The sequence below is a fragment of the Podarcis raffonei genome, chromosome 10, assembly GCF_027172205.1.
Source record: "Podarcis raffonei isolate rPodRaf1 chromosome 10, rPodRaf1.pri, whole genome shotgun sequence".
Lineage (NCBI taxonomy): Eukaryota > Metazoa > Chordata > Lepidosauria > Squamata > Lacertidae > Podarcis > Podarcis raffonei.
This window is the reverse complement of record NC_070611.1, coordinates 65,198,881-65,433,058: the sequence shown is the minus strand read 5'-3', so window position 1 is coordinate 65,433,058 and position 234,178 is coordinate 65,198,881. Positions and strand designations below refer to the sequence as shown.

Genomic DNA, 234,178 nt, shown 5'->3' with positions numbered 1-234,178 from the left:
GGGGTGATCTACGCATTTTGAAAAATCATGTGGCACAGCTCTTTAGGGACTGTACCACCTCAAAAAATAGACAGTGGGTGGGAACTCTGGAGTGGAGAGGGATCCCCTGCACTTAATAGTATAAGCAGATGACTCACAAGAGATCTATGTACCTGCACTTTGAAAAAAGTTAAAAATAGCCAGTGGAGGGGGGCAATTGTTGAATGGGATTGGTGGTGGTGCGCTGGGGTTGGGGGCGAGATTAACCCTTCCTGCCGCATCATTTCCCTCATTCTCCTGATCATTTCCCCCCAGCCTAAGGGTGCAATCCTGTCTTCATGTTCCACTAACGGAGAGGCTATAGGTATCGGTGGAAGTCCTGACATGTTGGTGGAACTTGATGCACACCTTTAAACCTCGCCTCTAAGTACAGTTCTTAATCTACATACATCAGAAACTAGCCTTCTCTCTCTATTGGGCAAAAGTAGCAGCAGGATCCATCAAGACAGCGCTTCTCAAACTTTCAAAAAGATTTATTGGTAAGAAATTAATAATAATAATAATAATAATAATAATAATAATAATAATAATACAGTGGTACCTTTGGTTACTGACAATTCAAGTTACAGACGCTTCAGGTTACAGACTCTGTTAACCCAGAAATAGTATCTCGGGTTAAGAACTTTGCTTCAGGATGAGAACAGAAATCGTGCTCCGGCAGCATGGTGGCAGCAGGAGGCCCCATTAGCTAAAGGGGTGCTTCAGGTTAAGAACAGTTTCAGGTTAAGAACGGACCTCCGGAACGAATTAAGTACTTAACCTGAGGTACCACTGTATATTTTTTAAAATTATTTATACCCTGCCCATATGGCTGGGTTTCCCCAGCCACTCTGGGCAGCTTCCAACAAAATATTAAAACACAATAATCTATTAAACATTAAAAGCTTCCCTAAACATTGGAAAAGGAAAATAAAACAACTCCGAGCAGTGCTTCATTTACAACATAGAACACAGCTACTTTATGATATGACCATGGGACACCCAGAAAGAATAAAACAATGCAGCTACATAAGAACACAAACCATTCCCAAAACATATTATTGATTGTCCTTGAATCTTCCCGCCAAACTTGCCATCCTTTGCTGCCCCACCCTTTGAGAAATGCTACATTAAGAGGTCAGTTTTCACTAGTCTCTGATTTATGAGAATTTATAGGAGCCAAGTGAAGCTTCGTCCTTTGTTTTGCCTCCGTTAAAGAAAGAAGAGCACCGTTATGCCAAGTGGAATAATTGAGCATCAGCCCTGCTCAGATGCCAAGCAGTGGCTGTTAGAATTCCTGCTCCGTGATTGCAGTCATGGGATTGTTGTCTATCACATGACGGTGTATGTTTTGACTCCACAGAGTGGGAAGTGACGGAGATAGGATGCTTGTGTTACTGTGTTCCGTGAAGTGGGACTATTGTCCTTTTTCTATTTGCTGTCTGATGCTAGAGAGAGGGAGCCATGTTGCAGTGCTCCGTGTGTGTTTATATGTAAATAAAGTAGATTAGCTGAGGTCTGTTACACAAACAGCACAGACTCTGCGGATCCTTAAGTGTGCCAGAGTCTGTTGGCATCGGTCACTGTGATGTTCGGGCTGAAGAAAGCTTTTGAAGCTCCCGAACGATCGACCAGGAGGGAGAGAACATGCCAGTCGGGCATGTGTCTCTGCCAGGGTCCTATTCGAGTGTAGGCTGAGCTTCTGACAGTGGCATCACTGAAACTTGCCAGGGGCGGCTGTGCCTCCCGCCAGACACAGGTAATTAGCCGGGGAAAATGATGACCAGCACCCAGCATATATTTATCTTAAGTATAGCAGCTAACCCAGTGACCTAGAAAACCCAGGTTATAAGCAATGAATGACTGTCAGTGTGGACGGGGCCAAGGCAAGGGACTGACATGGGAGAAGTGAGTCTGCAACAAAAAACTGCTGTGTGTGTTCTTTCCATTTTCACTTTTCCCTCTCAGCAAACACCCAGTGTTATTTGACCACTGAGTACGCCCAGTCTGTACTGGGCTATTATGGGGGGTGTCCGCTCCCTTATACTTCCCTACCCAGAAATATTTTGTTCTTCTGCAGATCTTGGGGCTGGAGTCTCCAGGAAGGACCAGGGCAGACCTCAGTCTGAAACCCTGTCCCGCTACTGCTGGTTGCTGTAGACAATACAGTGGTACCTCGGGTTAAGTACTTAATTCGTTCTGGAGGTCTGCTCTTAATCTGAAACTATTCTTAACCTGAGGTACCACTTTAGCTAATAGGGCCTCCTGCTGCCGCCGTGCCACCGCCGTGTGATTTCTGTTCTCATCCTGAAGCAAAGTTCTTAACCTGAGGTACTACAGTGGTACCTCGGGTTACATACGCTTCAGGTTACAGACTCCGCTAACCCAGAAATAGTACCTTGGGCCTCATTCTTAACCCGAGGTACCACTGTATTTCTTGGTTAGCGGAGTCTGTAACCTGAAACATCTGTAACCTGAGGTACCACTGTACTGACCTAGATAGACCAACAGTCTTCCAGACCCTCCAAGTGCCCCTATTTTCCAGGGACAGTCTCGGATTTACAGAAGTTTCTGACATGACTGTCCTGCTTTTCCTTAGGATGTTCCTATTTTCATCCGAGAAATGTTGGAGGGTATGGTGTTATCCGACCTCCCGAGCCATCTGAAGGCAGCCTGTATAATAATAATAATAATAATAATAATAATAATAATAATAATAATAATTTTTATTTATATCCCGCCCTCCGCACCCGAAGCCAGGCTCAGGGCGGCTAACAACAATAAAATAGTACAACATTCTAAAATCATTTCACTATAAAATTAATTCGAATCAAATTGATGGCAACCATTGGGCTAGAGTTTTGTGAAGATTGCCAAAGGAGGGAGTCAGGCTGTGCCCTGGCCAAAGGCCTGGTGGAACATCTCTGTCTTGCAGGCCCTGTGGAAAGATGTCAAGTCCCGCAGGACCCTAGTCTCTTGTGACAGAGCGTTCCACCAGATTGGAGCCACAGCCGAAAAAGCCCTGGCTCTAGTTGAGGCCAGGGAAGTTTTTAAATGTTTAATGCTTTATTAGATTTTTATATATGTTGGAAGCCATCCAGAGTCAGATGGGCAGGGAATAATAATAATAATAGAATAAAGGTAAAGGTAAACCATTAGGTGCAGTTGCGGACGACTCTGGAGTTGCAGCGCTCATCTCACTTTATTGGCCGAGGGAGCCGGCGTACTAAGCCAGCATGACTAAGCCACTTCTGGCGAACCAGAGCAGCGCATGGAAATGCCGTTTACCTTCCCGCCGGAGTGGTACCTAGTTATCTACTTGCACTTTGACATGCTTTCGAACTGCTAGGTTGGCAGGAGCAGGGACCGAGCAATGGGAGCTCACCCCATCACGGGGATTCGAACTGCTGACCTTCTGATCGGCAAGTCCTAGGCTCTGTGGTTTAACCCACAGCGCCACCTGCGTCCCAATAATAGAATAAAGGTAAAGGGACCCTTGACCATTAGGTCCAGTCGTGACCGACTCTGGGGTTGCGGCACTCATCTTGCTTTAAGTAATAGAATAGGACGTCCCGATTTTCATCAGAGAAATGTTTCCTACATTCCTATATCTGCTAATCAGAGAGTAGGAATGTGTATCCAAACACGTTTGGATACTGGAATCTCACAGCCAATGCATTTCCAAGAGATGACTGTCTTGCCTCTGCTAGAGTGTCACCTTTAGTTTGGCTCCAGGTGTGTAGCAAGCGGAGCCTTATCTTGCTCCTGCAACTATGGGAAAGAGGCAAAAGGCCAAAGTCGTCATCATGTGGAATCCTGTGCCTTCCTCCCTCATCTTTTCTTCCAATGAGGTGGGGATTCTGTAAAGCATTCTGTAAAGGCCTGAGCGTCTTTCAACCGCTTATTAAGACCAGGCTTATGTGAGTTCTGCTTTGCCCTAAATAACATTGACATTTTCTGATTATGCAGCTTTCTCTAGATACAGCTTTCAGTATAAGGCAGGTTACTATGTTCCTAGGTTCCCAATTCCTATTTTATATCCTAAACCGAGGAGTATTCATATTTAGGATTTTGTTGTGTTTACTGAGACATTTTATTTACGTGCGTACAAATATTGATCAGACACCGTCTTTAACTGTCTGTGCACATACCCATGTTTGGGGGGTGGTAATAGGAAGGAAGGAAGGAAGGAAGGAAGGAAAGAGAGAGAGAGAGAGAGAGAGAGAGAGAGAGAGAGAAAGAAAGAAAGAAAGAAAGAAAGAGGGATAAGGTGAGGGAAAATTTCAGAATACAAAGCAAAACAAAACTGTATGTAACTTGTAGTCTACAGGAGTAGTTCTGTTTGTCTGTTGCAGTAAAAACCGGGATCTTAAAGATGAGGATTTTTCATCAATATTCACAGGGTAAGAACAGCTGCAGATCAAAGGAAATCTTGCCAGTCCAAAGTTTCAACATTTAAGTGTGCGAAATCACAGAGTGAGTGTTTCCTCGATTCGTTTTTATATCCTAGGAACCCTCAGGTTCCCAAATCTCAAGCAAAGCCCTGGGTGTAGGGGATATTTTTGGGGGCAGAGGGGCCACATTACCCTTGTGGAAAGCTGTCAGGGGCCGCATTCCAAAAGTGGCCAGGGCCAGTTCAGTTGCATACCCTTAACAGACACACACAATCGTGCATACAATCTCTCACGCACCCACAGACTGTATGCTAGTAGTATGGTGTAATATTGGGCTGAGCCCAGGAGATGCTGGTAGGCTGGTCCAAATAGCCTGCGGGCTGCTGGTTCCCTGCCCTGGTTTATAACTTCAAAGCTTGCTCAAGATCCGGCACGAGTTCAGGAGGCATGGATACAACATGAGCTAAAGCTCCAAAATGCCCTGTTATGTGTTTATATTTGCCATTGAACTCGGTTGGGAAAGTTGCAGAGTTAAGTGCTCAGTATGAGAAATTTTCCCTCTGACTGTAATGACCAACTTAAGAGGAGTTTTTTGGATTTGATATCCCGCTTTATCACTACCTGAAGGAGTCTCAAAGCGGCTAACATTCTCCTTTCCCTTCCTCCCCCACAACAGACACTCTGTGAGGTGAGTGAGGCTGAGAGACTTCAGAGAAGTGTGACTAGCCCAAGGTCACCCAGCAGCTGCATGTGGAGGAGTGGGGAATCGAACCCAGTTCACCAGATTACAAGTGTACCGCTCTTAACCATTACACCACACTGGCTCACGTGTGAGGATGCCAGGATCAGACCGGGAATCCCTAAAGAAAATCCCTAAAGAAAAGGCTATCTGAAAGTATAAAGACTGAAGTAATCTACATTAGACACAACAACTTAGAGTAAAAAAAATTTGAGGTCTTAGAACAAAGGAAGGAAGTCAATATGTACATATGTATGTAATTACTAGATTAGAATGAAGATATGGTTTTTATTTGTAGATGTGTGGGGTTTTTTGTTTCTTTTCTTTTGTTTGTATAGTTTTATTTTGGATTCAATGTTTGTAATTTTTGTTGTAATTTTGCATTGAAAATAAAAAAATATATAAAAAATAAAAGAAAAAAATAAAAGGCTTTCTGCTCTTCCCAATTCAGGACTACCCTACAGAGGTAATTTACTATGGGGGGAAAAGACAAAATCAAAACAGTCGCCCCGATTCTCCTGGCTTCTTTGATGTCAGGGAGTTTTTGACATTGTGCCGTGGCATGCTGGTTTGCTAGCCATCCATGGAAAAAGAAGACTTGCGTGCGCACCAACCTTCACAATAGTTCCACTGAGCATTTGTGACATATGGACAAATCGCCATTGCAAGGCCTGCCACCCTGTGAACACTCCCTGATGAATTGAGCTTTGGGAAGTTACAAGCATCTCGTTGCCAAAGAAGAGCATGGAGGACGTTACTGGTAATCTGGAAAATAGTAGAATCAAGGGAATTCAAGTGTGCTCTTTCCTGCATTTGCAGGGGTTGGACTAGATGGCCACAGGGATCCTTCCAATGCTACAAGTCTGTTATTCACCTCCTAACAAGAGTGCTCCTTTCCAGTGTGCCAGCTGCGCCTTCTTCCAGGACACAACAGGCCAGACCTTTTGCCACACTGGCAAAAAGGGGCTGGTGGAAGTTGTAGTTCAAAACATCTGTAAAGCACCTGGGAAAAAGGCTGCGATAAAAGGCTGTAAGGGGCTGTAGCTGTCCAGTTTACTCCCTGCACCCTTTCCTAACTTTTCCACTTTATTTTTCCTGTTGACACTTAACATCCCACGCTTCAACCTTTGTTTGGGAATTGTAGCTCTGCGAGGGGTCTCCTAACAACACTTGGCACACTTAAACTACATTTCCCAGGATTCTTTGCCGGTTCAAAGTGGTATAAGAGTGCTTTAAATGTTTGGTGTGAATGCGATTTTAGGCTGGTTTTTTCCTCTCTCCTTTTCTGGAGGAGAAAGAGGCCCACATTTCCCCCCATTTTTAAAGTTTTCCAGGTTGGTTGGTTGGTTATTTAATTTCTGTACCGCTTAATATATTAACAATATCTGTAAGCAGCGTATAAAAAACCCGAAAGCAACGGCAGTTTAAACAAAACATTACAAAAACACACCATTACATATAAAAATGTTGCATTAATACAAAGTTACAGGTATATATATATATATATATATATATATATATATATACACACACACACCGTATTTTCCGCTCTATAAGACGCACTAGATCACAAGACGCACCTAGTTTTTGAAGGAGGAAAACAAGAAAAAAAAATTCCGAATCTCAGAAGCCAGAACAACAAGAGGGATCGCTATGCAGTGAAAGCAGCAATCCCTCTTGCTGTTCTGGCTTCTGGGATAGCTGCGCAGCCTGCATTCGCTCCATAAGACGCACACACATTTCCCCTTTTTAGAAGGGAAAAAGTGAGTCTTATAGAGCAAAAAATATGGTGTGTGTGTGTGTGTGTGTGTGTATATATATATATATATATATATATATATATATATATATATATATCAGTTCGTTTTCCTCCTGAAACATCCTTTCTCTCAGCTTCCAAGTTTTCACCTAGGGTCCCCAAACCCTCTCAGCTCACCCACAGAAGTCTCACAATGTGAAGAACTCCTGGAAATGGAAGACATCACACTAGTCTCTCATTCTAGACTTTATTTTTTTATGGGCAGGGCCCAAGGTATACGGCAAGCTTCCTCAAATTCGGCCCTCCAGATGTTTTGAGACTACAATTCCCATCATCCCTGACCACTGGTCCTGCTATCTAGGGATCATGGGAGTTGTAGGCCAAAAACATCTGGAGGGCTGAGTTTGAGGAAGCCTGGTATATGGTACTTCCTCGGGCTGCTCACAGCTGCTACCCATTCAGCTGCCCTTTTCTCACCCAGTTCTAGGTACAGCAGGTTTACGGAGTTTCCCAGGGGGTTAGGATGGGAAAAGTCCCCCCCACAGCTGTTTCTGCAACCTCTCCTCCTCCAACCATGTAAATACCTCCCTCTTGATTCTCAGTGACCCCATTTTGGCTGCAACCCTGCCAGCACTCGCAGTCTGCGTTTGCTATTAGAAGGAATTACGCATTTAAATTAAACGCTGCTCCACAGAGCAGCATCAAAAAGACAGGTCCCTGCCCCGAGGCACTTGCAATCCCGCCATCCCAAGAGGGAGGGCAGAGGGATGGAGGAAATTGAAGGGAGGGAGAGAACGCACATTGTGTTCAGTACATAGAATTGTAGAGGTGGAAGGGGGACCCCAAGGACCATCTAGACTAACCCGCTGCAATGCAGGAATCACTGCTAATATTTGCAACTTATTTATTAAATTCATTAGCCATTTTGGGTTCAGGTGGGTGATCTATATACAATAAAAACGGTGATTCATCTTTAATTTACAAACGTCATTTCGTTGTGCTTTTTACATTTTGCAAGTTGCTCTGGGAATGACATTGAAGAGCCGGGATTGCGGGTGTAACTCTGAAAATTATGGGAGAATTCTCAAGAAATCACCACTGGCTAAATTCCATCTCCTCCCCACACAAACCCCAATTGCTGAAACAGGAGAAGAACAAAAACAGATCTTGAGAGGCACAATTGCTAGATTGCAATGCTGGAAATCCCTCTCTCTCTACCCTTCAGGCAATCTTACGCATCCCTACTTTGAAGTAAACCATACCCAAAGGGGTTTACCTCCAAGTCATTTTGATTAGAGCAAGGGGTTGCCGTTCCAATCGGGACTCTCCACCCCAAACCCATTTGCTGCTTCAAAAAAGAAAATAAAGAGAGCATTAGGATGCACCATTTGTTACGAACACCAAGACAAATCAGGAAGGCTTGGCAGGTAAAGCCCTGGGATTTGATGCAATTTTCCAAGGCATGCCAAGTGACTTGCTGCAGGCAGCCAGCTAGCTAAATAGGTAGGCTGCACTTACGAAACACCTTTGCAACCCATTACAGCCTAATACACAAACACACACACAACACAGCTGACTGCACCGCATACATAGGTACACACAGATAAAGATTTTGTAACACGCCCTTCTTCCTCCTCACCAGCCAATAACAGAGTAGGTGCCTGTTATTTTGGAACCTGCCTTGGGCAGAGAAGTTGAATTGTATGTACGTCCTGGAAGCAGCAAAAGCATCGAGGGTTGGAGACAGAGAGAGGGGTAAGAGGGTTGTGTTTGTGTGTGTATGGGGAGGGGGGGACCGTGTACAAAGGGGGGAGGATATTTGGGGGGAGTGGACGGGGTCCCCATCTGTATAATTATCCTGCCCCCCCATGTTTTCTGAAAGGCCTGAATGCTACATTAATGATTACTGGCTGTTAAAACCAAGGGGTGGTGGTAGTTATTCCAGAAGTATTAATTCAGAGTATTTCTTTTAAGAAGTGGCATTATGCTTCATCATTTATGTAACGCATAAAACACTGACGTTGTAATTCATTCGTCTATCTGTAAATCCAGTTCCGGATCGCCTTATTGGTTTTATGGTATATATTCTGTTTGATCAGCATCCCTTTAGTTCATCGGATTTTGTAGGATAATTATCGGAGTTCTGTGCAGCGATCCGAAATGCTTTACAGGGTGATGTAAATGGATCTCGCATACGATCAGTTTCAATTCTGCATGGCTGTCACATTTCTCGGCAAAAGGGAAGAGGGCAAAACCACACACGCACCATCCTTACCTCGTGTGACTTGTTCCTGGTACGTTTTCGCGTCATTTATAGTTTCCACAGCATTTAAAGGTAACTGTTTGTTATTTACATCATCTTGACAGATCGCCACTTTATTCACCAACACGGCACTCCCATAGACAAACGTACTTGACGGTCTTTTTTAAAATCCCAATAACCTGCTTCCCGGGTGATTTTGAGTGCCTTCAGGCCGTCGTTCATCCGCTGTGATTTATTTTGCCATCGTCTTTTATTAATAATGACAGGACGGGATTCTTTTCATTTTGATAACCCACCGCTAAAAAAAACAAAACAAAAACCCCACAACCACCACCTGCCCAGTTCAAAGCAGCTGCATTTTTATTTTTATTTTTTTAAAAACGCATTTTAGAAGTGCCAACTCGACCGTCTGTGCGTGTTTACTTGGAAGCAAGCCACCCCCTCCGCCCCGCCCCGGCGCTCAGCGGGTACTGGGAGGGCAACGCGGAACCTGCTGCAGCATGCCTATCAATTACTGTAAAAAAATAAAAATAATTAATATATATATATATATCAATCCCTCCTTGCTGCAAGCCCGGTTTGCAACGCACGCTTACTCGGATGTAAAACCCCCGTGCGTGCAATGGAGGCTTGCTTTGCTCTCAAGGAAGCGTGCAAACGGTTGGCAGAGCTCCGCCGTTTTATATAACCGGGTCTGGTGCATCTACACGGCGCGCGGCTGCTGCAGCTGCGCGAGGGAGAAGCGAATCTTGCAGCAAGAATCCCGGGCTGCGGCTCCTCTCCAGCCCCGCCCACTCCTCCTCGCCCCGCCCACCCCTGCTCTGCCTGCTCAGGCCGCCGAATCGAGCTGCCGAGGGTATCGATGGCTCCCTCTCTCACACATTCTCTCTTTTAAAGCGCACCCCTCCATCCTCTTCTCGGCGCTCGGCAGCGCCAGCCCCGGCTCCGGCCATTTCGCGCAGCGGCGGAGGCGCCTCCGGAGAGACCCGGGAGGAGGAGGAAGAGGAGGTAGGTGCTCCCCAAGGGGCTGGGTGGGGGTGCCTTCTCCAGAGGAAGCCCCGGGACCTATTTGCACCCCGCGGGAAAGTGACCCGGGGTTCAGGGGCGCCTTCCACTTCTCCCCCCCCCAGCCGCCTCTGCCCCGGGACTTAGTGGCAGCCGTGCCTTGAGAAGCCTCGCCTTTCCCTGCCCCGGGACCTAGTGGCATCCTGGGATGAGCCCCTGCCCCAGGTCTACTGGCACTGATTCCGGGGTTTAGCCGCCTCCCGCCCAGCTGGCTCTGCCCCGGGACTTAGTGGGAGCCCCTGCCTGCCCCGGGACTTAGTGGGAGCCCCTGCCCGCCCCTGCCCCGGGACTTAGTGGGCAGCCCCTGCCCGCCCTTGCCCCGGGACTTAGTGGGAGCCCCTGCCTGCCCCGGGACTTAGTGGGCAGCCCCTGCCTGCCCCGGGACTTAGTGGGAGCCCCTGCCTGCCCCGGGACTTAGTGGGAGCCCCTGCCTGCCCCGGGACTTAGTGGGCAGCCCCTGCCCGCCCCGGGACTTAGTGGGAGCCCCTGCCTGCCCCGGGACTTAGTGGGAGCCCCTGCCTGCCCCGGGACTTAGTGGGCAGCCCCTGCCCGCGACTTAGTGGGGAGCCTCTGCCCGCCCCTGCCCCGGGACTTAGTGGGAGCCCCTGCCTGCCCCGGGACTTAGTGGGCAGCCCCTGCCTGCCCCGGGACTTAGTGGGCAGCCCCTGCCCGCGACTTAGTGGGCAGCCCCTGCCCGCCCCTGCCCCGGGACTTAGTGGGAGCCCCTGCCTGCCCCGGGACTTAGTAGGAGCCCCTGCCTGCCCCGGGACTTAGTGGGCAGCCCCTGCCCGCCCCGGGACTTAGTGGGAGCCCCTGCCTGCCCCGGGACTTAGTGGGAGCCCCTGCCTGCCCCGGGACTTAGTGGGCAGCCCCTGCCCGCGACTTAGTGGGGAGCCTCTGCCCGCCCCTGCCCCGGGACTTAGTGGGAGCCCCTGCCTGCCCCGGGACTTAGTGGGCAGCCCCTGCCTGCCCCGGGACTTAGTGGGCAGCCCCTGCCCGCGACTTAGTGGGCAGCCCCTGCCCGCCCCTGCCCCGGGACTTAGTGGGAGCCCCTGCCTGCCCCGGGACTTAGTGGGCAGCCCCTGCCCGCCCTTGCCCCGGGACTTAGTGGGCAGCCCCTGCCCGCGACTTAGTGGGGAGCCTCTGCCCGGGGACTTAGTGGAAGCCCTCCCCCTTCGGCCGCCTCTGCCCCGGGACTTAGTGGGCAGCCGCGCCTTCAAAAGCTTCGCCTTTCCCTGCCCCGGGACCTAGTGGCATCCCGGGATGCGCCCCTGCCCCCGGTCTACTGGCACTGATTCGGGGGTTTAGCCGCCTCCCGCCCAGCTGGCTCTGCCCCGGGACCTAGTGGTATGAAGAAGCCCCCCACCCCCATTCGCCTCTGTCCCAGGACTTAGTAGCCGCCGCTTGAGAAGCAGCCGCGCCCTCTCCCGGCGTCGGGACTTGGTGGGCTCCCCGTGCGAAGAAGCCCCCAAGCCAGCCGCTTCTGCCCCCGGACCTAGTGGCATGCTGCTACTGCCGCCCGCGCCCTTTCACTTGGGTCTTTCCCCTCCCTGCTCTGCTTGTCCTTCATTGCGGGGCTTCTCCCCCCACCCCCTTCCGTCTTCGAAGGAAATAAACGCGGGGGGGGGGAGAAAATGAATGAAAATGGAGGGGGGACACACACGCGCGCGCGCGATGGTGACTCTTCCTTGTTTCAAAATGGAAAAAATGGAAACATTCAAAAAGTTAGACATCTTTTCCTTCTCTCCTCCTTCCTCCTCCCCCTCTCCACTGCAAAGTCTTTCCTGGTGGTTCAACTTTCCTGAGAGTCATTCCGGCTCCCATATAGGGCGGCGGGGATACTTTTTGAGTGTGTTTTTGGTGGGGTGTCTGCCTTCCTTCCCCGCCACCCCTTGAAGGACCTTCCTGCCCCTTCCATCCTGGATGCGCCCCACTTCCTCCTCATCCCTCCCGGACATTGTTCCTCTCCTGCCCTCTCCTGCGTGGGGTCCCCCTTCCTGGAAAATCTTCCTTCCATTTCCCCCCTTGGGGGGCAGTATTTTGCAAATATTCCTTTTGTGCTTCTGCCTGCTCTAATCTGTCAGAACCTTCATGCTTGCTATGTACATCCGATGAGATTTTATGTAGTCTCTTAGGTCCATCGGGAAAGGAGAGAGACCCTCCTGATACCCCAGGGATAGGGGGTCTTTTTGATCTTAAGGCATGAGACTCTTAATCTCAGAGCCAGGGGTTCGAGTGGCTGCGGAACCCAGCCAGATGAGCGGGGTATAAATAATAAAGTTGTTGTTGTTGATGAGCGGGGTATAAATAATAAAGTTGTTGTTGATGAGCGGGATATAAATAATAAAGTTGTTGTTGATGAGCGGGATATAAATAATAAAGTTGTTGTTGATGAGTGGGGTATAAATAATAAAGTTGTTGTTGTTGTTCTTGTTGTTACTATTATTTGAGCCTCAGGTTAGGCAAAAGGTTCCTGCATTGCAGGAGGCTGGACCGGATGATCCCCGGGGGTCCTTTCCAACTGTATAATTCCATTGTGGGTGGAGTAACAGACAAAAAGTGGGTGGGGCCAGAGGCAAAAGGGGGCGGGGCTGCCTTATACTCCACAAGCCCATTTGGCTGAGTGTCCTCTGCACTGACTGGCAGCTGTTCCCCAGCGCATCAGGCAGGGGTCTCTATTAGCCCCTACCTGGCGATGCCTGGGATTGAGCCTGATATCTTGTACCTGCAAAACCACTGAGAGATGAATATGAACAAATACTGGGGATGAGGAGTTTAAACTTTAAACCAAACGGAATTTTGTTTTCTATATAGTGGTACCTTGGTTCTCAAACGCCTTGGTATTCAGACAACTTGGAACCCAAACACTGCAAACCCGGAAGTAGTGTTCCAGTTTGCGAACTTTTTCTGTGTTACGCGTCCGTCTTGAGTGTTATGGTTCCGATTTGAGTGTTACGCTGAGGTCTGTCTGTTTTTGCTCTTTATTTTGCGTTTTTGCAGCTCTTTTTCGTTTTGTTTTGCTGACTGTGTGGAACCCAGTTCAACTACTGATTGATTGTGTGACTGCAGCACATTGTTTATTACTTCCATTTTATGGATCAGTGGTCTCGTTAGATAGTAAAATTCATGTTACGTTGTTGTTTTAGGGGTTGTTTTTAAAAGTCTGGAACAGATTAATCCATTTTGCATTACTTTCTATGGGAAAGCGCACCTTGGTTTTGGAACGCTTTGGTTTTGGAACGGACTTCCGGAACAGTTTAAGTTTGAGAACCAAGGTACCACTGTATTGGGCAAATCTAGATGCCAAGCAGTACTGAAGACCTTGTGGATGTGCCATTTCCCTGTTCTTGTGGCGAGTGGCCTGCCTGCCGCTTGCTGTAACCAGAGGATTCAGGGTGGTAAAGGTTTTTGCGGAGTCCCTGTGGTTCAAATTGGAGAGGTCCTGAGTGCTGGATATGCAGAAATGGCCATATTGCCAGTGGGGGAATTCCTGAGTGGTTAAAGCTTCCCACCACCCTGTCCATAGATGGCTTCTGTAATGTTTATTAACATTCTGTAACTATTATTTCCTATTTCTTAAATGTGGCAAGCTTGGCTAGGATAAAGTATAATCCGGCAAAGGCTTTGTTTGTTCTTTCTGCAAGCAGCTCAGCCTGGTGAAAAATGTCTGCGTAGCTCTAAAGCTCACCTGCAGTATTTTTAAAAGTCACGCAAGAAAAGACACCGTGTCATTGCATAGATATCGTGTGAACCGGGTTTGGATGTGTTTGTTGTGGCAGCTCCAGTTCTTGCACCTTCCAAAGGCTGCTGGATGTAGTTGTGGAACCTTTGAGAATTGTAGAGTTGGAAGGGACCCTGATGGTCATCTATCCCAACCCCTTGCAGTGCAGGAACCTCAGCCAACGCATTCTAGAGTTGCAGGGATGGAGGGAACCTATGACCCTCTTAGACGCCCGTTGGACTCTAGCTCCCATCATCCCTGGTGACCAAGATGAACTTTAGCCAAGTGGAGAGTGTTGTATTAAGCTACCTTTCTTCTATTGTTCCAGGCACCATAAAGGTGTTTTTCAGCACTACTAACATTTTCTACCAATTCTTACGGTGTCTTCTTGAGGTTTTGGACCACAACTCCCATCAGCCCCAGCTGCCATGCCCAATAGTCAACCGTAATCACACATGTTGAAATGTTTTGGGATGTGGATTTTTATATGGATGCAGATGAAAGTGCAATGGTCACGAAGAGATCAGTCATGATGGGCAACTTCCCCTGAAAAATGCTTTGCCCGCTAGCATCTATCTTCTCTTTCTTTGTACAGGGTGTATTGGGGCCATGTTGTCCATGCCCAGAGCTCAAGCTGAGGCTCAGCAGGTCTGCTTAGTGCACAGGTGAGCTGGCTGCACACCTTGCAACATGCGCCAGAATTCTCTGCAACTTGCAGAGGTTCCATCAAGAGTTTTATCTGGCAGGCAAGTCCAAAGCAGAAACGGTTTCTTGAAGGCTGAAAAACTGAAAAGCACTTGGCTGGTATCTTCAAGTTTGGAAGTGAGAAACATCGACTCTAATCCCAGTTTATCCCGTATTGGCTTTGGGGAACCGGCAGCCGCAATGTGTTTCCGCCTAACCTACGTCACGTAATCTGTTATGAATTTATTAAAAGCTCTGCTGAGTAAGTTTTATCAGTTTGATGAAGAAAGAAAATAGGATGTTTTTCTCTGTTAGATTAGCATCTGAACCAAGTAATATGGAACTTGTGACTTTCATTTAATTTCAGCAGGCGCTGCATCATAATAATGATGTGTTTCTCAAGTTCAAAGTACAAGAAAAGTCCCTCTTTGGTATATATTGGCTCATAAATTACCAAACTAGATAAAAACGGACTTTAATAGGAGAGAACATGACAGCCAACAGCAGCCGTACAATAATATTGTTTGAAGTCGTAAATTTAAAAATAGGTTTTGCTGGCGCCATCAGAGTAAATGCATTTTTTTTATAGATAAGACATTCGACATTCAAGTGTTGATGATAAAAAAAAAGTCAAGTAACTTGATAGCAGTTGTGTGTGTGTGTGTGTGTGTGTCGGTGATACTTTTTGAAAATTGTGTTTTAATTGTGGTGGTCTGATTTACTATGAATTGCTGTGGAATCTTTTCGAGTGTAAAGTGATATACAGCATTATTTTGTTGTTGTTTAGTCGTTTAGTCGTGTCTGACTCTTCGTGACCCCATGGACCAGAGCACGCCAGGCACTCCTGTCTTCCACTGCCTCCCGCAGTTTGGGCAAACTCATGCTGGGAGCTTCAAGAACACTGTCCAACCATCTCGTCCTCTGTCGTTCCCTTCTCCTTGTGCCCTCCATCTTTCCCAACATCAGGGTCTTTTCCAGGGAGTCTTGTCTTCTCATGAGGTGGCCAAAGTATTGGAGTCTCAGCTTCAGGATCTGTCCTTCCAGTGAGCACTCAGGGCTGATTTCCTTCAGAATGGAGAGGTTTGATCTTCTTGCAGTCCGTGAGACTCTCAAGAGTCTCCTCTAGCACCATAATTCAAAAGCATCAATTCTTCAGCGATCAGCCTTCTTTATGGTCCAGCTCTCACTTCCATACATCACTACTGGGAAAACCATAGTTTTAACTATACGGACCTTTGTTGGCAAGGTGATGTTTCTGCTTTTTAAGATGCTGTCTAGGTCTAGGGACGCGGGTGGCGCTGTGGGTAAAACCTCAGTGCCTAGGACTTGCTGATCGCAAGGTCGGCGGTTCGAATCCCCACGGCAGGGTGAGCTCCCGTCGTTCGGTCCCAGCTCCTGCCCACCTAGCAGTTCGAAAGCACCCCTAAGTGCAAGTAGATAAATAGGTACCGCTTTATAGCGGGAAGGTAAACGGCATTTCCGTGTGCGGCGTTGGTGCTGGCTCGCCAGATGCCGCTGGCCACGTGACCCGGAAGTGTCTCCGGCCTCTTGAGCGAGATGAGCGCGCAACCCTAGAGTCGGACACGACTGGCCCGTACAGGCAGGGGTACCTTTACCTTTTACTAGGTTTGTCATTGCTTTTCTCCCAAGAAGCAGGCGTCTTTTAATTTCGTGACTGCTGTCACCATCTGCAGTGATCATGGAGCCCAAGAAAGTAAAATCTTTCACTGCCTCCATTCTTCCCCTTCTATTTGCCAGGAGGTGATGGGCCCAGTAGCCATGATTTTTGCTTTTTTGATGTTGAGCTTCAAACCATATTTTGCGCTCCTATTTCACCCTCATTAAAAGGTTCTTTAATTCCTCCTCACAGCATTATTAGGTATGTAAATAGCTCTAAAGTGATTCCTGAACCTGATTCAGTGAGTACACTGGCCTTGGAATCAGGAAACCATGGTTCAGATCCGTCTTACTCACACAGGCCATGGTGGAGCTGCCTTTAGTTAATTTCTGTCACTTTTGAGGTATGTTGCCAGGGGCTGTGCTTCTGGCCAATGCTCTCAATACGGCAAGCAAGCCCACAACTTATGAACATTTAACTTGTGTGCATTCAGCTTTACGCGCATAGCAATTTTTTTTTTTTTAAAAAATGGGTATTGGAAAACTGGGCAGGGATCCAGGAAAATTGACTTTGGCAACCCCACCTGCCATTGAACCCAATGTGTTTTGATAATAAGCGATTTTGGCTTAAGGTTTGATTCCTGGAACACAGCCCCTGCGTGAGCTGCAGGCTTACTGTACAATAAATGCCTCTGCTTCTGGCGCCTGATGACACAGAATAATAGAATTGTAGAGTTGGAAGGGACTCCAAGGGTCATCTAGTTCAACCCCCTGCAATGCAGGAATCTCAACAAAAGCATCCCTGACAGATGGCCGTCCAACTTCAGCTTAAAAACCTCCAAGGAAGGAGAGACCACCACTTTCTGAGGGAGTCCGTTCCACTGTCAAACAGCTCTTACTGTCAGAAAGTTCTTCCTGATGTTTACTAGGAATCTCCTTTCTTGTAACTTTAAGCCAAGCATAGGCAAACTCGGCCCTCCAGATGTTTTGGGACTACAACTCCCATGATCCCTATCTAACAGGACCAGTGGTCAGGGATGATGGGGGTTGTAGTCCCAAAACATCTGGAGGGCCGAGTTTGCCTATGCCTGCTTTAACCCATTCCAAAATAAAATAAATGTCAATGGGATTTGGGGTTGGGGAGAGAGAAGGTTGCTCACTGTCCCCCTCCCTTAAATCTTCTGATTCAGAAAGTCCTTGACTTTATCTCCTGAGGAGGGGGAATCTGACGCCAGGGTACATTCATGGCAGCCGCTTGGTACCTCCCCCCCCAAAAGGGATGCGAGAGCTCATAATCACGTAATATTTGAATGTGCCGATTTGTATATACAGGTTTGGATTTAGGCATCATTTAAATGCCATGCAAAACATCTTGCCATAGTGTGGAAGGCTGTGTCTGCTGTCTAGATGTCCACAGTTGCTGGGCAGTGCCCCATTTCTCACTCCTCCAAGCAGTGCGTACCTTCAGATAAGAGGACTGTCCTCTGTAAAGGAGGACACATGGCTGCCCTTACTTCACTGCAGTCTCCCACAGTAATGACTTTCCTATTATTATTATTATTATTATTATTATTATTATTATTATTATTTATTTAGTTAGTTGCTGTATCTTGCCCAGGGCAACTAAAAGCGACTTACAACCAAACAGCCAAACAGATTTGTCATGATGTGAAGTGATTTGACTGATGACATGAATACCAACAGGATTGGGGGTGGGGGAGAGAGAAGGTTGCTGCTCTCTCCTTCCCTTGGCAATTGTTGGCTCAGTAATTTTTGGACACTAAATGTATTCATGGAATTATAAAGGTAAAGGGACCCCTGACAGTTCAGTAATGAACGACTCTGGGGTTGCGGTGCTCATCTCGCTTTACAGGCCGAGGGAGCCGGCATTTGTCCACTCCGCAGACAGTTTTTCCGGGTCATGTGGACAGCATGACTAAGCCGCTTCTGGCGCAACGTAACACTGACACCAGAGCAGCGCATGGAAACGCCGTTTACCTTCCCGCTGGAGCGGTACCTATTTTGGTGTGCTTTTGAACTGCTAGGTTGGCAGGAGCAGGGACCGAGCAATGGGAGCTCACCCCGTCTTGGGGATTCGAACTGCCATCTTTCCAATCGGCAAGCCCAGGAGGCTCATTGGTTTAGACCACAGTGTCTCCTGCGTCCCTTATGGAATTTTAGGGATGGTGATTTAACTTCTCCTGAACAGGTCTGGAAAAATACTTGAAGGTGGTCAGTTATATACTTGGAATCTTAAAGTAATTTTTCCTTGTGCACTGAACTTGAATTCCTGCTAGCCATTCTTTTTGGATGTGTTTGAAGCACAACTCTCGCATTGTCTGATCTGCTGTGGCATTGTTGCCCCAACATGCTCATTGGCGTAGTGAGATGACCAAAACTTGAGTATTTGTGTCACTTGCCTGTTGCCTTTGGAGGTCATCTGAATGAATGGCGGCAATTTGGCCAAAGCTATACAGTGCCACCTGCCAGTTACTTTGATCTCCCACTACTGAGACGGTTGAATTTTCAGTTGTACATGCCATTTTCATTGAGATCGAGTGTGGCAGGATGGCAAACACTCTTTTGAACGCTGCTGGTCATACAGTGGTACCTTGGGCTATGTACTTAATTCGTTCCGGAGGTCCATTCTTAACCTGAAACTGTTCTTAACCTGAAGCACCACTTTAGCTAATGGGGCCTCCCACTACTGCCGCGCCGCCAGAGCACAATTTCTGTTCTCATCCTGAAGCAAAGTTCTTAACCCAAGGTACTATTTCTGGGTTAGAGGAGTCTGTAACCTGAAGCGTATGTAACCTGAGGTACCACTGTATGTACAGAATGTGCCATGTATGTGCATGCTCTGAATATTTGAATTTTGCATTGTGAATCTCATGCTTTACTGGCTGAGCTAAATGAATGATAGTCGAGTTTAGTGAGCCCTTTGGTCTGGAATTCTGTTCCGTATTTATTTACTCTACGTGAGACATAGCTTAGCTGTTTATAGTAAAAAGAACAGCAAAGAGCCTCGTGGCTCCCTGAAGACTAACAAATATGGGACAGCTGCATATTCCTGCATTGCCGAAGGGTTGGACTAGAGGATCCTCAGGGTCCCTTCAAACTCTTATCATTCTATGATTCTATTAAATGCGACCCAATCTTTCTTGGATTGCGGGAGGAGCAGGTTGTCCCATGTGTCGCAGACCACCAGTCGCCTTCTGCTGAGCCATGTCTGCGGTGTGGCAGGACTGAGGGAGCGGCAGAGTCAGGCCTTTGCAGCTGCATTGGTGTGAGTGCCAGACACGTTTTCATGGTGTGCTGGCGCAACCCGGACCTTGCTGCCGCTTCGACCCTTCTGGCAGGTGAAGGAGGCCATTGCTGTGGCTTCACCCCACTAGGTGAACCACTCTTGCGTTCAGATACATGAGACTGGGAGCAGGATGGTGTGTATGAGGGTATCGGAAATACTTGAAATGCAAAAAGTCCAGTCAGAGACCAGCTTAGCTGTACAATACGGCTGGACGATATGTTGATAAATCGTCCAAAACTGGTTTCAAGTCCATATTGTAATATCAGTTTCATAATTTTTGACCTGGCAATATATCGTGAATCATGGTGTGTGTGTTTGTGTGCTTTGCAAAAATCACGATGCAGGGAAAACCGTGAAGCTGGCCAATGCCTTATTTCAGACTTGGTGATATATCAGTATATCACAATGTTTAGCTGGTGATATATTGTGATGTTGAAAACCAGATATTGCCCATCCCTACTGTACAACCCTAAAAGCAAAATAATTGCAATGGCCGATTAAACAAGGTGACGAAAGAAACATCCCAGCATTGGTGGTGTAAGGAGTGCAATCAAAAATCCACAATCTCGATTCAAGACCCAGCTGACATAATTCATAACTGCCTGATGAATTGCAGTTCAGCCCCCTGGTGTTTCCTTTTGAAGTTACTTTGTTCTAGGGTGGTTAAATGCAAGGTTGGTTGGAGAGTGTCCTAGTGTACCGAGATGCCCTCCTGGTTTCTGGAATATTGCCATTTCCAACGTTGGATTTGGAAAACGAAGCCATGCAAAGCTTTGCTTATTTGACGGCAGTGTCCATTTCTTGTGGTTTCTGTGTCTTTGGAACTGCGAATAAAGGCAACGAGAAGAGTTACCTGTAGCCAAAGGGCCTCTGGTGTTCCATTGAATAAAACTGATATTTCTGCTTCATCTTCAACAGGCCTACAGAAGATGACGGAATACAAGCTGGTCGTTGTTGGAGCTGGTGGCGTGGGCAAGAGTGCGCTGACGATACAGCTGATTCAGAACCATTTCGTAGATGAATACGACCCTACAATAGAGGTAAATGATTTCCTAATAAGTGAATAAGAGATCGCAAGGCAATGCAGAAATCTTGTTTTCTTCTTTTCCATCTTGGCTGGGCTCTCCTAGGATTCATTTAGCTCTTATTCATGTTCATAATGATAACAGAGATAAAGGATTAACCTTTTTTTTTAACCTTTAATCGTCTATTAATTCTTCACGACTCTCTGTCAAAGATGGATTGTCGATGTTCCTCTAGGCATGGAGCTGTGCTGTGTTCATGCTATTCACAGACTTGGGCCCATTCATTTCAATGACTCTGCTCTTGGTATAACTTAGTTCCCTAACCACCCATGGACTGTGGGAGTCATCTGGCAAAAGCCACTGGAGGAGGTGGATTTTCTCACTGGCTGACTTGCAGGGGACAAAAATGGTTTAACCCAGCAGCCTTCTTCCTTGAGTTGTGGAATTTCCCAAAACAGCTTCCGTGAGCAATGGGAGTGCTCCCAGCAAATATAGGGTGGAAGATTAAGAGACGGGTCCCCAAATGCATGTTAAAAGCGTGTTCCTGGATCTGGAATGCATGCCTGATGTAGAGCACTGGTCTTCAGCAGGTGGGTGGGGACCCAGTACTGGGGCATGTGGGGTCTAAGGTAAAGGTAAAGGGATTCCTGACCATTAGGTCCAGTCGTGGCCGACTCTGGGGTTGCGGCGCTCATCTCACTTTATTGGCCGAGGAAGCCGGCGTACAGCTTCCTGCATGACTAAGCCACTTCTGGTGAACCAGAGCAGCGCACGGAAACGCTGTTTACCTTTCTGCAAGAGCTGTACCTATTTATCTACTCACACTTTGACGTGCTTTCGAACTGCTAGGTGGGCAGGAGATGTGGGGTTCTAGTGTGGTGCAATGGGTCAGCGCGTCTGGTTGTTAACCAGAAGGTTGGCGGTTTGAGCCCAACCCCCAGAGACGGCTGTGTGCAGGATTCCTGCACTGAGAGGGGCTGGACCAGATTTCATTTGGGGTCCCTTCCAACTCTATAATTCTATGAGTATTGCTTGTTGGTTGGTTTGTAAGTTGCGTTGGGCTGCCCCGGGCGACATAAAACGACTGACAAATTTAATAAACAAATAACATACTGTATATACTCGAGTATAAGCCGATGTTTTCAGTACATTTTTTATGCTGAAAAAAGCCCCCCTCGGCTTATACTCAAGTGAGGCAGCGGGATGAGCGGCCCAGAAGGAGCCCTTTCTTGTCGCTGGTCCTGCTGCTGGCTGCCTCTCGCAAGGGCAGGCACAGGAGCTGCGGTTGGGAGAGTCACTGCGCTGTTCCTCTCCCAACTGCGGCTCCTATGCCTGCTCCTTCCTCCGCCGCTGCCGCCACCACCTGGTTTGTGGTGTGGTGAACCGACTTATACTTGAGTCAATAACTTTTCCCAGTTTTTTGTGCTAAAATTAGGTGCCTCAGCTTATATTCGGGTCGGCTTATACTTGAGTATATACGGTAATTAAAATGGCCGGGCCTGTGGTGGGTTGCAACAGCAGCACTACCACCATAGGCAAATATAGTTAAAAAACATTAAGAAAGGCATCTCCAAATGCAGGATTGAGTTAGAGGTGGGTCCCAGGTTTGAAACGGTTGAAGACTATGGATTTAGAAGATATAGCACGATTGTGGCTAGGTGCTGCCATGCCATGAAATGTGGCCTGTTTACGTATTTGCTACACCAGGGGAACACCCGGCCACTGATCCGTGTCGCAGATTTGCGACTGCTAATTGATATGCATAGATGCCCTTCGGCAAAGTAAGAGGGTGGTTGGCTGGGGTCTCGCACCCTGCTTGTGACCTTGGAAGCTCCTGGCTGGCCAAGATCGATGACAGCTTGCTGGACTAGGTAGACCTTAGTTCTGACCCAGCAAGGGGTGATCTTGACCTCCAATTCTTAAGGCCCCATTAACAGGGTTGAAAATGTGTTATCAACACCTGCTGAAACCCCAGAAAAAGGGGCGCATGTGGGAATCGGCAGGAATCCCGTAAGTCAGGGGATGGGGCGTTGGGCAAGGGACATTCTCATCGCCACCCGGAGATGCGTAGAACTGAAACTGGGACCTCCTTCTGCATGCAAAGCAGATGTTCTGCTGTTGCATCTCTGGCCTTGCCCAAAGTTTTCTTAATGCAGGGCTGCCATACGTCTGGGTTTCCCCCGATGCATCTGGGCATCGGGCTGCAAAATGGCGTCCGGGCGTCGTTGTTTTTCCCCCTGAATTGGCAAAAGGTCTGGGGAAACCCAAACATACGGCAAGTAGGGTGATTTTTAAAAAAATATAAATGCTTTAAAAATTCCCCCAAAGCCTAAACACTTAAATTAAACAATCCACAACCTAGTTAATGGGAGTTGCTAGCAATGTCAGTAGTTCAATCTTTGAGCAGGGAATGGAGGCATCTTGCCTCTATTGCACAGGAGTATTAAGGCACCGTAGGGCGAGAACCTCATATAATCAGAGAATTGTAGAGTTGGAAAGGACCCCAGGGGCCAATGCTAACAATGCCCTGTCATTTTGCCTCTTGCAGCCACGCTGCTGGCAGAGTTGTTCGCCTTTGTTTAATTCACATCCAGCCTCCTTTCAGAATAAGATTATTTCCAAGGCATCCTACAACGCAGGCAATAAAAACAAATTCAAAAGACTTGGCATGAAAGAATTTCAAAACAGAGCAGCTGGCAGAGAGGCAAATAAGACTTAATTGTTTCTTTAAAAAAAGTCTGGCAGAACAAAAAAAATCAGTTTTAATAGCATGTCTGAAGACAACATGAGAGGTATCTTTTGAATTGTGAAAATACATTGTCAGGCGATTATGTATTTTAACGTGTTATTAACTGAAAGAACAGGCATTGTCTGCGCTTTTAAATTAGCAGAGGGCAGACGGTGGAAGAATAAGTGAATATGGCAAGAACCTTCAAGTAAAGATGTAAAAGAGGTGATCCTTGGTTATGAGCGCTGGGGTTTTGCAAGGTCATCTGTCGTTATCTGTGAAGTGCTGCTGCTTTCTGGTCCTCCTGTAGCCTTCAAACTGTCCAGGGAAGTCAGATAGGTTTTCAGGTTCCAAAGTCCTTCCAGACCTTTTGGGCTACAACTCCCATCAGCTCCTGCCAGCACTGCCCAAAAGATATGCAGGGCACCCATCTGGGAAAGGCTATGGCATTGTAATGTGGTAACCAAGGGATCGAGCGATGAACCAGGAAGTCCCGAGTTCAAGTCCTGCTGCTGATCCAAACTTGCTTGACAGCCCTTTCCAGGACAGCCTCTTCTAGGCTTGTCCTAGAAACGCAGGAGGATGAAATGGTAAAAATAACTAGTAGAAATAATGGTAGTTGGTCTGCTTGTTGTGGACCACTTTGAAACGAGTGCTTGCAGAGCTGGCAGATGAGCTGAAGAGCTTAGCTTCTTGGCAGGTGAAGACTGAGCAGGCAAGCCATTTTGCTCCTTGTATAGAAATCCAACACTGCTTTATAAGCAGCCATCTAGATAGAAAATGCAGATAATAATAATAATAATAATAATAATAATAATAATAATAATTTATTATTTATACCCCGCCCATCTGGCTGGGTTTCCCCAGCCACTCTGAGCAGCTTCCAACAAAGTATTAAAATACAGTAGTCTGTTAAACATTAAAAGCTTCCCTAAACAGGGCTGCCTTCAGATGTCGTCTAAAAGTCTGATAGTAGTTTTTCTCTTTGACATCTGGTGGGAGGGCGTTCCACAGGGCGGGTGCCACTACCGAGAAGGCCCTCTGCCTGGTTCCCTGTAACTTGGCTTCTTGCAGCGAGGGAACCACCAGGAGGCCCTCGGCTCTAGACCTCAGTGTCCGGGCAGAACGATGGAGGTGGAGACGCTCCTTCAGGTATACTGGACCTGTGTTGCTAGGCCAGGCGAGCCGCCTGCTATCCCACAGTAGCCAAATGGACGAACGCAGAAAGTTGCCTTATACCGATTCAGACCATTGGGCTACCTAGCCCAGTAATATCATAATAATAATTTTATTATTTGTACCCCGTTCATCTGACTGGGTTGCCCCAGCCACTCTGGGCGGCTTCCAACAAATATAAAAGCATAATAAAACATCAAACATTAGAGAGTTCCCTATACAGGGCTGCCTACAGATGTCTCCTACAAGTCATGTTTGTCTGTTGGACATCTGATGGAAGAGCGTTCGTTCCACAGGGAGGGTGCCACTACTGAGAAGGCCCTCTGCCCGGTTCCCTGTAGCTTCACAACTTGCTGTGAGGGAACCTCCAGAAGGCCCGCAGAGCTGGACCTCAGTGTCTGGGCTGAACAGCAGGGGTGGAGAGGCTCCTTCAGGTCATTTAGGGCTTTAAAGGTCAGCACCAATGCTATGATTTCTTTAAGCCATGTCCGCTACTTGCCTTCACAGTGTAGCCCCCACTGAGGCCCAGCAGGGCACTGATCCTGTATTACAAGGCCTCCTAATCAAATGCAAGCAAGTTTGCGTCGAGATAAACGAAGGACAAAGATGGGAACAAACGCGATCGGATAACTGGAGGTTTTTATCACCTTCCAAGCAGCCTTGAGCTGGAAGATTTCACACAATGGGCTCTTGATAGTTGAATGAGTCAATGACTTTTAAGCCATCCTCCTACCTCATTCGTCTTTGTCCCTTCAAGAGTTGCTTAGGGGAGGGCTGGTCTGCGTTCCTTCAGCAAAGTAAGCGGATTAAGGACCTGAGGTTTGAATTCAGATTGACACCCGACTTTCTCACAAAGGCGATGATGCCAATTTTCTTCCCGCTTCCTACATTATAATCGCACCTGAGAAGCTCAAGGTGACTTGTGTGGAACTGGTCCCATTTCATCCCCATAACAACCATGCGAGGCAGACTCTTTCTGGCCCCCGAGTCACCCACTTAACCCTGGGCCCCGTCTAACGCTTTGTTCCATTCCCTCTTGATGATCAGTTCCTGAGTGATCCTATATGCATGCTTAAATAGATAACCACAAGCGGTTAAAGAAACATATCCCTGGAATGGCGTTTCCTCTTCCGGAAGGGGCATCTAGAGGAAAAATTAAAGGAGTTACAAGTCAGTCTGAGGCCCAATACAGTGGTACCTCGGGTTACATACGCTTCAGGTTACAGACTCCCCTAACCCAGAAATAGTACCTCGGGTTAAGAACTTTGCTTCAGGATGAGAACAGAAATCATGCTCCGGCGGCATGGCAGCAGCAGGAGGCCCCATTAGCTAAAGTGGTGCTTCGGGTTAAGAACAGTTTCAGGTTAAGAACGGACCTCCGGAACGAATTAAGTACTTAACCCGAGGTACCACTGTAACAGGATTATTACTGGTGATACACTGTTAGGGATAATGAGTCAGAGAGTTGCTTTCATACAGAAGATTGGGTTCAAGCCCCACGTGGGGGAAAAGATTCGCGCATTGCAGAGGGTTGGACTAGATGATATAATAATAATAATAATAATAATAATAATAATAATAATAATAGTAATAAATTTATTATTTATACCCCGCCCATCTGGCTGGGTCTCCCCAGCCACCCTGGGCGGCTTCCAATAAAGTATTAAAATATTTTGACCCTAGGGATCCCTTCCAACTATATGACAAAAGCCTCCTGACCTGCGTAAGATGTTCTGCCGTGATTTTTCGCATGCAATCAACTCCCTTTTGGTGTAGATTCATAACAGGGTGAGAGAGGATAGAAGAAAAGCGAATGCCGAATTCTTTCTTCAGTGAGCTGACGGGCGTAAAAAAAGAAAGAAAAAAAGTGAAAGCTCTTGGAGACGGACGTCTCTTTATGTACCGTATTTTTCGCTCTACAGGACGCACTTTTCCCCCTCCAAAAATTAAGGGGAAATGTGTGTGCGTCCTATGGAGTGAATGCAGGCTCCTTGGCATCAGCGATAGCAACGCGAAGCCTCTGAAGCGCAGAGGGAGCGCTCCCTCCATGCTCCGGAGGCTTCGCGTTGCTTTCGCTGAAGCCTGGAGAGCATGAGGGGTCGGTGCGCACCACCCCTCTCGCTCTCCAGGCTTCAGGGATAGCCACCTGAAGCCTTCGGAGCGCAGCGCGAGTTCCCGCTGCGCTCCGCAGGCTTCGGGTTCCTTTTGCTGAAGCTGGGAGAGCAAGACTCTCCTGGCTTCAGCAGAGAGGGAGAGCTGCACAGCACCCCATCAGCCAAGCTGGAGGAGAAATGGAAGGGGCTCCATTTCTCCTGTCGCTTTGCTGAAGGGGCGCTGAGCAGAGAGGGGGAGCATTTCCCCCCCTTTTTCTCCCCCTCTAAAACAAGGTGCGTCCTATGGTCCGGTGCGTCCTATAGAGCGAAAAATACGGTACCACTGACCCTTTCACATAAGATGTGAGTGTGGCATGGGCCTAGTAATTTTTAAAAATACATATATTTATAACGACAGCTATACAGAAACAATAGCAGCAAGCAACAAAACCGGCAGGACGTGAAATCTGCATCCTAGCAGGACAGCTGAAATGAAAACCAGCAGCCCAAGTTCACAGAGTGCCCTCTGCTGGTCAAATGGCTCTCTTGCTTGACCCAAAGAGAAGCCCGCGGTTTTTCTCAAGCCTCTGGATGTGACTCACCCCCTTGGCTGGTGAACCCAACAGAAGTTTTTTCTTGGTTATCTGCAGGTTCCGCCTTTCTTATTAAACAGACCAACCCCAACGAGGGCACAGAGTAGTAGGAATTTATCCTATGCAAGTATCGAGGAACTGAGCGATAACAGCTCACGCAAGAGTGTGACCGAAAGTGCTGTGTGGGGGTGCAGAGTGCCACTTCCTTTGTTTGTGTGACCTCTGTGTGTGTGTTGCCTCTCCAGCCCCAGCTTCTGGGAGCCTCCCCAGTGATGCTGATGCTGGGCCTGGCGTCTCACCTGGGTGACCTGTGGGAGGTGTTGGGTTTCCCACCATTCTGGCTGGAACTGAGGTGGACTTGCGGGGCTAAAGGAAGCGAAGGGGTGGGGGAGACGTTGGGAAGGGCTGAGTTGTACCCATTTATCTTTGCGCTTTTTTGGGACTTGCATTACTTTTTAAAATAAATCAAACACTGCCTTGAGACGTAAAAACCACCTTTTATATACAGTGGTACCTCTGGTTGCGAACGGGATCCATTCCGGAGGCCCGTTCACAACATGAAAAGAGTGGTGCGTCTGTGCATGCGCGGGTTGTGATTTGCCGCTTCTGCACATGCGTGTGACATCATTTTGCGCTTCTGCGCATGCGCGAGCGGCAAAACCCAGAAGTAACCCTTTCCGGTACTGCGGGACGTAACCTGAAAGAACGTAACATGAAGCGGACATAACATGAGGTATGACTGTATATATAGTTTTTATTAAATTTTCTGTTTTACAATTTAAAATACTGTATTTTTCGCTCTATAGGATGCACCAGATGATAAGACGCACCTAGTTTGGGGGGAAGGAAACAAGAGGGGAAAAATTCTGAATCCCAGAAGCCAGAACAGCAAGAGGGATCTGGCTTCTGGGATAGCCTCTTGCTGTTCTGGCTTCTGGGACAGCCGCTGAAGCCTCTCCCGGGCAGCGGGATGAAGGCTCCCCCTGCCCAGAAGAGGCTGCGCGCAGGTAAGCTGCCCTCTGTCCCTTCCCCCCACTTCCTGCAAGAGCCGCGTGAAGCCTCCGTAGGGCAGTGGGGAGCCTTCGTCCCGCTGCCCTACGGAGGCTTCTCGGGGGCTATCCAAAAGCCAGAATAGCTTGAGGGAGCGCTGCGCAGCCTTCATCCCGCTGCCCTCCGGAGGCTTCACAGGCTCAGTGGCAGCCCCTGAACTGTGCAACTCCCTCCCTAAAAAGATGCATCTAGGGTGGCTCAGTTGGTTAGAGCATGGTGCTGAGAACGCCAAGGTTGCAGGTTCAATCCCCATATGGGACAGCTGCGTAGTCCTTCATTGCAGGGGGTTGGACTAGATGCCCCTCATGGTCTCAGCTCCGTGATTCTATGATTTTCGCTGTATGGCATTTGCCATATGCTGGAAAAATGTACCTCTTTACCATGGTGCTCCACAGCAAAGTATTTTGTTTCGTAGGGCCCGCCTCTGGCTGACTGGCTTTACCTGTTTTTATCGTTGCAACCGTTCTGTCGGTGTTGTTTGCACGTTGTTTCTTGTATTGTGCAATCGGCCCTGGGACCTTTATGGTAAGAAATCTCATAAGTAAGGCCTTCGGTTTTCCTGGATGCAGAGAGGTGTATGTAGAAATCCGCAAGGTTGTAGTGCGTGCTAGTCCTGCTCTGACCCGCTGATGTCAATGGGCGCTACTTATTCAGGGCCATTAATTTCAGTGGGTCTACTCTGAGTACTGAGCACAGTGCCATTCCGCCTGGGGCTGATAGGAGTCGTAATCTAAATTACCTGGAAGGCAACATATTGCCATGCTATGGTTATCTCCCGCTTGGACTACTGCAATGCGCTCTATGTGGGGATACCTTTGAAGGTGACTTGGAAACTAATCCAGAATGTGGCAGCTAGATTGGTGACTGGGAGCAGTCACCAGGACCATATAATACCCATCCGAAAGGATCTAGATTGGCTCCAAGTACAATTCAAAGTGTTGGTGCTGACTTTTAAAGCCCTAAAGGGAAGCTTTTAATGTTTAATAGACTATTGTATTTTAATATTTTGTTGGAAGCCGCCCAGAGTGGCTGGGGAAGCCCAGCCAGATGGGCGGGGTATAAATAATAAATCATTATAAATTAGTATTATACCTGGAGGAGAGTCTCCACGCCCCCCCCCCATCGTTCAGCCTGGACACTGAGGTCCAGTTCCAAGGGACCTCTGGTGGTCCTCTCTCTGCGATAAGTGAAGCTATGGGGAACCAGGCAGAGGGACTTTTCGGTGGTGGCACCCACCCTGTGGAATGCCCTACTGTCAGATGTCGAAAACTAACTATACAGTCATACCTCGGGTTACGGACACTTCAGGTTGCATTTTTCAGGTTACGGATGCGCTGAAACCCAGAAGGACCGGAACAGGTTACTTTCGGGTTTCGGTGGTCGCGCATGCGCAGAAGTGCTAAATCGCGCTTTGCACATGCACAGAAGTGTTGAATCGCAACCCGTGTGTGCGCAGACGCAGCGCTGCGGGTTGCGAACGTGCCTCCCGCACGGATTGCGTTCGCAACCCAGGCGTCCACTGTACAACGTTTGGAAGACACCTGAAGGCAGCCCAAATTTTTAATGTATGGTGTTTTGTTATGTTTTTGTATATGCTGGAATCCGCCCAGAGTGGTTGGGGCAACCTAGTCAGATGGGTGGGTACAAATAATAAGATGATATTATTATCATATTGAGGAAGGGTGAATTGGGCAAATTCAAGAAGAGCAGGGATCGGCCATGTTGGTCCATCCAACTCAGTGCTGGCAGTGGCCTTCCTGGATTTTGGGCAAGGAGCCTCTCCCAGCCCTAGCTGGAAATTCCGGAATGAACATGGGACCTTCTGCATGCAAAGCAGAATGGCCTGCCCTGAGCTCTGCTGCTTCTGTCTGTGGCTGCTTACCATGGAACATCCATGCTGAGAGGCCTGTGAATACTGGATAACCGGCATTGTTGTCATTTCCTGCTTGTACCCTGAGGCAACCAGCTCCACCTGGTACGCAGGCTGAGACCCTCCCTGTCCGCAGTCTGCCTCGCCAGTGTGGTGCATGCTCTAGTTATCTCCCGCTTGGACTACTGCAATGCGCTCTATGTGGGGCTACCTTTGAAGGTGACCAGGAAACTACAACTAATCCAGAATGCAGCAGCTAGACTGGTGACTGGGAATGGCCACCGAGACCACATAACACCGGTCCAGAAAGACCTACCCTGGCTCCCAGTACGTTTCCGGGCGCAATTCAAAGTGTTGGTGCTGACCTTTAAAGCCCTAAACGGCCTCGGTCCTGTATACCTGAAGGAGCGTCTCCACCCCCATCGTTCTGCCCGGACACTGAGATCCAGCGCCGAGGGCCTTCTGGAGGTTGCCTCATTGCGAGAAGTGAGGTTACAGGGAACCAGATAGAGGGCCTTCTCGGTAGTGGCGCCCACCCTGTGGAACACCCTCCCTTCAGATGTGAAGGAAATAAGCAGCTATCTTCTCTTTAAAAGACATCTGAAGGCAGCCCTGTTTAGGGAGGTTTTTAATATTTAATGCTGCATTGTTTTTAACACTCGATTGGGAGCTGCCCAGGGTGGCTGGGGAAACTTAGCCAGATGGGCGGGGTATAAATAATAAATTCTTATTCTTATTTTATTTAATTGTACCTGCCTTTCAGCTGCTGGAAACAGAATGCTAAAACTAGATGGGTCTTTGGTCTGATCCAGCCATGCTTTTTCTTGGTGCTTATGCTCCTTCAGCTCAGAACGAGGCCTGCTGTGTGTTTTTATTTCCCTGAGACGCGCTCCCAGGAGCTCTCACCCCGGCACTGATACCCTTTCTCCGCTCCTTCTGCCTGCAGTGGAAACGCTCTGAAAAAAAACGAGACTGGTCATGTCATACCCGTGAAATGCACAAGGAATTCTTGTAGGTGTGCCATGGGTGAAAGGACTCTGAGATCTTGGCATCTGCCGCTCTGATCCGTTTTGCTCCGTAACTTTTATATAATTGCCCCTCTGTTCTGGTTATGTAATCAAGATTGCATTCAGCACGGAGCAAGCAAGATAAAATAAAAATAAAATCTGCTTCTCACCCAAGCTCTTGTTGCAACCGTGGGAAGAGAGGTGGCTGGAATGTCAGGACGCTACTTCGTCCAAATACATTTTTTTCTGGAAAATTAAAGCGTGTGGAGGAAGGTTGTGTGCCCTGCTGATGGGGTCAGCGCTGCTGCAGTCCTGCCCAAGAGGGACAAGGACTTTTGTGTGCATGTCTATTATTATTTTTTAAAGATACAGATTCGCAAAAGAAATAACACGGCATAGCTGAGAGTGAGTTTGCTGGCTGGTCGACTGCAAAAGTATGAGGAGAGGTTAGATAAGGTGCAGGCAAATGCAGAACGGAATGGTGGGAAACGTAATCTGGAATATCTAAAAGTAGCAAGGGGTTAAAGGTAAAGGGACCCCTGACCGTTAGGTCCAGTCGTGACCGACTCTGGGATTGCGGTGCTCATCTCGCTTTATTGGCCGAGGGAGCTGGTGTACAGCTTCCGGGTCATGTGGCCAGCATGACTAAGCCGCTTCTAGCGAACCAGAGCAGCACACGGAAACGCCGTTTACCTTCCCGCCACAGTGGTACCTATTTATCTTCTTGCACTTTGACGTGCTTTCGAACTGCTAGGTTGGCAGGAGCAGGGACCGAGCAACGGGAGTTCACCCCGTTGCGGGGATTCGAACCGCCAACCTTCTGATTGGCAAGTCCTAGGCTCTGTGGTTTAACCCACAGCGCCACCTGCGTCCCTAGCAAGGGGTTAGGGTCTCTTAAAATACGGATCTGTAACTGAGGCCAAATTAGCTATTTGTGCAGCACTGATTCCTCCTGCCCCAATTGCGAGAAAAGCATTGGTCTGGTTTGCACACCCCAGTAAACCAAACCATAGTTCACCAGGACTTGCAGGCTCCTGGAGGAGAATTAGCTGTTGTTTTGCTTCTCTTATTTCTCTCCCACGCTGCCCTTGGCATGTGGTCCGAACTTGGACTTCAGCTGTCTCCTCACCAGCCACGAGCTGTGCCCACGTTTGCACAGCATGCTAAACCTTGGCTTATCTCCGCAAACTGTGGCAGTCGAAAAGTCTTCGGAGGAGGAAGCAGCTTGTGAGATCCTCTTGAGAAGCGACACGTGTTTGCATGATCCTGTTAAGCCCAAGGATCAGGTCCCTCGAGGCTCCGGAGCTGAATGCGGGACTCATCCTTCCCATAGCCCCATCTCACACTAGTCCTCTTTCATGCCCTTCTTTAATAATAAATAATAATAATAAACTTTTATTTATACCCCACCCTTCCCGGTTCAGGGCGGCTAACAACAAATTTAAAACAATTGATGCAACAAAAAAAAACCAGCATAAAATACAACATAAAATGTGAATAACAATAAATTCGGAATTAAAAAATTAAAAAAATGCCTTTGCCTAGCTGGAATCTGCCCTTGAATTCCGACTGCAGCTTTTTCTTGCCTGGACCAAACGCAGAGAGGGGTGTGTATAAGTGCAGAATGGTTTGCATAAGTGCAAGATGGTTTGAGCATAATGACACCGATCTTGGACCGACTGCACTGGCTGCCAATTAGTTTCTGGGTCCAATTCAAAGTTCTGGTTTTGGCCCATAAAGCCTTAAATGGCCCTCAAGTCCAATACCTCCAGGACTGCCTTTCCCCATACAAACCTACCTGGACCTGAGATCAACCTCTGAGGGCCTTTTTTGTGTGCCTCCTCCATGTGAGGTCCAGAGGTTGGCAGCATGAGAACAGGCCTTTTCTTTGGTGGCTCCCCGTTTGTGGAATGCTCTCCCCAGGGAGACTCACCTGGCACATTCACTATATGTCTTTTAGGTGGCAGGCAAACACTTTCCTCTTCAACCAGGCCTTAGGTTGATTGACATCCATTGCCCTTTTTAATGTGTTGTGGGAGACCTGTGAGTATAGGGTGGTATTCAAATGGTTTTGTTTTTGTTCTTATTTTTATAACACATTTTGTTGTTTTTGTATTGCAATTCTATGCTGTGAGCTGCCCTGAGATCTACGAAGGAAGGGCGGTATACATAAAAATATAAGTGTCTGTAGAAGCCAGCCTCCTGTACAAAGCTAAAACTCAAGTTTATTGCTCTACTCACAATTTAATTTATAATTTTCAGGTTTATACATTTCAATTATTTTGCAGCCATTTTAACATTTCAGAACTTGACTTCCTTCCCCTTCTTTCTGTGGTTCCCTAAATTTATTGCTCCACTTGCTTTTGTCTGTGCCTCGCCTTCCTCCATTACTGTGTGACTCCTGAAGGTCGCTCAGAAGGGAATATAGGCTGTAAAAGGTTTCCCATCCCTGCGTTTAGCCACATTTTGGCTTATGGTGATGTGCAAACCAGGCCAATGTGCAGTGGGACAAGGCAGGGAGAAACCTTGTAGGCTCATCCTATCACCTGATTCCAGCTGCAGTACCACCCCCAACCACACTAAGCGCCGCTCGTTTCCTGGTTGCGCCATTCTGCTTGCCCTCCAGGCACGATGTCTCGGGTGCGAATAATGCTTCCAGCTCTGTGGTATTGGTGCCGCCTAAGTTAGGTGTACATGAATAATCAAAAAGCGTTTTCTGCCTCCCCTCTTTTCTTCCCGCCTCTCTCAGGATTCGTACAGGAAGCAAGTAGTCATAGATGGCGAGACCTGCCTCTTGGACATTCTAGACACAGCCGGCCAAGAGGAGTACAGTGCGATGAGGGACCAGTACATGAGGACGGGCGAAGGCTTTTTATGCGTATTTGCTATAAATAACACAAAATCTTTCGAAGATATTCATCATTATAGGTAAGCTTCGCTCGGGTTGCGGTTCCCAGCATCCCATTGTTGGGCTGCTTGCAAGGTCACCTAACTCAGGTTACCCTAGACCAGGGGTCAGCAAACTTTTTCAGCAGGGGGCCGGTCCACTGTCCCTCAGACCTTGTGGGGTGGGGCGGACTGTATTTTGGAAAAAAAATAATGAACGAATTCCTATGCCCCACAAATAACCCAGAGATGCATTTTAAATAAAAGCACACATTCTACTCATGTAAAAACACCAAGCAGGCCCCACAAATAACCCAGAGGTACATTTTAAATAAAAGGGCACATTCTACTCATGTAATCCTGGTTTAGGTCAAATCTGCTTTTAGGGCTTCAGCGGTTGAATTGTGCCCAGAAGCAAAATGGAAGCAAAATTCCAGCAAGCATTTTAAGTTATTTTCCCTTTCATTTCATGGTTGAGCTGGTTTTTATCTCTGTCGCATCTTCCCCCTGCCTTATTGTGCACTGCTTAGAGCTGCGGTGTTAAGCCCTCAATACGTTGCTGCAATAAATGAATGTATAAGACGCTCACAACACGAGTGTTTTCGTTGCTCCTTGCCAGGGGTCAGCAAACTTTTTCAGCAGGGGGCCGTTCAACTGTCCCTCAGACCTTGTGGGGGGCCGGACTATATTTTGAAAAAATAAATAAATGAATTCCTTTGCCCCACAAATAACCCAGAGATGCATTTTAAATAAAAGGACACATTCTACTCATGTAAAAACACGCTGATTCCCGCACCGTCCGCGGGCCGGATTGAGAAGGCGATTGGACTGGATCTGGCCCTCTGTGCCTTAGTTTGCCTATCCATGCCCTAGATCTGAATGCAGGACTCTCCTGGGTTTTGGGGATCCGCACATCCTCTGCTCACGTCGCAGAAGGTATCACCCTGAGCAGGTAGGGCAGATTATCTTGCTTCGGGCTGCAGGTGAGAGAAATGCCCCCCCCTTAAAACAAACAAACAAACTGAAACCTGCCTGCAAGTAAAATCTAGAGTGCTGGACCAGGAGCCTGGGAGACCTGGGTTCAAATCCTCCCTCAGCCTTGAAGCTGCCTCTCAGCCTAGCCTACCTCACAGGGTTGTAGCGAGTATAAAATGGAGAGCTTGTGATGGACGGGGCAAGCATGTCCACCACCTTGAGCATCTTGGGAGAAAATAATAATAATAATTAATAATTTTTTATTTATATCCCGCCCTCCCCAGCCGAAGCCGGGCTCAGGGCGGCTAACAACAATAAAATAATACAACATTCTAAAATCATTTCATTATAAAATTAATTCAAATCAAATTGATGGCTAGAGTTTTGTGAGGATTACCGAAGGAGGGGGTCAGACTGTGCCCTGGCCAAAGGCCTGGTGGAACAGCTCTGTCTTGCAGGCCCTGTGGAAAGATGTCAAGTCCCGCAGGGCCCTAGTCTCTTGTGACAGAGCATTCCACCAGATCAGGGCCAGTACTGAAAAGGCCCTGGCCCTAGCTGAGACCAATCTAATCTCCTTGTGACCTGGGAACTCCAAGATGTTGGAGGTGGCGGATATAAATGAAATAAACAAACGTGGATTTGACATCTGTTCCGATTTAAAATATGTAGAAGTGGTGCTCGTTCTGTTTGTTTTACGCTCCAGAGTCCCTCAACTTCCCAAGCCTTTCTTGCGCATTACGCAGAGTGAGGTTAGCATGTGGGAGCATGACACCATCTACCTGAAATGTTCCAGTGCAGAATCTCTGCAGGGTCTCCAACTTAAGGATCTCCCTGCAAGTAGTAAGCAAGCGCACCAGCGACGGAGTGATGCATACTGGTGCAATAGCTTCGTGCATGTAGGAAAACCCCAGAGAGCCTCTGCCAGTCAGTGCAAACAGTATTGAGTTGGATGGACCCAGAGGTCTGGCTCCGTGTAAGGAAGTGTGTGTGTGTGTTTCTTTTGATTTTTTTTCTTCCTTGTTCTGCATAATATGTACATTGGCTCTAAGCAAATGCTCTCTGGTCTTCCCCCCCTTCAGCTGCCTTAAATGCATGCTAATTAGGAGGGTGTTGACTAGAAATGGGACTCTGTTGCGATTTGCGTCAAACGAAAGCCCATAAAGACTTGCCATGTGATTGCAGCAAACGCCCTCTTTAAAACTGCTCAGTTTGAAAGCAGCCTTTTTTTGAGTTATTTTTAATCCTGGCTCCAGAACCCACTGATTTCAGGATCTGTGTGGCGCTGTGAAAAGCCACACGGAGCGATCGTGAGAAGGCAGCTGTAGTTGTGTAACTCGCCCCCTCCCCCAAGTCGCCATCCAGGTGCTCATTTCTCCCCTGGGTCAGTCGTAGTCTCTCGGCGGAGTCCGCGCCAGAGGGTCGCCGTGAGAACGAAACGGGGAGGGGGAGAGCCATGCGCGCTTGCCTTGGACGCTTTGCAAGAAGGGCGGCCTGTAAACGTGACGATAGATGAATAAATACATTGTCAACAACCGCCTAGAGATTTTATTACGATCAAGCGTTGTGAAATGAAAGTTTGGGCCACAAGTCCACATGCGTCGGGCTTGTGACGCGGCTTCCCCACAGGAACAAGGGATAGCCTTTCCCAATTTGTGTGCTTTGCTCTCTACACACGTTGTAAGACTGGCATTGCTCCCTGAAAGCAGCTTTGAATTGCACAGTGCGCAAACCGTGCTCTCTGCCACTGAGGCGCATTGCACCACTGCATGCCTTCTCTACTTGCTTCCTGAGCCCTTAACATCTTAGGCCCTTTTAAAATGTGGGGTTTGTGTGTGTGTGGAGTGTGTTTATTGGGTGGTGGTTGTTGTTATTTTGATTATGTACGTTGTGGTTTTATATTTTTATTTTATTCTGTGAACAGCCCTGAGATGTCCAGTATAGTTGGTACAGAAATTCAATAAATTTGCCTCTCAACCACCTCCAGTCCAGTTACCATCTTGAACTTCTACACACAACTCTGAACAGAGCTTGTGTCTGCCTCAATCAGTCTACCTAGTCCCTTTCTTTTCGCCTTCACTGTATGATTGTTGAAACACCTGAAACTTCTAAACACATCGTAAATAATAGGCTCTAAGGCAGTGGTTCTCTACCTGTGGGTCCCCAGATGTTGGACTACAACTCCCATCATCCCTGAGCTCTGGCCTTGCTAGCTAGGGGTGATGGGAGTTGTAGTTCAACAACATCTGGGGACCCACAAGTTGAAAATGGCTGCTCTAAGGACACTTAAAGACTTTTATCTTTATTTGAAGTATAGAAATTCAATAAATAAATAATAATTACACTAAATGACTCTTGGGGTCCCTTCCAACTCTATGATACAGTGGTACCCCGCTAGACGAATGCCCCGTTAAATGAAAAACGCGCAAGACGAAAGGGCTTTCCGACATTTTTTCTGCTTCGCAAGACGTTTTTTTCTATGGGGCTTACTCGCAAAATGAATTTTTTTCCGTGGTCTCCCTTTTTTTTGCCTTTTCTGAAAGGCGCTAAGCTCCTTATCTCTAAATTGCCGCTTATCTGCTAATCCGCTAAGCGCTAAAAGCCGCTAAGCCGCTTATCAGCTGTTTTACCGCTTATCAGCTGAACGGCTGATAGCGGAGCTCCGCAAGACGAAAATCCCTGCAAGACGAAGGCTCCCGCAGAACGGATTATTTTTGTCTTGCGGGGCACCACTGTACTACAATCTCTGCTCGATCACCAAGTTCTGTTGGGCGAATGCTGTTTACTGCCCCCTGTGTAAATAAGGCTGCTTGGTAGCTGTGAGAAATATAGTGTTTAGTGTGGACAGTCCAGCAACGTGGAACGTCCTACCAATTGAAACCTACCAAGCATCCTTCTATATTTTTTGGTATCTTTTGAAGCCTTTCTTCAGGCGACGGGCCTTTGCACTTGGATGAATGTTGTGACTGGGCAGTTACTTACGGCATTTTCAGCACTTACCGTATTTTTTGCTCTATAAGACTCGCTTTTTCCCTCCTCAAAAGTAAGGGGAAATGTATGTGCGTCTTATGGAGCAAATTCAGGCTGCGCAGCTATCCCAGAAGCCAGAACATCAAGAGGGATCGCTGTGCAGCAATCCCTCTTGTTGTTCTGGCTTCTGAGATTCAAAATATTTTTTTTTTCTTGTTTTCCTCTTCCAAAAACTAGGTGCATCTTATGGTCTGGTGCGTCTTATAGAGCGAAAAATACGGTATATATTTTCTCGTGTAAACTTGACATTTTATATTTGCTGTATGTAACCCTTTGTGGATGATTTTGTATGTGAGTTAGCAGTGTAAAAATAAAATAAAATAAATCAGTGAGCCCTGGAGATGGGCTGAATGCAGATGAAAACCTTGGTAGTAAATAAAACAGATGGATTTAAACAACTTGCTTCTTTTTCTTTTTAAAATCTCTCCCTTCGAAGAAGTAACCGTGGCAACTCCACAAATATTACTTTGCTCTAAAGTGATCTCTCACTCTTCTCTTATTCCCACACCCCGCTCCTTCACAGGGAACAAATAAAAAGAGTGAAAGATTCTGAAGATGTCCCCATGGTGCTAGTAGGAAACAAATGTGACTTGCCTTCGAGAACCGTAGACACAAAACAAGCTCAGGACTTAGCTAGAAGTTACGGAATTCCTTTCATCGAAACCTCTGCGAAAACGAGACAGGTAATATTGTGTGTGTGTGTGTGTGTGTTGTCTTGTGTGTAAGAACAATCGTCCCCGGTTGAGAACAGAGTTTTCTGTTCAAATAAAGAGTAGGATTCCTAGTAACTGCGAGTCCATGTTCCTGGGAGATCCTGCATCTCTCTCTCAATATGGTCTCCCCCCAAGATAGCTGAGATTCAAGAAAGCAGGCAGAGTCACTTTCCATTTTATTTGACTCTTGAGAGCCAGTTTGTATATCTGAGGTCCCACCTGCAGCCTAAGCTTAAAGCAGTATCGCACCGCTTTAGCCGGTCATGGATTCCCCCAGAGAATGCTGGGAAACTGTAGTTTTTTTCTGGTGCAAGGAACTGTAGCTCTGTCAGGTATAAACTACAGTTCCCAAGAGTCTCTGGGGGAATCCATGATTGGCTAAAGTGGTGTGCTGCTGCTTTAAAATTAAAACTTCAAAATCTCTGTGCATGTTCTATGTGGCTTCCACTTTTTAAAAAAAATAAAGAAAAAACCACGCTGGAGGTTACACGGGATGGTAGTGGTGAACTTTCCACAAATTCCTTATGGGAAATAGACATGATGATGCCTCTGCGTCTGGATTTTACCACCTCAGACTCACATCCCCTGAATCCTGAGGCCAAGAACAGAATCCAGGGCAAGAATCCATATACAAGCATGCAGTTTAACTTCTCCAAGCATATATCTTTCTTTTATTGCGCTAAATAAGTCCCAGAGCAGCACTTGCCTGGTAGCCTTGTCTTCAAATTCGGAAAGGCATTGGGTTCAGAGGTCTGACTCTGCAACCCTTGCGATCCCTTTAAGATGCTGAAATAATTTGTCTGGCGTGAATTCGTAAGAACATCTGGTGCATTCTAAGTGGCAGGATGTTGCAGCTGAAGCCTTGTCTGAGTTATTTTTAGTCGTTTTCATAACGGCAAGAGTTATCTGAACGTTTCTCTCCAGCTGCGCAGACCGTGGATTGTCGGGGGACAGTAAGTGCCCCGATTAACAGTTTCCCTGAACACGCATATGAACATGCTGAGTAATACTGGAATTGCAAACTGCCTGTGTGGGATCTCTTAATGTTTATAAGCTATCGAAGGTAAAAATTGAAATAAGGACTAGAGAATAGTAGCAAACGCTGCTTTGCGTCCATTTTTAAATGGTTTTCACATCCTCTCAACTCAGTAATTGCCTGGCCTTAATGCAGAAATCCCTTTCCCCCTGTATTCCTTTTCACCGAAAATAAATGTTCAGAAATCCGCTGTAGGGTTGGAATGTGTCCAAGGCTGTGTGTACACACTGCGCAAAATTCATCCCGCAAGTACAGAACTGGAAGCGCGAGAACAGGCGGCATCTAATCCTCATGGGGTTTTTTTTGTAAACGGCTCGAGAAGGAAACCCACGGGCGGTGTTTTTACTGAACGGAACAGGGGCTTCTATGATTCACGCAGCTGCATGCTCGTGATCCAGAGAAGAACCTGGCTGGATTTCTTCACATAGCAAGTCCCTCCTTCCCTCGGCATCCCCTTGGTTCCAGCTTGGAATCCCAGGAACAGCATGCAGTGTGTCACTTGAGATGCTGCTGCTTGCTAGAGGAAAACACCTGTAAAAAGCAGGGGAGGGAGGAGAGAAGGACAGCAGTATATTCTCTGACTTCTGCCAGAGTTTCCAACGTGTGCAGACAATTCTCCTGCCTCCCAAGTGTTTTCCTTCTTCCTTTAGTGGGGAAAGATGAAGGATGTTGCCGTGGATGGTTGAGGGCATCTTCCCTTTGCCCCGGAGCCCCACTTGTGCAGGAGAACGCATGAGGCTCCAGCTGAGGAAGCCCCTTCTTTACTTCTTGCCTTCTCCTCTTAGCATCAAATAATTGCAGAATCAGAAGAGACCCAAAGGGACATCTTTGGGTTGCCTTCTTTCCCCTGGGCTTTGGTAAATAAAACTCATACTTGAGTACACTTTGAAAGCAAATTATAGTGCTACGGATGTGCACATGACTGCCTGCAGAAAAACGAGAGCACAAGTCACTGCCTCAAGGAGCTTACAATCTAAAATTTGACCTGTGCGCTTCCTTCCTTTGCGCGCATAGCTTTTGAGTCCTGTTTGCAGTGCAGAATACAGCCCTGGATATATTTTGTATGGCTATGGTTACCTAGCCTGTGTGCATTATCTGTTTTTTTTTTTTGTTTTCTAATCGTTGCGAAGTTGCTGGGCTTAAATCTCTGCTTGCTTTTTTTAAAAAAAATAATTGTTGATTTTGCTCTGCGTTACAATACACTTGCTTTGCTCTTCTAAGAACCTCTGCTCAATGATTCATTTCCTTCAGGCCTTTTTGAAGAGCTGCATCAATGTATTATACCCCAAATCATAGTTGGTTGACCCGGTTTTAAATAGGTGAAGTTGCTTTTGCTGTTTGGGACTAAACATATTTACCTGGCATCCTTGGACACCTGCCATGGCCCTGATGGGCACTCGCCAACACTGAAGCCTGCCTTGTGCCCACCTCCTCCTTCTGTGGTTGGCAGGGGGCAACTACGAGCCGCCGCTTAAAATTTTCTGCAGTGCTCCTAAGATCACATCCCCACCGTCCATTTCAAGCACACTGTGTTCCACAAAGAATCCTGGGAACTGTGGTTTGCTAAGTGTGCAGGGGATTGTAACGCTGTGAGGGGTAGACTATAGTTCGCCAGATGCTTTGGAGCAAGCCACGACTGCTAAAATGGTATAAAATTCCTTTAAATGTGTGGCGTGAATGATTCTGCTCATATGGCTTAGGACCTATGCCATAAATTAGTTCCTGTACCCATTGAAAGGCATTTTATCCCATCCCGAATGTGTGGCACACTTAGTGGTAAGGGGCAGGCTAATTACTATAAAAAGGTAAAGGGACCCCTGACCGTTAGGTCCAGTCGTGGCCGACTCTGGGGTTGCGGCGCTCATCTCGCTTTATTGGCCAAGGGAGCCGGCGTACAGCATGACTAAGCCTCTTGTGGCCAGCAAGTGTGGCCAGCATGAGTAAGCCGCTTCTGGCGAACCAGAGCAGCGCACGGAAACGCCGTTTACCTTCCCGCCGGAGCGGTACCAATTTATCTACTTGCACTTTGACGTGCTTTCAAACTGCTAGGTTGGCAGGAGCAGGGACCGAGCAACAGGAGCTCACCCCGTTGCGGGGATTCAAACCGCCGACCTTCTGATCGGCAAGCCCTAGGCTCTGTGGTTTAACCCACAGCACCACCCACGTCCCTGCTAATTACTATGGGTTAGAGTAAAAACCCAAGGAACCTAGTATCTCCATCTCCACTGGTGTTTTCCAAGAACTCAGGATCTAGCCATTTACCCATCATCTCTCCCACTTTCTAGCATTTAGAAATACCTGTACTCTTAAGAGGACATATCATATGCTGGGAATGCTGCCATAAGCACACTGATAACACCATGAATTTTTCCAATCTGTTCTAAAAAAACATACCAGCCATCTCAGTTACACGGCTGGCTATAACAAACGTCTCTTCTTCTTTGGCGATCACTCGTAGCCGAGTAAGATTGTCTTCCATAAACATGGTTTTAACAGTGAGTCCGTAAGTGACTGTGGAGGCCAATTCTGGATCCACACATCCTTCCACAGTGGGGACATAGGTTTCCGGACAGGAGTTGATCACGGTGAGGGTTTGCCAAGCATGCCTTCCTCTTAGCATGTTTCTCCCTTTCGTCCTGAGTTCAGGCGTCTTCAAAGTCCATGACACCTTTGGTAAAGGCTGTTCTCCAATTGGAGCGCTTGCAGGCCAGTGTTTCCCAGTTGTCAGTGTTTATACTACAATTTTTTAGGTTTGCCTTGAGACAGTCTTTAAACCTCTTTTGTTGACCACCAGCATTACGCTTTCCATTTTTAAGTTCGGAATAGAGTAGTTGCTTTGGAAGATGATCAGGCATCCGCACATGACTAGTCAAACGACTATAACTATAACAAACTCTGTTATACTATAACAAACTCTGTTATAACTATAACTATAACAAACTCTGACGCACATAACAGCCTCCCCCTGTCAGCTTTTCTGTAGCTAAGCAAAAAGTGCAGGCTGTGAGGTTCTGCCCCCCCTCTAGCCCCATACTTTTGGGGCATAAACCCCCCAACTTTTAACTGCATCTGGGGGTTCCATTAGAAACAGTAATTTGTTGTGAGTTCTGGGAGTTGTGGCTCTGTGAGATACGGTTCCCAGAATTCTTTGGGTGAAACAGTTTGCTTTAAATGTATGGTTATGTATGCAGCTTGGATGAGCTTTACTGTGTGGTTCCCCCTCGTGTGGAGAGAATGGGAAATTACGGTGACAATTTCCTTTTTTTCTTCCTTTGAAAACTAGTGTTCGTTTGAGGGATCTGGTAGATTTTTTGTTTGTGGGGTGGGTGGGAATATAGTTTTCCAGTAGAGCAGAGATGGGTAACATCACCCTGAGCTATGGCTCCTCCTATGTTTATTTTCCCTTTCTTCAGTAGCATGGTTGCTTTTTTAAAAAATTGTGGCTTACTGCTTTTTGTGCGTGCTGAGGAGGAATTTGATGGAAGAGAGAAAGGCATGGCAAAGATGGTTTTTTTGGGGGGGGGCAATTCCACACAGAAGGGGGTAGCAAGAGAGAAAGTTTGTCACTCAAGGGAGCAGGAGACTTTTGAGTGGCTCAGGGTGATGTAGCTGGAGGAGTAAAAAGCCACAAACACAAAATATCTAGATGTGGGAGCAGATCGAGAAGGGAAAAACATGGCTGCAGAATGAGGCCATAGGAAGCTGCGAAGAGGAGTTTGTGCTGGATCTGGGACTGCAGGGACATGGCTGTAGGAAAGAGGGAGGAGCAATATAGCTCAGTGCTGGAGAATCTGTTAGAGCATGCAGACGGTCCCAGGCAGTGTTATAGATATATAAGCTAGGCACCAAATGGCTCCTTAAATCGAGGTTGCAGTTGCCAAAATGGAATGTCTAGTTGCCATTTTTGGACAAGACGGCTCTAAAATCTTATTTTTCATACGATGGACTGTGTTAAACATCTGGTTAGTTCAGATGACATCCTTCAGCTCAGTTAAGAACTCTGAGCACTTTACTGTTTTTCTTAATGGTGATACACCGACCATTCATGACGTAAGAATATTCTTCACAACTGTGAGCAGGGCAGTGGGGTGGGGTAAGTGAAGACAAGCTACAGCAAAGCGTTTTGGTTCCTGAAATTCATCCCGATTGTGCAGATAAAATATAACGGATAGAATTCTACAGGATGGGGTGTTAGTGTGTTAAAACAGCCCAGATCCATGGATCCCCAGGCATGCATCTCCAGGTGGCAGAGATGTCAGGTGTCATCTTGCTGCCCAGGCATCTTCACTTGGTTGCAAGTGGCCGGTAGCCAGGTGCAAAATGCGCCTGGCACCTGGCTAATTTCCATCACTGGTCCCAGGTTCAATCCCCAGCATCTCCAGGTAGGACTGGGAGAGACCTCTGTCTGAAACCCTGGAGAGCAGCTGCCAGTCAGTGCAGACAACACTGAGAGCTTGATAGACCTGACTCAGCATGGAGCGTTTTCCTCTGTTCCAGTGGCAAATGCAACAGTGTTTTTCTTTCGACTCAAGCTCTGATCAGCTCCTGCCAGCACAGCCAGTCCTGTCAATGGCAACGGGAGTTGCAGAGCAGCAGCAGCAGCGTCCTGAGAGCCACCGATGAGCAAACCCTGTTCTAGAGGAAGCCCCTTCCTCTTGTGGTACTCCCTTTCTAGTCTCCATAAAGTTGTCGGGAAGCACATGCATGCCTTTGTGTATGTGTTTCCGTGTGAAAAACCTCTCCTATGTTGCAATGCTCGCTTGTAGCAAAACTGCCACTTCCGTGTTTCCTGTGGGAGACAGGCAAAGTTTCAACGACTTAGTCAAATGCTTCCCCTGTGTGGCTGGCTCTTTAAAAACCCTTTTCCCCAAGCCTTGCTTCTTCTTTTTGTGGTGAAATGCTTTGCCCAGAATGGGCTCCTCTCTAGTCAATCTTTTGCCTTCTTTGGTGTTGATCTCTTTCTCCATCTTGTTTGCATTGCTGAAACAAAATCACAACTCCTGCTTTCGGTGATCGGGATGGAGGCGGTGGGCCCAATTGCCTCGAAATGGTTCCTGAGGGACCTCCATTGAAATGAGCTGGGCGGGGTGTGAAAGTTGTTGTCCACCCTCCCTGCATTCTCCCTCCCCAGGGGTTTTGGGGAGGAGACCTTCCCAGGTATTGGGCCCCTTCGGGAAGTGAATGAAATAGCATCTCAAATAATCATGGCAATCAAAACAGTTGGATCGGATGGGTGCGCTTGTGCTTATGGAAAATTTCCTGTGCTTTTCTTCTTCTGTCTCTTATTGCAGGATGGGGATGTGACTGTTTAGCTCAGAACCTCGCAGATGGCTTTCTGGGGAGCCTCAGAATTTCCTCGCTGTTTGGTGCAGCAGACAAACATTCTTGATACTGATCTTTCCCTCTGCAATGCGTGGCATAGGGCAGTGCTGAATTCATTCCCGGGTGCACACACTGCATTCAAAGCATTGCCAGGGTGAGGCCTAACAAGCCTGGCCAGTGTCTTGGATTAACTGTTTGTGATTGCCCTTATTTGACTTAATTTGGCCCACCAACCCCTTCCATCCAAACGACTCGCGAGTGCAGCTTAAGCAAACTTCCAGTCATGCGATGTCATTTCTCATAGGTTCATCTTTAAAGGCAGTATGTATTTCCCTTACATTTTATGCACCTCAATCTCCCTACAAGGGAATCGAATGGGAAAACAGCATTACAAACAGTGTAAAATGTATGTGGAAAATATGTAGTGTTTCTTTCCCCCCTTTTGGCCTCGCCTATCACCAGGATTTTTGTCTCCAGAAGGCTGGTGAAGTTTGAATCTAGCCGTCGGGCTCAAAGTGGTTCTTCAAATCCCTGCCCAGAATCTTTGGCAAAGGACTCAGGTTCCTTGGCAGATGACGTCACATTGAAAGGGTTTCCTGAAGGGAATACATTTTTTAAAATCCAGCTCCTAAAATGTTTTTGAGAATGGAGGCTCTGTTGCCATTTGCCCTGAATGCTGGATACAAGCGAAGCTCTAAATCTTAGGAAATCAAGTGTGTTAACATCTAAACAGGTGTGAACATGACGAATAAAGGGTCTGACTAACCTGTGATATTGTTGGGACTCCCATCATCCTTGACCATTGGCCAGATTTGCTGAGGTTGCTGGGAGTTAAAGTCCATCAACATCTGGAAGGCGACAGGTTAGCCACCCTTAGTCTAGATCAGGGTTTCCCAAACTTGGGTCTCCAGCTGTTTTTGGACTACAACTCCCATCATCCCTAGCAAGTCAGGGATGATGGGAGTTGTAGTCCAAAAACAGCTGGAGACCCAAGTTTGGGAAACCCTGATCTAGATCCTTAAGGACTGGTATATTTTGATATCAAAAATAATGAATATGGGATTGTACCTAAAGCCTTTCCCCCACATGTAGCTAGGTATATTGCTCCCACGCTGCTTTTCTTAGGAGTGTAGCTGCTAATTTCCAGTTTTCCTCTGACGACTGGGCCCCCACCCTCTTCATCCTGGTTAACCAAAGCTGGCTTTAAAGGAGTTGTGTTTTACAATGCAGAGAGTGGAGGATGCATTTTATACATTGGTGCGAGAGATCCGCCAGTACAGATTGAGAAAAATCAGCACAGAAGAAAAGACTCCTGGGTGCGTGAAAATTAAAAAATGCCTTTTAATGTGACAGGGTAAGTTTTGTTCTTGTTTAAGAAGAAAAGAAAAAAAGTTCGGCGGGGGGGAAAAATCTGATCACCAATACGAATCAAATCTAACTTGCAAACTTCTCTTTGGTGATTCCAATAATTTCAAAATGATTGTAAGTATCAGCCAATCTGTTTTACTGTCGCCACTCTCCTTTAAGAATATAAAGGTTTTTCTCTGTGGTTTCAGCTGTGGATGAACTTGTACGGTGCATTGAGAATGTGCCTTTCTCTTTTGGAAACCCCTTTCTGGTGGGCCAGGAAATTTAGAAACAGACTTTGTTTGGAGCCAATTCACAGAAGGCTTCAAACTCCTTGCCCCTTGAATTTTCAACACTTGATTTTGCTCTCAGCCATATTGGGGTGAGCAGCCTCCATGCCTTCTATTTCTGCGTGGCCCCAAAGGCCCTTCTCTCGTTCTCTTCCCTTAGCAGAACGGAACAAGCCGAGCCGTGCGCAGTTGCCTCGGTTAACGGCTGCTTTCTTTAGAATTGTGGGCCGAAGCCCACGCGCCTGCCGTGATTCTGGCAAAGGTCAACTTATATGATCCAGGGTTCAAAGAACAAACCGCTCAACTTTTGATGTTTGTCCCTCGAAAACAGATAACACATGCTTACCCGCTCAGACTTAGGAATATTTGCTAATTAGTTCTGCTAACGAATCCAGAGCACTTACGCATGCAGTGTTCTCCCGGGAGGTTGTGCCCCTCTCCTGAACGCAGTAGAAGGGGATTTCAACTAGCCTTGCTTCACACCTTGAGTGGTTTTGCCTGTTGGGATGTATCCTTAATCTCCGATGATGAGCTCTTGTTTGCTAGGAAGTGTGTGTGTAGAAACTAGTGTAAGGTAAAGGTAAAGGGACCCCTGACCATTAGGTCCAGTCGTGGCTGACTCTGGGGTTGCGGCGCTCATCTCGCGTTATTGGCCGAGGGAGCCGGCGTACAGCTTCCGGGTCATGTGGCCAGCATGACTAAGCCGCTTCTGGCAAACCAGAGCAGCGCATGGAAACGCCGTTTACCTTCCTGCCAGAGTGGTACCTATTTATCTACTTTCACTTTGACGTGCTTTTGAACTGCTAGGTTGGCAGGAGCAGGGACTGAGCAACGGGAGCTCACCCCTTGGCGGGGATTCGAACCGCCGACCTTCTGATTGGCAAGTTCTAGGGTCTGTGGTTTAACCCACAGCGCCACCCGCGTCCTAAGAAACTAGTGTACAAAGGGGAAATTGACATTTCTTGCCGTGCCCACTTGTGCCTATGGTCTCTCCCAACACGGGTGTGTGCCCCTCGCCCCCAAATGTTGCCCAGAAGGTAAACTTTCATAGGGTTGCGTTCCATGAACTGCTAATAAGATGCAAGGAAGACAGGCGTGGTCTTTGTGATATGTTGAATGGGGCATTATTACCTGGAAAGATGAGCTCCTCTTCTTCTTTGGCGATCACTCGTAGTCGAGTAAGATTGTCTTCCATAAACACGGTTTTAACAATGAGTCCTGAAGTGACTGTGGAGGCCAATTCTGGATCCACACGTCCTCCCACAGCTGGCGACATTGGAAAGGTGAGCATTGCCAACCTCACTCAGGAAGGCAATGGGACCCCGCTTTGCGTTCTGGACCGCTGGTCAACCATGAACATAGCTGTCAACTTTTCCCTTTTCTTGCAAGGAATCCTATTCGGAATAAGGAAAAAGGAAGGAATCCTATTCGGAATAAGGAAAAAGGAAACGTTGACAGCTATGACACTGAAACTGAAGACTGTGACAAACGAGGACTTTGGGGACGGTCCGATATAATAGAGCTGCCATCGGATGGTCTAACTAGGTTGGTTCAAGTTAGCCACTCTCCTGAGATGAGATGGTTAATATAGAGCTGTTTATGAGGAAGAAGACGTATACGAAACCAAACTTGATGCAAGCATGTTCCTGTTCTCTGATGCAAACAGAGCAGGATACTTCATTGGGTGGTGGTTTCTGATTGGCTAGCCTGAGAGCAGATTTGATGTGATGGTGAAAAAGTGTTTCCTGCCCTTAAATGATGCCCTGTTGAAGCATCAGAAATGTAACATCTGAGGAACAGGATGAGCTTCCTTACATGAGATGATGTCGTGGGAATGATAGAGAGGTCTTGCTGGCATAATCAGTTTGACATGTCAGCAGAATGAATGGACTGATGAGACTTAAATTGAGGTATGTTTCCCTTTTAAAAGAAAAACTTTAGTCTTCCTTTGTGTGCTTGCTTCTTCCATTGGTGTTATTTTTAACATGCTCTCTGTCTCTCAGACGTGTTCTTGGTCTTGCTTGCTTTGTACTTATGACTTTCAGATGAATAGAATAATAATAATGTGGTTTCAATGGGACTAGTAGGATTTCTCTGGGTTTAAAAGACCCCATTTCACTGTCAAAAATTAGTACTTTGGGGCATTTCCAGCTGTACAACTTTCTCTCTTTTTAGTTCAAATACAGACCTCCCGTAATGTTTCCAACAGCAGTGAATTGCTGCTTTGATTATGGTATTTGTTTCAATTTTTTTTAAAGTGATTTTTGCCTATAAAAGACCTGAGGCCAGTGTTTCGCCAGTGATTTTTGCCTTGTGGATATTTGAATTGCCTGCAGTATGATCTCTGCACACACTAGTAGGCTACATTTATGGACACAATGGCCCCCCGCCATCTTGGATTAAACCATCAGGACAGTGGCACCCATCTTTGATAGTACAATAATAAACACCCAGTGGTAATGTTTTGCCTCAGAAATATTACTTCAGTTGAGAGCATCAGGTACCTAGGATAAGAGAGGGGAAACTTGATGTAAAATACACAGACAAGACAAAACTCTTGAGATGAAATTGTTTTGTTTTCTTTTTATTTCTTTTATTTACAAAAATATTTTTAGGCTGTCAATTCATATCAACCATCTGTGTGGTGTACAACAATATATACAAATAGCAGGGTACATAAAATACTATAAAAACAATACAAAATAATGATTTTATCGTTAGAACTGGGAAAACAATACTCTTAAATGCATTTTACGCACATTTTGTACCAGCTACGTAGCAGTTTGTGTGAGTGATGTTCTCACTTATTATTTAAATACATCATAAGGTAAAGGGACCCCTGACCATTAGGTCCAGTCGTGACTGACTCTGGGGTTGCGGTGCTCATCTCGCTTTATTGGCCGAGGGAGCTGGCGTACAGCTTCCAGGTCATGTGGCCAGCATGACTAAGCCGCTTCTGGCGAACCAGAGCAGTGCATGGAAACGCCATTTACCTTCCCTTCTACTTGCACTTTGACGTGTTTTTGAACTGCCAGGTTGACAGGAGCAGGGACCGAGCAACAGGAGCTCACCCCGTCACGGGGATTCAAACCGCCGACCTTCTGTGGTTTAGGCTCTGTGGTTTAACCCACAGTGCCACCCGCGTCCCTAGATACATCATAGAACTCTTTTAATTATTTTGTCCCAAATTAGGTAGAAAATATGGACAGCAAGAGACACAGATCCTTAAAAGTTGCAAAAATTGGAAACCATGCTTCAAACTTCTTAGTCCTGAGTGAGAAGGGATATATTGGCTAACTGAATCCTCAAAGAGGAGCAAGTCCTTTGAGCAAGAACCACACCTAGGCCACTATCTGTCAAAAATAAAATAAAATAAATCCTCTCTCAGCTCTTCAGAAAACATGATGAAAGTGCACAAGTAACAACCATTGTTCAATTTCTCATGACTATTAAAAAGATGACTGCCTTATTGAAATTGCTCATAGCATTTTCATTAGTTAAACGAAACCCCGGCCAATTCAAGTGAAAAGGCGTCATTTGGTATTAAAAGGTCTGACATTTCTTTGCAGGGCGTTGACGATGCCTTCTACACATTAGTCCGGGAAATCCGAAAACACAAAGAGAAGATGAGCAAAGATGGCAAAAAGAAGAAAAAGAAGTCGAAGACAAAGTGTATAATTATGTAAATGCAACTTAACCCTTCGTCCTTAAGGTGTACGTCGGTAAACGTGATTCATTTTTGTACCATTACACTAAATTATTAGCACACACGTTTCTAGCATTACTTTAAAACACACACCTTCCCTCTCTCCCTGCTTTGTGGACCCATCAGATGCCTTTTCTGGATGCCTGCTTTTAAGTGACAGTGGAAAACATTCCTAAAGTGCCAGTATTCCTGGAGTTTTGGTTCTTGAACCTCGCGATGCCTGTGATCAATCAAGAACAACAGAGAACATTTTATTTGGTGGCATTTGGGTGCATGCGAAACTTGCTAATGTCTTCTGATTCCCCCACCTACTCCTCCTTTCTTTTCTTAGGAAGTTGTGACTGTTGCTGTTGTTTTTGCAGGAACTGCCTTACTGGTAGAACTGCCTCTGCTTGGGGCAATTGTTTCCCGGGGTTGGGGTGGGAGTCCCTTCATCCAAGAGCAGGAGGGGTGAACGAGAAGACAGGATGCTTCTGGTGGCACTCCCTTCCCTGTTACATCCCATGGATTTCCTCCTTGGACATAGGTTGGAGGAGGAACAGGTATCTCATTTGAATCACCGTATTTTTCGCTCCATAAGACGCACCTAGTTTTTGGAGGAGGAAAACAAGAAAAAAAATATTCTGAATCTCAGAAGCCAGAACAGCAAGAGGGATCGCTGTGCAGCGAAAGCAGCAATCCCTCTTGCTGTTCTGGCTTCTGGGATAGCTGCGCAGTCTGCATTCGCTCCATAAGACGCACACACATTTCCCCTTTTTAGGAGGGAAAAAGTGAGTCTTATAGAGCAAAAAATACGGTATCTAGAGCATGGTGAGGGCTGAGAGGGCCGACAGTAGCGGTTGAGCCACAGAGGCCCTGTGTAAAGTTTTGAGTTCCTGTTGAAATTCAGCACTTTAGACCCAGGTGATTTACAGGAACAGGGCGTTCCTGAGCAGGCGAGGACCATGACATGGTAGGATCAGGGCCTCTGCACTATACAGAGAGTTGAGAGGAAGCAAGCTGGTTTTTACGACCACGGGAGGCCTGCTGCAGGCGAGGAAAATGGACCTCAAGTTGTCACAAGAGGGGAGCTGGGAAACCTTCCACCAATGCGTGGACCAATGTACCGTGTTAGGGGTGCAAGGATCAAGAGCTCCTCAGGACCCAACATTTAGGGAAAGATGGTGCTTGTGGGAAAGGGGTAGGAGAAGAAGCCCCTTTCAGATGTGGGATGCCAGAGCTGGCTGAGTTGGCAACGGCCCCAGGAGTAGCCAACATTGTACCCTTCAGATGTTGTTGGACTCCGAAACCCATCATCCCTGACCAATTCCAGCCAGCATGATGGGAGTTGTAGTCCAGCATCATCTGACTCTTGCGGTTGCTGGGCTGTAGGTGTAGGTGATGGGAGCCCTTTGCCTGAAGCTGGTCCTGGGTCTTTGTTAGAAAACTGAAGTGGTTTAACCTGCAGCCTCCCAGGGCTCAAATGCCCATCAGTCCTGGGAAAAATGGCCAGTGGTCAAGGATGATGGGAGTTGTTGGGAATACAATGTCTGGATGGCGACAGCTTCCCTGTCCCTGTGGTATAAAAGGCAATCTCCTGTTGCCTTTTACATAGGGCGGGGAGATCTCCAACTTATTTTCCGCCGTGTTTGTGATAAAAGGACTGATCGGCGCAAGTGATCCTGGTTTTCCAATGCACTTTTGTTGCAAAACGGTTTTGGTTCTGCTGACTGCAATATTGATAACACCTCCTTAGCCTTCCTTATGTATAATTTCTGCTTTGGGCCACTGTTTATTGTAGCGTTTCCAATCAACTTGAATGAATGTAAGGATTGCGGGCTTTTCACAGAAGCAAGTTTCTATTCCCCACCCCTCCCAACCTCACTTCCCCAAGGCAGTTTGCCGTGGGTCACGCTTCAAAATCTATTTTTTCTATTAAAAGTGAAAATGTAAAAAAAAAGAGGGGGGAAATTCAAATTGGATTGATTTGTTGAAATGAGCCATCTCTGCCTTTTGGCTAAGTGTGTGCATATAGAATATACACAAGGGGGGAATTTCACAAAAGCGTTGAGGTGCCAAGAGTAGCGTTTTGTCTTGTCTTTTGGAAGATGTCAGAATCAATGAACAGCAGTAACTTGGTGGGCTGTGCCCTTAGGCTGTACAGTGTTCCCAAACCTGCTTAACAATTTAATTTAATTCCACTGTCGTGTTTTTATGTTGAAAATAAGCCCCCTTCCCACCCTTCGTCTCTCTCTCTCGAGTGCCAAATCTCCTACTAGGACTATTTCTTAAAATGCAATGTGTTTACCTAGAATGTATTTTAACTATTTTTGTATAGTATAAACTAAAAAAAAATAAGAAAAATACATGTTTTGTACATTGTGCTTTGTTTTCATTTGAGGCAAAATATATGCAATGTGACCCAGGTGATGGACATTTTTTTGGGGGGGGAGAACCCCCCCATCTTTATTTCAATCCTGTGACCTCGAAACATTAAGTCACACCTGAAGAATGACCACTGTTCATTTAAACCCTTACAGATGTTTTTATCAGCAGCATGTGCTGTGAAGCGATATGAAATCTGTCAAGTTTGTCACAAAACAACACTGCTCCTGTTGTAATTAATAAATAAAAAAGTCTGTGTTTCTACAGTTTGTTTTTTCCTCTCAAAAGCAGAATTTATTCATGTCCTGATCCTCTTCCGTCATAGAATGGAAGGCATGTGGCTTACACACCCAGACACTCCCAAACCCAGACTTGCTTTGCTTCAGCAGGGGGGGTGACTTCATGTGCCAATATTATTTATTAAATTTGTATACAACCTTCCGTCCAAAGTTCTCAGGGTTCACAGTAACCGCAACGGTTCATAGTAAAACCGCAAAGTGAAAAACAAGACCAAAACAACACAAGAACCCCCCACTCCCACAAACATTTAAAAGGACATAAGCCTGTTAATCAGCTCATGGCCTGGTTAAAAAGGAACATTTTCCCCTGGCACTTAAAGGTTAATATTGAAGGCGCCAGGCGAGCCTCCCTGGGGAGAGCATTCCGCAGACGGGGAGCCACTGCAGAGAAGGCCCTGTTCTCGTGTTGCCACCCTCCAGACCTCTCCAGGAGGAAGCACACGGAAAAGGGCCTCAGAAGATGATCTCAGGGTCTGGGGAGGCTCATATGGGAAGAGGCGGCCCTTTAGATCATACCCTATAGTAGCTGTTTACAGAAGCAGTGGACAACCTGTTGCCTGACTCCAGCCTGAGCCAATGTGGGCTGTGTTCCGGGCTGATGGGAATTGTGGTTCACCTGGAAGGGTGTAGGTTTGGCACCTTTGGCATTTAAAAGGCCGTACTTCCTCTTTGTGAGCTTAAAGGTTGAAAACACAGGCAAATAGGACTAGGTGTAAAATCTAGCTTCTCTTCGCCCAGGATACGGGATTCTCTTTAACATAACGCACAGCCAGACGTACCTGTTCCCACCCTCTTCCCAAGCTCCTTATGCATACCTGATTTCAATTGTACCGGCTTCTGAGTAGGCGTGCACAAGATTGTGTTGGGTAACTAAATCCCAGCCACTCCTGCTCTCTCCACTGAACAGGCTAGTCTCTCATTCTTGCCCACCTTCCCAAGATGGTGGCAGACCTTTTCAGTTCTTTGTGGGGAGAGGAAAGGCGCAAGGGTCCCTCAGCATAGATGTACGTCCAGCTGAACATCCAACTGCAAGAGCAGTGGTTGCAGAAATTAGAATTGTAGAACTGTAGCGTTGGAAGGGACCTTGAGGGTCATCTAGTCCAACCCCATGAAATTCAGGAATCTTTTGCCCAACATTGGGTTCAAATCCACGGCTCTGAGATTAAGCATCTCGTGCTCTAACTGTGTTATTCCAGGTGAAATGAAGTGTCACTAGCACGGGGGAAAGTCTCCCCACCTCCCTTTTTAAATGCATAACTGGGAAGAAGGCTTAAACCATGGACATGTGTAGTTATGTACAGCAAAGCTCTTTTTGGGTGCTCTTTGGTCGCGTCCTCAACAACACGGGAGCAACGGCACACCAAACAGCTCCCCACCTCTGAGGCCACTTGCTTGCCCCCTGACAACTGAACACACAGCAGAAACATCTGTGTGGAGCTGGGGGTTGCATGTGCGAAGACTTCCCCAAAAATAATAATAATAATTTATTATTTATACCCCACCCATCTAGCTGGGTTTCCCCAGCCACTTTGGGCGGCTTCCAATAAAACACTAAAATACAATAACCTATTAAACATTAAAAGCTTCCCTAAAGAGGGCTGCCTTCAGATGTCTTCTAAAAGTCCGGTAGTTATTTTTCTCTTTGACATCTGATGGGAGGGCGTTCCACAGGGCAGGTGCCACTACCGAGAGGGCCCTCTGCCTGGTTCCCTGTAGCTTTGCTTCTCGCAATGAGGGAACCGCCAGAAGGCCCTCGGCATTGGACCTCAGTGTCTGGGCAGAACGATGGGGTGGAGACACTCCTTCAGGTATACTGGGCCAAGGCCGTTTAGGGCTTTAAAGGTCAACACCAACACTTTGAATTGTGATCGGAAACGTACTGGGAGCCAGTGTAGGTCTTTCAAGACTGGTGTTATATGGTCTCGGCGGCCACAAATGTGGATTTGCGTTCCTCCCCCACAGCCGGCTGTGAAAAAAGAACCACAGCAAGAGTTGCTGAACTTCAACTTAAAACAAAAAAACACATTACCTTCATTCAATAGGCAATCTATACTTTTTTTTAATTGTAGATCGGTCCCCCCCCCACTTTAATCTATGGCCTGGGCAATCGTTTCGAACCGCAATGCACATCATTTGCCATCCTCTTCGTAGTAACGCTGTTTCAGAGCTCGGTATTTCCTGAGGAAGTATAATGCCTCCAGCTCTTTCATGACAAACTCCCCTCGGGCAAGGAGTTCTTTGATTTTCTCGGGCTCCTTCACGTCCTTGTTTTTCAAGAACGCCGCCTTCAGCCGGGTCCGAAAGTAGTCTGCCCCTTTGGGGTATTCCTTTCCGAGGTACAGCAGCTTCAAAGCACACAATGCAAAAAAACAAAAAAGTTGAGAGTCACACAGGGCGCAGAACACGGGCAAAGCGTTTTGTTTGCATCTGGCTTCCACTCCCTCAGGACTTACATTTTTGTAAAGGTTCAGCACTTCGTATCTTAGCGGATTGGTCATGTTCAGTTCACGCACTTAACTCATGCGCGCTGGCATCTACCTGAAGAACAATCATTCGGAGATTAGCTGCATAATGAAGCCTGACTAAGGAACAGTTACTGTTGCTTTGGATGCTGGCAAACTGCTTGACACGACTCCTTGAGGATTTGATTGATTTCCTTCAGTTTTAGGGGCCATCTAGCCAACTGCAGAGGGATGCGGGTGGCGCTGTGGGTTAAACCACAGAGCCTAGGACTTTGAATCCCTGTGACGGGGTGAGCTCCCGTTGCTCGGTCCCAGCTCCTGCCCACCTAGCAGTTTGAAAGCACGTCAAAGTGCAAGTAGATAAATAGGTACCACTCCAGCGGGAAGGTAAACGGCGTTTCCGTGCGCTGCTCTGGTTCGCCAGAAGTGGCATAGTCATGCTGGCCACATGACCTGGAAGCTGTATGCCGGCTCCCTCGGCCAATAAAGCGAGATGAGTGCCGCAACCCCAGAGTCGGTCACGACTGGACCTAATGGTCAGGGGTCCCTTTACCTAGCCAACTGCAGAAACCCACTCACTCCACAGCCCTTCCACTTCCACAAGCCCCTAGTAACAGTGGAGCCAGATGCAATGGGTGTCTTCCTTGCGCTTGCAAAATATATTGTGCAGGCCCTAATGCAACCACCATTATTATACTCTGAAACAGTTTTTCTTTTCTTTATTTTTTACCAACAACCAAAACCCAAACATTGAAACCCCCCCAGGCAGCTGATACATTGAATATACATAATCAATAATAACATATTCAAATCAACCATATGTACAATTAACACTCCTCGCTCCACAAGGTTTATACATTATACATTAACACTCCTCGCTCCACAAGGTTTATTTAACTTTTAACATTTTAATTGCCCAGAATTGTTCAAACCAACCCAAATAATTCAGTATCTTCTCTAACCAATCCTCCTCTTTCTCACTGACCTTAAACCCTTTCATTCTGTGTATCTTCACAGTTAGATATTCTAAAATTATAATATTATTCAATTATTCATTTTTTCCCTCCATTGGTTCACCCCTAGCTCTTCCGCATTTTCCCAATTACTCGCTATAACCTGTCTGGCTGCAATTACCATCAATTTTACCCATTTACATTCCTCTTTTGTTTTTAACTCGGTGCTACTCAGGCTAATAAGAACCATTAATTTAGATATATGGAAATATCAAAATACTCTGAAACAGTTAAGATAGATCGGACCAAAAGCCAATCTAGTCCGGGATTCTGTTCTCACGTTTTGAAGCAGGGATATGGATCCTGCAGCTGTGGATTACAACTGCCACCATCCCTGACCACTGGTTGTGCTGGATGGTACTGATGGGATTTACTTTGGCCACCTCATGAGAAGAGAGGACTCCCTGGAAAAGACCCTGATGTTGGGAAAGATGGAGGGCACAAGGAGAAGGGGACGACAGAGGACGAGATGGTTAGACAGTGGTCTCGAAGCTACCAGCATGAGTTTGACCAAACTGCGGGAGGCAGTGGAAGACAGAAGCGCCAGGCGTGCTCTGGTCCATGGGGTCACGAAGAGTCGGGCACAACTAAACGACTAAACAACAACAAAGATCTGGGCAGCTGCAGAGACTCTCCATCCCTGTTTTGAAGGATGGGCCCCGCTTTGCGGTTGGTTGGCATCCGTCTGTCTGGAGAGACAATGGAGTGTTGCCTCTGGAGGTGAAGTCAAATGCTGCATTAACAGCACCTAAGTGACTTCCTTGGGGGGCAAGCCTGGGCAGTGTGTGTGGAGGTCCTGGGATGCCCAGACGACAAGACCCCCTTCTCAGCCTCACTGATGTGGTCTACAGGAAAGCAGAGCAAAATGTTTGGCACCAGCTTGGCTGCAGAAGTTGCAGGAAGGAGGCATACAAGGCGCCATCCAACTGTCTTAGGGACCCTGCTCTGGATTTGCGTAGGGTTTACTCCTTAGTCTTTTCTTTGTCCTGAAGATATCCCACAAGGCAGTGGAGGTCTAGGATCACTTTTCCTTCAACTAGATGGGCAATCTTCCCAGGTACACAAGCCCCATCTGCCCCTCACTTCCCTTTACAGCACAGGCAGAAACTGCTTTCTGGACTGTTGGAGCCACTACTGGTTTCGTTCACTCAATCCTCCTGAGCCTGTCTTCGCATGCAAGGGAAGTTCCTTATTCACAGAGCGTTTGAGACCCCTCAGCTACCCTCGCCTGGTTATACACCTTATACACCACATTTTTCTACCTGCCTACTTATTATCTGATGACACCTAATGCACTAATTGAAAAGCAGTCCTATAAATGTCTATTTTGTCATAATTTCCATTGGGCTCCATGGAGTTAACAATCTGCTCCCACTTAACCTAAAACAGCTGGTGGCAACCTAGCTCAGTCCCCATGCTCAGAGACTCAGCCAAGCCCTAAAATGGATCATTTCACTGAAGCATTGCAAAACAACTTAAGAAACAAACCCGTCCTTGCTTCTTACGACTAAGGTGAGGCACTGGGTAGCTTTGATACTGCATTTTGCTGTTTTCACTGGTGTTATATTTACAGAATTGTCAAATGTTGGTTGAATTTTTCTTTCTCCCAAGCTCCTAACTAGAACAGAGCTTGAAATAAATTATCTAAAGACGTAGATGAAGGTCACCTTCCACCCCACCCCAGAACCTTTCCAGAGCAAATGGTTCTTGTCTATTTTAGTACTAGAGAACGAGAGTGTAAGTTATTCTGGAGTAGTTAAATCAGTAAGAAAAGGGTATATAAACCTGCAATTTAAATGATTTAAACTGCATTTTTTATTTTGGTAAGGTTAGGATTTATTTTGTTTAATTGGACCACTTTTTCTTTTCTTTTAAGTGGCTTTGGGTACTTATAAAGCAGTAAAGCAGAGTGTTCTGTATTGCGGGATATATTATTATCAACAATGTGATTTATTAAGGAACACCTGTAGCCAGCGCTTTTTTTTTCTGGGGGTACGCATACGCCTAAACATTTTGTGAATCTAAGTTTGACCTCACTGAGGGGCAGTATTTCAATATGAGTAGGAAAATGAGAGTACAGTGGTACCTCGGGTTACATACGCTTCAGGTTACACACGCTTCAGGCTACAGACTCCGCTAACCCAGAAATAGTGCTCCAGATTAAGAACTTTGCTTCAGGATAAGAACAGAAATTGTGCTCTGGCGGCGCGGCAGCAGCAGGAGGCCCCATTAGCTAAAGTGGTGCTTCAGGTTAAGAACGGTTTCAGGTTAAGTACGGACCTCCAGAACGAATTAAGTACTTAAACCGAGGTACCACTGTACCCCTAAACATTTTTTTAGAAAGAATGCATTGCCTGTAGCTCATCTGAAGCAAAACACCAAATTGTCCTGCAATAAGGAATACACAAAGTTTCCAACTGGTTGGTTCTGGGTGGGGACAACACAGCATAAATCCGCTCCTCTGCCTTTCTCCAAGAGTTTTGATCTGCAGAAGTCAATGCCTGGAGGTTTTCCTGGCATGGGAACTAAGAATTATTGTTGTGCAATGTTCAGGGTGTTGAACTAAGCCCCGGAAGAACCAGCTTCACTTCCCTGCTCTGCCGTGAAGCACTCTGGGTGACCTTGGGCCAGCTGCCAGCGCCACCCACCTACCTTGAAGGGTTCTTATGAGGATCAAATGGGCCTGGATGAAAAATAAAATAAAAATCCTATACTGCCTCGAGATAACTTGGCCTGGGGGAAAAGAAAGCAAACAACCACCTGCCCGTTGCTTCTGTGAAAGGAGCAGTTTCATGGAGAGCAGTCCCTCAAGTTTGCAACCCTATGGGCATAGCTGTCAACTTTCCCCCCTTTCTTTTGCGAGGAATCCTATTCGGAATAAGGGAATTTCCCTTAAAAAAAGGGAAACGTTGACAGCTATGCCTATGGAGCAGGAGCAGTCAAAACTGGATTAAAAGGGGATAATTTTTGCAAGTGCAGCTTTCCTCATTTTTGCAAGGAAAGCTACTCCCCCCACCCAAGAATATCTTAAAAGTACAAAATAGAGTTAAAGGGGGAGAATTTTTGCAAGCGCAGCTTTTCTCATTCTTGGAAGACAAGCAGTCCACCTCCCACCCTAATAATAATAATAATAATAATAATAATAATAATTATACCCCGCCCTCCCCCGCCAAGACCAGACTCAGGGCGGCTAACACCAAATATAAAATTGATTGAAATACAGCTTAAAAAACAAGAGTAAAATATAACATTAAAACATTAAAATGCAGCCTTATTTCAGTCTTAAAAACTCTTAAAGGTACAGGAACCTCTTTTTTTTGGTCAAGGTGGAAACTTCCCCACTTTCTTCTCTCCCCACAACTTTTACAAAGCAGGCAGCCCAAATCCCGACTCCCTCCCAATACAGAAGTTTTGGGTGGGGAGATAATTATGTACATACTGTATTTACCTTCGCAGCCCATGGCTTGCTAGCCTGCCCAGCTGTTGGAGAGGCGGGGCGTAGCAAACGACTACTGCGCCTGCGCAGGAGTTTCAAGAGGCGGCGGGGTCTCTTGTGGGCTCGGAGCCTCCTAGTGCGCCTGCGCGGGATTGCAGGCAAGGTGCTGGGCAGCGTAGAGATATGAAAGGTGTAGAGTAGCACACGCTGATTTCTGCAGTGTCACTTCTATTCTCTCCACGGAAGCAGGTTCTACTCAGTTCGGTTCAGTGTGGTTTGTACCCCTAGTAGGTAGTATTTCTTAATATCATTTATGACTATTATCATCAGTCGCCTGATATGTAAAAAAAAGTCCTACGCAACTTACAAAGATTTAAAAACATAAAATAGAATAATAGAATTATTGGGAGGGACTTCCAGGGGCCATCTAATCCAACCCCCTCCAATGTGGGAACCCAGTCAGATAAGTGGAGTACTAATAATAATAATAATAATAATAATAATGGCTGTTCTTGGTGGCACCAGCCGGACCCCACTGGGAACAGCTTGCCATATTCACCTGACTCTCAGCCTAACCTATTTTACATGGTTGTTATGAGAATAAAATGGGTTGGAGAACTATGCTCACCACCTTGAGCTCCTTGGAGGAAAGCTGGGCTAAAACTGCAATAAATAAATATGTATTGGGTTTTCTTTTTTCAAAAAGCCTTACAGACAGCATCTACTCCGCCTTCTGAGTGGTTTGTGGCAGAGTGGCTCCACACAGTGCAGCCAGTGCATGTTTACTCAGAAGTAAGCCCCGCTGAGTTCAGCGGGACTTACTTCCCAATATGCACGCTTTGGGTGCTGCTAAACTATTGCAACTGGGCTGCGGGGTGTGTGTGGAGTTCTGATCTTCTGCATTGCGTCTTTATTGACAGGAGAGAGTTAGTAAAGGCTTCAAAAATAACCCCGAAATCTGAACTGTATACAAAAGGGCTTTTGCTGCTTAGACTCAGAGCAAGCGGTTTAAATCATATTGATAGGGAGAAAAGTTAAAGAGGCAGAGTGGGAGCTACACTTCCGGATTCCATTTGGAGGCCTCCCTTGCGGGGCAGGCAGAAAAACATGGCACTTGGAGGAATCCCAGATCTTTTTAGACCAGTGGTTCTCAACCTGTTGGTCCCCAGATGTTGTTGGACTACAACTCCCATCACCCCTGAGCTCTGGCCTTGCTAGCTAGGGGTGATGAGAGTTGTAGTCCAACCATTCTATGGCATTTATGAGGATTGGTTGCCCTTTTTTTTGGAGGGGGTTTCTTTATGCACGTTCCGCACTTTCGAACCGGAAGTATGCAACAGTTTTGCGCCTTAGCCCTTTGGAAGAATTTCCTCCCTGGAGAGATTTTAATAGGCTGCAAGCGGAGGGCGGAGCCAAGGGCTCGTGGGCGGGGCTCGTTGCCTGGGAAACAGAGGGGAGGGGCTGTAAACAACTTTCCAGCCACCCTGGTCTGGGCGAGCAGAGGGAGGAAGGCGAGATGGTGAGAGGGGGAAGGGGGGCAGAGGCAGCCCCATTGGTTTGCAAGGACCCATTTCCACCCCGCTTGCACCCACATCAAAATTGGGGGGGGGGGAGGAGTGGGTTGTGTCATTAGCATAAATCTGCATACTCAAATTAGGTGCGAGTCAAATAAATGGGTGGAAGCCTTAGTGCAATGGCCATCTGCTTCTCATCTGCCCTTTGCAAAATGCTTTAAAGAATTCTTTTGACAATTGGCTTCAGTATGTTTTATTTTATGCAAAGCACATAATTATGCATGCTTTAAATTCTCCAGAAACAGCAAAAATATAATTCATTTAAACCCGGGGCGTGCTGCCCCCCAACCCCCACCCCTGCTGCTACTGCTAGGGTTGTGAAAATCTGGACACAAAAGTTGTTGAGCTTTTTGAGCAATTTTAAAGGAAATTCGCCTTCCGACATGGGTTGACAAATGTCCATTTCCCCAGACATTTCAGCGATTTCCAACCAGACACTGTTTCCAACGGCCAAATCCCGGCTATGTCCAGGAAATTCCAGACATAGGGCAACCCTAGCTGCCGCCCCCCCCCGCAGTATATACGTATATACATTTCCAGTTTTGACTATTTGTTTATGATACCTGTTTCCTCTGACTTTCTCTCTTCTTTTCCCTTGCAACATTTAGGGTCCCAAAAAGAAAAAGGTAGGTAGGTTGCTAGTTAGGTAGGTAGTCCAGTAGATCGGCTGCGTATTGTTGCCACATATAGTTACAACAGCCCAAATGCCACGTATTGATATTGCATGCTTAATATTATTTCAAGTTTGTATCCTGCTTTTCTGCGAGAAATTATATTAAACGCTGCTTGTACGGTCACTTGGCAGAATCAATAAGATATATCTTGTTAGTGAAAAATATAATTCAGTTCAAGAACTGTTTGATTAAAGGTTGTGGTTATTATTTATAAGGTGGCAATTATTTATATCAGCTTTTCCCAAGCTGTTTCCCTCCAGGTGTTGTTGAACTACAATTCCCATCATCCCTGAAGATTGGCCACACTGGCTGGGGCTGATGGGAATTAGAGTCCAAAACATCTGGAAGGCATCAGGTTGAGGGAGGCTGACTTTACATGATAGTTGGCCTTGCTGGCTGGGAATTATGGGATGTTCTCCTTTACTTGGTTACAATTAGATTTTTTTTTTAAAGGTTCATTGCTAACTATCTTAGCTGCTCGCCCTGTCCCTAAATACTTGGCCTAGAGTCACAGAAGCACAGACTTGTAGAGTAGGATGGGACCACAAGGGTCATCTTGTCCAAACCCCTGCAATCTTTTGCCCAATGTGGGGCTCAGACCCATGACCCAGAGATTAAGAGTCTCATGCTCTACTGACTGAGCTATAGCTTCCAATGCAATGTTAGGTTTCTGTTATGCCACTGTGCAGTTCTTGGAGTCGCAAAACTCTGTTGACATTCCAGACTGTTGGAAGTCTCAAGGGAGACGGGAGACAGATGTTGATGTTACTAGTTTCCTGTTTCTTTTTTCCTTTTGTTTTCTGTTTCTCACAGAGAGCAAACACATATTCTTTCTATCCTGCGTAGTTAGAAATAAACGTAGCAATGTAGCACATATTTCTGTCTCTTCTGCTGCTGTCTGGGTACTCTGCGGAATGGGGAGCATGCCTGAAGCCTCATGCAAAGGCTTAGGTCGTTAATCACTGTCGGAGGAGATTCCAAAGTTACGGCCGGAGGAATAGCCATTTCAGCTCGGTCATACGGAGGCTCCGACATGCAATACAGTCTTTGCTTTTTATCCAAACTGCTAATGTTAGGTCCTCCATCCAAACCACTTGCTGCTCCTAGCTAGGAGAGATATGCAGAAGCTCTGGGTCTTAGACAATCCACATTGTTTCACTGAAATCCATCCTGCCATTCTATATCTATATCTATATATCTATATGTGTCAACTGGTATGCTCGTAATGGAGATTGTTCTGCTGCAGTCCTGCTTCCAGTCTTCTTCCTCCTGCGCTGCTGTGAGCTAAGCCCTGGTTTGGCTTCACTCCTCCAGACAAATCTGTAAACCATGGGTAGGCAAACCTGTAAACCGTGGTTAGGCAAACTAAGGACTGGGGGCTGGATCTCGCCCAAATGCCTTCTAAATCCAGCCCGCGGACGGTCCAGGAATCAGCGTGTTTTTACATGAGTAGAATGTGTCCTTTTATTTAAAATGCATCTCTGGGTTATTTGTGGGGCATAGGAATTTATTCATTCCCCCCAAAAAAATATAGTCCGGCCCCCCACAAGGTCTGAGGGACAGTGGACCGGCCTTCTGCTGAAAAAGTTTACTGACCCCTGCTGTAAAGCATAGAACAAACCTTGGTTACAGCTCATGGCTTGTCTGGAATGCGGCAAACCACAAGCCTTGGTTTGGATGGTATACTAAGGCAAACCGTAGCTTCCTAAACAGCAGAACAGCAGCACTAGGAACTAGAGCAGCAGCAAAGCAGCAGTGATCTCCCTTTGTCCGCAACCTTGTTTGTTTGCACTAAAGCCTTATTTTGGCTCTGTGCCACATACAAACCAACTCTGTATCTAGAGATGTGTGTTTCACTAATGGACAGGGAAAACCACTGCCTCCTTTTCCTTCTACATTCCTCCTGTTTTGTTCAGTGAAGTTTGCTAAATGGATGGTTTTCAAACAGTGCCCCTGGTAACCGTAGAAGAACCTTTCAAGTTAAATTGTTAGGCAAAACTGTTTGCAATATTGCAATATAGATAAACTGTATTCCACAAATAAATATCCTTACTCCAACATTGGGAATAAAGTAGTTGGGCCCCAATTGTGCTACCGACACACACTCTCTCTCTCTCTCTCTCTCTCTGTCCTTTTTTTCCTTAAAAAATGTTTAGGGGTGCTCTCCTTTTGACTCTAGAAAATCACCATTTTATAGTTCAAATTGGGAAAAATAAATACAGTAAATGGACAAAAGTACAAAGATTCACAAAATGTTTAGGGGTATGCATCCCCCTGCATTCCCCCTAGAAAAAAAGCACTGAAAAATAGTAATATATGGGTTTCCCCCCCTTTTTAAAATTCAGTCAGCTGGTGGTAAAAAGAAGCTTAGCAAAGCTGAAAAGATGAGGCTGCTGAGAGAAGAAGAGGAGAGAAGACTTCTGGAGGAAGGTAGGGTGCATTTCGCACCATGTTCCCATTTTAAATTGGTGGAGTAAGAAGGCAGGAAGCTCCATTATCCTTCTGCTTCTGGATATTTGAATATTTAGCCTTGTGCTAAGTCTTCATGTGCTGACATAGTTGGTGTTTGCAAGAGTTTGCTCCCATTATTAAACTCCTTTCTGTCTCGCTGTTGACAATCTCTGTTTTTCCCCCTTTTTTCAGAGCAGGCCCGGGTACGTGCCGAGCTAGAGGAAGCTGCGCGACTCGAAAAGGAAAGGATTGAACGAGAGAAGACGGAACGACTGGAGGCCAAGGTTTGTTCACACGCAGAGAAAGTTAGAAATCGCCTTCGGTTGAGTCTGATCATTTGTCCATCTGTTGTCTGCACTGTCTGGTGGTGACAACGGAGGGACATTCCTAGCTCTGCCTGAGATATTGAACCTTGGATATTGTTCATGAGAGACTGGTGAGCTGAAGCTTTCCCCAGGCTTTGCTTCCGAGTGGCTGTGGTCGGTACCAGGATAACAGGATGATGGTTTTCATGGGATGCGAATAAGGCTGCACAGGCATCAGGCTTGCAGACTCCCCCTTTCCTCTTGTCTGGCTCTAAGGGGTAGGTACATGTCATGGCACTGTCAGGCAAGGAATGTCCAGAGGAAGGAATTACCATAACTCTTCATTGTCCTGAACACCCTTCAGAAACTGGGTTTTGCCCCTCAAGCCCTTCTAAGTCTGGGGTTAGGCCAGGCAAAAGCTACAGTCAGGCAAAGAATCATAGACACCAAGAGACAACAGGACTGCTCAAAGTGCCCCAACTATAAAATTGGAGAAATTGAGAGATATATAGCCGCACCAGCAGCATATCTCTTCTTTCTCGTATCCAAAAATGCAAGAAGGGCTTTTATACTCGCCAGAAGCTCAGCTCTGCCCTCACCAGTCCTGGAAGGATCCTTTTAAAAAGTCCCATATGCTCAGAGACTTTGCGCCTGTTCATTGGGGGATATAGGAAGCCCAGAGCACTTGTTCTTTAGACGTCCCTTTTATGAAGAGGCACGTAGTGAGACCATTGATCCCCTGCTGGTGAGGCTTGCTGACCTCCCGGAAAAGCAAAAATTCGACCTTTTCCTGTTAGGCAAAGATCATAAGACGACCCTGATGGTCGCCAGATTCTGTGTACAGATCTGTAGGTGCAGACCACCTCCTGACTCAAACTAGTTCGTCAAGAAAATCCCCAAACGCGGTTTCATGGGTGACTCTGGGTCATCTTGCTGCGGTAGCTTATCTTAAAGTTTTAAGTGTCTATACACTTATCACATTTATAAATTTTAAATTTATTGTTGTACATTGCTTTAAATGTTTGTTTTCCTTCTGGATTGTACCCCCAAGTGTGTTTCATAAGCTGGTCTCCGACCGTAATAGATTATCTATCTATCTATCAATCATCTATCTCCTCATTGCCAGAAGTACAAGTTAGGGACAGTCATGTCCATCCTTCTTATGTCTCTCAGCTACTCCTAGGTGTGCCCCCAATGAGGCAGGTGCAGCAATAGAGAGACCCCACCCCAGACCTTGGCTTATGTATCTTCCCCACCAGAGCTGCGCACAAGCAGGTGAAGACTATGCCTGCGTGTAGCCTGCCTCTGCTCCTCCCTCTTCAGCCCTCTCCTGGTCCTGGGAGACAGCGGAGCAGCAGGAGGAGATGTGGAAGCACTTGACTCCACACCAGCCTGACTTCTCTCTCCCTCCTCCTGCACCTGTTCCTCATTCTCCAATCCTGAAGCTTCTCCTGCCTCTGGCTCTCGTCTCCCGGCTGTTGCAGGCTCCCCCAGTTTACGGATCCTTCCTTCCAAGTCAGTCTCCAACCTTCCTTTCTCCTGGTGATCAGTACCTCACCTCCAGCCAGCCCCTGGCAATACACTTCCAATGACAGCTTTAGAACAGCTCTGCATCACACCAGGGATTGCCAGCCTTTCCGGACCTGGGACCACATTTGCAAACTAGAGAAGCTGTCATGGGCAACCAAGCACATAAAGCAGCATAGCACTTGTTTCAGGCCTAATGTAATGGGTTGAGGGAGCACTGCAGGCACCGCCAAGGCCAAGAGCCAGGAGTGATGGGAGTTGTAGTCCAGCAACAGTCACAGGACCATCCGTTCCCCATCCTTGAGGCAGTGGATTGCTGAATAAATAGCTCTTCAGGCAGGTGCTCCTTATCATGCAGGTCAAAATAAAACCAACCTGGTTATGTTCCATGCAGGATCAAGAACGCAGAGGGATTGAACTTTCTGAAATTCATGTTCTGGAGGAAAACTTTCTGACCGCGGCCCAGTGGAAGTCGAAATACAGAGCTCTCGCTCAGGTATATGTGGGTCTCGAATCACACAGTGTTAATAGCCATAGAATACTTCAGCTCTGGTTTCCTTAAGGGGGAAAAAATGGAATCAAAAGCGAAATTTTAAATGCTGGAGATGTCATGCAGCCTCCTGTTAAAAATATAAGTTTATAACAGCAGTGGAAATGGGCAGTCACCTCAAATCTGGGAGACCATAAAACATAAAACACATTTATCCAGTTGCCTTGATAACTCCCTGTTATGTACTGAGTTGACTAGGATCCAAAATGCAGCAGTCTGATTGGTCCTAGAACAATAGGATCCAGAATGCAGCAGTCTGATTGGTCCACAGGAGCCACCCAATCCAGCTCCAGGTGGAAGTGAATCCGCAACCTGATTGGCCTAGGAGAATCCTGGAATTAGCCAATCGTGTGGGGCCTATTGTGTAAATAATGTATATAAAGCAGACATTCTGGGGGAACTTCCATTCCTCCTCACCACTATGAGCTGAATAAAGAGCATGAAATCCACCCCCGACTCCGAGTATATTTCACTCCCTATTAATTGATTTCTTCTTTACGCCACAGTGAGTGTTTCGTGTCTTATTTCCTCCTAGTGGAACCACTACACAGGCTGCGATGGGAGCCCAGACCCAACTATCCCCCAGGATATCAATACTTTCATGAGCTTGTGGAAAGAAGACCCAAATAATGACATCCAGCTTGTTATTGCGAAGGGCAACCAGGTGCTGGAAGTAAGTCTCTGTCATTTGGGAGAAAAGGCTTCCGAATAACACCTTAAGAAGTACCTCCTGGATCAGGCCCATGGCCCAGCTAGTCCAGCACCCTGTTCTCACAGTGGCTGAACTGTGGGAAACCAGCAATCAGGATTCGAACACAAGACTGTCCTCCCTTCCCCTGTGTTTTCTAGCAGCTGGCCTTCAGAAGCATTGCTGCGCCAGATGTGGAGGCAGAATATAGCCATTGTGGCTAGTGGTAGTAGTAATAATAATAATAGTAATAATAATAAATTGTACCCTGTCCATCTGACTGGGTTTCCCTAGCCCTCTTCTCTTTCCTTGGTTGGCATGGTGTGCCATGATGCCTGAAGGTTTGGAACCAGACTTTGTCAAGTTTAGAGTACACTCACTGGTTTCAATGTACACCTGAAGTATACCTGAAGGAGCATCTCCACCCCCATCGTTTGCCCAGACACTGAGATCCAGCTCCGAGGGTCTTCTGGCAGTTCCCTTGTGAGAAGCCAAGTTACAGGGAACCAGGCAGAGGGCCTTCTCGGTAGTGGCACCCGCCCTGTGGAACGCCCTCCCACCAGATGTCAAATAAATAAACAACTACCAGACTTTTAGAAGGCATCTGAAGGCAGCCCTGTTAAGGGAAGTTTTTAATGTTTAATAGGTGGTTGTATTTTAATATTCTGTTGGAAGCCGCTCAGAGTGGCTGCGGAAACCCAGCCAGATGGGCGGGGTATAAATAATAATAATAATAATTATTATTGAGTCTATTCTACACATAACTGAAGCCAACCCATGGATTTTGCCTCATGTGCCCCTGATTCTATGGGATTTACTTCAACATGTGAGTGGCAGGGCCGTAGCCAGAATCTTTTGGTTGGGGGGGCAGGCCTTTTGTTGCGGGGGACAGAACTTCAGTTTGCTATGTATTTTTATTGATTGGCTGCACCCATGGTCTGTGGTGACTCTGGTGGTGGGCGACTGGATGTGGGGGCACGGTCATAAGTGAATCCAGCCAAGACTGAAGTTGAAACTTCAAAGAAGTGTTAGCAAACCTTGTGATTGAGGGTAGAAAGGGGATTCTGATTTTCCCGGGATAGCAAAACTACCCTCTCTCCCTTCTGCCTCGATCTCTAGCATGCAGAATATTGAATTCCTCCTGTTTATCTTACTATCAACTGACAGAGGAAGTTTAAATGTCTCCTAGCTAATCGAGAAGTTGGAATTTTTCATCATGGACACTCCTTTCCACGAGCTCTCTGCGAAGCACGTCGCGCAGTACACGGAAACCATCCAGCAACTGCAGTCTCTCCTTCACGACAAATACAACGCAGCCACAGAACAAATGCTGAGGGTAAACAGATGTTGGTATTATTTCAGATCCTTGAGGTGTTGCCTTGAGGTTGCCTGTTGCTTCTTACCACCTGTGGGACAGCTGGGGGGTTGTGAATGTAGCGGTGCTGTGGTCTAAACCTCTGAGCCTCTTGGGCTTGCTGATTGGAAGGTTGGCGGTTCAAATCCCCGCGACGGGGTGAGCTCCTGTTGCTCTGTCCCAGCTCCTGCCAACCTAGCAGTTCAAAAGCACGCCAGTGCAAGTAGATAAATAGGTACCATTGCGGCGGGAAGGTAAACGGCATTTCCGTGTGCTCTGGCTTCCGTCATCATGTTCTGTTGTGCCAGAAGCGGTTTAGTCATGCTGGCCACATGACCAGGAAAGCTGTCTGTGGGCAAACGGCGGCTTCCTCGGCCTGAAAGCGAGATGAGCGCCTCAACCCAATAGTCGCCTTTGACTGGACTTAACCGTCCAGGGGTCCTTTACCTTTTTAGGAGGCCAGATTGCCTCCACTGGTGCATTTGCACTGTGTAGACCTCCCTGCTCCTAGGAAGCATGTTTTCACTTCCTGGGAGGTCAGGTAAGCTGCCTCCAGCCCACCTTCCGCTAGAGCAGCCTTTCTCAACCTGTGGGTCCCCAGATGTTGTTGAACTACAACTCCCATCACCCCTAGCTAGCAAGGCCAGAGCTCAGGGATAATGGGAGTTGCAGTCCAACAACATCTGGGGACCCACAGGTTGAGAACTGCTGCGCTAGAGTCTTGAGGGCTGATGCACACATTATGGCTTGTTTGGTTTGAATTGGACCTAAAATGTAATGTATGTATGGGCACAAGAGTTTAGAAACCTGTATTATCATATGGGCAATGCATATCGTAGACCGGATTAGCTGCAGCTACTTGCCAGTTATACCTTGGTTTGCAAACTTGGTTTTGCTCCACCTAATGTGTTGAAAGTACCCCAAAGTAATTGGTGTTAGCACATAGAAGTGTAGAGTTTCTGCAATACAGGAATCGTGCGCCCACAGCCGTTCCTGGGAGGGCTTGAACCACGGACTTTCTGGCTAACAGCCTGACGCACTGACTCATTGCACCACAATGACAGGAAGAAACATGGGTGGCATCATTTGCAAGGGTCCTGAGAATATGTCAGTTAGAATTCTGGGAGAGTTTATGGCTTTTCTTCCTGTAAGATTGCACTGAGATATTTTCACTCCTGATTCTCTTTCCGTGAAGGCAACTCCCATTGGTCATTCCAATGTTCTCAAGAAGGGTCTGTGTGCATCACTGATTTGTGCGGCAAGCCTTAATTCTCTCCGTTTCAATGTTCCGTGCAGGAAGCCAGCAGCTATGCAGAATCTGAAAGCGGGAACATGGAGGTTGTCATTAAGGAGCAGAATGTTACATTGTGCATTTGGGCAAATCTCAAGAAAGTTCCAAAGTAAGCGTTTGAAGAGGAGAGGGGGCTTGTTGAAGAGCTTTTCTTTTCTCCTGGGAGCCATGATAACACAGTCTGATCCCATGTCCTGGTCAGGTAACATTTGACATATTGATCAAGTGGAGTCACTAGATGGTTACCTAGGAATTAGCACCATGTATTCCAACCTCTTTTGTTAAGCCGGATGCTCTCTGTTTCAAGCATCTTGAAATCCTGACAAGACAGAAGTACTGTTTTTGGGGGACAGGGGGCGGGCGGGTGTGGGGGACTCCCTGGTCCTGAATGGGGTAACTGTGTCCCTGAAGGACCAGGTGCACAGCCTGGGAGTCATTTTGGACTCACAGCTGTCCATGGAGGCACAGGTTAATTCTGTGTCCAGGGCGGCTGTCTACCAGCTCCATCTGGTACGCAGGATGAGACCCTACCTGCCCACAGACTGTCTCGCCAGAGTGGTGCATGCTCTAGTTGTCTCCCGCTTGGACTACTGCAATGCGCTCCACGTGGGGCTACCTTTGAAGGTGACCCGGAAACTGCAATTAATCCAGAATGCGGCAGCTAGACTGGTGACTGGGAGCGGCCGCCGGGACCACATAACACCGGTCCTGAGAGATCTGCATTGGCTCCCAGTACGTTTCCGAGCACAATTCAAAGTGTTGGTGCTGACCTTTAATGCCCTAAACGGCCTTGGCCCAGTATACCCGAAGGAGCGTCTCCACCCCCATCGTTCAGCCCGGACACTGAGGTCCAGCGCGAGATTTACAGAATAGATGAGGGAAAGATATTGAGATGGGTCAGAGTTTGTAAGATCGTTCTTGTGGTGCATAATTGTGTCTGCATTCTTCGCAACCAGGTTCCGCAGCCAGATCTTTTACGACGACCAGAGGGAGCCGTGGAACGGGTTTGAGCTCCCGAAGGCGCTGGCCATTTGCGATGTGGCGGTGCGCATCTTGCACACCCATTACGACCATTTGTCCCCTTTCCGGACTTTCCCTAGCGAGCCCCCAAAGCTGGAGATGCCACCGATCAAAACGGTGAAATCCGTGAGTAGCGTGGTCAAGAAAGGGAAAAAGGGCCGTAAGCTGGTAGGAGAAGTTAGTCAGGAAAGCAAGACAGAACATCTAAAGGTAAGGGTTGGCTGAGGGGGAAGAAGGCATCATAGTGTAGTAGATTGATAAGCCGTAGTATAGTAGATTGATAAGGGACAAGAGTTACAAAGCAAATTGCCTCTGTAGTAGGAATGTACGGTTGTTTCCATCATGGCATTTCACTCACACAGCAGGGATTTCCCCTTCCTCTCCGCTTCTGTGGACCCCAAAAATCTATCCCTGAAGTTTCCCCAAGCCTCTGTGGCAGATTTTGCCTCAAGGTTTGCCTCTCTCCATATGAACCTACCCGGACCCTGAGATCATCTTCTGAGGCCCTCCTTTGTGTGCCTCCTCCATGAGAGGTCCGGAAGGTGGCAACACAAGAACAGGGCCTTTTCTGCAGTGGCTCCCCATTTGTGGGAAGCTCTCCCACAAAGCTGCTCCTGCAGGCCAATTAGGTTGCTGATTCACTTCATCTAGGAGCCTGATTGGCTGCTCCTGCAGGCCTATCAGGTTGCTGATTCACTTCTACCTGGAGCTGGATTGGGTGGCTCCTGCGGACCAATCAGACTGCTGCATTCTGGATCCTATTGTTCTAGGATTCAGCTCAGTACATAAAATTTTTGCTATGGCTAATAGTCCTGGATAGACCTGTCCTATGTGAATTAGCCTTGCCCCCCACTTTTAAAGCCATTTAAGCTAACAGTTATCATCACGTCTTCGCGGCATCATGTCTTTGCTTTTGCATTGCGTAAAGAAGTCCTTTATTTTGTATGCCCTGAACTTCCTGCCATTAAATTTCATTGGATAACCCTGCATGGTAATATTACACAGTGGAGTAGGTACTGGCACTGGGAGATTCTGCCCCCCCCCAACTTTTGGAGATGTGTAAAAAAGGGGGAACATTTTGCCAACTGGTTTCCACAGTTCTCCAAGAGATATTCTGTACCCTTAGATCTTCTGTTGTAACTATGTAAAAGAGCACACAAGAGTAAACCAACGAGATCAGGCTCTATATTTCATGAGTCTAGATGGAATACCTGGCTTATGCCAAGGTGTGTGTGTGTGTGAGAGAGAGAGAAATCAGATGAATAAATTCGATTTAATGAGGAAGTTAAATATTGTTAAACTAGAGGCTCTCTTTAAGGAGGGAGAGAGGTTTAGCAGAAGTATTTGTGAGTGGAACCTGGTATCTTGCATCAAAGGAGAGTTGGGAATTTCAGGGCAGGGAACTGATCATGTGCACCTACGTGGATATGAAATTAAGGTATTCAAGGAAAATTCAAAAGCTTTAAACAAAATGAAGAACACGTCAGATACCAGCTGAAGTACCTGCAGCCTTTTAGTTTCATTGACATCTGTCTATAACATTTATTTTTTTGCTCTGTAATGGTAAAATGGTTTATTTTTTATATAAAAGATTAAAAAAATAGTTCTTTAAATATGGACGCTCTTAATATTTTGGACATGTAGATTGTGTATTGATAATCTGCACTAGTAAAGTTTATTTGAAAACAACTGCAGAGATGAAGTCAAGACCCTAGCCCTCATTGTGCCCTGAGAAGTTTCCCATCCACAGTTTCCCTAACAAAGGATGTAGCAGACCAGCATCTGCAGCAAGGTGTTTGTTTATTGTTTTCAGAGTGCCCTGCATAACTCCTCCATCTCGGAAACGAAGAGCACCAGCGAAGAGGAGGGGAGTGCGGACAAAGTTTTTGACAAGAGCTCCAGCATCTTGAAATCTGTTTCCAGAGGTACTCAGTCAAGCTTTCTGTGCGCTGACTGTTGAATAATGGCGTTGGTTTAAAGCAGGAATGAGGATGTAGTCAAGGAATCATAGAACTATAGAGTTGGAGGGTCATCTAGTCTAACCCCCTGCAATGCAGGAATCTTTTGCCCCATGTGGGGCTCAAACCCACGACCCTGAGATTAAAAGTCTCTAACAACTGAGCTGTCCCAGAACTGGCCCATGTGTTAATAATAATAAATAATAATAATAATAATAATAATAATAATAATAATAATAATAATAATTTTTTATTTATATCCTGCCCTCCCCAGCTGAAGCTGGGCTAAGAGCGGCTAAGAACAGTATAAATAACACAGTTTACATAAAATCATAATCATTTAATTGAAATACATTCTAAAATCAATTCAGAATCAAATTAATGGCAACCATTGGGCTAGAGTTCTATGAGGATTACAGAAGGAGGGAGTCAGGCTGCGCCCTGACCAAAGGCCTGGTGGAACAGCTCTGTCTTGCAGGCCCTGCAGAAAGATGTCAAGTCCCGCAGGGCCCTAGTCTCTTGTGACAGAGCGTTCCACCAGATCGGGGCCACAGCCGAAAAAGCCCTGGCTCTGGTCGAGGCTAGCCTAGCCTCTCTGTGGCCTGGGACCTCCAAGATGTTTTTGTTTGAAGACCGTAAGGTCCTCCGTGGGACATACCTGGAGAGGCGGTCCCGTAGGTACAAGGGTCCTAGGCCGTATAGGGCTTTAAAGGTGTTGCTGGACTCCAGCTCCCCATCGTCCCTGGCACCTGTAGACATGATATATATTTAATGTATCAATTAAATATACTTTGACCCCAGGAGATGGTGTCCCTGTGGAACACCCCCCCCCTTCACATGTCAAGGAGATAAAGAACTACACAACTTTTAGAAGGCATCTAAAGGCAGCCGTGTATCGGGAAGTTTTTAATGCTTAATGTTTTACTATGTTTTTATATATGTTGCAAGCTGCCCAAAGTGGCTGAGGAAACCCTACCAGATGGACAGGGTATAAATAATAATACAGCGGTACCTCGGGTTACAGACACTTCAGGTTACAGATGCTTCAAGTTACAGACTCCGCTAACCCAGAAATAGTACCTCAGGTTAAGAACTTTGCTTCAGGATGAGAACAGAAATCGTGCAGCAGTGGTGCAGTGGCAGCAGGAGGCCCCATTAGCTAAAGTGGTGCTTCAGGTTAAGAACGGACCTCCAGAACGAATTAAGTTCTTAACCCGAGGTAATAAATAATAATAATAATAATAATAACAACAACAGTAATAATAACAGTAATAATAACAGTAATAAGTAATAATAATAACAGTAATAAATAATAATAATAATAATAATAATAATAATAATAATAATAATAATGTTTGCCTTTTTAACTCAGTCAGTCATTGCAGCTGATAATTTCTGATACAACCGTACCTCGGTTCTCAAACGATCGAAAACCAGAAGTGAGTTCTGGTTTTCAAACGTTCTTTTGGAAGCTGAACGTCCGATGGGGCTTCCGTGGCTTCTGATTGGCTGCAGGAGCTTCCAGCAGCCAATGAGAAGCCATGCTTCGGAAGTTGAATGTTTCGGAAGTTGAACGGACTTCCGGAACAGATTCCGTTTGACTTCCGAGGTACGATTGTATCTGGAATATATTATCTGATACTTTGCAGTCAATGTTTTGTCATTGTATCGTGCCAAACATGGCCAGTGTTTGTTCTCCGCTCTGTGATTTCTGCATTGCAGGGGGTTCGACTCGATGACCCTTTGGGATCCCTTCTGATTCTACAATTCTAGGATTCTATTTCTATATAAAGCCCGAATCAATTTGGGACCCAAAAAATAAATAAATTAGGGGTCAGCAAATTTTTCAGCAGGGGGCCGGTCCACTGTCCCTCAGACCTTGCGGGGGCAGGACTATATTTTTTTGGGGGGTGGGGAAATGAACGAATTCCTATGCCCCACAAATAACCCAGAGATGCATTTTAAATAAACGGACACATTCTACTCATGTAAAAACACGCTGATTCCCAGACCATCTGTGGGCCGGATTTAGAAGGGGATTGGGCCAGATGCGGCCCCCGGGCCTTAGTTTGCCTACCCATGCGCCAGACAGTTTGAGTAAGGTCAGTAATAAAAGGTCTTTCCATTAACACGTCCTCCCTGTAGCTACACAGGTTGTAGCCAAAGGCTAACTAGCCACATATAGAAGGGTATTTATACTTTATTTTGTGCTGTCTCCCTCCCACAAGTTTGCTGACTCACGCTTGACCAGCTGCAGGGGGCGAGCACACCCAAATCAACCCTTTCGTGTCCTTTTTCTCTGCATGCATAAACTTGCATGCACTGACAGTGGGTGGGCTTTTCCTCCCCCAGTTCACATCTCATCCCTGCGGATCATCAGCATCAGCGAAACCGAACCTTTGGAAGAGCACGTCGTGGATTTGAACCAGTTCATGCCAGTGGGCGGAGTTTACCATTTCGATGCCCTGAAGCTCCCGCCTCAAGCCAAACTCGTCAAAGGCTGGACCATGGTGGAAGTGAGTTTCATCTTAAGAGGAAATGAGTAGAAATGTGCTTTGCTTGCCAAAAGAGCCCTTCTCACCCAGACACTGGGTTGTTGGGGATGGAAGGCAAGGGAGAAGGTCCATGAGGACTAGGTAAAGGTAAAGGTACCCTGACTGTTAGGTCCAGTCGTGGCTGACTCTGGGGTTGCTGCGCTCATCTCGCTTTATTGGCCGAGGGAGCCGGTGTACAGCTTCCAGGTCATGTGGCCAGCATGACTAAGCCGCTTCTGGGGAACCAGAGCAGCGCACGGAAACACTGTTTACCTTCCCGCCGGAGCGGTACCTATTTATCTACTTGCACTTTGACGTGCTTTTGAACTGCTAGGTTGGCAGGAGCAGGGACCGAGCAACGGGAGCTCACCCCGTTGCGGGGATTCGAACTGCCGACCTTCTTGTCCAGAGGAGGCAACCAAAATGGTCAAAGCCCTGGAAACGATGCCTTATGAGGAACGGCTAAGGGAGCTGGGCATGTTTAGCCTGGAGAAGAGGAGGTTAAGGGGTGATATGATAGCCATGTTCAAATATATAAAAGGATGTCACATAGAGGAGGGAGAAAGGTTGTTTTCTGCTGCTCCAGAGAAGCGGACACGGAGCAATGGATCCAAGCTACAAGAAAGAAGATTCCATCTAAACATTAGGAAGAACTTCCTGACAGCAAGAGCTGTTTGACAGTGGAATTTGCTGCCAAGGAGTGTGGTGGAGTCTCCTTCTTTGGAGGTCTTTAAGCAGAGGCTTGACAACCATATGTCAGGAGTGCTCTGATGGTGTTTCCTGCTTGGCAGGGGGTTGGACTCGATGGCCCTTGTGGTCTCTTCCAACTCTATGATTCTATGATTCTATGATTCTGATCGGCAAGCCCTAGGCTCTGTGGTTTAACCCACAGCGCCACCTGGATCCCGAGTTCAAGGTACTGGTGTTCAAATTCCTATACAGCTTGGGACCAGGATACCGAAAAGATGGTCTCCTGTGCTCTGCAGCAGAGGGAATCTTCCAGATGCTGCCTTATCAGAAGGTCTGTTGTGCCCAATGTAGGAACTTGGCCTTTAACTTGGTGGCCCCTTACCCTTTGAAACTCCCTCCCACTATGTATCAGACAGGCGCCATCTTTGTTGTTGTCATTTCAAAGCCTGTTGGAAACCTTCCTTTTTAAGCAGCCTTTTCAGTGGAGATTTTTAAAATCTCATTTGGTATCTGCATTGGATTTGAAATTCATTGTTTTTGATGATGTTTTTCTTTTTAAAAACGTGTTTGTATATGAAGGATTTGTTTATATATATATACCTTTTACTGTGGATTTCACAGTCCTGTTATCATGAAGCGGCTTCACGGGAAGCAATTCATAAATTAAATTTGGCAGAGGAGGGAGATTCCGGTTCTTCTCCAGCTTAAGTTTTGATCTGGAGGGGGGGGAAATGTTTTGAGCTTTAGCCCCTCACATCTGAAATGAGCAGCTCAGGCTACTGAAATTCGTACTTCCAAGCCAATAAATATATTTGGTTGCTTGGGAATGCAAATCAGAAGTGAGCCTGACTCGCTGGGTGAAATAGGACCATTTTTCAGACCGCAGTGATGTTTCACGCTGCAAAATCAAAGACAACGGTAGATAACTGAGTGATTCTTAACAAACACGGCTGTTGCGTCTTCTCTGCTACTTGCCAAAGGTGCTGGACACAGGCTTGGAGATCTATCCCTACGAGGCAACATGTGACGAAAACGAGGATCCTTCTTCTGTGACTGTAGGGCTCACGGTCCGACTGCTTGACAGCGTGATCTATTTTGAAGAGCCTCTGATTGCAAGATGGGATGCCAAAGGTCTGATACGCCCATAAGTGAATGATGCAACCAGTTGCTCAATTCCAGCCTTTATCTACCTGGTGACGCCAATGGAGGGGTAGAGCGTTTGCAGGGGGAGAACTGGCGGATCGGGATTGCTTAACCCTTTCACGCTCCGTCAGTTCTCCTCTGCCACTCTTTCTCCATACAATTATTTTTTACCTCTAGCTGCCTTGCAGGTTACAAATAGGCCTCTGTGTGCGTGTGTAGAAATCAGCATGAGTTGCACACCTCCAAGAAAAGGGTTAAGCACCTCCTGCCCACCTCCCCACCAGACCTCTAAATCAGTGTTTCCCAACCTTGGGCCTCCAGCTGTTTTTGAACTACAATTCCCATCATCCCTGACCACTGGTCTTGCTAGCTAGGGATGATGGGAGTTGTAGTCCAAAAACAGCTGGAGGCCCAAGGTTGGGAAACACTGCTCTAAATGATGCCCAGAGGCATTCCTGGTAAAGTGAAGATGATAGACAGCTAAAACCTCTGTCTACACTTTGCAGTGCATTTGAATGCTTTATTAAAAGGATAGAAACAATCCAGTGGTACCTTGGGTTACAGACGCTTCAGGTTACAGACTCCGCTAACCCAGAAATAGTACCTCGGGTTAAGAACTTTGCTTCAGGATGAGAACAGAAATCGTGTGGCAGCGGCAGCAGGAGGCCCCATTAGCTAAAGTGGTGCTTCAGGTTAAGAACAGTTTCAGGTTAAGAACGGACCTCCGGAACGAATCTAGTTCTTAACCAGAGGTACCACTGTATACCGTTTCAGAATGAGTAAACAACGGAGGGGGAAACAGCTTCGCACGTGCCACAGGCAGGCGTCAACCGCGCAACATTGGGGAACATTTGTCCTGAACATCTTGGCGGAAGGGAAGGATGGCAGAGACCGTGCTTTGCTAGTTTCTGTTCCGGGGGATCTCCAACTAAAACGGGGGTGAGGGACAAATTCTGGCCAGTGAGCTGGATTCTGACCATACCACCCCTTGCAGGTCACTTTAAAGGTTGCCCACCCATCAGTTGCTGAGATTAGAACGATGTCAAATGACCCAGAGTAATGTTTTGCCTTCCGAATAATTTCCTCTGCATCACCAGTTTGAATCCGGACCAGCAGTGGCAAAGTTGTATTTGTGCTTTTGGCCTTCCTGTAAGCGTTGGTCCAAGCAGGGATTGCTAATCAGCATTGACAGCAAGCCCCACTTGCGAAAGGAGCAATGCATGTTACAGTTCTTGGTTGATCCTTTGTAGCCATAACTCTATTGGCCCCACTCCTGCTGTCACATGGGCTGGGGAGTGGGGGATTGGCCTCGTGGTTCAAGCTGGGACCTGTGCCCGGTCCAGTTTTGCCTCCAGGTTGGCATTTGCCCACTGCTAAGCTGAAAGGACCTGGTTAACAACAACAACAACAATTTATTATTTGTACCCCGCCCATATGGCTGGGTTTCCCCAGCCACTCTGGGCGGCTTCCAGAGAGACCAAAAGTACACTAAAATGTCACACATTAAAAACTTCCCTGAACAGGGCTGCCTTCAGATGTCTTCTAGAAGTTTGGTAGTTGTTCTTCTGGTGGGAGGGTGTTCCACAGGGCGGGTGCCACTACTGAGAAGGCCCTCTGCCTGGTTCCCTGTAGCTTAGCTTCTCACAATGAGGGAACCGCCAGAAGGCCCTTGGTGCTGCATCTCAGTGTCCGGGCAGAATGATGGGGGTGGAGACGCTCCTTCAGGTATACTGGGCCGAGGCCGTTTAGGGCTTTAAAGGTCAATACCAACACTTTGAATTGTGCTCGGAAACGTACTGGGAGCCAGTGTAGGTCTTTCAAGACCGGTGTTATGTGGTCTCGGCGGCCGCCCCCAGTCACCAGTCTAGCTGCCGCATTCTGGATTAGTTGTAGTTTCCGGGTCACCTTCAAAGGTAGCCCCACATAGAGCGCATTGCAGTAGTACAAGCGGGAGATAACCAGAGCATGCACCACTCTTCCTCAAACAAAACCCTCTTCCTTTGTTCCTTTGAAAGCGAAATACTGGAGAACAGACGACATTGGGGATGTGGTGTACAACATGCAAGAGAAAGAGATCGCTTTCAAAATGAACGGCTTCTTCACCGTAACGCTGATGCAGGATGCTCACCTCAACATGCCCTACCAGTCGTGGGAACTCCGGCCCAATGGGACCGACGAAGCCTTCCTCACCATTCTCACCACCTTCGCTGAGGTGCAGATTCAAATCAAGGTATGCAGCTACATCTTGTAGCCCAATTCCGTCTGTATGTTAACTAGGAAGGAAGTCCTGCACAATGCAATGGGACTTAGGGCCATAGAGTTTGCAGGATCATAGAGTTTGCAGGATATTTCAGGGGCCTTTTTAGAGCTTTTTAAAAATAAAAACTTTCCTTTTTTACTTTTTTAAAGAAAAAGTATTCCTCTAGCCCTTTTACTTGTGGCCATACAAGAAAAATAGGTGTAGGGACAATTCTACCCTACTTCTTATCCAGTACATTGAGTGGTTAATGTGCATAACAGCCGGCCATTGTGCACATTCACCAGGCCTCATGTGGAACGTGCCCATAATCTATCAATAAGGTTGTGAACCGCCCTGAGATCTATGGATGAAGGGTGTCAAACAAATTTAATAAATGAATAAAATAAAATAAAATAAAGGGGGAATTGTGCACATTTCCCAGCCAATATGCATAATCTCCAATAGGTGTGTGATCCGGGGAGGGAATGCAAGAGTTTAGCTTCCCAGTGGCCTGTGCTTCCCTGGCAGATAGATGCCAACGTGTATGTCCTATCTGCCCTGCATACTGATTGGTAAAAGGTAAAGGGACCCCGACCATTAGGTCCAGTCGCGGACAAATCTGGGGCACGGAAATGCCATTTACCTTCCTGCCAGAGTGGTACCTATTTATCTACTTGCACTTTGACGTGCTTTCGAACTGCTAGGTTGGCAGGAGCAGGGACTGAGCAACGGGAGCTCACCCCGTTGTGGGGATTCAAACCGCCGACCTTCTGATCGGCAAGTCCTAGGCTCTGTGGTTTAACCCACAGTGCCACCTGCGTAGTGGTTCTTAAATTTATTATTTACATATGCAGTGTAAAGTTAGGTGCAGGGTGGCCACCTGTATCTTTTTAAGGTCAGGGGACCTGAACTGGTCAGCTGCTTTTGCTGCTGTGCCACAACAGAACTATCTTCTACATTTGACTTAATGTCATGGGCTTGTTTACATCCATGCCCACATCAGAGACTCTGGGAGAGAAGGATGTGGCACACCGGCTCCTCTCTGAGAATAGCCAGGAATGTGGAATCGGTGGCCTTCAAGATGTTGCCTGTCTGCATCATCTGTGACCTGTGGCCTTGCTATGCTGGGGCTGATGGGAGTTGGAGTCTAAACAGCATTGGGCGTGCTGCAGATTCGACAGCTGTCAATGCGATATTCCCCTATACTCCAGAAGTAACCCTTCTCTGCTGTAAGGTGGAAAGTGCCCTTCCATCTTCTATTTGGGAGGGTAGAGGAAGAAGTATAGCATCTAGATCAAGGGAAGTAATAGTGCCACTGTATTCTGCTCTGGTCAGACCTCACCTGGAGTACTGTGTCCAGTTCTGGGCACCACAGTTCAAGAAGGACACTGACAAACTGGAACGTGTCCAGAGGAGGGCAACCAAAATGGTCAAAGGCCTGGAAACGATGCCTTAGGAGGAACGGCTAAGGGAGCTGGGCATGTTTAGCCTGGAGAAGAGGAGGTTAAGGGGTGATATGATAGCCATGTTCAAATATATAAAAGGATGTCACATAGAGGAGGGAGAAAGGTTGTTTTCTGCTGCTCCAGAGAAGCAGACACGGAGCAATGGATCCAAACCACAAGAAAGAAGATTCCACCTAAACATTAGGAAGAACTTCCTGACAGTAAGAGCTGTTCGACAGTGGAATTTGCTGCCAAGGAGTTTGGTGGAGTCTCCTTCTTTGGAGGTCTTTAAGCAGAGGCTTGACAACCATATGTCAGGAGTGCTCTGATGGTGTTTCCTGCTTGGCAGGGGGTTGGACTCGATGGCCCTTGTGGTCTCTTCCAACTCTATGATTCTAAGTGTGCATTGGCTGCCAGATGTTTACGGCATGATTGCACCAAACTGATGATAACCCTTCCTTCGCTCCCGGAGGCAGCTCAATCAGTGTATGTTAGCTGGAATCACTACCATGGAAGACACCACTCTTCTTTCTGACCTGAGAGGGGTGTGGATGAGCCCCCTTGCTCTCACCATTGCTCTGAAGAGGGCTGGAATGAACATCTTCCCGGAGGAATACTCTCCTAAGTACGTCTCCATCAACAAAAAGGTAAGAGACCAGGGCTAACTGTCTACATCCATTCATATTTTACTTTTGGTTGCAATGCCTCATTTTTCAGAAGAGTCCAGGGCAGCGAACAAAAAGCCTGAATGGAAATGAAAAGCTGAGCTGCCAAATAGATGACCGGGAAGGTCAAAACGAAACTTGAGTGGAGAAGGCACTTTAGCCTAAAGTATCGCTGTGGGTTAAACCACAGAGCCTAGGGCTTGCCGATCAGAAGGTCGGGGGTTCAAATCCTTGCAACGGGGTGAGCTCCCGTTGCTCGGTCCCTGCTCCTGCCAACCTAGCAGTTCGAAGGCACGTCAAAGTGCAAGTAGACAAATGGGTACCACTGCGGCGGGAAGGTAAACGGCGTTTCCGTGCGCTGCTCTGGTTTGCCAGAAGCGGCTTAGTCATGCTGGCCACATGACCCGGAAGCTGTACGCCGGCTCCCTCGGCCAATAAAGCGAGATGAGCACCGCAACCCCAGAGTCGGTCACGACTGGACCTAATGGTCAGGGGTCCCTTTACCTTTACCTTTTATCATTGGAAATTATGCAAACTCTGAACTACAGATGGAGAATTGCACCCATTCAGCATTCTTAAGCAATCTGAACTGATTCGTGTTCAGAATGGATTTTGCAATGGATTTTACAAAAAACGAACCAAATGCATTTTGAAGGGTGTATTTTAGGATAAAATACATTGAGAAATGTGTGCATTGAACCCCTCCAATATTTAAATATATTCTGTGCTAGAATACAGAACTTGCCGTATTTTTCGCTCTATAAGACGCACCAGACCATAAGACGTACCTAGTTTTTGAAGGAGGAAAACAAGAAAAAAAATATTCTGAATCCCAGAAGCCAGAACAGCAAGAGGGATCTCCGCACAGCGAAAGCAGCGATCCCTCTTGGTTTTCTGGCTTCTGGGATAGCTGCGCAGCCTGCATTTGCTCCATAAGACGCACACACATTTCCCCTTACTGTTTAGGAGGGAAAAAGTGAGTCTTATAGAGCAAAAAATACGGTAGATATGAATTTCTGTAGCCCCATCAGCCGGAGCAAGCATGGCTCCATTATCCAAGGGTGGTGAGAATTGTTGCCCAGCCAAACCTGGAAGGCCACAGCCTCCTGCAGCTCTGCCCCATCCTCCTTGCCTTTATATGTTGTTGGCATCTGTCTGTCTCAAGGGACCATGGAGTGTACCTCCACGGGAGAAGTCAAACTGAAGTGACCTCCCCGGGGGTGCAAGGCTAGGCAGTGTATATGGATGTCCTTGGGTGCCCAGATGAGAAGACCCCCATCTCAGCCTCGCTGGTGTGACCCAGACAAAAGCAGAGCAAGACGTTTGGTAGCAGCCTGGCTGCAGGAATTGTTGGAAGCTATACCTTTATATAGCATTACATATCTGCATCAGTGCTGAAATTCACATTAACTAGGTGCTTTTGGGTTGGTTACAAGAGCAATCCTGGTTAGCGCTAATGATGAAGATGCGAGGCTATATACAATGCTTTGGGGGGAAATGATGGCTAAGGGGTCACACGAGGAGGAAGCTTATCAGTCCATAGAAAGTGTTCGAAAGAGACATTTCAGGAAGCGGAGAGGGGGGAGAGGAACAATTTGTACCAGTCTAGGTTCTCCTATGCAGCAATAGGGCAGGTGGAGGGACAGGATATATGGATGTCCTTGGGTGCCCAGATGAGACACTCAGCCTCGCTGGTGTGACCCAAACAAAAGCAGAGCAAGACGTTTGGTAGCAGCCTGGCTGCAGGAATTGTTGGAAGCTGGTGTGGCATCCAACTGTCTTAGGGACTCCACTCAGGATTTATTTAGGGTTTTCTCCCGAGCCTTTTCTTCTCCCAAAGATATCCCAAAAGGCAGTGGAGGTTTAGGGTCAGAGTTTTCCTTCTCCTAGACGGGCTACCTTCCCAGGTTGAAGAGCCCCATCTGCCCTTGACTTCCTTCTGCAGCGTGTACAGAAACCGCCTTCTTGACCGCTGGACCCACTATTGGTCTTGTCTGCTCAATCCATTGGAGCCTGTCTTTGCATGTTATAATAATAATTTATTATTTATACCCCGCCCATCTGGCTGGGCTTCCCCAGCCACTCTGGGCGGCTTCCAACAAAATATTAAAATACAGTAATGCATCAAACGTTAAAAGCTTCCCTAAACAGGTTTGCCTTCAGATGTCTTCTAAAAGACTGGTAGTTGTTGTTCTCTTTGACATCTGGTGGGAGTGTGTTCCACAGGGCGGGTGCCACTGCCAAGAAGGCCCTCTGCCTGGTTCCCTGTTATAACAAGTAAACATAGGGTGGTGGTTTGTGTTTGCGTGCCTCATGTTGAGAGAGATGGGCAACATTTATTTTATTGATCTGGGGGCATCGAGAACACAAGATCCCACCTTCCATTAAAGAGAGACGATGTCGAATGCTTTCAGGTGGAGAGGTGTTTCAGTCTTCTGTTTCTGTCTTCTTGTTTTTAGACACTTTTAGCAGAAATCACCAGTTACCAGCAAATGGCACTCATCGCATCTTCCTTTGCCTTCAGCTGGAGCAAGTGGAACTTGCTGAGCGGAGAGGAAAATGTGGTCTTCAAGGTACGTATGGGCTGTGCTACTTTGGTTTCGTTTTCAAGCTCCTTCCCTGCATTCTACAAACAGCAGCAGGCAGCTTTCATGTGCTTTGCCCTCATCTCCTGTGCAATTAGGTAGCCATTGGTGGTCACGGGCAAGGCAGGCAGGGAAGACCACCTGGTAGAGGCATTTTGCCCTCTCAGAATCTGGACATAGACACCCAGTGCTGATGGTGAGTGTGCTGTCATCGCTAACCCTGCGTCAGGGATCAGAATGGTGCCTGGCTTCCCCTTTGCACTCTGGGAAACACAAGGTTAAGCAAACCAAACTTGGGTCTCCAGCTGCTTTTGGACTACAATTCCCATCATCCCTGACTACTGGTCTTGCTTGCTAGGGGTGATGGGAGAACATCTGGAAACCCAAGTCTGGGAAACACTGGTTTAAACCATGGTTATATAGCATTATGTGAGGGATGCGGGTGGCGCTATGGTCTAAACCACAGAGCCTAGGACTTGCCAATCAGAAGGTCGGCAGTTCAAATCCCCGCGATGGGGTGAGCTCCCATTGCTCGGTCCCTGCTCCTGCCAACCTAGCAGTTCAAAAGCATGCCAGTGCAGGTAGATAAATAGGTACCGCTCCGGCGGGAAGGTAAATGGCGTTTCTGTGCGCTGCTCTGGTTCGCCAGAAGTGGCTTAGTCATGCTGACCACTTGATTTGGAAGCTGTCTGCGGACAAACACCGGCTCCCTCGGCCTACAGAGCGAGATGAGCACGCAACCCCAGAGTGGTCGGTGACTGGACCTAATGGTCAGGAGTACCTTTACCTTTATATAGCATTACATATCTGCATCAGTGCTGAAATTCACATTAACTAGGTGCTTTTGGGTTGGTTACAAGAGCAATCCTGGTTAGTGCTAATGATGAAGATGCGAGGCTATATACAATGCTTTGGGGGGAAATGATGGCTAAGGGGTCACACGAGGAGGAAGCTTATCAGTCCATAGAAAGTGTTCGAAAGAGACATTTCAGGAAGCGGAGAGGGGGAAGAGGAACAATTTGTACCAGTCTAGGTTCTCCTATGCAGCAATAGGGCAGGTGGAGGGACAGTTTCCTAGCATAGCTTTCTGACAAGGAAGCCTGCAGGAATGCCTAGAACAGACATAGGCAAACTCGGCCCTCCAGATGTTTTGGGACTACAATTCCCATCATTGCTGACCACTGGTCCTGTGAGCTAGGGATGATGGGAGTTGTAGTCCCAAAACATCTGGAGGGCCGAGTTTGCCTGTGCCTGGCCTAGAATGTAGGGATTAGGGGACGGCAGTGCTGCCACATAGCAGAGAGAGTGAGTGTGCAAAGCTTGTTTCAGCCTTCAGCAACCGAAACCTGACTTGTACACACCCCCACTCCAAGGGCTATCGCCTCCAGATGGCTGCAGTCGCCGTCGGCCATGCTGGCTGGGGCCAATGGGAGCTGGAGTCCCACAGGTTAAAGGTAAAGGGACCCCTGACCATTAGGTCCAGTCGTGACCGACTCTGGGGTTGCGGCGCTCATCTCGCTTTACTGGCCGAGGGAGCTGGCGTACAGCTTCCGGGTCATGTGGCCAGCGAACCAGAGCAGCACATGGAAATGCCGTTTACCTTCCCGCCGGAGCGGTACCTATTTATCTACTTGCACTTTGACATGCTTTTGAACTGCTAGGTTGGCAGGAGCAGGGACCAAGCAACGGGAGCTCACCCCGTCGCGGGGATTCGAACCGCCGACCTTCTGATCGGCAAGTCTTAGGCTCTGTGGTTTAACCCACAGTGCCACCCGCGTCCTGTCCCACAGGTTAGCCCTTCTGAAAAAGGAAGATTTTGGTGCTACCCTCCAGCCCCCCATTTTTCTAAACAAACAAATATTACTACTTCCAAGCCCATCAGGTTATTGGCTATAACAACTCCTGGCTGTCCTGTTGGTAGATCTGTGAACACCTTTCAAAAGAGCCAGTATGGGATAAAGACTGGGCCCTCCTGATGTTTAACGGGCAGAGAGCTCAGAGGCTCCAGCTTACCGAGGAAAGTGACAACTTCTCAAAGAATATAGCAGAGGACACGGAATTCCACTCCACCCTTTACCACCTGATCAAGGACTTTGGCAGCGAAGAAGCAATGGAGAGAATTAGGCAGGCCCACCACCTATTCATTGACGTCGTGTACCAGCTGCTGCTTTCTACCAAGCTACTAACGTACTCTTGAGAAGCCACGCACCACTTAAGAACTTTATTGAGTCGAAGACACTCCTGTCAATAAAATAAGAGGTTGACGTTTGCGATAGGTTCAACATTTCAGATGCATTTTTTCCTCCAGAAAAAAATAAATACCATACTTTGTAATCTGTTGTGGACAAACTATATTCACTCCCAAGTGTTTCCTAAAACACGTTTCCTAAGAGCTTGCAGCTTCGGTACGATTGGGGGAGGGAGGGAAGAGAGATTTTTAAAAATTCAGAAGGTGCCGGAAAGCATCAAACTGTGTTTCGTTTTGAACTGAATTACCAGGAAATAACTTGCAAGGGCAGGGCCTCCAGAAAAATTGAGATGTTGCATCTGGAAGCTGCATGGGGACCTTGGATGATGTTGAAAGTTCAGAGAGCTTGAAATATTTTCTACCCCTTTGCACCTGCCCATTGAAAACCACATGGCAGGACGGCTCCCCATCTTGATGTCCAAAAGGGACCTCATCTTGAACTCCCACCAGTGAATTATACGGGAGGTGGAGCTTGGTGCTGGAGGCGAGTATATGGCCACAGTAGCTGCTGCATGGATGTCCAAATGTCGCCTGTCCCGACAGGGGCTCCTTCTGCTGGCCTCTGGAAGGAGAAGCCCAGGAGGAAGGTGGAAAGAACAGCGAGGAGCACCACCGCAAAGATGGAGATGAAGAGAGTCTTGCTGGTCCTGCAGATGGCAGTCTGGAGAGAGGAGGCCCAAGAGAAGAATCTGCTATACCTGTAGGGAGGAAAAAGATGGTGGCTATCTGCAGACTAGTTGCACTGCAGAAGGTGTGCTGGGGAGACCACACATTACAAGAAACACAAAATAACTGTAAGGTAAAAGGTGACCCCTGACCATTAGGTCCAGTCGTGGCCGACTCTGGGGTTATGGCGCTCATCTCGCTTTATTGGCCGAGGGAGCCGGCGTACAGCTTCCGGGTCATGTGGCCAGCATGACTAAGCCACTTCTGGCGAACCAGAGCAGTGCACGGAAACGCCGTTTACTTTCCCGCTGGAGCGGTACCTATTCATCTACTTGCACTTTGACGTGCTTTCGAACTGCTAGGTTGGCAGGAGCAGGGACCGAGCAATGGGAGCTCACCCCGTCGCGGGGATTTGAACCGCCGACCTTCTGATCGGCAAGCCCTAGGCTCTGTGGTTTAACCCACAGTGCCACCTGCGTCCCTAAAATAATTGTAGCTAGGTTTTAATAACAAAAACTCCTTTTACATTAATTATATCAATAAGCATGACCCATCCACCAACCCAACCACCAGGGAACAGAGACAGCTAGGTGCTGCTCTTTATATACTATACCCAATAGCTTAATTAACATAACTTAACAGCACCTGCTACACTGCTTCACAGCTATAAAACTAGGTCACGTTCTTTGCTCTGGCCCTTAAAGAAATACACATCTTGTGGAACAATAATGAACCTTCAAATTTAAAGAAACCATTCAACAAAGCATGTGGGGAGGAGACTTTTGGTGCTTTATGCTAGGACTCAATTGGCAACAGCATAGGCAATGAAGACTTGCAGCAACTTGTGTCCCAGCACGTGCTAAAGTAAATCTGAAGATCTTCATTGGATTCATGGAGCGAGGACCTGCGGAAATGTGCTCCAATTTCCCTTTTTAGAATTTTGGTTTTAGGACAGTTGAGCCACCATCAGAAATGGGTTGGGCCACAGGGAGGACCAAAATGGGTAGGTAGGCAAGGAACAGGAGACAAAAGAAGGGGGGGTTCAGGATCTGTGTCTTAACATTACAGCCCCACAATTTAACAACGTAACGTTGTTAACCTCTCCAAGGATCTGCGTGGGCAATGGGAAATCTCTTCCGTGTTGATGGACATCAGAAAGAAATGCCGGCCACACCATGTGTATGTTCACCTTTGAATGTGAGCTGAATTCCTCCCCCTCCCTGCTCAGAAGTTGCCTTTATTTGCTGCCACCGACTCCGACTCAGTCGCTTGAAAACCAAGCATGCCCTTTCCCTCTGCCACTTACAGTGAGTGCAGCCCCCATTTCGATGAGCTGCTTTCCTTTTCGCTCAGCTTCCAAGTTTTGCTTCCTCGCGTCTCTGGAGCCGGCTGTTCCAAGGGAGTGTTTCTGTAAGGGAGAATTTCATGTAAGGGTGCCGTCGGCTGGCAAGATTATGCATTGCTTTGACAAAAGGATTAGCCTCTCAAATGCTCCTCCCCTTTTCATTGCAACCGTATGAGGGGGAACTATACAGCCTAGGACCCTCGTATCTACGGGACCGCCTCTCCTGGTATGTCCCACGGAGGACCTTACGGTCCTCAAACAAAAACACCTTGGAGGTCTCGGGCCACAGGGAGGTTAGGCTGGCCTCAACCAGAGCAAGGGCTTTTTCGGCTGTGGCTCCGATCTGGTGGAACGCTCTGCCACAAGAGACTAGGGCCCTGTGGGACTTGACATCTTTCCGCAGGGCCTGCAAGACAGAGCTGTTCCACCAGGCCTTTGGCCAGGGCACAGCCTGACCCCCGTCTTTGGTAATTCTTCACAGAACTCTAGCCCAATGGTTGCCATCAATTTGATTTGAACTGATTTTATAATGAATTGATTTTAGAATGCTGTATTATTTTACTGTTGTTAGCCACTCTGAGCCCGGCTTCGGCTGGGGAGGGCGGGATATAAATAATTTATTATTATTATTATTATTAACTACCTTATGTGCTTCGGGTTGCTACATAAGACTCCCGGAGGGCATAAGAGGAATTTGCCAAATGCAAAGTTTCTAGTCCCCTGCAACATTTCCTTCCCAATGCTTTTCCTCCAGAATATTATCATCCTTACAGCTTCAATCCCTTTCCCCAGCCACATTGGCCCCCAAGGCAGCTCACAATATTAAACACAACCCAGTCCAACAGCATACAGTTAAGCTTTAAGTGAAATTGTACAGCCAACTACAAATACCAACAAGAGAAAACCTACAGATAGCTTTGATATCATGGTCCAGATCAGGGGTCGCCATCTTGGTGACCTCCAAATACTGTTGGACTAGAGTTCCCACCATTTGTGACCATTGACTTAAGAGTTAAGAACCACTCCACTCAATAGAGTCAATTGCCGCATCCTGTTCTCACAGAGGTCTCTGGGAAGCCTGCAAGCAAGACTCAAGCCCAACAGCATTTTCCAACTTCGGAATTGGAGCCCAAAGAGCACTATGTTGGCTACCCCTGGTCTAGACAGTATCCTAGACCACAAAAGCTTTCAATAATAATAAAAACAATAATTTTTATCATTTATACCCCGCCCATCTGACTGGGTTTCCCCATCCACTCTGGGTGGCTCCCAACAGAGGACTAAAAACAGAATAAAACTTCAAACATTAAAAACTTCAAACATTAAAAACTTGTTTTTTGTTTTTAAAGTGAAAATAAAGTAGGCTTTCTCAAAGGACTAAAATATACTAGCTTGGATGGGAGCAAAACAAAAAGGGGGCCACTACAGAGAGGGACCTGGATCTCAGGTACTTGCAATCACCTTCTCTGGACATGTGTAACTTTTGGAAAGAGGCTTATGGGGAGACGCTACTCCTTCAAAATATTTCCATTGGATGTTCTCTTGATATAAGGAACTCGCAGAAACTTTCATCTCTCACACACAAATGTCCTGTATAACTATAGCTAAGGCTCCAATACATTGGCCACCTCATGAGAAGAGAAGACTCCCTGGAAAAGACCCTGATGTTGGGAAAGATGGAGGGCACAAGGAGAAGGGGACGACAGAGGACGAGATGGTTGGACAGTGTTCTCGAAGCTACCAACATGAGTTTGACCAAACTGCGGGAGGCAGTGGAAGACAGAAGTGCCTGGCGTGCTCTGGTCCATGGGGTCACGAAGAGTTGGAAACGACTAAACAACAACAACTATAGCTAAAACCAAGGTTATCCAACTCTGAATGGACCAATCTGACCATTTTCGTTTCTCTTTTTTAAGTTTCAGAACTCCACATCAGTTTGCAACGATTTTTTTTTTAAGTCCTCACGAAAACTCATCGGTGAATTTCTTCTAATAGACACAACTTCGCATTTAATTTTGCTTATTAGACGCTGCAAACCCATTTCCCCCTAACGCAGTGCGTTTTGTATGTTATCTTCACTAACATATGCATTTCTACGCACGCTTTTCCCATATAGATTTTTGTGCCCATTACACTGCCGGGAAACTGCATTGCACAATTTGGAGAAGTGCAAATTTCGAATTAGGCAGGTTTGCCTTTAAATGTGAACTGAATCAAATTTCTTCTCCCCTAGACCTAGCAGTGACATCCAGATGTTCTGGACTATGACTCCCAGATTCACAGGTGCTTTCCAGGTAGGGAGTTAGGAGGAAATCAATTTACCACCATTCATCAGAAAGCAATACCCTGGCGGGAGGGACGGGGACATATGAGGTGCAACTTTGACATTGGCTTCTGGGGCCAGACAATGTGCAAGAAGCATAGAAACTTACTTGGGTGCAGTGTGCTCTTCCTCCGACTCAGCCCAGGAAGGCGAACTTACGTACCTCTGCAACAAAGGGCGCTTCTCGCCTTGCTTTGCTCCCATTAAGCCCCTGTTGGAAGAAGAGATTGGACCTGCTTGCTTTTCCCTTGCAGAGCAGACGCTGCCGTATTTACGTATAAGCTAAACAAGCTATAGGTTAGGGCCCCACTCTCTTGGGGGCCCCCAAAAAATTTAAAGGAAAAACAAACCTGGTTGTACATTTCAAAAATATAAGATAAAAAACAAAATAAAACCCACATACAGCAACCGTGTTTTGTTTTGTGTTGTGTAGGCTCCTATGATGTAAGTAATGGGCCCCGCCTGCTAGCCTGCTCCCTAAAATATCACTGGTTTGCTCATTTCTATATACAGTGGTACCTCGGGTTAAGTACTTAATTCGTTCCGGAGGTCCGTTCTTAACCTGAAACTGTTCTTAACCTGAAGCACCACTTTAGCTAATGGGGTCTCCTGCTGCCGCCACGCTGCTAAAGCACGATTTCTGTTCTCATCCTGAAGCAAAGTTCTTAACCTGAGGTACTATTTCTGGGTTAGCGGAGTCTGTAACCTGAAGCGTATGTAACCTGAAGCGTATGTAACGCGTGGTACCACTGTACAGTGGTTCCTAGGTTCTCAAACTTAATCCATTCCGGAGGTCCATTCCAAAACCATAGCGTTCCAGACTTTTAAAAACAACCCCTAAAACAGCAATTTAACATTAATTTTACTATCTAACGAGACCACTGATCCATAAAATGAAAGCAATCATCATATAAAAAAATCATTTTAAGTCAGAGCTTAATAATTATTTCACTACTAATATACCTCTTCTTTATTGTATTTCACTATTAATATACTTCTTCTTGACTGTATTTCAAACAATTACTTTGATAAAATACATATTTTGTTATGTGCAAATAGATACCTACTAGGTCCATAAATGACCATATCGCATATATTCAACACAAAAAACAGGGACAAATTTGTTGTTGACAAAGGACAGCTGGACATAGAAAGGGCCCCATTACCTTCAGTAGCTTAGGGCCTCATCAAACCTAAATCTGGCCCTGAGAGCAGGTCATTGCCATATATGCAGAATACCTTCGGCAGCGGCAAAAGAAAGGGCCAGACACCTCCCCAATGCAGAACATTATGGATTTATCACACGAAAGCTAAACTACGTGTTGTGGGGCAGTTAATCACAGCTAAGGTTGGACAAATCAATCAAGCTTCTCTCTCTTTTCTATCAAATTCTTCATCTTTCTGCAGCAATTTGTAATTTTAAAAAATCGACAAAAATTCACAAGCATTTTAACATTATTTTCTCCTCCAACACACAATTTTGTATCCGGTTTTGACTAATATGCACCAGACATTTCCTCCCAACACAATGCATTTCGATATGTTATTTTTTACAAATGTATGGGTTTGTACGCAAATGTCCCTCAAACTGTTCTTCCAAAGAAGTTCGCCTGGCACCATTATTATGTATCTTTAGATGCCAGGCAAAACCATGCCACTTTAAATAATCTATGGCCTGCAAAAATGTAGCTACTATGATGACTATTTTATGATTAGGCTGTCTGTCAGTATACTTTTTACTATGCTTTTATCACTAATGTTCCGTAATGTGCTTTTAATGCTGCACACTGCCCTGGGATCTTTTGATAAAAAGCGATATGTAAATTGAACAAATAATGCTAAATAATAATAATAATAATTTTCTTAGCACAGAAGAGAGAGGAGCAAATTGTGCTTCTTCCTGACATTCCAAATCATTGTATTAGAACCTGCTCAAAAGGCCAGTATGAAGACATCTCAATAGGTGATGTCCAAGTTCAGATACATTTCAGTAGATTAGAGTCCCAGAAGCATGTTTCACAATATAGCTCCTGCCTGTACTGGGAACTGAAGTACTGTATTTTCTGGCGTATAAGACTACTTTTTAACCCAGGAAAATCTTCTCAAAAGTCGGGGGTCGTCTTATATGCCGGCTACAGCAGCAGCTCCTGCAGCAACCCCCCCACCAAAGGACAAAATGACAGCAAATTTAATCAGAGGACATCAAGCTCTCTAAATGAAGCAGAAATATGCTTGGAAATTGGCCCCAGAAGCCCCCTCCCCCAATCACCAGCAACAGAACGACCCTAACCGCTCCCGGTAGTAGACCACTAGCAAATTCCACAAGAGCGGCTCAACAAAAGCAGTAAAAAATCCCCCCAAAATGCTTCAGCAGGTCTGAAAAAGCAATAACCGTGTGAAGTTCAGCGACGTCCTAGCGTCCTCCATTTAAACGGACCCAGCCACACCTCCCCCCGGCCACTGGGAAGTGGAGCAGATTTCCGAGCCGGACTGGAGACTGGTTTTTTAAATTTTTATTTGGTGTGCGTTGGAAGAGGGGTAGTCTTATACGGCGAGAATATCCCAAACTCTGTATTTTAACTGGAAAAGTTGGGGGTCGTCTTATACACCTAGTCGTCTTATACGCCGGAAAATACGGTAATTGAATTCCAAACATTTTAAAGGTATTAGTGAACACACGCTATCCATCTCTTTCAACCACACAACTCCTTTCTTACCAACTAGGGCGCCTGTTGAATTTGTCACTTTTGTCACTTCCATCTGTTTCATTTAACTGGGCCTTTGGAGAAAAAAGGAGAGGTGAGTTCAGCATGTATTTATCCGATACATCAATGGCAATAAACTATCGGTACTGGAAAATGCCTACATACCAGCGGCAAAACAGCATTTCCAGTATTCCTAGGCAAGGTTGCAATGCTAACTCGGCGTAGGGATGAAGGCTACATAAAATAAGAGACACTGCTTGTTGGGTTATGCCTTCGAGAGCTAACACGCCCTGTGGTTTTCTATGCAAAAGTAAGACTCACATGAACCAAGAACAACTTAGCAATATATAAGAATAGATGCCATTGTTATTATTCTTATTTCAAGATGTCCTTCTGCAACTCTTCAGCTGTGTAAGAGTACCCGGTCTCACAAATGTGTATAAGTTGGTACAGGGTGGGCCAATGCACGGACCCCCGAGTCCTTTTTGTGCGGCCCTTGGCAACATTTGACAGGCCCCCCCTCGCCACAGCCCTCCCACTGGCTTCCCAAAGTTGGTTAAGCGAGGTGCTGGGCATTGGAAAGGAGGTATCTTGACAGGGTCCTAGATAGGCATAGGCAAACTCGGCCCTCCAGATGTTTTGAGACTACAATTCCCACCATCCCTGACCACTGGTCCTGTTAGCTAGGGATCATGGGAGTTGTAGTCCCAAAACATCTGGTGGGCCGAGTTTGCCTATGCCTGTCCTAGAGTAACCCTGCCTCCTTCCCCAAACCTAGTTAATGCTTTACAAGCTTCCTTCTCAAAGCCCAGCACCTCACTTAGTTGGCTTTGGGAAGGTAGTGCAAGAGCTGCAGGGTGTGTGTGTGTGTGTGTGTGTGTGAAATTTTGGCCCTGCTCCCCCTTCCTCTTCCCCACGCAACATGGCAGTGCACAGCCCACAGCTTCCATGCTGAAGCATTATTGCAGCCCACTTGCTATGAAAAATCGGGGCACCCTAAGTTAGTAGATGCTTTTAATCTTTTGTTGGAAGCCACCCAGAGTGACTGGGGAGGCCCCGCCAGATGGGCGGGGTATAAATAAAAATTATTATTATTACTTTTCATTGAGCAAATATCTCTCCGTGGAAGTCCACTTGGGCCCCAAGCTGATATGGTGCTACAAGGAATGGATGATTCCATTGATGTTAGTTTCTCATATATATTTTTTCAAATCTTCAGTTCTCTTCACATTTTCCATGTCAGCTTGCAATTTTGTTTTACAGCCTTTGCAAAAACCCGCCAACCTTTTAGTGCACAATCTGCCCTCCTCATAGATTTTTCTCCTAAACATACACATTTTCGAGAGCAAGCGCCCCTAGCAAAACACATTTTTTTGTACTCGTGTGGTTGGAGAACGGCATTGCAAAATTTGGAGGCGGTGAGCCTGTCAAAGCACTGCTGCGTTTCAGTTCTCATATTTTTTCAGCAAAATGCAAATCGGGCATTTTCATGCAAACCAAACCGAGCGTCAGCCGCATCTGTAGATGCAAAACAAACCCAATTTCTTCCCTGTCCCTAGATGTTAATCACATGTCAGCTCCCTTTTCTGAAATGAGTTGCGCTTGACCACAGACACATAATTTCACGTTCCCTAACTCTCCCCGATAGAACCCATTGATGTGGGTTGGAGATAGGGACATTTAGGGTGCCATGGTGTTATGACACAGATAAAATATTACACTAGGTTGCCTTTTGCAGCAGCACCAGATGTGCTGCTACTTGGGGCTTACCTTTAAGTGCAAGAAGAATAAAAACCAAGTGGCAAGGAGTAACAGGTCATGTGAACAAAACTTCAAAAGGAAGAACATGGCTGTGCAAACTATTGCCAGTTGAAGAAGCATCTCCTCCATCCGATTCCTTAAAAAGGCTACTCAGCAAGGACACCAAAATGTTGCCCGATTGTAAATTCCACTTCAATTGTCTCTTGGAAGGCAGGGACTTCTTTTCAAGATTCTTTGCTGTATTACAATTCAGGTCACTTAGAGGCCTAAGCATACCATGAGAAAAACCAAGCCTGAAATTCTGCAGTTCAGGCAGCCAACTGTTTTTGAGATTTGTAATCGCAGGGATTTTCCAAGTTCCCAAAATTTCATTCAGAGTTTTTTTATTATTTAAGGGCAACTTGCTCCCTGTGAGTTCCTTCAACTAGGGAATTGGATGGCAGAATATGGAGAAGCAGAACAGAGGGAAAGGCAAAGAGCGAGCAAAGCACAGCAGCAGGTCATGTTCAGAATCAGCTCCAATTTGAGCATTTATGTCTAATGTCCCTGCTAGGTTAACTTGAAAGCGTTAATATTGGTTTCTCATTTTCCCAGGCTAAGTTCAGTTCACACTGTTTTTGCATACATTTGTGGAGCAAATAAATGAAAAAAACTATGTGAATATCCATGTGCATTTTCATGCCTGTCTCTGACACACCTCTTTTTGTATCCAACTTTGCATTTTTGCAAGCAGTTTTCCCTTAACAGAAGGCTTTCTTTGTGCAATTTTCACTAATGTTACACATTCTGCTATCTGCACTCCTTGGTTGGAGAACGACACAAAATTTTGAAGGAGGAAGTGACTTTTGAAGGAGGAAGTGCAAATTTGGTGAGTCCGCATCAAAATGTGAGCCAGACTGATTTCTCCCTCATCCCCCCTTGAAAGTCCCAAGGTCCCAAAGTCCCAAAGTCCCAAGGTACTCGTTAAACTTTCAACACAGGATGCACCGCCAATAAACTTGAAAAACTGTATTTTCAGGGTTGCGGCCACTGTTTGCACAACTCTTGAGTTCCACTTGAACCATCAGCACTAGAAAAACAAACTCCATTTTGCTCCAGACCAGCATGTTGTATTCTGCTACAGAAGCTAATCTCATCAGAACGTATAGCCTACAGTTTGTTTCTTCAACGACTGATGCTGAACACTTTCTACTCTGTATATATCACCTGCATCAGCTTCACATGCAAATCAACTCCAATTATTTTGCTTCGGCCAGTGGTGGTAATGGAGCAAAGTTGCCATGCAGAGTATTGATTCTCCCTCCCGCTTGAGGCTTAACCAGACATTGCCCACACTTTCAAAATATCACAGCCCTATGAGCTAGAATGTAAAATTTTCTTTATAAAAAGCAAGCAGATTGTCAAAATGCCAAATTCTGCAAAGGATGGCAATTTGGTTGTTTGCGTAGAATAATTAAAAAAAGGAACTTAGTTCAAGAGACATTACACACCCAAATTTGACTTCAGAGCCTTCTTTAAGGAAAACATGTCAGGTTTTTTTAAAAAATCACATCATTGGAGTGGAGATCAATAGAGTCTAAGATTGCAGCAGAGGACAGCATAGGAAAGAGCAGGTTACAGTGGTACCTCGGGTTAAGTACTTAATTCATTCCGGAGGTCCGTTCTTAACCTGAAACTGTTCTTAACCTGAAGCACCACTTTAGCTAATGGAGCCTCCTGCTGCCGCCGCGCCGCCAGAGCCCGATTTCTGTTCTCATCCTGAAGCAAAGTTCTTAACCTGAAGCACTATTTCTGGGTTAGCGGAGTGCTTAACCTGAAGCGTATGTAACTTGAAGCGTATGTAACCCGAGGTACCACTGTATCAGGGGCAAAGTGTGCAGAGAACTAGAAGCTTAGAACTGCAGCAACATTTGTACCTTTAAGGAACCAGAGAGCTTTTTAATCGAAGATTCATCTGCAACAGCAATAAGAGTAGGGGGAGAAAATGAATCTATAGCACAGCTAAAGGTCTGCAGGGCTATCAAGGGCTACTAGCCGTAATAACTATGCTCTGCCTTCACATTTTGTTGGCCACTGTGAGAACAGGATGCTGGACTAGATGGGCCATGGACCTGATCTGGCAAGCTCTTATGGTCTTCTTAAGCCCACACACAGCAGAGAAGGAGAAGAAGAGTTTGGATCTGATATTCCGCTTTATCACTACCCTAAGGAGTCTCAAAGTGGCTAACAATCTCCTTTCCCTTCCTCCCCCACAACAAACACTCTTTGAGGTGAGTGAGGTTGAGAGACTTCAGAGAAGTGTGACTGGCCCAAGGTCACCCAGCAGCTGCATGTGGAGGAGCGGGGATGCGAACCTGGTTCACCAGATTATGAGTCCACCGCCCTTAACCACTACATCTCACAGGTTGATGCCTGTGGTTGATGCCTACTGCGACCAGTAGGCTGGGAGACTAACAGCAGGTGGTGCCAGAGCAAATGCCAGGCGTAGCAATTGTGTCTCCGTCTTCCTCCCTGCTGAGTCCTACAAGGCACAACACTGAGATAGACGAGGAGGAAGCTGAAAGGCAGTGGACTGCTTGTCAGTAAGGAGACAGGCAGGCAAATTGAAGGTCCATTCATCCCAATGGGCCAGCCTCCATTAGCTCCACTAGCCTCCCCAGTAAGAGTCCAAGATGCTCAGCATGCATCAGATGCTCAGCAGTCACCTGCATGTTGCGGGGAAGCAAGGGAGCAAATGGTGGCAGCTAATGCGAGGCCAAGTCAGGACCTTGCCAGCTGTTACCTCGGTCCCCGAGAGAGCCGAAGGACTTTTCGTTCTGGAGCAGCACCTGCTTCAGCTCCTCCAGCTCCACGTGCTCCCTGGCGTACGTACGCTTCAAGTTCTCCACGTGCTGAATCATCACTTCTACAGCTTTACTGGCCCGGCTCTCCTGAGAAACAGAAAGTTAGGGGGGCACACGGAGACCAGCCGGAGAATATGCAGAGCAGTCCTTGCGTGCAAACGCAGAACGAGCCACTGAGGCCGAAGGGAAGTGTAGCCCCAAAAACGCATCTGGAAGGACGCCGGGCTAATTTGTTCCAGAGCTGAGCTCGCCTAAAGCGTTGAGGGAAAAGGAAGAGGACAACCTGGCGAGCCAGAGAATGGCTCCAGTAAACACTGGACTGTACAATCTGATCTGCACACACAATGGAAGGCAGCGATTTGCTTCTATTTACCGTATTTTTCGCCCCATAGGACGCATCAAGTTTTTTTTTTGGGGGGGGGAAATAAAGGGGAAAAAATTTATTTCCCCCCCAAGCGCTTGTGGTGCCGGCAGTGGGGAGAAGCGCTCTTCTTCCGCCACCCACCTTCAGACCAGGTCCGGGGACAGCGGGAAGACGCGCTGCGCCTCCCCGCTGTCCCCGGAGCTTGCGGGGCAGGCAGCAGGGAGAAGCACTCTTCTCCCCACCGCCCGCCTTCAGATCAGGTCCGGGGACAGCGGGGAGATGCGCTGCGCCTCCCCACTGTCCCCGGAGCTTGCGGGGCTGGCGGCGGGGTCTCCCCGCCGTCAGCCTCCAAACCACTTCGGGAGACAGCAGGATGGCGGCGTTCCGCCTCCCTCTGTCCCCTGACCTTGTGGGGCTGGCGCTGGGGCTCTCCCCTCTCACTCTCCAGGCTTCAGCGAAAGCCTGCATTCGCCCCATAGGACGCACACACATTTCCCCTTCATTTTTGGAGGGGAAAAAGTGCGTCCTATAGGGCGAAAAATACGGTAGATAGAGAGTTGACGACTTCCGGCTGCTGCAGAGGATAATGGCGGTGTGCTGAGTGTCGTCTGTGACACAGAGCCGGCAGAGAGGCTTGGAGGGCAGCGCTACAGCTCAGCGCACCCCAACCCCCCCCACAGGAGTGTGGGGACCCAAGAGTTCCAGCAGAGCGAGAATTCTCGCCCCCCCCAAGCACCCCCGGCTTCTATTAAGATAGAGAGTTAATTATGCAGCCTAAGATGCCATGGGGGGAGTCAAAACTAGTATCCTCTGTTTGTAGCGAAGATTTCCTAAAAATAATACACTTGCAGATTAGAGCTTCTAGTGCAGCCTGCTTTCTGCTGTGCTCGCTTTATACTTGCGCAGGGAGAGAGCAGGTGGGTGTGCTTTGCATAGTAAAAGGTAAAGGGACCCCTGACCATTAGGTCCAGTTGTGGCCGACTCTGGGGTTGCAGCGCTCATCTCGCTTTACTGGCCCAGGGAGCCTGGCCTAGTTCAGCTTCCGGGTCATGTGGCCAGCATGACTAAGCCACTTCTGGCGAACCAGAGCAGCGCACGGAAATGCCGTTTACCTTCCCACTGGAGTGGTACCTATTTATCTACTTGCACTTTGACGTGCTTTTCAACTGCTAGGTTGGCAGGAGCAGGGACCGAACAACGGGAGCTCACCCCGTCATGGGGATTCGAACCGCCGACCTTTTGATTGGCAAGTCCTAGGCTCTGTGGTTTAACCCACAGCGCCACCCGTGTCCGTGCTTTACATAGGAGAGTATTAAAAATGCAATTCCCCCTTCCAACTGCAGTCTAGAGAGGTTCAGTCCATTCTCTTACTTGATCCTGCTGCAACTGTAGACTAGGTTCAAACAGCTCTGTTCCAATTACGATTAATTATGATTACGATTAATTACAATTACAATAATCTTTATTGTCATTGCTCCATACAGAACAACAAAATTGGAAAATCTACATAAAACATTCAAAACCCAACAAGCCTGCTATCCCAGCTATCCCAGCCTGGTTAGCCCCCTAAAAACTCTGATACCCCATTTTTAAATACAATATACTCCCATAGAGACTCCTTACACTGCCTTTAAAACCAAAATCGCATTTGGGTAGAAACTGTTTCTCAGGCGGCTAGTCCTAGTCTTTATAACCCTGTACTTTCTTCCAGAAGGCAGAAGCTGAAAGAGATCATTTCCGGGGTGCGCACTATCCTGCACTATCTCTGCAGCTTTCTTATGGCACCTGGAAGCATAGATTTGATCCAAGGTGGGAAGAGTGCACCCAATTATTCTCTCCAATTATTCCAAGCTGCATTTGCATGGTTTTTTCACATCAGAGGATGTCTACACCCGAACAAGCACACAATCTTTTTTACTTTCCCCTCTCCACATCAAGAACTCCTCTTCGTGAAGTTGTCATCTGCACAGGTGTGACACCTGTCTCTAATGCAGACTCTCTTCTGAAGTGCAAAGCGAATGCAGCTTAACTTTCCTCTTCAGATTGAAGCTGGTTTGGGGAAAAAAATGCATCCAAGCAGCAGTATTTGTCAAGAAACCACAGGGTTGGTATGGATTGTGGCTAATATGTGAATGCTGCTTCAAAAATTAGCAGTGGGAGCTTGCTGGGTGCACAGCATGCAGTAATGTAAACATAACCATATACAGTCATACCTCGGGTTGAAGTAGCAATTGGGATAAGTATTTTCGGGTTGTGCGCTGCAGCGACCCGGAAGTAACAGAGTGTGTTACTTCCGGGTTTCATCACTTGCACATGCGCAGACGATCAAAATGACATCACGCGCATGTGCGGAAGCGGCGAATCGCAACCCACGCACGCGCAGATGTGGGTTGAGTTCACTTCTGAATTCGAATGGGGCTCCAGAACAGATCCCATTCGCATCCAGAGGTACCACTGTAGTTATAGTAAACATGATCAGACGGACAATTTGTGAGCAATATTGGTTTTGCCCACGGGATAGGACTGAAGCCTCAAACCCCCATGCACAAGCAGGAGTCCTTATGTTAGCTTCAGGTTAGTTTAACCTGGCCCTTAGTGACTTTAATCATTATCAGAGACCAGACCCTGCAAGTGTCCCTATTTTTGAGGGACAGCCCTGGATTTACTGAAGCCATCCCAGCTTCTGATTTGATTCTGGAATGTCCCGCTTTTCCTTAGGACGTTCCAGCACCTATTTTTCTTGGGGGGGGGAGCACTGGCAACAGCAAATAGGGCTTCTAGAGTAAACCAACAGAGGATGGGACCTTTGCTCTCTGCCCAAGTCCACACAAGTTGTATGAAGTAGCACAAGGCAAAATAAATCTCCCAGGTAAGTTTCAGCCAAGGCGAGGTTCTACTCCAAATCCGTTTGTGGATTTTACTCAGAAATCAGGCATTCAACAAAGTTGTTCAGGATCAATGCATAGCTTTTCCTTTCCATGAGAACCACAGCAGTCTTCATGGCATGAGACTCTCTGCTGCGGTGCCCCTCAAGTTCCTCTCCTGCTTTCTTGCCCCCAACGCCACAACTCCAGAACTGATCTCCCAAATGGACCTTCCACTTCTTCTATAACAACTACCCTGCCTTGTCTAACCGTTCCTCCTCAGGTCTTCAAACATCTGCAGATATAGCAAGATCACACCATCCACCCAGTAAAGGCATGGCCCAATTTTAAGCTTGCGCCTTCTAACAACAGGGTTGAGGGACCTGTGCACCACCCCAGACACTGCTGGACTCCAAATCCCATCAGCCCCAGCTAGCTTGGCCAATGGGGAGGGATGACAGGAGTGGGAGTCCAGCAATCTCTGGAGGGACCCAAGTTCCCCAACCCAGCTTTAAAAAGAAAGAGACAACTTTTACATTTTATGGAATGGACCACTTACTTGATGAATGGCCCCCAGCATTTCTGCCTTGCTGGCAAGCCTGGTGGCGTACTGGTTCAGCAGCTCCAAGCTCTTCTGAAGCTTTTTGACGATCTCCTGTGCCTGGTTATCTTCACTTAGAGAGGACAGGGACTGAACAGGAGCAGTGTTCAAAAGGAAAAAGAGGGCATGTAAACATTGCAGCCATTGTATAAAAGAAGATTAAGCAGCAGGGTAGAATGGTCATAGCTCAGGGCATGCAGAAGGCCCCTGATTCAGGCCAGCTCCTCACACACTGTTGCAAATGGCCTTGGAGCAGAGAAACAATGGAGGGAAGTGTGTTGGTGACTTCATAGGTACTAGCCAATCAGTACCTGTCACTGGTTTTTAAAGCTTGCTCTGGGAGGTGACAAAGCTGCAATGTGGACACTCTCAATTTACCCACCCCACTCTAAAAATGTTATGTCCATCCTCACCCTTTTAAAGCAAAGCTAAGGGAAACAATGAGCAACAGATGCACATAGCTCATCCTTACATCAAGTAGTTTCAAGGCGCTGGCAATCTCCTTCCTCAGGTTTCCCTCTGCTAAATCCCGGGACCTTTCTTCCAGCCTGACTCTCTTCTCCAAAGTGAAGAGGTCACATTTGAATCCCAGAGACAGCCGAAGAAATTCTCCCTGGCGAAGGGGAAAAAAAGATACACACAACCCCAATGACATAAATCAAGTTTCCTGATCAAAAGGGATTTGCCATTAATAGCTACCGGCAAGGGGAAATGGAAAGCGTAATGCTGGTGGTCAACAAAATAGATTCAAAGACTCTCTCAAGGCAAATCTTTAAAAATGTAGTATAAACACTGACAACTGGGAAACACTTGCCTGCGAGCGCTCCAGCCTTTACCAAACAGCCTTTACCAAAGGTGTCATGGACTTTGAAGACGCTCAAACTCAGGACGAAAGGGAGAAACGTGCTAAGAGGAAAGCACGCTTGGCAAATCCACACCGTGATCAGCTCCCACTCAGAAACCAATGTCCCCACTGTGGAAGGACGTGTGGATCCAGAACTGGCCTCCACAGTCACTTACGGACTCATTGTTAAAACCATGTTATGGAAGACAATCTTACTCAGCTACAAGTGATGGCCAGAGAAGAAGTAGAGGACTAGTCCTTGCAGGTGGAAAGCAAGCAGATAACGGCTTCTCTTTAAAAAGAGGTGAAACTGACCAGTAATGAAGGATAAACCTAAAAGTAGAGGCGTGCTGTTCACAAGATCAGAAACAACTGTTTGGAATTGGAAGAGCCTATGCTGTGGGGACACATTTTATGCCGAACATCGAGATAATATAATAAACCAGTAACAAGAAGATCCAATGGACACAACATAGCAGGATGACAAAAACAATTCACTTGCAATTCTGAACAAATGCCAGATATCCAAACAGCTTTAAACCAGGGATGGAGAGAACTGGTGGCCCTCTTGATGTTGGATTGCAATTCCCAGCAGGACCAACCAGCAAGCGCAATGATTAAGGATGATGGGAACTGTAGTCCAAAATATATAGAATGCACCAGGTTAGGGAGGCTGATTCTGGGCATGGGAGAGAGGGCAGAAGAACAGCAAACATTTTGAAAGGCTTACCTCCACTTCCTTCTCATTGGGAGACACACTGAAAACAGAAGAGACAAATATTACACCACCAGACCATGTGGTTATAGGCAGTGCTATTTTTCTAGAATAAAAGGTGCCAGAACCCACCACAAACACCTCCCTCATTCTCTTAAGAACGGCAATGGTGCCCAGCTGATAGGTGCCAGAGCTGAGTTCTGGCAAGTTCCCTGGTTAAAGGGGGGATTATGGGGTCTGAAGGAGTGCACTTTGAATATTTTTTCTCAGATCTGTTCGGGGGGGGGGGTCCTCTTCCAGTCTACTGCTGCCCTCTCTGAACTCCTCAGAGATTGTGAAACGAGCTTTAAATAAGGTGTCTTTGGCATCAGAAACAAGAAGTGCTTCAAGGAAACAGAGGAGTCTCCCCAAAAAAGCCAATTTTGCTGCCACTGATTTTGCCACCATTGGTAAATGGGGTTAGGACAGACCATCAGAACATTAAAATAAAATATAGTAGTAGTGGGACGCGGGTGGCGCTGTGGGTTAAACCACAGAGCATAGGGCTTGCCGATCAGAAGGTCGGCGGTTCGAATCCCTGCGATAGGGTTAGCTCCCGTTGCTCGGTCCCTGCTCCTGCCAACCTGGCAGTTTGAAAGCGTGTCAAAGTGCAAGTAGATAAATAGATCTGGCGGGAAGGGAAACGGCGTTTCCGTGCACTGCTCTGGTTCACCAGAAGCAGCTTAGTCATGCTGTCCACATGACCCGGAAGCTGTACGCCGGCTCTCTCGGCCAATAAAGCGAGATGAGCGCCACAACCCCAGAGTCGGCCACGACTGGACCTAATGGTCAGGGGTCCCTTTACCTTTACTATAGTAGTAGTACTACTACTAATAATAATAATCATAATCTGCCCACCTGACTGCATTGCCCCAGCCACTCTGGGCAACTCCCAACAAAATGTTAAAAACAATAAAACATCAAACATTACAAAACTTCCCTATACAGGGTTGCCTGATGGGAGCCGGCTGGATCAGGCCCATGGCCCATTCAGTCCATCACCCTGTTCTCACAGTGGCCAACCAGATGCCTTTGGGAAAACTGCACAGGTTTGTCGACTGGAACTGCAAAGGCTTCCTGTGCTCCTTTACTCCCCCTCACTAGCTAAGATTCCTGACAAAATGGAGGCTTGAGAGAGAAGATGACCAAATGGGACCAAGGGGGTGGGATGATGTCCATAGGACCTGAAACTCACTTGTCATTCTGCCTGGTTTTACACACAGCAACGCTAGCCAGGTCCTCAGATGAAGAAGGATCTCCTGCTGAATTGTGTGGATGGAAGAAATAATAATTAAAAACAAAAACGAAACATGCAATCAGAGCAGATCATCTCATTCAACAGGGAAGCTCAAAGCAGGAGTGTGCATTTATTAGTCCACTGGTATATTTTTCGGGTGGGACAACAGTGCTGCATAGATACCACCTTTGCACTGGCATGGGTCAAGATGAGTTCATCAAAATTTTACCTGAAATGTGAAATGTAGCACATCCTTTGTCTTTGCACAAGTGACTCCCTGCCTTCTGCAAAAAGGGAAGCTTTGAGGCAAAGGTGGGCATGTACAGGTGTGAACAGGTGCATTTAAAGGCTCTTTAAGATGCTGAGTTTACTCTGCAAATTTGACTAGTGTCACAAAAACACAAATCATTTTAGGATTAGGACAGCCTTGTATCCAAGTGTTGGCCTGGTAGCCACAGGCAAAGTGGAAAGTCGTGCAGGCAAGTGAGCAGGCTGGTAGAGAAGTGTCCTGTCAATCTTCTATGCCCACCACAGAAACCAAGGGACTTGCTGGAGCAGAAGGGATGGAGTCCAATAATCCAAAGGTACCATACCAGTGTTCTTGCTGAAAGTCTCCCCGTTAGCTCCTTCCTTTGCAGCAGTTTCTTCACCTGGCAGCAAAGTAACTTCACAGACTGGCTCCTCTACGGCGTGCAGTAGTGTAGAGTCCAAGTCTGCAATGGGTAGGGAGAATCGCAATGAAAAATAATGTCCAATATCTCAGAATTCTCTCAGGTTTGCATCCGTTTCACAGCAGAGGAAAACACAAGTGGGATCATCATTAGAATGGTCCTGGTTGTGGGCAGGCCCCCAGCCCGGTTCCTCCCCCCACCCTGGCGTGGGTGGAGTAACACTTTCATGCCAGGGTGGCATCACAATCACCCCAGACCTATTGGCCAATCATTTTTGAGCGGGGGGATTGTGTGAGAAGTTCAAAAGCAGCAGCGTGACGTGGCTATGCACCTGCTTTGCGCTGCCGAACACCTGCCCACCTGCTCTGTAATTTATGTGTTCTCTGGCCTTGCTTTGGACTTTGGTTGGTTGCCTGGCTTGAGTCAGGGGCCAGGTAGGATTTTTTCCATTTGGCAAATTGGCATGGGCCACTTGGTTTTTGCCTACCTCTTAGCAATCATCACAACTTTGTAAGGTTTGGCGGTTAAGCATTGGCTCATTGAATTGTGGGGAAGGGGAGGTCAGCCATTGCCTGTCCCTCCATTGACCAAGGGTATTCCTTTAAAGGAATCCAGGGCCTGGTTCCTGTCCGAAGTCCGCTTGAGGGGCTAGGGCCATGCCAGGCCTCTGGGAACACCGAGGAAAGCTACAGGCGGGTTCCCCCCCTGTGGCTTCCTATTTGGATGGTTTACCCTTATTGACTTCCTGTAAACCAGGCAGATGTCCGGTATAGTCTATGCCAATGCCTAAGCCAATACCACTCACATTTCTGTAATTCAATAAAGTTGTGGCCTAAAATTTTGCCAATAACCTTAAACTAAATATTCTGTGTCCGTGTGAATTTATTTTAACAAGGGTCTGGTCTGGGGGCCTTGCCACACAACCTGCTGTTAAGGGGATGAAATTCTGGAGAATCATTTCCTTCTAGTTACGGCATCCAGTCTGCATCTGGATGTGGTTCTCCAAGATGTCAGACAAAGGTCATTTCAAGCCCTGCTACCTAGGACCTTACAAAAACTCAACACACCCAGGGATTTGTGCATGCAAGGCATGTGCCCCTGCCTCCAGGCTGTGGCACAGCAGACTTCCTAACAGTGGTGCCGTTAGGCACAAGATTTCCAACTAAGACAGGCTGTCTGGATTTGCCCACAGATTAGAAGGCTTGAGAGGTTGCCAACTGAGCTCTCCAGGCTATAGATAAAGGACCCCCTGGATGGTTAAGTCCAGTCAAAGGCGACTATGGGGTTGCGGCACTTATTTTGCTTTCAGGCTGAGGGAGCCAGCGTTTGTCCACAGGCAGCTTTCCTGGTCATGTGGCCAGCATGACTAAACCACTACTGGTGCAATGGAACACCATGACGGAAGCCAGAATGCAAGGAAACACCGTTTACCTTCCCGCCACAGTGGTACCTATTTATCTACTCGCACTGGCGTGCTTTCGAACTGCTAGGTTGGCAGGAGCTGGGACAGAGCAACGGGAGCTCACTCCTTTGCAGGGATTTGAACCACCGACCTTCCAATCAGCAAGCCCATGAGGCTCAGTGGTGTAGACCACAGCTACAGGAACAGGGAGCTTGCGGTCTTTCAGAGGTCGTTGGACTTTTGACTCCCACCGGCTCCAGTCAGCATAGCCAGGGATGTTGGGCACTGGAGCCCGGCAATGTTTGGGTGGGCCACAGGTTCCTCATCTCCTCCATAGTATTTCCTTCCTGGCAGATGTGAAAACCTCAACCACCCACAAAAGTAATTCATGCATTTGGCAATAGCAAGATCCTGGTTGTTGCTTACCATGTGTTCCATTAGTGCATTCTGAAGTGGAGGAAGAAATCGCCTGGGGTGGACTTTGTTCGCTGCTAAAAGAACAAGGGCCCAATTTGAGTGCATGGTTCAACATCAGAATGGAAGTGGACTATGAAATGCATGCACGCATTCTCACCTAGATGAGGCATCTGTCAATGGTCCAGCATCACTCTCCTGGGATGGGTGGGGAGAGATAAAGAGATGAAAACTGTTAGGAGCTCGTCCTACATTCGAGTAGGACCCTGGCAGAGACACATGCCCGACTGGCATGTTCTCTCCCTCCTGGTCTTTTGTTCGGGAGCTTCAAAAGCTTTCTTCTGCCCGAACATCACAGCGACCGATGCCAACCGACACCGGCACACTTAGGGATCCACAAAGTTTGCGGAGCTTGCAAGACCTCAGCAACTCAGCATTTTGGCTAATCTACTTTATTTACATATAAACACACACAGAGCACTGCAACATGGCTCCCTCTCTCTCTAGCATCAGACAGCAAAGAGAAAAAACAAAGGAGAATAGTCCCACATCACGGAACACAGTAACACAAACATCCTGTCTCCGTCACTTCCCACTCTGTGGAGTCAAAACATACACCATCATGTGATAGACAAAAATCCCATGACTGCAATCATGGAGCAGGAATTCTAACATATATGTTTAACATATATACTCAAAGCAGGAAGAGGACACTCCCCGCCATTAACACCATGCTGCCTGGATCAAATCCCAGAAGCATTTCAAACAAGAAGTAAGGCTGGTTGAGTATTAGAGAGAAATGCCTAACTGGATAAACATACTGACATGCAAATCTTTGGCTATTACACGATCTGGATTTGCATTTTCTTTGCTTTGGAGGAAAGCATGCTGGTTTGTTCCCAGCCATTGCAGCGGCAGCTGTTTCCTACAGCTGCAAGAAAAGGCTACAAAAATAAACCACAGACCTCTTCAGCTCACCATCCAGTTACCTTGAGTAACCATGAGAGCCCCAGGAAAGCCATTAAAGGCAAACAAACATGAAGACCTCAGCGTTTCCCTTCTAAACTTGATGGGTTGTGTTTGGCATTTTAAAAATCCAATCCCAGACCGTCACTATTTATTTTGGATGTGTTTACGGGCTCCTCCCCTTCCCTATAGGGGGCAGTTCCCCCACTGGCCCCAGCTAGATTGAGTCGTAAATTCATACAAGGTTCAGGGCCAAGAGAATTCAAGCGGCCACTTATTATTTAGTTTGATAGCGTTTGTATAACTTTGGGCTCATCCAGACTCCCGCTTGTCCCACTGTTTTCCCTGAGAAAACCCACTCTTTCTTCCCATTATGTTTTATTACGTTTCAACATTTTAAACATATGCAATCAAAACTCAATTTCATCTTTTCTCTCATTTTTATCTTTTCCCATGCAGTTGTTTCTCCCCTCCTGCCGCACCTTACCTTCTATCTATTACATCACAACCACAACATTATAATCTAATTACTTCTGCTGCTCATAGCTCAGATGTTGCTCATAGCCCTTCATCGGAGGATCACAGGTCCGGTTTGCAAGTTTAACCCCTGCGGAGCTACGATTCCTAGCACCCTGACCAAACTACAGTTCCCAGGACTCTTTGGAGTGTGGATGCGCTTTAAATGCATTGTGCATACACAACCTTAAAGGGGTTAGGATTTTTAATCCTCACCCCTTTGAAAAAAAGCACATCACGTTAAACTTAATGTGGATCTGGTATTTCCTTAGCTCATGCCCTGAAGGAAAGTTAAGCACATCTTTCAACAGTGCATTGTCTTGCAGAACTGTTCCCAGAAGAACCAGGATACAGGTATTTCAGAGAGTTTAATACGAACCCACAAAGCTTCTCCACCATAGGGGGTGGGGAATAAACTTGTGGAACCATTCTGCCACAGCAACCCCCCCAAGCTCTCTCCCCACATGACAAACTGTAGCCCCCACCCACTAGATTTAAACTATCCAGTTTTCTCCCGGAGAAGCTGTGCTGTCACTCAAAACTGATGGAAAACTTGATGGAAGACTCACCTTGGTAGACTCTGCATCCATCCTTCTGGCTAAGGCAAGCTCTGCATCGGTCTGGTTACCAACAGACTGGGCATCGCACCTGACGGCAGAAAGCTTCATTTGCATGAGGCAGCCAAAGCATTGCGCTTCACCATCGTTACCCCTCAAGCAAGCTGCACAGGGGATATTTTTATCTACAGCATTTACATAGGTGAACAGTCCCACTGGCTGTGATGCAGAAAGAGTGTTGAGGAAGTGGCTGTAGGCCAGAGTAGAAAACAAGCCAGACTTAGGCAGACATCTACTTATTCCGGGTGTCACAGCCAGTGGTATAGTTCAGGGAGAATCACAGAATGTGAATTATTATTTCACTAGCTTACAAATGTGGTCTGCCAACTCTCAGGGGTTGGGGGGGGGAGGCAGGGATTGGGGGGGGAGGCAGGGATGACAACAACTGGATGGATCCAGAGCAAATGACAGGTAGGTAAAGGGACCCCTGACCATTAGGTCCAGTCATGACCGACTCTGGGGTTGCGGCGCTCATCTCGCTTTATTGGCTGAGGGAGCCGGCGTACAGCTTCTGGGTCATGTGGCCAGCATGACTAAGCCGCTTCTGGCGAACCAAAGCAGCGCACGGAAATGCCATTTACCTTCCCGCTGGAGCGGTACCTATTTATCTACTTGCACTTGACGTGCTTTCGAACTGCTAGGTTGGCAGGAGCAGGGACCGAACAATGGGAGCTCACCCCGTCGCGGGGATTCGAACCGCCGACCTTCTGATCGGGAAGTCCTAGGCTCTGTGGTTTAACCCACAGCGCCACTTGCGTCCCATAAATGAGAGGTAGGGTCAACTAAATGTAGGTTTGTCTCCATCCTTCTCCTCTTGCTGAGTTCTGCAACTGCAACACTGAGACTTAGGGAGGAGGAAGACGAGAGGCCATGCCAGCCCCTGGACTGGTCCCCCCAAAAGTGGGCAGGTTGGGACAGGCTGATGGCAGGCTGAAGTTTTTAGACCCCCTCCCTCCAATGCCAGCTCTGCTCATTATACTTGGTGAACCTTTGGGCTTCTCAAGCCACGCCCTGGTTATTCCCTGGCCAATTGCAATAGTGAGACATTGGAGGCACTTCCATCCAAGATGGCAGCTTCATTCAGAGAAGAAGTGCCCATGGAGCCTATATTTTTGAAACTTGGCCACTGGTCTTACTTGTGCCCCTCCAGATTCACATCGAAGATGGAGCCATTTCTCAGATGTTTCTGTCCAGAAGTAGACAGAAATCTCGCATTTTCAAAGGCCCTGGACACAGAGCTCCTCTGGATCAGCTGGAGAGGGTCAAGGGTCAACGCATCTGTCAAAAGCATACATAGAACCATAAAAGGGCTTCAAGGTTGTATAATCCAATGTTGCTTCGTGCAGGAAACTTGCAACAGCTTCTCTAACAAGATGACCATCCCAGCCTCTGATTAACAACCTCCACCAACGAAGAGGTGGCTTTCTGCAAAGGAATCCTGGGAACTATAGTGTATCCCCCCCCCAACAAAGCTACAAATCACAGCACCCTTAACAACCTACAGTTTCTAAGGTTCCATGGGTGAGGCCATATGTGTCAACATGGGTGTCAATTGTGCCTGAAATGTATGGGGTGAGCCACAAGTTGTAACCTTGCTTTCCCAGAATCCCACAGAACAAGGCTAACTAACTGGCAATTTTCAGAGGCCTCTCAAAACGCGTGGGGCTGAACTAGCTAGCTGGTCATGAGAATTTCACTGAAGGCTAGACTACATATTGGGGTGTGGGTGGGTGGGGATTTTCAGCCAGAAAACTGTGTGGGCCCCCCAATCTGGACTGGTGACACATTCCAAAACAGGGTCCTAAATGTATCCTATTTTCATCAACATAGGTCTGGGTGGTACATGCTTTGTTTCATTTTGTTTTGAAGGGGGAGTGGGACATGTTTATCCTAAAAAGTAGTTCAGTCCTCACTGCTGAGCACAGTGCAACCAGTTTCCAGTCTTCCTTGTCACCTGAAAGGATGCTCTCAAAAGAAAGGACTTTAGGTGCTCATGGCTAAGAAAGGGCTTTAGGTTGTGTTTGGTATGAAAAGCCTGCACCCTGCTGAACTGCATCGTTCAAAGAATAAAGGGGAGATATTTTCAATCTTACCTAGTAGTGAAGAATATTGCAAGCACCGGCGCCTCAAAGCGTGTGACCAGGACAAGTCAAACAGCAGATTCTCTTGGTACCCGAATCCTTTGTAGCAGCAGTTTTTCTAAGTGAAGAAGAAAAAGTTAAGGCATAAGCCTTCTTTCTCCCACTGCCCCGCCTCAAAACCCGGAACTTGCCACGCGATTAGCTGATGGAGCTTTTGTCAATAGAGAGGAATCTAGCACTTGGCACATGGGTTAGAAGGACAATTTTGTAGTCATCTCCACCCACCTTTTAAAAAACGGAGCATTAGCTTAAAGACATCCCATTGTTAGAGGAGGATAAGATAACTTTGCAGTTTCCTTCATGGGAATGGGGATGGTTTTGTTAAGGAAGCCCTAGAAATCTTGAAGCATTGAGTTCTAAGATTTTTGGCTCACCCACATTCTTTATCCTTCATTCTTTCTAGGCTCAGGTTCACGTTTTTCCGATCTGTAGCCAAGCAGGTTTATTTATTTATTATTATTATTTATTATTATTTGCTTTTTTGCCCTGCTGCTTCCCTCATGAAAGCCCACTCTCTAATGCAAGAAACCCCAAATTTCCATTTGTTCTTATTAGCATGAAAGAGCTGGTTTTCCTGGTGAAAGTGTTAAGGCAAAAGGGGGGAGGGGAACACCACTCAGACACAGACCAGGAAAGTGTGGACCCAGAAAGTGTGTGGGGAAAGGTATGTGTAAATGAGCCCTTAGTTTAGGTTCTGTTGTTGTTGTTGTTGTTGTTGTTGTTGTTAATTTATATACCAGCCCTTCATCTGTTGATCTTAGGGCAGTTCATAATATAAATATACAAGATAAAAAACACAAAATACATAATAAGGATTAGGACAAACACAAACCAATACACCCCACAACACATTTCAAAAGGCATCAGATGTTAATTAGCCAAAGGCCTGGTTGAAGAGGAATGTTTTCGCCTGGCTCTGAAAGGCGTATAATGAAAGTGCCAGCCAAACCTCTCTGTTTTAAGAGCTCAGTTTAAAACTAGAGCACCAGTTTGGATCTTCTCAATGGGGGAAAGACATTTTGCAGAGTATATCACTACATTAAGTGCTGTATAGAACTTTATTCTAAATCCCTTTCCAGCTAATTGTGGGGAAAATAACTCACTAAAAAGCACTAATGTGGAACTAGCCCTGGATTCACCAATAGTGAAGGTGGTAGGGTAGGGCCACGTTGCGCTGTTTAGCTGGTGGTAACATTGCAGTGTTTAGCAGGCGATATTGTGAGGTTTAGCAGCTGATAAGATTGCAGTGTTTAGCTGGTGAGTTATTGCGATGCTTATCTGGAGAGTTATCAAGATGTTTAGCTGGTGAGTTATTGCGATATTGAAAACCAGGTATCGCCTAGCCCTCACACACATTGTGATTCGTGATACATTGCCAGCTCAAATATTATGAAACAATTATCACAATGTGAACTTGAAACCGGTTTTGGACGATATAGAGCGGTACCTCGGTTGTCAAACATAATCTGTTCCGGAAGACCGTTCGACTTCCGAAACGTCCGACAACCGAGGCGCAAAGAGCGGTCAGGAAAGCCAATGGAGAAAAAAGAAAAACACACTGCGGAAGTCATTCGACTGCTTTGGCGCATTAAAAAATGGAAGCAATTACTTTTGAGTTTTTGCCATTCAGGTTCCAAAATGTTCAGCTTCCGAGATGCTCGAAAACTGAGGTACCACTGTACAGTGGTACGTCGGGTTAAGTCCTTAATTCGTTCCGGAGGTCCGTACTTAACCTGAAACTCTTCTTAACCTGAAGCACCACTTTAGCTAATGGGGCCTCCTGCTGCTGCCGCCCTGCTGGAGCACAATTTATGTTCTTATCCTGAAGCAAAGTTCTTAACCTGAAGCAGTATTTCTGGGTTAACGGAGTCTGTAACCTGAAGCGTATGTAACCCAAGGTACCACTGTATTGATATATCGCCCAGCTCATGTACCTAAGCGTTCATGAATTGCATCATCTCTGCTGTGGGGTTTTCTAAGGGGGAAAAGTTGCACTTCAAACAAGAGGAAGCTTCTTTTTCCTGTTCCACTTCTCGTACACCATGCACGCTCTCCGTTAAAGAGTCAGGAGCTGCCAGGTCTTACCTTCTGCCCTGTTCTTATCTCTTCGTTTACATTTGGGCTGGACGAAGGACTCTCATCATCACAGACACAGCGCTGTTTTAATTCAAAGAATTGTCAGCAGGATGTTAGTATCCTGGGTCAAGTGGTCCTGACATCACACGCGAGATCATTTTGGAGGTGTGGCTTATGTTCTATCTGACAATACACTACTAGAGGTGACACGTCAATGCTTGGAGCAAGAGAGGAAGGGGGAATGCCAAATCCTACTGGGGAGCTGCCCTAGCTCAATGGCAGAGAATCTGTTTTGTATGCAGAAGGTCCTGGGTTCAAACCCTGGCATCTCCAGGTAAGGCTGGAGGAGACTTCTGGGAAAGACTAGAGGGACAAACCATCCTATTAAGTGCAGGGCAACTTCCTACACTACAGCAAGCAAACAGAACATCTTGGAAGGAAGCTTGCAGTGCAGAACACTGTAAAATTGGGATGGGTAAGGTAGCCAGCGAGGGATGCGGGTGGTGCTGTGGGTTAAACCACAGAGCCTAGGACTTGCTGATCAGAAGGTCGGCGGTTCGAATCCCCGCGACGGGGTGAGCTCCCATTGCTCGGTCCCTGCTCCTGGCAACCTAGATGTTCGAAAGCACGTCAAAGTGCAAGTAGATAAAGAGGTACCACTCCAGCGGGAAGGTAAATGGCATTTCTGTGCTCTGTTATGGTTCGCCAGAAGCGGCTTAGTCATGCTGGCCACATGACCCGGAAGCTGTACGCCAGCTCCCTCGGTCAATAAAGCGAGATGAGTGCCGCAACCCCAGAGTCAGTCATGACTGGACCTAATGGTCAGGGGTCCCTTTACCTTTACCTTTAAGGTAGCCAGCAAACCCCAGATGTTGTCACAATTCTGCTTGGGTTCACTAACTTTGTAATTAATAATAATAATAATAATAATAATAATAATACCTGACAAAGAACTCCACACAACAGTCCTTCAAAATGCTTCTGCCTGAGTGAGTCAAGAGCAGCTAAGAAGCAAGACGTTGCAAGGATTGATCAGAAACTATCCAAATTATACAAGAGTTTGTCTTCTTTAGCCAAAATAAAAGCAGTCCACCAATATGAGTACACAAATGGTGGGATAACCAGCCACATATAACCAACATGCTTAAGTTTAATTAATGCATGAAGGGGTTAATACCACAGAGTAAGCTGTGCTGTCAGGCTTAGCCATGTCACTTCCCTTACCTTGGGAGGAAATAGGTCGGGCATCCCCAACCTGCGGCCCTCCAGATATTTTGGCCTACAATTCCCATGATCCCTTGATAACATGACCAGTGGTCAGGGATGATGGGAATTGTAGTCCAAAACATCTGAAGGACTGAAGGTTGGGGATGCCTGAAATAGGTAATCAAGCCTATTGTGCAGACTACCTTAGAAGCTCAGCGTGTGAAGAGGTCTGAGCTGGTTGCTGCAGCTTAGCTCTCACCAGTCACTCTTGACTTCCTATACCAATAAACTAGGAACTTTCACCACTTTGTAAGTAAGTTATGTTTTACTGCCTGTGCAACTTATCTGACTGATGTATGCAAAAGCATATGAATCTGACCTTTGAAGAGTTTGTAAGTAAACCAAATTTTAACTTACCAAACATGTGGTCTTTTCCTATGTTGTGCGGAGAGGGAAATTTTGGAACTCCCTTGGAGAGGCATATTTTAAAGGTCTAACAATCTATATTTCCACACTTTACTTTGCTACATATTTTGTGACTTTAAATCTCTGCCGGGATTGTCTCATCAAAGAGTACTTGCCCCAAACTTGGACCTTGGTATTCAGGAACTCATATACATATATAGCACCAACAATAACAGCAAGTCCTAAAGAAACTGAGGCAAAGCCACAACAGACCTTGGGACCACTTTCACGTAAAAACATAAGGACAGGCAAATGTTGATTTCTGAGCGAGATTCAGAATAGACACCAATGATATGCCTCTATTAACATTATTAATAGAGGAACTCTGCACCAAGTTCTCCTAGGAGGCAGGAGGAAAAGTTGTTTGAAGCACAAAAACACTTGGACAGTATCTAAAGAGATAGATCAAAAAAACATTGCATCTTCCAAGCAGCAGCATTTGAGGCACGAATTCTCAGATGTGTTCCAGGTCACAGCTGGGTAAGGAGTGTCAGATTGTTCTGCCTTCTTAATACATTGGGCTCCAATTGGATCCTTCAAATCACTCCCAATGCATGGACACTGGATAATTTTTACCCATTAATAAGCACATCTCTTTGCACAAGTAGATGTTCTGAAATTTTGTACTTCTCCGAATTTTGCAATATGGTTCTCGGCTCAAAATGAAAAACAAAACACAAAAATTTGATGGTAAGATTGGGTATTTTAGGATGAAACCCAGAGTGAAGCAAACACTCCCATTTTCATTCAGGCCAAAGAACACATGCCAGCTGCCCTTAAGTCACGGAAAGAGTAACTTCAAGCGATACTTACTGCTCTGGTCTTTAGCTTTCAGTTCCAGCACCTGGCAAGTGCGTGTTAAGTTTATATTTACACTCCGGAGGTTTGTTTGCTCAGCGATGCTCTCTTCCAGCTCCCTTTGCAAAGACCTTGCTTCCAGGCTGGCAGCGTGAAGGTCGTTCTCCTGATCCTTAGCCTGCGGGAGCAACAGCAAGTCAGCAAAGTTTGGAGGGACTCCCTTCTAGACGGCTCAGCAGACCTCACACAAACAAAAGCCGAAATGCCTTTGCTCTCTCTCTCCGGAAGCAATGAACTCCTGATCTGCCGCTTCATATATATATATAGTTTTAACACTCGCAGGATCTGTTGGTTTTCTCTGAGCAGACGTATGTGTCAAGTTGCTTCTTTCCTGCGTAAGGCACTTAAAAGCCACCAACCCTTCCTCTCAGCTTAGACTTCCTCTGCATTCAGAATTTTGCAAGTTCCAGTGAACGCACAGGTTCTGCTTTTCCCCAAACACACAGGATGCACTCTACAAGGGCTACCTTGCCAGCAACCACAAAGGTCAGGCCCTCTAGCACTTCACAGATGAAGATAAAACCCTTGTTCTTATTCCATCACCAAGAGACCTCTTCCCCAACACTGCATGTTGAAGCGTTACCGTTATCAACAGTTCAAAACGATCTCAGCAGCTGCATTCTGTGTGAAGCAGGGAGAAGAATACCAGGTTGAATCCTACCCATGCTCTCCAAGTTCACATGTATGTGCACTGAAGTTGTGATGTGCGATGCATGGTGCTGACCTTTAAAACCCTAAATGGTCTTGGTCCTGTATACCTGAAGGAGCGTCTCTACCCCCATCGTTCAGCCCGGACGCTGAGGTCCAGCGCTGAGGGCCTTCTAGCGGTTCCCTCATTGTGAGAAGTGAGGTTACTGGGAACCAGACAGAGGGCCTTCTCGGTAGTGGCACCTGCCCTGTGGAACGCCCTCCCATCAGATGTCAAGGAAATAAGCAGCTATCCTATTTTTAAAAGACATCTGAAGGCAGCCCTGTTTGGGGAAGTTTTTAATATTTAATGCTGTATTGTTTTTAAAGCTTGATTGGGAGCCGCCCAGAGTGGCTGGGGAAACTCAGCCAGATGGGCGGGGTATAAATAATAAATAGATTATTATTATTATTATTAACTCCCCTGCCTCACCCCTGGTCCCAAACTTGGCAAGACGTTGGCGATCTTCAATGGGATTCAGATTCATTGGAAGGACTGTAGTTCAGTGATAGGAAAACACCACCTTGCCTGTTCATATGTTCCTGTGATCGGAAGGTCAGAGAAGGTGCTCCTGACACCCAGCCCATGCAGGCGCTGAAGACGTGGGCTGTACATGGGTGTACGGAAATCCTTTACCTTCACCTTTTCACCTTTTAAAGTTTAAACTCAGCACAAGGAGCAGAACTCTGGCTTCTGCTGCCTTTAAGAATAGGGCCATAGCTCAGTTGTAGACCATCTGCTTTGCATGCAGAAGGTCCCAGGTCTATTCCTGGTAGGGATGGGGAATAAGACTCCTACCTGGAACCTCACATAAGACCATGCCAGACAGTGGAGACAATAGGAATAGCTTCCTATGCTCCCAGAGGCACTCAGGGGGCACTAGAGTCAGCTGCCTTTAAAGAAAAAGGAGAAGGAGGAAGTAGCTCTAGTCCCACCAACACCACAATAAGTACCTCAAAACAGGGGATGCTGAATCATTGCACACACATGCAAAGTAGGATATGGAAATCCAATTGCTACTCTGTAATAGGCTTGGTCTCTTTTGTCTCTGCCTTAGTTTTAGGCCTTCCTTCTCTGAGGTTCCAAACAAGACAATGTCTTCCACATCCTGCTCTTGTCCTCCAAAGTTGTCCTTCTTCCATCTTCCTGTATGCAAAGTCTTAAAAGCAAGAGCAGCACAACATGCTGCACTTACCCGCTTGCTGGCATCCTCAAGTTGTTGGGTTAGCTCTTGCAGTGCTGATCTCAAGATGCCTCCTTCTGACACAGTGTCCTCTTTCAGCCGTCTGGCCAGCTCCAGTTCATGCTGCCTAAGGGATATAAGGCAAGAAGAGCTTGAGGGCATGCAGAGGATTTTAGAGCAGCACTGCTCAGAAATGTAATTGCTTCCTCTTCAAATTCTGCTTGATGGTATATGGCCAGTCCAAACCTAGAAGCATTGTTGGGTACACCTGCCCATCTCCTACACCTGTGCAGGTCCACGTTCTTCTAGCTCCCTTTCTCCTACCAGGCATCTCTTCTCTGTCACCACTTAGAAGTAATTGGGCCCATGACACACAGGGACTCATTTGTCCCATTCAACAGAGTCGAATCCCTTAGTTTCAGAATTCAAGCAATTTCCAAAGTAGGAAAAAAAAATCAAGCATTATCGTCCCAACAGATCTTGCTTCTCCATTAGGTTTCCGGGGAGCCCTAAATCTAGCACAACGCAAGACATGTCTCTGTTCCTCCAGCTTCAGCTGAAATTTTCTCTCACACAACTCTCACATACCCAGCCCTGCTTGGCCTATTATTCTCCATTCTAGGATAATAGGATCATAGAGTAGGAAAGGGCCCCGAGGGTCATCTATTCCAATCCCCAGCAATGCAGGAATCCAGTCTACAGCCATTCTTGGGTGGGCTCCAACCACCAACCTTCTGGTTAACAGCAAGACATTGCTCCATGATGTGGCATCCAGCCAGGTGAAGTGACTCTGTGGCAACCAGATGCACCAATCTAGGGGGTGAGGTGTCTTTGGCTCCCTCCATGTTTGTCTGAAGGGAGCCCAGCTCCCTCTGTCAGGTGTGTGTTCAGGAGCCAGGCCCTGTGACCAATAGGACTTTGCAGGACTGGGGCCTTCCTAAGTTTGTTCTGAAGAGGCAAGGCGCGGCCTCACAACACCTGGTGGCAAGAGCTGGGAAGGGATATAAGGTCAGCATTTCCCTTCGGCTCTTTGCCACAGCAACACGCTCCCTGCCTTGCTGCATTTGGCTTCTTGTTTCCTGATCCTTGAACCTCGGCTTCTTGACTCCCTGCTTCTTGATCCTCGGACTCCTGACTTCTTGACTCCTTGCTTCCTGACCCTCGGACCCTCAGCTTCTTGACTCTTGGCTTCTGGACCCCTGTTCCTGCTCCCACCCCGCCATCTTGCCCCTGGTCCTGACGTCCCCAGCCGGGACTTCGATCGCCCGTGAACCCTCCATGTTGAGGGGGCCCAGCGCATCACAGCTTTAGCTCCCGGCTCTGCCAGAGCACTCATCCACCTCCAGAGGATGTGATGGCACACACATGTGATGCATGATGTCACACGTGAGCAACGTGCTTCAATCATGGAGGCAACCTGGTGCCTCTGGTGGCAACCAAACTCATTCCTTGAAGGTGCAGGTGTTGGATACTTAACTGAGCTGCCGTGGTCATTACCTTGACCTATTTAGCAAGCCTTCTTCTACAGATCCTAACCTGACAAATACAGGATTACTGTTTGGGTAGGAACCCAGGGGTATCATTCAGACTGACACCCCCCCCGGGGACTCACAGCAACACACACTCACACACACTCTACTGAAAACAAATCTGTTTTCTCTCAGTTTCTCATTTTCCAGTAGTAAGTTTAGTTTGCCACATTTTTGCAGCCTTGCAATTAAAAACCAGAAACACTCATGTGCAAGTTTTTCAGCATTCTGCTTCTTCTAACGCACACACTTTCCTATGCAATTTTGCCTTATATACACCTCTTCTTGCAAACCATTTCCCCCAGTATAATGCACTTTTCTATGTTGTTTTTGCCGGCACAAACGGCTTTCCCCTGGTGTACGTATATTTTGGTTTAAGAACTGCATAGCAAATCTCAAAGGACGTCTGTGTGTTTCGCTTTGCCTGTTGCTTCAGGAAGTGAAAGTTGCAATCTGAATCAAATTTCTGCCCCATCCCCAACACGCACATACTAAAAACTAAAAGAAGGAGAAGGGAGGGGGGAAATAACCTGGATGAAAGCGCTTTCTTCAAGTGCAGCTGTTCAGTTCTCATCCTCCTCAGGTTTCCCGCCATCTTTATCAGCTCCTTGTCCAACGAGTCCTTCTGAGCTTCCAAGAGATCAAGTCTCTGAAGCCAGAGAGTTCTTTTCTTCACCAGATCTTGCTTGAGCTCCTGTATTGACATTTTAACAAAAAAAAAGTACCCAATACAGAGTGTTCAGAAGAAATACTTAGCAAGCTATTAGCTATGAATGTGTGCTGGTTTAACCTGAAAAAGGCCCATTCCCATTTAAATTTGGATCAAATAAATAGAAACGAAAATTAACCTGAATGTAGTAATAACTGCAAAGTAATGCCTTTGTTCTGCTTTCTCTTTTGTACTTGCTCACTGGGAATTATTTTGCTGGAATGGTGGGTGGGGGGAGACAGACTGCGGTCCCTATGTTGGGGGATGGGGAAATGAAGTCACCTCACACACACACCCTAAAAAGTACAGCATTGCTGCAAAGGTCCTTAAGAAGAGGCTGGCTTGCAACCTGTTAGCAAAGCCACTTAAATAATTGTTATGTACTGAGTTGAATAGGATCCAAAATGCAACAGTCTGATTGGTCCTAGAACAATAGGATTCAGAATGCAGCTGTCTGATTGGTCCTAGAACAACAGGATCCAGAATGCAGCAGTCTGATTGGTCCACAGGAGCCACCCAATCCAGCTCCAGGTGGAAGTGAATCCGCAACCTGATTGGGCTACAGGAGAATCCCGGAATTAGCCAATCACTTGGGGCCCATTGTGTAAATAAGGTAAAGTCATACCTCGGGTTGAATGTGCTTCGGGTTGAGCGCGTTCGAGTTGCACTCCGCGGCAACCCAGAAGTAACAGAGCGCGTTACTTCCAGGTTTCGCCGCTCGCGCATACGCTCAAAATGACGTCACGCGCATGCGCGGAAGCGGCAAAACGTGACCTGCGCAGGCGCAGATGCGCCGTTGCAGCTCGCGCTGCATTCAGGATGCAAACGGGGCTCCGGGACGGATCCCGTTCGCATCCTGAGGTACCACTGTATATAAAGCAGACATTCTGGGGAAAATTCCATTCCTCCTCACCACTATGAGCTGAATAAAGAGCATGAAATCCACTCTCGACTCCAAGTATATTTCAATAATCAGGGTCCAGAGAGAGGACAAAATCTTGTTAAGACTTTTCAGTGCTCAAGAGGGTGAAAAACGGCACATAATTTGAGGAGAAAGGAATGGAGGTTTCATTTTCTTACTTGAGGCCTCATACATAGCAGGGAAGCATTCAACCAAATGTACAGAGGAAAAAGTCTCTCAGAACTACACAGCCAATCAGGGCACATCCTGCTTCAGCTCTGGCAGGGTCCTAGAGTCCTCCCGCCTCCTTCCCAAAGCCATGTTAGAGCTTTCCTAGCTTTGGGGTGAAGGTGGGAGGGCTCTAGCACCGCCAGAGACTGGTGCCTCCTTCCCATAACCCAGCACCTAACTTACGCAGCTTCGGGAAAGCAGCGGGGGGGGGGGGAGGTAAATTTTGGCCTTGCACAAGTGCCACAGTGCAGCGGTACCTCTGGTTGCAAACGGGATCCATTCCGGAGGCCCGTTCTCAACCTGAAAAGAACGCAATCCACATCTGCGCATGCGCGGGTTGCAATCCGTCACTTCTGCACATGCGCGTGACGTCATTCTGCGCATGCACAAGCAGTGAAACCTGGAAGTAACCCTTTCCAGTACTTCTGGGTCACCGCGGGATGCAACCTGAAAACGCGCAACCTAAAGTAAATGTAACATGAGGTATGACTGTACCCAAGTCTGCCACTGTCGGAAGTGCCAAAGCTCTTCTTTAACTTAAATGGAGGGGTAACCCCCCCAAAAAAAACCCCCAATATAACCTGAAATGGACAGGTGGGGGAGAGAAATTCAAACCTTCTGCCAAGCACCCTGGGGGGGGGGGGCAACAGGGTCCCAGTTCATTTCAGAGCAGTAGGCCCCTTTCTGGAAACACAACTTGAGATCAAGAATACGAATAAACTGAGTGTGAATGTTAAAAATGTGAATAACTGCTTTGTGAAAGCAGTTAAAAGGTAAAGTTAAAGGGATCACTGACCATTAGGTCCAGTCGTGGCCAACTCGGGTTGCAGCGCTCATCTCGCTGTATTGGCCCAAGCAGCCGGCGTACAGCTTCCGGGTTGTGTGGCCAGCATGACTAAGCCGCTTCTGGCGAACCAGAACAGCGCACGGAAATGTCGTTTACCTTCCCGCCAGAGCGGTACCTATTTATCTACTTGCACCTCATGCTTTCGAACTGCTAGGTTGGCAGGAGCTGGGACCGAGCAACAGGAGCTCACCCCGTCGCGGGGATTCGAACCGCCGACCTTCTGATCGGCAAGTCCTAGGCTCTGTGGTTTAACCCACAGCGCCACCCGCGTCCCTGTGAAAGCAGTTACGAAACCCCAAAGAGGGATATTTTTGTGCCAGTACACATCCCTGCAAGCTCTGCCCAAGCCCTTGTAATTCAGACAGTGGGGAGGTGTTCTAAAGCCCCCTTTCTAGCCATTCAGTAACATTTACCATGAGCTTCTCCTTATGGGCTTCTTGAATATTTGCCTCAAAGCCCTCTGCCTGCAGGACGGCTATTTCCTCCACTCGAGAAAGTTCTTGCTTCTGTAAAGAAAAAGGTCACGTCCCATGAACTTTTACATCTAAACGGTAACAGATAGGTAGCTGTGTTGGTCTGCCATAGTCAAAACAAAATTTTTTCCCCCCTTCCAGTAGCACCTTAAAGACCAACTAAGTTAGTTCTTGGTATGAGCTTTCGTGTGCATGCACACTTCTTCAGATACACTGAAACAGAAGTTGCCAGATCCCTCTATATAGTGAGAAGGTGGGGAGGGGTATTACTCAGAAGGGTGGTGGGAATGGGTGATTGGCAGATAGCTGTGATGAGCCTGTTGACGACTCTTAACGACTGCAATAGGTCTTACAGGAAAAAGCAAGGGGTGAGAAGGTGAAAAATGGCTTTGTCATGTATAATGAGATAAGAATCCAATGTCTTTGTTCAGACCAGGTCTCTCCACGGTTTTAAGTTTGGTAATGAGTTGCAATTCAGCAGCTTCTCTTTCCAGTCTATTTCTGAAATTCCTTTGTAGTAAAACAGCTACTTTGAGATCTTGTATATGCCATCAAATGCCAACAGTGTCCTTCAGCTCTCTATATTGGACAAACAGGCCAAACCTTACGCCAAAGAATAAACGGACATAAATCGGACATCAAGAATCACAAGACAGAGAAACCAGTAGGAGAACACTTCAATCTCCCAGGACATTCTATACAAGATAGACAAGATCTCAAAGTAGCTGTTTTACTACTATAGAAGGATCTGGCAACTTCTGTTTCAGTGTATCTGAAGAGGTGTGCATGCACACGAAAGCTCATACCAAGAACTAACTTAGTTGGTCTTTAAGGTGCTACTGGAAGGAAAAAAATTTTTTTGTTTTATCTAAACGGTAACACGCTGTTATGTACTGAGTTGAATAGGATCCAGAATGCAGCAGTCCGATTGGTCCACAGGAGCCACCCAATCCAACTCCAGGTGGAAGTGACTGATTGGCCTACAGGTGAATCCCAGAATTAGCCAATCACGTGGGGCCCGTTGTGTAAATAATGCATATAAAGCAGACATTCTGGGGGAACTTCCATTCCTCCTCACCACTATGAGCTGAATATTTTGATGTGGAACCTTAGCAACGAGAGGCTATTTGCTTCTCTAAAAGAGTTCTATGCAGTGCCTGTGAAGGAATAGGACTGTTTCAAAAGGACTAAGCTGCTAAACCAGTGTTTCTCAACCTGTGGGTCCCCAGATGTTGTTGGACTACAATTCCCATCATCCCTGACCACTGGTCATGCTAGCTAGGAATGATGGGAGTTGTAGTCCAACAACACCTGGGGAGCCACAGGCTGAGAAACATTGCGCTAACAGATAAGCATACATATCGGCAGCTATTATTTCCCTGCCTATCAAAAGCCTATAAGCAAACATATGTGGTGAAGAATCTAGATTTCCTGCACCACTCTAAATGCTTCTTTCAGCACTAACATACTGTGGATAGCTATGAATCGGCATAAGAAGAAAAGGATTTTCAGGAGAATGAGAAGAAGCATCTTGTTCAGGTTCTGAGATGAGCAAAAGCTTTGGAATGGTTTTGCAGTCTTCCATTTGCTATTCCACCCACAGTCTTTTTCCATACCAGTTTCTGAATGGTGGCCTTGAATTTTTCTCCCACTCTCTCCGGCCCTTGCAGGAGCAGCAAAACCTCCGCGTCCAGCGATTCATCCAGTGCAGTCCATTCGATTCCAGAGACCTGCATAGAAAAGCAATCAGAAAGGGGCCATTGTTAGGATATAGTTCCGTTCCACCTTAAAAGGGTACAGGCATGACTGTTGTGTGTCATATGCCTGTTTACTTCCAGCACAGAACTGCTGGGAACTGCCGTTTGTATATAGCTTTTGCATTTCAGCTGTTTTGCTGGAGACGAAGGGAAGTAGACATGTTTTTTCCTTTGTTCCTGCTGCTGAATAAAATGCTGTAATATACTGCTTACACATAGCTCTGTCCGCCTCTTCTGCTTGGGAAGATTTATTCACTCTAAATGTATCTGAGCCTCGTGTTGCTGATTGATGCTGTTCCAAGGGAGACCGATGATCGTCCGGCTGCCGGCCGGTGGCTGGAGCCAGCTGGGGGCCCGCCTGATGCCCCCGTCTCCCTGGCAGTATCCCAACAGCCATATGATACAAGCTCAACCATCTGCCAAGTCTCAACACTGGCCAGAGGCTACCCTGGACATAAACCTTTGCTTCCAAGTTGCGCTGGGAAAGTGCATCCGTTTGGCTGGATGTCACCGCACCACCAGTGTCCCTGGCACTTTGCAGAGTATGTGAAGTCAGGCCCCTGCCCCTAGAAGCTTCCAATCTAAAACCCAGCACCGGGGGGGGGGCAGTGAAGGGAGAGGGAGCAGGGGAGCTGGATGCAGTTGTATTAGCTGCATGTGCAACTACATGCTTATTTAGAAAGGTGCACTCGTTGTTCAAAGGCACAGAAATGTGCCAGAGATCTGTGTGACAGTCTGGAACACAGCAAGGTAGCGGTCTCTGTCTCACTTCCTAGTCACATCAGGGATGTCCAACTCCCAAAAGACTGCAATCTACTCCCGGATTAAAAAAACTAGCAGCAATCTACCCATTTTTGGGGGAGAGGGGAACCTAAATTGTTGAGCTTTTTTGGGGGGGCAAGCCACAGTTTACCATTTTTGGGGGCAGACTGCTGCTAATTCTTCTGTCAATTTTTTTGGGGGGGATCACATGCCATTGATTGAAAAAGAAGTAGTCCCACCAGCGGTAACTCCGTCTTCTGTTCTTGAAATACAGGATACAGGAAGGAGCGAGGGGGCAGGGCCAGATGCCCCTTTTCCCCAGTGGAGGAAAATGAGCCTGCGATTGACTTACTGTATTTTTCGCTCTATAAGACGCACCTGACCATAAGACGCACCTAGTTTTTAGAGGAGGAAGGCAAGAAAGAAGAATGCAACGCAAAGCCTCTTGAGCGAAGAGGCAGGAGCGCTCCGGCTGCGCTCAAGAGGCTTTGCGTGGCTATCCCAGAAGCCAGAAGAACAAAAGGGATCACTGCGCACAGATCCCTCTTGCTCTTCTGGCTTCAGCGATAGCTGCGCAGCCTGCATTCGCCTCATAAGACGCACACACATTTCCCCTTACTTTTTAGGAGGGAGAAAGTGCGTCTTATAGAGCGAAAAATACGGTATATCAACCAGCGGTCGACCTGTCGATCGCGTTTGACCAGTTGTACATTAGAGGAACTGGCTCTGGGGAACCAAGGGGGAGAAGCAGATAAAATACAATTAAAAACGCCCACCTCCGCTTGGTCTTGGGCAAGCTCCAGTTCGCAGTGCAAAGAGTTGGTCCCTTCAAGGATGCTGCTGTTGAATTTGTATATCAAGGGGAAGTTGAAGCCATTCCTAGCAGAAGGATAGTCAAAGAATTAAATCTGTGAAGCTCCAAGAGCGTCTCTCATTATAAGGGCGCTGAATCTCGCCCCCTTGGAGTGCAAAAATACTCACGAAATCAACTCCTGCTGCATTTGCTGGATGTTGTTCACCAGTTTGTTCTTCTCCACCCGCAGGGTCTACAGAAAAACACAAAGCTCTCTCAAGACACAACCTTCAAGCAACAACCCCCCAATGAAGGACTCCTCTTCTGTCTCCAGCTCCCAGACAAATTATGGCAACTGTACCTCTATTACGGAGGTGTATTCCTTGAGGGTAGACTTCAGCTCCTGAATATCCAGGTCCTTCTGCACAGGTGAAAGTGTTTGAATTAGAAGTATAGGACCAGAGAGAGAGAAAGAGAGGCTAAAGGCATTGAGACAATTTCTGAAGCCGACTCCATACCAAAAAAAAAAAAAAAAGCATTCCTAACAGATTGGCCTAGTTAAAAGAAAATTGTCATGGCCATGAAAAATGAGGGACTGATTTTTTTAAGAAGGCAGTGATAGCCAGAAAATGCTTGCTTGAAGGAGCATCAACAGCTTTTGATGGCTGATGGGTACTAGTTTTTGCACACACATTGTCTCTGTAAGGATATTTAGCCATTTGGATGCATCTTGGACCTGGATTAGAAGTCTGGCTTTTCCGTCTGGCTGGGAAAGAAGACTTTTGGGAAACTGTTGCTTTACAAGCCAGCAATGCATCCAACTATCTCCCATGGTCAGTTTGTACGTTGGAAAGAGATACAGGATTGCAGGAGGAGAGAGATTTGGTTCACATTTTAATGCAAGCCGGCCTAATCTGCACTTCCTCAAACAATACATGGACCAAAACATAGCTATCTGCCAACAAATTCACGCGTCTTCAATTTCTGCGATTCAGTTTTGCAACCAAAAAATGTGCAGCGAACTCCACATGTTAGGTGAAAGGATGCCGGTATTAGTGAAAGTAACATAAAAATGCATTGAAACTGAGGGAAATGGCTTGCAAAAATGTGCACCTTGGGCAAAATGGTGCAGAAAAATGTGTATATTAAGAGAAATGTGTATTACAAAGTTGAAGTTGCAGATTAATTTCCATGAAGGCTTAAAAATTAAAAAAAAAACACCAGAAACTAATGCAGAAATTGTCAATTCCAATTCAAGTCTGGAAAAAGGAGAAATGAAAATTGAGAGATCTGACTATCCCCAACAAAGACTCTCTAAGTCTCCAGGTCTTCTTTTTTTTGCAGAAACTTTTTTTGCTCAAACTTTCTGCTGCTCAGAGGAGTCCAGAAAATGGCTATTCAGTCCTCTACGTTGAAGATGACCTTCCACATAAAGTACTTCCAGGAGATTGGTCCAGATGACACAGCATCACCCATTCTGGTTGGCCAAGAACATGGGGCAAAGATGTGCCTTTGCCTTGAATGCACTCATTTGGGATCGTGCTTGTTCTATGACATTGCCAATGAACATAGAGAGAGATCCAAATGAGGCCTACAAGGACAAGTTCTGCATTCTGTCCAGACAGCAATTGAATGCTTGCACCCAGTTTAAAGTTTTAGGTGGTGCAGGAACGAAGAGAAAAATGCAGAATATGTTGACAGGAGACAGGAGATTTCTATCTGCAGGTTTGTGAGCACGCTCTGCACTTGGTTCTACATTTGGAGTTCAATCCCTAGTTTGAACTACACGCCTATTTTTCAAAGGGCCAGATAAAGAGGCCGTACCTCAATAAATCCAATGTGCTTGCAGAATGAGACTTTGCAGGCAAGTTTAGGGCTTCGTTTGCAGAATACCAACCTGACCCTCAAACCCTTGTGCCTCTCTTTGTTTTTCAGAGGCAGGCAAAGGAAAAGTGAAAGACAGATTGTACTGCAATATCTGAAACAAAGCCTCTTGCACTTTGCTAATATTTAAGTTAAAAATGACACTTTGTGTTATGTACTAAGCTCGGATCCTAGAACAATAGGCAAGTAGGATCCTAGAATGCGACAACTGATTGGCCTGCAGGAAAAGACCAATCAGGCTCCAGGAGGAAGTAAATCAGCCTATTAGGCTGGTAGGATCCTAAAATGCAACAACTGATTGGCCTGCAGGAAAAGACCAATCAGGCTGCAGGAGGAAAGCAGAATCAGCCAATCAGACGGGACTCATTGTGTAACTAATGTATATAAAAGCCTGAGGTTTGGGGGGCAATTCAATCACTGTTTTACAAGCTGCAAGAAAGAGCATGAAATCACTACAGGACTCTGAGTATATTTCACATTGCATGACGGACATGTGGCCCACCTGTGGTGGCTCCTTAATGTAAGGTTAGGTGAGGGTGGCGTTTCAGAGAGGAATGAGCTTAACCCTTTCCTTATCCTTGCCACCCACAATCCCCCCATCCCTGCTCTCCATCTCAAGGAAGTCAAGCTCAGACGCAGGAAACAAGTTGTTTCCACCTGCAGAAAGGCTTGCCAACACCCACCCTGCGCTTCCATAATCCTGGAAGATGCTCCACGTGGGCCAATTCATGCCCAGCATTATTTAAAACACCCCTGGCATGCAGGGACATGTGCCCAAATGGTGTGTTTTTACATAATTCAAATCAGCTACAGGTGCTTGCAGAAGGAACAAGTCAAAGCTATGCAAAACAAGCGTTCTGGAGAGGAAGGGAAGAAGATGTTTGCATGGTACACTCCTGGCATTTTCAGGCTTGTCGCTTTCTGCAGAAGATTGTACACAGAGCTTGCAATCTCCTGCAGCAACCCGATCCCCTTCTGCCACTCTGAAAGCTCAGTGCTGGGCACAGTCAGTCTAATTCGCAGCTTGGCCATGTAAAGATGCCAACTGGGTCACAGGGAAAGGACAAGGGAGACCTGCAACAAGAATGCTGCAGCGTGCTCCAACCAGTCACACCCAGTCAGGATACGCCATTCCACCTCCACCACCCCTGTTTTCCTCCCCCAGCTCCCACTATCAGCATTCTGTACCCACTAAGCATACTCTGACTGCATTGTGTGATTTGGGGTTTTTTGTACTACTGTAGTTTGCAAAGCCAAAGGATACACCTTCCTTGCACATGGATGATGATGTTTTGGCCAAATAGAAAAACGTGGCATTCAAAACATGAGTTTGCAATAATAATAATAATAATAATAACAATAATAATAATATTTTTTTATTTATACCCCACCCTCCCCGGCCAGAGCAGGGCTCAGGGCGGCTATCACCAGTAAAATTACAATAAAAACATAATAGGGGAAAAAACAATTTAAAATATAGGTTAAAGTGCAATTTAAAATGCAGCCTCATTTTAAAAGTAGCCCTTGGATCAAAACAGTAAGGGGAGGGAAAACATAAGGGTCAGACTGAGTCCAAACCAAAGGCCAGGCGGAACAGCTCTGTCTTGCAAGCCCTGCGGAAAGATGTCAAGTCCCGCAGGGCCCTGGTCTCTTGTGACAGAGCATTCCACCAAGTCGGGGCCAGTACTGAAGAGGCCCTGGCCCTAGTTGAGACCAATCTAAGCACCTTGCAACCTGGGACCTCCAAAATGTTGTCATTTGTGGACCTTAAGGTCCTCCGCGGGGCATACCAGGAGAGGCAGTCCCGTAGGTACGTGGGTCCTAGGCCGTATAGGGCTTTAAAGGTCAAAACCAGCACCTTAAACCTGACCCTGTACTGCACCGGGAGCCAGTGCAGTTGGTAAAGCACTGGATGAATGTGATCCCGTGGGAAGGACCTCGTAAGGAGCCTTGCCATGGCATTCTGCACCTGCTGGAGTTTCTGGGTCAGCTTCAAGGGCAGCCCCGCATAGAGCGAGTTACAATAATCAAGCCTGGAGGTGACCGTCGCATGGATCACTGTGGCCAGATCAGGGCGAGAAAGATAAGGAACCAACTGATTAATATGCACGTATGTGTACATAGGAGCCAGCTCTTCAGGCCCCCAATATAATATTTGAAGTACCCGGGCCCCCCCAAAGTTAATGGCCATTGCCACTCAAATGTGGTCATGTGATCGATTAGGCAGGGCGGGGCTTACCTGCCCCCCCCATCTTTTATTCAAGTTGGTATTGGTTGGCATCTGTCTGTCTCATGAGACCATGGAGGAGTGTGCCTTTGGGGGTAAAGTCAAACCGTTGGATAAATGGCTGTCAGTGTTACAGTGCGATGTGCAAATTCAGTCCTACAATCCTACTTAAACCTTCATTGCCAAAGCAATCTTCCCATGGCTTTCGCATCTGGCCCAGCAAAACACTGCCTAGCAAGTCTGTCTCTGCAGCACCACAAGAGCTACTCACCTTGAGGATGGAGGCGTCTTTATTCTCCACCGTCTTTTCATACAGGTGTACTTGTATCTGGAGGAGAGGAATTGAAATTACTGTTTTGCCTTATGCCTTAAAAAAAAAAAAAAAGTATTTCCGAAGTTGCTTCAGAGTGCAGAAGATGCTTTAAATCCACTCTGCAGGTTGTGGGCTGCAAAGGGTCTTGAGTGCTCAAACTCTGGGTCTTCCCAGAGATGTCTTTCTTTGCCAGTTTGGAGCTCCTCAACCCTGCTCTGGGCCCTTGCTTCAGATTCAGATGCTGCGATTCCTGCATTGCAGTGGGGATCCCTATGTCCTATGGGATCCCTTCCAACACGGCAATTCTACAATTCTATTATTTAGAATTGTTACGAGGTAGGGAGGTAGTGGAGGACAGAGGTGCCTGGCGTGCTCTGGTCCATGGGGTCACGAAGAGTCGGACACGACTAAACGACTAAACAACAACAACAACATTATTTACTTCCTCGACCAGGTACCAGCCACTCTGAAGGAGAGCCACCAACGAGTGGCTGAAAATGGTGGAGCCAGGTTGTGTGGCGAGTTCCCGACCCCTCCTCCAGCAGAAATAATGACACATGACACAATTATTTAATCATCATCATCATCATCATCATCATCATCATTTACTATTTATACCCCGCCCATCTGGCTGAGTTTCCCCAGCCACTCTGGGCGGCTCCCAATCAAGTGTTAAAAACAATACAGCATTAAATATTAAAAACTTCCCTAAACAGGGCTGCCTTCAGATGTCTTTTAAAGATAGGATAGCTGCTTATTTCCTTCACATCTGAAGGGAGGGTGTTCCACAGGGTGAGCACCACTACCAGGAAGGCCCTCTGCCTGATTCCCTGTAACCTCACTTCTCGCAATGAGGGAACCGCCAGAAGGCCCTCGGCACTGGACCTCAGTGAATGATGAGGGTGGAGACGCTCCTTCAGGTATATATGACCAAGGCCGTTTAGGGCTTTAAAGGTCAGCACCAACACTTTGAACTGTGCTCGGAAATGTACTGGGAGCCAATGCAGATCTCTCAGGACCGGAGTTATGTGGTCCCGGTAGCCACTCCTAGTCACCAATTATTAAGGTTAATGGGCTAAAAGGCCACAACTTTATTGGTTACAGGTGATGAACAGTATTGGCTTAGGCATTGGACCTAACTGACTATATCTGACTCCAGCCCATCTGCTTGAAGTCCAGGAAGGGTTAACACCAGTAGGGGGAGTCCTGCTGATGTACATCAACGAGGAGATCCCCTGGGGTCACTGCTAGGGGGCGTGCCTTGGGCCCTGGCCTCCATAGGCTTCGAACAGGGCCACACCCCCTGGAATCCTTTAATGGACTACCCTTCCATATGCAGGGCAGGTGATGGCGCTACCTCCCCTTTTTCCATCTACAGAACTTTCCAATGCCTAACCGCCAGTACCCAGAAAGTCGTGACGATTTGCTACGAGGTAGGCGAAAACCAAGTGGCTGGTGCCAATTTACCAAGTGGAAAAATTCCTACCAGGCCCCTTAACGGCGACCAACCAAGGTCCATAGCAAGGTCAAAGGAAGCAAACCTTAAAGGGCGGAAGGGTGGGAAAACCGGAGCAGCTGGCAAGCGGACAAAGAGGGAGATCCCCGGCTGCGTCCTGCCTTTAAGGGGCAGGCCACACCCCCGGAGCAACCGGCCGGAGGGTGATGATGCTACTGGCCGGCCGGAGGGTGATGCAGCCGTGAATCCCCCAGTCGTGCAGGGGCTGGCCTCCCACCCCTTGGGCACGTGGAGGAGCTGTGAAGCCCGCAACCCCACCTCTTCCCTAAGGGGGATTTAGCATCAACAAGGTATGAACTGCCATTGATACTGATGAAGGAAGAACTGGGCTGTCTTCCTGCCCTGGATTTTGTCACTAGCTCTGCTGCTCCTCCTGATCTCAGGGCTGGGGAAGGCCTTCAGGGGATGAATTATCTCTTCATCAAGGGCAAGAGAGAGAGAAAGCCACTTCCGACCTCGGGAGGAGGTGGTGTTGCGGGCTCACGCCCCCAACACATGCGCAGTAACCTGGGGGAGTTACCTAGTTGATGTGCATCAGCAGGGCTCCCCCTACTGGTGGTTAACCCTTGCCGGTCTTCATGCCATCAGGCTGAAGCCAGATAGAATGATAGGACCAGTGCCTAAGCCAATACCGCTCTTACCTGTAACCAATAAAGTTGTGGCCAGTTTTAGCCCATTAACCTTATTTATGGTGTCCTGTGTCGTTATTTTTATGGGACGCGGGTGGCGCTGTGGGTAAAACCTCAGTGCCTAGGACTTGCTGATCATAAGGTCGGCGGTTCGAATCCCCGCGGAGGAATGAGCTCCCGCCGTTCGGTCCCAGCTCCTGCCCACCTAGCAGTTCGAAAGCACCCCTAAGTGCAAGTAGATAAATAGGTACCGCTTTATAGCGGGAAGGTAAACGGCATTTCCTTGTGCTGCGCTGGTGCTGGCTCGCTTCGTCAAGCTGGCCATGTGACCCGGAAGTGTCTTCGGACGGCGCCGGCTGGCGGCCTCTTGAGCGAGATGAGCACGCAACCCTAGAGTCGGACACAACTAGCCCATACGGGCAGGGGTACCTTTACCTGTGTCGTTATTTACCACTGGGGGGAGGCGGGAACTCGCCACGCAACCGCCACTGACGTCAACAAGAGGTTGTGGCTCTTCCAAACAGTGGAGGGAGACACCCAACTACAGTGGTACCTTGGTTCTCAAATGCCTTGGTTCCCAAACGCCACAAACCCAGAAGTAAGTGTTCCAATTTTTGAATGTTTTTTGGAAGCCGAACGTCTGATGCGGCTGTTGGCTATTGTTTCTGGGGCCCTGCCCCAATCAGAAGCCGAGCCTTGGTTTTCGAACATTTCAGAAGTCAAACAGGTACCACTGTAACTTGTTCCATCAGCACTTGAGCACTGGATCTGTCCCTGCTCTCGTTTCCCCTGTGCACCACCTAAATCTGTTCTAGGGGTTATCCCAATGCTCCAGAGCAGATTTGGGGGCTGGACATGCAGAGGGAGAGAAGAGGGGGAGAAAATTCAACTACGCACATTGTAGTCCTTGCACTGACAGAAGGAGTTAGCTGCATACTGCACAGAATATGCACAGAAGAGAACTATACAGCACTGTTATAAGAACTGTTAACTTTAAGAACTGGAGCTTGATCCTGCTTTTTCCTCCTCCCTCCTGTTTCTTTTTCCTTGCATGTGATGTCTCATCTTCCATGTCTTTTTAAATTGGGAGCCTGAGGGGACTTAAGTACTGATTTTTGTATGCTGCTTTGAAAGCCTTTTTGGGGGGCCATAAATGCCACAAATAAAATATAACCCCCAGGTCAAAAGGAGGAGCTTTTAGAAGGAGTTAGAAGGCTCCATCCAGTCCTTTATACTCTACATGGAATGTCCGGATAAAAATTTAAAAATAAAATCAAAAATCTAATGTTCATATTCTCAAAATATCTGACATCAGGAGAGTTTTAAAGGGCAAGTTGATTTCAGCTCTAGTTGTGAGAGAAGCCAATGAATTCATTATGGTTTTTAAATGACATTCTACCTTGGAATTTGAGTGCAAAATTGCAAAAACGTAAGGTTTACATTGAGGAATCTGACCTATTTCAGTTTGGCAACTCAGATTTAAAAAGAGTGCTCATTTGCTTACAGGTAAGTTGAGTGACGCGGGTGGTGCTGTGGGTTAAACCACAGAGCCTAGGACTTGCCGATCAGAAGGTCGGCGGTTCAAATCCCCACGACGGGGTGAGCTCCCGTTGCTCGGTCCCTGCTCCTGCCAACCTAGCAGTTCGAAAGCACGCCAAAGTGCAAGTAGATAAATAGGTACCGCTCCAGCAGGAAGGTAAACGGCGTTTCCGTGCGCTGCTCTGGATTGCTAGAAGCAGCTTAGTCATGCTGGCCACATGACCCAGAAGCTCCCTCGGCCAATAAAGCGAGATGAGCGCCGCAACCCCAGAGTCGGTCACGACTGGACCTAATGGTCAGGGGTCCCTTTACCTTTACCTTTAAGTTGAGTGACGATTTAAGCTGAAGCATCTCTTAAAAAACAAATCTTAAAATAAAAACTGTACAGTACCCTATAACACGCATGCACACACATGCTTAATCCTTGAGGAAAAAAGAGTCCCTAGCCCTCCTGCCATCTTGCTTATAGATGGCACAGTGAAATATTTGGCATTTGAAGCCCTCCATCGAACCCTTGCTTCCCCACACTGAAAATAAGTGTTGCAAGCACCTACTTGGAGTTCAGCCATATTTCTTGACAGCTCTGAGATCTTCTTCCGGAGACCATCCGAATCCAGAGCGTGCCTAATATTCTGGATTAAAGCAGATACTATTTATTATGCACAGCAAGACTAGCCAGCAAGACTTTTCCCAGCGTATGAAACTGTCTGCAGACAATTTGAATGCAATTCACACTTGCCTCTTCTTGTAGAGATGAGATCTTGAGAATGAGGGACTGATTCTCCTTTTCCTGGTGTAAAAAGGAAAGGAGGAGGGTGGTTTGAGATACTGCCAACACACATACACCCACCCACACAGTTACTGAGGGCCACTATACATGACTACCATGCAAATATTGAATGTTTTCCCCATCCCACCCATGGAAAACTCAATTTATGGAAAATTGGGGATGTCTTGGGTTATAATCAACATACATCACCACAAAGCTTTAAGTCACACAGTGACCTATATATAGGGTTGACTGACAACTGTCAATTTCAGTTTCCACATTTGCATATCAGTTTGCTCCCTTTTTCTTAAGTCCTTATGAAAGCTCATCAGCATTTTAGTGCAATTTGTAATACTGCATACGCATTTTGTCAGACACACACATTTCCCTTAACATAATGCATTTTTGTATGTCGTTTACATTACTATATAGCTATTATATTTTAGTATACATTACTTGATTGGGGAACCGCACAGCGAAATTTGGAGAAGTGCAAATTTCAAAGGACTTAATGCACTGTTAGGGACGTGGGTGGCGCTGTGGGTTAAACCACAGAGCCTAGGACTTGCCGATCAGAAGGTCAGCGGTTCGAATCCCCGCGAAGGAGTGAGCTCCCGTTGTTCAGTCCCAGCTCCTGCCAACCTAGCAGTTTGAAAGCACATCAAAGTGCAAGTAGATAAATAGGTACCACTCCGGCAGGAAGGTAAACAGCGTTTCCATGCGCTGCTCTGTTTTGCCAGAAGCGGCTTAGTCATGCTGGCTACATGACCCGGAAGCTGTATGCCGGCTTCCTCGGCCAATAAAGCGAGATGAACCCCAGAGTCGGTCATGACTGAACCTAATGGTCATGACTGGACCTAATGGTCAAGGGTCCCTTTACCTTTACCTTAATGCACTGTTAAGCCTCAGTCAATAAACACTGTCTGAAACAGTTCAAGTCCACCTACTAGCTGCTTATTCTGGGCTGCTGTTCTCAGCCTTTTTTCCTCTGCAGTATTCAGGTTATTCTTTGCTTCCTCCAGCTCCTCTTTTAAGGTTTTCACTCGAGCCACAGACTGCTGGAAACTGAAAGAACCAAAATCACCAACCCTGTTATGATGAGCAACATGCCGTTGTTATAGGGCATTTTAGAAATGAAAAAATAAATTAAAATAACAATAGACCGGCAGGATTTTCCTACTCTGAGTGACCGCCTCCAATCTGGCAAGAGGAAATGAAGACATTTGGATTGCTGTGTCCCTGCTGCTTCAACGACATGGCATCAAAATAAAAATATGTATAGCAGCCATTAGCAGAAAGGGTTGCAGCTCAGTGCATGAGCACCCATTTTCCATGCAGAAGGTCCCTAGTTCAGTCCCTGGCATCTCCGGGTACAACTGAGAGAGACTCCTGCCCCAAACCCTGGAGAACTTCTGCCAATCAGCACAGCCCATACGGAACTAGGTGGACCAATGGTCTGATGCTGTATAACGTAGCTTCCCATGTTGCTAAATCAGTGCTGGCTGCAGGGTTTGGAATAAGGTTACTAGATTTTTTTCAATGAATCTGGGGACAGTATCAATCAATCAATCAATATTTTTTTTAAAAAAAAAAGAGGGGAAAAGTTATTTTTAAAAAAGAAGAAGTAATATCTTCTCTTCTGTGGTCTCGTCTGTTGTGCGGCCTTCCTCTGGGTCCCAGCCTTTCTTGGAGTGCTAGCTGTGCTTCCTCCCTCCCTCCCTCTCCCTCCTTGCACTGTGATCCCCTACAGGCTTACTCAGGAGTAAGCGTTAGCAGAAACTCCCTCCTCCTGCTGCTGCCCTGCCTGCCTGCCTGTCCATCTCCTGTGCAGGCATCGTCCGGCAGCTGCCCATCCGTGCCGGTGGCAAGCAAGCAGGAGGAGACGTGCTTAGGGAAGATCAGCTCGTCTCCTGCTCACCTCTTATCTGCAATGGCCAACCAGATGGCCATTGGAGAAGATGACCAGTTCCACTCCTCTCCACCCAACTGCTCCAAGTTTTCCCCAACCAATGGAGAAGATTTAGGGGTGGGGAAAGTTCTGCTGCACCTGCAGAAGAAGTTCTGCTCGTGCATTTGTTTAGTTGGACTCAACCCAAAGTGTCCCACCTTTTTATCTGATTATTCAGCTCCACATTGTCCTCCACTAATCTGTTGTTGGTCTCCTCCATGGCGTCCAGAGCTGTCTTCAACTGGTTGTTCTCCTCTTGAAGTTTCTGATTGCTGAACTGAAGATCTGCTACGCAAGTGATCAAGTCAGAGGTTTCCCTGGATGCACAAGGAACAAAAGGCCCTGATCAGCTGCCATGTCTGCATTCTTCACATTTTGATGGGAGGGTTCCAGCTGCAAAGATCAAAACCCAACGTCTCCCATTTCTTTTGCATCTTTCCAGCTGAACTGCCATCCCCAGCACCAGCTGTGGGTAGCCAGCTGCCCTCTGGGCCTGAGCACCCCATCAGAAGTGGCTTTGCACCATGCTGAAGTCCCCATTTCCTCATCCTTCCCAGTCAGTAGCAGGGACAGCGCTGTTAGGAGGCTGCTTTCCACTCTGTTAACTTATGTTCCTCCAAAATCCTCTCATATCTTTGAAATCCTCCATCATTAAAGCTTCCCTTTCCACCAACCCATGCTTGTCCCTCAGCTGCAAATGCCAGCAAAATGCAGATTGGGTACCTGCCCTACTAATGCAAATAATGTTTTTAAAAAGGGGGAGGCATGAATAGTTCATCACCAATACCATATCATGGCATCACTTCCTAGCCCAGAAGACGACTAAATTATTCGTGTGGTGTATGACAACGGTCTCATGGGCTACACCAGAGACCGCTCCAAAAGGCTGATAAAACAAGAGGATTTTGTCCGATAGTCATATTTGAAAAGAGAGGGGGACTCTGTGACCACAAAGGGATTTAGCATCGCACTCTCAGATTAGAAAGTGGCCTAGCATAGAACTCTTTTGGGAAATGTGTTTTAAAGTGACAATTTAGCAAGTATAATTGTTTAATCTCTGTATGTATATCGCTGAAGGGTTTAACATTGGAAAATTCCATTGCAGCATACTGAAGCTCTCTGATGAACTGTTGATGTTCTCTGCTCCTACACGTGAGTGTTTAACCTTAGATCACATGATCAAGGTATTCAATTGCAAATCTCCATCTTGAAGGGAGTTGTCTGTTTAGTCTTCTCTCTGGGAGCCACAGAGAACAAAAGAATGTGATAATGATGCCTCTCAAGGAGTGCATAAGCTTAGCCTGGATGCAGGCTAATATAGGCTATGGGAGAGACATAGCTTTGATTTTTGCTCTGATGGTAAGTATGTTATGTATTTAAGAAGAACCACCTATGCTTGAATATGCATATGCTTTATACAACTTTCTGGATGTATCATTGTCTGTTTTGTACCTGTTTTGAAGAAGTTCTGGTTAGCAAAGCATTGATTCATATTTATGGGTCTGGACATTTTTTTATTCCAAAAGGGTTCAGTTTTTTATGCATCCAATTCCTTCAAATAGTGCAATATTGATATCTGAAATAGCTTGTAAAAATATTTTAAAAGCGACTCACAAGTCTCCTCTGGACACATCGCCACCAAGTGCCTCTAGGCTTCCGGAAGTTACATTCAGCCTCACAAGAGGACTTTTGGCTGAAAAAAGAGGTTTCTGGTTACAGCTCAAGAGACAAACATTGGTACAGAGCATTTTGGGTTTTTTTCACTTTCTGTTGACATCTCCACACAACACATCACCCTCCCTCCACCCTTTCTGACCTTCCCCACACCTCTTGCAGTTCCTCCAATAATATCCCAGGCTATACTTTCCAAGCACTTTAAACCCACAGTGAACATTCTCTTCCCCTCACTTCCCCTCCCATGGTTGGAGAAGATTCCTTCATCCATCCCCCTCAAGCACATTTGTCTTTGCATTCCCTTCACTAATCCTCTGCATGCACTGGCTATTATATTTGCCAGAAGCTCAGCTCTGCCCTCACTGGTCTTGGAAGGATCCTTTAAAAAAGTCCTATATGACCGGAGAATTTGCACCTGTCCATTGGGGGATATAGGAAGCCCCGAACACATATTTTTTAGATGTCCCTTTTACGATGAGGCACGTAGAGAAACCATTGACCCTCTGCTGGTGAGGCTTACTGACCTCTCGGTAAAGCAAGAATTTGATCTTCTCCTGTTAGGCAAAAGACCACAAGACGACCCGGATTGTCGCCAGATTCTGCGCACAGATCTGTAGGCGCAGACCATCCCCCAATTCAATCTAGTTTGTTAAGAATATTCCCAAACCCAGATCCACGGGCGACTTTGAGTCATTTCTCTAAGGTAGTCTATTTTAAAGTTTTTAATGTGTTTATATGCCTATCACATTTTTAAACTTTAAAATCTATTCTTGTATATTGTTTTAAATGCTGGTTTTGCTATTGGGATTGTAGTTCCATTTCTGTTTCTTAAGCTGGTCTCTGACCGTAATAAATTTCATGTTCATGTTCACTAGCTATTTGCAAACCCCTTTCAGCTGCAGGACACGAGTCTTAAGCTATATGCTGCATCTAGTATACTTTTCAGTAAATTAAGTCTTCCATAATACAGAGAGCATCTGATACCTGCCAGTATGCTTTCTCTGGTTGTCTCTCTAGCAGATGGTTCTTTCCTGGAATGAGAAAAAAACCCCACATATTTATTTCCTGTTTTAACATGAATTTAGAGTTTTAACCAAAAACAGTTTTCATCAGAACTATGAACTTTTTTTCTTTTCAGAATTATTTCAGTGTTGGAAAACATTCCCCCCCCAAAAAAAAACTGCTTGCAAAAAACAGTCTTAACTCTGTAGCATCACATGAGCCCTCATTGGGTGAGAACATTAATGACAAACGGGTTTCAAAAAAGGAACAAAATAATCACAAAGTGGTTCTTTTTTGAGGGGGTGGGAGGCTTCATTCCTCCTTAAACCATTAGTTTAATTATAAAAGCTGGAAGCAGAGGATACTTAGAGCAGCTCTGCATTTCACTACACAGAAGAGGTCACTAGTTTACTGCAACAGCAGCTCTGGATAAATTCTCGCATAAGCACAAAACCAACTCAGTGTTACATTTTGCCTGTCACATCCTTGATAAAATATGAGCCACATGGGATAATTGTGATGATGCAACAGCCTCCCACTCCAGTAATCCAAAATTGCGGACAACAACTTAGTACAGTGGTACCTTGGTTCTCAAACTTAATCTGTTCCAGAAGTCTGTTCCAAAACCAAAGCGTTCCAAAACCAAGGCGCGCTTTCCCATAGAAAGTAATGCAAAATGGATTAATCCGTTCCAGACTTTTAAAAACAACTCCTAAAACAGCAATTTAACATGAATTCAACTATCTAATGAGACCATTGATCCATAAAGTGAAAGCAATAAACAATGTACTGCAGTCACACAATCAGTCAATCAGTAGCTGAACTGGGTTCCACACAGTCACAAAAAGAAAACAAAATGAGCTGCAACAACAAAAACGCAAAATAAATAGCAAAAATAGGCAGGCCCCAGCGTAACACTCAAAATGGAAGTGTGGCACTCAAAACGGAGCACGTTCAGCTTCCGAAAAGGTTTGCAAACCGGTACACTTACTTCCGAGTTTGCAGTGTTTGGGTTCCAAGTTGTTTGAGTACCAAGGCGTTTGAGAACCAAGGTATCACTGTACTGAACACTTCAGCTAGCAAACAGCTTCCTTCCCCTACTCGTACATTTTCTGTTCTCGTAATTGTGCTCTCTCTCACAGACATATCACATAAAGGGGAGAATCTTTGGGGGGTCCAGCCCATGAAGCAAGCCTAGCAAAATTTAGCACAGTGGTTCTCAAGCTTTTTCCTCTGAACTACACTTTCAGAGTGAAAATTTGCTGGTGCCCCACCAAATTTTTTGTTATTGGTAAGAAATACATGGGGGAGGGAGGCACCAACTTATAGCAGTGCTTGATTTATAACACAGAACAAAACTTCTTTATAATATGATCATGGGACATCCAGAAAGTATAATGCAATGCAGCCACATAACAGGAATCATTCCCAAATATAATAATGAAAGTGCCTTCTCCAGCACCCTGTTTGAACAGCGATTTTGGGTCACAGTTAGGACCACTTCACGCTTGATCACGCTTGATGCTTTTGCTCTCATTTTGAAAAACACCTACCCATATCAAACCAAATATTGAACCAAATAATGAAAAAGTGCATTTACTTCCCCCAAAGAGTCCTGCATATTATTAATGGTTCTGGGAATTGTAGCTCTGAGTCGTAGACCATGGGTACTTTGGGCAAAGGCACGTGCATTAAATGCTTGCAACCCAAGAAGCCTTGCAAGACCCAGGTCTGGTTGGAAGAAACATGGACTTTATTGGACTAGAGCTTCTCCGAGATTTGGTGTTTAATACCAAGGACTATCAAAAAAGCCGGCAGAGAGGAATTGAGAGAGAATTAAGAGCCTCGGACGTGAGGTCTCCAGGCTGAGAGTAGATTGATTGATGGACGATTATTGGGGATTGGAACCGGGAAAAGGGGGGGTGGAGTTTGGGAATCCAAAGGGTGTATAATTATAATTTGTTTTGCTTTTATTTTGTTTTGTTATTTGTCTGAGAATTGAGGAAATCGTGGAAGGGAATTTAGGTCGACTTTAGGAAAAGGATTTAATAATAAGCACGGATGTATAATTATTGATGTTTATAAGGCAAAATTGGTTTTTCAAAATGAACTAAATATAAAATATAAAACATAAAAAGGTTAAAAATTAGGGACAAGAACTTGTTGAACTGTTGTTTAAATATTGATGTTTATAAGTTAAAATTGGTTTTTCTAAAATGAATTAAATATAAAAAGGTTAAAAATTGGGGACAAGAACTTGTTGAAACAACAATCTGAATTGGAATACAAGAGGGGGAGGTATGGGGAAGTCAGGGAAATATGTCATTGAAAATAAGGACGTTGAATTCTATGTGTTTTTTAAAATTTTTGTTTCGGTTTTTTTTTTATTTTTTGATGTATTATAATGGAAAAATCTTAATAAATATCATTAAAAAAAAAAAGAAGCCTTGCAAGACCCGTCAGTTACCAGCTTCTCCTGCAGTCGTCAATCCATTCCTTCATGATGGCATGATACGTTTCCAAGTCCATGGAGATGTCCCTTTGATCAGGATCAAGCATGTTGCACAGTTCCTCGAGACTGCTGTCCTCAGAACTCCGGCTAGTTGTGTATCTCACAAAGTCAACTAATTTGGAAACAGCCACTTTGCCTAAAGACAACAGTAACAATGAACACTGAGAGCTTGGCCACACCTCCCTTTTCTCAGCTGCTCCCCCCTGGAAAAACTCGCTCTTTACCGCTGACTCAGAACAAATGGCAACCGGGTTTGCCATGGATTGCTGTTCGTTACGATTAGGGGTAAAAAGCAAGTGGGAATGTTCTGAGACTCATGCTTTCTAGGTACGGGACAAGCAGAAGTGTGGGCTGTTAAGTATAATTGATTTAATTCACACAGAAATGAACCAAGTATGTGCATTAATGAAGATTTAAAATAGAAAATGGCTAAATGCGTATTGCTAACATTGGAGTTTTTCCACAGTAGTTTTTCTAAGGGACTCTAAGCTCCTAAATGGGTTAATGATTACCTTTCTGCTCCCCTACTGTTGTAACCTTAGATCATGTGATGAAGGCACTGAGTTGCAAATCTCCATTCTGAAGGGAGTTGCCTTTGTGTCTTTTGTCTCAAGGCACTGTGAAGTAAGGACATGTAAAAGACTCCCTGATAGAGAGAGAAAACAGTTCCAAGCTAAAATGGATGCTGTGGGAAGAGACAGACCCCTGGTTCTAGATCTCTTAGAATTATTTCATATTTCACCCGGCTTGTGCCAGACAGCACAAGACATTGCACGGATGTTTTGGGTGTACATTTGAAGTTTTAATTTTGTTTCGAACGTTCTGCCAGCAAATGTTCGAATAATGTTTTTAAGAGCCTTGACAATGCTTCGTTTCCAAAAGGAGTCAGTTCTTTTACTTCCAGTCTCTTCAAACTGTGCAATATTAATACCTGCAACACGGATGAGCCCATAGTCAAAGCACCAGGGGTTCGCAGGTCTTGTTTCAAAAGCAGAAATACTTCCAGGTCAACATACCTTGATCTATGTCGACATCTACCAGGGGAGAAGTGGGCTTCCCCAGGAGACATGGTCAGTCACCAGTGGGGGCTGAAATTCCTGGCTGGCCCCATGAAAAAATGGCACTGCCCTAATATGGATTTGTATATAATAGCATTATCCAAAAAATGCCACACAGGTCCCCAGTGACCCCATTCCAAGCACACTGGACCCCTGGAGCACTTAAGGCTCAGAGAATTTGGACATGCTGAACACTATTTTATGGAGCAAATTAACAAATAAACAAATACACCTGTAAGCTTCCAACAGTTGCAAGAGAAGGTTTTTGGTGCTGGTGTTTTTTTACCTCTCCTTTCTATGTCGCAAGCAGAGAACATAGTAGTCAAAAGGTCTTCCTCACAGATCAGGCTTACTTCAGCGCTTTCGTCATCTTTGTTCTCTGCTGACAGTCTCCATCCTACAAAGGGAAAGGGCACTGACAGGAGATTTGTTTTCCATGCAGTATTACGAGTCTCGATTACCAGGGAGCCTGCAGCAGGGCTACAAGTTCTGTACACGGTTTGTTCTGGACCCGAAATAAAAGTTGCGTCAAAAATCCAACAAGAGTTTTAGATTCCTTGAATTGCATTTGAAGGCAATGTTGCTTTTTTTTAAGTTCAGCTCTGAGGGATACTTTAAAAAAGCACTAGATGTTTAAATACTAGCTACTCTCTTACGTAAGACCATAAGATGAACTCTTCTGGATCAACAAACAATATTTTTATTATTCATATGTGTCACCCATCTGACTGGCTGCCCCAGCCACCCTAGGTGGCTCCCAACAAAATATTAAAAACACAATAAAACATCAAACATTACAAAACTTCCCTATACAGGGCTGCCTTCAGATGTCTTCTAAAATTTAGATAGTTGTTTATTTCCTTGATATCTGATGGGAGGGCGTTCCACAGGGCGGGTGCCACTACCAAGAAGGCCATCTGCCTGGTTCCCTGTAAGCTCACTTTTCTCAAAGAGGGAACTGCCAGAAGGCCCTCGGAGCTGGACCTCAGTGTCCAGGCTGAAAGATTGGGGGTGGAGACACTCAGTGCTATTTTCTAGAAAAGGAGGTGCCAGAACTCACCATGAACACCTCCCTTGCTCTCTTATAATGGCAATGGCACACACCTGAGAGGTGCCAGAACTGATTATACAGGGCTGAGGACGTTTAGGCCTTTAAAGGCCAGCACCAACACTTTGAATTACGCCTGGAAACATACTAGAATCAATGTAGTTCTTTTAGGACCAGTGTTCTATGGTCCCAGTGGCCACTCTCAGTCACTAGTTTAGCTGCTACATTCTGGATTAGTTGTGGTTTCTGAGTCACCTTCAAAGGTAGCCCCATGTAGAGCGCATTGCAGTAACCAGAACATGTACCACTCTGGCAAAACTGGTAAAGGACCCCTGGACGGTTAAGCCCAGTCAAAGACGACTATGAGATGCAGCGCTCATCCCACTTTCAGGTCAAGGGAGCCAGCGTTTGTCCACAGACAGTTTTCCGTGTCATGTGGCCAGCATGACTAAACGACTTCTGGCAAAACCAGAGCAGCGCATGGAAACACTGTTTACCTTCCTGCTGCAGCGGAAGGTATCTATTTGCACTGGTGTGCTTTCAAACTGCTAGGTTGGCAGGAGCTGGGACAGAGCAACAGGAGCTCATCCTGTCACGGGGATTCAAACTGCCGACCTTCTGATCGGCAAGCCCAAGAGGCTCAGTGGTTTAGATGACAGTGCCACCCGCATCCCTTCTGGCAAGACAATACACAGGCAGATAGGGGCTGAACCGGCTTACCAGTTGGAGCTGGTAAACAGCTGCCCTGGACACAGAATTAACCTGTGCCCCCATGGACAGCTGCGAGTCCAAAATGGCTCCCAGGCTGCGCACCTAACTCATGACCCCTAGCAACTAAGATTTTGAAGCATTTACATTTTTGCCATTCTTTCTGCGAGTTTGCATTTTGTGCCAAAGTCTTTGACAGGAGCAAGCATCCCCCAACTTATTTTGAAAGAACCGGGCCTTTTGCCCTTTCCTTACCCAAAGAGAGTCTCTTGCTGACAGGAGAGTTAAGTTCACAGGCAGACAAATTCGGGCTTGAGGTGATGTAGCCACATTCCTGAGAAGGTGCAGCCCTCTGCTCTGCACTGGGGGAACCAGGCAGCTGACTGGCGGAAGTTTCCCTGCGTTTGGAAAAGCAAGGAGAGTTTACTCCCTGGCCTAGAAAAAGCCACGACTTGTTGGTTCTCTCTTTGTTTCTACCAGCCGAAATGGACTCTGAGCGGATGTCCGAGAGGCGCCGGTGACTCGGTGACGCCGCTTGCCGACTCGGGGAGAAGACATTATCGCTGAAGGGGCTCAGCAGGTTGTCGTAGCCCTGGGCATTGCTGTCACTCGCTTTCAGGGTCCTTTTCTTCAAGATCTCCTCCAAGTTCTTCTTCACGTTGCCCTGTGGGCTGTCAAAGTTCTTGGACTGGAATTTTGGGATCTGCAGTGCAGGATTGGAGGCCTGGTCCTTCATGTTGATGTTCTGGAGCTTCCGGCAAAGGCTGTCGACGGGGTGATGGTGGCGTTTGTCGCGACTGCTTCCGGAGGACATTTCTCCCCTTCTTTTCATCCGTTTCTTTAACAAAAGGGAACTGCAAAACAATGGATTTCATCTTCCAATGCAAATTATTGCTCTGATATTAGAGTCAAGTACAGTGGTACCTCGGATTACAGACACTTCAGGTTACAGACTCCGCTAACCCAGAAATAGTGTTTCAGGTTAACAACTTTGCTTCAGGATGAGAACAGAAATCGTGCTCCGGCGGCGCGGTGGCAGCTGGAGGCCCCATTAGCTAAAGTGGTACCTCAGGTTAAGAACAGTTTCAGGTTAAGAACGGACCTCCAGAACAAATTAAGTTCTTAACCCGAGGTACCACTGTAAACCCACATAAATTCTTTCAAAAAAAGAGGGTCCCTTCAAACAATTTTTTTTTGGGGGGGGGAGTGTGTATACATTCTGCAACCTGTCATTCACACAATATGAGTTCACTGGCTGTGGGTTTAATACAAGCTGTCCACACGCCATTTTGTTAATTGTTCTCTGATTCTTCTCCAACGTTACCATGTTATTGCTGTCTGGAGCAGCACTCTTGCACTACAGTGGTACCTCTGGATGTGAACTGGATCCATTCCATTCGCATCCTGAAGCGAATGCAACCCGCGTGCACGGGTCACGATTCGCAGCTTCCACACATGTGCGTGACGCCATTTTGAGCATCTGTGCATGCATGAGCGGCGAAACCCAAAAGTAACACGCTCCATTACTTCTGGGTCACCACGGAGCTTAACCTGAAGCGACTTCAACCCGAGGTATGACTGTACAGCACAACCAAAAACAGGACAATTCCCTCCCACCCCAGAACGTCTGTGGTATAAAAAGTTACGGGATTTCTGCAGGAAGCTACAGGACATACAGCTGGAAGCTTTTCTAGGTACAAACAGCATCGAAAGAGGAATCAATGTCATTGATTCAACGCTGGTTTAATTTATTGTTATTTATTTCATCCATTAATTGCTTCTTACTTGGAGAGCCACTGCCAATCAGAGTTGCCAGTATGGGGGCAAATGGACAACGAGTTTTGATCTGACCCAAGCCAGTGTCCTATGTTCCTCTCAGTCTCTTTACATTTACATTTCCTACATACATCAGAAAGAAGCAGTCTTCATCCTACGAGACCAGGGTTTCCCAAACTTGTTTTTTGGACTACGACTCCAATCATCCTCAGCTAGCAGGAGCAGTGGTCAGGGATGATGGAAATTGTAGTCCAAAAAAACAGGTGAAGACCCAAGTTTGGGAGACCCTGTACTAGACAGCGATTTTACTGCCAGAGATGGAATATACGTTTCAATAATATATCATTAATTTGTTTTAAAACATATCATTTTTATATAAAGAAAATCATTTTAGAAAGGCCTTTCATTTACACTGGAAACCAATAGTCAAAAATCACTATTTACTTAAAAATCAAGGCATCCAAAGTATTTGTAGCAAAACCTACTCTGCGTCTTCCTCCTTTAAGAAACTATTTACACCCTGCTTTCCCTGCAAAGAACTCAACATAGTGCAAGAAGCTTCACCCCCTCTCAGCCCCCCAAGGTCATCAACAAGCTTCATGGCTGAACCTAAAATCTCTCCCACCCTAGTCTTACATTTATTCTCAATAAGTAACTACAAGAGATAAGAACAGCTTTCTCAACTAACACACAGTAATAAATATTTTAACAAGGAATCTTCCAAAGACAAAGCAAACTAGAGAGGGTGATTTATCAGACCAAAATAAATCACGGTCTCTCCTGGCTAAATTAGGGCAGTCGAGATATATATATATATATATATATATATATATATATATATATATATATGGTAATTAAGAGAACATGCTTGCAACAATGTTAAGATACTTTAAGAGGAATAAAACTAAATCTCAAATAAGTTTGGCGGCCCAACCAATGTAACTTTCTTATACCATAATCCAGACCAGAAAAAAGAAATAACACAAACCTTTCAGTTCACAACAGGAAAGATTACATACGAGAGAGAGCTTTGGTTCTTTTTAACTTCATACCTAAAATAGCACAGAAGGGAGACTTCCCCACCCCTTGTCAAACTTTCTCCTTTAAATTAAGTAAAACAAATAAAACAAAGTTCAGGAGAGAAAGAAAACACTTTTAAGTTTCTCTCAGCCAAAAGGTGGCAGAACCTATTTTCTTTTGCTTTTTTTCTGGCAGTGAACTCCGGGAGAGGGGCCTCAACTAAAGTCAGGGCAGCCCCAGCTGTGAAAAATCACCTGACCAGAAACACCTGCAATGCGTTGGGTGTTTTAATAAGCAACCGTTGCCAGCTACTATTATCCTCTGTCCATGAATCTTTTCCCTTCCTCCTCTCTGCATTGGTTTGTTATCCGCCGAGTGCCTTCTGTGGCATTACTAACGAGAGAGATTATCATTTAATGCGAGATCCGGGCAGTTCCCAGAGCCTGCAAATTTGTCTTAGATCACCCTGGAGAACCAAGTTGTGCCAAGTTGTGTGCAAACCCAGAATCATCAGAGCATTGTTTTAGCCTTACTCAAACAGCAGCAAGCCACGCTTCAAGTGCGTAAGCCACCAATCCCCTTCTTAGTGCTATGCTGTGAATATCTGCAGGCCGGAATTCAACAGGCAAGTTGAAAAGCTATATCGGTTGCCTTTCTGCCTGTCAGCTCACATAACCGTTGAAGGCATTGGGGCAGGGGAAAGGAGATGCAGTATATTTATTCCCTGCTTTTGTCCTCTGATAGGATCCATGCCCTTATCACAAAGGGAAAACATGTACTTGCAGGGGCTCCTTAACAAAAATATGTGTATATTTAATACTGAAACTAGCTTTTGGAAGGGACCCTGCTATTTCAGTTATCTGCCTCCTAGCCAACTGGGGTGGATTCTGCTGCTAGATTTCTTCCTGTACTTTGAATGGCTGTGTGGCAGGTTGAAATTCAGCAGGAGAAGCTTTCGTCTTTGCTGCAGGGGGGGCAGGCTTCACCTGTTGAATTTTATGCCTGTAGAGAGGTTTGCCAAAATCACAGGGGCTGTTATGTACTGAAGTTCTCACCCTGGGCCAGCAGGGGGATACTGTAGATAGTTTTCACTCAGGTCCACATATGCAAATAAGGAATTGAAAGTGACATTCAGTGATTGGATAGTTACAGAAAGTTGTTACTGTTATTTTGTAGTTGAGCTCTATATAAGCAGATTGGCTGAACCCTTCAGCCCAGTTCTGTTCTGGGCCTGTGAATAAACAAGAGCTGTTTGAAGAATCGCTGTGTCGTCTGATATGTTGACCCACAACTTAACAGGGGCCTTGCCAGATGCATGGAGGCAACTTTATTCATTTTTAAGGGGCAGCAGTGCGCCTGATTACATTTTCCTTGGGACGCTTTGAGAACCGGGTTCCATCCATGAAGGTCTGTCTGGTTGCCGTAAATGTGATCGGGAAGGATTGAGAGGGGTCTGGGGAGAAACGACTCTGCTGTACAAAGGTAAAATTTACATTCATTGCCCCTCCCACTTTTGCTTCTGGCCCTAATCATCCCTTGCGTGTGGCCCCCAGAAGATTGTGCTGAAGGTAATGTAGCACTGGATTAAAATACAGTGGTACCTCGGGTTACATACGCTTCAGGTTACATCCGCTTCAGGTTACAGACTCTGCTAACCCAGAAATATTACCTCGGGTTAAGAACTTTGCTGCAGGATAAGAACAGAAATCCGGCTCCGGCGGCACGGCGGCAGCAGGAGGCCCCATTAGCTAAAGTGGTGCTTCAGGTTAAGAACAGTTTCAAGTTAAAAACGGACCTCCGGAACGAATTAAGTTCTTAACCCGAGGTATCACTATACAGTGGTACCTTAGTTCTCAAACACCTTGGTACTCAAACACCTTGGAACCCAAACACTGCAAACCTGGAAGTAAGTGTTCCAGTTTGCGAACTTTCTTCAGAAGCCAAACATGCTCCGTTTTGAGTGTTACGCTTCAGATTTGAGTGCCATACTTCCGTTTTGAGTGTTATGCTGAGGTCTGTCTGTTTTTGCTATCTTTTTTGCGTTTTTGTTTTTGCAGCTCTTTTTGTTTTGTTTTTGTGACTGTGTGGAACCCAGTTCAGCTGCTGATTGATTGACTGTGTGACTGCAGGACATTGTTTATTGCTTTCCCTTTATGGATCAATGGTCTCGTTAGATAGTAAAATCCACGTTAAATTGCTGTATTAGGGGTTGTTTTTAAAAGTCTGGAACAGATTAATCTGTTTTGCATTGCTTTCTATGGGAAAGCATGCTTTGGTTTTGGAACGCTTTGGTTTTGGAACAGACTTCCGAAACGGATTAAGTTTGAGAACCAAGGTACCACTGTAAAAAACAGATGAGGAAGCTGTGGCTCCCGATCACTGAAATGCAGCACTGCCTGTGAAAACGTCTGGCACAAAACATCTGGTGGTCTTTCAGATGCCACGGGCTCTTTCTGTAACATTGAAGTTGTGTAATGCTTTCTGAAAACAAATGTCTGCCTATTGATGGAATGGAAGGGTCTGTAGAACTCACCTTAGCTTGGGTTCACCATTTTGTTTCCAAGCACCTGTGACAGCTCGCTCTGTCGCATGGCTCATTTCTTGACTGGAAGATGAGGCCACATGATGCCGGTGCCATTTAACGGAGCGGCTCAGTGCTGAGGCCTCATCAATGTCCCCTTGAGGCTGCTGTGCCCTCGATGGTGGGGACAACTCTTTGCTCTGCCAGGTTCACTGAGGCAGGAGAGAAGGTCAGATAACGCTCTCGCCTCAAGGGAATCTGCCATTGCAGGAATGAAGTCAGAAGGGGGGGAAAGGAGAGGGAAACATGACTCTGTTTGTGTGTTCCAGGGGACACATGAAACTCCTTCATCTAGGGCAAATGTGGGGAACTTCTGGTCTGCCCGACGTTGCTGGACTACAAGCCCCATCAGCCCCAGCAAGCATGCCCAATGGTCAGGGATGATGGGAGTTGTAGTTCAGTAACTCCTGGAGGGTAAAGGTTCTCCTCACCTGATTTGGGGTTTCCTCACCCCACTGCAATGCCCAGCCGGGGCAGAAGAAGGGGGGTATGGGCCGCCCCGGGTGTCACCACTGAGGGGGGTGACAAAATGCCGGACAGCACTCACTGCGGGGCCTGCAATGCACCCAAGCCATGCATCTCTCCTGGGTATGCTGCCCCAGGTGCCCGATTGGCTTCCTCCGCCACTGTGCCCAGCACTAGGCATGATGGCTAATATGTTCAACCTTCACAGCCAGAGGCTGTATGCCTTTCATAGTGGGGGAGGAGAGCTGAAAATAATGTCAATATATTTCACATCTGGCAAACAATGCAGACTTTTGGTGTCCGATAGTCCATGAGTAGACGAGTCTTAAAAGCCCGGGACACAATATAATCATCATCATCATCATCATCATCATCTTCCAACAAAGATTAAAAATACATTAAAATGTCACACATTAAAAACTTCCCTGAACAGGGCTGCCTTCAGATGTCTTCTAAATGTTAGGTAGTTGTTTATCTCTTTGACATCTGGTGGGAGGGCGTTCCACAGGGCAGGCGCCACTACCAAGAAGGCCCTCTGCCTGGTTCCCTGTAACTTGGCTTCTCGCAGTGAGGGAACCGCCAGAAGGCCCTCGGCGCTGGACCTAGATGGATTGTTGACCTGATCCAGCAGGCTCTTAACGTTCTTAAGGACAGAACTTCCTTTCCCTCTGTCCCCCTCACACACACCGTGCTCCCTAATCCATTCTTGGTTTTCTCTCAGCCCTCCAGATGTGGGGGAACAGGGGTGTGCAGGGAGAAGAAAGGAAGTGCCATGCACAAGTTCTTACACCAATGGGACAACTTAGTTGCAATCATCCTATTGTCTCTTACCAATGCCTTGTTTCCTATCGAGATCTTGAAAAGACCAGATCAAGCTATTATTTGGGCATACAGTGGTACCTCAGGTTACATACGCTTCAGGTTACAGACTCCGCTAACCCAGAAATAGTGCTTCAGGTTAAGAACTTTGCTTCAGGATGAGAACAGAAATCGTGCTCCGGCGGCGCGGCAGCAGCAGGAGGCCCCATTAGCTAAAGTGGTGCTTCAGGTTAAGAACAGTTTCAGGTTAAGAACGGACCTCCGGAACGAATTAAGTACTTAACCTGAGGTACCACTGTACATGGGCACATGTCTTGAGTGTGGGTGGGAACTGATCTTTGTTCAGAACGACCTTCCAATGTTTCAAAAGGAAATTAACATGTTCCCTTCCCTTCCGACAGCTCCCGTTGACGAGTTCTGGTCCAAGGGAAGGCATGACCTAAAAGCTGCCATTTCCTGTTTGACTGGACATAGACGAGACATCAGTTTTGCCACATAATCGATATTGTAGAGTCAGCCTTGAGAAGAGAAGATCACCAGATCAGCAGGACCTCTTGTTAGAGGAAACTCCAAGGGTGCTTTGCTCGGACTGAAAGACCTTTGAAAGGGCAGCGCTCAGTCTGACTTGACATGGCCTATCGCAGAGTCCCAACTGCTGTAGCTGAACTTTGGGGGCAATTTCTTCATCGCCAGCTAAGCTTTCGGGCAAGTATCCCACAAGCCCCGTCGAAGGTACACATCTTTCAGTCTGTAACCTTCGTCGTATTCCGAAGACGCACCTCTTTGCCCTGACCTTTGACACCTGATATATAAAGACTTTTAGAAGCCCCCCTATCCTCTTGACTGTTGCTGTTTTTAAGATTTTGTTTTAATTGGTGTAACCCACCCTGGGACCTTATGGCGAAGGGTAGATAAGAACTCTAACAAATTGGAAGAAATGCTTTTCAACCCATGATTATTGGTTGTTGAATGTCTGCAAGTTGTGTTGACGTGAAAATTGAGAGGATGAAGAGATGTGCTGGGTGCGAGGAAAGCGAGATGATTGAATGATTAGGACTACATTTTTATAGTTTCCAATTTATAATAATAATAATAATAATAATAATAATAATAATAATAATAATAATAATAGCAGCTATGGTGGCTCATTTACCGGAAGTAATGTATTAAGCGTTAACTCTGGAAGTATATACCGTACAGTGGTACCTCGGATTACAGACACTTCAGCTTACAGACTCCGCTAACCCAGAAATAGTGCTTCAGGTTAAGAACTTTGCTTCAGGATGAGAACAGAAATCGTGCTCCGGCAGCGCGGCAGCAGCAGGAGGCCCCATTAGCTAAAGTGGGCTTCAGGTTAAGAAGAATTTCAGGTTAAGAACGTACCTCCAGAACGAATTAAGTACTTAACCCGAGGTACCACTGTACTTGATTCTGACCATACTAAGTCCCCTGGTGTATATTTGAGGGCCGTGTTCCAAGTTATAGAGAACCAGGCAGAGGGCCTTCTCGGTAGTGGCACCGCCCTGTGGAATGCCCTCCCACCAGATGTCATAGAGAAAAACAACTACCAGACTTTTAGAAGACATCTGAAGAAAGCCCTGTTTAGGGAAGCTTTGAATGTTTAATAGACTATTGTATTTTAATATTCTGTTAGAAGCCGCCCATCTGGCTGGGGAAACCCAGCCAGATGGGCAGGGTATAAATAATAAATTATTATTATTATTATTATTATTATTATTTTATATATCTAGTCCAGCATCGTGTTCTCCCAGTGGCCGACCTGTGCCTGTGGAAAACCCACAAATAGAATTTGGACTGCTCTCCCCTCCTGTGGTTTTCAGAAATTGGTATTATCTATAAGCCCTAGTACCTCTTGGTACCGCCAAGACCATATAACACGAGTCCTGAAAGACCTACATTGACTCCCAGTACGTTTCCGAGCACAATTCAAACTGCTGGTGCTGACCTTTAAAGCCCTAAATGGCCCTGGCCTAGTATACCTGAAGGAAGAATTATTATTATTATTATTATTATTATTATTATTATTATTATTATTATTTCAGCAGTTAACCACTACAGTGGTACCTCTGGATACGAACGGGATCCGTTCCGGAGCCCCGTTCGCATCCAGAAGCAAACGTAACTAGCGACGGCACATCTGCGCTTGCACGTGTCATTTTTCGCCGCTTCTGCGTATGCCCGTGATGTCATTTTGAGCGTCTGCGCATGCACAAGCGGCGAAACCCGGAAGTAACACGCTCCGTTACTTCCAGGTTGCCACGGAGCGCAACTCGAACGCGCTCAACCCGAAGTGCATTCAACCCGAGGTGTGACTGTACAGGTGAACGACCAAACTTTGTGAGAGCTTCATTAGCAGGGATTGGCTCTGAGCGCCACTCAGCAGTAGCGAATGTGATGCCTTCCAGATAGTTCAGGGATAGGGGACTTGTGGCCAGCAGGATATTTTGGGACTCCGACTCCCATCATCCTTGGCCATCAAGGCCAATGGTCAGGGATGATGGGATCTGTAGTCCAGCGAAATCTGGAGGATGCCACATTGGCTGCCCACAGTATAGTTATAAGGAGATGTTTCACTGATTCTTGATTGTTGGAAGAGAGTATTGCAGTGTTCCTTGCAAAACGACAACTGCTCTGCTTAAAACCAGGCGCTCTTGACTAAGGTCATGATGGGGATAAATTGCTACCTTGTCGCAGGGTCACCTCCTTTTATCACAGAAGGAAAATTCCCATGTTATGGCCAATCATTTATACCTGCCTTGCCTGCGAAGGTCTTGATCCTTCGGCCAGAAGGGTGATGTCTTTGTTGCTGGGTATTGATGCTGATATATTCACGTAGCAAGTGTATATATGTCAGATTTGTCCATCAGATTCGTTCATTTTGGGGTGACTTCCCCCCAAGCTTTGTAAACATCCTCCCCCCCACCCACCCCATCTCCAGAAGACGTCAGTCGTTTCCAAATCTTCCTGTCTGGGCTTGACAAGTGGTCCTTTTTGAATGCTGTTCCCTGCCTCCGAAAGGGGAGGGCATCTCTGTACAGAAGACTTAAATAGGGATTCCTACATGACGAGCACATTGTACGTTGCATGGAAGGTATTCCACAGCTACCAAAGGCTTTGGCGCATCAGGAGAGCTGAGCATGAAGGTATGTGGGAACGGCAGTCATTTCTTCTTGGTTTTGAGCTGATCTCCTTATAGCTGCTAAGAATTGCAAGGGATGCCATGCCCTATTCTCGCAGTTCAAAATGTCAGAGCAATTGATCACGTATAGAAAGCTCATAAATCTTCTGTAGCAGCACAAGGTGATCTTAGGGCTGTGTTTAGAAACCCCAATGAAATGTGGAGATTCTCACCTCACCACACTTATGATTGGTTTTAGTGTCTGCCTGCCAATAGGATGGCTCCAATAATTCTTTCAATTGAATGTTATCTGATTTGATTATACAAATAAACTTCAGAAGACTTTGGGAGGAGGGGGGGGGAATGTAACAGGAGGTTGGATTCTTTCAGATCGCAAGGACGTCTATTATTGTGTCTCTCAGACTAAAGTTCAGCCTCTGAAATAATGTCGACGAAGTGAAGATGGTTAGGATTGCAAAGTCCCGGTTCTTAAGGCTGCAGTCCTTTACCTGGAAGTAAGCACCATTGAACTTAATGGGTTTGACCTCTGAGTAGGCAGGTATAGGAAGCATGTGTCTCCCACTAAAATTAGTTAGGTGTAAAATTTGGCTTTATTGTGTCCAGGAAGGATATACTGTATAATGTACATGCACATGTAGATTTGGATATAGATGCGTGTGTAGAATTATAGCTATATATTAGGTTGGTAATCCATTTACTGAAGTCTTAGTTGATCAATCCCATGATTTTCACTCAATTAAATATGCATGTTTTCAAATAACTAAAAAACAGAGTTTGTTTTGGGGGTGATGCGTACACCCACACCTCATGGTAGGTATTCTCTGCTGTGGAAGAATTTTGAGATAGCCTCCGCCATCCATGATTTTTGTAGAACACTCTTCTCAATGTGATTTTTAAAATCTACTGTCCTATGAATGAGGGGCACCTTTGAAATTGGTCAAAGTTTCTTTGGCTGAGATTCTGTATAGTGAGTCTTTGCAGTGAAATCTTTAATTCTTATTATTATTATTATTATTATTATTATTATTATTATTATTATTAAAGCTGTGGCTGTGAAGGAAGAATTTTCCCCTAAAGTTTAAAACCACTTGACACCACCTGAAAATCTGCATTAATAACTGCATAATGAATTGGTCATGTGATACCAGGTGAATGACAGGTAGGCACCTTCAATGACTGGTCAAACTAGCCCGTGGAAGGTTGGCCAAACCCAGTTTGAAATATACATTTACGAACATGAGTTTGACCAAGCTGTGGGAGGCAGTGGAAGACAGGAGTTCCTGGTCCATGGGGTCACGAAGAGTCGGACACGACTAAACGACTAAACAACAACAAGCCGCCTTGAACACAGTGCTACTTACTTCCAAGTAAACACTGATGGGATAGCATTGCTAATAAACTAACGTTAACACTGTTATTAACTTAAACCTATTGCAAACCCTTTTATCTAGACAAGCCTTCCCAAAGGAGTGATCTCAGCCATGCAGTTTGGATCTGGGCAACTTGCTTGACCTATGTTTACAGATGTTATTAGAGCTGTCACAGAGGGAGGGAGACAAGAGTCGCACAACGACACTCACTCCGAGATACTCTAGGGAAGAACGAGCTGCCGTTTCTCCAGCCCTCCAACCTCTGATATACCTTGTGCTTGCAATTAGATTTCAATTCAATACTGGTTCATTTTACAAGTGCCACGTAACATTCACTCCTCACTTGCAAGGAATTGATCTTTTAGTGTGGTGGCGCCCAATCTGCGGAACTCCATGCCTATTGATAATAAGCAGGAACCTACATTGTACTGTTTCTGGTGCCTGCAAAAAGCATTTTTCTTTAGAAACATGGGAACCAATTCCTAGGGGCTGAGGTCCTTTCACCTCCCTTGGTAGACTATTAGAGGGGGTTGGGCTCCCCCCAAAGTTGATGGGCATTGCCATTCAAATGGTGTTTGCACTCTGTGTCTTGTTGTCAATTATGTGGGGCAGAGTTTATCTGTGTCCCCCCCCCAATATTTTATTCAAATTGACGCACATCCCAGTTTTTTTAATCTGAAAAAGTTGGGTGGTATGTTACACCAATCTTGACTGTACTGGCTGCTAGTTGATTTCTGGGCTCAATTCAAAATGCTGTTTTAGACCTAAGGTAAAGGTAAAGGGAACCCTGACCATTAGGTCCAGTCGCAAACGACTCTGGGGTTGCGGTGCTCATCTCACTTTATTGGCCGAGGGAGCTGGCGTACAGCTTCCGGGTCATGTGGCCAGCATGATTAAACCGCTTCTGGCAAACCAGAGCAGCGCACAGAAACGCCGTTTACCTTCCTGCCAGAGCGGTACCTATTTATATACTTGCACTTTGACATGCTTTCGAACTGCTAGGATGGCAGGAGCAGGGACTGAGTAACAGGAGCTCACCCCGTTGCGGGGATTCGAACCGCCGACCTTCTGATTGGCAAGCCCTAGGCTCTGTGGTTTAGACCACGGCGCCACCCACATCCCTATAAAGCCTTAAATGGCCCAGGACCACAATAACTTAAGGACTCCCTGTCCCCAAGTGAACTGACCCAGACTCTGCAGTCATAACTTGAGGCCCTTCTTTGGATGTCTCCTCCACGTGAGGTCTGGAGGGAGAAAGGGCCTTTTCTGTGGTGGCTCCTTGTTTGCATCTCTTTAGGGTGAAGACATTTCTCTTCAACCAGGCTGACTAAAGATTCCATGGCCTTTTAAATGTGTCTCGGCTGAGGGGGCATTATCGATTTGTTTTGCTTTCGCTTTATTATGTCTTTTGTGTTTTCCTTTGGTATCATTCTGTTGCGAACCGCCCTGCGGTCTTTGAATAGCGGGCGGTATGCAAGTTTAATAAATAAAAAATAAAACAATGCAATAAAATAAACAAGTAACAACGCCGCCATGTTCTCTTGGCCTCTTTTGCCCGCTCCAGGGACTCCACCGGGGGACGGCCACTGCCCTGGCCTTACTGCTCTCTGCTTGTTTCATCACTTTTTCCAGGACTGCTCCTCAGGTAAAGGTAGCTCTGGGTTTGTATTGGCTCAGTCGTACAGAGTGAAACTGTGCTGGTCCCGGGGGGGGGGGGTTACCGTGCAGCGTGGTCTAAGTCCGGTCCTAGGTCGAGGGTAAGGAGGCTGTCCGTCAGGGTCAAAGCGAGGTCCAAAGTGAGGAGTCGGGCGTGATCAGGAACTCGGGAGAGCAGGTCAGGGTGCCGGCAGGAACAGGTTTCCAACGACGTTGCTCCCACAACCTGGGACTGGGCGGGCTGGCCTTCATCTCCTCCGAGGCATAGGGCGGCCCCGGTGCACAGGTGCCTCACCTCCCCTGGCCTGGAGGTGAGCACTCCTCCTGAGAGAACTTAGTTCCCTCCGCCTCTCTGCCCTGAGCCTCTGCAGCTCAGGAGAGGCTGGAGGGTTACTGGACCCAGAGGCAACCTCACCTTCCCCTGACAGGGCTGGGAGAGGAGCACCTGCAGGCAATGGGTCCTCGATCACCTCCGGAGCCAGAGCGGATTCAGCTGGTGTCTGCTCCTGAGGATCTGGCACACGTGAGGGGCCTTCAGATTCAAGCCCCTGCCCAGGCTCAGACGGCCCTGGAGGCGGGGACTCCTCAGGTTCAGCCTCTGAATCAGATTCCCAGGCCATCACAGAAACTTAGGCAGGAGTCCACAGTTCACTGCGCATGATCTAAGGGGAAGAACCCTTTTCAGTCTGAGGCCCACATTCTCTTCTGGGTGCCATACACTGTTGGGATACTGCCGGGGAGACGGGGGGCATCAGGCAGGCCCCCAGATGGCTCCAGCCACCGGCCGGCAGCGGGACAATCACCGGTCTCCCTTGGAACAGCATCAATCAGTGACATGAGCCTCAGATACATTTAGAGACCCGTGCACGCTCTATCAGCAGAGGGCGTAAATCTCCCCACAGCAAAAGAGGCGGACAGAGAAATGTGTAAGCATAATGTACAGCGTTCTATTCAGCATAGTTCAGGAACAAAGGAAAACATGTCTGCTTCCCTTCGTCTCCAGCAAAACAGCCGTAATGCAAAAGCTATATACAAACTGAAGCTCCCAGCAAGCGCTGGAAGTAAACAGGCATGTGACACACAACAGTCATGCTAGTGCCTTTTTAAGGTGGAACGGAACTATATCCTAACATATGTGTAATAATAATAGTTATAATAATCCCTCCCCTTACCACCCCTTTCTTGTTTTGTTCCAAAGGATCACTTCCAAAGAAGAAACTGGACTCCACAAGCAATGCTCTATTTAAAGGGTGCACGTAAGTCTTGATTCCAATTTCTCCTCCTGGGAAGGAGCTTGTTTGGAGTGAATCCTTTCTCCCTGGGAATCCTTTTTTTTTAGTGTGTGTGTGGAGGAAGGGAGTGTTTCTATTTCTCTATAATAATAGTGTTTGTGGAAGGGGTGTTATTAGTTTGTTTTCGTTTTATGTATTTTGTGTTCTCATTCTGCGTTCTTACGTTGTGAACTGGGATCTTCGAATGAAGAGCAGTATACAGCTTCAATAATAATTATTTTTGTGGGTCCAACACACTGGACCAACTTCAATGGGGTGGATTAGGCAATTGGGAACAACAGATAGGCTTGGCTGTAGAGAGTGGTCGGGTGGGGTGCTGGCTAAGGGCCAAGGTGCTCTCAGGGGTCCACTGACCCACTGGCCATCTTGACCCTCCAGGACTCAAACTGGATGCACTGGGCAGACACTGCTGCCCTGAGATCTGTCTAAGCAGTGAAACCCTGGGGTATTGCAGCTGAAGGAATCCTGTTTGTTGCTTCTGCCACGACGGCCTCTCCTCTGCCTTTCTCTTGGGCCTCAGTGGTTAATAATAATAATAATAATAATAATAATAATAATAATAATATTTATACCCCGCCCATGTGGCTGGGTTTCCCCAGCCACTCTGGGTGGCTTCCAACCAAATATTAAAAACAATACAGCATCAGACATTAAAAACTTCCCAAAACAGTTATCTTTTAAAAGTAAAATAGTTGTTTATTGCCTTGACATCTGCTGGGAGGGTGTTCCACAGGGCAGGCGCCACTACCGAGAAGGCCTTCTGCCTGGTTCCCTGTAACCTCACTTCTCGCAGGGAGGGAACCGCCAGAAGGCCCTCAGCGCTGGACTCAGTGTCCGGGCTGGATGATGGGGGTGGAAACGCTCCTTCAGGTATACTGGACCGAGGCCGTTTAGGGCTTTAAAGGTCAGCACCAGCAGTTTGAATTGTGCTCGGAAACGTACTGGAAGCCAATGAAAGATCTTTCAGGACCGGTGTTATATGGTCTCGGCGGCCACTCCCAGTCACCAGTCTAGCTGCCACATTCTGGATTAATTGCAGTTTCCAAGTCACCTTCAAAGGTAGCCCCACATAGAGCGCATTGTAGCAGTCCAAGCGGGAGATAAATAGAGCATGCACCACTCTGGCAAGACAGTCTGTGGGCAGCTTCTCCACCTCATCTGGAGTTACTTCATACCATTGAATTCCACCACGTCAAACACATCTCTTCTAAAATGTGCAAAGATTCCTGCACGGAGTTGTGTTTTCATGCACTCCACTGTGACATCATTGCTAGGGTCTTTGGAGTATTGTCAGGGACCGTGCTGAGGAGGGCTGCACTGAGGAGGAATGGTGGGATCCTGATCAGGATCCCGAATCTTCCCAGGAGCAGGGAAGTAGTATAGATTTGGAAGAGTGGTTTGCAGAGGGACATAGTTCAGAAGGCAGAAGCTGAGAAGTACTGGGTGGGGAACAGCTAGGAGGAGGAGAACTGGGAGAGAGAGATAGTTAACAGACTCACTGTCACTGGAAAGCATCCATCCACTCAGCCCAAGGTCAAGGAGAGCAGATAAGGTGGCAGCACAGAAAGTACAGTGGTTGCGAGATCAGGCTACACGACATGGTAGTGATGTGGATGACTAGGGAGGAAGTGAGTGGAGCCCTTAATTGGGAGCACCGCCATTCCTAGGAATGGATTCTTTGTTCTCTCACTGAGATCTTTTAAATTTCTAACTGGTAGGAGACTTCTTTCGCTTTGTTCTGCTTATCTATGGCCGAGGGTGGGGGTGGGGGAGAATCCTGACAAGCTAGTATCCCACATTGGCGTTGGAAGTCTAGCAGCCCAGGAAGCAAATTGTATTGAATTCAGTGAGGTTTACTCCCAGATAACAGAGGTTAGCAGGATGTCACAGCCTTCTAAAATCTTTTGAATCCCTTGCTTTATAAAGTTATGATACTTTTTTTGAGCTCCTTTGCTTAGTGCCAGTCACCTCTCCTAAAACAAAGAATCTCTTAACACTGTGATTTTCTCCCAAACCTCCCCAAAGATTCCCCCCCCCCACTTTCCCCTACCTCTTACTCCCCACCTCCCAAACTCTTTGACATTGCAGGAGACTCTTGGGGGCTCTCAGTTCTGGAGCATTTATTTGCCGGTATCTTCTGTGCGATGTAATTGATGCAACAATAGGGCATTTGTTGGGACACACTATTCTGCTTATTGTCCTGAGACAGTTCCCTAACAGTGACCACATTATGACACCCTGGAGGGGTTCTCTTGCAACGTAGAGGAACAAAGCAGCAACAGCCTTAGAACATTTGTGGTATTAAATATTACAGGATTCCATTGGGAGGTTATGGGGCATGTGCTGATTGGAAATGAAGCAGTATGTCTGCCCCGAAACATTTGTAGGCGCCAACAGAATTCTGGCTCATGTATAACCAGGGCTTCTTTTCAGCCGGAATTCAGGTGGGCGTTATTAATAATAATAAAAATTTTTATTTATACCCCGCCCTCCCCAGCCAAGGCCGGGCTTATTGCCATTATAAGAGAACCAGGGAGGGGTTCATGCTGAGGTCTGGTACCTTTTTTTGCTGGAAAATTAGCCCTGTGTATAAAGGTAAAGGTAAAGGGACCCCTGACCGTTAAGTCCAGTCGTGGACGACTCTGGGGTTGCGTGCTCATCTCGCTCTATAGGTAAAGGGAGCTGGTGTTTGTCCGCAGACAGCTTCTGGGTCATGTGGCCAGCATGACTAAGCCGCTTACCTTCCTGCTGGAGTGGAACCTATTTATCTACTTGCACTTTGATGTGCTTTCGAACTGCTGGATGGGCAGGAACTGGGACTGAACAACGGGAGCTCACCCAATTGTGGGGATTCAAACCGCCGACCTTCTGATCGGCAAGCCCAAGAGGCTCAGTGGTTTAGACCACAGCACCACCCGTGTCCCTGTTAGCCCTGTGTATAGCCAGCCCAATACCATCCTGGATGCACAATAAAGAGGATAGGTTTGGAAGACCCCCAGGACTGCAAATGTTGCCCAAGAATTGCCGTATTTTTTGCTCTATAAGACGCACATTTCCCCCTCCAAAAATTAAGGGGAAATGTGTGTGCGTCTTATGGAGCGAATGCAGGCTCCTTGGCTTCAGTGATAGCAATGCGAAGCCTCGGAAGCGCAGTGGTAGTGCTCCCGCCGCGCTCCGGAGGCTTTGCGTTGCTTTCGCTGAAGCCTGGAGAGTGAGAGGGGTCGGTGCGCACCGACCCCTCTCGCTCTCCAGGCTTCAGGGATAGCCGCCTGAAGCCTTCGGAGTGCAGCGTGAGTTCCCGCTGCGCTCTGCAGGCTTTGGGTTCCTTTTGCTGAAGCTGGGAGAGCAAGACTCTGCAGGGGCTCCGTTTCTCCTGCCGCTTTGCTGAAGGGGCGCTGAGCAGAGAGGGGGAGATTTTTCTTTTCTTGTTCTCCCCCTCTAAAACAAGGTGCGTCCTAAGGTCGGGTGCGTCCTATAAAACGAAAAATACGGTACCACCTGGTATTTCAGCTCATTCTCATTGCATTTCAGAAGGCCGTCGGTTCATCTCAGAGGAGAGCCAGAGGAAGGATCTGTATGACAGGCTGCAGCTAGGTAAGCAAGGCTGTGTGTGAAGCAGATTGAAACTGGACACCACCACCACTTTTGGAAAACATGTAAGTGCCTCTGTCTAGTAAAAATGGACCCTAATGTGTATTGAAAATACGTTTGTCTTTGCAGAAACTCGGAGCCAAAACGCAAACCCTCTGACCCTTCCCGAAGCTGTGGCGTTGTTTCTGTCCTCCTTGCAAAAAGCACATGAGGAAGGTAACATCTCATTTCACCCCAGGAGTTCCTTTTGCAGCTTTTTGCTAATCGAAAGCAACTTGCCGCTCCTTTGTCATTTGCAAGGCCCATTTCTTGTGCGATTCCTTCACTGCGATCCGTTGGGTTTTATTACTGCTGTAGCCATAAAATGCACGTGTGCCTGTTGTCATGAGTTTAAAAACCACCCAATAATATGTGTGAGTCGGAAAACGTAAACATTTGTCTCTCGGATAATGTCCCCAGACAGCTTTTAAAAACATAAATGCTAAGGACGCAACTCAGTACTCCATTAAAGGTAAAGGTAAAGGGACCGCTGACCATTAGGTCCAGTCGTGGCTGACTCTGGGGTTATGGTGCTCATCTCACTTTATTGGCTGAGGGAGCTGGCGTACAGCTTCCGGGTCATGTGGCCAGCATGACTAAGCCGCTTCCGGCGAACCAGAGCAGCACACGGAAATGCGGTTCACCTTCCCGCCGGAGCGGTACCTATTTATCTACTTGCACTTTGACATGCTTTCGAACTGCTAGGATGGCAGGAGCTGGGACCGAAGAACGGGAGCTCACCCTGTCACGGGGATTCGAGCTGCCGACCTTCTGATCGGCAAGTCCTAGGCTCTGTGGTTTAACACACAGTGCCACCCGTGTCCCTAAGTACTCCATTATTTTCTGGTAAATGCCAATGAAATCAATGTAGAATGGCTGCCAGTCAGTGTTGACATTGCTGACTCCATCTAAGGAGTCTCATGTTTCTATTTGGGAAAGACCAAAATTCAGTAGAAGAGCGTCTGATGGATTTCATGTAATACATAATTTATTTATTTTGATCCCATTATGGCTTTAGATACCTATTAGGTCCATAAATTACCATATAGCATATATTCAACACAAAAAAACAGTGGCAATTTGTTGTTGACAAAGGACAGCTGGACATATAAAGGGCCCCATTACCTTCAGTAGCTAAGGGACTCATCAAACCTAAATCTGGCCCTGCACAGAGGCATGCATTTTTTTAAATAGTAAAAGTCAGTACTAGGCCATCCTGCAGAGCTCTCCTGAACACTACCACTCTTTGTTCTAGCAGGTGAAGAGGATGCTGAGGAGAAGCCTGGCTACGTTGCTGACGGGCTGCTGAACTGGTGAAAGGTGTTCGAGCTGAGATGAAAACGTCCTATTGCATGTACTTAAAAAAAGAAAAAAGAAAATATCTTCCATAGAAGAAGAAGAAAACTCAACTTTTCCCATTCATCTCGTCCGCCTGCCTGGCCTCAGCTGCCCTCTGAATTGCCCTGTGGCATAAATGCTAAACAATGAAAGGGCACTTTCCAGCTTAGAAACCTATTTTTTACATGCATTTGTTATTATAATGTTCAGCTCATACTATATATATCATGGGCCTTCTGTATGCGTCATGTATTTCCTCCCCTATCCCCACCCTTTGGTTTTGCAAATATCTGAAAGATAAAAGCTGAAAATGACTTGGTCACGCGTGTCTAGGTAAGTAAGACACGGAAACGGAAGTGATGAAAGCTGGATATTTGTAACAAAATAGTATTTCATCCCTAGGGGTCAGTTGCCCAGTTAGCTCTTATTTCCTCTCCAGTAGTTGCCAATTTTGGATGGCGCAGGCTTGTGTCTACACAACATGTGTAGGCTTGGTTTATACAAATTCAATTGCCATGGTGTCTCCCAAAGAATAGTGGGAAATGTGGTTTGGTGTGCGCGCTGAGCGTTCTCCGTTAGAGATCCCTTGCCCGTCTTACAAAACTACAGTTCCCAAGGTTCTCTGGGCTGAGAGAATGACTGTTAAACCAAATAAAGCTCTCAAGTGTATGAATATGTGTGTTTGTGTCTCTGTGTGTAGACACACACACACACACATCACCACAGCATTGACCTTACAGGGTGTATATCTGTGCTGTGGATTCTGGAGTAGGTAAGCAAAAACAACTCCTTTTTCACACCAATGCATAATCAGCTTGTGGAACTCATGGCCACAAGAGCCCCCTGCAGATGCTTCCCCATGAATTCAATGAAGGTATCAAGATCTTACCTGCTAAACATGTCCCCCTCCCTGCCCCAGTAGCTGCACATCGAGTGGTTATGTGAAGGGATCTTATGCACATACAGATCTGTGTGAGCAGAATGTGGGAAGCTCTGAGTGGATTCAGATAACTCTGATGCACGAGGAAGTGGTCAAGCGGTTTCCCTTGTCCATCCTTGCAGGTTATGGGTTTGGCAAAGAGTTCAGAGACTTAAAATATTTTGGATGCCTATCCACGTCAGTGCACACTCCCTCCCTTCCTTGCTGGTTTTTAAGTCTCATCCACTTGCTGTGGATACAAGGCATTGAAACTTGTGTTTAGCCTGTAGTTGTTCCGCACGATTGATGCTTCCTCCATATTTCTGGGTTTCTGTTTTGCATTTTGTTACTCCTCAGTTCAGTAAGCTTTTCAGCGCTATTACGGAACACATCGATTCCAGCTAAACTGTAACCTATTCCTTCAGACCGGGGCGGGGTGTGTGAGAGAGAATCAATATTGCACCTAATTATTATTATTGCATCTGTACTAAAGAATCATTTAATAAAAATTTGGAAACAACTTCACCTGTTCCTTCGGCCTCAAACTTCGCCCTAACCGGAAGCCTAAGACAAAGCAATTAAAAAGCTAAAAGCATAAGCTCAGATTAAGCATCATTTAATAATACTTTTAATGGCGAAACCAGATGAATGCATGTTTAATAAACAGAGGGTGGATCTACACACGGGACGACGACGCTATAAATAAATCAGAAATTAAATTGTTATAACAAAAGAAAAAAATGCTATGGAAAATCGCTTAGAATTTTTCTTTGCTTTCTGGCGCCATCTGGTGTTGTAGGTTTGTAACGCATTCAAAACGCTCTTTCTTTACTAATGTAGCTGGGTCCACTATCTCACTAGTACAGCTATAAAATGGAGCTGGGGTAACTTTCTAGAGGTAAAAGAGAATGCAGGGGCAGGAGTGAAAATTGCCCACTGCCAATTCCACCATCTTAAGAACCTATGAAGAGCGTGCTGGATCAGGCCAATGTCCAGCATCCTGTTCTCACAGTGGCCAATCAGATCCGAGCACAAGAGCCCTCTCCCTTCCAGCAACTGGGATTCAGAAGCCTTTGAATTACTGCAGGCTTCCTCAACCTCTGCCCTCCAGATGTTTTGAGACTACAATTCCCATCATCCCTGACCACTGGTCCTGCTAGCTAGGGAGTTGTGGGCCAAAAACATCTGGAGGGCTGAGGTTGAGGAAGCCTGAATTACTGCCTCCAACCATGGCTAGTAGCCATTGATAGGGATGGGGGGAAATTCATTTGGTTCACATTTTTTTGCGAACTTAACACATTTCATGCTTCCCGAACCAACAGAAAGCTGAAACGCAATGATCCATTGAAATTCACACTTATTTGAATTTTGCAATGCACTTCTTCAACCCAAAAATACCCCCACAAAATAATAATAATAATAAACCTCAGCACAGAAATAATTATACTCATCAAGATAATGTACAAAAATGCATTCTGGTAAGGAAAAAATGCTTGCAGAAATATGTGTTATGGTGGGGGGAGGAAATGTATGAATTTTCATGTGGACTGAATAATTTTTAAAAAAGAACTTAATGAGAAACGGATATCAAAATTGACAGATTTTCCCACCCCTTCCTTCAATGCTTCAGAATGTTTTCCCATTTCTGATACAGTGGCACCTCAGGTTACATACGCTTCACGTTACATTTGCTTCAGGTTACACACTCCGCTAACCCAGAAATAGTGCTTCAGGTTAAGAACTTTGCTTCGGGATAAGAACAGAAATCGGGCTCCGGCGGCGCGGCGGCAGCAGGAGGCCCCATTCGCTAAAGTGGTGCTTCAGGTTAAGAACAGTTTCAGGTTAAGAACGGACCTCTGGAATGAATTAAGTATTTAACCTGAGGTACCACTGTACTGTGGTCAGGCAAGTATCCTAAAACAGCAAATCACAGGGAGATAAGGTAGAAGGGTTCCCCCCCCCCGCTCCCATCTCCTGCATGTTCCCTTTGAGTTAACCATCCTTTCCCCACCCATTATACCCAAATCGACAAATCCCTGTTTAATAAGCCCTGTGCCCCTTCAAATGTTGCATGACTACAACTCCCATCGTGCCTTTCTGTCTGAGGCTGATGAGATCTACAACCTCTGCATTTGTTTTCTTCCCACCCTCTTCCCAAGCCCTTCCCCCCTCCTGCTCTGAATCTTCCCAGTGAATTGTAAACATAAATAGTTGAGTTTGGAGGATAAAACTGGCATCTACTGCCCTTTCCATAGACAGACCCCATAAACAAATCTACAACCGCATCAACTACGCCGCTGATCCTTTCGGTTCATTCAATTCTCACAGAAATCAGAAAGTAGTAATAGTTTGTGGTTTATTGTGGATGTGGACAAGTTCAGACGGGTGACATATTATGTCCAGGAACTGTATGCAAGCACTGAATAATAAGATGTTTTGAGGTCTGCTGGTTGACAGCAAATTATTCAAAGTAATTCTAGACTGGTTGTTTTAAAGGTGGCGGAAAATGACTGTTCTTTGGAATACAGGATAAGCAGCACGATTATAAGCAGGGACTCCCTCCCCCCCCAAAAAAAATTAGCTTAAATAAATTTCCGTTTACAGATCTCTAGCTGTGGAAGTGATTCTTCAAATATTTCTAGATCATGGTTCTAAGATGGAGAAGCTGTCGGAAAAGGACATATAGGGAATGCAGAAGAAAGGAAGTTTCTGCTTAAACATCTCTTGGGATCGGGTGCTTCAGTTCTGAGCCGTAGAATTGTAGAGGGGTACCCAATGGCCATCCAGTCTAACCCCTGGAATGCAGAAATCAGAGCTCAAAAATCCCTGACAGATGGCCATCCAAAGTCTGTCCAAAGAAGCAGAGTCTACCACTTTCCAAGGCAGTCCATTCCACTGTCAAACAGCTCTTACCATCATAAAGTTCTCCCTAACATTTACTCAGAATCTCCTTTCCTGTAATCTGAACCCACTGGTTTGGGTCCCGCCCTCTGGAGCAGCAGTCATTCACAAAAGTAAGCAATCAATTCTGAATTATTATAAGCGCTACCCCACCCACACTGTTGGGAGTAAAATATCTCTCATCCTATAACCCATTACATCAAAAGCAAGTAAGACAAAGACATGGGGCTGTATGCAACTAAGCCATACTCAGAGTAAACCCGTTGAAATCAATGAAATTAGCAAAGCACATTTATTCCAGTGGTTCTACTCTGAGTATGACTTAGCCGGATACAACCTGGTCTTGGGGAGCTGGGAAACAGCTAGTAAGTCATAATCTTTATGTTTAATAATGCTGTATGCTGGTATTTGCTTTTGATATTTTCAAGTTTTGCTTTATATTAATAGTCTCTCTCTCTCTGAGGGTATTGATTGTGCCTGTTAGACAAAACGTTTGGAGAGAAAGGCAAAAAGACTCACTTTTAGAAGCAGGTCTAAGCCAGCTACCAATTGTGAAAAGAATGTATTAGACGTACATAATGATGCTTAGATCTCTCTGACTTACAGATGAGAGTCTCAAAGTTCTTAAGGTAGTTCCACAACAGACAGAAAGCTGAGAATTTCTTCATTGCAAGAAGTCTGAAAACTGACCTTCAAAAGTGCTTGAGGTCTTCTCTGATAACAGGGACTAGTGCTCAAAAAGATATTTAAACCAGCTTTGGACTGATGGGGGAAGGTTGGGGTTTTTAATCTGTGAATGGCCCTTCCAAGGCATTTGGCTGACTAAGGCGAAGAACAAGATGTTCTCCGCTCCCCCAAATTCCATGTACAGGACCTGACCAAACTAGCAGTCAAATCTTACTTCAACCCCATCAATGAGACAGAAAGATAAATTTCGAAGGAGCAAACAAGGCCACACAGCTCTAGCCAAAGCTTTGCCCCTAATCCCTTTCTCTCTAGCAACTGCTGCTTCACTTTGCCCATGGACAGGGCCGGCTCTGTATCCACAGCTGAAGGAGGCAAACTGGATTTACTTGCAGTGCACCAAATTGAAAAATAGGAGCAGGCTGAGAAGCAGCTCTAAGAACAGTAGCTGTTCTTTCCCTGCCAAATTTGCAGGCAATAGGTGGCACTTTGATCCTCCTTCTTACTGCCAAGATATTAGGGTTAAAGGTAAAGGGTAAAGGGACCCCTGACCATTAGGTCTAGTCGTGGCCGACTCTGGGGTTGCGGTGCTCATCTCGCTTTATTGGCTGAGGGAGCCAGCGTACAGCATGACTAAGCCGCTTCTGGTGAACCAGAGCAGCGCACGGAAACGCCATTTACCTTTCCGCCACAGTGGTACCTATTTATCTACTTGCACTTTGACGTGCTTTAGAACTGCTAGGTTGGCAGGAGCAGGGACCCAGCAACGGGAGCTCACCCTGTCACGGGGATTTGAACCGCTGACCTTCTGATCGGCAAGTCCTAGGCTCTGTGGTTTAACCCACAGCACCACCCGCATCCATATTAGGGTTAGGGATTATAAAAAAAGCCAGCATACAGTCCTCGTTTTTGACACACACTTCTAAATTATTTCTTCTACTGCCAAAGGGGGGGAAAGAACAAGGGAAGGGGGAGATGCACCATCAGAACTATTTATAATGGAGAAAAGAGGGCAGAGGATTTGAGGTATTTCAGACATCTAGCTCCCACAGGAATCATCCACACTTCCCTTACATCAGGTCGTACCCAACTTTAAGGTAACATGTACAAGCAGGATTGGCAGCAACCGTTTGCCACAAGCAAGGGGTCGCTGCATCAGTTCCTATATTCTCCATGCTGCTTCTTTTTCCCATCCGGCACAGCGCTGAGGGAGAAAGGGGCCTTTATGTTCTGCCTGTCCCTCTCAGCCTCTTCGTCCTCATCGTATCTTTCGTCCTCCTCGTCCAGCTCTTCGTCGCTTTGGTGGGGGCTGTTGTGCTGAGAGACGGAGGGCGAGGGGGGCACCGATGGCGGGCGTGGGTACCGAAATCCTTCAGTCTGCAGGAGAAATGGAAGCGAGGGATAAATACTATGCAGGAAGGGCCCTTGATGTAAAAACGTGCCCTTCCTCCCCCTGACACCCAAAATATGTTTCATTAATTTAAAAATGTACACTGAGGTCCAGCTCCGAGGGCCTTCTGGTGGATCCCTCACTGTGAGAAGCGAGGTTACAGGGAACCAGGCAGAGGGCCTTCTCGGTGGTGGCACCCGCCCTGTGGAACACCCTTCCATCAGATGTCAAGGAAATAAACAACTACTGTACCTGACTTTTAGAAGACGTCTGAAGGCAGCCCTGTTTAGGGAAGTTTTTAATGTCTCATGTTTTATTGTGCTTTTAATTATGTTTGGAGCTGCCCAGAGTGGCTGGGGAAACTCAGCCAGATGGGCGGGATATAAATAATAAATTATTATTATTATTATTGAAACATCTGTTTCTCAGACCGATGGTGACATGTTCAGTGGTCATGTCTGACTTATGCCCCTTGAAGTATAACATGTAGGAGGAGTTTCTTTCCCCAGGGCTACAACAGTTTAACAAGAAGGTACAGCAACTCGGGATGTCAGTGGAACCTTTGTGATCGATGTCCCTACCATCTGCCAAGGCTATAATAAAAACTAGGTTGTGGGATATTGAAGACCAAGAACTAACAGTAGCAGCAGAGAAAACATGTTCGCCTCTTTATTTTCATCTTTCTTGGGCACATGAAACTAACCATAATTACCTTGAATTTCTGCTTAACCCTCAAGAAAGAAGGGCATTCTTGCTGGCCAGCTTTAATTCAAATCCTTCGAACCTCCTTTGCGGAAGGTTCCCAGGCAGGGTGGAAGGAGAAAGAACTTGCCCATGTGAAGAGCACCTGGTGGAAACCCTTACATACATGGTTTTCAATTATAAACTATATGCTGATCTCCGCCAGCAATTTCTAGATCAACTCTGTATCCCCAAATGGAAACCAGAGTCAGAGGTCATACATTTTCTATTACTGGGGAATGATCAGGAGCTCACCATGTTAGTGGCTAAATATCTCTTTTTTTTGTCATCGAAATACACTGCAGACGTCTGATCTCCCTGGAGACCAAGACGATAGACTGCTCTGCCTCCTTTCTTTTAGCAAATGTTTTGTGCCAATGGGGAAGTGGTAATTCTGTATTGATTTGTTTTGGATGTTGTATGTGAGGCCAATTTTTGAATTATGGTGCTGGAGGAGACGCTTGAGAGTCCCATGGACTGCAAGAAGATCAAACCTATCCATTCTTAAGGAAATCAGCCCTGAGTGCTCACTGGAAGGACAGATCCTGAAGCTGAAGCTCCCTGGAAAAGACCCTGATGTTGGGAAAGATGGAGGGCCCAAGGAGAAGGGGACGACAGAGAACGAGATGGTTGGACAGTGTTCTCGAAGCTACCAGCATGAGTTTGACCAAACTGCGGGAGGCAGTGGAAGACAGGAGTGCCTGGCTTGCTCTGGTCTATGGGGTCACAAAGAGTCGGACACGACTAAATGACTAAACAACAACACGTGAAGCCAATAAAGGTTTTACGGTACAATGTAGGAGGAGTTACCTTTGGTGGAGCATTTGGTTCCAGCACGAATTTTTCAGGAAATGTCCGACTAAGAGCCAAGTGCCTAGCGTGCATATAAAACTGTAAGGAAAGAGAAAGAGAGAGAGAGATGTAACTTAACGGTCCAGGCATTCACCCTCTCATGATCACAACTGCGCGAGAAGGTCCATGCCTTACCACGGTGTCCTTGTCACAACTCTATGACTTCTATGACTATGACTTCATGCACTCATTCACAGAATCGTAGAATTGTAGAGTTGGAAGGGACCCCATGGGTCATCTAGTCCAACCCCCTGCAATGCCGGAATCTCAACTAAAGCATCCATGACAGATGGCCATCCAACCTCTGCTTAGAAACCTCCAAGGAAGGAGAGTCCACCACCTTCTGGGGGTGTCCACTGTCAAACAGCTTGTGTCATGAGAAAGTTCTTCCTTTTTTTTAAAAAAAATAATTTTTATTAACAGGCCAATCACATCATATTGTTCAAATCACATTAGTTCCAAATTATACAGCCAAATTTTAAATTTTTTGGGGGGTACCCATATATCAAGCTCCACACGAGTCCAAAATTCCGGCTAAGTCCAGACTTCACTTATTTTACTGCATTAATTAATCAGTCCTATCCAGTTCAGTCCAGATAGTTCTTTATATATTTATATATTGTCGTACATTCCTTTCTTTGCGATCTCTGATGATTCTCATAAGCAGACTGAAAACTGGTTTCTCTGTGTGGGATTAGTCCAGGACAGCCCTGTTCAACACCTCCGTAAACAAAATTAATCTTCATTGTCTTTTATTTTTCCAGGCTAGCCGAATAAATCAAATAGATCAAGGGGCTCTGTCAGATCAAACTTCAGTTTCGTACTCCTTCTCTTTCCAGCATTCCTGATTCTCCTCCCCCATCTCTCTTTTCTTTTCTCCGGCAGCCTGTCATGGCAAGATGCCATTTTTTTACTGCGTCATAAAAATTCCTCAGCGTCCACCGATCTTATTTTCCACCTCCCACACAGTCTTAAACTTCTGCTTATGCTTTTTAAAAAAGACGCAACGATCTTGTTTCTTTCTGGAGTGGAGGGTTATTTTTGTCACATCATATAAAGAAAAAAAAAGAGTTTTTCCTCCACCCCCCCTTCGTTCCAAACATACAGTCTCTTGGTGTTGACATATCAAAAGATTTACTTATCCATCCGTCGCTTTCAGTCGCAGAGATCCATTATTCAGCAGCCTTATCTGTCGAGCTTTGCTTGATATATGTGCTTCAGCTTCATTTCCAATCATCTGTTTCCAATTGTAATTCCAGGCTGAAGCAACCAGCACGCGCTAATCGGAATCGGCGTCAGGAAGAGCTGACCTCACCGAGGGCTCGTGCCAAGTGTTCTGCACCCCCATCTCTCGGATCAGGGGGTGCATTGTGAACACCACTGGCCAGGCAGCACCCCACCACATCCTGGTGGGGAGGGAAGGCTACCTACTTCCCATAGCAGCCCCTAAACTACCTCATGTGGGTCAGAGAGATATTATTGTCGGCCATCTTCCAACGCGCCCCCTGGTGGTCCCCCGAGAAAGTTCTTCCTAATGTTTAGTTGGAATCTCCTTTCTTGTAACTTCAAGCTATTGGTTCAAGTCCTACCTTCCAGAGCAGGGAAAAATGGGCTTGCCCTGTCTTTCATGTGATGGGCCTTTAGATATTTGAAGATGCCTATCACATCTCCTCTCAGTCTCCTCTTTTCCAGGCTAAACACCCAACTCCCTCAACCGTTGCTCGTAAGGCTTGGTTTCCAGACCCTTGATCATCACGTATTGATGTAACAAATAATCCAAAGTGGGAGTTGGGAATCTTTTTCAGCCTGAGGGTTGTGCTCCCTTTATAAGCAATCTTCTGAGGGCGGGTGTGCGTGTCCACTAGTGGTGGGCAGGACCAGATGCAATATAACACCAGTCTTGAAAGACTCCCAGTACACTGGGTCCCAGTACGTTTCCGAGCACAATTCAAAGTGTTGGTGCTGACCTTTAAAGCCCTAAACGGCCTCGGCCCAGTATACCTGAAGGAGCATCTCCACCCCCATCGTTCTGCCCAGACACTGAGGTCCAGCGCCAAGGGCCTTCTGGTGGTTCCCTCGCTGCAAGAAGCCAAGTTACAGGGAACCAGGCAGAGGGCCTTCTTTGTAGTGGCGCCCGCCCTGAGGAACGCCCTCCCACCAGATGTCAAAGAGAAAAATAACTACCAAAATTTTAGAAGACATCTAAAGGCAGCCCTGTTTAGGGAAGCTTTTAATGTTTAATAGGTTATTGTATTGTATTTTAGTGTTTTGTTAGAAGCCACCCAGAGTGGCTGGGGAAACCCAGCCAGATGGGCGGGGTATAAATAATAAATTATTATTATTATTATTAAAAGCGGGCCTAGCAATGGATGTTGTTCTTGCCTTGCACATTAGGTTACTTCTCAGCCAAGAAGAAGTCAGAGATTAATACACAGAGACATGCCTCCATCTCCCAGTCAGGCATTGCAGTTCAAGGATACATTTCAGCAAGGCAAAAACCACCTGAGGAGAGGTAGAGCTGATGAAAGGTGTGGCCAGTGTTGGCGGTGTGGCCTGTGGAGAATCCTAAGGGCCAGATAAGAGAGGCCTGGAAGGCTGCATTCAGCCTCTAGGCCGAAGTTGCCCACCCCTGATCTCAAGCAACAGGGAGCGTGATACACATGCAATCGTTCAGTGTACCCTGCCTAGATATCGCCAGTCCAGCAAGTCCGAGAGCCTCTCCGTTCGGTTTCTCTGAACGATCCTTTGCCGACGTGACTGCTGGCAGAATCCATACAGGAACTGCGTCAGCTGGTTACAGGACTCATCTGGGGAGCGGAATCTCCTGTCCACAATGTAAATACCTGCAGGAGACAAACCCAGGTTGGAAAGAAAAGAGTTTGCAGCTGCTCTTTGGCCTTTGAAGTCTTCTGTTGCATCTGTCATTATGCATGATAATGACCTTTGCAAAATCCCGTCCCTCATCAAGTGGAGATGTTTGTGCTTTGCATAGCCAATCTGAACTTTCCTCTTCTCCCACTCTCTTTTTAAAGTGGAGAGGAACTTTGGAAGGTCCAAAATGTGGGATATATTCAGCCTCATATAACCAACCTCTAATTAATGCATGGAGGGGTTAAGACCATAGAGTACATTGTTCTGCCAGGCTTAGCTAAGTCACATCCCCTAACCTTGGGAGGAAGGACTACCAAACTTTTTGTTCTCCAACTTTCCTCCATCCTGCTATGATGTGAACCCTTCCAGTAACGATGTCTGAGCTAGAGGCTCGAAGCTTAGACCGTGTGGCTTCAGCAAACCATCTTTGTGTTTCTATGCAAATAATTTAGGAAATTAGCATTTTTGAAACTAAGTCACCCTGCCTATCTTTTCTTGCTGCTATATGGGAAAGCACATGAATCGGGCCTTTGAAGAGTTTGTAAGTAAACCATTTTTAACTCACCAAATGTGTGGTTTTTTTCTATACTAAGGGAAGTGGGAAACTTAGGAAATACAGTGGTACCTCCAGTGATGAACTTAATTCGTTCTGGAGGTCCATTCTTAACCCGAAACCGTTCGTAACATGAGGTGCGCTTTTGCTAATGGGGCCTCCCACTGCTGCCGTGCCACCGGCGCACGACTTCCGCTCACATCCTGGGGCAAAGTTTGCTACCAGGAGCACCTACTTCTGGGTTAGTGGAGCTTGTTACCCAAAGCATTCGTAAGGAGGAAGGTACATAACCCGAGGTTCCATTGTGCCTTAGAAGGGGATATTTTAAAGGCCTAACTGTCTATATTTCCGTGATTTACTTTGCTGCATGTTTTGTGATTTTAGATCTCTGCTAGGGCTCTCTCACCAAAGAGTGATTGCCCCAAACCTGGATCTAGGGACCAAAAGTCTGTAACCAAAATATTAACCAACAATGCAGCACAAAAGCCTGCAACCAAATCAGCCCAATCTCTCAAAGTTGGGAAAATGCATGTGGAAAATGCACTGTGCTGGCTAAAACCCCTAGCACATTAATAATCTGTTCCATGGCTGCAATGTCCTCACCGTAGGCAGCTGGGTCGGCCACATGCTCCTGCATGAAACAGCCAAATCCGGAGAGATTTGTGGTCACGCTGGGAATCCCCATGACGGTGCACTCAGCTGCCAAAAGACAAAGAAGGTTTAGCTATCACAGTGATGTGCAACTTTGCAGGGTCACACCAGAAGCAGGCTGCATTGAAACTGCTGCATTGAAATTTATTTATACCCCGCCCTCCCCGGCCAGAGCTGGGCTCAGGGCAGCTAACACCAGTAAAATCACAGTAAAAACATAATAGGGGAAAAAGAGAGGAGGGAAAAAACACAATTTAAAATACAGGTTAAAATGCAATTTAAAATGCAGCCTCATTTTAAAATAGCCGATAAATCAAGACCATAAGGGGAGGGAAACATAAGGATCAGACCGAGTCCAAAGCAAAGGCCAGGCGGAACAGCTCTGTCTTGCAGGCCCTGCGGAAAGATGTCAAGTCCCGCAGAGCCCTAGTCTCTTGTGACAGAGCATTCCACCATGTCGGGGCCAGTGCTGAAAAGGTCCTGGCCCTAGTTGAGACCAATCTAACCTCCTTGAGGCTTGGGACCTCCAAAATGTTGTCATTTGTGGACCCGTAAGGTCCTCCGCGGGGCATACCAGGAGAGGCGGTCCCGTAGGTATGTGGGTCCTAGGCTGCATAGGGCTTTAAAGGTCAAAACCAGCACCTTAAACCTGACCCTGTACACTACTGGGAGCCAGTGCAGTTGGTAAAACACTGGATGTGGAGATGGCTGAAATGACTGGCAGAATCCGTGACCAGGGAGAAGAACTGATGGAACAGGACTGGAAAAAGTTTAAGGACTATTTACAAAAATACTGCAAAATGTTTGAGTGTTAATATGATGTGGGAAGTGAAGGTAATAGGGCTTGTGGGATCTGGTTAAATGAAATGAAAAGAAGAATGTTAAAAAGGAGAAGGGGTTATGATCAGATTAATATTATGTCATAGTATTTAAGATGAGGAATGGGTTAAAATAATGAAAAAGTGGGACATAATAATTAGAAGAATATAATTTAAGCATGGTTTAAATAAGGGTTTGAATTTGCTGAATTTGATTGGAACAAAGAGGAATACAAAAAAGGGAGATGTGAGGAGGTCAGGACAGAGGGGTATGGAATTCTGTAAATTTTAAAAAGTGGATTTTTCTTTTTTCTTTTTTCCCCTGCTTTTCTTTTTTTTGCTATATATCTTTGTTTTTCTCTGTTTTTTTAAGTGAGCTTTATTCATGGCAATGATTTATCTGAAATGATGAATTTTTTGACTTGTAAAACCTTAATAAACATTTATTAAAAAATAAAATAAAACACTGGATGAATGTGATCACGCAGCAAGGACCCTGTAAGGAGCCTCGCCGTTGCATTCTGCACCTGCTGGAGTTTCTGGGTCAGCTTCAAGGGCAGCCCCACGTAGAGCAAGTTACAATAAAAGCCAGTGAGTCTGTCATTTGCTTACCGGGAGTGTAACCCCAGGGTTCATAGTAGGATGGGAATACCCCAAGATGGCAGCCTCTGACAAACTCTTCGTAGTCCATCGGCAATAAGGGACTCGTTGAAGAAAGGAATTCAGGGTGCAAGATCACCTGAATGAGAAGAAGAAAGCCCACATAAACATTGCCTTTAGAGGTGTAATTAAAAAAGTTTTCAAATCTAGCAGTCCCTTGCTATGTCCAGCAGAGAAACAACCCATATGAGCAGAGCCAGATTTACTTATGAGCTAAACAAGCTATAGCTTAGGGCCTCACTCTCTTGGGGGCCACCCAAAAAAATTAAAGGGGGAAAAACCTGGATGTACATTTCCAAAATATAAGATAAAAAACAAATAAAATAAAACCTACATACAACAACAGTGTTTTGTGTTGTGTAGGCTCCTATGATGTAAGTAATGGGCCCCGCCTGCTAGCCTGCTCCCTGAAATATCACTGGTTTGCTCATTTCTATATATAGGGTGCCTACATTCTGCATGTAATATACTTCTTCTTAATTGTATTTCACTATTAATATACTTCTTCTTAACTGTATTTCAGTTCAACAATTACTTTGTATTTTGTTATGTGCAAATGGCTTTAGATACCTATTTGGTCCATAAATTACCATATAGCATATATTCAACACAAAAACAAGCAGCAATTTGTTGTTGACAAAGAACAGCTGGACATAGAAAGGGCCCCATTACCTTCAGTAGCTTAGGGCCTCATCAAACCTAAATCCGGCCCTGCGACATGAGTGACAGCTGCTCTTCACACATAGGAACCAGGGGGTGAGCATAATTGATCTATGTGGGATGGTTGACCTTCCAGATTGGATTACTGCAATGTGCTCTGCATGGGGCTTTCCCATTGAAGACGACTTGGAAATTTCAATTGGTGCAAAATGCAAAATTACTGGCTAGTATTTAATTTAGAGCTCATATAACCCGTTTGTTCCTGGACTCAATTCACTAAATAAATAAGCCTGTTGCAGCAAAAACTGAAGACTCTTTTGGCATCCTAAGGATTCCTGGCTGGGGTTCAGTTTAGACCTCATATAGCCCCTGTTTTAAAACTGGCTGCCTTGGTTGCCATCTGGGGGTTTAAGGGTGGGAATGGCTGGTCTAGTTAAAAGGAACTCACGTAGCAGCAATAGTACTGGGAGAGAAAGATCAATGACCTGGCTTGGATTAGGACAGTGTCATGTTTTCCCTCCTGCCTTCTGAAAATAATGCATCTTTGTACTCTGTGTACCAGCTGTTCCAGGTTTTTTAAGGCAGAGGAGACAGGGAAATATATATATTTTTAAAGCCCTGAGAGTTGCACCTTGACTCGATCTGTCCGGTTGTTGAAAAGGCCAATGCGTCTAATGGTGCTGAGGATCGGGTCGGTGGAATCATCGATCATGTTGTGGGTTGTCACCGGTGGAAGTCCCTGTCGCTGCAACAGAACAAGATGTGCATTTGGGGACATGTTTCAAATAAACACACAAAAAAGGCAAGTTTGTAGCCAATGGGGTCTAAACACCAGCATAGCCTTTTTGAAGTGGCCCCACTTTATTTGGAACCTTCTGAATTCAGAAGGAAGTTGACCATCTCTGTGGTCACTTTTAGGAAACTCATTTCATGCTGTTTTAAGGTTTCAAGGGTGGGTTGTTGTTGTTGTTTTTAAAAAAGTTTCTATTTAGTTCTTATTTCGCTGTGTTTTTCTTTATTGTAAGCCACACAGCGGGCCTTAATGGGCCTTGGAAAGGGATAGGTTGTAGCCAACCAAGTTCTCCTCAGAGTAGTAGAAATTAATACTTCATTATAAAGGTAAAGGTAAAGGTACCCCTGCCCGTACGGGCCAGTCGTGTCCGACTCTAGGGTTGCGTGCTCATCTCACTCAAGAGGCCGTGAGCCGGCGCCGTCCGAGGACACTTCTGGGTCACGTGGCCAGCGTGACGAAGCTGCAGCTGGCGAGCCAGCACCAGTGCAGCACACGGAAACGCTGTTTACCTTCCCGCTATTTATCTACTTGCACTTAAGAGTGCTTTCGAACTGTTAGGTGGGCAGGAGCTGGGACCGAAAGACGGGAGCTCACCCCGCCGCAGGGATTCGAACCGCTGACCTTACGATCGGCAAGTCCTAGGCACTGAGGTTTTACCCACAGCGCCACCCGTGTCCCTTTAATAATAATAATAATAATAATAATAATAATAATAATAATAATAATATCTTTATTGTCAATACTTCATTATACAGAGTAGAAATTAATAGTTGTGCTCATTAACATCAATGGGTCTACTCTGAGTAGGCCTAGAACAGGATACAACCCATAGCATTTAAAGAAAATAAGCAACTTTTTAAAAAAGAATGGTTTAGCAAGGCTTGGCCTTTGGCTAAGAAACTAATGCCCACCCCTATTTATCTTCTATGCCAAGGAGCTCGAGAGCCAAATAATGAAATGATATTGATGGTATGTAAATTTACTATAGCTAGACCACAAGACAAATTTTATGCTTTCCATTAAATAATCAGAAAAAAGAGCCTCTAACCTGAGTTGAATAGATGGCCCGCTTTATGATGGTGAGGTCATCACGATCTATGATCTTGCTCATATCAGGGATTTCTCCTCTGTGGGTGCAACAGGGAAAATCTTTTTTTGTGAAAAGAAGGGAAGCATTTTCCAAAACAATCATTTAAAATTTCTGAAGCGGGAGCTCTCTCTGGCCCACAACACTGGGATTGTTTAACTAACCCAGAACTTCATACGCAAATACATAACTCTACAGTGAAATATGAGACACCTGAATCCATCTGTCATGGATGCTTTAGCTGAGATTCCTGCATTGCAGGGGCTTGGACTAGATGACCCCTGGGCCCCTTCCACCTCTATGATTCTGTGAATGAGAGCTCACCTTAATAGTGCATCATAGAGCTTTTTGCCAAATTTTTCCTTGAGCAAATGCGCAGTGTCCCTAAGGGAGAGAGAGAAAGAAAGAGATCATCATTAAAGACTTCCGATCCACTTTTCCCTGTGTGAATGTTTCCCATATGAATCATGTTGATCTCTGCTTCTTCTTTTTCCTGCCAGCCTCCCCCAACTTGGTGCCCTTCAGACGCTGGACTACAAAGCCACTTCTGAGCTCTAGAGGAGGTGGGGTTGCAGGCTTCACGCCCTCCCCACGTGCGCAGGGGCTGGCTCCCAGCCTCCGCGCCATTGAGGGAATCCTTGGCCGCATCATCTCCCTAGCCAGCCAATTGGCTGGCCTGGGAGAGAGGCGTGGTTTGCGCTATTTAACATGGGCATGGCCAAGGATCTCCCTCTTTTGCTGCCACAGCTCCTCCGGTTTCCCACCCTCCCGCCCTTTAGGTTTTCCTTCTGACCTTGCTATGGACTTCGGTTGGTCGCCGTTGAGGGGCCTGGTAGGAATTTTTCCACTTGGCAAATTGGCACCAGCCACTTGGTTTTTTCACCTACCTCGTAGCAAATCGTCACAACTTCCTGGGATTGGCGGTTAGGCATTGGTAAGGGTATTGTTATGTAGATGAAGGGGGGAGGAAGCGCCTTCACCTCCCTCGGATTGCGAAGGGTAGTCCAGTAAAGGATTCCGGGGGGTTTGGCCCTGTCCAAAGCCTATGGAGGTGAGGGCCTAAGGCATGCCCCCTAGCAGTGACCCCGGGGGAGTTCCTAGTTGATATGCATCAGCAGGTCTCCCCCTACTGGTGGTTAACCCTTCCCGGTCTTCAAGCAAACAGGCTGAAGTCGGATAGTTGGTAGGACCAATGCCTAAGCCAATACCGCTCATCACCTGTAACCAATAAAGTTGTGGCCATTTTTTAGCCCATTAACCTAAATACTTGTGTCACGTGTCTTTATTTCCACCAGGGGGAGGCAGGAACTCGCCATGCAACTCCCATCACCCCTGACCATTGGCCATATTGGCTGGGAGGAGGAATCTAACAACATTTGGAGGGCATTTGTGCGAGCAAAGTTGTGTTCCTCTGAGCACAGAAATGTTTGAAGGGCAGTAGTGCCTGGGTTTGGCTTCCTTTGCAAGGAAGAGAACACTAGAGATCTATGACATTTTTTGTGTGTTGCAATTTGTTGGGAACATGTGGCCCTCCAGATGTTGTTGGACTCAACTCCCATCAACCCAAGACAACATGGCCAATGGTCAAGGATGAGAGGAACTGTAGTCCAGCAAGGGACACAGGCTCCACATCCCTATTGTAATACTTGCTTTATTTACAAATGTGCCAATAGATCACAGGTGGAGGTAAGCAAACACGAGCACTCCTAGAAGGTCACAAATCCACTGTCTCCCAAATCACCTACTGCAAGGTATCTCGAGATCCTGCCAGCCTTCGGTTCACTCCCTGGACCTCTCTAAGGTGGCTGTGTCATGCTTTACAGAGGACAGTTCTCTACTCAAGGTCTAGTTTAAAGATAACAGACGATAAGAAGGAAAAACAGGAGAGGCTCTGAAGTCCCCCATCAACAGTGAGACCAGGGCAGCAGACTAAGAAGGCATACCGATCCACCTGGCTGCAGCTTTCCCTGCTGTGTTGACAGGTAAAGGTAAAGGTAAAGGGACCCCTGACCATTAGGTCCAGTCGTGGCCGACTCTGGGGTTGCGGCGCTCATCTTGCTTTATTGGCCGAGAGAGCCAGTTTACAGTTTCCGGGTCATGTGGCCAGCATGACTAAGCCGCTTCTGGCGAACCAGAGCAGCGCACAGAAACACCATTTACCTTCCCGCTGGAGTGGTACCTATTTATCTACTTGCACTTTGACATGCTTTCGAACTGCTAGGTTGGTAGGAGCAGGGACCGAGCAACGGGAGCTCACCCTGTTGCGGGGATTCGAACCGCTGACCTTCTGATCAGCAAGCCCTAGGCTCTGTGGTTTAACCCACAGTGCCACCCGCGTCCCTCTGTGTTGACAGGTATTGCTTTTCTATTTAATTTGAATAAGTATTTCTAAGCTTTTACGTGTGCATATAAAACTCACATGTGCATATGTGGCCCTGACCCCGCCATTCCAGAACTGCAGTTTCATCCCGCACATGGACATTAGCTGTGGGGCAGGGGAAGAAAATGTATTTCCTATTGCGGAGAGATCTCTGTATCTCTCCCGCTGAGGAAACACCGTACAACTGCAGCTCCCCAAGGAGATATTGGGCATAGGACACACGGTTTTGTGTTTCATTTGGAACACCTTTAAAAGAGAAGGATGTGGTTACTTTATCAGACCACAAGGTGGCAGTCTCTAAAACACCTAGTGCAAGTTGGATACATGGTCCAGAAATGGCAAGAGTTACTGTGATGCAGAAGCAAAACTGCCTCTTGCCAAATTCCTTCCTGTTTCGTTCTTTCTCTTAATTTTTTTTCTCCCTTTTAATTCTCCTCCTGCCAAAATTCCCCTTCCTGCCTAATGACTGCAGACACAGCGGGGTTCACCCTAGTTTTGCAAACTGCGCATCAGATCCAGGTCTTGAACCAGGTGTGTGGGCATTGACACAATTCAATAAGCGTAAGCTGGGAACCACAGCTTGAGCAAGCACTGGGTCAGCTGCCAGATATTTCATAGAATAAATTGGGTGGTGTGCAGCTATATTTTACTTAGAGCGGACCTCCTGAAATTAAAAGACCTAACTTGGTCAGGTTCACCCTTTTGGCAAACACGAAACCCACCAGCCGTTTCACACACCAGAATCAGTCGATCAATCAGTCATGGACTGTCATTAATCAACCAGTCAGTCATGGACTGTCATGGACCGGTTGGACACAGAGGGAGGAGCAGAGACAGCAGACTCTCCAAGTCTCCCTATTTTCTAGGGATGTCCCTGATTTAGAGAAGCCATCTTGGTTTCTGATTTGATCCCGGAATGTCCCACTTTTCCTTAGGACGTCCCCATTTTCATTGGAGAAATGTTGGGGGGTATGGAGTTATTCGACTCCTGAGCCATCTGAAGGCAATCCTGTATAGGGAAGTGGTTTTTTATAAAAAAAATGTTTAATGTTTTATTATGTCTTTATATTTATATATATTGGAAGCTGCCCAGAGTGGCTGGGCCAACCCAGTAAGATGTGTGGGGTATAAATAGTAAAATTATCATTATGGAATGGGACGTCCCTATTTTCACTGGAGAAATGTTGGAGAGTATGAGACAGGTGCGCCGGCAGAGTCTCAGATTGCTTGGAGGGGACCTGGGAGAGGAGGGGGCTTAGGCGACTGTCGGGAGGCGGGGACCTTCAGTCTCGGCTCCTGCTTCAAGTGGGCAGGACCTGCCAGAGATGAGTTGCTCTGCTCATTAGGCCTGACACTCCTGTGCAGATCCTGTTTTTGCTAATAAAGAGTTAACTTCAACTTGCTCTGTGTGATTTACTGCTGGCTCCCTCCTGTCATTAACTCTTTTGCCACGCCAAAAGAGAAAGAAAGAGGTTTACCATAGCTGCTTCCGGACTGCCTGGCCTTTCAGGGTTTCCACGTTGAAATTGTTGGTATTTGCTGGCATTATGAAGAACACCACGACGGTGACATCACTCCTGTGCACCTGAATGAAGAAAAGATGCCCATCTAAACAGGGAGAGATTTTTTGCAATGCCCTCCCCTATTGTTCATCTTGTTTGACCTTTAAAGACCTAAATGGTTTGGAACCATGTTATCCGAAAGACTGCTGACACCAGGGTTGGGAAACCAAGGGCCTCATTCCTAATTCAGACCAAGGGCCTCATTCCGTTCTGGTCAAGTTCCTAGGGGCCACATGACACTGTTTGCTGTTGCAAGGGGCCAAAGTGGGTGGAGCAAAGAATATTCATCCAGGCAAGCAAGAAGCATTGTCAGAGTTCAAAGACACATTCCAGCCAGGCAAAAACACTAATAGAGGATGTAAAGCAGAGCTGTTGAGGGGTGTGGCCTAGGAATAGGAGGTGTGGCCTAAGGATAGTCCCAATGCAAAAATCGGATGCTCTTCCATTGCACTATGAGTCTTCCCTTAGCCCATCCATATCAGATTTGACTATGTGTGTGCTGCATCTGAGACAGCCAAGTGGCAAAAACTGTGGAAATCCATTGCACTATACATATGGGAGTCTGTATTATACCCTTGTTGAGCTTTGCAAAGAGGCAGGACCCATAAAGTACATGCATGAAATCTCAGTGGCAGTCCCCAGCATCTCCTGTTAAAGTATTTGGTCATTCTCACATGCAATGTACCGTATTTTTCGCTCTATAGGACGCACGGGACCATAGGACGCACCAGACCATAGGAGGGGAAGAACAGGAAAAAAAAATTCTCCCCCTCTCTGCTCAGCGCCCCTTCAGTGAAGTGGCAGGAGAAACAGAGCCCCTTCCATTTCTCCTCCTGCTTCACTGAAAGGGTGCTGCGCAGAGAGGGAAAACTGCGCAGCGCCTTTGCAGCGAAGCGAAGCCTGGAGAGCAAGAGGGATCAGTGTGCACCGACCCCTCTCACTCTCCAGGCTTCAGGCGGCTATCCACAAGCCTTCGGAGCACAACGGGAACTCCTGCTGCGCTCCGAAGGCTTGTGGATAGCTGCCTGAAGCCCCCGGAGCGGAGCGGGACCTCCCACTGTGCTCCACGGGCTTCAGGCGGCTTCAGCGAAAGCAATGCGAAGCCTCCGGAGCGCGGAGGGAGCTCTCCTTCTGTGCTTTGGAGGCTTCGCGTTGCTATCGCTGAAGCCAAGGAGCCTGCATTCACTCCATAGGATGCACACACATTTCCCCTTAATTTTTGAAGGGGGAAAAGTGCGTCTTATAGAGCGAAAAATACGGTAGTTGCACTCTTCCATTGCCTCTGGACACAGACAGATGCCAACTCGATCCATCGTGCTCTGTCTATGGGACCCGGAGGACAGCTGCCAGTCAGAGCAGGCGAGGGAAACAGACTAAGGCGGCCTCATATGAATTTGCATTCTTTCTTACCCTCAAGAGGAAGTTCAATCTTGATAAGGCCTCTAAAAACATGTCGGCTCCTTTGTTTGAAAACTCGTATCTCCCAGCAATGAAGAAAAACAAAGTCCTTTCAAGGTTGAAATCAAGGTGTCTGAAAGCAAGGGCAAACAAACGTAAATTGGGTCAAGTGGTCGATCAGAGAGGGCTCATGGTAAACTGTGCTGCCGACTGAAGGTCACTGACACAGCAATAACGCTGCAGGTTTCCTGTTCTACCTCTCATCTACATGAATCTTGACTAGAACACACACAGCGATGGCACCAGTGTTGTGGAATGCCCTCCTGGCTGAAATATGAAAGCCACCATCTGCATTGGCATTCTGCCAGCTCTGGAAGACACACCTGTTTGGGCAAGCAGTCCCCTGAACTTGATGGGGTTTTTTAATTGCTTGTTTACTTATTAATTGTAATGCTTTTAAATGCCCTTACTTTATTGTGTATTATAAATATGGGTGCTTTTATAATTTGGATGGAACTGTTTCATTGTTTATTTAAAACTGTGCACTGCTTAGAAGCCATTAAAGCATGAAACTAGTCTGTTAATCAGATAATAATAGCCGTTGTTAACAATAAGAACATAAAGCCCAGATGAAGAAGAAAAGAAGAAGAGTTTGTATTTGATATCCCGCTCTATGTGGGACAAGAAGCTACAGTTAGAACTGGATACGGAACAACTGATTGGTTCAAAATTGGGAAAGGAGTACAACAAGGCTGTATATTGTCTCCCTCCTTATTTAACTTATATGCAGAATTTATCATGCGAAAGGCTGGGTTGGATGAATCCCAAACTGGAATTAAGATTCCGGAAGATATATAAACAGCCTCAGATATGCAGATGACACAACCTTGATGGCAGAAAGTGAGGAGGGATTAAATAACCTTTTAATGAGGGTGAAAGAGGAGAGCGCAAAATATGGTCTGAAGCTTAATATCAAAAAAAGAAGATCATGGCCACTGGTCCCATCACCTCCTGGCAAAAAGAAGGGGAAGAAATGGAGGCAGTGAGAGCTTTTACTTTCTTGGGCTCCATGATCACTGCAGATTGTGACAGCAGTCATGAAATTAAAAGACGCCTGCTTCTTGGGAGAAAAGCAATGACAAACCTAGACAGCATCTTAAAAAGCAAAGACATCACCTTGCCGACAAAGGTCCGTATAGTTAAAGCTATGGTTTTCCCAGTAGTGATATATGGAAGTGAGAGCTGGACCATAAAGAAGGCTGATTGCCGAAGAACTGATGCTTTTGAATTATGGTGCTGGAGGAGACTCTTGAGAGTCCCATGGACTGCAAGAAGATCAAACCTATCCATTCTGAAGGAAATCAGCCCTGAGTGCTCACTGGAAGGACAGATCCTGAAGCTGAGGCTCCAATATTTTGGCCACCTCATGAGAAGAGAAGACTCCCTGGAAAAGACCCTGATGTTGGGAAAGATGGAGGGCACAAGGAGAAGGGGATGACGGAGGATGAGATGGTTGGACAGTGTTCTCGAAGCTACGAATGTGAGTTTGACCAAACTGCAGGAGGCAGTGGAAGACTGGAGTCCCTGGTGTGCTCTGGTCCATGGGGTCACGAAGAGTTGGACACGACTAAATGACTAAATGACAACAATTGTGTTGGAAAGTGTGAATTAGGTGCATTTGCCTTTAAATGTTAACTGGATTGAATCCCTTCCCCCCAATCAGTAGGCCTAATGAAGTTCACCCCTTGGCCCACCTCACATTCCACCCTCACCCTTCTTCAGATCTCAGGATCTTTGAAGTCAAACATTGGCAATCCTGCCAGCAGGGGTGCCAGTACCTAGGGGCCAAACCCTTTTGGCCACCTCCCTATATTTTTGGGTCAGGGGCTGGGGCCCCCAATGACCCAAAAGTACGGAGCCAAGTGAAACATGTCTCCAGCGGCCAGCTCCTTCTCCTGTCTGTCATGGAGGGGATGGAGGGTCAAAGCGGCCTCCCACCAGTGGCAACACCAGGAGGAAGTGAAGGAGGAGCCACTCCTGTTGAGCCGTTTGGCTCCACCCCAGCTCCCCCCGACGTCCTGATGTCACACACGTGATGTCAGCTCCCCCAATCACTTCTCCAAGTTGGCGTCTCTGTCTGCTAGCAAAGCTATTTCCCAGTCCCACAGATAAACTGTGAATGGGGTTTGGGGTGTCTGGGGCAAGGTCTACCCTAACATTTTGGAATAACCCAATTGTCCCTTTTTTGAACATACCCGTAGAAATGGCCTCGAACAAACTCTTGGATCCTAGCTTTGCAGGTGGCATGCAGATTCTGGAATTCGTGCATTGCGGAGAATTTCTTAATGTTCAGCCCATTGGGAGTGACAACATCTGGCAAAAGAAGAGGGAAAGCAGCAGCAGCTGAGTAGATCTGAAAGACGTGGAAGGAACAGGGTCTCCCTCTTTTCTTGACAGGTGTTAGGGATTGGACTCAAGGGGGAGAGATGGAGGAGGAATGATGGATGGAATGCAGGAGAAGAGGAAGGCAAAAAAACAACAATGCTATACTCGATAAACACATACTCCATAAACACACCAGACGTAACCGGCTGTACTTTTGAATAAATAAGGTATAATATTCATTGTATCAAATTACATATTTCAACAGAAGTCTCATAAAGTTCAACAAAAAAGGCAGAAGACCTAGTAGATCAGTTCATTCTCTAGTCAGTTCACGCATGAGGTCCATACATGTATAAGTATCTATTCCACCTGTCTGTTCATAGAGTCCAATAATCCACATGAAGGGTTGTTACAGTTCCACAGAATCCTTTCAGAGTCTAAAACAAGGATTTCTGGAATATTAACCTTGTTTTGCCACTACTGTGCTATAAGATCCACTATCCTATAATATTACATATGAGCCTGTTCTACTGATGAAGCCTAGGATGGCAAAACAAGGCTAATATTCCGGAAATCCTTGTCTTAGACTCTGTGAAAGGATTCTGTGGAACTGTAACAACCGTTCAGGTGGATTATTGGACTCTTTGAACAGACAGGTGGAATAGATACATGTATGGACCTCATGCATGAACTGACTAGAGAATGAACTGATCCACTGGGTCTTCTGCTTTTTCCGTTGAACTTTATGAAACTTCTGTTGAAATCTATAATTCGATACGATGAATATTTATTTTTTCAAAAGTACAGCCGGTTACGTCTTGTGTGTTTATGGAGAAGAGGAAGGCAGTATTGATTTATAGCAGGGTTTTGAGGAAGTTCACAGCTCAGGGACAGGCGAGCAGAAGAGTTGGGAAGTGTTAGGAGAAGGGGGAGGGGAGATAGAAGCAGGAGAGCCAGCTGACATATTGTCACTGGAGAGTATTCCCTCCCCCCCCTTCCCCCAGAAGGTGACGCTCATTAAGAGTGCAGGAACAAAGGACTCAAAGCCAATACGTGATAATGCCTTATCTGATTGCCTTTTCTGAGTAGCCTGGCCATTCCTTTGAGATGGTAAAGATTTAGTTCCCGAATCTCTTATGCATATTGATAGTGTGCTCAGCTTAACAGATACTTGCCAGACTATATTTAAAGGGAGGTGTAAGCCCCTACGGTCCAAAGACAATTGGAAGTTTTCCCCATTTCCTTCCTCCTTGCAGAGAAATATTTGAGGTCAATTTGGGAGAGACAAAATGGCTTCAGGATTGCTCTCCTGTACTGTTTTAGACACAATACTTATGCATGTGTGTTGCCTTGTACATTTATGAACATTTATTTATATATATTGTAAGGATATCAGGGGGTTACTCGAGAGCAATCAGGTAAATGCCTCCCTGGTCAGCTGTAAAGCCTCGTTATTGGTGCCAAAATCCCTTCACCATGCAGAGCGCCACTATGCCGTGGCTCGCTCATTCACTGGCAGAATCTGTGAGTGGGCGGTCCTTAAACCTTCCCCAGCAGAGTAGTTTGTTGACGCCCAATCTGCGCCTCGACTCTCGGCGCGGAAGCCTACTGCGCAGGGAGGGCGTGGGTAATGGAGGACCTCTCTCCTCCCCGCTTTGCCCAGGCAAGGTGTCCTGGCACCGTCTCGCCTCCTCCGAGCCCTGAAGCTCCTCTCCACTGGAGGCGTGGTTACTCTCCTCCGCTGAGGAGGTGCTGCTTCCCACGATCTTTGGGGGCTCTCTGTAATCCTTCCGGCTTTTCCCCTCTCGCCCCTGAGCCGATGGCAGTTCCCTGACATATATATATATATATAAAAGACCTTAGAATTCCTATAACAGTGGGTTTGGCAAAAGCGCACCTCAAAGCCAAAAAAAACAGTGGGTTTAGCAAAAGCGCACCTCATGCTACAAGCGGTTTCGGCTTAGGGCCCTCGTATCTATGGGACCGCCTCTCCTGGTATGCCCCGCAGAGGACCTTAAGGTCCATGAATAACCATAGTTTAGAGGTTCCGATCCCTAAGGAAGTCAAACTATCCTCCACCAGGGTCAGGGCCTTTTCAGTGATGGCTCTGACCTGGTGGAATGCTCTGTCCCATAAGACTAGGGCCCTTCAGGATTTAACCTCCTTCCGTCAGGCCTGTAAGACAGAACTATTCCGCCTGTCCTTTAATTTGAATTCAGCCCGATTTTTTATTTCCCTTCTCTTCCTTCCCCCTCCCCTTTTATGAAGATCACCAGCTCTGAGACCCCACAGCTAATTCTCCCCTGGCCTCCTCGCTGGCCCAAAGAGGACCAATTCAGCCAGCCAGCCCTGGGATTATCTAATTGATTTTTTATTAATTGTTATTCATGTTTTTATACTGTATTTTATGCTGCTTTTATAATTAAGTGTTTTAAAGTGTTTTAAATTTGTTGTTAGCCACCCTGAGCCCAGTTTTTGAACCGGGAAGGGTGGGGTATAAATAAAATAATATTATTATTATTATTATTATTATTATTATTATTATTATTATTATTATCATCATCATTATTATTAAGAATGGACCTCCAGAATGAATCAAGTTAGTAACCGGATGTACCCCTGTACCTCTAGGTACGGTTCTCCCAACTCTGCAAATCACAAGCTGTTTTGCTCGTAATGCCCTTGTGTAGACTTCAGGCTTAATGATCTACTACGGCAGAGATCATCAACCCCTTCTTTGACCAACAGCCAAATTTCGCAACTTTGCAGAATGACATGCATCTCTGACACAGGGGTCCTCTGTAGGTCTGCAAGATTGAGTCAGCCTCACCTGTAGTTAGATTAATCTAGGAGTGCAGTATCACTTGGGGAAAGAGAGCACCAGCTCTCACTTGACTTCCTACAGCCCTTACTGATGCTGCTTACCAGTAGGTAGAGGGAGACAAATGTGGAGGCTGGTGTGGTGCAAACTGGTGCTACTCCTGCAGTGTTTGCACTGCGGTGGCGTTGCGGCTACCCCTCTGCTAAGCAGCAGTGATGCGGGTGATGGAGGTCAGGTGATCAGCCCTCTCCCACCAACCACTGCTGCAGAGGTGGGCAACGTCAGGCAAAAACCATCCTAATTTACAGAATAACCTCATCTTGTTTAAGGTTAGAGGTGGCGCTATGGTCTAAACCACAGAGCTTCTTGGGCTTGCCGGTTGTAAGGTCAGCAGTTTAAATCCCCACAACGGGGTGAGCTCCCATCACTCTGGCCCAGCTCCTGCCAACCTGCCAATTCAAAGTGTTGGTGCTGACCTTTAAAGCCCTAAACGGCCTCGGTCCAGTATACCTGAAGGAGCGTCTCCACCCCCATCGTTCTGCCCGGACACTGAGGTCCAGCACCGAGGGCCTTCTGGCGTTTCCCTCGCTGTGAGAAGCCAAGTTACAGGGAACCAGGCAGAGGGCCTTCTCGGTAGTGGCACCCGCTCTGTGGAACACCCTTCCACCAGATGTCAAAGAGAAAAACAACTACCAGACTTTTAGAAGACATCTGAAGGCAGCCCTGTTTAGGGAAGCTTTTAATGTTTACTAGACTATTGTATTTTAATATTCTGTTGGAAGCCACCCAAAGTGGCTGGGGAAACCCCGCCAGATGGGTGGGGTATAAATAATAAATTATTATTATTATTATTATTATTATTATTATTATTATTATTACTACCTAGCAGTTCGAAATCACGCCAGTGCAAGTAGATAAATAGGTACTGCAACAGGAAGGTAAATGGCGTTTCCGTGTGCTCTGCTTTCTGTCACAGTGCCCCATTACACCAGAAGCGGTTTAGTCATGCTGGCCACATGACCTGGAAAGCTGTCTGTGGACAAACGCCGGCTCCCTCGGCCTGAAAAGTGAGATGAGAGCCGTACCCCATTGTTGATTTTGACTGAACTTAACCATCCAGGGTCCTTTACCTTTTTACCTCTCCGTCTTCACGAAATACCACCATATACCTGGGCTTAACCATGTGCAAAGACTTCATTCAACCGGTGCTTTAAACAGAGAATATTGTCAGTTTCCGACTCAGTGAGCGTGGAACGTGTCCAGAGGAGGGCAACCAAAATGGTCAAAGGCCTGGAAACGATGCCTTATGAGGAACGGCTAAGGGAGCTGGGCATGTTTAGCCTGGAGAAGAGGAGGTTAAGGGGTGATATGATAGCCATGTTCAAATATATAAAAGGATGTCACATAGAGGAGGGAGAAAGGTTGTTTTCTGCTGCTCCAGAGAAGCGGACACGGAGCAATGGATCCAAACTGCGGGAAAGAAGATTCCACCTAAACATTAGGAAGAACTTCCTGACAGTAAGAGCTGTTCGACAGTGGAATTTGCTGCCAAGGAGTGTGGTGGAGTCTCCTTCTTTGGAGGTCTTTAAGCAGAGGCTTGACAACCATATGTCAGGAGTGCTCTGATGGTGTTTCCTGCTTGGCAGGGGGTTGGACTCGATGGCCCTTGTGGTCTCTTCCAACTCTATGATTCTATGATTCTATGAGAAGGTGGTCCATCAAGGCAAACAGGGCATTGCCCCCCCCCCCAACCTCAGTTGGCCACTCTGGAAGTTGTTACTGCCTGCCAACTTCCTTGCCCTTCTAAGACTCAGCTGGGAAGAGGGTGTGGCAAAACTAGAGCCTTTCTCAATTTGCCGACTCTTGGCAAGCGTTCGGCACCAGTTCCCCTCCGACATCTTGATCTTACCAGCTGCTCTCTTCAGCATGTGCTCTGCTTCTATGGCCGTTATCTGAGAGACTGTGGTGAAGACATGGGCACAATGCACCGAGGCCCGTTCCATACAGTACCGGTGATATATCTGCCTTTCACCTGCTTCTTTATCTATGTCAAACTGTTGGACAGCAAAAAGGAGAACAAGAATTACTTGTGTGTCAAGGTCCCCAAGCCACCCCCCAATAATTCACACATCACACATCAATTTTGGTTTGGTTTTTTGGCACGATTTTGGCCACAAGTTTATTTAAATACACACAAGTGAGTGGTTGCTTAGGCATTGGTTCTGACTATCTGTCCTTGCCCAGGGACAGAACTGACTTCTGGATTCCAGCGGAAGCCAGTGAGGGAAACAAATTTGGGGAGAAAATGAAGCTGGGCCTCAGTCCCTCACTTCTCACCCTCATGCTCCTGGTGGCTTGCACGGCCCAAGTCTGATGCCAGGGACAAGGACGAAAAGAATGGTAAGCCCCTGGATTCCTTTAACGGAATTCCCTTTCCGCACCACCATTGGAGGGGTAGGCACTTACCCCTCCACCAACCAATTTGAACCAATGCCTAACCTCCAACCTTACAAGTTGTGACGATCTGCTACGCAGGAGGCAAAAACCAAATGGCACCAGCCAATCAGCCAAATGGACAAAATTCCTACCAGGCCCCTGCCCCAAGGCAGATGACCCAATGACAGGCATTATTAAAGAAATTGGAGTTCTTGTTGGAAATACACTAAAAAGGATATACCAAGAACTCAGGCCACAAGTTTCAATATAAGGAATAATTCCTACTTGTGAGTTGAAAAGAAAAACGTGTATATTCTGCTAAGAATAACAGTTTGAAGCTAATGGTAAATTTAAACACAACGTGTAAGTACAGTAGTCTTAAGGTAAAACGTTTAAGTACAGAAATAATGTAGTTTCAAATATGCAGTAATATAGTATAAAGGTACATAAAATACCAGTACACAACAATTATTTTGTACAAGTCTCAATAGCAGTCAAAATGACAGGCATAGCAAGGTCAAGCGAACACCCCCCCCCCCAATACAGGGAGGGTGGGCGGGTGATCCGGTGCAAGCAGCCAAGAGGACGAAGTTTAAAACCTCTGACCCCTCCTTCAAAATTGGCAACAAGCAATTCTCCCCAGCGACCCAATTAACCAATTCACTGCCTGGGTCACTCCACAAATCCGCCCAGCAACACTGGGGTGGCTTGTATCCCCCACCGCAACACGTGCTCTCTGCTAGGGAGAACACGTTTTGTCAGATAGTGGGCGTACCTCCACAAATGGCCTAAGTGTACAGGCAAGTTATTCAGCCAGAGTAGTGGGGTGTTGCTGTTTTTTGGGGGGGTCACATTTAAAGGGAAATCTCTGAACCAGAAACGGTGCCTCTAGCTGAGATGGTATGCCTGACCTCCAATATGTGAGCTTTCTGGACGAATTCTAATTCACCAAGTCACCCAACATCTAAAGGGCATCTTAGAAATGAGGTCAACAAGTGCTTGGGCAAGTCTATCACATTGACACAGAAAGTTCAAAGGGGAAAGGAAGGCGACAGGGCATGGAGATTAGACGCGGTGGAACCCCAACAGAGATGTCGGAGCACTCGATTAAGAGTTCAAATGGTCATCACCCGTTTTCCACCCGCAAAAACCAAATCTCCACAATGTTAACCAATTCTTAACTCTAATAAGGTGTCAATGATTACAGTTGAATTGCAATCCTCTTAGTCTTAAGTGATCCTTTATGGCTGGGAGACTATGGGTGGTTCCCTCAAAGTCAAGGTCAGGGAGACGTTCTAGACCACAACTCTCCTATCCAGGACATTAATAGCCAGCTTGAAGATTGAGACTGGAGAGGATCTTCAATTTCTCCAGTGCCATATGACATCTGATGCAAAATCTATGTAAGCTCCCCGCCCCCCCGGGGAAGCAATTTTAAAATTACAGACAGTTGATTAAATCAGGGGTGGTGGGGTAATAAGGATAATGCTTTTTTGAAACTCCTGTTTTTATAACGTGCTTCACTTACTACATTTTGGGAGAAAGTATCGGTTTGTATAAACGTGACTGTGTGGAAATGGTGGACATTTTCAAACTATTCTTTTGAATGACGTACCTACTATATGGAATCTGACAACTGGACAATGTAAATGGGGTTTTTTGTGTGCCCCTGCTATGGTCAAAAGACTGATATTGATGCACTGGAAAGATAAACCTATGGCTCCCTTTAGTCAATGGATTGCAGATATGGCAACACTCGCAACTTATGAATGGATTGCTTGCAGACATAGACGCTGTATGGACAAGTATAGTGATATTTGGAATGCATTTATTAAAAGTAATAAGTAGGTTATAAATAACCATATATGTATTTGGGTGACAATAAAATACCTATATACTAGATAAGCATATGTGGAATTGTAGATCTTGGCATATAAAGTCATACCTCATGATGGACTACATGGAAACGGCGGAAATGACTGGCAGAATCCGAGACCAGGGAGAAGAGTCGATGGAAGAAGATTGGAAAAAATTTAAAGTATACTTAAAAAAACACTGTAAAATTAATGAATGTTAGAAAGATGCTGGAATGGATTTACATGGTCTTAGCAGAAAGGTTACAAAGAATTAAGTAAAAATGGACTGTTAATGGGTTAAAGTGTAAAATTCAAGGTTAAATTGTGTTAAGATAAATTAAGGAACAAAATTTGAGAAAGAGGGAAAGGACTTGCTGGAACAATTATGAAAGAGAATACAAAAAGGGAGGCGTGGAAGTCAAGGAAATAAGTAAATGAAAGATAATGATATGAAAATACTGGATGTTAATGTTTTTTTTAAAATGTTATTGTTTTGTTGTATTGTTTGAGGGTTTTTTCTTCTTCTTTTCTTTTTCTTTTTTCGCTTTAGTGTTGTTGTTTTTTTTATTTTTGAAGTAGTGTAATCTTTTTTATTATTACTGTCTGTTTTTCTTTTTTCTGTAATTGTTAAACTTCAATAAATATCTTATTAAAATATATATATATAAAGTCATACCTCATGTTATGTTTGCTTCATGTTACATTCTTTCAGGTTATGTTACATTCTTTCAGGTTATGTCCCACGGCGACCCGGAAGTAACGGAAAGGGTTACTTCCAGGTTTCACTGCTTGCACATACGCAGAAGCGCCGAATCGCAACCCGCACATGCACAGAGCTTTTCATGTTGCTGCGGGTTGTGAGCTTTTCATGTTGCGAACAGGCCTCCAGAATGGATCCTGTTCGCAACCAGAGGTACCACTGTACAGTGATATAATATACCTTTCTCCCCCCCCTTTCTGTTTCTATTTTATTTTGTTCAGTTGAAATATTCTCATTTTAAAAAATCATAATAATAATAAAAAAATCAGGGTGGGGGACCTTTTTCAGACTCCCGCATTGCAACATGGGCAACCATCTGGAGGCAACATGGGGGGGGGGGTAGAAAGAGCAATGGACAGGAGTCTTACCATTGTGGTGTTAAATCTCTCTCTCTCTCTCTCTCTCCCTCTCTCTCTCTCTCTCTCCACCAGGCAAGCAAAAACCATTAACACAATTCCAGGACACATTCCAGCTTGGCAGAATTACTCAAGGCGGGGAGGGGGGAGGTCGGGGAGGGGGCATGGCTTGCAGAGAGGGTTTGTGGCTTGGGGAACATCCCAAGGCCACACAAAAGGCTCATGTTTTCTTAGGGATGGATCTGTATTTTATCAGAAAATGCACATTTCATCTTCTCTGTATACAGTGGTGCCTTGGGTTAAGAACTTAATTCATTCTGGAGGTCCGTTCTTAACCTGAAACTGTTCTTAACCTGAAGCACCACTTTAGCTAACGGGGTCTCCTGCTGCTGCCGTGCCGCTGGAGCATGATTTCTGTTCTCATCCTGAAGCAAAGTTCTTAACCTGAGGTACTATTTCTGGGTTAGCGGAGTCCGTAACCTGAAGCATATGTAACCTGAAGCGTATGTAACCCGAGGTACTGCTGTACACAGTTCTAAACACGTTCCATCCTAAAATATGTGTCCCAATGCACTTTGCTTTGCCTTCTGAGCCCACAATGGCACCACAAAATCCATAGTAGTGCGAAGGCGGCAGGTTCCGATCTGCCCATTAGCGCAGGAGGTGCAGACCAGGTCAGTTCACGCTGGAATTAACAGAAATCGAATTTATCAATCACCCCTAATCCTGGGGGCCAGTTGCTTCTTCTGAGCAGACTTAGGCATCAAGGCGCACCATTATAATCCTATTTATCCGTAGAAGACAGGTCTCCATTTATAGACCAGACAATTCCTTCTCCTCCCATTATTTGCCTCCCCTATGAATTCCAGCGATGACCCTTTGCCAAGGCCATACATGATGTCTAGCCTTTGACCTTGCTCTGCAAGGTTGTGAGAGAAATCTCATTGTCTCCCTCTTGGCAGCCTAGTCCAAGAGCCTCGGGTTCTAATAGCCTTATGGTGAGTTGAAGGACAGGTTGATTGGAATTTATCAGATGAGACAGTACAACTGGGTAGACCAGGGGTCACCAACCTAAGGCCCATGGGCCGGAAATGGCCCACAGAGGTCATCTGACTGGCCCACGAGCCACCCCCAAATTGAGTTGCCTGCTCACGTGCTACGCTAAAATGGCACAGTGCGGCCCGGGGACTCGCTTCCGTGGTGCTGGAAATCATGGGGGCACGTGCTCACGCGTGCTTGTGATCCAGCCCACGGAGGGATCTCTGCGGGACCGATCCGGCCCAGGCAAGATAAACCTGGCCAACCCCTGGGTTACACTTTTCTGATGACTCACTCCGTCGCTTGATTCCAGCCCGTGACTATACTGAGTGCTCCTGTCCTTCATGCTCTTGGGAGTTGTTGTTGTTATATCACCTAACACCAGGCAGTGTCTAGGCAACTTACAATGAATGTAAACATCATTGTATTACTACTGCAGGTGCTACATAAAACCGTGGTACCTCGGGTTACAGACGCTTCAGGTTACAGACTCGGCTAACCCAGAAATAGTACCTCAGATTAAGAACTTTGCTTCAGGATGAGAGCAGAAATTGTGCAGCGGTGGCATGGCAGCAGCAGGAGGCCCCATTAGCTAAAGTGGTGCTTCGGGTTAAGAACAGTTTCAGGTTAAGAACGGACCTCCAGAACGAATTAAGTACTTAACCCGAGGTACCACTGTACCAGACTTTTAGAAGACACCTGAAGGCATCCCTGTTTAGGGAAGCTTTTAATGTTTAATAGACTGTTGTATTTTAATATTTTGTCAGAAGCCACCCAGAGTGGCTGGGGAAACCCAGCCAGATGGGTGGGGTATTATTATTTATTTATTTATTTATTATTATTATTATTATTATTATTATTATTATTATTATTATTATTTCATTCTCTGATCAATAGCAGCCAGCAAAATGCTCTGGGAAGCTGATAAGCAGGACATTGTTCCCCTCTTTGTTTATTCCAGGCCTCTGTTACGCAGTACAGTGGTACCTCTGGTTACGAACGCTTCTGGTTACGAACACTTCAGGTTACGAACTCTGCCAACCCTGAAGTAGCTGCTCCTGGTTGTGAAATTTGCCCCAGGATGAGAACGAAAATTGCGCGCTGGAAGTGTGCACACATTGGGAGGTTCCATTAGCGAAAGCGAACCTCAGGATAAGAACGGTTTCAGCTTCAGAACGGACCTCTGGAACAAATTAAGTTCGTAACCAGAGGTACCACTGTACTGGCTAACAGCAACACAGGTGGGCAGACATTGTCTAATCATTCACTGCTCACTTTCCACATTCCTCCTACAAGCTCCTCCTTAGTCGGTTGTCATTTGGAAGAGCCACGAATCTTCACTCTTGGTCGCAGGGGGCAGGGCAGTGAAAAAGAAATGGAGCAATCCAACATATGCCACTAAATAGCTCTCTCAACCTCTAATGGGCTTTAGGTCTTTAACAGCTCTGAACTGCTGACCTAGAAGTAAAAGGCTTATGATACAATTACTAGACCCCCTGAGCTGCGCTGCGGAATAATTCTAAGGAGGCTTTTAAAAGCCCTCACTTTAGAAAAATAAAAAATAAATGCAGGACCCTCAGCCTGCCTAGAGAGTTGCTCCCAACACTGATATATATATATATATATATATATATATATATATATATATATATAGATAGTAGAGAAAGGTCTTTGTCAAGTTCAACCAGAGGGGCTGTCTGAATTCAGCCACATTGTCACCCCCGAAACGAAGAAGAAGAAGAAGAAGAAGAAGAAGAAGAAGAAGAAGAAGAGTTTGGATTTGATATCCCGCCTTTCACTCCCTTTAAGGAGTCTCAAAGCGGCTAACATTCTCCTTTCCCTTCCTCCCCCACAACAAAAACTCTGTGAGGTGAGTGAGTCCGAAAGACTTCAGAGAAGTGTGACTGGCCCAAGGTCACCCAGCAGCTGCATGTAGAGGAGCGGAGACGTGAACCCGGTTCCCCAGATTACGAGACTACCGCTCTTAACCACTACACCACACTAATTGACTAGAAATATTATCTTGTGGAAATAAACTAAATAATAAAAATCAAAAAGCTTAAGGAAAAAAATTAGGAAAACCTAAAATTGAACAAAGCCTTAACGGGATGCCAGCTACAAACCTTGTTTCACTGAACTATTCAGTTTCCTCAGAAGGAAATAGAAAAATCATAAACTTTAAATGACCAAAATTCAAAAAAAGGGGTAGAACCCCCCCCAAAAAAAATTCTGAAGTATTATAATCCTTGCTCAACCTAGGTAAAGCAAAGCGCAGTAATAAAGGATTGAGGACTGAAAAGTACAGTTTCTAATACTGAATTTAAAATGGCAAGTTTTAAACAAAGCCCAACGTGAAGAAAGCAAAGCACAGTAATAAAGGGTTGAGGACTCATCTGTGAATATAACGGTATTTCATTTGTTTTGTGCAATTTCTCAGTTCCGCGACTGTCTCTTTTCTATTGACATTGTCACCCCCAGCTGCAACCTGAAGTGGGGAGGTCCAGGAGAAGCTCCTGTACATGAGTCTATCTAGCCCCTTCTAGACCTTTCCCACAAAGTACATTGAATGTGTGCAGGAGAAGGAATTACCACTTTGTGTGTTGACTCCTTTCCCTTGATGCTGAGTGCCACACTGGCCCTGCCTGCCTGTCACCTGTGTATGTCAAGTTCAAATGTCTGAAAAGGGATGTTTGCCATAGGTCTAGGAGTGCGCCTGCTCCGTATGGTCACAGGATCCTCAATGGCACAGAAGGCTCTAATTGCTTAGACAGTGTCCTTCAACCTTGGGCTCCCAGATCTTGCTGGGCTACAAATCCCATCATCCCCTGCCATCTTAGCCAAGAGTCATGGGTGATGGGAGTTGTAGTCCTGCAACATCTGGGGAATCAAGGTGGAAGAACGCTAGCTTTAGGACAGCTGTGCACAAGCAGCTATGTGTGGGTAGGTCCCCTTGTTCAGACCTTATACGATACAATACAATATGACAGTCTTCATTGTCATTGTCCCATACAGAACAATGAAATTGAAAAAATCTACATTAGACATTCAAAAACCAACAAGCCTGCTATCCCAGCTATTCCAGCCTGGTTAGCCCCTAACAACTCTGATACCCCATAATTGAATACAATATACTCACATAGAGACTACCTTACACTGCGTTTAGAACCAAAATCTCATTTGGATAGAAACTGTTTCTCAGGCGGTTAGTCCTAGTCTTTATAAACCTGTACCTTCTTCCAGAAGGCAGAAGCTGAAAGAGATCATTTCTGGGGTGCGCACTATCCTGTGCTATCTCTGCAGCTTTCTTATGGCACCTGGAAGCATAGATTTGGTCCAAGGTGGGAAGAGGGCACCCAATTATTCTCTCTGCAGTCTTTACAATCCTGGACAGCCTTGTTTTTCCCCTGACCGTGCAGCTCCCAAACCACACACACAGACCACAAGTTAATACACTCTCAACAGTATAATGGTAAAATGCCATCAACAGGTCCTTTGAGTGATTATTTTTCCGGAGGATTCTCAGAAAATATAACCACTGCTGTGCTCTCTTCATCAGGTCTTTGCTGTTTTCTCCCCAGGTTAGGTCATCTCTCAACTCCATTCCCAGAAACATGCTCCTCGCCCAAAGGTCAGGTGTGTTTCCAGTGTGAATCCTCACATTCACTGAACATGTAGAGAAGATTTGATAGAGTCTTCTGCCAATTGTGGTGGGAGTTCCAGGTCAAGATAAATTGAAGTACGTCTTCAAGCAACACATAGTTAAACTATGGAACTCTCCCACAGGAGGCAGTGATGGCCACAAACCTAGATGGCTTTGAAAGATGATTAGACAAATTCGTGGAGAAGAGGGCTATCGAAGGCTATTAGCCAAGGGGGCCTCTGTTTTTGTTATGTACTGAAGTTCTCACCCTGGGCCAGCAGGGAGATACTGTAGATAGTTCAGGTCCACATATGCAAATAAGGGATTGAAAGTGACGTTCAGTGATTGGATAGTTACAAATATGGTTACTGTTGCATTCTAGTGGAGCTCTATATAAGCAGGCTGGCTGAACCCTTCAGTTCTGTTCTGTTCTGGCCTGTGAATAAACAAGAGCTGTTTGAAGAATCGCTGTGTCGTCTGATATGTTCACCCACAACTTAACAGTTTTGCCTCCACAGCTGGAGGCAACAATGCTTGTGAATACCAGCCACAGGAAGGGGAGAGTGCTGCTGGGCTGTAGGGTTGCCGTATGTCTGGATTATCCCAGACATTACCAGGATTTCAAAGGCAGAAGCCATATCTGGGGGGGGGGGATTCCCAGAAGGCGGCAGTTTAATAATAAATAATAATAATAAATTTTATTTATACCCTGCCCTCCGCAGCCAGAGCTGGGCTCAGGGTGGCTAACACCAATAAAATAAAATCACAGTAAAAACATAATAGGGGGAAAAGAGAGGGAGGGGAAAAAACCAATTTAAAATACAGGTTAAAATGCCATTTAAAATGCAGCCTCATTTTAAAATAGCTGATAAATCAAGACCATAAGGGGAGGGAAACATAAGGGTCAAACCGAGTCCAAACCAAAGGCCAGGCGGAACAGCTCTGTCTTGCAGGCCCTGTGGAAAGATGTCAAGTCCCGCAGGGCCCTAGTCTCTTGTGACAGAGCGTTCCACCACGTCAGGGCCAGTACTGAAAAGGCCCTGGCCCTAGTTGAGACCAATCTAACCTCCTTGAGGCTTGGGACCTCCAAAGCGTTGTTATTTGTGGACCTTAAGGTCCTCCGCGGGGCATACCAGTTTGTCCTGGATCTTAGGCAAGCAAACTGAAAAATTGCAAATATATTTTTTGGCGCTTTCATAAAAGAAAGCTCAACAACTTTCGGGTTTTCATAAAATAAAAAAAAGCTCAACTGTTCTGGGGTCTTCCTAAAAAGAAGCTCAATAACTTTCAGGGTATCCTGGTTTTTACTTTTTGGAATATGGCAACCCTACTGGTGCTTGAATCCAGCTTCCCTTTGCAACATCTGGTTGATCACTATGTGAACAGGATGCTGGACTAGATGGGAAATTGGTCTGATCCAGTAGACTGTTCTTATGTGTGAAGCTTTCAGTGTGTTTGGCCTGTGACCCTCCCTCCCTCCCTCCCTCCCTCCCCACCACCAAAATACTCTGGCGATCACTACCACCACCTTCCTAGTTTGCCTCCGTTGACCTCTTCTGAGAGCAGATGGGGAACGCATGCATTTGTTTAAGCAAATCAAACACCCTGCTTCCTAGTACGTCTTTAAAAAGACAAGTGGCGAGGCCCATAGCGACGCGTCTGGAGTTCAGAAGCGGGAAATTGAGAAGAAGCCTTTCGAGAAATGTCTGTCCCCCCCCCCCAAAAGGTCAGAGCAAACTAGCATGCCCTGGGGACCAGGAGTCTTTTAGTAATGGACAAATCACTCACTTGACCTTAATGGTCTTTTACCAAGAGGCAGCGGTAAGGAAATCTCCTACGAACCTGCCCATCTGCATTGTCTTTTTTCACGAGCCTTCTGCTCCCACCCTCCCACCCCCAACCTCTCCTTGAGCTTTTGGGCCTCGGTGACCTTTTCACAGCCAAAGACGCCCTCATTAAGACAGCTGATCTCTTACGAAATGTTAGCATTTGTCGGAAAGAGCTTTAGTGCGCTGTAAGTATCTGTGGAAGAGCTATGAGGAGGGGGGTGGGAATCAAACTGGCAACATTTCCTGTATTAATACCCTTTAAATGTCAGCCGTTCATGTAGACGCCATCCACGATCTATAGAATCCCATTAGCCCCTCACAGTTAGAGGACTTTCGACTTGATCACTAACATGCAGTTTAATATTGGGAATATTTGGGCACCTTTTGAATTCTTGGAAGCTTTGCAGTTCTCCAGACTGAATATTCCAAAGCTGTTTGGCATCAGATCACAGTCAGTGCAGGCTTCTCCAATCTGATTCTTTCCAGATGTTTGGGACTACAACTCCCATCAGAGCTGTGTTGGCTAGGGCTGATGGGAATTATAGTCCAAGACGGAGTGCCAGCGTGGCCCTGTGACTGTGGGTGCCCGGGCCTGTGGGTGCCATGAAGCGTCCATGGCCCCCGTACTGAAATTTGTGGGTGCCCAGCCCCTTTATGGGGAATTTTGTGGGTGCTCAGCACCCAGGGAGCTAGCACCTATGGTCCAAGACATCTGGAGGGCACAATGTTGGTGAAGGACGAGTTAGAGGGAAATGACCTGCATGAGCCTCCTGTGAATCAAAAACGCCTGTTCCTCTATGATGTAACACTCCTCTGACATCCTTCAAATCAGCACATGCTGGATACGCAAAATTCTGCCATGTTTCTGCATTGCATGTGGTTGGACCATTAGTTATTCCCAATCAGTGAGGTGGCAGTGATTTTTCTGAAGTGCAGTAACTCATTGTGATCTACCCTGTAACCCTCACACCAAAGAGTAGCAGTATATACACGCAATGTATAAGGACAAGCATAGCTGCAATCCTACGTATAGTTTCCTGGAAGTAACTGAACTTAGTGGTGCTTTCTTTTGACTGCATGGATGCAACTGGTAAAACTTCAACAAGAGATCTTCAGCCAGCTGAAATGCAACCTTTGGTTTCTAATTATAAAGGCAAACAATCTTGCAAAGAAATGTTACCATTAAACTGCTAGTCTGAAGCAGGAACCCCATCAAAGAAAAGGAAAGAAGGACCCAGACTCTCCTTGCTAATTTCCCTCATTCCCACACTTCCTCTGAACTAATCTGTTGCAAGAAAACCTGAATGACACCTCATTTTCACTACCCAGAGCAGGGGAGATCTGACAACCCCTCTGGCACCCCATAATCTTTCCTGCTTTGAAATAAGCCCTGGAATTGTCTTCCCCAGAGCTGTGCTACTGCCACGACAGCTCCTGATGCAGAGATGCAATTGATTTTTCTATCCTAACAGAGTTTTCTATCCAAGATAGACAAAGCACAAAATGACATCCTCTGCAATTTCATGTACCGAAGGAAAAATGAATCTTATTGCAATACTTGTGACAGAGTAGCAGACTCCACCATCTGACATGGGAGAAAGCAAGCTTAGGGGGTGCAAGGCAGGCAGTTTGGCACACTGTCCTCCAAAACCTTTGTGCTACTCCTAAAAAAAACCCCTTCTACTGGATGGGCAACAGCTTCGCTTTGCATAATGGTAAAGCTGTCCCTCTTTAAAGTAGAAAGGAGACTTCCTGTTTGGTCTTCACAGAGAAAGTCAACCAGTGTTGGAGATATGAAAGAGTTTGTGGAACTATTAAAATATTTACTGATGCAGTAAAAAAATAACAGAAATGTGCTTCTTCTTCTTTTTGCCTACCAAATAAATTGTGGCATATGGGACAGTTACCTATCGTTGTTTTGCTATGATATATACAATTCTATGTTCAATATTGATAGGCAGTCAGCAGAAAAACTATCCAGCAACTTGAGAGAAATGGAAATGCAAAAATTGGAACTTTAACATACAAGTTGACAATCTAAAGAGTTTGGGGAAGGAAATTACAGAGACATTAGATTCCATAGAGTGGTTACTGGAACTGAGTCATAGCTTTGGAAAATATTCAGTGTGAAGTGCTAATGCTAATTTGGTACAGGGACAGAAGATTTTATAATACGATTAATTAAGGTTTTGGATGTTGCTTTGCCATAGTAATAATATAATGTAACCTTGGCTTATGAGGGTGTTGTTCTAGGCCCCATGATCAGGTAACTTCCACCCTAAGACAGCTGGCAAAACCAACAGTGACTTGTGGTCAGAAGGGAATGCAAGACAATGTTATCTTCCTTACCTGGTCCAGGTGGTTGTAGAAATCTATACTCGCTGCACACAGGTACCTTCCCAGCAAGGTTGCATGAGTTGTGAAAATGGTTGCGACTGGGATCTTCCTGGATCTACAGAGGATCAGCCCAGGCCCTGCTTGCCATTCATGGAAGTGGGCAATGATGTTGGGCTTGTCTTCAAATTGATCAGAGAGCTAGAAAGAAATAGAAAGTAAAGTGGTATTTGAGACATGTTTAAAGAATGAAGGACATTCAAAAGCACACCTGTTTTATTAAAGTCACGAAGGAGAGCTATGTGATTACAGTGGTACCTTGGAAGTCGAACAGAATCTGTTCTGGAAGTCCGTTCAACATCCAAAATGATCAGGAACCAAAGCGCGGCTTCTGATTGGCTGCCGGAAGCTCCTGCAGCCAATCAGAAGCCGCAGAAGCCGTGATGGATATTTGGGTCCAAAGAACGTTTGCAAACCAGAACTCTCACTTCCAGGTTTGCAGCATTCAGGAGCTAAAACGTTCATCTCGCAAGACATTCGACTTCCGAGGTACGACTGTACTTCAAAGTAATGTGGTTGTATCAAATACCAGACATACTTAGAGGAGACCCATTAAAATGAATGGGCAAGGCTAATTTAGGTTCCTTAATTTCACTGGGTCTAATTTGAGTATAACTTAGTTGGATGCAACACTGAAGCCTGACATTTTGTTGGAGACGTAAGTCTCCAACAGCTACAAATCTGAATGAAGGAGCATCTCCACTCCCATCATTCTGCCCGGACATTGAGGTCCAGCTCTGAGGGCCTTCTGGCGGTTCCCTCACTGCAAGAAGCCAGGGCCTTCTTGGTAGTGGCACCCGCCCTATGGAACGCCCTCTCACCAGATGTCAAAGAGAAGAACAACTACCAGACTTTTAGATGACATCTGAAGGAAGCCCTGTTTAGGGAAGCTTTTAATATTTAACAGACCACAGTATTTTAATATTTTGTTAGAAGCCGCCCAGAGTGGCTGGGAAAACCCAGCCAGATGGTCAGGGTATAAATAATAAATTATTATTATTATTATTATTATTATTATTATTATTGGCATATGATGTACATGGTGCAACGTGCGAACCTTAGTACAGTACCTCTTTGAAGAACCAGGCAGTTAGCGACCCAAAGATAAGCACATCATTCGCTTCTCGGTCATGGTAAGGAATTCCAATCTGGCTGGCGTCCCAGAACTCCCCTTTCCACCTGTCCAAATTCCAAGCCGCTGATCCTATATCAAACAGCACCACATACGGACTCCCTTCTATCAGCCACCTGCCAAAATACACCTGATAAAAGGGAGAAATAAATGTTAGGGATAACCCACCATGTTGGTACATAAATGTAAAATAAAAAGAAAGTGTGCAGTGCCAGATTACCATTAAATAGGCAGAGCAGGCACAAGTCTATGGGCCCCATGTCTTTTAGGGGCTCCGCTACAGCAGATCAAAATAACATTGATTTGATCTTGTGCACTAAAATTGGTGGATTTAAATTATTGGTTGGTAAAATCCAAAATAGGTGGCGCTGTGGTCTAAACCACAGAGCCTAGGACTTGCTGATCGGAAGGTCAGAGGTTCGAATCCCCGTGATGGGGTGAGCTCCCGTTGCTCGGTCCCTGCTCCTGCCAACCTAGCAGTTTGAAAGCACGTTAAAATGCAAGTAGATAAATAGGTACTGCTCCGGCGGGAAGGTAAACGGGTTTCCATGTGCTGCTCTGGTTCACCAGAAGCAGCTTAGTCATGTTGGCCACATGACCTGGAAGCTGTCTGCGGACAAACGCCAGCTCCCTTGGCCTATAGAGCGAGATGAGCGCTCAACCCCAGAGTCGTCTGCGACTGGACCTAACATTCAGGGGTACCTTTACCTAAAATCCAAAATGTATTAGGAGATAATTTGCAAGCCGCCATCCCCCGAGATTTCAACTGCCTAGGCACATCTGCAGCGTTTAATTTGGCACTGAAAGTGTGCAGTTGTCAGGGGGATAGTGTAGATAACAGAGAAAAGCTCAAGTTAGTGAATAGGGTGGTAGCTCAGTGATATTCGTGGCTCAATTGGGGATTCGAACTCTGGTCTCCCATGCCCCAGTCTAGCACACTAACCACTAAGCCACACTGGCTCTCCTTTGCATTAGGCTTGTTTCCTTGATGCCTTTTCCCTGGAGAAAAAGGGGGTTGAATTGGAGGTTTATGTTATGCATTCCAAAGTATGTTCTCTCTACCACTGAGCTATATGCTGTCCTGTTAAAATTAGCCCCCGGTTTGCAATATGTCATTGGTGATCAGTGGAACGCTGCCCACAAATATACTACGAACAGCATGGATACAGCAACTGCAAGACGAATGCGCAACTCTGCCCTCAACGGATTGCAAAACACCGTTGGCGCCGTAGAAACATGCCTTTGGGAACCAGTGTGGTGTAGTGGTTAAGAGCGGTAGTCTTGTAATCTGGGGAACCGGGTCCGCATCTCCGCTCCTCCACATGCAGCTGCTGGGTGACCTTGGGCCAGTCACATTTCTTTGAAGTCTCTCAGCCCCACTCACCTCACAGAGTGTTTGTTGTGGGGGAGGAAGGGAAAGGAGAATGTTAGCCGCTTTGAGACTCCTGAAGGGGAGTGAAAGGCGGGATATCAAATCCAAACTCCTCCTCCTCCTCCTCCTCCTCCTCCTATGTTCCTTATAAATTTGGCTCATAGGAGCAAAACAGCACCACACTGGAACAAATTTCAGGTCTACACTTCGATCCCTTTGCCACGATTACACAATCACAAAAGGCAGCCGTACAATGCCTGGCAACTCCCTTAGGTTAACACACTATTTTTGCAACTCTCCTGCAGTGTGAGAGGCCCTCACATTTATTTATGTGGATTGAATAAACTCACTTTGTCTTTAATGGCTTACTGTTCACACTAAGGCTGAGCCACGAAGTTTACTGGGTGGTGAACAACGGCAAGTAATTCCAGCCCAACCTTCCCTGCTCGGTTTAACAATTTATTTATCCATTATGTTTGCATACCTCCTTCTGCCTCACAACTTCCAATGATATCTTTCTTAGATTGCATAGTTAAAAACGTACCTTTAAATTTTTTTATTGAGAAAATTGCACGCACGCACATAAATATACATTATGCTTCATATAATATATTAAGCTCTTTAAAATATTATTAGAAGGCAAGACGTTAACACTTCAGCAATAATTGCAATCAAGCACATTTTATAATTTCATTGAAAGAGATCATTAAAATGAAATTGCATGTACCTTCTTGACTTTTCTAATTTATTTTACACTATGAAGATTTTTAAATTTAAAAAGCTACTGATGATAGATAGATAGATGATAGATAGATAGATAGATAGATAGATAGATAGATAGATGATAGACAGATAGAATTACATGCTTATCCAGCCAGGCATAGATAAGGTCATATTGTGTCTACAGAAATCTGACTGCATTATTTGGGGACTGGAAAGCCAAAGGCCGAAATCCCATTAAGCAGACTTCCAGATAAATGCACTCTTAAAACGTGTAATTGGATAAACGGGTCCCTTTCTCAAAAATAACCTGGAATGAATCGACTTTGACCGAGACCAGTATGTCAGGCAGAAAGACAAGAGCATTAGTGGAACCAGCTAATCTCCGAGTGAGTCAGCTTAGTTGCCTCAGGAAACAAAAGGAGAGAAATCCCGTTTACCTGGCACCCGCTGGTCCTCATGGATTCCATTGCCTTTTTCACGGCTCCGTTGGGAGGTTCGCAGACTTCCACCTGGGTCTTCACGTTGTGCTCAAAATAAGGGCCGATGAGGAAGTAGTTTTCCCCCCATTCGTCCAACGTGATTTTGGCTTTCGTCTGGATCACGGTGTAGATGCCACCAACTGTGAGAGGAGAAGCAAAGCTTATATTAGTTGGATGGCCCTCTGTCATGGCTGCTTTAGCTAAGATTCCTGCATTGCAGGGGGTTGGACTAGATGAACTTTGAGGTCCCTTCCAATTCTACAATTCTATGATTTTATGTTCTGAAAGGAGTAGCCCTCACATTCACCTCCCGCAGGTCTAACCTGCCTATTATGGGTGAGACTATACTTACATTGTCCTAATTATATTTGGCCAGATTTCCTTTGTTAACACTATTGCTTTCACATCCTATTTGCACTGACTTATGGTGCTGGAGGAGACTCTTGAGAGTCCCATGGACTGCAAGAAGATCAAACCTCTCCATTCTTAAAGAAATCAGCCCTGAGTGCTCACTGGAAGGACAGATCCTGAAGCTTAGGATCCAATACTTGGGCCACCTCATGAGAAGAGAAGACTCCCTGGAAAAGACCCTGATGTTGGGAAAGATGGAGGGCAGAAGGAGAAGGGGACGACAGAGGACAAGATGGTTGGACAGTGTTCTCGAAGCTACCAGCATGAGTTTGACCAAACTGCAGGAGGCAGTGGAAGACAGGAGTGCCTGGCGTGCTCTGGTCCATGGGGTCATGAAGAGTCGGTCACGACTAAATGACTAAACAACAACAACAACCTCCATGAAAATCTGTTGCTGAAAGCCACTGCCTCCCCACCAGGTTTTCCCAAGCAATCAGAGACTGCGCCTGTGTGCAGCCAACCTCTCCTCTGCCCTCTTCATGCCTCTTCTGGGGAGGAAAGCTTGCAGCAGGAGACACCTGTGACTTTTCACCAAGCCTATGTGTCAGAGGCTCAGGAGCAGAAGCGCAGGGGAGAGAGCAAATAGAGAGCGGAGGAGAGGAATCAGAAGGGAGCGTAGGGGAATATGACAGTGGCCCGAGAGATTCCATGAGCTTCTCCAGCGAATCAGAAGATTCCCAGAAGGGGGCGCCTTTGGTAAGGGCAAGGGGGGTCCCAGGGGGGACGCTCCAGAAACAAGGGACCAGCGGGGACTCCCAAGGGAGCAGCGGAGGATCAGGACCAGTTCCCCCACCAGAGCACAGTGGGGGGGGGGAAGAGTCACATGAGTCAGGACCAGCCTCTCCTCCAGCGGGGAGAGAAGATGAGTCAGGGGTAACCACGCCCCCATCGGGAAGTGGGGGAACGGAGGGAAGGCCAGGTCCAGCTAGCCTCCCCGAAAGAGGGAGCAGTGACACAAGTGTAACGGTCAGAAGGAAAGTTCAAATGTGCAGGAGCGCGGGACAGCAGAAAACCCGGATTGGGAGCCAGGTCCAAAGGCCCGAAGGAGGGAGGGAGAAGAGTCAGGGGACTCAGCGTCAGAGGAGTCTAGGAGGGCTGAGACTCCGACTAGCAGGCGGACCCAGAGAAGGAAGGAACAGAGGAAGAGGTGGAGTAAGGCTAGAATCTTAAACTGGTGTCAGGGGGGAGGAGATTCAGATGGAGCTTCGACGGTCTAAGGTATAGACGTAGCGTTGCGCGCTGCGCATCTGGAAGTGAAACTGAACTTCAATAAAGACTTTTATACTAGAGAAAGAAGCAGCGTTGGTCTTGTGTGAGCTGGGACCTTGGGCAGCGCTGACACTATGCCTCTTGAATTCCTACCCTCCTGCTTCAGCTTCTGCCTCTGATTCTGGAGACTTGTCTCTCCCACAGACTCTCCCGGTTCACTAAGCCCTGTTACCTCTTCAGCTTCCATCACCTCCTCGTCCCAGTCTTCACCCTTTTCTCCCTCTGACCCTTCACCATTGACCCACCACCAAGGCAAGAAGGCTCAGAGCCAGGGGAAAGTGCGGGGCAGCAATTGCTTGATGCAACATTATATAAAAAGTAAAGGTAAAGGGACCCCTGACCATTAGGTCCAGTCGTGGCCGACTCTGGGGTTGCGGCGCTCATCTCGCTTTACTGGCCGAGGGAGCCGGCGTACAGCTTCTGGGTCATGTGGCCAGCATGACTAAGTCGCTTTTGGCAAACCAGAGCAGAGCACGGAAACACCGTTTACCTTCCTGCCGGAGTGGTACCTATTTATCTACTTGCACTTTGACGTGCTTTTGAACTGCTAGGTTGGCAGGAGCAGGGACCGAGCAACGGGAGCTCACCCCGTCGTGGGGATTTGAACTGCCGACCTTCTGATCAGCAAGTCCTAGGCTCTGTGGTTTAATCCACAGTGCCACCCGTGTCCCACATATATAACATTATATAACTTTCCCACAAAACAGATCAGAATGAATGCCCAGCGAACAGCTGGCACCATCTAACCTTCCCACGAGCGTCGTGCAAACCAATCAAGATGACAGTCAGTTAACAGGTAATCTGGAAGAAGCCCCAAGCTCTCCTCTCGCCTTCTCTCCACACATAAACAGAGGCATATTTTCCCTTAACATTCCCGTCTCTGCCTGCACCCCTTCACGACACTTCTGACCTCTGTTGGCCCTGTTCTGTTGGGGTCCATACCTTGCAAGGAAGCTTGTTCACACATTACACTGAACAAATGCAAAAGTGTTTGCGTGAAAGTATTATATACTTGTTCAACATCACAATCGTTCAGGCGGCCTCTGCTACCAATTTAGAGTGTGGCATTGTGGTGGCAGGGAAGGTGTGGGTGAGTCCTGGGTGGCCATGGGAAGGTTGGGAGGCACCAATCCGCCACTCCTCCCGGGTCTGCCATCTGAGAGAAGTGTGTCAAGTTGTTTAATGGGAATGTCGCCCCCAAACCCAGCATCCTTTCCCCTACATTGACCGGCCAGATGCCTTTGGGAAGCTTACAAGCAGAGCACAACGGCCAACAGCCCACCTCTGCTTCTTTTTCTTCCAGTATAGTGCAATGACAAACCTAGACAGCATCCTAAAAAGCAGAGACATCACCTTGCCAACAAAGGTCTGTATAGTTAAAGCCATGGTTTTCCCAGTAGTGATGTATGGAAGTGAGAGCTGGACCATAAAGAAGGCTGATTGCCGAAGAATGGATGCTTTTGAATTATGGTGCTGGAGGAGACTCTTGAGAGTCCCATGGACTGCAAGAAGATCAAACCTCTCCATTCTGAAGGAAATCAGCCCTGAGTGCTCACTAGAAGGACAGATCCTGAAGCTGAGGCTCCAAGACTTTGGCCACCTCATGAGAAGGGAAGACTTCCTGGAAAAGACCCTGGTGTTGGGAAAGATGGAGGGCACAAGGAGAAGGGGACGACAGAGGATGAGATGGTTGGACAGTGTTCTTGAAGCTACCAGCATGAGTTTGAGCAAACTGCGAGAGGCAGTGGAAGACAGGAGTGCCTGGCGTGCTCTGGTCCATGGGGTCATGAAGAGTTGGACATGACTAAACAACACAAGTGCCCCTTAACCTGGATGTTCCATTTAGGTACCACAGCTAACATCCACGGATATCGTGAAGTGAGATGATTTAAACCACCGCCCTCCCAAAGTCTGGCGCGCGGCAATGCAGAGCAGGTCAGGCAAACAGTTACGTCTCCTTGCTCCTCTCGCCATGATTTTTCTGCTGACGCATTCCACACCCGCTGTGCCTGGTGGATCAGCTTCTGTCGTCTTATATAGCCCATGTGCCCAGCCGGAGATAGTAATCCAAATGCAGCCCCAGAGCTCAGCATCCCTAAGATGATAAAACCAGCCTTGGTCATCCCAGCACGTGGAATGCCCAGAAATGAGACTGGGAAGGAATCTCACGAGCCTCAGCTGCCCTTATTCTTTCCAAAGCAATAGTTCCTGTTTCTTGAAACTTATTCAAGACCTACATTGGCTCCCAGTACGTTTCCGAGCACAATTCAAAGTGTTGGTGCTGACCTTTAAAGCCCTAAACGGCCTTGGTCCAGTATATCTGAAGGAGCGTCTCCTCCCCCATCGTTCTGCCCGGACACTGAGGTCCAGTGCCAAGGGCCTTCTGGCGGTTCCCTCACTGTGAGAGGCCAAGTTACAGGGAACCAGGCAGAGGGCCTTCTCGGTAGTGGCGCCCGCCCTGTGGAACGCCCTCCCATCAGATGTCAAAGCGATAAACATCTACCTGACATTCAGAAGACATCTGAAGGCAGCGCTGTTCAGGGAAGTTTTTAATATGTGACATTTTAGTGTATCTTTCATCTTTGTTGGAAGCCGCCCAGAGTGGCTGGGGAAACCCAGCCAGATGGGCGGGGTACAAATAATAAATTATTATTATTATTATTATTATTATTATTATTATTATTCCTGCAAAGTCACTTCTGCCCCTCTATTTGTGGTTCACAGCATTTGGAAATTGGTGGGTAGGCACCTTTTAAAGTAAATATTATTGTATTGTCCTTGGGGCAGGGGGAATGTTATTGATTAGGGCAGCCAGAACCACCAAACATCAGCGTAGCATTAAGCAAGTGTAACTTTATGAATTTGAGCTTGCTTTGTCCTCCTTCCTCCTGTTGCTTTTTTCCTCATGTGCTGTGTCTGCAGGTGAGCCTGCAGAAGTGATTTTTGCAAACCACTCTGAAAGCCTTCTTGGCTAAAAGGCCATGATAAAAATACAAAGCAGACTTTCCCCAACACAACACATTTTTGGATGTCATCTTCATTAGTTATATACATTTTAATGCACACTTTACCACAATCTATGTATTTTTTTGGGGGGTGCACATTACTTGGCTGAGGAACCGCACAGCAAAATTCAGAAAACTGAATTTCCAAGGACGTGTTTCAGTTGTGAATTGTTCTGGAAAGAGTGGATTGGGTACGTTCTCCTTTAAATGTCAGACAATGGAGTGTGCCTCCAGGGTGAAGTCAAATTGCTGAGGAAGTAACATGCACAAAAATGGATATACTGGGTTAAGTGTGCAGAAAGAAATGCACAGATTGGTGAAAACAGTGTGCAAAAATGCATCGTGTAAGGAAAAATTGCTTCACGAAGATGTGCATCAAGGGTAAAAGTTGAATACAAAGATGTGTGATTTAGGAGAACGCCACACTATAAAATGCTGATGGATTTTCACGAGGACTTGCTTTAAAAAAAAAGTGATGCAGAAATTAGGAGAGCTGATTCCCCCCCCCCCTTTTCAGTTCTCCTAAATTATGCATCACTTAAAAAAAGCAAGTCCTCATGAAAATTCACCAGCATTTTACAGTGCCCCGCTGCAGCCTCTATAACATACCCACAAGCCTCATCCAGCTCAGTGATTTAATGGGAGACACCCACCAACGCTGTTAAAGGCCTCTCATTTATGGCAAGTTTAAAAGGAAAACCCCAAATTCCACCATCAAGGAAGCTTGATCCCAACATGTCTACGCCAATGGCGCAGTTCATAGCAAGGGCAGACCCATTGATTCCTGATCACCTTTGGCAGGCCCCAGGTAAACAAATTCTGCTCCTCTTCTCCTACATATAACATGGGTAAGTCAAACCTCTCATTTTCCCCCTATATACATGGCTAATTCTTGTTGCTTTTGCTCAACATACAGTATGCACAGTGAGCCCGCAACTTGCTCAGCGGTCACGCCTGAAGCGAAAATTGCCTATAGTCAAAACACATTGGGTGCAATGGCAGGTGAGATTGCTAATGTCTTCCCCCCACAGATGCCTGCCCTTTCCACCCCCTTTGATTTTTTTTAAAACCTGTGTTTCGCCAAGTACATAAAGCTGAATGAGTGTAAATTGCAGGCTTACTGCACTGCTGTCAAGTTGCCTGTGTGCTTGATTGCTTTCTGCTCAACCTATACATATTGCTGCTTATTTTCTATATATTAACACTTATATTCCTGCATTGAAGGGGGTTGGACGAGACGAATTCTACAATTCAATGATTCTATGATCACAAAGAGCATCGTAAGTCCCTGATACATTTTCATGTTGTTTGTCGGTCTCCAGCACTACTGAGAAGAATTTCAACCCTCGACAATGTGTTTTCAGAGACTAGCCTAATATTTGTCCTCCTGCGGGTTAAGATTTCAGTTTTTACAAACGACTCTCTCAGCTTAAATCTTTACCTTTAGCCAACACAGAGAACGAGAGGGGAGGTCAATCATTTACTCATTGTAACTCATTTACACTATGGCATTGGGGGGGGGTCGTTCCCCAGCTAGGCTCTGCATGTTTTGTGGAATACAAACAATGCCCTGGCCTTTGAAACATGCAGCTACATCATAAAGAGAACATCTCTTTATAACTTTCTAAGGAGCTGGAGGAAATGCCCACGGAGCCCATCATTTATTCTCACAGCCCAGGGTTTACCTATTACGCTTTTGTGTCACAGCAGGGATTTGAACTCGGGTCTCTGCCCAGTATGCTGCACCAGAATGGCTCCTAGTAGCATCCGTTACATTTTTTAAAAGAACTGTTAAAGGCACAGGTCTCCACCAGGAAAAAAGACAGAGGCAACACAATTGTACTGAGACGATGCAAAATTCAGTTTGCGTGTCTTGAGCGTGATATAATTTGGGTTTCTCTCTAGGATGCAAAACCAGGTTTGATTCACTCAAAGGTTGAAGCAAAAACAAGCCCTTCAAACTTACCCTTCGTCAACCATTAGCAACCCGGAGGCCATGCCCATTCTAGCTAGTGCTGAAATTATCATTTGCGAATATTCTAAGCTTGCCAACACTTGCAATTTTTGCCATTCTGAGTTTGGAATTTATACATTTGAATCCTTTGAAATACATTTGAATACATTTTGAATACATTTGAATACATTTGAATTCCTTTGGAATTTATACATTTGAATTGCATACAGCTCACTTGCCATCTGTGGTGAAATATTAAATGCAGTTGCATGTCATCTGTCAGATGCTATATGACTGTTCTCCAGTGTCCTCAATTTTTGAAGTAAAATACAATGCCAAATACTATAGATATCAAATGATATGCCACAAAATGTGAAATATTCAGGGAGGTATGGAGGTTTAACAGCACAATACATTTTGGGAACCAGGAGAAATTGGGGGAACAAATTTGGGGAAATTGGGGGAATAAATTTGTTTCACTTCTAATTCCAAGCATCCAAGAAAAATGAGAACAAGTGGCAAAGCAGAATTGTAGATGATGGCAAGATTAGGAGCAGCTACTTTGATCCTTCAGAAAGAAGGGAAATGCTTCAAGAGAACATAGTTTTTAAGCCTAGCATCCGCCATGCAACTATTCGAGGGACACAAATTGCACATCTTTTTCTTATCATAGTAAAGTCATGAGCTGAATTTTTGGTTAGGTTGATATGCAAATTCTCTAACACATGTCAGAATTGTGGATCATTGCTTCTCTGAAAACCTTTGAGTCACAGAGAGTTCCTGTTTATGGCAATTCCAAAGACCCGCTTGCCACAAGGGATGGGCATATCTGACAATTTCGGTTCCTCTCAGTTTCTCATTTCCCCACTCTTCTGTTCTCCACATTCCCACATCCCATTTCACCCCCAAAAAATCCTTGTCATTTTAGTGTGATTTTGCTCCTAAGAGACACATTTTTGTATGCAATTTACACATTTCTGCAAAGCAATTTCCCCTAATATTGTGCATTTTTATATACTGGGTTCACGAATATATACATTATCATTTTTTTGCACAAGCTCCTTTGGTTCACATTACATATTACAAATAAGAAGTGCAAATGTCGAAGGATCATCAGGCTTCAGTTTTTTTTGTAGTGTTTCGGAACGTGCAAATCGGGGAGGTTCACCTTTAAACGCAACCCAAATTGGATTTTTTTCCCCCATCCCTACTTGCCGTGCCAAAGTTTTAACTGAAAAGTCACCCTGAAGCAGACCTTGCTGCATAACAAATGGTTGTCTGAACTGGTTCTCCCCACCATTTCAAATTCAACAATCACTCCAACTTTGAAATGCAGACATGGATTAATGGATGCAAATAGGTAAGTGTCTTAATGTGGCGACACAGTGAAAGCAATCGTGTTAACAGTGGAAATCTAGCCAAATAAATTTAGGAGGACAAAATAAGTTCAGTCAGACTCCTAACAGACATATACTTCTATGTTAATAGCAGATCTTAACAGAATCAAAAGCCACCAGCATCAGAACCTGTTTTCAAATTCTAGCATCCCACACAAGCAGCATAGAAAGTTACCTTTGTGCTAGAATTGAAACAAAATTGGGAAATGTAGGAGGGCAGGAGGCTCAGTAAAATATTCACCAGATTTGAATGTTTTTTAGTCTTCCCAATCATGGGCAATGTGGTTCCTTTTCATATAAGTGAAGGAAGGGAATAAACACTAAAGTAATGCATTCGATACTTATGACTTGAAAATGGATCACCAAGATGGGAAATTGTTTCAAGGTATGTCCCCAAACATCTAGAAGGTAAAATTTCAGGGAAGGGGTCTGCAATGTTCTCAGTTTCTTTCTTTCTTTTAAATGGTGGTGATTTCCAATTCGTACTCCAATTTGTTCAAAATTTACCAGCTAGGCTACACTCTGGGAATGAACGAAATATATTTCTGCTGAGAATCCCATGGATTGAGCGAGAATGTTCAAGCGGGTTAAAGCTCTAACCTGTTTGCAAAAACTGCGACACATAGCGATTCACAGTGGGCACCAAGTACAGTTAGTTACATGTGCCCATCTCATGCCACGCTTCCTGCAAATAAATGCACACCTGTTCCTTGACTTCTTATCTTTACAAAAGGATGGACTACTCTTAAAATAACCTTTGGCTTCTCTAGTTCTTAATGAATAAAAACGTTAATTAACATTTTAACTGTGTTTCTCCAACCCTTAATTTATAACATGTAGGGTTGCAGCTTCAGCCCGGAATATATAAACTTTGTTTCTCCAATACCTTAATTAAAAGCATATGAGGATGAGGCTTCAAGCTGGAATCTGAAAGGTTCTGCTCCGCTGCGCTGTGTTTTTAACCAAGGTGTTTGAAATGCTCTTGTTGATTTCTGCATTATATTTGGCAGTTTGGGTTTAATTTTCATGGTTTCGTGATATTATATAGCCCATCATTGGATAGGTAACAATGAGGTCTGGAACACTTTTTAAAGACAAGCAAATAAAGATTGGAACCCCAATTCTACCTCCCCAGATTCCAGCGCTAAGGCAACCAGAAGTAAAATATGACCCATAGCTCACAGGCAGATGAAGAAGAAGAGGAGTACAAACCTTTATTAGTGACTTCCCAAGCCACTTCGAAGAGTAATAAATCCTCCACTGGGAGATCTTCGTCTTCCCACTGAGGAAGCCCGTTGAGAGAGGTGACGGAGAGCGATCGTACCAGAGGCATTGGTGATGCTGGGGCTATTGCTTGGGTTACACGGCACAACTCAGTCCTTACAGCCTTTATGCCTTTCTTTTAAAAAGATGATATTTTCCTCCTGCTGCTGGGAGGATCTCCTTGTTTAGCACCGCCTGAAAACAAAGCCCAAAGAGGTTTCAAGAAGAAGCAAAACTTGCCCAGAGAGCTTGACAGCTAAAGAGTTTTAGAAAACGGCCTGACCCACCAGCCTTTAAATTGGCTCAGCAAAATCCCCCAGGCTTGTCCGAAGAGGCTTCTGCTGCTGCTGTTATTGCTGGCTGGAAGGGGGGGGGGAAATCCAAGCTGTCCGGCGAGGGCAAGAACGGGCCCCAGATCAGTAGTAAAGAATTGCCACCGGACTCATCACTCAGCATTCCTGAAAGCCCCCAGACTCAGGAATAAGCCAAAGGGCTGTGAATTGCCTTAAGCCAATCCTGCAGGAGGGAGGAGACTGCCTTAATGCCACCCAGTTGGAGCCCTGCCCAAATTTCCAGAGAGGCACGTGGAGAAATCCCAGATCAAAACTCTTCCCAGAGGTGTGGATGTTCTGCACTTCAGCGATCATTTTTATTATTATTATTTTTTAAAGAGAAGAATAATACTTTATTTCGAATTCAACAATAACAAAGGGGGGGAAAACCACAGTAATTGTCGCATCAATTCATTACAGTTCACCGATTTTAACAATATATAAATAGTAATAGAAAAATTACACAACATCACTTTTGACTTACTGAAGTTTTCGTATTACACTTTTATCTCTTTATCTCTTTTATCTCTTTATCTGCTTCTTAACAAATCAAAAAGAGAAAGACCAAGAAAGGAGGCACACACAAAAAAAGAAAAGGGGAAAGGAAGATGAAAAAGGGGAGGGAAAGGGGGAGGAAAGGAAAAAAGAAAGAAGGGGGGGGAAACAAAACAAAATAAACACATTTGACTTTCGATTAGACTCACTGTATTATTATTTCTACTATTTCTACTATTTTTTCACACACAGTTCCAAATTATTGTATTACTTTCTTTGTTTTCGTCTGCACTTCAGCGATCAAAGGTAAACCTACATCCCAAGCTGAGGCAAGCGGGATTTGCATGCATTTTGCAAATCAAGCTGATACAAATATATTTGCCATCTTGGCATGATTTATCCTGCTTATGGTAGACATAAAAGGTAAATGTAAAAGGACCCCTGACCATTAGGTCCAATCACGGACGACGCTGGGGTTGTGGTGCTCATCTCGCTTTATTGGCCGAGGGAGCCGGCGTACAGCTTCCGGGTCATGTGGCCAGCAGGACTAAGCCACTTCTGGCGAACCAGAGCAGCGCACGGAAACACCGTTTACCTGCCCACCGGAGTGGTACCTATTTATCTACTTGCACTTTGACGTGCTTTTGAACTGCTAGGTTGGCAGGAGCAGGGACCGCGCAACGGGAGCTCACCCCATGGCGGGGATTCGAACTGCCGACTTTCTGATCGGCAAGTCCTAGGCTCTGTGGTTTAACCCACAGCACCACCCACATGGAAGAGTACCATCTCTGGTATCAAGTCTTCACCAGCCTGGTTTCCTCCAGATGTTTTGAATGACAACTCAGGCTGATAGGAGTTGTCGTCTACAACATCTGGAGGAAACCAGGTTGGCAAAAGCCATCTTAGATACATTGCCATACTTTGCCAGGATCCAGCCGTCGGAAGCAGTGTCCGGGTGGGAATCACTAGAATGTCCAGGAAAATCCAGATGTAGATTTTGGTGAATTTCCTTTAAAATAGTTCAAAAACTTCTCTCTTTTTTGAGATTATGGACGAAAAGCTCAAAAACCTTTGTGTCCAGATTTTCACTTCTTGAAATTTGGCAACCCTATCTTAGATCATCCATGGCTAGCAAGCTAAATGAAGAGGGGTCCCTCTAGCGGACTATGGATGTAAAATAATATTTTCTTTGCCTCTCAGTATAGTATAGTTTTTTGTGTTTTTTTAAGTGTGCATACATTTAGGACACAAACTGGAAATCGATGACCGAATCTCCTGATCCTAAATAATAAATAAATAAAAACATATGAAGAGGTGAGAGGGAGAGGATGGGATTGGACTTGGTAAATGACATTGGGTCTGTGGGGCAAAACCTTTCTTTCTATTTTCTTTTATGTACAGTGGTACCTCTGGTTACGTACTTAATTCGTTCTGGAGGTCTGTTCTTAACCTAAAACTGTTCTTAACCTGAAGCACCACTTCAGCTAATGGGGCCTCCTGCTGCTGCTGCGCCCCGCCGTGCAATTTCTGTTCTCATCCTGAAGCAAAGTTCTTAACCCGAGGTACTATTTCTGGGTTAGCGGAGTCTGTAACCTGAAGCGTATGTAACCTGAAGCATATGTAACCTGAGGTACCACTGTATTTATTGCCCAAGGAGCTCAAGGTAGCAAATATGGATCTCCTCCTCCTCATTTCCTCTGAAGACAGTTTGGAAACTTCAGCTAGTGCAGAATTTAGCAGTCGGGTTGCTCACTGGAACAAGACGGTTTGAGCATATTACACCGATCCTGGTCCAGCTGCACTGGCTAAAACCTTAAATGACTCAGGACCACATTACCTCAAGGACTGCCTCTTCCCATACGAACCTACCCGGACCCTGAGATAATCTTCTGATGCCCTTCTTCGTGTGCCTCCTCCTCGAGAGGTCTGGAGGGTGGCAACACGAGAACGGGGCCTTCTCTGCAGTGGCTCCCTGCCGGTGGAATGTTCTCCCCAGGGAAGTCGCCTGGCGCCTTCATTATACAGCTTAAGGCACCAGGCAAAATTGAGCCAGTATGGTGTAGTGGTTAAGAGCGGTAGTCTAGTAATCTGGGGAACCAGGTTCGTGTCTCCGCTCCTCCACATGCAGCTGCTGGGTGACCTTGGGCCAGTCACACTTCTCTCAGCCCCACTCACCCCACAGAGTGTTTGTTGTGGGGGAGGAAGGGAAAGGAGAATGTTAGCCGCTTTGAGACTCCTTAAAGGGAGTGAAAGGCGGGATATCTATCCAAACTCTTCTTCCTTTTTAACAAGGCCTTGGGTTGACCTGATTGACATCCTATACCCTTTTAAAATGTGGCTATTGGGGGGGGGGTTATTGGGTTGTTGTTTTTATTTTGTAAGATAGGATTGTGTAATTTCACTGTATACAAGTTGTACAAGTGACAATAAAGTATTTACCGTATTTTTCGCCCTATAGGATGCACCTTTTCCCCTCCAAAAATGAAGGGGAAATGTGTGTGGGTCCTATGGGGCGAATGCAGGCTTTCGCTGAAGCCTGGAGAGCGAGAGGGGTCAGTGCGCACGGAACCCTCTCACTCTCCAGGCTTCAGGAAGCTATCCGCAAGCCTTGGGAGCTCCGCGGGAGTTCCCGTCAGGCTCCCCAGCCTTGCGGATAGCAGCCTGCATCCCGAAGCCTGGGGCGCGCTGCACAGTGCGCCCCGGCTTTCGGGAAGATATCGGGCAGCCCCACAAGTTTGAGGGACAGCAGGGAGGCAGAGTGCCGCCATCCCTCTATTCCCCGACCTGGTTTGGAGGCTGGCAGTGGGGAGAAGCTTCCCACCGCCAGCCCCACAAGCTCGGGGGACAACGGGGCAAGCCGCTGCCCCACGGAGGCTAGGGAGGCTGTCCCTGAAGGCAGAAGAGGGAGACAGAGCGCTCCGTCTCCCTCTTCTAGCTTGGGGATGGCTGCGCAAAGCCTTTGCAGGGCAGCGGAGTGCTTTTTTTCTCCTCTAAAAACTACGGTAGGTGCGTTTTAAAAAGCTCGGGCTTCCCCCGCCCCAGCCCTGCAGCTGGGGGGGGGGAATAAAAAAATTCCCTTTGATTTCCCCCCCAAAAAAAAAACTAGGTGCGCCCTATGGGCCAGTGCGCCCTATGGGGCGAAAAATACGGTAAATTTTTATTATATATACTGTGGTTTTTATGTTGATCTTTTCTGTGAACCACCCTGAGAACTCCCAACACTCTAACCACTAGGCTACACAGGGTCCCATAGCATTTCCATCAAGAAAATTCCCTACATGAAGATGCTATCATCCATGTTGGTTGGGGCAGGGGGAAGACATATAGTATAGCTACCTTGCTCTCTTTCCCAAGGATGGTTATACTGGTGGGAAAAGCCCAAGCAGACATCAATCATCATCATCATAATCTTAATCTTATTTATTATTTATGCCTTCAGCCTCCCTTTTTGGAGTTATTCTTCCTCTTAGACCAGACAGCCCACTCCAGATTTAGGGATTTAGGGTGGTGCAAGTGGCTGCCCCACACAGGGCTGAGAGGGCACATAATAATAATAATAATAATAATAATAATAATAATAATAATAATGCAACCTACCGTATTTTTCGCTCCATAAGGCGCACCTAGTTTTTAGAGGGGGAATTCAAGGGAAAAAAATATTACCGGTATTTAAAGGGAGCGCTGAGCAGAGCCTGTATGCATTCCAGGCTCTGCTCAGCTCTCCCTTTCATGAGCCACGCAGAGTGTGTGTTTGGCTCTTGGGGCTGCCCTTCTCCCTCCTCTGGGAAAAGCCCCCAAGAGCCACACACTCTGCGTGGCTCTTTAAAGGGAGCGCGGCTCTTGGGGGCTTTTGCGGGAGGTGGGGGAAGTGAGAGAGCCATGCTCTGTCCCTTCCCCAACCGCCCGCAAAAGCCAGGGATAGCCGTGCGAAGCCTCTGCAGGGCAGCGGGATGAAGGCTCCCCCGCTGCCCTGCGGAGGCTTTGTGCCGCTAAGGCAGAAGCTAAAACAGCTAGAGGGAGTGCTGCGCAGCACTCTCTCTAGCTGTTCTGGCTTCTGAGGTAGCGGCGCAAAGCCTCCGCAGGGCAGCAGCCTCTCCCGCCAGGCCCGACAAGCTCTGGGAGTATTCCCCACCTCCGGCAAAAGCCCACAGGAGCCGCACACCCTTTAAGGAGCACACGGCTCCTGTGGGCTTTTCTACAAGGAGGGAGAAGGGACTGACTTCCCCCACCTCCCGCAAAAGCCCACAGGAGCTGCACACCCTTTAAGGTGTCAGTCCCTTCTCCCTCCTCGGGGAAAAGCCCGCAAGAGCTGCGCGGAGCTTGTATGCGGCTCTTGGGGGCTTTTCCCGCCTGCCTCCCCCCTGCATTCGCTCCATAAGACGCACACACATTTCCCCTTACTTTTTAGGAGGGAAAAAGTGTGTCTTAAGGAGCGAAAAATACGGTATATTTATTTATGTAGGTACCTACTCCAAGTGGGGTGTGTGTGCCAATTTTGTCCTTGCTCAGTGCGCCATATTACCATCCTCGCTATAAAGGAGGTCACACAAGTACCCTTGATGCAAAATGCATAAGAAAACACATCAACTCAACTCAAGAAACAAGATTAAGAAACAAGATTAAGGGTATATATTGATATAGGAATGTATTAGATAAAATGTAAAGAAATATGCAATAATAAGAGTACGTTCATTTGTAAAAAAGGAATATACAATGAGATTGATAGGAAGTCCGTAGTGTTGGTACAAATATTATTTTGAAATGGCTTTCTGTCTTTGTTTTTTCTTTGTTCTTTCTTTAGGTACATAAATTTGGTATATAAACTTTGTATACATGTTGGAAATTATATTATAATATGCCCTGTAATGTAATATGATAATATATACATATGTGACATAAGAACGTTAATATTTTTTTTAAAGGGGAAAAAAAAGAAAAAAGAAATAAAAACAAGAAAACAAGAAAACAGATCAAGGGTTTTCATTGCCTCGGCATACCAGCAGAGGTCACTACACACCCATTTAAACCTATTGCCTTACCACTGGAGTGTTGCAACCTCTCTAGTCCTGAATTATAGGGGAGGGATCAGGTGTAGCTCAGTGATAGGGTCGCAACTTTGCATGCAGAGACTTCCAGAGTCAATTCCTGACCTCTCCAGGTAGGGCCAAAATCATGGAGAATTTCTTCTGCCAGTCAGTGTAGATGGACCAAGCATCTTATTCCGATGTTCCTGTGAGCCTTGAGATATGTGCTGCAGGAGGATGGCTGGTGGAAAAAAATGACTTCTACAGATTTACGCCAAGCCGCTTTCGATGTCAGCCTAATTCTCTCCCTTCCACCACTCCCAAGTTGCATTCCTTTTATGTCATCCACGTGCATCTAGCGCCATCGTTGATGACTTTCTTGATAGGAACAGGACTCTTAGAAGATCTGTGGAAGCAATTTCATCACAAAGCACAAAAAAACCAAAAGTAGCCATCCATGTTGGTTCATTAGAGAAAGAGAGAGAGAGAGAAAGTTCAAAAGCCACAATAGGGCAAAATGTTGCCACCAATATATCACAAAAAGGGGAGCAAGTTTTTGAGATATTTGGGGCAATTCTTCTGGCAGGACATCAAACAAGAAACCAGGGAAGGGAGCAGGAGGAGGGAAAGCTAGAGATGGATACAAAGGAATTTTTTAATTAAATGCTAATGATGCATTCTGGACCAAAACTTCCTCAACAGTGTCCTGGCGGGTGTCGTCTGCAAGAAGATGAACCAAGAAACAGGCAAGAAAGGCTCTTTCGCAGAAACACTCTGAACTGCGATTGAACCTTAGGAACAAAGGATGCTTCCTTGGACCGAGCCAGACCATTAGTCCATTAGTTCAGCACCACCTGTTGGCATGCAGAGGGTCACAAGGCCAGCTGGCTAGTCCCAGCTCGGTTGTCTCCTTCCAGCCGTCCCTGGACCCACTGGCCTCTGCTCCGATGTAAATCAGCAACCCGGGCTTCAAAGCCAGGCACACTACCAGCAGATCGAACTGCGCACACAGAATAGGCGTGAGGCTTGTGAAAGCATACTACAACTACACATTTATTAATCATAAATCAGGACAAAGAAACGTGTTCTCTCTCTCTACATCTTCTCAGAGAGACAGGAAAAACAAAAGCTATACACACAATGTTAAAGCTATGGTTTTCCCAGTAGTGATGTATGGAAGTGAGAGCTGGACCATAAAGAAGGCTGATTACCGAAGAATTGATGCTTTTGAATTATGGTGCTGGAGGAGATTCTTGAGAGTCCCATGGACTGCAAGAAGATCAAACCTATCCATTCTGAAGGAAATCAGCCCTGAGTGCTCACTGGAAGGACAGATTGTGAAGCTGAGGCTCCAATACTTTGGCCACCTCATGAGAAGAGAAGACTCCCTGGAAAAGACCCTGATGTTGGGAAAGATGGAGGGCACAAGGAGAAGGGGACGACAGAGGACGAGATGGTTGGGCAGTGTTCTTGAAGCTACCAACTTGAATTTGACCAAGCTGCAGGAGGCAGTGGAAGACAGGAGTGCCTGGCATGCTCTGGTCCATGGGATCACGAAGAGTCGGACACGACTAAACGACTAAACAACAACAACATACACACAATGGAAGTTCTCAGCATACTGTGCTGGAATGTAAACAGACATGTGACATGCAACAGTTCCACACTTCTGCTCCTTAAGGTGGAATAGATATCTCAACACCACCTACATTGAACGGCAGTGGCTCTCGGGAGTCCAGGCTGGGTCCATTCCAAGCTCTACCTGGAGACACTGGGAAATGATCCTGGGACCTTCTGCATGCAGGTGCATTCAGGTCCTATTTAATGATGCTGAAGGGTGAGACTATATGTGTCCATGTGGGCAAGGGATATTGGATATACTATACAATTGGTATCATGGGAAAAGTTATGGAGGGAAGATTTAAAATTCACAGCATGTTGTACGCTGAAAGTATAGGAAAATGATGTATCGCTGGTACCTAACTCCTACTAAACTAGCTAAAATGTATAGAACTGCTACAGATACATGTTGGAAGAATAAAGAGAAAGAAGGCACATTTTGCCACATGTGGTGGAGATGTAAAAAAGCAAAGTTATATTGGGAAATGATTTATAATGAGTTGGAAAAAATGTTTAAAATTACTTTTGTAAAAAACAACAACACCTGAAGCTTTCTTACTAGGAATTTTAGGTCCAGAAATACCTAAGGATCAGAAGAGACTATTTATGTATGCTACAACAGCTGCGTGGATGCTACTTGCCCAAAGATGGAATGAGGACAATCTACCTACAAAAGAAGGATGGCAGGTAAAGATGATGGACTACGCCAAATTGGCGAAAATGACTGGGAAAATCAGAGATTAAGAGGACAATAAATTTGACAAAGAATGGGGAATTTTAAAAAAGTTACTTTAAAGAACACTGTAAACAATTGAAAACATTAGCAGGATTTTGAAAACACTTGCAGTGAAGAGAGAACTATGATAAAAATTGAGTTTTAAGAAAATATGGAGAATAGGATATGATGCAGTTTGAAAAGAATATCTGGGGAAACCATGGAGGGAAGTCTGGGGATTCTGAGAATCCTATTTGTAAGATGATTATGATTTCTGTATGATGATAAATGCTAAAAGTGAAAATGATTTTTTAAAAAGAAAATAATACATGTGTCCATGAGCCCTTTGACAGCTTGTGCAGGAACAAATCAGCGGGCAGAACAGGGTCCTTCAGTCCCTGCTAGCTTCAAAATATGCCCCTTATCCAATGTGTGCTGGTACGTCACAAGGTCATTTTTGATAGGGAAACCAACGTCACCACTGTGGAAGGAAGTGTGGCTCCAGAACTGGCCTCCACAGTCAGTTATGGACTCATTGTTAAAACCGTGTTTATGGAAGACAATCTTACTCAGCTGTGAGTGATCGCTGAAGAAGAAAAAGAAAAAGAAGAAGAATTAAGCATGGACAATAAGTTTTCTTAGGATGAGAGTCCTGGTCCTGTTGAGTTCAAACTTATAGCTGAATTCACAGCTGAGCCCGAGAACACGGCCAGAGTTTTACTGCACTGCAAACACTGTTCAGCAGGCGGCACTGTTGTTATGATGATGATCAGTGCTGGATTGTTTTGTGGGAGCAAAAGAGGGTTCCACTTTATTCTTGCTATTAAATCATGGTTGGTGTGAACCTCACAGCTTCATGAAGCCTACAAAAAGAGGATGGGCAAAACAGTCTTCTTCACAGAGGGCTGCTGCTTCGAGAGAGAGAAGTGGAGAGAGGCAGATACTCGTTGACTAAGGTGAGTTCTTTGTACTCCGAAGTGCTAAGAATCTGGCATCCATAAGGACCAACTGCAAAAATTCTCAAGGCAGAATTAGTTCCTGAATGTTATTTCATGCATTCGCTGAGATCTCCAGAGGAGTTTATAGAATGACTGCAGAGGCAAGGTGCCAGTCCTGGAATTGCATATATTCTATAACACTTCACGTCTCTTGCATTTTCTAACTCTACTAGAACTTCCCTTTCTGCAGGACTTTCTGTTGCAGTCCATTCTGTCAAAACCTTTTCTTTCTTTCCTTGAGATTTTCTCATTGCACTCTGTTTACCGTTCTAGTGCAACCTTTCTGTCTTTTTCTCCCATTCTTTCTTGCCCTTTCCCCTAGCTTTATTTATTTGTTTTCATTCATTCATTCATTCATTCAAATTCACACTTGAGTCAGTTAGAAAGAGCTTTAGGAAAAGTTCTGTTAGAGAAATACAGTAATGCATCACTTTCCTTGTGTGTACTTTGTCTAGCATTTCACGATCTGTTTGCCGCTTGTAAAATGCAAAAACTAAAGACATAATGAGAATGAATGACTGCAGATATGAATGAGATAGATGTGGGGAAAGCATTTTTCATGATAAAAGTCTGTAAGCATTGCCAGTGCTTTCTCTGGGGGGACGCATACCCCTAAACATTTTGCAAATCTAAGTTTGGCCTCATTGAGGGGCAGTATTTCAATATGAGTAGGAAAATGGAGAGTACCCCTAAACATTTTTTTAGAGGGGGAAAAAGCACTGAGCATTGCTATTTATTTGTTATGGTCTATAACCTGCCTTTCCAAAACTACACAAACACACACACAACAGAGAGAGAATTCAAGGTGTCTTAATGGTTTGTTGGAATTAGCTACTTTCCAGATGACAGTTAAGTAAGACTGGGAAAGTTTTGAAAACTTATGAGCACCAGACCAGTATAGTGAAAAGAGTATAATATATAACAGAATCTCTGGTTCAAATATTTGCCTAGTTGTGAACTCATAGAATGTCTGCCAGTTTTTTAAACACACACACACACACCTTTTTTTTTTTTAGCATTGTTAACAAATAAAGGTAAGTGAGGGGAAGGGAGGAAAAAGAATAGAATGCAATAAATTAAAAACAAAGACATCATGTATAATACTAACAGTAACAAAAACATAACAAAAACAAGCTTTTGCCAGATTGACCTACAGGACAGGATCATTGTGAGGATATCATGGTGTATACCCAGATTCTCCGTGTACATGGCTCAGAGTTCCTTTTTTAAAGGATGCAGAGGAACCCAGGAAGCTGCCTTCTACCAAGTCAGACCATTGGTCCATCTGGCTCAGTATTGTTTGCTCTGGTTGGCAGCATCTCTGCAGAGTTTTCACAGAGGTAGTCTTTCCCAGCCTTAACTGGAGATGCCAGGGATTGACTGACAGAGCAGATGACCCACCACTGAGCTGCAACTCTTCTCCTTTGCAAAATGCAGTAAGATGAAGAGGCTTGTCACTAACTCGCCTTCTGTCTTCTTGCCTTTCCTCACTCCGCCGACCCTTGCGATCAGGACTGTGACATGATCAGGCTTTTGCTTTTGTCGTTCCTGCTGGCAGTCATCGGTCAGAATGGGACTTGGGGAAAACCTGTTCACGGGGATATCAGATCTATCCTGCAGGTTGATTTTTCAGGTATGGCTTTCATATTTATCCATCTGTCTGTCCTGCCTACCATGTCTCTCCCCTGGTTCTCTTATTCCTGGGTTGTGGGTGTTCTATGCTCTCGACCATCTAACCCAGGCATCCCCAACCTGTGGCCATCCGGATGTTTTGGCCTACAACTCGCATGATCCCTAGCTAACAGGACCAGTGATTGGGGATGATGGGAATTGTAGTCCAAAAATCTGGAGGGCCGAAGGTTTGGGGATGCCTGATCTAACCCTAACCCTAAGGGCATAGCAGCTGCTGGACAAAAGTCAGCTCATTCTGATCTCCTGCCACTTTAGGTCACGGCAAGCTGGTCACGTGCTGGGCAGCCATCTTAAATGTGGGACTAGGACGCGGGTGGCGCTGTGGGTTAAACCACAGAGCCTAGGACTTGAAGATCAGAAGGTCACATAGTATGTCCATGGCTACAGCCTGCACCAAAAAAATCACGCATCCACGTGGGGCCGCAATGGCACAAAAACATGGTTACAAAGCACAGATCCACATGGATCCTCAGGATTTTTGCATTGGGCTACCCCAAACTCAGGTACGCGGGTGGTGCTGTGGGTTAAACCACAGATCATAGGACTTGCCGATCAGAAGGTTGGCAGTTCGAATCCCCATGACGGGGCGAGCTCCCGTTGCTCGGTCCCTGCTCCTGCCAACCTAGCAGTTCGAAAGCACGTCAAAGTGCAAGTACATAAATAGGTACCGCTCCGGCAGGAAGGTAAACAACATTTCCGTGCGCTGCTCTGGTTTTCCAGAAGCGGCTTAGTCATGCTGGCCACATGACCCGGAAGCTGTATGCCAGCTCCCTTGGCCAATAAAGCGAGATGAGCACCGCAACCCCAGAGTCAGTCACGACTGGACCTAATGGTCAGGGGTCCCCTTTACCTTTAGAGATGATTGGGTTTGCCCAAATTGGAATCCATTCTCTCCTTCCGGAACATTCCCCAGCTGTTAGCGCCTATGGTCAGTGGTGCAGCATGTAGCGTGCCCCCTGATAGGCTCCCTCATCGAGGCCAGAGCTGTGGGGAGACAAGCTGTGCCCGGGCCTTTGGGACTGGGCCAGTAGTGGTGCCTCCTTCTCCTCATGCCTGGCAAAGGGACACCCATGTCCACCCCATCCCTGGTCTGTCCAAGCTGATTGACTGTATGGGTCTGGCAGAATTGACGAGCAGAATCCGTGACCAGGGAGAAGAGTCGGCTGAAGAAGACTGGAAAAAATTTAAGGACTATTTACAGAAATACTGCAAAACTAAGGAAAGTTAAATGGTGTTGGATTGAAACTGAGGGGTTTCTAGCTGTAATGATATAAAGGAACATAGATGGGGGGGGGAAAGGGTTTGAAAAATAAGGTAATGTTATAAGCTGTAATGCTTTAAAAGAAGGATTTGCTGAACAAATAATCTTAATTGGGATACAAGGAGGAGAAGTATGAGGAGGTCTGAGAAATTTGTTATTTAAAAGTATGATTTATGAATGTTATGTTTTTGTTAATGTTTTTGTTTGTTTTTTTAAAAAAAATTGGAAAATCTAATAAATATTTTTTTAAAAAAAAAAAGAGGGGGGAGGGGAGGGTACCAGCGCTGCCCACTGAGGAGGGAGGAAGAGGAAGGCAGGAAAGCACTGCCAGAGCCACATGAGTTGCCCAGGGTGCTGCACTGCAGAGACAGGATCCAACACAACAGCGCTCCTGGCTTCACGTTTCTGTGCTCCCAGGTTGGGGCTAGTTTGCAAGGAGAGACTCCCTTCATTAGATGCGGGCCGGCGAAGGGACTAACTGCTTCCCAGTGCACCAGGGAGTTCGACACTTGCCCCAGCCCGGGTGCCAGCAACCCACGCTATGCCCCAAGTCACCTGTGCTTGGCCAACTGTTTTGCCTAACAAGGCCAGATCTTTTGGGCAAGCTAGACTACATAAGTGGCTCCTCTGTTTGTCCAGATCTTACAACCATGGAATTACTAAACCGGGGTCATTCCACTCAACCACAAATACCACTACAGGCTTATTGTTCCCGAGTTTCCTCCTAGATGCAGCAGATCCAGCCAATGATTTCCAAGCCAAGAGGAATTCTTATCACTCTGCCCGAGGCCCTGAGGTTCTCAACCCGGCAGACCCGTCCAGCCTTTGCTACCTCATCCAAGAGAGCGATACCGAGAGCCAGATCTCTTGCAGGCTCCGCTTCACCAGGAGCAAATTCAATTTCAACCCTTTCGGACTGCGATTCGGGAAGCGGCAGGGGGGCGTCTTGGATGCCGATACCAGGAAACTGGGTCCCCATAGCAGCAGCAGCAAAATGCTGCAGTCCCTGCTGAAACCCAAACTGGACAGGATGATAGAGCTGTGTGGGGAGATGTGGGGAGAAGATTGTTAAGCTTTGCAAAGCAAATCCATCCCAGGGGCATGGGGCCAGGCATTTGTAGCACAGATATCAATAACTGGGTTAGGGAAACAATTTCAGGCACCCACAGAGAACCCTTAAAAAACCACAAAACGAAAAAACACTGTTGAAACCAACAAATCAGGTAAACTACAAATTCTGGCCCTAAGAATAATCCATAATATATTCAGCCCTGGCTGAAGTTATTAAACATCCCCCGCTTTCAAAAATGTATATGCTCCTGCTTGGGTGCCTCTTCTCATAAAAGGAACTATTATTATTTTTTTGTCAGTTAAAAAGGACTTAAAAGTCCTTCTAATTACATGCCATGTGTCTTTTCTTTACGAAGGAGGCTATTGTCCTGCTTTTAAAATAGACCGAAACCTTCCAGAGTACGTGTTATTTTTCCTACAGGAGATACTCTGCTTGGGTGGCTATTTATACATCACCAAAAAAGGAGAGAGAAAATGCATCACCACAGCTATGCACAAAATTTGAATGAGTTAATTTATAGGTAGATGTGCAAAATTAGAAGGGGGGGGGGAATTAATGTGATTTAAATAGAAATAAAATTCTTCTCACTTAAGTGAGAAGTTACACAGGTGAGGTTACACAGGTAACCTGGCTGCAGACCTTCCTAGTATAGTAAGAAGTTCTGAATTTCTAATCAAAGAAATCATTGATGGACAACTCTCTTCTGTAAAGCAGGACAAATGGCAACCCTTCATTCTATACCCTTATGCCTCCTTTTTGATTTAAAAAATAAGGTGCCAGTCCCCATGCCTTGATAAAAGTGCCACAGGTGCAGAAAGAGGTGCCATTATTCCGTACCAGCGAGTACCGTCACAAAAAGGGCGGCAGAGAAAGATGGCATTGGTGAATTACTTATTTCATAAAATTTATGTACCGCTCGAATGCAGAACCAAAGCGGTACATCCCTTAGGCCTTGTCTCAGGCCTGGTAGTAAAACTCAACAAGTTTGGAGAGCAGAGTCCAGCCCCCACCATTTACCATGTAAACCCAAGAAGACCTCATTTGAATTTACTTGTATTCACTGTATTTTTGTAACTTAGGCTTTGTTCTCACTGAGGTGAAAAACCTTTGTCCGGGCTGCACAATGGCAGACCACTTGTGGAAGCTTATGTGGCAAAACTCCCTCATAACAAAAACAGTTCCTCCTGTAAGAAAATGAGAACATCGAGGGGAAAGTTAAGCTGGACCCCTTTCGTGATAACAAATATTCAGTGTGGAGGCCATTATTTCGGGAAGAGAAAGATTCAAACTGTATTGCCATTGTTGTTGTTGAGTCATTTAGTCATGTCCGACTCTTTGTGACCCCATGGACCAGTAGTCAAGACTTAAATTTACCCTCAGTGGGAACTAGGCCTCAGCACAACCAATATTCAAGTTTGCCGTCTCGTCAACAATGCTTTTTCGTGTGCTATATGGCACAAAAGCTGCACGTTTGTTTTCTGACAATAAAATGTGTTATCTGTGTCAAAATACGGGTGTGAAAATGGCCAGTGTTGTGACTTAATTTTCATCTACAATGAAGCAAGTGGGAATACTGGTTTCACCATGATGTACACTTGCTTCCCTCCGACTTTTGCCCTCCTTCCGGGAGCATAAAAGGATGCTTTATCAAATCAGACCATGGGCCCATCTGGTTCAGTCATGTCCACATTGTATACAGAATCAGGTCCAACTCTCTGCAATGCAGGAATCAAAACTCTGGCTGGCTCTCCCAAGGTTTCAGGCATCTCCCTATCTGGAGATGCGCTGAACCTGGGCACTTTTGCATGCAAAACATGCTCTACTATTGAGCCACAGCCTCTTCCCCAGTTTATAAATACAACTGTATCCCACCCCACCTGCCAATTCTGTTTTATCTATCCAGGAGTTTTGTCACTGACTAATAAAGTATTTGTGAATCCCCTTTATCTGCAGTGAACAAGGCATAAATTCACCATTGTTGAGGTTCGGACAGGCCTTTTCAAAACAGGGTCAGAGAGAGGATTTATAGATCCTGGAGGAAATGACTCAGATTGTACTTCTTAACATGCACTGGCTGTCAAGTTTTCCTCTCTGCTTCATATGCTACTGGATCTTAGTGAAATAAGATTCATCTGTGAGACAATTTACAAAGCACCAACTCATAAAAATAGGTCACTGCATAACAGAACCATCAGATTAGCACAGGATTATAAAATACAGAGCAAATGACCATCACTGAATCAAATTAGTTCTCTAAAAACTCATGAGAAACACATGTTTTCAGCAGGAAGTCAAACAGCAAAATCGTAGATGCTGGTTTGCTATCAATGGGGGAAATACTGAAATACTGGTGCCGAGAGTTCACACGGAAACTAAACAAATATGGGTGGGGCTTCTCCAGAAGATCAGTGATCTGGCCTGTGCCTTAAGAGATAATATGGTCCTTCACTTTTTAAACTTACTCCTCCTCCTGACTTATGCTAGTCCTAGGCCAGGCACCCCCAAACTTGGCCCTCCAGCGGTTTTGGGACTACAACTCCCATCATCTATAGCTAACAGGACCAGTGGTCAGGGATGATGGGAATTTTAGTTCCAAAACAGCTGGAGGGCCGAGTTAGGGGATGCCTGGCCTAGGGTGTTTAGGGCTTTGTATGGTGTGGGCTTTATGGAGTGTTAGAGGGGAGGGCTAGTGCATCTGATGGGGGACACACTGTGTTCCTTTGGGGGCAGTTTGTCCACCTTTGGTCCCCACCCTGAACTCAGCTCTCACCTGTGGCTCCTAGAAACTGACCGGCTAAATCAAGTGAGAGTAGCTAAGGGGTCTCAAACCCTTGGTGAATTAGGGACATTCCCTGCATGCAAAGTAATCTTTTTCAGACATTTCAATTAACTTAACCAAAGTCTGTTGATTTCGTCTGTTGATTTCAACGGGTCTGCAGTGGTACCTCAGATTACAGACGCTTCAGGTTACAGACTCTGCTAACCCAGAAATAGTACCTCGGGTTAAGAACTTTGCTTCAGGATGAGAACAGAAATTGCACGGTGGCGGCACAGCAGCAGCCCCCATTAGCTAAAGTGGTACCTCAGGTTAAGAACAGTTTCAGGTTAAGAACGGACTTCTGGAACAAATTAAGTACGTAACCAGGGGTACCACTGT

At 46.2% G+C, this 234,178-nt stretch overlaps 6 protein-coding genes across 11 annotated transcripts; 3 read left to right on the top strand and 3 right to left on the bottom strand.

Annotated features, from left to right (window-relative positions):
• Window positions 1-8,539: 8,539 nt before the first annotated feature.
• On the top strand, window positions 8,540-50,475 carry KRAS (KRAS proto-oncogene, GTPase). 5 transcript variants are annotated; one of them, XM_053406987.1, is made up of 6 exons: window positions 8,540-8,665; window positions 20,486-20,607; window positions 33,859-34,037; window positions 38,521-38,680; window positions 46,299-46,384; window positions 50,275-50,475. In XM_053406987.1, the coding sequence occupies exons 1-6, from the start codon at window positions 8,614-8,616 to the stop codon at window positions 50,300-50,302; spliced, it is 627 nt and encodes a 208-aa protein (XP_053262962.1). In that variant the 5' UTR covers window positions 8,540-8,613; the 3' UTR covers window positions 50,303-50,475. The 5 variants fall into 5 exon arrangements, with proteins under 5 accessions (XP_053262962.1, XP_053262960.1, XP_053262961.1 ...); XM_053406985.1 differs by having other exon boundaries at window positions 46,299-46,422; window positions 50,275-50,375; XM_053406988.1 differs by lacking the exon at window positions 8,540-8,665 and adding an exon at window positions 9,181-9,204 and having other exon boundaries at window positions 46,299-46,422; window positions 50,275-50,375.
• Window positions 50,476-55,108: 4,633 nt separating this feature from the next.
• Window positions 55,109-60,106, bottom strand: ETFRF1 (electron transfer flavoprotein regulatory factor 1). Its single transcript, XM_053406992.1, has 3 exons — window positions 59,998-60,106; window positions 55,528-55,612; window positions 55,109-55,419 (listed from the first exon to the last, which is right to left on the bottom strand). Exons 2-3 carry the CDS (start codon window positions 55,570-55,572, stop codon window positions 55,204-55,206), a joined length of 261 nt encoding a protein of 86 aa, XP_053262967.1. The 5' UTR covers window positions 55,573-55,612; window positions 59,998-60,106; the 3' UTR covers window positions 55,109-55,203.
• Window positions 60,107-63,562: 3,456 nt separating this feature from the next.
• DNAI7 (dynein axonemal intermediate chain 7) lies at window positions 63,563-87,012 on the top strand. The gene is made up of 15 exons (XM_053406594.1): window positions 63,563-63,566; window positions 64,544-64,663; window positions 64,877-64,968; window positions 66,911-67,012; window positions 67,602-67,739; window positions 68,944-69,090; window positions 70,405-70,508; window positions 71,356-71,629; window positions 73,233-73,344; window positions 75,730-75,893; window positions 77,582-77,732; window positions 79,760-79,974; window positions 81,905-82,075; window positions 84,553-84,666; window positions 86,600-87,012. The coding sequence occupies exons 1-15, from the start codon at window positions 63,563-63,565 to the stop codon at window positions 86,873-86,875; spliced, it is 2,184 nt and encodes a 727-aa protein (XP_053262569.1). The 3' UTR covers window positions 86,876-87,012.
• Window positions 87,013-87,089: 77 nt separating this feature from the next.
• IRAG2 (inositol 1,4,5-triphosphate receptor associated 2) lies at window positions 87,090-146,079 on the bottom strand. Its single transcript, XM_053406593.1, has 36 exons — window positions 145,743-146,079; window positions 143,796-143,906; window positions 142,407-142,587; window positions 138,878-138,982; window positions 137,422-137,580; window positions 136,263-136,380; window positions 135,286-135,336; window positions 135,101-135,178; window positions 130,821-130,877; window positions 126,800-126,859; window positions 126,627-126,691; window positions 126,422-126,524; window positions 124,743-124,856; window positions 123,067-123,159; window positions 120,496-120,659; window positions 118,449-118,563; window positions 116,521-116,683; window positions 114,979-115,040; window positions 114,046-114,117; window positions 111,913-112,018; window positions 110,956-111,097; window positions 109,772-109,850; window positions 107,881-107,918; window positions 107,733-107,797; window positions 105,759-105,946; window positions 105,192-105,322; window positions 103,973-104,000; window positions 102,871-103,011; window positions 102,357-102,488; window positions 98,509-98,656; window positions 97,643-97,680; window positions 94,131-94,199; window positions 93,978-94,039; window positions 91,370-91,471; window positions 88,899-89,000; window positions 87,090-87,624 (listed from the first exon to the last, which is right to left on the bottom strand). Exons 1-36 carry the CDS (start codon window positions 146,077-146,079, stop codon window positions 87,381-87,383), a joined length of 4,023 nt encoding a protein of 1,340 aa, XP_053262568.1. The 3' UTR covers window positions 87,090-87,380.
• An 8,881-nt stretch (window positions 146,080-154,960) lies between these two features.
• On the top strand, window positions 154,961-165,144 carry SPX (spexin hormone). 2 transcript variants are annotated; one of them, XM_053406991.1, is made up of 6 exons: window positions 154,961-155,090; window positions 158,021-158,101; window positions 159,311-159,368; window positions 162,936-162,998; window positions 163,125-163,211; window positions 164,293-165,144. In XM_053406991.1, the coding sequence occupies exons 1-6, from the start codon at window positions 155,085-155,087 to the stop codon at window positions 164,349-164,351; spliced, it is 354 nt and encodes a 117-aa protein (XP_053262966.1). In that variant the 5' UTR covers window positions 154,961-155,084; the 3' UTR covers window positions 164,352-165,144. The 2 variants fall into 2 exon arrangements, with proteins under 2 accessions (XP_053262966.1, XP_053262965.1); XM_053406990.1 differs by having other exon boundaries at window positions 164,290-165,144.
• Window positions 165,145-169,556: 4,412 nt separating this feature from the next.
• Window positions 169,557-218,342, bottom strand: GYS2 (glycogen synthase 2). The gene is made up of 17 exons (XM_053406983.1): window positions 218,100-218,342; window positions 217,762-218,007; window positions 208,472-208,653; window positions 205,878-206,069; window positions 204,763-204,948; window positions 192,408-192,552; window positions 187,548-187,665; window positions 185,305-185,425; window positions 183,811-183,917; window positions 180,277-180,336; window positions 179,914-179,992; window positions 178,704-178,817; window positions 177,365-177,491; window positions 175,887-175,982; window positions 174,539-174,702; window positions 171,818-171,898; window positions 169,557-170,253 (listed from the first exon to the last, which is right to left on the bottom strand). Exons 2-17 carry the CDS (start codon window positions 217,880-217,882, stop codon window positions 170,032-170,034), a joined length of 2,115 nt encoding a protein of 704 aa, XP_053262958.1. The 5' UTR covers window positions 217,883-218,007; window positions 218,100-218,342; the 3' UTR covers window positions 169,557-170,031.
• Between the last annotated feature and the right edge of the window lie 15,836 nt (window positions 218,343-234,178).

Bases quoted from the DNA above. Each gene is read 5' to 3' on its own strand.
- IRAG2 (XM_053406593.1), bottom strand. From the start codon at position 146,079: ATGTCCTCCGGAAGCAGTCGCGACAAACGCCACCATCACCCCGTCGAC. The intron at 126,525-126,626 runs GTGAGTATTTTT...TCCTTCTGCTAG, and splicing joins ATGCAGCAGGAGTTGATTTC to GAATGGCTTCAACTTCCCCT. The intron at 87,625-88,898 runs GTAAGTGGCAGA...TCCTCCCTACAG, and splicing joins AAATGGGGGCTGCACTCACT to GTATAGCAGATTCTTCTCTT.
- KRAS (XM_053406985.1), top strand. From the start codon at position 8,614: ATGTACGTCCTGGAAGCAGCAAAAGCATCGAGGGTTGGAGACAGAGAG. The intron at 34,038-38,520 runs GTAAGCTTCGCT...GCTCCTTCACAG, and splicing joins GAAGATATTCATCATTATAG to GGAACAAATAAAAAGAGTGA. The intron at 38,681-46,298 runs GTAATATTGTGT...TTTACAATGCAG, and splicing joins CCTCTGCGAAAACGAGACAG to AGAGTGGAGGATGCATTTTA.
- GYS2 (XM_053406983.1), bottom strand. From the start codon at position 217,882: ATGCCTCTGGTACGATCGCTCTCCGTCACCTCTCTCAACGGGCTTCCT. The intron at 208,654-217,761 runs GTTTGTACTCCT...CTCCTCTCACAG, and splicing joins TTGGGAAGTCACTAATAAAG to TTGGTGGCATCTACACCGTG. The intron at 170,254-171,817 runs GTAACTCCTCCT...TTTCTCCTGCAG, and splicing joins AACCAAATGCTCCACCAAAG to ACTGAAGGATTTCGGTACCC.
- DNAI7 (XM_053406594.1), top strand. The intron at 73,345-75,729 runs GTACTCAGTCAA...TTCCTCCCCCAG, and splicing joins CTTGAAATCTGTTTCCAGAG to TTCACATCTCATCCCTGCGG. The intron at 75,894-77,581 runs GTGAGTTTCATC...TACTTGCCAAAG, and splicing joins AAGGCTGGACCATGGTGGAA to GTGCTGGACACAGGCTTGGA.
- ETFRF1 (XM_053406992.1), bottom strand. From the start codon at position 55,572: ATGACCAATCCGCTAAGATACGAAGTGCTGAACCTTTACAAAAAT. The intron at 55,420-55,527 runs GTAAGTCCTGAG...TGTGCTTTGAAG, and splicing joins TGCTGAACCTTTACAAAAAT to CTGCTGTACCTCGGAAAGGA.
- SPX (XM_053406990.1), top strand. The intron at 158,102-159,310 runs GTAAAGGTAGCT...TTTGTTCCAAAG, and splicing joins TTTCCAGGACTGCTCCTCAG to GATCACTTCCAAAGAAGAAA. The intron at 163,212-164,289 runs GTAACATCTCAT...TCTTTGTTCTAG, and splicing joins GCAAAAAGCACATGAGGAAG to CAGGTGAAGAGGATGCTGAG.